This window comes from Argiope bruennichi, chromosome 8 (genome assembly GCF_947563725.1).
Source record: "Argiope bruennichi chromosome 8, qqArgBrue1.1, whole genome shotgun sequence".
In the NCBI taxonomy this organism is placed as follows: Eukaryota; Metazoa; Arthropoda; class Arachnida; order Araneae; family Araneidae; genus Argiope; species Argiope bruennichi.
In genome coordinates this window covers 64,159,582-64,425,700 of record NC_079158.1, presented here as the reverse complement: position 1 = coordinate 64,425,700, position 266,119 = coordinate 64,159,582, and the positions used below count along the sequence as shown (strand labels likewise).

The 266,119-nt window shown below is 29.4% G+C and overlaps 2 protein-coding genes and 2 non-coding genes across 9 annotated transcripts; 3 read left to right on the top strand and 1 right to left on the bottom strand.

The window, feature by feature from the left end:
• Nucleotides 1-39,005: 39,005 nt before the first annotated feature.
• On the top strand, nucleotides 39,006-197,268 carry LOC129980576 (insulin-like growth factor 2 mRNA-binding protein 1). 6 transcript variants are annotated; one of them, XM_056090946.1, is made up of 14 exons: nucleotides 39,006-39,301; nucleotides 114,145-114,202; nucleotides 184,731-184,837; nucleotides 187,429-187,495; nucleotides 187,786-187,968; nucleotides 188,195-188,281; nucleotides 189,117-189,159; nucleotides 190,058-190,173; nucleotides 190,256-190,372; nucleotides 191,212-191,659; nucleotides 192,802-192,888; nucleotides 193,086-193,217; nucleotides 193,325-193,438; nucleotides 193,878-197,268. In XM_056090946.1, exons 1-14 carry the CDS (start codon nucleotides 39,115-39,117, stop codon nucleotides 193,983-193,985), a joined length of 1,854 nt encoding a protein of 617 aa, XP_055946921.1. In that variant the 5' UTR covers nucleotides 39,006-39,114; the 3' UTR covers nucleotides 193,986-197,268. The 6 variants fall into 6 exon arrangements, with proteins under 6 accessions (XP_055946921.1, XP_055946920.1, XP_055946924.1 ...); XM_056090945.1 differs by having other exon boundaries at nucleotides 39,007-39,301; nucleotides 191,209-191,659; XM_056090949.1 differs by lacking the exon at nucleotides 39,006-39,301 and adding an exon at nucleotides 62,142-62,267 and having other exon boundaries at nucleotides 191,209-191,659.
• A 5,863-nt stretch (nucleotides 197,269-203,131) lies between these two features.
• On the bottom strand, nucleotides 203,132-224,652 carry LOC129981241 (Bardet-Biedl syndrome 12 protein homolog). The gene is made up of 12 exons (XM_056092001.1): nucleotides 224,507-224,652; nucleotides 224,377-224,426; nucleotides 223,345-223,381; nucleotides 223,179-223,257; nucleotides 218,087-218,212; nucleotides 213,710-214,200; nucleotides 213,489-213,627; nucleotides 212,387-212,530; nucleotides 210,986-211,153; nucleotides 206,647-206,754; nucleotides 204,705-204,888; nucleotides 203,132-203,442 (listed from the first exon to the last, which is right to left on the bottom strand). Exons 2-12 carry the CDS (start codon nucleotides 224,399-224,401, stop codon nucleotides 203,198-203,200), a joined length of 1,746 nt encoding a protein of 581 aa, XP_055947976.1. The 5' UTR covers nucleotides 224,402-224,426; nucleotides 224,507-224,652; the 3' UTR covers nucleotides 203,132-203,197.
• Nucleotides 224,653-224,772: 120 nt separating this feature from the next.
• On the top strand, nucleotides 224,773-224,844 carry Trnae-uuc (transfer RNA glutamic acid (anticodon UUC)). Its single transcript has one exon. It is a non-coding gene; the product is annotated as a tRNA-Glu (tRNA).
• Nucleotides 224,845-224,849: 5 nt separating this feature from the next.
• Nucleotides 224,850-224,921, top strand: Trnaq-cug (transfer RNA glutamine (anticodon CUG)). The gene has a single exon. It is a non-coding gene; the product is annotated as a tRNA-Gln (tRNA).
• Nucleotides 224,922-266,119: the final 41,198 nt, after the last annotated feature.

Genomic DNA, 266,119 nt, shown 5'->3' with positions numbered 1-266,119 from the left:
TTAGATATATTTTGTATATAAAGTTCAAGTTAAGAAATGTGAGTATACTCAAAGCATTCATAAATCTTCAAATCTAGGGCAATTCCAGATAATTTCAAGGGAAAAAAAAATTTAAGGTCTCTAAATCTCTCAAAGCATGTTTCTCTTGGTCATCTGTTTACAAAGAACTTGTGATTTAAAACATTTCATTGTAATTTTCTACATAATTAATCCAACTTGAGTCTTTTTCATATACCATTACTTCATTTCTTATATTATTCTTCCTTTTGTTATATATTTTCAGATTTTGATATTGCAGCAAAAGTTTTCTAAATGAAAATGGGATTTTGAGCATGCTTTTGATCCTATAAAGAAACCAAGATTAGAAAAAAATTTTAAGAAATCATCATACAATCTGTATTTATTGTTATCACATTACAGGTTATGAAAAAAAATTTTACATTCAATATCCAGTATTGAATTTATATTTGATATAGAGTGCAGAAACGTTTTAATCATTGAAATGCTGAAAGCTCAAAGAGCCGTGGTGGCCTGGTGGTAAGGTCTAGGCTTCTGAGCCGTAGGGTCTCAGGTTCGAGACCCCCTTCCGCCGAAGAACCGCCGTGTAATGGAGTCTGTTGCACTGTAAATTAGTCAGAGACAAACGTCCTTCCGTTGGTGTGGAGAGGGGGGTGCCAGCTTAGGTGTCGTCCTCGTCATCTGACCGCTGTTCAAAGTTACAAGGTCCGTCCCAAAATAACTCTAGTGTTGCTTTAAACGGAACGTTAATATAACTGAACTAAAGCTGAAAGCTCTAAATGATCGATATGTTTCGCAGATAATAAGTGTTCATTTTAAGATTTAATTCGATTGTTGGTCATTATATCTCATTACACTCTTTCAGCCATGAATACAAAAATACGAAAATAGAAATGGATAATCCACCGACACAAAACGAGTTGCTTACGGGCAATAATACATTTCACCAATTTCTCAAATTCAGAGCATTTTGTAGAGGTCTAACTACCATTAGATCCAAAAACAGATATACTTGGTCGACTACTTTCACTTCTTTTAAAATCAACTCCACCACCAACATCAATTAATTGGAGTTTAGTTTTATTTTAATATCCACCGTCTTGTTCTATATGTAAATCGATAGCAGATTGTGATTTGATAAATATACGTTCAATGAATTTGATTGATTTTAATCTCCTTTCTTTTGGAACTTTTTTTATTTCGGGGCATCTATTACCTTTGATTTGAAATCCAAGGATGCTTACCTTCTGAAAATCCAAAGTCAAGATTTTGGCAAAATAACAAATTTCACTTGATGTCGATAGCCTAATAAAATTTTGTGGACTTGAGCCGAAATGGCGCTGTCTAAGAATGTTGGCAAATATTATCTACGAATGCCAGAATTACAATTTCGAATATTTTTTTATATTAATCAATTGGAGATGCACATTTGCTTTCAATTATCGGATTACGGAACTGACAGTTCGAGCTGTTTACAGTCTTTCACACTTTGCAAATCGACATTCTAACTGGTAAGCACTTTTATCAAAATAAGATTTTTTTTTAAATTATTTATATTATCTTGGATTCACTTAGAACGTTTCATACTCTTTAACAATGATGTTGCGCAAAGGAAAATACTCCGCCCATACGTTTAATATAAAATTTTGACTTGTGTTGACAGTTTATGCATGAGGGGCAAATGTTTTTTATCTGAGGGCTTTGACTGGACTCTAACGAATTTAATGTTAACAAAAACATTGAACAAAGACCTCACAAAAATGTCAAAGAGTAGAAGAGGAGATTGTCGGTCTTTTATATTAGTTATATCAATTTTAATGAGAAAATTTAGATTTTTGGATGAAACAGTACATACTAAATTTAGGGTAAGTTAATTGAAGGGTAATTGTAGGGTAATTGAATAAAATATAAAGAACACTTTCAGTTTTATCACTAATTGCACTTTTAAGATATTTTTTTTGAAATCATAATTTCTGATAAGACAAAAAAGATAAATGATGATAAGATGGAGAAAAACATATCACTTCATCCTTCATGTTGTTTGTTATTGTTGTTTTGTCATTTATTTTTTTCATCTTTGTAATCTTTTTCATTTCACACTTCTGTGTACACTGAAAACTTTTGGTGTTTTGTCTGAAGTTCAACATAATGAAACTGATTAATAAATAATAAGCAGAGGCTTTACATTAGGTTGCTTTATGACAAAAATATTCAAGAATTATTTGTAATAAGAAATACATACCATTAAGAAAATTTGGTACTTAGCCATTAAGACCCTTTTGTGTAATTTGGTTTTGAGATATAGAAATTTATTATTAAACATATAAATGAAACAAATGTTTCTATCGTTCGCATCGAGGTTTTCTAACGAAATTTTGAAGCTTTTATATCTTTATTCGAGAGCTAATTAAGTCCAAATCGATTTGGCTCAAGTTTCTGCTCTACAAAGCAATTATAAGACCAAAAATGATGTAAGATTCTCATATTTGGTGATCCACCTGCCAATAACATTAAGAAGACACAAAACAAACAGTTGATGAAGACTATTGATGTCTCCTGGTACATTAGAAGGAAAATACCTCAAAATGACCTCCAAATCAAATCTGATTTGGAATTTGTCAGAAGAACGTCAATTAACACTAGGTTTACCATGAGTTGGCATATACTTATTTCTACCAAAGGGGTCACAATGACCCCTTTGAAGTTAAAGTAGAAAAAAACTTATATTTTCAATATAATTGTTGAAATGTGGTGTTATGAAAAGGAGTTCCTCTGTGTTTATTGACTAAAAAAAAGTGTTTATTTTCTAATCTAGGCCTTCAAGACCATCTGTTCTTCTATCATCATCTTCTACCAAAACATTGAAAACATTGACACTCACGTCTTCTTACTAACAACGTATAATAGCTTCTATTTGACTAACTTTCAGTTTCGTCTACTTGCTTCTAATATACACATATTTTACTAACACATACTTATTTCTATATTTATACTTATATCTATGTGCGTCCCTATCAAGCCGTTATATATTTAAATGTGAAAGTATGTATTCTCAACAATATTTATTCGAATGGTCAAAGTGAGCCCTTCGGTAAAAGTAGGTATACTGCATTCATTCCTCCAAAACTGAAAAAAAAAAAAAAAAAAAAGATAATATGTGTGATTATATGTCTTATAAATGTAATTAAAATATTCTCATAATATTCGGCAATAATTTTCTTAAAGAAAATTAACGAAAAGTTTTTTCAGAAGGATCAAAATGACCCCTTGGTAAACCTAGTGTTAAGTTCTTTAGGGGGAAAAAACCAGATTCCCAATGAATTGCTACTAAGACCAACGTATGATCTTGATATTCCCAGCTCTAGGAAAAGGGCGAAAGCTGCAATGGACAACATCTATATCAATTTCCCGTCTGCAAAAAAACCTTGAATCAGTCGCACCGTTGATAATCTGAAGAATTAAATTTTTAAAAATTATTCCTATTTCGATTCTAGAAAGCTACAATTTTTTTGGAAGTTTTTCAAACATAAATAAGCAAAACAATTAAATACCCATTATAGAAACGTGATTCCATTAAGTTTCTCCATTCTCAATTAATAATTAAAATACTATTTCTGTTATTAATATGATCATATTAAATAAATTAATAAAAATGCCAAATTCATGACGTTACAGTTTTATGCGCTCGTCTAAATTAGTCCGATTAACTTTACTTTTTCTTATAAACTTAATATTCTAATTTATGATGGATGAATTATGTGTGTGATAAACAATATTCCAAATTATGATGTGGAAGTGCTCGTGACCACATTGTCACTCCGCGGAACTCTGAAACATCACGACGTTTCCGTTATGTTAAGTCTGATCTAATCCAAAATTATTTTGATGCCTTGTATTTTAATATAGAAAAATCAGCCTTTTCTAAAGTACGTGTGTGTGAAATAACAAGAGTACAGGGAAGTCGCAAAATGTTTCCCTAACTGAAAAAAAAAACCATAATAATTTTGCATATAGTTGTTTCTATGTTATGAAGTTTTTAATTAAACTACTTATGTGAGCCCCCTTCAATGTGAGCCCCCTTCAATGTGAGCCCCCTTCAATGTGAGCCCCCTTGGTCGCAGGAAGAATGTCAATTGTTGTATAGTATTCTAATTCTGTCCGACATTTTGGCTACCATATTAGACGCAGCATTTGTGACCTTACTTTTGATTATATCAATATTTTCACTTGGCTTTGCAAACACTCCGTCTTTTATATAATCTTAAAAGAAAGAAAAAAATCTGGGGGAGCAATATCGGGTGAACGTGGATGTCATTGATGCCATATTGTGAAAAATTGAATGTAAAATCACTATTTCTGCATTAGATGAGTCATCTATTGGATTTAAATAAATCAAATCTTCTTAATTTTTTTAAAATTTCACAGTAAAAATTCTACTGTTTTTGTATTCAATATTTTTTTTTTTTTTCTTTTTGTAATTAGAGAAAAGATTTTGCGATCTCCCTGTATACATTTTTTTATGAATTTATCGTGTTTATTTGCGAAGATTGTTTAAGTAAAATATTTTTACTGTAGTACAATTTCGGCTACTTAATGAAAATGGAAAATGTTCATTTCGAGTAGTAAATCAAGAACAGCAAGACAAAGATTACTTTTTGTATGTAAATGATTATACTTTGCATACACATTTCATAATAAATTGCATTTCAATATGAAGACAAACAAAAAAAAACCCTAATTTAGTAGGCAGTTTTATTTTATTGAAGGTAAAATAGCATAAAAACATTTTATCAATAACGTGCATCCAACTGAAGCAAGTGAGTCAATGCTTCAGTAAACGATTTGTTTTGTCAGACGCTGTCTAGTCATGTGTTCAAATTTCATTTTTCTCGAAAACTGTTAGAAGCAAGCTTGCGTTTTCTTTATCGCTGAAGACCAGGGTTAGAACGGGTTTCGTTTGAACAATTCTTTCATTCAGTATATGTGGCTTTTTAGCTGACATTGAGACTAAGTAAAAAAAACTTGTGTTTTAAATAAATCAAACGATTTTGCCTCTTTTTCAGCAATGGTCATAGGTCAGATATATTCAGTTCGAGATTTTGAATTAGGATCCAATTGTAAATCGGGATTTGAAATTACTTTAATAATAATGCTTTTATTAATAAAATTTTAATAATTATTATTAAGTAAATTATGCTGATTAGTAAATGAATTATTATTAATGATATAATTATTAATAGTCGCATTATTATTTTAAATTAATAAAAAATAGTATTTAAATAAACATTCTGCCAAAAACAATTAGCATTCTGTTCTTCCTGTATTTCAAGTTATGAAATTTAATATTACTTTGTAATTTTTTTTTTATTTCGATTAAAAAACACGATACACACAAAACACGTTTTTGGTTTTATTATCTAGTTTTGAGTGCTGTCTTTCCATGAATTTACATTTATTTGCGGGAACCAACTAATTTCTGGAGTGTCTAGTGCTGAAATAACATTTCAAATTTCTAACCAAAAATGAAATGAAATTTTCGATGCAGACCAACTCCGTACTCTAAAATATACCTTATTCATCATAAAGGAATTATAAACAACTTTGTGTGTGTGTGTGTGTGTGTGTGTGTGTGTGTGTGTGTGTGTGTGTGTGTGTGTGTGTGTGTGTGTGTGTGTGTGTGTGTGTGTGTGTGTGTGCATGAATGAAGGAGAATGGTCGAGGCAAAAAAACACAGAATGCCAAAATATATGTATTGGATATACACTTTCCAGTTCATTACAATGATAGAAAATTAATTTTTGTTTTGTTTTAAATTAGCTTTATTTTCAATTATATTTCTGAGGCACCTTTGTATATTTGTTAACCCTTCATCACTAACCAAATTATACAGTTCTCAATAAAGAATAATATTTTAGTAATATAATTACCAACAATATTTTGGAATTGTCACCACATTAAATAATAATAATAATCCACTTTTTCTGAATAAATAATACATTTCATAAGCCATCGAAAACAGCTGTAGTTTGATTTTTAACTTAACCAAATTTTTTTCAGTTTTAATTTATAGATATTTTCATTTGTGAAGCAATTTCGAATTTTAACTCGTCTGCTATTTAACTATTTGGGTTACGAAAAAAAATAAAATAATAAAGATTATCACGGGGGTTTTTTTCGATTTTTTTTCAAGCTTATCAAATATGTGACAAACATTCATTTTTTTTTTATTTTTGTAAAAGTACCAATGAATCAAAAGGAATGATTAATTAGTAATTCCCTACTTACTCGCCATGGCGGCTATTCAGGTTTATTTAAGGAAAAAAAAAAACCCATAGAAACTGTTTTCTCCAAATATAGACATAATCGGAAGAATGAGAGGATATGGCATTAAACATGCGATTGTATTTTTATTATTCCATAAAACATAGCTCCCCACTCTCCAAACTTCAAAAAAATATCTTGATTCGAAAATAAAGATTATTTCCTCACTTATATTAAGCGAAAAAATGATGGGAACAATAATGAAATTGCAAGTATGCAAACTACAATAAATTTTAAGAAAGCTAGGAAAAAAGAATTAAACAAATAAAAAACATTAACCACTTTTACTGGCTAGGGAATATACACAGAATTACGTTAAAGAATGCTTATGCTGCTATACACTATATGCAAAGATAACAGTGAACCAAAATAAAATATACCATTCATTTGCATAACGAGTACCAACGCCCATGTTGAACCTTCCAAAATATTTTTTTAAAATTTTGAGCTGTCTATTTGACAATTTTATTTCTATAAAATAAAAAAAATAAAAAAACATTATCAGTCTGCTAATATTATGGAAGATAAGATTGACTGTAAAATTTATCTGAATCCTAAATTAAAGCCAAAATAGTGAAAAAAAAATTGCATTTTTTTTTAGTCGGCAACCAAAGTTAAAGCGTTTGGGATGATGAATATAATTTAAAATTTTGGCACTCTAATTACAAAAACACAGGAATAATTGCCATTTTAATTCTTTTTAATTACGAATTTAATAATTAAAAAGCTAATAGAAAGGGAATAATCATTTGAGAAAAGTGCAATTATGAGGCAAATTGGCCCTCTGGTGACTAAAACAATCACAAAATTAGTAAGTAAATTACAAGATTATGTACATTGAAAGTGGGAAATTTTAATAAAAAAAGAAAGAAACTAACTACAGAAAAAAACTATTCCAAGCCCCATATTGAATAGGAAAAATATATTTTTTGTTCACGCTTCGTGAAATGTATTTAGTTGTGGAATCAAGGAAATGTATAAATGTATAACTTTCTGTGGAGATGAGGAGAGGATGGGACTTCTGGGTTGTATATTAGCTGCAGAACAGAAAGCAAGATTTTTGAAATTAAAATATTGATAGGATCTGAAATGTTCAGATTGTGATGCCTTAGTGGGCTGGATTCACCCACAAGAATGGTTTCAAAGTTCCTCATGGAACATTGGAACCATATTTTTTCCATGTGAATCGATTTGACGGTTATCTCTTCGGTGTGAATTTCCAGTATCATGCTGAATTGTAGAAATTTGAGTGGTGAAAGACGGTGAGAGCATGCAGTCTTGAGATTTGGCAGGACTACATATTGCAAGCAAATTTAATTTAGTACTGATAGCAAACTTAATATATCGGGTTATACGGAACTGTAGGAGTGAAATAGGAGCCGATCTGTTATTACAAAATGGTAGCAAATGCAGAATGGAGGCCAGTAACATCTGGCTGGAGGAAGAAAGTAAAAAGCTGAAGGTGAGTTTACCAAGTCTTGTAAGCAAGCAGTGAACTGAGAATAAATAGAAACTTAGTTTGATAGGAATCCCAAAGTCTGAAATAGTTCTTAATGTTGATTGGTTATCATTTAAAAGGTGAGTTAGTTTGGTGAGAACCATTTTTATTCATGGAACGATATGGAGGCGTCAATAGATAGATAGATGATTGTTCTAGACAGGTATGTTGGATCTCAGTTCTTCAAGACGTCAGGTTAGATGAGGTGGTCGGGCTGCTCCTGACGCTTGTGATTGGAGGTCAATCGCCATGAACGGGAAAGTAACTAGCAGAGAATGATGACTTCGGTCACACGATTGTTTCGACTTAGTGTGCCTATAGAGAAGGACTCAGATCTCTCCAAAGAACCAAATTATAATATTTCTGGAGAAATGACTGGACAGGTAGTAAAACTGGACAGATATTTGGACATATATTGAAGAAATATTCATTTCAGAATCCCGAGATCAACACTTTCAGATGATTTAACTTCGCAAAGGGATGATATATAGTAAGAAGTGCGCGTTTACAGAATTCTTTACTAGACCTTAGTTTTTGTCCAGTTAGACACAATTTATTTCAGCCCTGTTTGGAGGTTTCCGTATCTGAGAATTAACAGATCTTTTTCGACGACTTTGCTTTGTTGTTTGTTTGCTTTGACGATGTAGAATTTTTAAAAAAATTTAAGTTGATAATATTGATATGAAATTCTTACCAAATATTTCTTTCTCAAAACACAGACTTAGCAGAAACGATAAGATTTCCACTCAAATTGGAAAAAAAATTAACATCTTTAGAAATTTACAGTTTTTTAAGATTTACTCCTCCTCTATTTAAACTTTAAGAAGCTTTTTATTAAGCTATCTTAGAGTTTGATCGTAAGGTTAGACCTTTTAATGCCAATATTTTTCTTCTCGGGTTAACGCTATTTTGGCATTCTCTCCTTATAGCCCGCGATAACCGATTTCCTTGATATGCTGACAACCAGATACATATATACAGTTGCGATAAAATTCGAAGTACATTATGATCGGGGGCATTTATGCACATTATTTATTGATCTTCATTTTAAAATTTATTAATAAAATATAATTTTTCAAATGTTAGAAAACACTGAGTAACACAGCTTGAACAAAAATTATGTTTGCAAGTCAACAGGTATACAGGTCAACAGGTTTGATGAGGTATAAAGGCAATCATTGTTGACTGACGAGGTACGAAATGAAAATATACTATTAGTCACCGGTGACTGATATAGTCCGGAGGGTAGGTTCAATATCAGTTGCCAATGACTGGCAAGACGCTTAATGTGTGAATAGCCCTTTGTTTAAACACAAAGATTCGACAACTTCCAATCTCTTAATTCTCTCCCTTATTCTCTCCAATATCTGGTCTTAACGAAAAGTGTAAAAGCAATCACCGGTGACTGACGAGGTACGAAAAGAAAATATACTGTTACGAAATTTCCGGGTTCGTTTCAATAGTGGAAGTTATATAGTGTGGACAACGCTCAATCAGCAGGCGGCAGTAGAAAATAAAACAACGACGTTTATTTACACGAAGACACACAGGACAACACAAGGACGACAACTATATACAGCATAGAGAAGACAATTATCTTCAGCCGAGACGTGCACACAACAAGACTCTACTGCAGACAGTAGCGCACAGCTTAGTTCAGCACTGGCTTGACTCCGTCGCTGCTCTGCTAATCTCTGGAAAACTCGTTCTTCACCGTCGATTCCGACTACTGCAGACTGCCTCCTTTTATAGGTCTCAGGTGGCGGGGCTAGAAGCCTCTCAACCAATCAGGAACGTTCGAGGCGTATCTCGGTTCCTAATGGACGGATCGGGAAAATTTTCGATGTTTCGGGTATAATCTATTTTGGCGCCAAAATCGTCAGTAAGTCGCCAAATGGTCGCCAAGCTCTGGGACTCCGACGCGACACCCGGACTCCGTCCAACACAGATGACTGTAAAACAGTCTTTCTGATGATGGAACCAATTATGCTGGGAAGCAGCATCTCAGATTCGTAACAATACTATCAGTCACCGGTGATTGACGAGGTACAAAAAGAAAATATACTATCAGTCACCGGTGACTGATATGGTCCGAAGGCTAAATTCAGTGTCAGTCACCGGTGACTGATATGGTCCGAAGGCTAAATTCAGTGTCAGTCACCGGTGATTGACAAGGCGCTTAACGTGTAAACAGCCTCTTATTTAAACACAACAATTTAACAACTTCTCATCTCTTAATTCCCCAATCTGCTCTAATATATGGGAGCAAACAGAGTAACTTGTTTTAGATTGTCAACCCAACTATTTAACCCTTTAAAAGCCCATTTTTTTTCTAGTCATATTATGTTAAAATATTTTTAGGCGTGAAATTAGAATAAGGAAAGGGATTCATTTAATTAATTAGATAAATTTAATTTGATTAATTAATTAATTTGGTTAATTAATAATTAAGTAACAAACCAAGACACATCATTTTGTGTGAGATAAAGAACTGAAGCATCTAAGTTTCTGTCTTTTTAAAAAAATTTGTCAGAACTTATGCCAACCTACATAATTTCATACAAAAGATTGATAAATTTGGTGGGAAGCATACTTCCCACGGCCCTAGAAAGGGTTAAACTTTTAAAATTGCTCTTATGTATTTCTTTTTTTCCATGTCGAATTAGAATACGATTGGATTATCCCCTCCTCCTCCGATTCACTTAATGCTGGTAGAGTTATAAAATTTGTTCTAACACTCAAAGACAGAATAAATAAGCTGACTATTAAGATACCACAAAATTTTAAACATTCCATGAGCAATGAAAACTCAACTCATTATTGACTGAGGGAATATCAAGTCCGAAATTTGTGTTAAGAGATGAATGGAAGCATTTGCATTAAAATATAGGTATCTCAGATCGTAAATGTTGAAAGTTTTTATCTTTAACTCTTAAGTGCTGGGATTAAAGACTTCTTATCTACTTAACGCCCTTTGTAACTGACAAGGCCAAAAAAAGAACATCTTATCGAAGTTTGTCCAAACATCCCTTATGTAATTTGATAAAAATTTTGATTCAAAGCAAACTAGATTAAGCGGAATTCGCTTGTAGTAACCGGGATACGAGTCGTTTAATAAGCAAAGCCGTGGAAATAAATATCGCTATTTCATATTTTGAATTTGCAATTTAAATACAAATGAAAATAAGCACAGATTTTATAATTAGGAAAATCATTGCATTTGCTGCATGCACGTGTAAAACAATTCCTACAAATACATTCACGCGATTATTGTCATAATTTTCATATATAGAAACCAGTGGGAGTAGTCTCCTTAAAATTCTCTCGCATACTTTCTAATAAATTTATCATGCCAGAGAAAGATTTACATGGCACTGGCGTACAATAGTTACGAAATATTAACTTTTGGTGTGAATTTAACACTTTTATTGAATCTATCGTGTCATCACTTGGCGGGTTATTTGGCGATTAATCCCTGGCATGCGTTAATAATGTCAAAAAATATAATTCGTGTTTTAGACATGTTATTTTTATGATTGAAACAAAAATTTAACTCAAAATGGCACTTATATTCATAAAATCTCACACCAAATTTGATGTATTCAATATATATTGAATCCGTTTTAATATGTTTTATTAAATGTGTGTGTTTATTTTCTCGTATGTGAACTGTAGAGAAAAAATTGAAATCGTCACTAAATTTGTGATGGCGATTTTGAGGCATCATTAAGTTTCAGACTTCCTTAAGACCGAAAAACATATTTTTGGCATTATCTATCTGTTTGTGAACGCGATAAGTGAAAAGCCCTTTGAGCTAGATGGATGAAATTCAGTACATGGACAAAACCAAATTTGTAGATTTTTTTTTAATCAAAATTTGAACGAAATCCATTCATAGGAAGTCTGTCTGTCTAGTTGATTGAATACAAAAGAACTCGGCAACTACAAAATGCCAAGAACTACGTAGATAAAATTTGGCGCATTGTTTTTCATACAGATTCTTATCAAATTTTGAGCGAAATTTGTCAAATGGTTGACTGTCTGTCGATCTGTACTTTCACATGCATGTAAACGAAGTAATTCATTAATACAATGATTTAATATATAAAATTATTATAATTTTAATATATAAATATCGAATTTAAATAAATGAAATTCGATATGTTCGGTATTTTTGAGACTAGGATTGCTGTTTTGCATCCAATTTTGCTGCTAATCGGTCAGGAAACCGACGTCCAAAATACATATTCTCTTGATAGATTCAGTAAAAATGCTAGATTCACGCTAAGGAATATATTTCGTAACTATCCTTTCTCAATGACTTTGCAAAGTATTTGCAACTTATCAAGGATAAGTCGCATGCTTCTTTTCCCAGTTTTACGTGAGAAGGAGAGGGATAAAAAAGTTATTGGAGAGTGTGTATGAAAATTTCGAAGAGACTTTTATCGATTATTTTATTTTAAATTTTAGTTAATAGGTCTCAAATTACTTTTTACACAATAAGTGTCGAACAACCACAAAGGTCAGGGACCGCTGATTTGATACATAGGTAAACAATAGTGATGCGATCGAAACGCTACATCTTTGTTTTATCTATGTAAGTACTATTACATTCTTAAACGCATGTTTTAGAAATTTCCATGCAATAAAACTCGGTTCACTGCATGCCCTCGTAAAAGAATGCCACCACATTGTTTATATAGACCAGCAATACTAGCCTTCTCCAAATTTCTTGCATATTCTTTATTAAATGTATTCTTGTATTATTAACCACATGCTATTGGGAAACAGTAGTTACATGAAAACTTATTATAAGCAAATTTTGGTAGGGTTTTTTTTTTTGTAATTAATTATTGGAATGCAGTTAATGCACAAAAAAACCAGAAAACCAAATCTGCATTTTGGGCACCCCGCCCTTTTTTTTTTTTTTTTTTTTTTTCGTCCGTTTAAAACCAAAATTTGACACAGAACTACAATTATAGTAAAAAAAAAAAAAAAAAAAATCACACATTAGATTTCATAGTTTAAATCATTACGTTTTTGAGTGTGTGAATATGCAGACCGACCGACGGTCAACTCCTAAAAAAAATTTGGTTGATAATAATTATACTTTAGATGTTAAATCTATACACCAAATTTTATTCATTTATGTAGCTCTTCGTTTTTTACTTATCTTTTTAACTTAGATTCGGACAACCAGATGGGCAGACTTCCACTCAATGGATTTCATTTTAAATTCAATAGAAATCTACAATTTTGGTTTAAAGATCACAAGCCAAATTTCATTGATATAGCTTGTAACGATTCAGCTCAAATGCCCTGAAACTCAAATCTTCAGCTCAAATGCCTTTCCCACACTCGATAATTGGTATTCCCTGCCAGTTGTATCATCAACGGAACTCTCACAGTGTACAGTACCACCAGATTGCCAGATGGGGGACCCTCCTTTTAAGTACGGTCATCTGGCCAATTATTGTGAGTCCAGATAAGCAACCGCATGTGCGTTTTCCAGGGAAATAAATCGTGTCTTCGAAAGGGGAGAGTGTAAATACCCTCCAGATGTCAATCTTCATTTTCCCCATTGTGAAGGGTGAATCATCAACGGACATTCCCACGGTCGACCAGAAACCCTTCAGGTTTGTTTTGAACGATGATTGTGTATCAGGGAGCCCAAGTGTACCATGTGTACATGAGAGGTGGAGTCTGAGAGAAAAATAAAATGCGAGATTTTTCAGAAGAAAAAGAGAAGAGAGGAGGAAAGGACAGAAGCATCGTGTGAATCGGACTTCTGAGTAAAATTCCACCCGAAGGAAATTCAGTGGATTCCGAGAGCTACCCCTGTAGTAGCAGCCTGAGACGCCAACAGCCTATTAGCTGTTCTTGTGAAGTTGTTTTCTCCGAAATTGTTCGAGGAACTATTGTTTTATTTTCGTGTTGTAAATAGCATCATCATTTAATCTAGATAAGAAAGAGTTGCTTTTATGTAAATAAGGCTGCAAATAAAGAAAATTGTCTATATCCTTTATTTGATCGGACAGGATCAAGTCATTACAAGCTTATTAATTACAAGTAAAACAGTTACTTACTTAGTAATATAACTGCATTATACGTGATAATCTGCAATTACAAGTAAGTAACTCATGGTGGTTTAGAGTTACGCGCTCATATGTACTCAGACAAACGAACAAATGGACTTCCAATAAATAAGCGGATCTCGTACTAAATTTTACAGAAATCTACAGTTTTAGTTAAAGGAACTTTTATCAAATTCCAACCCTTTAATTTGTAGGGATTTTAAAAATCATGTTCAAAAATAACTTTTCCAAAAATATTTTTTGGAAATCGAAAATTACTGAAAGATTTCGTTGCGGTGTTGCGGAGATTCTATAAGAATATCCAGAAGGAATTTTTCCAAATACAAAAAAAATTTTAAAGTGCAAAGCAGGATATTTAATTTTAATTCGGGACAATTCCGAAACAAAGGGCAAAAATTCTGGATTGATTGAGCCAGTCTGGTACATCTGGTCAAACTTATCTAAGTTATATAAATGTGCAGTACAGAGTTTGGATACTTTCGCCATTTTTGTCTAGAATTTATCGATCCCCTTGGGTTTGAAGTGCAGTCCCTTTGAATCATTTCCCTGCTGCGTCCGAAAATAGAATATGGGGTTCTAATGATCGAGGGGTGGGAGAGATCAACCAGGTCAGCGGTGGGTGAAGCCGACAAACATGTTTACGATAGCAGGAGAAACAGCAAAACTACCAATCTCGGAAATCCATGGATTATCGGAAGGGGAGTTGCAGGACAGACAAACAGGAAGTTAAGCAACCGTGCACATTCATGGCATAGCGTGTTTTATCTGGATGGTAGGGAAAAACCAGTTTCGAAAGATATTGAATTTCAGGATTTTGAGAATGGTTACAAAGGACCTTTTTATAGAAATTAGTTGCAAATTTTACGTTTTCGAAAAATAAAATTTTATTTTATTTAAATATTATATTTAATGGAAGTTGGAGCCATTGTGATTACTAGTAGATGTGGTAAAACTAGTAGAAATTTTGTTATTAGTATTGGCAGTTCTCTACTTTTACAGATTTGGAAGGATGCGAGACAACACATGTACAGTGTGTCAAAAACGTATTGGGACACATTACAAGTTCACAGATTTTTATCACAGTATTTTACTTAAATATACAAATAAAACCAAAACGAAGTAAATATTATTTTGATATATACAAGTTAAAATAATTCAAACAAAACTCTTATATAAATGCAATTGTTGTAATAATTGAAAATAAAAGAAATCAAGTAAATAAACGTCCTCAAAAAAGTATTGGGACACTTCCCAGTAAATTAAGAAAAACAAAATGCAACTTAATTCAAACTTAAATGTTAATATCTTGTTGGGTTTCCCTTGTTTTTTTATGACCTCTTGTAATCTATTTAGCATGGATGGGACCAATTTTTTGCAAAATGATCCATCTATATTGGCGCACTCTTCGACCAAATGTTTTCTCAAATCCTACTTGTTAGAAATTTGACGCTCACATAGTTTTTACTGCAAATAATTCCACACATGGTCAAAGGGATTAAGGTCTGGACTTTGTGCAGGAGTCTCAATAACACTAGGACAGTGGTAGGAAACCCATAACTTGCGAATATCAGCAGAATGTTTCGGGTCATTATCTTGGTGCAATTTAAAATGTCTTGAAATATCCAGCTTGTTTGCACATTGCTTTAATGCTTTTACTTGCTTGCAAGCAAATTTTTTTTTATAAACTGTACACCAGATGCTAAAATATTTTTGATTCATTTTGTTTTTATTTTAATGTGATAAATAATTTTATAAATAGCTTTGTAGTTAATTGTGCCAAGTGCTCCAATTCTTTTTTGAGTGGCTGTATATGTGAGGAAATAGGCACAGTCCAGCACTACATAACAGAATGTGCCGAACTCAAAGAAATTATAAGAAGACTCATTATGGATACTAATATAAACACAATATTACAATATCATGGAAATTTTAAAATATTAAAAGAAATGATGGGAAAGATTTCTAGCCTTTTACCAGCAGTTTGAAGATTCTTTGAACTTTTATTGGTCGTTATTTTCTTATGCAAAAATTTGAATAGTTAATGAGCATAACAGCCACTCACAATAATCCCTCTTTATACGGCTTAGTTCTATGGTGATGGGGTGACTGGCTATAATTAAAAAAAAAAAGAAGTATTGGCAGTTCTGGAATTTGCAATGATTTTATTTAAATATAAAAATCTTATACGGTAGCATTTTTCAAAGAGTGACAAAATATTTTTGCACGATTAATTTGGATGCATAAGTATTGTTGCTTGCAATCAAAATCAAGCCTAAAAATAGATTTTAACCCTTATTCCCCGTGGTACTTTTAAGTACTCCACAATAATTTCTGTAGAGACTGCTTCATTCAGTGGTGACGGGATTGTAAGCTGTAAACCAGCTTTTAACCAGTTAACTGTATCAATTTCTTCGAAAAATGCATATCTAAATTATCCTAAACATATTTAAAAATTATATAAATATAATAATTAAACAATTATTGTATAAATATAATAAATATCAATAAATAAACTCGTCATAATGCAAAATGTACTTTTTCCAAGATGAGTATACTCATTAAAAACAGTTAATTGGTCAAGTACTGTTTAAATCCTGCTGCATCTTAGAAATATCATTATTTTTTCTGATGGTATTCAAAAAAAGAGAGAGAGAGAGAGAGTAAGAGCGTTAATTCTGAGAGCAAATAGTAAACATCAGCTAAAATCAGAAATTAAAAATCTTTAATTATTAATTAAATTAATTAAATTATTTTAATTAATTCTCCGCCAATTGTATTCTGGAACAAAACGTATTCAATAAAGCAAAAATAAAACTGAAAAATTCATGATGAAATTTTTCAGTAAATAAATGGTTATACTTATAAGAAAAATTAATCCATTTTTAGCAATTTCTTAAAATATTTTTCTTACAAAAAAATTCTTAAAATATGGCAACAACTGCAAGACAATGATCGAATATAATCACATTTAAAAATTTGATTTAAAAAAAAACATGGTCACATACCATTCATGTTTTTTTATGTCATTTGGGAATTATCGATATGAATAATAAAATAAAAGTGATTTTATATCGTTTAGAGAAGTAAACATTTTTTTTAAAGTTATATATTCACGGAGATCCAAATTTAAATAGATGGTGTTTTGACAACTTCGAGGAAAATGCCACGGAATTCTTGAACTTAAGGTTCTAAACCTCTGAACATAGCAGTGAGTAGAATAATGGCCTGGCAATGATATTATTTTGTAAGTGGTTATTTAACAACTCATAGGTTAGAACTATAAACTGGACCATAATCAAATTTCGTACATACCAAATTTGAGTTTAGCTCAAAGTTTTTGTTCTTTTTTTTTTAATTATCATGTTCACAAGCAAATATAATTCCCAAAATGCGTATTTCTGACTCGGAAAAGGTCTGAAACCTGAAGATTCGTCAAAATATTGTGTTCCAATTTATTTTTTTTTAACGATTATAATACTTTCTCTTTGCATACTAAATATCGAAACATTAAAAACTAAAAACTGTTTTGCAATAATTATGTCTTATTCTTAAAGCTCTTAAAAACCCATCTTGTAGCAAGTGCAATTCTGGTACGTGGTGGACCAGTTAAGGTTACCTAACATTAATTTTGGTAATAGTGGAGCATACAATACATAAAACATTAAAATAAAAAAAAGGTTAATTAATTGCATTTTCCCAAACGTTATGGAAGTCCGCAAAAGCCTGTTGGATAGTAGAGAAAAGAGTATCAAAAAATCAATTTTGTTACGGTTTAATGCCTTGTTGAAGGAAACATAAACATTAAATTATATTTAAAAGATTTAATTCAAATTAAACATGATCAATAATTTCAGCAAACAACTGGCCAACAGCAAAGACGCCTAATATTAAATTTATTTTAGGAAAAAAAGCTACAGATTAATCTTTGGCCAAAATTTAAAATTGATTTTCTGTCTCTTCTATAAACTCTATATTAAACCCATTAGAGTTTTTATTTTTAATTTGTAAAAGTACTAAAATTTAGGAAACATTTCTTTATGAATGATGTATTATAGTTCAAATACTGTAATATTTTTGTAGACAAAATATTATCCAAAAAATTGACTAACATTTGATTGACCCAGTTTCACATGGACAAATTAATACTAATAAAATATTGCTTTTTTTTTGTACCATTTTCTTCAAATTTTGCCCCTTTTCTATGAAGCATTTGTATAAATAAAAGTGATATGCAACAAATGGTGCTATATAAAAATCGAAATACAATCCAGTGCTGTATTTGGTGCTAAACGACAAGCAGAAATGCCCGGAATTGACAAACCCATTTAGCTCAATCGATATGGTGTCCACCCTTGTGTGGGTAATATGTCGTAGTTCCACCCTCCAGTCGAAAATATTCTTTTTCAAAAAGAGAGAATTTAGCATTCTGTTCAAAACTGTTCAATAGATTGTCTTCCTATTTTGCGAGGATTAGTTCAATATTTTCTTTTTATTGAAATTCGAAATAATAAATCTGTCAAAACTCAATCGGTCTTTCTATTTTTTACAATGAACATGTCTTCCGCTGTCTGCCTGCTCACTTCAATTTTCATACTTAGCCTTCCTTTAAAGCATTTAGCTTTTTGATTTTTTTTTAAGAAAATTTTTTTTAATTATAAATATTACTTGAAATTTCCCACCATGTATTACTTTTTAATTTTGTTTATATGCTTTCAAAGATTCGCTTATTTTGAAGTATGCATTACTAGGATAACTTTTTTTTTTTACTTCCTCTTTTACGAAGAATACAAAGAGAAATTATTGTAATAAAATCGTCACTAAGTTTGAACTCGATATTTGTAATGAATCTTCACGTTTCAGATCTTCCTGAGACTGAAAAACGCAATTTTGGAAAATTCTGTCTCTCTGTAAACATGATAAATCACATACTCTTTGAGCCAAACGGATTAAATTGGTGTACAGATTTTACACTGTATTTGTAGATTTCTAAAAATATTTTTTGAACGAAATGGTTCTGAAGAAATCTATTGGTCCGAATACAAGAAAACTCGATAACTACAAAACGTAAAGAGTTAGATAGACAAAATTTGGTGCACAGATTTAGTATTTGAAATGTAGATTTAGTTCTGAAATGTAGATAATTGGCGATTGATTATTATCTTACTGCGCCAAATTTTAAATCATATATGTCAAAGGATCGATTATCTGTTGGTCAGTACTTTCCCATGCATATAAATGAATAAATCTATAATTGATACGAGATATTACAACTACAATTGTTGTTCAATATCAAGTTTTGGCTTCAGTTGGTAGGGGGGAGGAAAGCGTTCAGAATACAAATGAAATTTGCTGGTACTTATTTATTAACCGTATACCAAAGATGAATCACAAAAGATCATGTGATAGATTTATTAAAAATATTAGAACCATGCCAAAGGTAACTACTGTTCATCAAAATAATGCAATGCATTCGCGACCTTGCACTTTTTTATTATTATTATTTGAATTCAATGAATAAGATTTTATTTCCTTTGGTAAGTTTGTCAGTTTTTATTACATTATTATAGAATTTAACTCATCAACTTTAAAGTTGTACTTTTTAAAATTTGTTACAATCATTGCGTTTAAACTCTTAATTCCGTAGCTATGAACTTCTAGCTTTTTTTTTTAACAATGTAACATTTAGAATTCAGGCATTCCCCCCCCCCCCCTTGTTTGCTTCTGTTAAGCACTCTTGCCATATCATCAAGCTCAAAATCTAAGAGTTAAATTTTGATTATTTGATTACGCATTATAGAAAATTTAAATATCAAGACATCTGAAAAAGGATGGATATGAACACTGATCATAAAAGTCGCACAAAGGAAAAAATATTTCCCAAAACAATAAATAAGCAAAATCTAAAATATATTCTAAATATGTTTCTTTATCTATATACACATTGGAATTCTTTAACACGAACATATCATTTTACTCCGTGAATATTATTTACTTGCACATTATTTCAGTTTCAATTATTGGAATTTTCTTTTTAGTAGTATTTTATATTAAGACATGTCATTACATCAAGTATTAAATCATAAGCCTACTATCTGTTATCAAAGAGCTTTTAAGTTGCCTTTTCTTAACATTGTCAATTTCTTGTAATGAAATTCAATGTTTGTTTAGAACGTAAACTGTTAAAAAAACAGTATAATCCTAGAAACTCAATCTTTCTCCATTATTAGCCTCAAATAGTGTTTATGTATATATACAAAAACTTCAGACTAAAAATGTTTGCAATCTGAAAACTTTAGAGTAGTAATTAATTATAGTTGAATGTCTTGAAACTTCTTAAAGAGTTTAATATAATAAATTTTCGATTTAAAGAGGTATTTGTATTGCTTCTTTTTTTTACCTAGCTATAGAAACAAATAAATACAGATGAAGTCAAGGGTACAGTGGCTAGTTATTGAAAGCTCCGAACATTTCAGAAGAAGGTACATATTTTGTTTTAACTGCATTTAAGTGCTGGTTTTAATATGATTCGACAAATAATTTACAAGTTAACATTTTATCATAAATAATATGTATCAAAATAAATCATATATTATAATCTCTTGAAAAATAATAACTTCATATATCTCTTTAATATGTTAAGCAATTTATACATAATATAATTGCTAAAAGTTTGAAGTATTCAGTAATAACAATTTTAAAAGTTTCAACTCATTCATTCATGAAGTTCTTTGAAGCATTTGACTAGTCCTAACTTTGGAGAAGAATAGAAAATTCAAGAATGTTCTAGAATAATCTAGTTGAATCTAGAATAATCTTGAGTTCCATCCGAACTGGACGGTCTCCGTTTACCAATCAAATAAAACGTTTGCACCATATTGACCAGTGGCTACTTTACAAAGACCGCCATAGAATTCCATTGGTCAAAGGGTTGCCATGTGTTTTTAGGGTTGCATGGTTTTTCTAAAGTTTTGACGAAACATTTCCTCTTTTGAATTTTATCTCCATTTGGCAATCATCTATTTGGCATTTTTTGGCGATTGATTATTATCTTATTGCGCCAAATTTTGCCATAATTGTGAAGTTGAATATAATCGAAGCACAAATTAAAAAAAAAAAAATTGAATATTTGTTTAAGAGTGTTGAGCGATTTTCCTATTCATCCAGCCCAATTTTTCGTTTTCTAAAAAATCACAAGTACCTATTCTAAACTTTGCTATGTAGGAATTTGTGAAAACTTTTGTTGTTGTTTCTTATGGCACTTGCCATGGACAAACCCGCTTGTTCGAAGACAGCCGAAAACTTTTTATGATTGCAAGGCATTTTGTAACATTATACATGTTCCATAATATGTTTCCGTTTACATCAAAAGACCAAAAGCATGTTCAAACATCTTCGTCTAACTTTGTATGTAAAACTAACTAATAATTGTTGTAGAGTTAGTTTTCATAATTTGTTACTTGTCATAGATAGAAATTTATAAAAATATAATATTGTAAAAGTATTAAATTCCTAAGACAATTGTCAAATTCTTACTCTTTTGTTTTAATCTGAAAATTTACCGTATGCATGTTTGGTAAATCTCTACTAATAATGAAGATGAATGTATACATGTGTGTACTGCGCTGTACAGGCTAGATCATTTGGTCTACAATTACCATATTTGTAGTGTAAAAATGCGCAGTTCGAAACAATTTTTTTAATTAAAATTTTAATTGATTAAAAATTTAGCTGAATTTTGGCTTTCTTTCTGGCAATAACTTCTGAACATATTATTGCACAAAAATGAATTTTGCACCATTTCCAATTTCAAAAAAATTGTCTTTTTAAGATACTAATTTAATAATCGTATAATTTTTTCCTGATTTTTGAAATTCATTTTTTAAAAATATTTCTTGTTTAGTTTCCAACAATAGATTAAATTGTTGCTCTGAAATTCAAACCATTTTCATTCTTTCTTCAAATGTTTAATCACATGATTTTCTTTCATTGTTAAAAGTTAAAGAAGGGTTCTGTTTAGTTCTTTTACAAGGCAAGCAGAAAAGGTAAGTTAAAATATCGCGAAATTTTGAAGATAGACGAAATGCACATTTGCATTTTTAGTAATGTTATGTCATGAGATTAATCTATTTGAAAAGCTTACATAAACAAAGAATAAAAAAATATGTGTGGCAATTAAAATAACTCATCTTGAATGTCTGACAATTTGGCAGAATCATGAACATGAAGATATATTTAAATGATTAAATTGAAATTAAGAATAACCAGCATACTTGACAAAACAGCTGGTAGCCAAAGACGAAGTAAGTAATTTAAAATATAATTTCTATTTTCTTTTTATAATATACTGTGACTGTTTTTTAGTGAGCAAATTTTTATTATTATTGAGTCATATTACTACGATTCTAAAATATTATATTGCAACATCTTCGAATAATGACTTTTTATTACATTTTATAGACTTTTTTATGAGTGTGTATGTTTGTGTGTACTAATTGCAATAACTAATTATGTACATAAAGAATTGTAATAAAGTAACGAGATGCAATTATTACGTCACAAATATGACTGCATCCGACATCTAAGATCTTTACAGCGTGGTATCTTTTGCTTTGTTGTCTGTTCATATTAGTATCTTTTATTTCTTGCAAGATGAATAAGCATGCGCTGACTTCATTACTGAACCGTGTAACAACTGTAGCACTGATGTATGTATAACTTAAATTGCTTAAACATAACAGGTCTTTAATCATGCTAGGAACAACTTTTTGAGAGATAAATTATTTAAAAGAAATCTTATTTAAATATAAAAGCATAGTAAAATGTACCTAGATTTACTGCATACATCGCCCAACTAGACATCTTAACAACATTTAAATATGCATATCTTTTGGCTTTTGCATTGCTTTTTTCCTATTTTGGTGATGTACATTTTTAACTTAATTTCTTTGATCTTTTTCCGATTTCATTTTGGTTCTTTAGCTTGTTATAGAGTTTGGGATGAAAACAGTTTCTTTGTGCTTTATTGGCCAATATTATGCACTGAAAACCTTGTACTCCTTTCATTGACTTCATTCTCTGGCATGGCGTCCTTTGTTTGTGCAATATTGACTTTTAGCTTTTACAACTCCATTTATATTGATATAGATTTAGATAACATACTTTCTTAATCATTTTCATTAATTCCTATAATTTAATTATTTCATAATTCCGTAACTTCATTGTTCCATTCCATTTTTCATATGTTAGAAAATGCATGTTCTCACTAACGTGTTTATTAATCTCTTTTGTTGCTTACAGAATTCGAATTTTTATATTAATTGATATTTTGAGCATTCTTGCTTTAAAATGAAAAAAGTACTTAGTTTTTTATAATATACATCTGGGTTTATATATCACCAGATTCCCTTGATTTTCATTTAATCTTGTAATTATAGTAATGATACTAAGGCCCTAACGCATATTTTGTTAAATTCTTATTGTGACACCAGATGGCGTTCTAGCATTTTTTGAATATGACAAAGAATCTTGACTTTCTCATGAAATTTTAAAGCACTATTCTGTGTTGCAGCTTTAGAGGGTGGCGGTGGCAAAGGGATGCACCGGAACCAATCTTAGGGCGCAGCTCAAATATTAAATATTATTGCATTTCTGCCAATTCTTAAAGCCAAATCTGATTAAGGGGCGAAAAAATAAAGATATGTCACGGATTTCTTTACACTTGGTAAGTCTGATAACAACTGGGAAACTACAAAAACAAGCAACGCCGCGAGCGCAATTTACTTCTTCAATGCTACTGCATGTAATATCCACTATTTACTTTTATTTTTAAAGTGAAATAAATATGTGGAGACTTTTATAATTGGATGCAGATATGCAAATGAAAAATAGTACTATCGCAATGCTTTTGACTTTCCTAATAGCATTTCTTACACCAAAATTAACCAAATCTATAAATTCCTTAATAGAATAATAATACAATATTTAATTTACAGGGAAAGCTACATTTGAATTCATTCTTTAACAATTTATAGAAATAGCTTATTTCAAATTGTGTGTTTTGGAGTCGCTTTCTAGCTTAAATGTATCCCACTTTGCATCTTTATCCAAGGCCGAACTATTAGATAGTTTCCTAGTGGCAACATAACTTTCTGGGGAAGATACAAGAAAGAAAAAAAAAATTGACGGTATTTTCAAGATAAATGAATTTTTTTTGTTTTCATTTCAGATGCGACGTATTACACTCAAAATTTATCAAATCAAATTCCTTTTAATGGAGCTATTTAGCTTATGACTATATTTTATGAAACAGTTCTTGGATATAAGATGCATTTTAAAAGCCAATTAGATTAAGATAATTTTTTAAAGCCAAACAGAAAGAATTTTGTAATATCTTAATTGATTCAGCAAGTTTTGGATCAAATGTTTTTTTTTTTCTCTACTAACAATGCACAATAGAATTATGTTAGATTATGTTGTTATGTATCTGCCTAGCACATAGCACTGGAATGGAGGTTATAGGCGCTCCGCGCCCGGGTCCTCCCTACTAATTTCTCTATCGGCTGGCACGTTACGACAGTGACTTTTAAGTCTAGTGCCATCTATGAAATAAAGAATTAACTGAATTCTGTTTCATTATCCAATATAGGCTTAATTTTGAGATCGTTATTTATGACTTCATCTCGCATAAAAATAAATATTTTTTATTTGCAACGATCACCTACTTTCGTAGACTTAGAATTTGCTAAAATTTTTGCCTTTCAAGTCGCATAGCATTCTGATAAGAGGTGAAACATATATCAAAATGATAAATTATTCCTTGAGTAGAATCTTAAGACTGATCGGTGGCTTATTGTAACCAGCTGCCCATTTTCATTGTACCCCGCTCGAACGTGGCCACGGCTCGACCTAGGGTGTGGAACGTTCTTCTCCCCGGGATGTTGCTGGAACCAATGGCGTATAACTGCTAAACTATGCACTAGAATATGTATCTTACGATTGGTACAATATTTAATGATTAAAATCTCCCTGAATGCCTTAATCGATTATGAGAGCTCTGTGTTCAGTAACTTTAAAGTAATTTAGAAGCATATCTTAAGTTAAAAACAGTTTTATTTTATAGGAATGTAATAAATCTTATGATTCTAAAAGAAAAATTTGGTCTTAGCTAAATTTGGTTATATAAAATACTATTCGCATTGGCAACCAACTTGTTCACCTAGAATATTGACTTTTCTGTTTGTTAAATTATTAACCTAGAATATATTTATTTAAAATCTCACTTTGTAATTGATAAGATGGAATAATATGAATTTAATGGAATCAATCTGCTACAAATTGCTGCATTACGAATTCAAATATATATGCATAAAATAGAAGCGGAAGTGCAAATGTTATTTCGGATTTGATAAATACAAAAGAAAGTAATTCTTATTTTAATTTTAATATTGGTAAGAGCACGCGATTGAAAGGCTTGATGTAACAATAAAATTTAATGCCGGCGTCCTGGCATAGGGGTAGCGCGTCTTCCCCGTGATCTGGGCGTCCCGGGTTCGAGTCCCGGTTTGGGCATGGTTGTTCTTCTGTTGTTCTATCTGTGAGATGTGTGAATGTGCCCTCCTGTGAAAAGGGGTTGTGCAAGCGAATGAGTGATGCGTGAGTAGCAAAGTCGTCCTCTTGGCCCTAGTTGGCGCTGCTATAAAAAATAAGAGACGTCCTCCTCAGGCTTAAATCGCTGTCTTCGTAACAGCGGGCTTGTCAGTGGCAAGTGCCATAAGAAACAAACAAACAATAAAATTTAATTTGAATTTCATTACGATAATGATATTATTGTTACAGAATATGTATTAAATTAAACTTTTAAAAAAATTATTAAAGAAAATGTTTATGCGAATGGAATTGGCATCATTAAAAGAGTAATTCTTAAGATCGTAAAATAACAGTTTTTGTGAGAATTGTTTTTGGATGATATAGATGAAAAACATCAAAATTTTGCTTAATGTTTAATTAATATATTTAAAGGACTTCTATATCTTGATAATAATCTTTTTTGAAAAGAACATGCCAAATTTCATCAAGATAGGGTAAAAACTGTAGATTTATATTAAAGACAAACAAATTTTCATCTTTATGTGTATATATATATATATATATATATATAGAAAGAGATTGATTCAATTATGCCAGGATATCGTCATTGTAAAAGGGCAAGACAAGCAAAAAATTATTGTCCCCTTGTGATGATAAATTAGCAGTTTCAGTGACACCAGTTAATTATATTAATTATAATAATTCAGCTAATTCATTAAATTAAAAAATTACAATTTACAATATTATAAATCCATTATACTCTTGAATGTTATTGACGAAAATAGTATGAAAACGCTAAAGATTTAAACATAATTAATCATTTAAATTTTGAAGAAATTATGTGCAGTTATCAATAGTAATATGATATAATTAGCTGTCTTCAACTATTAATTGCATTTAATTTTACTTATATCTCTTATGTATATCATGGTATTCGTAATTCCATAAGGAATAACATTTAATTGATAAAGATATTAAAGATGTGCTATTTTGATAGCCTTACATTTGTTCTGAATGAACGTGTATGAACTTTTCAAATAGAATCATTGTCCATACCATAGAGCAAATGAAAACTTAAGTATACTTGTAATTTGAACATTGTTTTTAGAGGTATTGTAACTTCACTTTCTGATTGTTCATGTAAATTTCTGAAATACTAGACATAATGTATGCTTAGGAGGAGAGACACTATTAAATATTTGATGAAATAATAAAAAATTGTTTGAATCTTACTACGATAGTGAAATGTATCGGTGAAAATTATGTAAAATGATGCTTTTTAAAATTTTGAAAATTAAAAATGTTAATTAAGATGGTTAAATGGATTTTTTTTTTAAATTTTTAAAGAATGTAAAAATTATTTCTGTACAATAACACACCGAAGTTACACCTGAAACACACCAAAATCTTGTTTAATTTTTAATTAATTAAAATTTCATGTAAAAAATCACAGAAGAGTACATTCCTACCTTTCAAAGTATATTCAAATTTTGTGGCTCTAGGTTTTTTTTGACCTAGTCTGTAGAGACTGCACACTCACATTATTAGTAATAATGATACAGTAGAAAGAAATAAGACAAAATTCATCTATAAATACCATTCCATTATGAGTTTTCTATTTTCGCTTCAAAAATTATAAAATGGTTGAAACTTGTATCCAAAATTCTTTCAGGCGTTATTCAGTTATTGAAAAAAAAAGGTGAACAGACATATTTATTATTTTTTACTTAATTAAAAATGTAAATTTCAGTAAAGGAGATGCAAACCCAAGAAAAACGATAGATGCAGAATATATTGGCTAAATTTGGTAAGCATAGGTCCCATGATCTGACTAATTATTATCAAATGGGACGTCTACATTCTTCTTGTTAACCATTGAAAATCTAAACCAATTTCATTTCCTCTTTACTTACGCTTTTTCTTAAGACAAGGGATTAGAATAAGGGCCATATCAGTATGAAGGTTTTTAGAAAAGCTAACAATAAAAACAAGTACTTCACAAAGCTGAATCAAGTCCTCTATAGAGTGACCCACGGGAAGACATCTCTCGTTGGTCGCGTCTGTAGGCAATGCAAGTCTTAAAGGCAACTTTCTTTCACAATCTGTTAACTTCCTAAGTTTTTTTATTGATCTTAATTATTTGTGAAAGCAGTCTTATATAACACATTCTGATAATCTGACGAAATATTTAATAATGGTGCCCTTTCATAAAAGTTGATTTTGAAGTTGGTTTTCCCATATTAAAACAAATCAAGGATTCAAATTTAAAATAATTTTAAGCTAAATAAAACACACACACGAATTTTCAAGGATAATCTAAATTCTATTTAATTATAGAATCGGACATTTTAAAAAAATTTAAAATATATATTTTAAGTTTTCAAACAACACGATAAAAAAACTTATCAAATAGTAAGAACATCGGAATAATGTTTAAGTAATTTCTCCAAAACGATTAGAATTTTAATCAGTTCGAGTGCATGATCCATGTAAATTAATGAAAATACAATATAAATATAATAAATCAATATCGCAGTAGAATATATCAAAATTTCTGGAAATGCTGATTTTGTAGGGACCCATGTAGTTCCATATTTGATAGTCCAGTCCTCGTATTTCCGAAAGTGATTCTGATGTTTCTTATGCTCATTTTTATTTCTTTTCTAATCCGTTTATTCAAAATTGATAAAATATATGAGAAATTGTATAACGTAAGTTGCTGTATCTTGAGTAGAAACCTGTAAATTGTAGTCAAAAGGTACCTTTCGATCTTCTTTTGAAGCTACACCAGTGGGCTTTGTATTTACAGATTCCCTTATCCTTTGTATAGAAACCGGTTTAAGAAATCCCCTTTTACACAGATAAAGAAATCCCCTTTGAAAGAAATACCCTGAGGAGATCGATCGCTTCGCCAGAGAGGAGCCAGTTGATTTGACATGCATGCATCAGCTAGCTGCATGGTAAAGAAATCAGTTACAGCATGTTGTTTTGACCATGATATTACCACTGTTTCTGAAAATGTGAGAATATTTGTCAATTTATTTCTCAATACATTTTTTTAACGTCACGATGTTTAAAGACGAGTATTATCTATAAATCCTATGATATTATGCACGTATACGACATGTATGATTATATATAGGGATTGCAATACCGGTATACCGGGATACCGAATACCGGTATTTTGAGCCATTTGTACAATTTTGTAATACCGGTATTCACAAGTTTAAATACCGGTTTTTCGGTATTTACTAGAAATTTTTAAAATTGTCTCCACTATATGTTCAGGTATCGCGAACATAGCAAAATAGTATACGTTTTTGTTTTTATGTCACCCTAACGGGCGAAATTAATTAGCTAATTAATGGCTTAATTAATTGTTTAAATCTAAATGAGCGAAACATGGATTATCCCTGAAAGAAAATATCGTATCCATAACGACTGATGGAGCAACAATTATGAAAAAAGTTGGAAAGTTGATTGGTGCAAATTAGCAGTTGTGCTATGCACATGGAATTCAATTAGGAGTAAAAGATGCATTATACCAAAAAAATAAAGAACAAAGAATCCAAATACTGTGGATATAGAAACTTCGGATTCCAACTTTGAAAAGAGTAAAAGTGAGAGTGATATTGAAAATGAAGATAATGAAAATGTAATTGTTGAAGAAGATATTGCTAATGAGGGTGAAATATTAACCTATCAAGAATTGTTTCCTATAATTTATAAAGTTCGGAAAATTGTTAAGATATTTAAACGTTCCCCTATAAAAAGGATATATTACTAAAATATATACTAACTGAAAATAAAACATATGTTAATATTAGATTCTAAAACACGTTGGAACAGTTTAGTCCTAATGATGGAACGATTTTTAAAACTGAGAAATCCAATCCAAAAAGCAATAATCGACTTAAACCTGTAAATTAATTTTTTAGATAGTGAATTCGACTTAATATCCAGAACTATATCAGCTCTACTTCCAATAAAACTGACTATTGAGGCATTGTGTCGGAGACATTCTAATTTATTAACAGCTAATGCGACAATAAATTTCATGTTGCAGTCACTGAAAGAACAGCACACAACACTATCTCAAGAATTATATATTACATTGAAAAATCTCACAGAAGAAAGGCATACCTAAATAAAAAATGTCTTATGGTATTTACATAATTCTAATAATTTTAAAAATGAAAAGGAAAAAGAAAAGAAAATAACCAATTCAAATCTGATTAAGTTTAGAGTAAATTTTCTTACAATTTTTTTACCCACAAACCTATCCACATTCTGAAGAATTCGGTTCCATTATCGAAGATTATGATGTCACTACTGTCGATAGTGAAAAGGAATTGTCTCTTGAACAAAAATTAAAATTAGCGATAAATAAAAAAATTTCAACGAGCCAAAATACAATACAGAAATCAGCTATATCCAAAACCATCCGACGAGAAATCGATTTATTTGAAGATGAGGGATTTAGAGGTAAATACTTGGAAAAAGTATATTGCGCTTTGCTAACAGTACCACCAACTAGCGCAGATGCCGAAAGAACGTTTTCGACAGCTGGTCATTTTTACACAAAATTACTTTTCAGGCTTAATGACAGTACAATGGATGCATTATGTTTTTTAAGATCACATTTCAAAAATTTGTAATAGTATCACAGACTGAATAGTGATATTTACACTTTTTTTGTGATTTAAATAAATAAGGTGTTTCTTTACTTTTTTGTGATTATATACTGTTATAATTTATAAATTACAAATTATTTTTTGTGATATTTACACTCTCTAACAAAACTGGCAAATAAAACAAAGAAACACCTGTGTTTTCTTTCTTTTTCTAAAATTTCTAATACCGGTATTAAAACCGGTATCCCGGTATTAATACTTAAAAAATACCGAATACCGGTATTGAACTTTTGGTCCGGTATTGCAATCCCTAATTATATATGAATGATGAATCAAAAGAAATGGTTTCTTCGAAACTTTCTCGCATGCTCTTTATTAAAAGTTTTATCCATTGCATTAAACTCTGAGTTTAGGCAAGGCCATAAATGCTACAAGGGTTTAGAATTATATATATATGTGTGTGTGTGTGTGTGTGTGTGTGTGTAATGATATTTTAAGCTCTTAATTTCAATTTAATTAATTTCTAAGATTTTAATTTGGCTCAAAGTAACTTCGTTCTAAAATATTCCCTTATTTCGTGATACAATTCCACTTTCTCTACTTAATTAATTCAAGAGAAGCTTTATAAAATTGCTTAGTCAGCTAAACGCCGATACTTTCACACGCTCGGCGTGAAGGGGTAAAAATGTCCAGTCAGCACATTCTTTCTTAAAAGATCCCTGTGTTTCCCTTACATGTGATTGACAGCGGTCAGAAATCCCTATCAGAATCGTATTAATATATTAGCACTGTGGAGAAATATTTTCCCTATCAAAATCTAAGGTTATATAAGGTGAGGGGTAATTTATTTCGGGCCTTCTTCCCCATTTCCGCTTATTTCATTTATTTTATTTCATGTGGTTTTGAGTTATCAAATTTAGATGCCTTCAAAAATATAGACCGAAAGACGTTCAACTGGGTGTCAAATTTGCTCCCAAATGAGTCAGATTTATAGTTTAGATATAAAAATGCTTACCAACTTTTATACATCTGGCTCTTTTCGTTTAACAGTTGTTGCCCTACTTATATTCGGACAGCTGGACAGTCAGACTTCCTTTGAATAGATTTCGTTCACAGAGGTGGCATTAATAGAGAGAAAAGGGGGAGTAGGAAATTGGCCCCTGTCGGTAACCGCTTGCCCCTACCCCCTCCGTCGACAAGAGATTGAGAGTTTCCTCGGGATAAATTTTCACCACTTCAGGAAGATTGTGAAGAGCTGGGCATTAACAAATATGATAATTTAAAAATCATTTTAAAATTAATATACTGTGAAAAATTGGAAAAAGATTTCAGTGGTTTGACTGCATGTGGCAATATAATCGACAAGGTGACAACAGAATAAGATGTCGCATTTTGCCGACTATTTTTGATTTGCTGCATAAGAACTCAATGCAGTGGATGTCGACAACGTTAAATCGTCAGATTTTAAGCAGAAAGGGTCAGTATCTAAATAAAAAAAGGTAAATAATACTTAACTTTCTTTAATTATACAAAATGATTTAGTTTGAAGCTAACTGTGGAAGAAACTGTGTACTTTACAGAAACTGTGTTTCCACCTTGTACTATTTGTCTCCCCCACCCTTTCAGCAAACTTCTGATGCCGCCTTTGTTCGTTCATACTTTGATAGAAATCCAAAAATTTGTCGTAAAGTCATTTTGCTAAATTTCATCTGTCTAGTTCTAAGCGTTTTTGAGTTATCGTGCTCATAAACAGACATAATTCCAGAAGCTTTCTCGGGTTCGGTTCATAGAGGCCTGAAAGGTAGAAATTCGCCAAAATCTGGAGGTCAAAATTTTTGATAATGGCAATAATTTCTCTTTGTATGTTGCATTTGCGTGTTTCCCTAGTGAATCTGGGTTCTCCCTAGTATTGTCAATTAAAACGCGTTTTTCCTAGTTAATACGCATTTTGACGGATTTCTTGTTCTCACTGTAACATATATAGGTGTGTGTGTGTGTGTGTGTGTGTGTGTGTGTGTGTGTGTGTGTGTGTGTGTGTGTGTGTGTGTGTGTGTGTGTGTGTGTGTGTGTGTGTGTGTTTGTGTGTGTGTGTGTGTTTGTGCCTAGTAAACATATATTATTGAAGCGGTTTCGTGGCCGAAGAGAGAGGACACTTTGAATTTTTAAATTTCGCTTTTATTCCATCCCGGGAGGCATAATCTATGTACATGAAGCGCGGACAAAACTGGCGTTCATTCACAAGCGATACAAGAGCAGAAGACCGAAATGTTTATCCCCAATAATTATATACAATAAGATTCTGATAGGGATTTCTGTACACGTGTCGATTTAGGAATCTAGGTATTTTTCAAAAAGAATTCGCTTAGCTTGGCAATTTTTTTATTCATTCACTCGGAGTGTGGGAACGTCGATTTCAACAGTTAGTTTTTTTATCTTAATAGGTGTCTTTCCTGAAAAAAAAACGCAATTTTACACACAAGAGAAAGAAGGAAAAAAAACTTTTTTTAGAACAAACTATGAGAATAAGTATATTCAACTTCCGCATGGACGTGTGGGCAGTGCAGTATAATGGTTAGAACAACATGAATGACGCGTATGCTGTCGCTCCTCAGTTCGAGTAGCGCTTTTTGCTTTATTTTTTCTCTTATGTATTTATTTAAATATTTTTGGTTTTTAAGTTTATCTATAAAAGAGTCTTTCCTTAAAAAAAACGCGATTTTACACACACACACACAAAAAAAAACACCTTTTTTTTTTCTATAATTAACTATTAGAGCCTTTCTGTCATGCTGATAATGTCATATCGGTACCGATTTTCCCATGGTAAAACTGAGTTTAAGTTCAAAAGTATATGATAGATAAACTGTAAAATGAGTACTGAAATGCAGTAGATTGTCTAGAATAGCATGTTAAACTAATTGTATTCATGATTTTTTTTTTATTTAAATGAACTGTTCATATGCAGATAAGATTAAATTATTCACATGTAATCAATATGTGATTCGTATCTAAATATTTTCTCAAAAAAAAAAAAAAATGTCGAGCGGAGCTTAGTTTACTCTTTAAAATCAATGAATTTCATTTGTTTGGTGAAGTTATCTGTATTTAAATTTCTAGCAAATGGAAATTTTTCCAGAATAGGAAAAATATGTGCTGTTTCAGTTATCGTAGTTTGAAACTTTTCCATGGAGCAGGAAAAGATAAAAACTATTTTAACTTTGTTTCAATTCCAAGAACTTGGTATGCGACCAAAGCGAATGCTATTTAGGATTTAATGGAAATTATTACTTTCTGCTAGAAAAATAGAATGAACCGAAAAAGAAATTTTAAAAAGAGCATCTCTTCCACTCCGATAAGGTCTTTTATTTTTCACAGAGCATTCTTTCTCACAGTAAAAAATTTTAATGAGAAAAGAGGAGACTTTGAACTTTTCATTTCCTTTTTTCAATCTTACATTTTTATCTTCTATTGTTTTTTTGTTTTTTTCTTTTTTGCTCTCTTCTTTTCTTCTTTCTTCTTTTTCATCTCCCTGTAATGATAACAATAAAAGATGGTAACTATGACTTGATCGCCATGTAGGGTAAATCACTATAACTACAGTTCTCAAATATGATTCAAATAATAAATGAATGTGCAAAATTGGAGAGCGTTTTCTGATCTTTTAAATATATTTTTAATTAATTAAAAAACTGTTTTTTCCAGTCTTCAATTTATAAGTTAATAGAGCAAAATTATTAACTGATATTTCCTGTCTTGTATATGAAAAATATTGAAATCATTAAAAATTAGATCTCGAGATTTCGATAATCCTAAATGCTTTAGATCTCTTTAAATCCAAAAAATATATAATTTTGGAATTATGCTTGCGTCTGAAGTTAATCACTCAAATATATCTTAAATTAAATGGAAGAAATTTGGTATATGGTCATTACACTAAATTTGTAGATCTCTGTCAAATTCTTAATGAAATCCATCTATAACAGCGAGAGTCATCTACCAATAACTTTTTCCCATACTCCTTAATAAACTTGCCATGCCAGAGAACATCTTACATGGCATTGGTGTACAATAGTTATGAAATATTAACTTTTGGCATGAATGAAGCATTTTTACTGAATCTATCGCGTCATCCTTAGCGAGTTATTTATCAATTGTTGTTGTTGCCTGTCCAGTAGTGCAATAGGATTAGACCTGTCCAAAAGTTTCTAAAACGGCTTTGGCCACATCAATAACCTCAGTAGAGTAGAGGAGTTGATGCGGTGAATCGAGATGGATCTTGAAGAGCTTCCTCAAAATGTCTGGGAAATCAAAGATACGGTCGGGGGAGAGTTCAGTATCAATGCAGTGAGGACAACTTCTGCAGCTTCGATGACCATCGAGAGATATTTTCATTTCCCTGAAGTGTTTAGTCCTCAATCTAGCAATGGTTGTGGATATGGTACGATCACAATTTAGGGCAGGGATGGAGTGCTTTTGAAAAGAAGCAGGAAGTAGTCTGCGGCTGGCTATTGATTAGCATCAGTCACGTTGTAAGAAAGTTGAGAGTTTTCTCGGGCCTCCTTGGCCAGGATATCAGCCTTCTCATTTTCCTCGATATCGACGTGTGCCGGAATCCACTGGAGAATGCAGGTTCTTTGGGAATTAGTTATTTCGTTTAAGACTTTATCAATTGATCTCTGGCATACGTTAATAGTATCTAAAAATCGAATTCGTGTTTGAGATACATTTTTTTCAACCGATTGAAACAAAAATTTGACACAAAACTGCACTTGTAATCACAAAAACCCGTGCCAAATTTCATATATTTAAGTTATTGTGTTTTTGAATTATTGCGTTTACTTATTTCTGAAAGTACAGACCGACAGACAATTCAACCCATAGTTGGATTTGGCTCAAAATTTGGCAGGTGTCTACACTATATATGTAAAATCTGTGTACCGAAATTTATCTATCTAGTTTAGTTATCGTGTTCTTCCTCCAGAAATCTAAATGTATATAAAATTAGTGAAATTTGGCTACTTTTTTCATCAGAATTCTAGCTGCGTAGAAAACTTTCGTCCAAATTTCACAACCAGATGACCATTAATTGATTTGCACAGTGCCGTAGCAAGCAATATTAACGTACTAGGACTGTTCTTCATGAATGCTTTGAAGATGATACGTCTGTGCTTTTATGTCACTTTTTATAAGTTAATATGAAAAGAGAGAGAGAGAGAAAGAGGAAAGACAGATGCATAATGCACTGGAGCCCATTTTCTTTTGCTAAACCCCTTATGTCGATGGTGGAGGTTGAAAATAATCATATCATGACCCGTGTCCTAATTATCCACTACGCCACTAATCTGTGTATTCGAGTCTATTTGAACATGATTAAGTGAGCGTGAACGTAATGATAAATCCTTAGGTAAATAAAATTTGGTATAGTTCGTCAACGGATTCTGAGACGACCACATTTTGACGAATCCATCTCATTAAGGGGTGAGACGCGGAACAATGAGTGCATTTCCGGTATTCCCTTTGACCTTGGATTTCGCCTATTAGATACCAGCAAATGTAAACATCTCCTCCTTTCATCTTTCCTTTCACCCCTATTTTGAAGAATTAAACCCATCCTAACGCATGCACAAAAACGCGAAAGGTTTTACAATCCGATCCAACTAGATGCAGTTTTATAACAAAAACCGTAGATCCTTATCAAATTTTGACTTCAGTTGAAAAGAAAGTGTTCACAATGTATACAGGGCTTTCCTCATTAAGTTACAATGCACGAAACAAACTATACATTTGTCACTACTTCCGATTCATAGATTCGGACATTATACACCATTTTGCACATACAACCGCAAAAATAGGGGTGAGATGAAGGAGGACTAAACGGGACGAAAGTCAAGGTCAAGGTGGACTATTCCAAAGACCGCCCGTATGGTGCGTTTGGGGGGAGGGTTCTGTTGACTCCCTCATTTCTTTTTTGTCAAGGGAATTCTTCACATTTTTCTCCTGTGCAAAAATTATTCTTTTATTTCTTCCGAATAGTTGAAAAGGAAGAGAGGAGGAGTGCAAATACAAGGAAAAAGAGGTGACTCATTTTTGCAAGGTTTCAGATTCACCTCATGTTTGTGCTAGCATTTCCGATTCATTTAAAGCTATGGAAATGTTAAAAGGTGTAAAATGTTGTTCTTTTTAATCTTATCGATAATTTTTGCCGGAAAAATGAGTTACTTTTATACAATACGTATTATGTATATGAAAAAAGAAAGAAAGAAAGTGGAAGTTCTTTTGAAACCAATGGAAATGGTCTCCCTAAAACTTTCTCGTATACTCTCTAATAAAGGTGTTATCCCAGACAACACCTTGCATGGCACTGGCATATAATAACTATCAAATGCTAACTTTTGGCGTGAATTTAACATTTATACTGAATACATCATATTATCCTTGGCGATTTCTTTTTATTATTATTATTACTTTTTGCCATGCGGTTAGTAATATTCAAAAATCAAATTGTGCTTTAGACAAATTTTTCCTTACTGATTGAAACAAAAATTTTACACCGAGCTGCTCATATAGCCACAAAATCTCATACTAAATTTCATATGCTTAAGTCATTGTATTTTTGAATGATCGTGTTTACATGTCTGTTAGTATAGACAGACAGAAGATGAACCCTTTGTTGGATTTGGCTCAAAATTTGAAAGATGTCTACACTATAGATGTTAAATCCATGTACCAAATTATATCTATCTGACTCTCATTGTTTTGTAGTTAGCATGTTGGTTTTTATTCAACCGGACAGATGTACTTTCTTTGAACGGATTTGGCTCAAAATTTAATAGAAATCTGCAAATGTTATCTGAAGACCATATACCAAATTCCATCCATCTAGCTCAAAGCGTTTTTGAGTTATCTTTGTCACAGACAGAAGGACGGATATTTTCCAGAAATTTGTTTTTCAAACTCAGAATGGTCAAAGACGTGGAGATTCGTCAAAATCTCGAGTTTGAATTTTTTTTTTTTTTTTTTTGCGATTTCTATATTTTGTATATGAGAAAATAAAAACGGAGACAAAATAATTTTTTTTATCGATTTTTCAAAATCTCAATTTAGAAAAGAATATAAAAACTTTTGAAATAACTCCAATTTTCCAATGTACAAGGCAAAACTGCTTAAAACTAAAGGCTTTTTTAATAAAAATGTATGAATGTTCAGAAATTTTTGACTACGATTGAACTGTAATGGAAATTCTTCAGGTATTTATTTTTGTTAGTAGCCGTTAATATTGATAGTAACACTGATATGAACGATTAAAGATCAAAACAGATTGCGGTAAAAATTGAAAAACATTCAACCAACAAACAAAAGCTGAAATCATATGTTTCATTAACAAAATTAGTGTCTTTGGACATAAGTTTGACTTGCTTCTCAAAACGTGATGAAGTTGAGGAATTGAATAACATGAATTAATTTGCAATTTTTTTTCATAAATAAGTTATTTATTTTTGTGAATTTATGTGAAAGGACTGCCAATCCTGATCAATATTACCTTGTAATAATGTCCATGTTATACTAATTAGGTATCAGCAATATATACATTTTCACAAACACTATAAATGTATTTGCATCTTTTAAAATGCAGTCAGAAGCTCTAAACCTGGATTTATATGTTTTGGAATACAATTAAAAGCTCTATATTGAATCTTTTCCTTGACTGTGAAAGCTATGTAGCATTCTTTTATTCTTTAAAAAATATTCTATTTTTGATTAAATGTAAATTTCATAATCTGTTTGGTTCGTGAGAGATTTTTGCTCGTCTTGATTTACTCAGTAAATTTAAAATATTTATTTGAATCTTACAGAACAAATGCTGATGAATACAGAAATTAGACATTTTAGCAAGGTAATGTTTATAAGTGATAACCTGTAAATTGCGACATCATGGTAAAAAGATAATTCTAAATGCGCTATGGCCGCTGCACCCATTATTACCGGGAAAGGATACATTTTGATTAATTCCGTTGGTGAAAAACATTTTGAATTTTACAAATCTGTAATCGAAATTGAAAGTATTAAAATTTAAGCCTTTTTCGAAATTTAACAGTAATCTAAGCCTAAAATTTAAATGGTACTTGATTTTAATTTGAAAATGTTCGAAAGCATGGTCTTTGTTAATCAGATAAAAGCATAAAATTAGCTTTGAAAAGTTTCCAAAAGGAAAGAAAAAAAATCCCCCCTGCCCTCCCCCCTCAATAAAAAATGTGGGTAAACTAAGCAGTTCCCTTCAGTATTTATGTAAAAATCTAACCCTGCTTCCCATTCAAAAAAAAAAAAAAAAGAATTAAAAAATTGCAGAAACCCTGTATCAGAAAGCAGGACAGAACTTTTTCCAATGGCTTTCACCATCCCATCCAAAATACGGCGCTCCCTATTGGTTGAAATATACACAATAGCTTGCTTTCCCATTGGCAGAATGATTGCATTATTCCAAAATATTTCCAAAAATCCATAGACTTTCGTCACTGGACCATTTTATTTTCTCGAACTTAGACAGAATAGGGATGAATGCTTTTTAGCTTCATCATTTAATTCCTGGAATAAGCCTACTCTTGTAGGAAACCAAATTTTTCTTCAGGTAAATAAATAAATGGAATATAAATATTCCCAGTGGACGAAAATTCCAGAGGCGAAAGAAGGGGGAATTTCTTGCAAAACGTTCTAGTCTCTTCGGTTTCTGAATGTTAGGACCGGATAAAAGGGTGTCACGTGATATAGATTAATGAGCACGTGGAAACTCGGTATCTTGAGGCGTCAGGTCACGGTATTTTGGTTGTGGGGACCCAGGCAGTGAGTTAGTGTAAACAAAAAGGGAATTTCGGTATCAGTCGTTGGGTTTCAAATTCTACGCCGCCATAGTTCTTTTTCTAAATGTTGTATTGCAGAGCGTAGTAGATAGAAGTTATAAAACAATATGTCGAGCAACAACAAATTATATGTTGGTAATTTGTCGCCATCTGTGGAAGAGAATGTGCTGAGTGAATTGATAAATGAAAGATCCGGTTGCTTTCCTGCGTCGATTCTTGTCAAAGGTGCTGGTTATGCTTTCGTAGAATGTCCGGATCCGGAAATGGCTGAAAAAATCAAAACGTCTCTTAATGGTAAGTGTCCGATGAAAGAAAGGAATATTTTTTTCTCCTTTGGATGAAGTCGAAAGTTAGATAAGGCGGTGGTTGTATTCAAAGATACATTATTACCATCTGAATGCATTAAATTTCATTTCGTAAAAAAGGAGGGGAGGAGTATAAAGTGCTTTTTTTTCAGGCTTTTTTTTTCTTTCCCCTTTAGAATTATCAATAAACATTCAGAGACAAGTGATGGAAGAAGTTCTTACTGCTCGAGTTATTTTTTGAGAATGAAATCCATTTACAGCTTGTTTTATACAGATGATAGATAGCAGATGAAAAAGTTAGTATGAATAGTTGGAATAATAGAAAAAGTGAGAAATTTTAAAAGCGCAATTTAAACATTTTAATCAATGTTAATGATTAACAATAATTAGATGGATTTCTTGAACTGTAATTAAATATACGTTTTTTTCTTTTTCTTCATCCATCCATTTTCAGCTATAATTAAACTCTTTTTTTTTTTTTTGAAATTTGCCGTATGAGATCGGCTTGTAAAATTTTCATTTATCTTGGACAGTTAAAAGATTAAAGTGAATTTTTTTTAAAGCAAATTATAATATCTCTTTTTATTTTAGAATTGCTAATATCAAACGACTGTACGATGGGTCAACTGATAAGAAAATTAATCAAAAAGCGAGTTGCACAATTTTTAACAAAATTAGTACCTGACCTTTCATCATCTTTGCCTTCCAAAACAGTTTCATAGATTTACATCATACATAAAAAAATATTAACATGAAATTTATTTCAGATTGCTTAAATGAATGAGAAAGCTGTTGCATAGAGTAATATACTATTTCGCAGTAAACTAACGCAATTTAAACATTGTAATCAATGTGAATGGTTAACTATGGTTAGATGGATTTCTTTAAATATAATTAAATATATATATATTTTTTTCATTCATTCATTTATTTTCAGCTATAATTAATGTTTATTTTTTTAAATTTTACCCTGCATATATTAAATGGGTTTGTAAAATTTTCTTTTATCTTGGGCACTTAAAAGATTAAAGTGAATTTTATTAGAAAATCATAATATCTCTTTAATTTTTTAACTGCTAATATCAAATTATTACGCGATAGGTCAACTGATAATCGAGTTACACATTTTTTAACAAAATAAGTCACCTGGCCTTCCTTCAACTTTGCTTTCAAAAACAGTTTCATAGATTTGCTTCCTATGTAGCAAAATATTAACATAAATTTTATTTCAGATTGATTAAATGAATAAGAAAGCTGCTAGATAAATAGAAAGATAAAGTATTAACTAATAGAAAAAAAACAAAGAAAAAAAAAACATTGTCAGCTGTTTACAATGTAGCCGAAAGTAAATAGAATTATAATTTTTGTATCATTATTAATAAGTCAATTTAGATTTATTTCCTATGTAGCAAAATATTAACATAAATTTTATTTCAGATTGGTTAAATAAATTAGAAAGATGTTGCATAGAATAATAAATTATGAACCAATAAAAACAGCAACAACATTGTCAGTTGTTTGCAAAGTAGCGGAAAGAAAATAGAATTATAATTTTTTTATTATTATCAATAGGTCATCCAAACAATATTATTTACACATGCAAAAATAAATAACAAGATTTCATTACTTATTAATAACAAAACTCTACAATTTTCATTCTGCAGAAAACTTTTATTGTCATAGAAACCCCTCTTGCTTTTGGTTCAAAATTGTTTATATGAAGATCACTATGGCAACAAATAATGATTTCGTATCGTTTAAAGCGTAATTGTGTCATGTTTTCTTAATTTTTAATAAAAATTATTTCTGTGACTCTACTTCAGTTAAACATTTTGAATCCAATCTCAAAATTGAAAAATAAATAAAAAAAATGAAGAATTAACTATTAACTGAAATAGTTATTTAGAGAATTTTAAAGTATTTTTTTTTTTTAGTTAGTTCAATTTTTAAACTGCTTAACAAATATTGAGGGATCTGAAAGATTTTGACTATGATATTTTTTCAACACCATTATTATTGTTATTCACTTTGGAGCCCCAGTGAGGAAATTTCGAAACTCTCATTTATGATATGTTGTTTATTTATTGGATCAAGCATTCGGTTTTGGTACATATATGAACAAAAATATGAATAAAATACGTAACATTATGAATCATATTTTTTAAAAATTGTATATGAAAAAAATATGGAATAGGCTTTTTATAACGTTAGTCATAATGTATGCTCATTGTATAATGTATTGTATTGATTTTAAAAACTGAATTGGCCATCACATCACTTTTGTTGACTTGCATCATAAAAATCCCGATCTTAAAATTCGGAATATTTTGTAACTTGAATAAATACTACTAAACTTTATTACCAAAAGCTATAAAGCAATAAAATCTACAAATTACAGTAAACGTTTGAAAATTTTATCGCATCCCCAGCTTTCAAGAAAAGCTGCTGACAGCTATGCATCATGGGATATCAAGTGAGTCTATTTTGTACAGCCAGATGACGTCAATACAGTCGTATTTATTATTACCCAACTCAGTTAATTCTAAGCGAACCAGCTGTCCTTTTATAATTCTTTACCCCCTCAGTAAATGTATCCCTCTGACAGAAGTCGAAGATCTGCAGCCTTCTTTCGAGAGCTGGTAAACAAAATGTTTTAAAATTAAAAAAAAAAATGTATACATTTTTTTTTTCCAAAAAAATGTGAAAATTATTGAATATAGTTTTTAAGATTGTTTATTATGATTATTATTATTATAAACGGAAATTCGTCTGTTTCTTAACTTATTTTCACATTTCAATAAACAGAAAAAAAAAAAAAAAGAATAAAAGAAATCGTTTGATGACGTTACAGTCAGTTAATGAGATCAATTGCGCATATCTTATAACATCTTACTGAATGTCATTTTAAGCTTTTTCGGTGCGAAATGCAATTGTATTATTTATTTATAAAATGAAATTAATGGTACCTAGCGAAAATATTAAGAGGTTAATTTCTTTTTTGTGAATGGCAAAGATAGTTTTGCATGCAAAACAAAAGCTAGACATATTTCCTTAGGCATAGGCTTGATTCTATAGTCCTTCTAATATAAAAATTGTTTTTCCTCATAAAGAAAGAATGAAAAAAAAAAATTGACAACATAGAATTCAATAATTCTTATATGAAAAAAGACAACCTGTGAATGAAAGAGAAGATGAAATTATTCATCCAAAGTTAACATAATTTATGTATTATAATAGCACTTTAATAGAAAGACTATTATTTTATTGATTTATGAAGATACATATTTTTTACAATATATATATACATATATTTTCAAGAGGTATGCAATAATTTTTATATGTGGGAAAAAAAAGGAAGTAATACTGATATCCATACTATTTTGATCCGTTTCGGATAAGAATTCTTTCTATTAAGTTTTATAGCATTTATTATTATTTTATATTTAATTACGATGCATAATTCTGAAATGTTTTGAGTGTAAAATAATTTCAATACTCTCTTTGTAACCTACACTTATGTTTTTATTATTAAAATTAACTTTATTATACTTTTTTATTTCCCCATTTTACAGAAATAACACAATTATTTCCCTACAGTACAATACAAGTGTTTTGGATTTGCGATTTCAAAGGCATTTTGTATAACCCAAATTGGAGTTAAGGGAAGTTATATTTAACTTATTAAATAAATAATTGAGGAAAAAGGGGAAAAGAATCACTTGCCATTGATTATTGTCTAGTAATTTTGCACCTACACCCATAATTTGAATAATAAAGTTTTCTTAAATAAAGTAAGTAATCATATGAAAACACTTCGGTTTCTGTGGAAATTAATAGTAAAAAAAATTATATTTATCTCAGAATGTGAAAATGTCAATGATTAAAATATTTCTTTTACAATTATCTGTTCACATACAAAGTTCTGCATTTCTACCTGCAAAATTTGTAGTGATATGTTTATTTTTAAATTTAGATAAAAAACATTTATTTCGAAAATGCAAATTTATTCAGTACAGTAAAACCATCATATGTAAATGTTTGACTATCAGTACATGATCCAATCACCATGACTTCAAAGAAATATGATAATCACGCAAAATGTAATATATTTTCATTGATCAACAGCTGCAACATCGACTAGAAGGAAAGAAAAACTGAACATTAAAATTTCCCTGAAAAGTACTGGAATGCCGAGCAAAAAAGTAAAATTCATTGCTGGCATTTGATGTTCCTTTTTTTTTTAAAGACATATTCAATGATTTATGCTGTTATGTAATTGTAATGCCGTCTTTGTTAGAAGAATATAAATGTTTTCGTTTTCCGAATTCTCTGGTTACAAAAAAACTTAACGATTACAAATTACAGGATCCTTAACGGGAGGATGAGACGTTATAGACGTGATGCAAAAGTTGATATTTTAGCTTAAGTTAGTTACCCTTATGCTAGTTTAAAAACAGTCAATCTGAAACTCAATATTCCAAACTAGCAATGTAGAAAATATTTCAAAGTAAGAACTGACATCCATACAATATAAAATTACAGGATGATCGTCTAGAATCTTACAATTGGGCCACACTTTAGGTAAAATTAAGTTTTTCTTTTCGGTGAAATGTAATTTGGACATACGAATGTTGCTTTAATATCGAGATGGAAACATTAATTTTCAAAATTGTCACTTTTGGAGTGATAAAAAATGTATTCTTTCATACAAGCAATTCATCATCAATGGCAATTTTCAACAAATGTATTATGTATTTCTATTTTTAGAAATTCATTGGTTGGTTCCATTTTGAAGAACAATACGCTGAATGGTGACCTATTTATTCAGTTCTTTTGATTGGTATTATGTTTGAACTAAGGGATGAATTGACAGTGTCAGATCTTTGCCGACAAATTCAAAAGACCAGTCCTTATGCTGCATATAATGAATCACATATGCGCAAGTACTGCGAAAGCATTTAAACCAATATATTATCCAAACATTTTTTTTAATTTAATGAAAATTAATAAATGAGATCTTATTTTCTGATTCTATCTTATAAATAATAAATAATCTTCCGTGATGTATATATTATCTCTGAAAATTACTACGAAAGTGTTCCTCAGATATCGATCAGAGGTATGGAAAAATAATCAAAATCGATAAATTTGCCTTTTAATATCACAGCACAATTTATAGATCTAAGCATGAAACTTAATGTCCTTATGCATGAATATAAGAAAAACATTTTACTCATTGACTCTTTTTTTTCTATGGGGGCCGTGCACAAATTTCTTACGAATCACGATGAATGGACGATAATAATATGACACACATAGTTGCATATAGAGGGCTTTTTTTCTATTGAATAAATTTGCATTTCTAAAATAAATGCATCCATTTAAATTTATAGTTATCTCCTCTAAATTTAAAAATGATAATATCGCTGCAAATTTTGGAGATAACAAATGTAAAACTTTGGCAATGGTAAGTGTAAGAGAAACTTTTTAATAATTGATAGGTTTGAAGTATAGAGGGTGTATAAAAATTTAATTTTTTAAACTTTTTGCTATTAATTTCCGCAGAAGCCTAGCATTTTCATATCATTGCATATCTTATTTAATGAAACTTTTAATTGGAAGTACATCTCAAGGTACAATATTTAAGAAAATTAAAGCCTGTTTCACTTTTTTGAGACATCCTGTATTTGCCTTTTAAACAATAAAGTTTCTTACCAGATTATCATCATGCATACTATTGCTAACGAAATACGAAATGTTTTAGAATTATTCCCCCAAAGCAAATATAAAAACGGATTTTGAATATTAGCACAAAACTTTCTACCTATTAGAACACATCGCTATTATTGAAATAAATATTTAAAAGGTAGCTATTATTCAAGAAAATGTAATCAATTACTCTGCTTTACAGCAGTAAAATCCTATTAAATTGATGAAAAAAAGAAAAATAATGCGAAAATCAAAATATCGAATGCTGCTGATGCATATGTTATGTCTTCAAAATATAATTTTTGTTGATATGCGTTGATATCACTTTGTGATTATCTAATACATTACAACATTTGAAAAATAGTTTGGCAATTTTAAATATCGAACACCGAATGCTATCAAATATAAACAGTAATGTAAGTAAATACAGTGCCGGCCTTATGGGGGGTGCGGGGGATCTATACACAGGGACACCAAAATGATCAAGATCTAAAATAATATTCTGAATTATAATAGCGGAATGGAAAGACGAGAAGAAGAAATTTAACTTTAAAAATCGACGGGGCTGGAAATATATGGATATATTATTGTCTAATGCAAGTATGCAACATATTACAAACCTAAGGCAATAATTTTCCGCAATTTATCTCACCTATTAATTAAGATTGCATACAGTGTTAGAAAATTTATACTATAAAATATTTAATTTTGTTAGATTTTTCCATGTTTATGGCAAGAACATATCTTTCTGGGTGCCAAAAAAGAAAATTAGCAGAAAAAAAAAAAGAAGGGAAAAAAAAAAAAACATTAAACTTTAAGAATTCACAAAAAGATATGTTTTCTTGTCAACGAAGTTTTTCTGGAATTGAAATTTCTTCGACTTCAGAAGTTACGATACAACTGGGGAAAAAAGATCCGCGCAAACTACACTATCTTGTAAATGTAATGCAGAAACGCAGAATTCGTTGAAGAACCATATAATTATACGAATATGATCGAATCAGAAAAATAACGATGAAAATGATGGTAACATTTTTCATCAAGTGAATGTAAGTGATCCATATTTATGGCCAAGTATTTTTATAATGAATAAATTTAGAATGAATGCTGTGTTAAAACCGGACCTGTATAACATAAAGGATGTTTTACGAAGAATCCTGATCATTTTTCAAAACATATTATTTTTTAAAAAAATACCAAATGGTAAAACCCAGATTCGCAGCTAGTTAATGTATTCAAAAACGCAAGACTCGGTATTTTGTTTTTATTGTACACTATTTTCGAAAAGATGTGGAAATGAACAATCTACACGATTTATTAGGGATTATAATAACTAGAGATAGCTGTCAAATGTAATATAAGATCATGAGCGTTCTATTGGCCACTTTAATTCGTTTATTATTTGGAAAGAATTACTAAAACGACTAAATTTATGTTCGACTATTGAAAAAACAAATCAAGTTACTATAAATAAATAAATGGGACGACTTAGCTATTTCAAAGAATGTGATTAATTCTAATTTGAGCATTAATAATTTTTCACTTAGAGGAACCTAAGAAATAATAGGAACCCCTAATAATGTAAATTTTTTAAGTTTAATCGAACTATTAAGTAAATACTTCTTTGTACTTATAGATCATATAAACAGAATAAAAAATTCAAAAAATAGAACTGTTCATTATTTAACACATAGATCACAAGAACAAATAGGAAATGAAATCTTTAATAAAATTAAAGACGGTATAAAGGCATCCACGTACTGTAGTATCTAAATGTACTTCTGATATTTCCCATAAGAAACAAATTTCATCCATTAATAGGTATACGAAATTTGAAGAAAAAGATTAACTATAAATGAGTCATTTACAGGGTTTATAGAAATGACTGATGTGATTGGAGAAGGACTTAAAAATTTTATTGAAAAGATTAAGTAAGCTTGATTTAGATATTATGGATTGTAGTGGACAAGCATACCACAACCGTAGCAAAATGAAAGGAAAATATAACGTGTACAATCTAGAATAATTGCTCTGAACACTAATGCAATTTATATGCCTTCCCAATTACATTTTTTTAATTTATTAATTTGTGATGCCATTTCCAGTAATGTATATTGTAATTTTTTTTGGGGGGGGATATTTCAATGCTTATATTTTTTATTTTCTGCAGCTACAAAAAGCAGGGAAATTCTGCAAAAATATTACTCTTAAACCATTATGTGACACTCGTTGGAAAGTCAAAACAATTTCAAAAAACAGTGTATATACAGTTTGAACAAATTTGTAATGTCCTAAAAGAATTTATTGGTGCAAATACCGCTCCCGTAGCTAAAAGCCTAGGGATTCAATACCAGAAGTGCTATTTATTTTATGTTTAATAGTATGGTTTGAAATATTGTCCAAATTTATCAGTATCAATGAGTTATTTCGATCAAAAGCAATTGTTTTTGATTGATTAAATTTTAGTCAATAAAATTAAAGCTGAAATCCAAAATTTAATGTATTTTTAGACGAAGCGAAAGTGATACTGTGTAATTTGAATATTTCAGAAGTTAAGTTAAAGTTAGAAAACCTAATAGAGGAATTTCGATGTTATTTTTAACAATATAATTTATAACTTTATTGAACAAATAGAAGATAGATTTAAGAGTATTTCAAATTAATTCATATTTTTTCTAAATTAATTATTTTAGTCATTAGAAAGAGGGCTGACCATTCTTTCAGCAAATTAAAAATTAATAAGGAATTGTCTTCGGTCATGCATTGTGTATAGAAGGCTTAAATGCACTTGCTATATTAAGCATAAAAAAGAAAATTTAAAAAAATTGTAATCTAAAAAAATTATTTTTTTCCGAAATAATTAACAGCAAAAATAAACTTGCAATATATGCTCATATTTGTACTCTTATTTTACAAAAGAATTTAGGGCCCCAAATAGTATCTTGCACTCAGACCCCTTTATAGAGAAGGCCGGCCCTGAGTAAATAAGTAATGTAAACAATCAAAAATAAAAAGAGAAGCACCAATAAGAGTTTAAAACATATTAAAAAAATTATTAATGAAATATAAAAACTTTCCTCTGCTCACTTCTTTTCAGTTTCCGTCATCAAATATTTTTCTCAGCATAAAACAGAGCACAGAATTTCGTTCAGACGAAAAACTCATTATTACATTTGAATTAAATTTAAATGATAACTGTAATTTAAAACGCAATTTCGAAATAGTATCACAAGAAATGTTTATTTTATCAATATATTTTTAGTTTTAATTAACATTTCAAATTACAATAGATTCTCAATAAATCAACAAGTATTGTCCCAAAGAACTGCCGCCTTCAAGAAAAAGATTGAAAATGCTAGTAGTAATGTAACAAAGGGTTATATATGCCAGTATTTGGAAACATTAAAGATAAAGAAACGTACCAGACTCTAGACATATTAACAATGCTCTCTGCCTTGCAGGTTGGAATGAAAAATATCATCACACTTTTATATTCCATTTTTCTTTTTCGTCATAAACAGAGTACAGCTTACATGGCATTATTTTCAAGGTCAACCTTTACAACTTAAGTTGCCGTTGAAGGCAATGATGAATATTTCAATTCTCAATTAACTTTAATTGAAAAAATGTGATAGTTATCAGTAATACTGACGAAGCTAACTGCTTCTTTTTTTCCTACGGTCTTTCATAATAATTAAATATTATGGATTAGTTATGAATATTTAAATGCCATCGAAATTAAAACATTTGCACACCATTCCCAATCCTAAGGAATCGTATTAATCTTTTAACAAGAATAAGATTGCAGTTTTTCACCTTATTAATCAGCAAGAGTTGTCACCCTAAAACTTTCTCGCATACTCTCTACTAAATTTGTCATGCCAGGGAACGCCTTACATGGCACTGGTGTACAATGATTACGAAATATTAACTTTTGGCGTGAATTTAGCATTTTTAATGAATCTATTGTGTGATGCATGGCGAGTTATTTGGCGATTAATCTTTGGCATTCGGTTAATAGTATCCGACAATTGAATTTGTGCTTTAGACATGTTTTTCTCACCCGATTGTAACAAAAAATTTGACACAAAACTGAAATTGTAGTCACAAATTCTCATTCCAAATTTGGTATATTTAAGTCACTGTGTTTTTTAATTATGCGTTTATTTTTTTCTGAAAATACAGACCGACAGACAGTCAACCCATTACTGGATTTGGTTCAAAATTCGACAGATGTCCGTACTATAGATGCTAAATCTGTGTACCGAATCTTATCTATCTAGCTCTCTTCGTTTTGTAGTTAGCATGTTAACTTATATTCAAATAGACGAACAGACGAACTTTCTCTGAACATATTTTACTCAAAATTTGATAAAAATCTGCAAATTTGATGTAAAGGCTGTATACCAAATTTCAATCGTCTAGCTTAAGTCATTTTTTTATTTATGTTTGTCAAAAACAGACGGACATTTCCAAAAAATGTGTTTTTTGAACTCAGGAAAGTCTAAAATGTAAAGATTTGTCAAAATCTCGATTTCGAATTTTTTGACGATTACTATATTTTATCTATACTACATATATTAGGAAGTAAAAGGAAGCGCAGAAAGTACGTGCACTCTAGTTAAACCAAGACTAGAATGCCAGCGCAAAATTAGTGACGTGGCGTTTTATAAAAATAAAGAGCAATACTTTTATTTTGTAATGAAATAGATAAGAAATCGCTGATTCATTATTTTCAAGAGGAGATATGAAAGCTGGAATAGACAAGTATATCAAGATTGTTGAAGCCATTTTAAGATTTTATTAAAGATATCTTTATCTTGATTTATGTATACTATATATTTATGCATGGATGTAAGCAATGTACATTTCTGCTCTGATAAATGACGAACTTACAAATTATATATATATATATATATATATATATATATATATATATATATATATAAAGATAAAATAATGGAATAGTTAAATTTTTGCGCTTTTTTTAATAATAAATATTTAATTTCATTGTTAGATCTTGATTTTTCATTTCAAGCTATGTAACTATAGTTTCAGTATAAATATTTATCCAAGTTTCGTATGATATTACTGAAGTATGGAACATAAATCTAGTAAGGATTCACCCTGCCTTTCCTGAAACCGTTCATGTTCATGTTCATGTTTAATATTTCATACTTAAAATTACTCCTAGCGCAATGCTCTTCTCCTAAGCATTGCGTGATGATATGCAATATAAACTCAATCCGCTGTGATGAAAAAAATTAGAGATTTACGGTTCTGGCCCGCAATATAATATTTGAAGAGGGATTCGACTATTTCGATATTATTTCTCTTAATTATAACAACATTAGGTTGCATGTTTAATATTTCATGTTTAATATTTCATACTTAAAATTACTCCTAGCGCAATGCTCTTCTCCTAAGCATTGCGTGATGATATGCAATATAAACTCAATCCGCTGAGATGAAAAAAATTAGAGATTTACGGTTCTAGCCCGCAATATAATATTTGAAGAGGGATTCGACTATTTTGATATTGTTTCTCTTAATTATTACAACAGTAGGTTGCATAAAAAAAATGACTTAATATTGTTGAAAAGCGTATGAGTATAACATTGAAAAGTAACGTATTTTTAAAAATTAATTAATATTGGGGGGAAAAAATAAATTTCACTTTAAAGCCTTTTTTATATTTTATAATGGATTTTGTGCAATAATGCGTTTTAAAGTTATTAAGGGAAGAAAAAATTATATTTAATTTCTAATTAAAAGTCTAATTAAAATTGTTTTTCAAAAATTTACGTAGTAAACACCAGTAATACAGAGAAGACAAATATTTGGGGATTTTTTTTTTTTTAATTTTAAGTTCACCAATCTGCCCTGTAGAGTATTCAGAGCGATTTGCCGTTGTGCATGTTGCAATTTACAGATAATTTATGTCAACTTATATAAATATCATGTTAAAAGAATGATAAAGCAGCTCTCTGATTCAGCTCTATCGGTAAAACCGTGGATCAAATTCAATCAGCTTGAATCATGGTGCGATGTCACCAATTTTTATTTTATGTGAAGTTTGTGACTTTCCAACCTACACTTCTCGACCTTTCACTTATGAGGAAAATCATTATGTGCTCTTAGGAAGGAAGATACTGTCCCCAAATCACAACTATCTGCCAACTTCACCAGTTTTTACTTCATATGATGGCTGAATTATATCATGTATGATAGATGACCTGACTTCCTATATACTTCGTATTTAAAAATAAATTTTAATTAATAAATAAAAAATTTTAAATTAACATTTTACGAAGATAAAACGTTAAGTGCATGAATGCCAATTTTTTAAGGGAAAAGTTGAAAAAATAAGACCATTCTCCAGGAAGCATTTGCATTTGGAAAGTTACTGCCAGTGACTAAAAGAGAGAGAAAAATTATATTTTGCTTCCTACGCTACCTGCCCTTTCTATGCCACTGTCACGCTCTACAGCTAGCGCTATTTCGCTTTTTAATTTCGCAAGCATAACTAGCAAGCCAAAAAACTCTTTGTGTATTATGCAAATTTAATTAAAAATAATACCTTTCGTTTTGCTGTGATAAGATGCAGCTCTTCATAGTTAGTTGGTCTGACTATATTAATATAGTGAGAAAACATTTTGAAGGCTGCTAACATATCTTCATACAGGAGAAGCCGCTTAGTGTCATCACAGTTAATCTTATTATTCGCTTTATGCAATTAGCAAAATTCTCTGATCACGAACTGATGTATTTAAATGTATATATACAAAAACATCAAATGTATACAAAAAAAATGCTTTATATTTAACTTAATAACTACATCGTTTAATGTTATCAGATTTGAAACAGAGAATTGACTAAACCTTCATTTTCAACCAGTGTTAATGATTGTCGTTCATGGAATTATGGAGACAGTATTCGCCTTCTTTTGTTTAGTCTAGATCACTTTAAATGAACGACAGCTATGCTGCCAGATTTGGTTTAAAAATTTTTAAACAGCTATAAATATCTGTTGCTTGCGATTGAAATATGAAGGGGAAAAATCGATACAGAAAATAACTAACTTAAAAGTTAAGGACAAAACTGAAATTCTAAAGAGATCTGAAAGTTTATCAAAAATGAATAATGCTGATGCTGTGGAGTAATTGAAAATTTCACAGCCTCTTCTTCAAAAGATTTTGAAAAACTTTGAGATATTTGTGATCAAGACAAATCAATAAACGTTGATGACTTCGATGGAGATGAATAATGTTACAGAAAACGCTTCAATAAACACCGAAATGCATCAAGTATTTTATAATTTGAAACTTGGCGTGCATTATTGTTCCATAAATTTTAACCCCTTGCCTGCCGCGGGCGTATATATACGTCTCCCTAAGTCAATGTGTTAACAGCCCCTGGCGTATATATAGGTCTCGCAACTATATACGTATATATATATATATATATATATATATATATATACGTGGCACTGGGGACAAAATCTCGCAAGTTATCCTCGGCAGGTAAGGGGTTAAACCAGAGGGAATGGTCATCCGAAAGCTTTCTCGCTTACACTCTAATAAACCTGTGATGCCAGATAACGCCTAACATGGGAATTAATAGTTACGAAATATTAATTTTTGGCAGGAATCTCAGAGTTTTATTGAATACACTGTGTCATCCTTGATGAGTTATTTGGCAATCAATTCCTGGCACGCATTAATAATATGCAAAAGTCGAATTTCTGTTTCAGGAACGTTTTTCTCAACCAATTGAAACAACTGGACGGGGGGTAGCGCATCTTCCCCGTGATCTGGGCGTTCCGGGTTCGAATCGCGGTTCGGGTATGGTTGTTCTTCATCTGTGTTCTATCTGAGAGGTGTGTAAATGTGCCCCCCCCCTGTAAAAATGGGTTGTGCAAGCGAATGTGTGAGTTCGTCTTCATATGAGCCAAGTCAGACTTCTGCCCTCGGGTGCTCAGGGGTCTTTACCCTCAGAAGCTACTGCACCCCCTTTCCGTGGTAACGCGGACAGGACGTCATCATCATTTGACACAGAATTATACTTGTAGTCCAAATAAATTATACTTGTAGTCCAATACAAATTCCCATGCCAAATTCAATATATTTAAGTCATAGTGTTTTGGTTTACATGCGCCTAAAAGTACAGACCAACAGACGGTCAAACCCTTGTTGGATTTGGCTCAAAATGTAATAGGTGTCTACATAATAGATGTTCAATCTGTGCACTGAATTTCATTAATATATCTTTCTTTGCTTTGTAGTTATTGTCTTACCTTATATTCGTATAACAGGACAGAGAGGTTTCCTCAATACGGAATTTACTGAAAATTTGAAAGAAATCTACAAATTTGGTGGAAAGACAGTATACCAAATTTCAACCATCTAGCTCTCTCTCTTTTTTTTTTTTTTTTTTTTTTTTTTTTTTAGTTATTGCTGTTACATATAGCCGTAGAGACATTTTCCAAAAATGTGTTTTTCGAACTCATGAAAGTCTAAAAAGGGGAGATTCGTCAAAATCTCGAGTTCGAATTTTTTGACAATCACTACACTTTGTACTACGTATACGAGAAAGTAAAAACAATACAAATATGAACAAAATGTAAATATATTGCTGAGGAATAATTGTCTATAAGCAACAATTAAAACATGTTTAATTATTTTTTAAATAAATTATGAATAGCCTTGAAATAAAGCCCCCATCCCTTTTCCTTGATGCGATTAAAATATAGTTGATTTTATTCAATTTGGATATTGTTATCAGTTGGATAACAATATCCGGATCAGGTTGGATATCGTTATCATAATTCTTAAGTCTCGACACGATCACATTAAGGATAGCTACTGTATTGTTTGATTAAATCTTAACAAGATGATTTACGATTAAATCAGTCTCCAAGGGTGTTTGTTATATATTACACACCAGCACTGACTTTGTAACTAGTTTTACCGGTCTAGAAAATCGGTAGTCATGTTTTATGAGGGAGATGCCGGAACAGAATATCACAAGACGCAGGGGTTGACAAAACACCAAAAAGAGAAATATATCACTATTCAACGCAAAAATGAACCCAAACACCTGTGTTTCATCCTCTTTGAATAATCACTTTCCGAAAGGCAACAATGCTGTCGTCCTATACACAGCTTACCAGATGCAGGAATCTCTCCCCGACTTTCTCATACGCTTACAGAATACGTTGCCTTTTATGATTAGTTTTGTAGAATAGAGGAGATAATCGAAGGGCTTTTGGATCCTTAGGTAACTGATTAATCAATCTGTTACCTAATTCAAATTCAATTACCTCAAATTACCTCAAAATTGGAATTTAAGATTTCATTGTTAAAACTACTGCGCTCTAGCGGCGCAGTGTTCCAGGTGATGGAACACACTCAAAATCAAAACAATAAGTGCAATCTTCACGAAATTTATCCTGAAGGCCTCAATAGATTATCTACATTTTTTTTTTTTTTTTTTTGAGTTTAAAGTTTAAAAGGTAATGCGCCGCAAAAGGATAAATATCCGCACGGATGTGAAATCCCAAATTTTGTTTTAGTGCTTAGCATCTAAGACAGATGGTTTTTTTTTTTTTTTTTTTCATGTGGGCGAATAAAGCTAACTATGAATAACAATTAATTATGGGATTATAAGCTTCCCATTTTATTTACATTTTTTATGCTGGATTGTAGCAAAGATCAACGAGTAGAGATGTACAATTTATAGTACTCTGATTAATTATATTTTACCTCCAAGGGGCAGTTGAAAGCAATTTCTATTATTTTCTTTCTGCATTTTTTTTTGTGTGTGTATGTGTGTGTGTGTGTGTGTGTGTGTGTGTGTGTGTGTGTGTGTGTGTGTGTGTGTGTGTGTGTGTGTGTGTGTGTGTGTGTGTGTGTGTGTGTGTGTGTTGAATATGTAATACATTTTTTTTTTCTTGTTAACGTATTGCTATTTGTTTCAATGTGTTTTCAATTATTAGTTTTCATTTGAGTGTTCATGAAGCTTTCAGTTCATAGAATTCTGGTCCTTTATGGTTTAATATTTATACTATTAAATATTTACGTCCTAAATGCATTACAAACTATATATTTCTTTTTAATTTCTTAAACACTCTGCGAATGTGTTCTAAATTTTTTTCTGCAATTTTCATTAGTTAATTTATGACCATCAGATCTAAGATATTGTTCACGGAATAATAGTTCGTCTAGAGGGATACATCTCCTAGTAAGCAAAATAATACTGCAGTTATTGATAAGCAAAAAATTTACAAAGCATTCGAATGAAAACTTTTAACAATTTTTTTCTTTTTAAACTGCTATAATTCTCCCGTCTCGATTAATATTATTATTAATAATTTGAAAACATTAAATCATAATTTGAAAGTATTTCTGTGGCCCCTAAGCCATTTGATTATTAGATATTACCTGATAACGAGAAAATAATGTAATAATTTTTGGTGGAGACCTCAGGTGGTTTTGATTTTTAAAATTTAAAAATATGTTTTTGAAGATGATCATGAAGACTAAGTTCTTACTGTAAATCTCATTTAGGACTGGATAAGTTTAATACTTTTACAATTAAGCAAAAAAAAAAAGTATTTATAAAATGTAAATAACTTTTGTATGTTATGTAATTTAAACTTTTGTTGACTGATGACTGCGTCTCTGTGAGTCAAGTCGTGATGAAAATGCTTACGAATTAGGACATTTTATGATTGAATCATTGACGAACTAAAACTTTTCTTCATTAGTTTGAATTTCTATGTCTCGGTTCGTGATAAAAATATTCACGAGCTGAAACTTTGAATTTTTATTAAATCATGGGAGAGATTTTACGAGCTTAAATGTAAATAGAATGGTCATACAAAGAGAGAGTCAAACGTCTCTCATGACTTTATGATTAAGTCATGAGAGACGTTTTGAGAATTGAAACATTTGAATCTCTCTTTCTATGATTCAGTTCATAATGAAAATGGTCAAGAAATAAAACATTTTATGAGTCACACTGAAATTTTTTTTCATTGATGATTGAATCTCTGTTTCTGTGACTCCGTTCGTGAAAAAACGAGCTAAAATTTTAAATTTTTATTAAATTTTATTTTTATTATGGGAGACGTTTTATGAGCTGAATCTTTGATTGTGTCATTAGAAACGTTCATTCGTTATACTAACATGATCTCAAACTCTTTTCCCTGTCTAACAGAAAAATTTCTGTTCTCTTATCTTTACACTCGTATACAACAAAGGGGTTTCTCCTACATTCCCCAGAAGAGCGGAGGAATCATTACTCCCGAAGGTCAAGAAAGGTTGTTTGATTCAAGGTTGCCAGATTGGCCCACTTAAGGTCAAATTTAAGAAATTTCGCATAAGATTTTTTTTTTATTTGTCGCCAAATTTATATGTGGCTGTTTTCCGGCTTTATTTTCATTCATATTCAAAAATATTTTTTAAATAATTATATTTATTTTTTTAATAAATTTTTAATGATAACTTTTCAAATGGCGGTGTCTCTTAAAGAAATAAAGTAAATCTTCACTAGAAAAAAAGTTTTCCATCCCTAACTTTTGCTTGAAAAAAAAAAAGAATTGATATTCAAAAAAAATTTAAGTGTAACAAATTATGATTTAAATTGTTTATTTTGTTAGAAAGGAAGGAATTTTTCCCTAGACTCAAGGTTAACAAATTTGGTAACCTTGAGTCTAGGGAAAAATTCAAACCACCAAATTTGACAAGGTTGCCAAATTTGCTGGCTATGAATATCAAAATAACATGAAAAATGATTTTATTTATGTACATGATATCAAACCATTTAAAGAAACACCGAAAAAAATTGATCTCTTTTATGATCCTTTTCTTTTTTGTAATGAAATTTTCGATAAAAATTCACTATCACAGAAAAGCGCAAGTATTTTTTTTTGTTTTATTAGTGTAATTAATATTATTTTAATGAGATGATAGAAGACTGGAAAATTTTTAACAGAGGATTTTTTTTTAAAGTCTATTCTTTATTTTTGGTATTAAATAAAATACCTATTTCAGCAGTTTGGCAACAAACTCTTTTATAATAAATCTAATAACAACATAATGATTTTTCGTAATAGATTCGTGTGGATAGAGAAAAACCTTCAAAAACAATCAATATAATGATACAGTATTTAACAAATTAATTTAATGAAATCGAAACGAAGAATATCTCAATATCTTAATTTATTTCATTTTTTAAAAATCTTTCCCACTTTTTAGTGAGTTTGCAATAAGTTATTATTATTTGAATTAAATTTAACATTTTTTTAAAATTTTGTAATTAAAAATAATTGCTAAATTCGATTCAAATTCATTTTTTTTACTGTTTTATTATAAATATAAAACACTTTTTCACATTTTAAATCATAAAATATGTGATTACAACATAAATTTATTTACATTGTGCCACATGTTGTATCTACATAAATGAAAGATTTCTATTCTTAAAATTTAATCATTCATTATTTTATAAAATAATAATAATTTTTTATGTTAAAAAACTTCTTTTCTTTCTTTTTTTTCATTGATTTTTTTAATAACATTTTGAAATTAACAACGGTAGATAATCTCGGTCAATGATATTATAAAAAATATTCTTTGTGCCACTCCTGGAAGCTTTTTTGCCACTTGAACTAGCTATATAAGCAATCAATACGCAATTTTGAGTTACAATAAAATAGCATCTAATGGGCCAAAGGTCTAAAGGTCAAAGGATAAAGAACACCTGAAATAGCTCATCCTTCCGCGTCCCACCCCTTAGTGAGATAGAATCGTCGAAAACTGGTATAGTCTCGGGATACTGAAGCGAACAATAGTGTAGGGGGAGGGAATGTATGGCGTATTTTGAGCTAAATCAGATAACCCTAATATGCCAAATAGTGAGCCAATGCTATACTAGCCATTTTTACCAGCAGAAAAGATGCTTACATCTCCAGTTAAACACGCCTCGCGAAGTATTTTCACTATTATCTGTCAGAATCGGCTTCAAATTCAAGGTCATTCTCCGTTCAATCATCAAATCTACTGACGATATTTTCGATATTTATTCAAGTATTTACTCTACGATTGCAGTTACGCAATTTTATAATGTCAAGTGATGTCCATATTGAAAATTAGCAAGAGAATAATAATCAAATGGGAAAAAATTGTGTTAGTTACAGTAACAAATGATAAAGATAAGTTGCAACGGCTGTTGCCAACATACAGATGAAAATTGCCTTAAAATAATATATCAGGTAACGAATTGTAACTTACCAAAATTAGGTACGTCGGTAAGTTAGAATTCGATTTTTTTTGTGTGTGTTATCAAGTAGTTTTTGTCCATATTCTTATCAAGATGTTTTAAAATACTACTCGCAAAAAGCAATGAAGAGGTAAAAAAATTAAATAAAAGCCCAAAGTGGTCAGCAAAATTGTTTTCATTTCTAATAAAAAATTTGATAAACGTAAATATTTAATAAAGAAATCAGTTAAAGAAACCACCTTCAAACTTGATGGCAGTTATTTAATTTAGAAATGAACAATGAGATTCATGATGTTCAAAAAAAATTAAAAAGATTTTGAATTTTTAATCCAAAGCATTATAATACAATAATGTTTTAGATAAGGCTCCTAAATCTCCTTTTTATTTTTAAAATTATCCCTTAATTATAATAGTGATAACATGTACACAAAGAAAAATATATTTAATAGTGTTAGGTGTAAATCCAGTAATTTAAACAAAAAGAAATATTGATATGAGATGCATCTAAAAATATTTTTAAAATTTAATGAAATTAAGCAGAAAATTGTTTGGAAACGGAATTGGCATTACTGAAAAGTTTATTATTATTTCTTTTTAATTTTAAAATGTTATGAAACTGATATTTCTTGTGCTATAATATATATTCTGATATTATTCAGAAAAATGTTATAATTCGATTGATTTTTTTTTTTTTTTTTTAGAGATTCCACTAAAATTCCGAAAACTCTTTCTAAATGAACCCTGCAGAATAATTTGTATGATTTTTAATCAAGGTTGTCACATGATGCAAATTTATGAAAAATATGCCAGTCTATAAAAATTAAAATATTAAAATGTTTTCTATTTCTATTAATCGAATTTTTTTTCAGAGACATTTTTTTAAAATCGTCTTTCATTTCTCAAAATTAAATGAATATCTTGTTTAATCTGTCCTGTTTCCCTTTAACATCGCAGCCCTGGTTTGAAGATGTATTTTTAGTCGAAAAAACAATATTCTATGTTTCAATAAAAAAAATAAAAAAATTAAAAAAAACTAAAAGCACGTTTTATTTGTGTATTAAAAAATAGATTTTTCAAAAAAAAATCATTTTCTGTATTAAAATCTTTAATTAGTTATTCATTAGTAATCTTAATTATTTTATTTGTTTGCCTTTATTTTGATTTATAATTTATTAATTTTTAAAAATTTGACATTTTTTTAGTTATTCTTTTTCTATATTCTCGATTTGAACTGCCTATTTTGAAGAAAAATATCCTAGATAAGAAGAAAGAAGGGGAAAAAAAGAACGAAAGAAAAAGAGTATATGGATCATGTTTGAATTATTTCATATTACATTTCATAACTTTACGATTCATATTTTACTAATTAATTTTTATATACTTTATTTTCGATAGTTAAAAATAAATATTTTTATATTATGTTATTATATTTTTATATTTTATTTATTTATTATAATATATTATATTATTATACTTTATTTTACATATTTTACAATATTATGTTATTATATTTTACTAATGAATTTTTTTTATTCCATTTTTTACGTCTCATTGAATGCTGTTCAAGAAATAATAGTTAATTTCGTAGTAGTGGTACTTCAGGTAATCTCTCAAAAAAAAAAAAAAAATTAGTGTAAAATTTTTTTTTTCTAATTAACTCTTTAATTCTCCAGATAATAAATAAATATATGTGCTTGCGAATTTCAAACATCAATATAAATTCACTGAATTCAAAACATCTTAACAATCAAAGAAGTTTATTTACATTAATAATGAAAATAGAATTAAAACCACACCAATACAGATATGTATGTGATGGTTTGAAAAGGACACTAAAAAATTCAGCACAAGTGGCTCTAAAATGGCTTGATTTGCAACTAATTACAGTGTGTTCATTAATTATTGTCGGGGTTTCCGCACCTCCTAACTTTCGAATAAAAAATATTAAGCAAAAACCGATTACGTATTCGTAAATTCCAATTCAAAGAATTTTATTAATGATATTAAAAAGATTAATGAATTTACACATGGCTGCCCTTCGTGGCTAATTACCCAGACTGCAAATGCTCTAAGATCGCCTTGTTGCCACGGAAAATTCTTTGAGTTGTAATTTAAGAATACATAATCGCCTTCAGCTGAATGCCTACAAAGTGCAAATTGAGCAAGCTTTACACTTTAATATCATTAATAAAAGTCTTCGAGTTGTAATTTACGAATACGTAATCGGTTTTTGCGTAATATTTTTTATTCGAAAGTTATGAGGTACGGAACCCCCGACAATAATTAATGAACACCCTGTATATTAAACTTGATATTCGAATCCTTGCTGACTTTAGAGATGTCAACATTTTGATTAATTTAATGCAATAGCACAATTTATTCAAAGATGTGCGTTATGCCAAATATAGCCAAAGATATTTTTAAATTTAAATCCTAATTAATTATTGTAAAGCTTGCTCAATTATTTTCTAATTTGTTTCTTAAATTAGTTCATGTTAACTTCATTCTAAAATGTTCTCTTATTTCCTGATCCAAATCTCACTTTTTTGTTTAATTATTTTTAACATGCTTAACGAAATTACTAATTCCATCGTTCCCAGGCCAAGTACGAAAAGATAAAAATCTTGAACACCCTCACATCTTTTTCAAAAAAGGTAATAAAGATTCCCTAGCCTAAATCAACACTTGGCAAAGAAATCTCTATCATGATTTCATAGTCAAATCACTGAAGGGAGAAATTTCGGACACTTTGTTCTTTTAACGCGATGTAGACTGACGCATCTGTTATCGCTTTTTCTCAGTATATAATTTATACCCGTAGTGAAATAAATAGGAGTTAGAATTTCAAAAGTTTTTTTCTTTTCGAAACAAAACAGCTAAAATTAATTAGATGAGTGGGGGCAAGGTCATGATTTCTTCCTTATACACACAGAAGCTCGTCATATTTTTCGTTTTCAGTCATTAAAATTGGAATATGAAATACACTCAGTTACTTACAAACGAAATTCATTTCCTCATAAATACCCCAAGACACCAAAATGAACCTTTATTGGGATTCGAATCCGGTAACAGCAACAAGTTTAGTTTAGTTAAATTAACTTTCGATTCTGAAACTACAAAAGGACTGTTTTGGGTTTGAACAGTATAATTTTGATGCATGGTTCGATGGCTCTACGTAAATAGAGGATATGTATTGCTCAATAAAGTTTTAAGAACAAATGGAAGCCACGAAGTCCTAGTGATAAAGTTTCGGCTTCGAGGCCGTAAGATTTCAGTTCGATTCCACCGAAAAACAGCTGTACAAGCGGGTTTAGTGCATGGTAAATCCGTTAAGGCCCAATGCCTTTCCGTCTGTGTGGTGCTGTAATTTAGAAAGGAGGCCGTCCATGTCCTCTGACTACGGTTCAAAATTATGATTTTTGTTTTTCTTTTATGCCTGTTATTGTAATAGCTACTTTCCACATTGTACAGTTCTAAATCCAAACATCATTTCTATAGAGCGTTTCGCACAATTTTTAATCGTGCATCATATGATGCTACATTAATTAGCCGATAGAATGTTTAAAATATCTTTTGATTTTATTTTCCCAACCTTAAAAATTATAGGACTTAGAATCCCAATGGAGAAAGGGGTGGGAGACCAAATATTTAAATCCTTCAATGCGGTTGGTAGAAGTTAAGGTCACATTTCATTGTTATTGAAATACGCGAAATTTCGATTCTAAGATTTCGAAGGAGTTTTGAAATAAAATGATGATTAATGATTAATCAGTTTTATCTGTAACTGTAACTTTCCAGATCATTGCTAACTGAAGTCGGAATTTTATAAAAAATATTACTTACAGGGTTGTTCTGCAGCTGTGTGTAGTTTTTTTTAAATCGTATTTTTTAAATTCTCGCATCATTATTTTCATTGGTAGCTGTTAATCCATTTCTTCATTGCATTCTAATGTCTGGAAAAGGTATGATAGTTAATTTCGTTTCATTTTATTTTAAGAATAAGAAATATAATTGGGTACAGTTATAAAATGGAGGAAACTCTTAATAACCATTTTGATAAAATATTACAGGAAAAATTCTAATACCATATTTTTTATTATTAATTGGTGCACATTAATTGGCTGCGTAATTTTGCTTGTTTTGCCTTTGTATTTTATATATGCTGAATAAGTTTTTGGTACCGCTTTCATTTTTCAAGCGAAATTACATATATATAAGAAAAATTAGAAACTGTAAAGAAAACTATAAAATAATTGAAATCCTATGATAGAAAATGCATAATTCTTGATTCTTGTTTGCATATATATTTATTGCACGTTGATTTAGAAAATGCGTACAACCTTTACGTTTCACTTTTTAAAACGAACTTTTAAACCATATCGTATTGTAAATATCACTAGAAAATATTCCTGCGAAGTTGAATGCAATTAACTTCATTTCTCAAATAATTCTTCATAAATATGTATTAAATATTTTACAGTTTTTGTCCATCAATTATTTGACAAAATAGTGTTTTTTGGCATTGCGATTATATGATGGAAATATTCAAAAATCTTTTTTAGGAAATTAAAAATTTGATCCTAGTTTTATATTTGAATTTTAAATCATTTTTACTATTTGCTTTTAGTTGATTGGAGATATTCATTGAAATTTTCTTATTTTTAGAAATAAAACCAATAAAACCCAAGTACACTTTTTTGCTACCGAAATTGCGATGGATCTGTTCTGAAAGTTCTTTTCTTTGTAATGAGTGTCTCTAATTTCATGCTTTTGAGAAATCATACTTCATTTGACGAAAACTTCAAAACAATTTCCATTTAAAGGCAAATTTTATCGGATACTCAGAGCTATTAATATTTTTGTGAATTTATGAATTTATTTCAAAATATTCCTTTTTAAATTTATAGTTCCCAACAAAGATTCTTCCAAATCATCTGTAAATGTATTAACCTGTTGCACTCGAAGTAATTCGATGCATATTTATTCACTTAAGACAAGGACTTGTTTATTGTTCCTATATATATATATATATATATATATATATATATATATATATATATATATATATATTGTTTTAATTTATATTCTCGAATTATTTTCCACAGCCTCTTACCATTTTGTACGTGTTTTTAACAATTAAAATTAAAAAATAAACACGTCAAAATGATGCACCGTCTTGAATGGTGAGCAAGCGTCACCATCTGGTAGAATCTCGAGTGTATGCAACTATAAGGTAAAATATCTTATCAACCGAATTATATACCCCCCTCAAAGAAACATTCTTGAAGGAATCGTATTTTGATATCTCACAAAAGAAATCGCATGTTCAGTTTATATTGCCAATTTAATTCATTAAATAAAAAATTAGGAGTCAAATTACTAACCCCAAATTCAGAATACCTAGTTACAAACCGAGTGTAGTCGGAAACGGCTGAGAAAGACAAACCTTATAGCTCTGGCTTGTAAAAATCAATGCGAGATTCTCTGCAATTTTTTCTTATTTGAACGAAGACGTAATTCCTCATCAAAATTTAAAATTTTCTCGTGTCGATATGCGAGTATAATTGAACTTCACGTTTAGAAAAAAAGTGCAGCAAAAATTTTCAATAGCGGAAGTTTAACCACGTTAAAAGTTTTCATAAATATTCATCAAAGTTCTGAAGTTTGGGGAATGTTATAAAATGATGGTAACATGAATCATACCTTATCCATCTGACGAAATATTTAACATGATTCAATAAAATGGCAGTCCTCTTTCTGAAATTTCTAGCAAAGATTATTCACTGGTTATTTGCAGTGGGAAGTTATCGGAGCTGAAATCTAATGCTTATGTTCTATTTCGTAATCGTAGAAACTTGTCTTGTATCAGTGTATGTTTAATTATTGGATTAGTTGTGTGGGTAACTATGTTTATTTTGCATTCTTACTTAGGAGCGAACGTTATGACTTTCATATAGAAACGATTTATCTGAAGTCAAACAGTACTCTACAAGCACTGTAGGGACAACAGTTATCATTTTATCAAGAATGGCAGTCTTGGCATTTATCATTTGAATTCGCAGTGAACTTATCTGGTAACATTTGCACCGGCTCTTTCAGCAATAAACGATGATATTTACATAGCGATATATTTGTGTAATTTCGATTGATTCATTTTTATGGAAAAAGAGAATGGGATAGCTCCTATTTTAAAATATTAGTTTTTGTTTTCTTAAAGCATTATTATTTTGTTCTTTTGTTAAACTGATAATATGATGTCGAACGCAATTGCCAACAAATTTGCTGTTTGTTCTGTTCCAATGCAAGTTTGATATTCGGACGAGCAATACAGCTAACTTAAATAAGTGGAACAAATTTTTGCAAGTATGATTTATTATTCTAAAATAACTATTTACATTTTGTGTAAGATTTTTTTTTGTGAGTCATAACTAGAATTACTGCTTTCTTAATCCTTTGCAGTCGGAAAGATAATTCGATTCATAATTATTCACTTAATACCTGGACCTGTTTATTACACCAAAAAATATACATGCAACTGCTTTAAGTTGAGTTTTCCTGAAAAATCTAGATCATTTTAACATTCTGCAGATATTTTTAACAATTAAAATTTTTAAAAAAATGTCAATGAAGCACCGTCTTAAATGATGGCTGAGAGAAGACATTCGACTGCAAAGGATTAATCGTAGAATATACAAAATCTTTAATATCTATTACCACTGGCATGACAGAATTTAGTAATCTTTTAGCTCTCGCGAGTCTTTTTTTCAAATATTTTCACATTTTCGTCAAAGTTTGTTTTTGATCTTAAAAGAAAAAAAGTTCATGTTAACTTGTAAAAGGAATTCCCAATATTTTAATATGGTATTATTAATCATTATTCTAAATTTCTTTCATATGAAGGTGAAAAATCCAATAAAAAAATTGTAATCTTACAATCTGATCCATATTTCTGATGTTACTTGATCCATATTTTAAAGTTATCTTACGAAAATTAAGAGAACATTTTAATTTTAAAGATTTTTGTCAAATCTCACCGATAAGTTTCCAGTCGACCGCATTAATCATCGTACAATTAATCAGTATAACTATATTAACATTTCAATCAAATATTCATCTCTACAGCGATGCATATAAAAAGAGAAAAATGAAAAATTATTAAGGCATTGAAGTAAATTTATTTTTCAAATCTTATTGAAATGGTTCAATTTAATCTGGTCTCAAACGTTTTCCTAGTTGATATTCTAAAATTTGTCGCATATAGACTCCATTATTTTTTGAAACACTAAATTCATACGATCTCACTTGGGAGCAGGACTCTTTGCTTAAGGTGAATTTGGGAGGAATGTGATACTGGTTTGATAGTAAAAAGTGTTGTTAACTCTTCTCGATATGTTGTTCAAAACTCAACTCCAAAGTAATATGCTAATAGGAATTATATACTATTGAATTGTAGTTTAGAAAAAAAATGGCCCTTTAAAGGGTTAGTCATATTATGTTAAAATATTTTTAGGCTTGAAATTAGAATAAGAAAAGGGATTCATTTAGCTTATTAGATAAATTTAATTTGATTTGATTAATTAATTTGGTTAATTAAGTAACAAATCAAGACGCATCATTTTGTCTGAGATAAAGAACTGAAGCATCTAAGTTTCTGTCTTTCTACAAAAATTTGTCAGAACTTATGCCAACCTACATAATTTCATACAAAGATTGATAAATTTGGTGGGAAGCATACTTCCCACGGCCCTAGAAAGGGTTAAAATATGATTAACTAGTTACTTTTATTAACTGATAAATATAATAGTATATGTTGCCATTTATACGATTAATCGGTTATTAACCAATCAATTACATTCGGCATAACATATGTTAAAGTATTTCATAATCTAATTTCTAACTGCATTTACAACCATATTTATATCATTTTATATAATATGATACATACTTGTATCATAATACTTATAAAATAAGTATATAATTCATAATCATGCTTATAATTTCAGTCAGCAATTATAGTTAAAACTATTTTAAAAATTCCAGTTTTCTTTAGTAAAACAAGTAGTAATTACCTCTATTTCGTTGCAATATAGTATTTATACATAGTTAATTTTTAAAATTTTTAAAATAGAACTTAAAACAATGAGATTCTCATTACTGAAGTGGCTGTTTGTCATTTTATTATAAATGAAAAATTTGATTTGTACTACAGTAAGTTTCGACTTTTGGGTTCTTTTAGAGAATTTGGTGTAAGGCAATATTCAAATCTTGATTTTAAAAATTCAAATCTTGAAAATTAATCTCCATATATTAAATTTTTAATTAAAAATTGTTTATATCCTACCTTTAAGCGACGCAAACGTAATATCGAATGCTTTCAGTGTTACATTGTTTAAAAAATAAAAATGAACCGGAATGTAGGTATCGAGTTTCTGGCCGTTTACTGGACATCAAGTTAGTAAATAATTTTATTCTTCAATTTTATATAACGATTAAAATTTTTATCTATTTTTTATTGACGTGTTTCTTATAGGCAGATAAGTAGCTACCTAGAGTGACTAGACTGAGGAGGATTGGGCTGAAAGCAGGTTGATTAAAATATTAACCTAACTAATAAATAATTTAAAATATTTGTATGTGATGACTTTAAGATGTATCAAATATATTTGACTAGGTTTCTATTTCATTATGCTTATTTAGTGTTTATCAACACCGAGTGTTGGCTTAAAATGTATTACAAACATGCAAGTTACGAGTTATAATAAATAAAAACCGGTGTTTTCTAAAATTACCAAAATAAAAATTAAACTATCATAAATATGTTAAGTAAAAAAAAACGTAGAAATGTGAACCATTAATTTTTGACGAAATTATTAAAAAAATGACCTTATAATTCGCACTGCATAAAGCCACGAAGTGTCTGAATCTCCCCTGTTTTTTCCCTTTATACATTCATACAAGTACTTTCTCTCTCTCTCTCTCTCCTTTTAACAAATAACAATTTTGTTTGGCTCAGATATTACCACTATTAGTCAATTTCCAAGAATTCCTGTTCTGTACACATCACAAAGTTAATAAACAGGCCCTAAATAAACGAATCTCGAGCGATGAGATTACTTCGTCGTGTCTCTCTCGAACAGACTATCTACCGAACACGAAATAAATTATTGCTTCCACCGGAAATGGAGCTGACGTTACACAAAGAGTAACGCTCTCAGGCGATGGCTGTCTTCCTTCAGCTTTTCCCGCACACACGCACGAACACGCTCGTATTCCAGGAAATGGCGGATATTGACTTCTTTATCTCTTTGCTGTGAGTCTTCACGACATGTGTGGAATTGGACCTCCTGTGGCGACTTTTGGTGAAAGTTTTTGCGAGTTGTCACAAGTAGAATACTCTTTCGCACTTCAGAAGGAAGCAATTTTGAATTGATACTCGTGCCGCGTTTTTTTCTTGGATTTTTATAATTGAGAAGCAACTGTGCACCATTCTTGTTATTCTTGTTCTTCTCGAAAATGTTAACTTTCATGTTTAGCTTTTTAGCTGGACTAGTACATAACATAGCTTTTGTTAAAATAAGTATATTGTTTTCATTTACTTTGTTTAAATAATTAAGTTGGCCTGGAAGCGTTGTACTTGTTATTTTTCAACTTACTGAATCTATTATTGACATTCTCAGTGAGGTAGTTAGCTAAGGCAATACCCCCCTTAAATACAGATGTATATTGAATAAATATTTTGGTGGTATTTGCTAGGGTCATTTTCTCACATTTTATTGATTTGCATTGCACGCTTTTTTTAGGTATAGATCAAGTAAAAAATAAAAACAAATCTATGCATTTCTGTAGAAATCTTTTCAATTTTGCAATATGTGGAAGAAATACCACGGGTCATTCTTAAAGGAATTTTAAATGTATCATCTTGACTTAATTTCTGACTGATTTCTTTTTTGAAAATTTACGAGCAATTAAAAAAAAACATTTTGGTGCAGCAGTTTTCTGATAAAATCGCCGCCAAATGAATCATGGCGTATTTTCAACCAGAGAAAGTAGGTCTGGGGTTGTTAAGCTGAATGTAGCCTCAAGCTGATCGATTAGAAACTTTACTTTCCTGGTTGCACAACAAATTAGTAAAGTATACACATTTTACGGATGATAAAATATTAGGATAATATTAACACTTTATCAAGATTAATTTATCGGGTTCCTATTAGTTTCACTACGTTTGGTTGGTTATTAAAATGTTTATGAAGTCGAACATCTGCTGCCAGACAAGGTGGATGTCACAGTCTTGAATGGTAATAAATAAAAACAGATACACGTTCTCAAATTTTATTTAAAAAAATTAATCTAAAATAAACCATTAACATGTTTAAATTGTACTGAAATGTAAAAATTAACCATCTTATTAAAAGGACCTCATAATGTGCGTGTCTAGGATTGCAAAATGGCTAAATCTGCCAATACTTGGGATGGGACGACGCAGCAGATAATACCACTTTATTTCTCCTATTTCTTTCTATTTTAATCTTTTTCATCTGATGAAAATGTTTTCTTTAAATGTCTCAATGTGCACTGCTGTTATTTTTGAATTCCACCAAGAAGAAAAAAAATCAGTTATTTGATATTGTGTGATCTGGTTAGTCATTGATACGATCGGGTGAAGAATTTTTTTAACTAAAAATTTTCTTTTTGATTAGATAAATGTTTTCGTGGTTCGAAAAGAGAAAATATAAATATCGTTAACTAATTTTTTAATTTTTTTATAAAACGGAATGTCTAATACAATATCAAAATTGATATATTTTCTCCTAACTCATAGCCTGATATAATTACCCCTATGGTAATTTTGACCCTGTAACTCGATTTTCACAGAAAGAATGAAGTCGCAAGGAAATGTAAGATTTTGCCGATTTCAGAAAGCTGTCAATATAATTAAATTCCATAAAGAAAAAGTTCTTAAGTTCTTGCCAGGATCCATTTTCATCACTTAACAGTTCTTTTATTGTGCAAGTATTAAGAAGGTTCGAGTTGACAGTAAATTCAAATTTGAGCAGTATAAGCTTTCTCCTTGCTTTACTGAAATAACTTGAAATTGGCAACTAAAGAAGATCCTTAACTATTTTCAATTATGACTAATTCATTTAAGTTTAATTTGGAATTCTATCTGTGAACTTATAACTTATAGATGCTTTTGGATGGATGACATTTGATTGACCGACTTTGCATCAATTTGTACATTTCTCTGAAATTTTAAACGAGATCCATTGTGAGAGAATGTCTCTTCGGCTGTCCAAATAGAAGCGAATTTGATAAATATTAGATGAATAAAATGCCATATAGATCTAATATTTAAATTGTAAATATATATCAAATCTCTCGAGGTTGACCGTATGTCGATCTATACTTTCACAAGTATGTAAATGCGATAACTCAAAGGACTTAAATAAACGAAATTTGTATGTGATCTTGTGATTACAATTGTAATTCCATGTTAAATTTTGGTTTCATTTGGTTTAAAAAAAGCATGCCAAATACATTCAATTTTCTAGTGATATATATTAATCCTATGCAAGCGATTTATTATGTACCCCCCCCCCATTAAGTACATCTTACTAATAGGCTCTTTCGTAACTGTCGTTCGCCATTGGCATATGTTTAATACGCAATTACCTTTTTTACTACACTTCGAAGTATAGAATACTCATTTGCGAGATATAATTCCATAATTTTATACGTGGGGATGAAGGAATTACACCTTTATTAGAGCATATCATACCACTAAGTCAACGATTTTTACTTCTCCTTATGAAACAAATCCAAGGAGAATTCATGAGGGAAGTTGACGTATGAATACCCTCTGGACCATTCAGATGTTCTATTTATTTAACGGCGAAATAACATGGTTAAATCTCTAGAAAGGAAATTGAATGCATTTCTCCTGCCATTTAGTTGCCTTACTTACGGGAGAACAGGCAGATTTGACGGTTTGATATTTTTCCTCTTTTATTTAATTCCTTATGAGAGAATTTCAAGCGGAGCTTCCTGCCCTGCTGAAATTCTGAACAAGTGGTTAGTGACGCTTCTCGTCAGCAATTTCTTCGATGGACAGTGATTTTGGAAAATAACTCGATGAATCTGTGCATTACCCAACAATTATCAATGTATTTAAAGCTGTCAGTTGTTTTTCCAGTAGTTTTCCGCAAGGGATTTGTCTTGTAGAAGAGTGTGTGCACTGACCTTTAATCCTTGTTCCTACGTAATTAAAAAGAAGCTTTTGCTGAGCTTCGCGATTTTATTGAAGGCACGGAATTTCTTGGTGAAAATGGAATGATAATATATCATAGTAGTATATCTTATTTGCAAATCGCAAGACTTGATGAGCGAAATTGGAAGGTCACGGTAAAATACCTTCTCCTAAGGAAGGAAGGAGGGACAGCAATAAAAGGAAAATTTGTTTTCATATTAATTGAAAATAATATTTATATTCTTTACTCTCCTCTGCTATATTTTGACAAGATATTCATAACTAAAATATTAAACCAATTCCAAGAATTTTGTTTCTTGCTTTAATTTATTCTTGATTTTCATTTATCAAATTCATATTATAGCGAATCGCGAATCAACGATCAGTTAATTTATTTTTAAAAAAAAAACTATCGCGTAAGCAGTTGTCTTCATTTTATATTTTTAATCAAAATCAATTAAGTACAAAGAATTTTTTAAAGTTAAATTCCTCTGATATCAAAATAAAAATGTACTTTTATGAGCTCCAACTCGCCTTAGTTCGGCCCATCCGATCGGAACCCGACTCAGGTGCTTTGGGAAGGGGTAAAAGGTAATTCCCAAGTGCAGCACGTGCTTGCTATAGGGGGTCCGTTACTCCTGACAATGATTGATGGGTGGCTTTTCAAGTCGTGCTATGCGCGTCAAGGAAAAGGGCACATCAGGTAGTAACTAAGGGAAGAAACATTTTTCCGTAAAGAAAACCTAAATTGAACGATTAAATTTTTAAAAAATGTTACGATTGCCATAATTTTTTTCAGTTTATGTAAAAATATTAAAATTTTTACTGTTTATAGATTTAAACTATTTCCTTCCTCTTTATTTTTGACACTGATTATTGAAATATTTCTGTTCATTTCCTTCTTCTGGTATCTTATTTAATTACAACTCGATTTTTCAAAATGGGTTTTACCAAAAAAATATTAAATAAAAAAAAATTACTGCGACTTTTATTAAAATCCATTGCTGTATAAAATTTAGAAACAAAGTAAAATATGATGTATTCAGTTTCAATTTTGGAAAACATTTCTGAGAATAATTGAAAAATTATGAGCCGATTGAGAAATATCTACATGCGCACTTAGCATATTTAACTCGCCTTATGTCAAATTTCCCAATTTTATACAAATACAAAAATCTTGCTGTTTGAGATAAAATTTGTATTAATTAGGTAGTTGAATAGAAAATATTAATTTTAATTCGGAAACTAATCTGAATGCTGGAAGAATTCCAGAATTTTTTTTTATGAGAAAGAATAAAATTATTTGAATAATCGATAGTAATAAAAAAAAAATTTCTAATAAAGAGAACATGCAAAAATTAGCAAATTTCTAAAAATTAAAATTTTCAAGGATCACATTATACGTATTCTACTTAGTGCGTATACTATAAGAAATCTTTGTCGCAACCTTTAACCATTTGCCGATGATATGGTTAAGTTTTATATTATATATTAAAAATTATTTGTATTTGGGTGAATTTTGTGAATTATACAAGAAATTTTTTTAAATTATAAGATAAACTTATCAGTCTCAATGAACTTAAAATTCCAATTTTATTTTTACCATTAAAGTAAGTAATAAAGTAAATTCAAATACACTTTTGAAAAAAAAAATCCAACATTGATTAGAAGTTAAAGGTTTTTTAATTAGTTTATCCCTATTTTATTTTTAAAATTTACTATCAGTTCTCTATAAACGGTAAAATGCAAAAAAAGCAACTAAAAACTAAAATCATGGACGCACGTGCGAGTGTAAATAAACAACAAATTAAACAAACCCCAAACGACAATCACCAGCGGCTAAACACTGACCACGCTTTTCTATTATAGCTCAGCTGGTGTCCCCCACCTGTAATTTCTTTAAAGGAAGGGACGATTACGTCCAGTTTCCGTCCAGGAAAAACGACTCAGGCCTTTGAGGCACTGGAATTCTTACACTTTCTGGACTAAGCCGGGTAAAGCTATAAGGTACAATAATTGTGTAATCTCATCGCAATCGTCTAAGACAGCCGGCCATTTCAATGATAATTAAATCTTTATATATTTTATTCAAATATAAAATTTCTATCAACCAAGAATAATTTGTATAAACGACAAATTACAGAATGTATTTTTAATATCTTTAATTGAAGCAAGGATTTAATCTCAACAATTTATTTTGTGCCCCGCTGGTGTAGTGTGGAAGTTTGAAGAGTGGAAGCCTGCTTTAGGTATCGTCCTCGTCATCTGACCGCGGTTCAAAATTACGAAGTCCGTCCCAGAATAACCCTAGTGTTGCTTTAAAACAGGATGTTAATATAACTAAACTAAACTTTACATTGTGCATCTTGTTTTTCAATATTTTGCATTCATAATGGGAAAAAATTCCCAATCGATCCATTTAAAAAAAATCTGTGTAAGTTTAAAATCTAGAAGTATTTTTTGTTAGGAAAATGTATAACACTGGTGGGTAGAAAAAACGTACTTAAAAAAAAAAAAATCTTTAAATGTTAGTTTCTAAATGCTACATTTCACTAAAAATGCATTAATAAATAGGATAATTATTTTAAATACATTCTTTTAATAACTATCGTTTTAAAACCAGGAAGACAGAAAATTTTCACTTAAAATTAAGTATCATTTAGTACAAATCATTGCATAAAATGCAACATATTTAAAAATTAAATTCTGATATTAATAAAAAAGGTTTGAAACGTTTCGTGAGGCAGCAAAAATCTTAGAAAAAAAATTACGACTAAGATTTTATTACATTAGTAGTCACTTCAACTCAGTATGACTATCCGAAGTTTTACCCCCTCTGGCAAGATGAGCTTTGACTGCCAAGTAGAAAATATATAATAAAATAAGGTAATTTTAGTTTTCCTCTTACTTAGATAACTGAAACGACATTTCCTATTCTAGAAATGATTTGCTTAAAAGTTGTAGAGCATAAAATTGTGTGTAAAACTAATACTAGCATTTTCTTGTTTCGAAGTGGCATTATGAGTACAAAAGATGGCGTTAACAATAAAATTGTCTAAATAAAGATTACTTACAAAAACTTTAACTTTTATGCAATATTCTGGTGCACCAGCGTCTAAGTAATTCTGTAGCGTGGAAATATGGAAAAAAACATAACAAGAATCCTTTTTAGTTGATCACTATTCAAGTAGTTTCTAAATGGGACTTTAATCTAACTATATTAAATTACTACTATTTATGTATATTTAATCTAACGTTAGCAAAATTTACTATTTTTCAACTTGGGCAAAAAAAAAAGGAAAGTGAAAATGGCAAATACGAGTTGCGGGATATAAAACTTTGCTTTCAATAGATATTCTAACTATATATTAAGTATATAAAAAAATAAGCTAATGCGAAAAATAAGATAATTAAAATCTTTTATTTTTTCTATTTATTACAATAGTGCACTATTTAGTGATAATATTACGAGTCTTCCGTTGTTTACAATGTCATTACTTGTGAAAATCAATTTCTTTTAGCTTCTCTACTTCCATTTTTTTTCCCTTAAACGATCCCGCACATCAGTATCGTTTAAGAAATATTTGCATGTTCAAACGTTATTAACAAGATGAATCCACTAAACTGGAGTTGGCAAGTTACTTAACATAATACATTTTCTATTGTACCATCCGAGACCCCGCTAAGCAACAATTTCTGATGGCCTATACCTCCAAATATGGTGAGATTCCGGTATACTTGCAATTGCAGAAAATCTTGAATTAAGTGCTGAAGTGCACTGATGTTATTACAACAAGAGACGAGGATCATATGATGAATAAATGCTTCATTTGATCCAGATGATACTGAAGAAACATTAAGTTAACCGACATTATTTTAAAAATATAACATTGTATTGTAAGCACGGTTTAAATAGCTGGTTTTTGCTGAGTAAGACGCTGAGTTATTTGCCTCTTGCTCTATTAAGAGAATTAATCTGAAATGAAGAAAACACCATAAACTTGAACACAGGTTCACATAATTCACCATGTGCAAAGTTGAATTGGGGGGATATCATTATGAGAAATAGTATAAATTATTTGTTTTCTAACTGCTTTACTGATGATTTGAGAGCTTTGTAACACTAAATAACTGGAAGTTCCAGTCGGCTGCATTGGTTCGAGAACATTTTTTTAATGAAAGCGACTTTTACACGCCTCAAAAGAATCTGCTTTTATGAATTTTATTGAATCGAGAATTATTTAGCTGAAATCATTTAATTTATATTCTCAGGTTGCTTTACTTCTATTTCTAAAAGTTATGCATTAAGAAATTTATCTTGGGAAAGCTTATTAATTACAATGTATACTGATACTGCAAATAAGACATTTTAGATATTTACTCTACTAATATCACTTACTTTAAAGTTGGTATTCAACATATATTTTTATTAAGTCATTATAACAATTATTACAAAAAATACATTTGTTTTAGCAACACTCGTATTATATTTGTAAACAAAATCATGTTTGGTCTGGCGTTGCCCCAGTATTAGAATCTTGACTTTTATACTTGGCAAAAATTTATACCAAAAATGAAACTCTTGAGGCATTGCTCACTTTATGGAATAGGGTCACTATATTTCTGTTAAGAGACTGAAAAGGGTCTTTAATAGAAGTTCTTAAACATTTCCGATTGTTGGCATACATTTTTGAGTAATTCTCTAAAGACTGTGCCAGAAAAGAATAACGATATAAAGATGTTTAGTCGCAAAGTGGAAATATTTTACCTTCATCTAGTTGAATTTATTACCATCGAAATATTTTGTTTTATACAATATAAGAAAATTTTGAAAGGATAAAATAATTCTGATGCTCTGGTACAGAATATGTAAAAACATTTTTTATTTTCCTGAGAACGTTCGTTCTTTTATGCATATTGTAGACCGGTATGTTGTGTGATTCAATAGCATTGTGCATATTATCACATTCTACGAGAGCCCAGATACCAGAAAAGATTAAGTAAGATTACAATTTGTGGTAATTTTTGTAAAGATTACAATTTGTGGTTGAACCACACACATAAATCAATAAAGCTGCTACCTTTTGACCACCACCAGATTATGTGGTGAATACCAACAACAACTTTAAAATGTTAGTAACGTAAATATCTAAAGAAAATGTCTTATCTACAATATCAGTATAAATTATAACTGATATGTTTTTCTAAGTTAAATTTATTAATGCGTAACGTGTACTTATAAAAGTAAATCAAACTGAGGATATAAATAAGCGATTTCATTTAAATACTATTTCAACAAATTTGGTTTCGACTATGATCACCGCCATTTTGGCCCCGTTAGAAAAATGTTCCATAGTGTAGGTTTCGTCTCGTCTAATCCCTGGCCTAGAAATTTGAGGAATCAACGTCTGTCCAGTCGCCAGTTAGAGATCGGAAAAATATCAAGCTCCTAAATTTCGTTCGCAACATTTCATGCTGCGTCACTAACTACTTTCGATTATTTGGTCAACCAGTGTTTAAGTTCAGTATATGCGGCAAGTTGGCACAACACACCATTACATCTCGGATTACAGAGAGCAATATTTTCTTTTTAAGTAATTAAGAAATGTCTTTGGCGACTGGAGTGCAATGCTACAAAATTAATCTAACTTAGCAATACTAAAATGGATGATGGATATACCAAGTTTTGTACTTCATAAATTCTTAGAAAGAAAAGGGATTTGAAAAAATAGTTGAAGTTGGTGAAAACAAAAGTGAGGATAGTAAAAATCGATATTAATTTCAAACATCGGGATAACCACTCCTAGAAAAAACAGAATGGCGGGTGAATGTGAAACGGTCAGAGACTGACCACCCTGTTAGTGAAACCACCTCCAGCGGAGGGTCAAATCCACCTGAATAAATAAAGGGTCTTTCACGGGGAGTATTGACAACAGGATGATTTAAACCTCTGAATTTCATTGCTCTTTGCAATGCAGTTCTTTTAAAATCCAAAGCGGCCGAAAGTATAAACGATAGAAAACAAGCATTTCCCTCCCCCATCTTGCAGTCCAGAGTTCATTTGCAGCGTGGGGAGGATTCTCGAATCAGCCTGTTCCCGTAGTTATAATTTACTGCTAAAGAATAAGGAGTTGTATACAAACTTTGATAACATTTCATAATTTCACCTAAACATTTTCCAGACGTTCTGCTTTTTTTTACCGCTGTTTCATTTCAACTTATTTATTACGGAAAGACTCATTTGATGTTAAAGCATAACGTTGAAATAGTATATTTGCATATTCATTAAAATCATTGCTGCATCAGAAAATTGAATCATTCAGAAATTCTCTCTCCCACTTTCTTTTTAAGAATTATTGATATAAATAACTCACTGTAAGTACTTGAAAATTGTTATAAATTTTTTTTGAATATTTTTTATAAATTTCCAAAATTTTAAATTACTTAATTTCCACAGCAATTGCTAGCATTTATTTATTAAAATATAAAGAGAATATTGTTCTAGTGCTGAAAAGTTATTAAGATATATGTAAATCCATATCTAAGAAATAGCTTCATTAACAATGAAAATTTTCAAAATTTACTAAAATTAAATGATTTAAAATGACAAAATAGTTACACAGGGAAAATATTTTCTGGTCGATATATACCATTTAAAATTTTGCAGGTATATTGCCAAAACTATCCAAATCAAAACCTCTCCTTTTCCTTCCAAACGACTCTGCGTACCTACAATAGCTGTTAAATACCAAAATATGAATACTACGGAAAAAATGTCCGATTTTATGAATATATCAAACTCCGAATTTCTAACAAAAGAGAACGCTTGCTAGCATTTTTTAAAAATTATGATCTTTTGATTTAAGCACTGCACAAAAGATATAATATCAGCCAATTTTCAAACGATCTGCAAAATTCTTTAAGGAAGGAATGCTTAATTTGTTATTTTATAATTTAAACTGTTTCAAGAACTGATATGGAGGAGATTGAACTTCGAAAAATAAATACTATTTTAAACAGTTTTCTGAAACAATAAGCATTTTAATTCACTTATTTTTTAATCTATTATTTTTACATACTTTTCAATATTTTGCTTTAAAGTAAATAATTTTTACTACAATGCTAGAAGTTGTAATTTAAAAAAAAATGGCATTTATTATTTTTTTAAAGTTATTCTAGTTTTTATATTATACTCACAGGAGTTCAGAAATGAAAAAAAAAATTACAAGCTTATAGTTTAACTTTGTAATTACAAAACACAGTGCATGCATTCCATTTTTAAAATCTTTGTTCAAATGGCTGTTCTTAATCCCCTGAAGAAACTACGATATCGTAAACATATGTTTAAATCCAAATGATCAAAGAATTTAATGGATTGTATTTGTTATACTATCACCAGTTATCCCCTTACTTTGTGTGGGAATAAGATATATTCCAAACATAAGATCCTCTTTCTAACAACTAAAACCACGAAGTGTAGCATGGATCATTTCGCTATAATTTATTTTAAGAAATTCATTTCTGCGGCTGAATAGGACTATTGCTTAGTTTGAACGTTTATCACTTTAATACTAAAAAAGAAATCGGTAGGTATTGGCCCGACAAATAAAGACAGATATCTAATATTAACACTATATAGAATGGAGTGCATTATTGTATTTATCTTTTAAAAAAGCTGTAAGTTGTAATTAACCTTTCTGAGAAAAATGTTCGAGAATCATTTTTAAAATACGTTGCATTTTCAATATTTTTATTAAAGTATTAAATTGTTACATATTATTTTTTACATTTATAAAATCAAAATTAGTTGAAATTTTTCACAAAAATTCTTGATTAGTTATATATAATAGTGATACTAATTATCAACAAAACAGTTCTTACATAAGCAGATCTTACAGATTGTACATTCCCATGAACTTTCAATTGAACGTCCTGAAGCTGTTTTCAAACTTAGGTTTCAGCAACGTACACAAGTTCTCTTACGACCATCAATTTTTCTTTTATTATGGCTATATTCTTTCGTGCGGCTAAAATCAGAATGAGCCCTTTTGAGACATCCTTCCTTTCCAAGTTTTTCCAATGAGTTCTAACTTGAAATCATAAAGTTGATAAATTCGTTTTGTTAGAGAATTCGTTGCCTTCATTAAAATAAAATCGTTGTTAACAGCTGTATCGAGGAGAAACGAAAATATGTACCACCGTTTCAATGATTTTCTCCCAACAGAAAAATATTTTCTGCGTTGATTGGCTAAATCCATACTTCCCATGTTTCTCTTGTATTGTGCGAAAACAACTGGACACTGAACTGACAATTTTTCTGCTCCTTTTCCCCTATACATTGGCATTACAGTTCCACAAGCAAAAATTCCAATTTTATGTAAATCCAGCAATAAATTTACACTTAAGAAAAAGCGGTCGAAATATATTGTATGGTTGCTACTTTCTAACCCTTTTGTAAGGTGCATAACCCAGTCGTATCCCAAACCATTCTTTGTTCTCGGAGTGTTGTCGGATTTTCCGCTATACATTTCGAAATTCAAGGTATATCCGAAATGCGAAGTGCATAACATCCATATTTTTATATCTCGTTTTACTGGTTTCAAAGGCATGTATTGAATGATTCCTAAACGTCCTTTAAATTTCACAAGAGCTTCATCTATTGAAACTTCTGCTGTAGGCTTAAAAAGTTCCGTAAACTTTTCCTGGTGATACTTTTATAGTGGCTCTACTTTCTGAGAGAAAGGAAAACCACTTTCATTCTTCTTTACTTCTGATTCCCCATCGAATATGTGAAAATAGTGTTTAATTTTTAGAAACCTGTGCTTCCCCGTCATACTTTTCACTCTCTCATTTCCAAGGTTTGCGATTTTCGTCCAATAATCCGTTAATTTCGGCATCTTCACTAAGCTCAAACAAGGCTGTAAAAAATGCCCAAATTTCTTTTATGCTTGCGATTGGATACCAAGATTTATCTTCCTATTCTCGCTGCTTTGCACAGTATTCCGCATACTTATTTGTATTTAATCGCATTTTTTCACAGATTTCATCAGTCAAATATAATTTTAAATATTGAAAAGCTGATGAACCCGTCGGTAAATTATGGATTGGGCATGAGAGTTAATCAAATTTCGGAATTGAAATATTTTTATTTTCTATCACTTTTGATTTCCATGCAATAATCTGTCCCAAGCTATCATTTACAGAAACTTCAATATCATCTTTGCTATCAGAATCTTTTCTAACAAAGTAGAAATATTTTCTTCTTGAAAAGAGTTTGAAGTGTCAAATCCAGCATCTTCCTCGTCACTTACGTCTAAATCAGATTCATCTGTATCTTCAAACAGTATTTTATTAATTTCTTCTTGAGTTAAAACTTTCCGATATCCCGGCATTTTAACAAGAGATCTTAGTAGCTGGCAAGCAGAAAGCGTACTGTACCCTCAAACACTTTCTGGAGACACCAATCAACAGTGACAGCGGGAACGGAAGCAAAAGATAAAATTGCCCCGCACCGTTTTACGACCCTGCTAAGAAAAGGGGAAGAAAATAAAAAGGTGGCATTTCGGCCCCTCGGCCGTTCTGTGGACGTCTGAATGTTCAGCCGTCTCGGCCACATTGGGAGTCAGAAGGTTAAACAAAGTGTCCTTGGAATCGGGAGAGGGCTTTGTCATTTCCAGAGACATCAAGCCTGAAGAGCGCTACTTGTTGCTGCTGGAGGATATATGGTCGATTACTACACATATTGTGCTCATGGGAAATTATATTATGCCCAGCAATATTATACGATTATTAAGTTCCCTTACTATACTTATACGCATTAACAGTAAAACTAAGTCATTAAGTAGTTTTCGTGTCAATATAAATGTTCATAGGATTTGAATGGAGGATATCTTTTTCACACCAAGGGATTTCAAAGAATTGGAAATTTTTACCCAATAGATTTAATTGGCGGTAACGATGCTGCACATATCTCAACTGGAAATATCTGGACTCGTATTTTTACCTGAACGACAATGCCATTTTGTTTTTGTAGATGCATAATATGACAATATTAATTTCTAAATGTCACGACTAGAAGAATTATTGAGTTCTGCATATATTTGTAAATTGTCTTATTTTATTCTACTCGCCTCAATCGAGAACTGGTTTGTCGGAAATAATGGTTATATTTAAGATCGTTTAGATGTAATATCTATCTATAATTTCGCCAAATTGTCTGACATTAAAGTCTAGTTATTTTAACTGTTTTGCATCAGTTTTGTTTGTCTGGAAATGGTCTTTTAAATGTCCGGTCCATTTAATAAATTTCGCGATGCTTAACTTCATATTATTGTCTTGTAAACTACACAGATATTAGTAGAAAGTTATTTCTTCAACTTTCAAAAATGGAAGAAAATCGCATATAATTTGAAACAATAAAAACGTTTTGAATTTCAGGATAATAATGTAATATATTGGTGGTCATAGGACACAAAAAAAAATGTTTAAACTAGCGAATTTTACTTAATTTTGGCGGTTGTTAAATGGGAATCATCAAAAAGATATTTTTAAATTTTGAAACGGTGTAAATTTCATTTTTGTGCTATATTTTCGGAATTTATCACAGAAAAAAAAAGCAAACTCAGCTTAATTTTTAATTAAAATTTCAAAGAAAAATCCTGAGTTAAAAAGAAATCCTCTAATGATTTACTATGTTTTATTGCATTCAAAAAATGTCAGGGACTTTTTAAATATTTTCAAATATTAATGAATTATAGCAATTCTTACAAGACAAGTGAAGAATATAGTGTGAGCTTTTATACAGAATAGATTTCATTCGATTCAAATATGTGAAGTAATGTGCGTATTCTTATAAATACTAGTAAAATTTCTCATCTTGGGGAAGACAAATTCATGCTATTCCATCAAGACAAACACAGATTCGTAATTCCTCCTGACATGAAATTGCCTATCAAGGCACATTCCATACTTCCTTAACCAGCTTATCCTCCTGATCTTGTCCCTTGTTTCTTTTCCTTGAATTAAAAATTTGTTTAAGTGGAACGATTCTCAAGTTCCGAAGAAGTGCAATAACGAGGGCATTAAAGCAGTGGGTTAGTAATTTTAATTTACTTTTATGTATGGGAAATGGCAAATGAATAATTGCTTGCGAGCATTTTGCGAAGAATTGTTGCTTAGTGTGGAAAAATCAAACGGGTTCTATCAGCACTCATTCTTTCTTAAAAAAGAATTAAAATCCGGAACTTTTGGAAGGTTAGTATACTCAGTAATGTGTACCATACTCAAATGAATAAACAAAAGGAGCGCTTATACTTCTGTGTTTAGAGGGGGAGGGTGGTGGGATGGGAGAAAATTTATCAAATTGTCTTATTTTAAGAACAGGGCCACCTTTGGGAAATTGATAAGAAAAACAAAGGATTTGATTCCGGTGTTTCAATTATTAATTTTCTGATAAAATATCTAAAAATACGGCAATATTATCAACAAAAATAATATTTAATGAATTGCCACATTTCTAATTTCTTCTATAAAATACTACTTTTGGAATTTCTTTATATCGGAACCAATCAGAGGAACAAAATTTAATCGGATTTTCTAACATCACAATTGCAGATCTCTATCAATTTTCAGAGATTAAATAACTGGGAAAAGTATGGTTTGAATGTTAAGTTTTTTTTTTTTTTAATTTTATGACATAACTCAGCTCAAAACTTCACATCTTATGGAAGTATAAGAAAAAAAATGAGTGGTGATTTTTTTTAATCCGTTTTAAACATTATTTTATGAAAATATTTTTTTTTTTAATTGAAGACTTTTCATGTAATTTTAATGGATGAAATCCATACAAAAAGGAATGTTTAATTTCTGCTTCATTTTCTGCAAGTTGATGTATTTTTAAAGTTTCTATTTTAAGCGTGGCAAATATTTGCAACTAAATATTTTCCATGTATATGTGCGAGCATTTAATAAATCGTTCCCGTTCTTTCGGCCAGCGAATCTTGGAAACATTCCAGAATACAGATAATAAATTTTGACAAAAGAATTCATTTTTCTTCTGAGCACTGGGATAAAATGCTCTAAGATGATTCAAATATTTAAAACAGCTTCTTTGTTTTTGCTAAATTTATTTGTAACCGAAAAACTTTATATTTACTTCGGTCAATGTTTTGTTCAATACAAGTGATAAAAAAAAAATTGCGTTTTTCTTAAAAGAAAAATATCTTGATTCAATAGCAATCATGTAACTCGATTGTAATTGGAGAATGTTATAGAATATTTCAATTAGTGTATATTTTTTACAAAAATAACACATGCTATTTCCTTCACGAATCTGAGGCAATCGCTTTCCGATTACTTAACCTATGAGACATGATACAGAATAAATAAAATGAGCGCTTTACCGGAGTTCATTGTTGAGCCCTGACTTTCGTCCTGTTTTTTTTTTTTTTTTTTTTTTGCAGTTTCATTTTTTTTTTTTTTTTTTTTTTTGCTTGCTTGTAATCTTGAACAATACTATTTTAATTAAACTTGTATATTACACACGAAACATGTTCAATTTTACTGTTTATTCATTCCTAATTTTGCTGATAATTGGTATCTGCTGTATAGTTAAATGTAAATATCTTCATCTTACCTCTGTTTTGGCGAAATTGTTTTCAGGGACATAAGCAATAGTATGGTGGGTTTCTATATCTAAAAATATATAGTAATGTAAATATGAATTTATCAGCAATTAGTCAAACCATTGTGTGATGCCGATATATTGCCAAAAGATATTCCACGAAGGATGGATGGTAAAAATTGAACAAATCCATTTTTAAATCCACAGTATTCATGATAAATTTGATTTTACTTGTAATATTGATAATACAAATGCATAAAGAGATGTTTTATTCAGAGTAAAATTCAGATCTAAATTAGTATCGGTATTTTTAAGTTTTGCAGAATAAGACATGAAAATGAGCTTAACTGAATGAAAGCAGTTTGTTTCATCGGCATCGTGTTATATGTAGAGAAAAGCTCTAGTCGCTTTTCACCTTCCCATGATTTATCAGGTCCTTTATTCCGTTTAAGCCCCATTCCGAGGACCGTTCCTTAATTTCAATAAATGTTAAGACAATTTTACTTTATGATATAAAACATGAGTACTATTGAGATTAAAAAACATAAAATTGCTAAGTGAACTATTGTAATATATATACATACACATACATTTTTTCCCTTTTATGAGTAAAGATAATAGCGATTTTGAAGAAAATTCATTCAGAAATATGAGATTGTTCAAATATTAGTAAATAAAACAGCTATAGATTCTCTTATATCTTACTTCTTTTTAAATCATTTAATTCCGCTATTTATTTTTCTGATAAAAAGTCTTACTTTTCTATTAATAACATAATTATCATTTATTGCAAGATATATGAATAAGATAAATGTGTGTACAAGATCTCATAAATGAAAGATCAAATAAAATTTTTACAAAAATGATCGCCATTCCATTATTACCAATAAGCCCGACCGGAAACGCAGCTATGGAAAACTAAAAACCGTCACCCGCGCCAAGTTTTCTTGCCAAAGGTCCAAATCTCAGTAAACCTATGACAGCAACAGGGTTAAGGAATGATTTACCGAGCGCAAATGTTCCGATACGGATATGGTCGTAAATCTGCCATCTGACCCATTGTAGGACCACCCCCGCCTGTAGACGTCGATCGGGAGCTTTCCGTAAATTGTCGGTAAAATGAACAGACATCAAAGAAACTGTCGCAAGAGAGGGGAAAGAAGGCAAAATGTGACAAATGTGATGGCGGTAAACACAAAAGTAAACACGTTTCCTATCAACAGAATGTAGACCTGTCACAGTCGGGACGATTTACCTATCTTGTCGTTTTCGTATGCGTTTTCTAATAGATAACATTCATACATATTGTAACTAAAATCGTCCAACGGTATATGGAGAAAGAAAAACCAATACATTGGATTCCTTTCATTTGATTCTTCTGGGATCAATTCTTGGAAGGAATTGATTTTGTCTTTCTTCGAGGAATTATTGCCATTTTGATATTTTCATGGAATAGTTTGGATAGTGATTAGGAGTTGCTGATTTCTTGAAAGATGAGCATGAAATGTTAAGAAAAATGGCCGGATTTGTTGGGTTTTCAGGGAAGTTGAAATTGAGGAATTCGTACCTGTTTTGAGGGATAAATGGACTGCTTCTGAGCGGACGTTATGTTTTACTGCTCAGTAAGCATGACAACCTGGAACGAAGTAGGTTGAAAGGCATATGAGAACATTTTCTTGGCTTTTGTCATTGTGGTGGAAGCAGTTTTTCATGGGTAAGGTCTGTGCTTTAATAATTCGTCTTGCAGGTTCTCAAGTTGATATTCATTTTCTCTTACTTCAATGGTGAGCTGAGTGCAATTGTTTTAAGTTAATGCAATTTTTTTATAACTTGGTGTTAGTTTTAAATTAAATAAATTTGGTATTTCTTTAGATAATATCTGTTCTATTATTAGGCAGGTTCTTGCTTCTATTTCTTCATCATTTAAGGAAGATCTAGGTTACCTGATTCTATTTTTATGGGGAGAAGGGGTGTTTTCTTTGTCTGGAAGTTTTATGAACTTGACTGATTTGGAATATATTCTTTTTTGCTAGTGTATAATAGGGAGATCTTTTGAAATATTCTATCTGTATTAGTTCGCACTGCTTTTGATAGGCTTGGATGAGAGTTTCTTTGGAAGAATTTCAACTGTTGTAAAAATTTTTATTCAAGTATGAGTAAAGGGAGTTCGTATATTCCTTGGAGATAGTATTGAGGAGAGATCTGACTAAGTAAAATTTTATATTCTTTCACTTTTTATCAGTTTGCTTTTCTAAGTTTTTTTGCTTAAAGATTTTTCCATTTTTCAGCTGAGTTTGAATACATTAGGTTGATTTCTCTTGAAAAGAGTAAGAACAGTGATATTTTCATAGGCTTGCATCAAATTCGAAATTTGGGCATAATTTGGTATGTCGGGCTATGAAACAAGACTATCTTGAAATTGTCTTACAAATTTAGTCTGCCAATTTCGGCATCCAATTTCAGAATGCAAGATCAGTCTGGGGGACGAAGTGAGACACGCAATGCTTTGGGTTTTTAAAAAGCGGCTAACGATATTTAAAAGTTTGAGTAGCCTTGATCCAGAAGGTAGATGTATTTGAAGTTTTTGACATGACTTAATGATATTTCCAGTTTTTTTTAATGGTCGAATAAGATATAACTTAGAATCATTAATGATTGTAAGTATGATTTTACAATTCATAGATGATTTTTTATTGTAGAAAAATTTCTGTTATAAAATCATATGCTGCCCATTTTGGTGACTTAGATTTTTAATCAAATACAATTAATGTGTGGTTTTATTAATCTTGGATGCTTATAAAAAAAAAAAGGGAATCAACAATATTCTTTAAATTAAGTCTGCCAAGCTACTCTTCTTTCGAATTTAACCTTTTGCTATATTTAATTGTAATATCAGCAGTTCTTGGGTTGCATCAACGTAGGTAGGTGGTTGCGAAATATATTTTTGGGTTAAAATGAGGCTGAAAAAATGTTTTCGAGGAAATCGAAAACAGATCGATGGAGAAACTTGATCTTTCTAGAACCGTTTTCCTCGAAGAACGAAGTCATTATCAATAGGATTCTCAAAATGAGTTCCGTAGATAACTTTGGCAGTATATGACTCTCGGATTCATTAGTAGTAAACAAAAATAACCTGCAGATACAACTCCCATTTCAGATTATTAATAGTCTTTTAATAGAATTGTTGATTTCATTTGAATCGTTATATTAATCCTTAATTCTTTAGAAAATTATTGTATTTTCTTGGATATTGGTGCACTTAGTCTTGAAATTATTTTTTTGGACATAATTCTTGCCTTGTTGAATTCAAATTCAGTGAATGTCAAGTTCGCCATATATCAAACGTAGCTATATTACTTAATGGTATACTGACACACCATTAGAAAATGGGACATAGTGTCCAAATATATAACTTAATGGTGTACTGACCATTTTAATTTAAAAAATTGGAATATAGTTTTAAATTTGAAGTTTAAATAATTTAACATTTATTCTTGAAATTAGCTGGAATTATCTCCCCAAAATTTTCTCACATACTACCTTCCCTTTGCCTAAAATTATGAGCCTTGGATAGGACCATAAACGCTAGGAATGCTTAGATTTTTATTGGCAAATTTCCGCACATTAATATTTTGTGATAGTAATATAGAAAATAAAATAAAGTGTGTATTTTGAACCCTTTTTATTCAATCAATTGAAACAAAGAGTTCACACAAAATTTTTTAGTAAGATCGAATACCACATGTCATTTATCTAATTTTTGTTTTTGAATTGCAATTCTATGTATGAGAATATACAAATCGACAGACAGCTCTGATGGATTTAATTCAAAATTTGAAAGAAAAAAAAGTTTTACATTATGAAACTGTATATCAAATTTTATCTATCCAAGTCATAAAGTTATCTTAATAAATTTTTGATATTATTCACTTTTAAATGTATGTGAAAGTACAGACCAACAAACAATCAATGCTTGAGCAGATTTGGTTCAAAATTTAATAAATCTGCTTTTAATGCTTAAATTGTGTACCAGATTTCTTGCATCTAAGTTAATGAGTTTCTGAATTATTGCATTTATAAACATGAGAAAATAGACAGTTAATTTCTTTGCGGATTTGGTTCAAAATCGGACAACCTATACTTTAGTTATTAATATGTATATCAATTTTTTTTCCCCCATTTGGCTTTTTACATTTTGTGATTATGTTACAATGTTCTTGGCCATAAACAGATGAATTTTCTTTGGATTTCATTCAAAATTAGATATAAATCTACACAGTTAATATAAAATTCACATAATGAATTACGAACATCTAACTCGAAAGAATTTTGATTTGCGTTTACATAACATAACGCCATCTCCTGTGTCCGAGTGCCTATAACACTGTTATCTAACCAGTTGGATAAGTACAAGATAGAAGGAAGAAAAAAAAGGTGTGGGGGGGCATAAATAAAAGAAAATATAGAATAATAGTCCCTCTGGGTCCTGTGTTTTGATTCCCTTCGTGAGAACTGCACTTTTGAGTGAATAAGTTAATTGATTTTGACAAGTGGCATTTTGGTCTCGGTTATTGTGTAATCTTGAAGTCTTGATATTGATGAATATGATTTACTATGGAGTGGATCTTGACGCGTGAAAGGGTATTCAATGCAACTCTCCTGTACCATTCTTCCTCGAGACTTGTTTCTGGCTTTCTCATGTGCCATGATAGGGTCGGTAAGCATTCGGTGGCATAGTGAATTGGGGATCCTATCTCCCCACAGCTACAGTAAGGAGAGTTGGCCAGATGGAATCTGTGTAGGTATGTCGGGAATGGGCCGTGTCCAGTGAAGAAAGACACCCGCTCTGTTCCAGTTGGCCGCGTAAAGAGAAACTTTTAATATTATGTTGAATGTGGACCGGCCTGTTCCGCCTTCTTCCCATTCCTTTTGTCATTTCGGTCTGGAGGATGTTCTTCAGATGATATCTTGGAAGCTTCATTACATTCCGAAGTTATGTTTAGACGGACGGACAGACATAATTACAAAAATGTATTTTTCGAGCTCAGAGATCTTAAATGCTTCTCCAAAATCTCGATTTCAAATTTTTTAACCATTATATCATATCTTCTCTTGGTATATTTCGTATACAAAAATATAAAATCCTATTTTCTAAGAATGGATTCGCATTCGTCTAAATTATGAATCATACTCTTGATTTTGACTAGAAATGCTTTATTTGCTGAAAAAATTAAATACAAATTTAGTAATAGTTTAGGCATTACTAAAATGCATAAACCATTACCATGGTTGCCTAACTACAACAAAATATTTATTCCGTATTGATTGTTACTGAACATTATTGTCAATGAAATACTTGTACGAACAATGATTTTCATTTATGAAAGGAAATGTCTCCCGCAAGTTCCAGAATTACCAGCATTCATTTTATTCCACTGAATCTTCATGGCAATTGAGTTGAAAAGTAACCATATGTATATATAACTTTCGATAATAAATCCATTTTGTTCTCTATTATTATCTTTGAGTTCATCTCGGAGATGACGTTCGACCCTCGTATTCTCCTCTAAACTTTCATCATCCGCTTTAAACTGTCTTCCTCTCACCAGCGCCAGTAATACCACGAAGTCAGAATATTCCAAAATTTGGTCAACGCACAGAACATCAGTCGACCGACGAAAATTGGATAACCGTGAAGCCCTGAGTCAATACAGCTGCTTTTAAATAGCCACTTTTTTCCGGTAGCAATCGGATAAGTTTTCTTCAAAAGTATCCTTTTCTTTTCCTTACAAGTATAACAATGCCTCCAAGCAGAAGGTTTGAAAACTGAGGTGGTAATAGGGTAGGTAGGTAATCTCTACTTGTCAACGATGCAGTTTCTCTACTCATGTCATCAATATCAAGTACCATTTTAAAGATTGATTTCTCGAGGCTAATTCCCCTCCTTTAGGGGCACCGTTTTAATCCTGTTATACAAAAAGGGGTTCTTTTGATGGATCGTATGACTTGTGTTCGGAGAAATGCATACGATTCGTAAAACGTATTTGACAGTCAGTTGTAAGATTGATGCGAACACACTCTGAAACAGGTTGCAATATTATAAACATTATCCGCATTCACAACATTTGGTGAAATATTTAGTAAAATTAGAATTTGTTTGGATAATATCTACATTATGTATTATGAAGATAAATTGCTTTTCCCATGAACGTAGGTAAAAAGAAAAAAAAATATTCCGAAGTGATATTAATTGTATTTCTACTAATCAAGAAAAAAGGTGTGTGTGTTGCCGCTCTACAGTACAGACTAATATATAACCTTGAGAATCGGCACATATATACCTTGGAGGGTGAAAATGCGCAACTTGGAGGGATTTTTTTAAAAAACTGTAATTAAAAACTTAGCTAAATATTGGTGCTTTTCCACTGTAACACATATCTAAATTATTAGTTATATACAGTGCGCGAAAAAAGTTTAAGGACAACATGTAATTGCATGAAAATATGCTTTATTTCCATTTCACCTAAATGAACTTTTTATATTTCTTACTTCTGCTGCATAACTTATACCACATAAAAAACATAATTTAGCTTCAAAATATTGATTTTACAAAATTTAACATTAAAGGAAATACGGAAAAAATTATAAGGACATGTTGTAAAATACTTAAAAAATGTTTCAATAATCAAGAAAACTTCCTTTTTCTTCAATCACTTGAATAATCCGAGAGGTCATAGATCCTGAAAGATCTTTTAAAATGTCCACAGATATTTTTTTCCAAGCGTCTTTGATAGCGACGACAAGATCTTGTGTACATTGATAGTGTGTGCCGTTTTTATAAATTTCTCGGGCTAGAAGTCCCCATAAGTTTTCGATTGGATTAAGATCGGGACTTCTCGCCGGCCAATCAAGTAAATTTACAGAATTAGCTTCAAACCAGAGTTTTGCACTCGCAGAAACGTGTTTCGAAGCATTATCCTGCTGAAAAATATAGTCCCCTGAAGTAATTAGTGGCGCTTCAGGTAACAAACTTTCTCCTAACATATCAATATACCTGTCCGAATTCATTTTATGGTTGATAAATACAATTGGAGTGGTTCCATTTGCCGCAAAAGCGCCCCATACCATAACCGAGCCACCACCATATTGACGCCTGGAAAACATTTCCTTGGTCTTTCGCAGATCATACCAAAAATAACGAAAACCATCAGGTCCATCAAGATTCAACTTTTTTTCGTCCGAAAAAATTACATCAGCCCACTTTTGACCAAGGGAAATGTATTTTTTGGCAAAGTAAACTCTACTTTTCTTATGATGATTTGCAAGAGGGGGGCGTGACACTAATTTCCCATAAGAAACTTGAGGATGTTTACTCAAAACATTTTGAACAGTCCTTGTTGAGCATGGTAAACTCAAATTTTGTCTAACTTTATTTGTGGTTTCTCTTTTCTCGCAAGTTCTTCTTACAATCATTCTTTTTTGTCGACGAGTGAGAGTTTCTGGTCTCCCAGTTCGCTTTTTCATACCATACATCCCAGGATTTTTTAGAAAATTATAATCCACCGTTTTAGATCTCTTGATTCTTTTTGAAATTTCCCATCCACTTAATCCACATTCTCGAAAAGCAACAATTTTTCCTTTTTCAGAGTCAGAAAGTTGAGCTCCTTTGAGCATCGTTTAAAAATTCACACTGAAAGTCGCCGAGTGGGAAATTCTTTTCGCAAATGAATCTTAACTCGGAATTGTCATTTTATGCTTTCAAATATGCAAATTTTTAAATAATTACTGGAGAAAAAGCAATGTCTTTATACTTTTTTCCGTTTTCATTTAGGTTTAAAAATCAAAATTTAAATTTTAGCAGATTTAAAATTGAAAATTTTAATTACTTTAGGCATAAAATATTTTAGTTTTACTTCTATTTTTGCTGCAAAAATTTGCATACGGTTCTGTAAACAAGGCTTCTAGATTTGGAGATTTTTCGCGTGTCCTTATAATTTTTTCGGACACTGTAGCTGTTTTAGCCATGAGAACTTACACAATTAAAACTTCTCGTTTTGCATATGGTATGCAGTAAGTACAGAGTACATTACAAGAACGTACTAGTACAGAAATATGTACATGTTGCAACTAATTTCTTATTTGTTAAAATAAGAATCTAGTTTTCTTCTGAATACATTTTTTTAATAAATTATTTCTGATATTAAAAAAAAACAGTAAATTCAATTAATGATTATTTTTATATGTAAAATAATTTATCCAATGCCATCGTGAATGAGGTGATAATGCAATACTTTTCAACAATATACATTCCTTGTCGGGTTACAGGAATTCTGTTGAATTCATGCGAAAATTAATCCCTGGCTTTTTGTATTTCAAATAAATGAATGCAAAAGATATCTGTTACAGAAATCTCGCTTTGGGTCATCGCTGGTCATCTATACAGTGGGTCCATAGTTTAAAAGTCCCATCGATATTAATATGAAATTTCAAATAATGCGAATTCAGGCATTTGGTTTCTTTATTGTAGGAAATTAAGTTAAAGGCGCAGAAAATATATTACTGTAGCACTAAGAAAAATTAGTCTTTCTCATAATTATATGAATAATCCTTTAAATTAATAAAAAAAAAATTACTACTGTAAAAAAATACACTTTCGATCAAATTGCATGCAATTTTATTTAAACCATCAAAAATTTGCAACAAACAAAAAAGAAATCTTGATCACGTTTATCACTAAAATGGATCATTTCCCATTGAAACAGCTTATATAATGATAATAAAATGGCATGCATCATTCTGTTTTTATAGCAACTATATTTCAAAATTCACTAGAAATATTAGTTTTAGTTACAAAATTTAAAATGTTTAACAGAATAATTTATAATATTAGAATTTATGAAAAGGAATTATAATTTTTTTTACATTTAAATTTCATTTTTTTAGCAAATTTCTAATGATCTCAGTCTGTTCTTAAAGTATTTATACCCGAAACAAAGTATAAATACTCATCTTACTATAAATGAGCATTGATACTTTATGAAACCCTTTAATGTTAAAAAATAACATCCTCAAAAAGTGGATATCTTATCCCCCTTTTATTATATGAAGGGACAAAATAAAAATGTTGAAAGTAAATCAAATTAAATCCAATGAGTTTGTTGCGTATTTGTCTGTTAGTATGCTTGCAGTTGCTATTCAAGTAATTAACATTTTATGTTCTCTTAATATAATTTTTTTTTTTTTTTTGCTCATGCAACCTATGACATAATAAACTTTTTATTTGCATGATATACACTTGAATGTATATAATATTATTTTAAGATGTAAATTTAGGGCTCTTAAAAGATTTTTTTTTATCCAGTGAAATAGCAACTGCAAGCATACTGTTGGTTTCAGTATCCTGAGACGACCACTTTTCGATGATCTATCTCACCAAGGGGCGAGACGTCCAAGGATGAGCACATTCCCGGAATTCTTTGACCTTGGTTCCCACCCTATTAGATACTTTTTTTTTAGTCTGCGAATAATCCGAGTTTACATTTAACAATATTAATACCCTTACCCTTCTCCCCATATTTTGACAAATTAAACCCATTCTAACGCATGCGCAAAAGTGCGTGAGATTTTAGAATCCGATGGGAAACAATACTAAAAGCTAATACTCCTGAAAAAGAATTTAACTCAGAGTCCGGCAAGCGTGAGAATTTCAGTGCCTCAAAGTTCGAAGTCGTTTTACGTGAAAGGAAACAAAATGGAATCTTTCCTTTCTTCAGAAAAATTACAGAAGGGGGAAACCTACTGAGCGACGATTGAAATGCGTGGTCAGTTTTTAGCCCTATATGGTTGTCGTTTGCGGTTTGAAGGAAGAGTTTGCATAATTTACACTTACACATGTTTCGACAATTTTAAATGCAGGGTTTTTTTTTTTTTTTCTTGCATCTTATCGTTACTATAGAATTGAGTAAATTTTAAAAATAAAATAAGGATAAACTAATTAAACATAAAACATTATCTTTGTATCTTCTTTGGATAAATTTTTTTCAAAAGTGTATTTTCTTGCTTGTCAAGCATGAAAGCATATGATAAAAATAAACTTTTATATAAAGCATATGTAAATTATCACGAAAACTTCAATGAATGGGAAAATATTTCAACAACAAAAAATCTTGCAAATACAAGCTTGTTTTTTATTACTAAAGTAAAATTGGGTATATTTTATTTTATTTTTAATTCACCAATAATATTTTTACGAATTTTGTAGATATAGTGCATTATTAAATAAGGTGTTGGTGGCTGAACTGAAAACTGGAAGGAATCCAGTGAAAAGGCTTAAAAAAATGTACCATTAAAATTTATTATTTTGCCAATATAAAACTTAAAAATCTCTAATTTTCAAATATCAGCAATAATACAGAATGCAGTTTTTAAGTCTCTTCCTTTCTGCATTGTATATTTAATTCCTTGGAAAACTAATTCAGTAAAGAGGATTGTACAGAGTATCTTAACGCCATTGTATTTTTTGCTTCTTCACACACAAAAAAAAATCTACATATTAGTTGTTAAAGTACATAATTAGGTAGGGAGAGTGTTCAGCGATATTTAAAAGGAAAAAGAAATTGTTTGTACAAATGATCATTTTATTTATGTAACAGAATTTTTTTGAGAATCTTGTAGCATTCCTACAGGAATTCGAATCAATCTGTGAATTAAAATTACTATTTAATTTCTTAATCAAAATACAATCAATTTTATTCCAAACCGCAAGATTTCTGTATTTATATAAAATTGGAAAGTTTTTGACAAATAAGGTAATAAATATGCTTAGATTATCTGTACTTTTCGCGCGCATGTACATTTCTCAATCGGTTCATAACTTTTCAATTATTTTCACAGAAGTTTCTGCAAAATTGAACCTGAATGTATCAAACTTTATTTCGAATATTTTATACAACAATTGATATTAATTAACAATCGCCATATTTTTCTAAAATGTACTAATTGTAAAAAAGAATGAGAAAGGAAACAGTAATTTTCAAAAATTTTTATTTACTATCTAATTGGGGTGTTAGGATACATCAATAAATTTAGAAAAATCGATTTATAATTATCAGAAAAGAAAACGAGCAAAATCACTTCGAGAAAATATTTGAATAATCAGTGTCAATAAAAAATAAGTAAAGAGGAAGGAAATAGAATTTTAATTATATTTTATTATTTATCATATTAAAATTTTTTTATTAAAATCCTTGAATTTAGGTCTTAACTTATAGTGTTTCATTCCCTTAGTCACTATCTGACCTGTCCTTTTCCTTCGCGCGCATAGCAATATTTGAAAAACAGTGCATCAATCACTGTCAGGGTTAACAGACTTCCTATAGCAAGAATGTGGTGCGCTCGTCGTGAAATGCCTTTCACCCCTTAAATTCAATAAACGTCCCAAAGCGCCCTGTCGAACGAGGCGATCGCGGGCTAGTCAGGGTTTCAATATTTTTTCAATGAATTTTCGACATTTCACATGACCTGAAATTTTCTGTAATTTTATAAACTTTTTGTAAAATTGGAGTTATTAAGTAATTGTATTGTATACAGAAAATTTAAACTGATTGTGATAAATTTAAAGTAGAACATTATGTGGATCTAACTTCTTTGCATTGGAAGATTTCACACATAAAATTTCCAATACGTTTGTTAGCTATAGGGCATATTTATTATAGAATGAATTTTATTATTCCTTTATTTCATATCATTTTTTTTATATATATTTTTTTCTCTGTTGAAAAAAGTATTAAATTTATTTTCAATCAAAAAAAAATCTTGAAATTTTATTTAAATCTTCAATAAATATTTCTTTGTCTTCCGTTCTTATCTTTGCTAAAAAAATTACTTTAATTTTTCTTCTTTTTATATATGAGAAATAGCGTTTCTACAACTTGTGAATGCAAGATTTTTAGTAAAAGATTTGATGTTTTTTTTTATTATATTACATTTGTTAAGTGATGTATTTTATGTGTATGAATTATACATGCTTACTAGAAATTCTAAAACTATGGATATATTTGCTCTTATTTTTTAAAAATATCAACTTTTATTTTGGGGGAAAAATATTTTAGCTACTAAATTTTTCATTCATTTGATACTAATTATAGGATATATGCACTTTCCACTCAACTAAATTATGCAATTACTGTAATAACTATTAGAATCTTTTGTATCTATAATAAAAATTCAGATGTATTTTTAGCTAAGAATTTAATTATTTTTTTTTTTAGTTTTTAAGTAATAAATTTTTAACTTTTCTCCAGTGTTTGCTTTTATGAATAAAATGATAGATTTCCTTTTAGAATTATATTTGATGTGCAGTGTTCTTTGATGTTTAAATGAAGGATTCACGATACATTTTTATTCCTGTTGTTCTTTCTTTTGCCCATCATATTTCCATATACATACAGATTTTATTCAAAATATAATAAATCTACAAATTTGGAGGCACGTGCCAAAACACACATACCGAATTTCATCTAACACAATGCGTTTTTGAATTATCGTGTTGACAATCAGTTTCAAAAATGTAGATTTAGTCAACAGAATAAGTTATTTTTATCAACTCAAAATGTCAAAATCTTAATGCTGAATTTTTGAAGATTACAATACTTTTTTTTTTCCTGTGTATTTCGTACACAATAAAAGTGAAAAAAAATATATAATTTTGAAAAAAAATCTACTTTTAAATCAATATAGTTTGGATATTATTTTCTTTCAAAATGAAATGAAAAAAAAATCGTCCCAAAGCAATTAAAGGCAGTTGAAATATAAAAACTTATTGAATCGGAACCATCAATCTGAATAATTATTTTGACAATGGCTACTTGTTTATTTCGGCGTTAAACAATTAACAAAGACTATAGTCTGTGTATTTTCTATAGGCCTTTCAAGGTCGCATTTTCTACCGCGTTACTCGCACCAGGCAACCAATAACGAGGTAGAAAATGTGACCTTGAACAGCCTACAGAAAATGCAGACTATAAAAGTCGCAAAGAAAAGCCATAATGTCAGATGCAGGTAGAAATTCTTTTCAAAAGCAGATTTTAACAGCGCCCAAGAGCGATAACTGAAGGCGAAAAGCTTTCAATGCTTGTAATTTCAAATAATGTTGGACTGCCAACACTATTTGAAATCTTTTAAGGGAGATGAAGTTTTACGACATGGTAAACTTTTAGAATGACTAAAAGTAATTGTCTGTCTTTTCAATGAACGTTTACGCTCCATTCAATTTCAAATCTGAATTGTACAAACTATATTTGAACTCTAATATGAATGCATGATTATATAAACCCATCAGAAAAAAAGAAAGAGATAGGCATATTGAATAGGGTAAAATATTGATAATGTGAATCTTTTTATCCTAAAGCTTTCCTTCCGCAAGCAAATACACTAACGTTAGCAGCAGTTTTAATGGCTAATTATCCAAAATGATTCCTAAAAAAACGCGCATTCCTGAAGGTCATTGAGGTTCCTTCCACAATGGCTCTAATGGCTAACTATCCAAAATGATTCCTAAAAAAACGCTCATTCCTGAAGGTCATTGAGGTTCCTTCCACAATGGCTCTAATGGCTAACTATCCAAAATGATTCCTAAAAAAACGCTCATTCCTGAAGGTCATTGAGGTTCCTTCCACAATGGCTCTAATGGCTAACTATCCAAAATGATTCCTAAAAAACGCTCATGTCCTGAAGGTCATTGAGGTGAAAATAAGAGTTACGTAGGAAATGGGAAAAAGAGGCGACATGAGAATAAATTATTTTCCAAACAGTATAATTTATGAATTACCAGATGTAAAGATAATGGTTAATTCCAATTCTTAATTGGAAATCAATTCAATGTGAAATAAATATGGAAATCGATCTCCCCTTTTTAAAAACGATCGGTATTTTCAAAATCTAAGAGATATGAGTTTTGATAATTGTCATTAATTTGGTTGAGTTCCACGAGGTATCTCATAATTTCTTAATCTCATAGATAAAATTCCTTCTTCATAAATTGGAATATAAATCCTAGTTTTCGAACTCAACTGAATAAGTGTCCATAAAAAACGCAATAATAATTTTAATAGAGAATATACAAGAGGAAAAATTAAATTTTAAAATAATCGAACAAATTTCAGATTTAAAAAAATATTCTTAACTCCAAATTATTTCTTGCATTTTTTTTTTTTTTTTTTCCATTTGATAATCGAGTAGTAAACAAACACTTAATGATTGTTTTTATCAATTCTTGATTAAAAAGTTATTCATTTAAAAATTATATATATATATATATATATATATATATATATATATATATATATATATATAAAGTTATTCTTTCGGTGTCTAGAGTTGAAATAACTCGATATTCCATATTTATATTCGAATTTTCAAGTATTCCAATATTTAACTTATTTTATTAGCAAATTTCGGAAACCAATATTTTATATTTACATCAGAACTCCTGTTTTCTGTTAGTTTTACCTGTCTTTCTTGAAATTTTTTTAAATTAAAAATTCTTACTTTCTAAAAGAATTAGAAAATAGTCAAAGTATAACTTTTATGGAAATTGTTGCTTGAAAATACATATTTTTAAGATACATAATTAGAAATCTTAAGTATAAGAATGCATTTACTTTGACGTTACATTTGCATAGTATTTTTAGACATTTTATTTTTACATGAAAAAAAAATCTCTTGAATTGGTTTCGCTTGCTTTTCTTTTAATTGGCGTTTGGGCAAAAGGGGTAGAGTGCACAGATTGAAAAAGACAGAATTATTTATAATGGGGGAATATAACAATTTTATCCAAACTACTCCACAGCTTATGTTACTAGAAATCCATATAAAATTATTCATTTTTTTTATAATATGCTGTGCTTTGTGTAACATAGCAACTTAATTATAATTTCTAAAAACGTGCCATTATCAATGAACTTTTAAATAATTTAAAAATAAAGATTATTTAACTGCTTTATAATACTGAAAAAGCATTTTAAACGTTTCTTCAGTTTGGTATAAATCGTCGATCATCAAATCTTTTCTTGTAGAAATATAATTATATTAAACAAGATCCAAATCCCATCCAAGTCGAAGCCAAATGGGAAAAAATGGGCCAGACACCAAAAGGGCAAAGGCAGTTGCTTCATTTATATTCAGTTTAAAGGAATGCCAAGCAAGAATTAAATAGTTCATATTATTTCAATTAATTCAATTGTTTTTCAAGGATCCGGATAGCAGTTTTTAATAATTTGGAATTCTGTTCACTTCCCATCCAGCTAGAAGGCTTTTGTTCAAATGGATTATTCTACATTTCACATGATTTTATAATATGGGAAATCCACTACCTTTCCGCGGAGGGTTTATTTTGTCAATTTGGCCTGGTGAATCATGGAAAATGCAAGTCAAATATTTATATTATTTATATGGTCTCTTGGTGGTATAATTTTACTGACTTCATGAATCTATCGATAAATAAATTCCTTCTGAGACCTCGCAAGAGTATTGCAATCAAAGTATATGTTAATGTTAAGATTAGGGTTTGACGGTTTTCAAACCCGGTTTTTTAATATAAATTTATCACATTCGAAAACCGGTTTTTAAATTAAGAAAACCGGTTTTAAGAATTCATATTATGTAAAAATTAATTTTGAACTTATTTGATTTGCTATTCATTCTATGCAACGGGCAGCAAACATATATTTTCAACGTTGGCCAATGCTTGTGCACTGCACAGTTGCGCCTCGAATTCGTCAATTTATGTTTTTCATGAACATCCCTTTTCACTTTTTTCTTCTAGGTGAAACAAAAGATTGATAAAGTTCATCTCTTGCTTCTCGTCGGATGTTTTGTCTATCGGTATGAAGTCGGTGCTAATAGAAACGTCAGCAATTTGACTGGCTCGTTTCGAAGAACGTGTGAAAGGAATAAATAATTCCCCGTTTTCTGCTTCCTGATTACAGTATTTAATGATATCATATAAAATTTTCTTCGTACCACTCCTGAAAGCTTTTTTACTACACCACTTGAACTAGCCATATCAATACGAAATATTCAATTAAAATAAAATTGGAATTTTAAATAAAACACAGGGTGTTAAAATATTCCATATTTTCTTTCGCAACGTTTTAACATAAATTATGTCTTCAGCAATCATCGGAATTAGATTAAGAAGTGTTTTTTTTTTTTTTCCAAAATTCCTAGAATATGTGTAGATTAGATTATTTTAAATTGCATTAATATTAATAGTTAAAATAATAAAATTGTAAAATAAACGTCAAAAATATTTATTCAATAACTTTAATTTCATTTTTAGATAAAAATGAGTAAGTCGGAAGTTTGGGATAGTTTCAAAAGTTCGGGATAGACAAGGCAATCTAAAATCATTGTAATAAAATGTTGAGCTGCAAAGGATCATCTACGAGCAATCTACATAATCATTTGAAAGCAGTTCATAAAATAATTGTCGGAAATAATATAATTGTTTAGTTTCTTGAAGACCCTGAAGAAAAACTTACAAATCCAAAGACACTGAAAGCTGAATTTTCATTATTTGAACAAACGAATAAAAGAACAAAAAACTTAGATTTGTAATTTGATGCCAAACTCAGTAACTAGTGAACGAGTATTTTTAATTTCAGGCAACATTGTGTCCAAAATAAGAATGAGACTTAGCCACCTTTCAGTGGATATTTTATGTTTTTTAAAATCCTATTTTCTTAGAAGAAATTAAAATTAGTGAAAATAATATAAATATTATTTGAAATTTTTGTTTGAGTTTTCGTTATTTTGTATAAGTAATATGTATATGTAATCTTTAATTTTGTTTTTTATATTTTGACTTTGGTATTGATTTCGTTTTTCGTTATTTTATATAAATTAAAATAAAATAAAAAATAGAATAGGGAAAATATTTTATTTTTTCCTATTCAATTTTTTTTTGACAAATTCGAAAACCGGCTAAAACCGGTTTTTTAAAAAAAATATAACGAATTTGAAAACCGGTTTTTCAAAGTCGGTTTTTGTATAAACCCTAGTTAAGATCCGGCATGAAATTAGATTGATCAATCCTTGGATTCTTCAGTGAACATATATGGATTACTCTAATTTTAAAGGGGGATACTTATTTTAGTTTCGAAAATTTGCAAAAGTTTTATAGATTTAAATATAATTTTTTTTTTTTTTTTTTTTTTTTTTTTTTGTATATTTTATGCTTATATCTACCATCTACGTTATATCTGAGAGTGCCTAAAATGTGAGAATTCTCCAATGGTCTACAACATTTCGTGTGCAGTTGGCAATCATAGTTAAATTGCTTTAATTTAGTCAAATTTACTTACTCGTTAATTCGAGAAAATTCCATGAATTAAATTTTGAGAATACTGCTCACATGAACCCTTCACTGAACCGTTTAGTTAGACGAAATTCTGATACACAGGATAAAATAATAATAATAATAATGATGATGATTCACAGGAACAAATGAAATACGAATCGAAATTTGGATAGATATTTTCCATATTACAACTGTTAGAGTTTTGACTCCCTCCGGTGGAGAAAAAGGTAAATTCTGTTCCCCTAACTAGATGCATTCGAGACGCCGACGCGGCGACATGTACATACTCTCTCTCCCGTCTTTTGTGTTGTGATGTGTTTGTGTGGTAGCTTAGAAATGTCCGTGTCCATATATGTGTGAAAATAAACCTAATGAAAGTTCAACTCCTGCTTCGTCATTTATGGAATTGTCATGCACTGACTGAACAACTTTTTTGGATATCAAAACTAATTAAATCCTTTATTATGTTTAATATAGAAAACAAATACATTAACGAAATGAGACATCCTGGGACATTGTCAGGAAAAAGATGTTGTGATACAACATTTAAAATTGTATATTGTAAACAATTTATAAAATAAATTGTCTGCAATGAGTTTTTTTTTTCTTCAGCTTATTTCGTAATGACAATTGCTAATAAAATTATATGGACGATTGCCCTTTGAATGATTAAATGTCACACAAAGCAACGAAGATATTACCTAAGATTGGACAATATATGTATGGTCCGTCCATCATTCCATGAATGTGTCATGGAATGATGAAAGAATTGGAAATCATGGAAATTGGTAATCTTGAATAACCCAAAATTACTGTGAATCCGACTCCTCAAAATACGTCAAAGGGTTAGTCTGTATCTAATTACAAATAGATTCTAATTTTCTTCTACATAACAAAAACGATAATGTTATCTTCAAAAAAAAATTTAGTAATGAGATTTTGATGAATTTTGAATTCTTTAACTTTCCTAAAGTCCGAAAAGTAACTTTCAGCATGTATGCAATTACAGTGCTTAAAACGAAACAAAGGAAGAGAATTGGTATGCGATCCTACCACCAAATTCTCATTCTTGTATCATATGATGAAATCTTTTAAAAGAAAAATAACTTTAAAGTTTATATTCGATTTTTGTTGTGATATTACAAAACCTCTTAGTATACGTCATACAACACAAAACTGGGAATTGCGTATGGTATAATCGGTAAGGATGTTGAAACCACATACATTTCAAACCCCGTTTAAGGTGGGAATTTTTTGTATAGGATCTCCAGTCCCTCCCAATCAATCAAGCAAGATGGGAACGAAATGCTATACGAAAGTAGCCTTTTTCAAAAGAAAGTGTTAAAAGGAATAAGATAAATAGCTACGATGCAGGACGGGGACGTGACCAAACGAATGCATTCAGTTACATTGACTCATGGTGCCAACATTCTAGTCTTGGAATCCTTTTGTTATGAGCCTTACCGGCTCGGGATTAAAATTCTTTAAAATGCTCCATTTTAAAGCTCTTTTCTGTTACTCATGATGACCTGAGTACCGACCACTTCCTTCCAATTTCTCTAAAATTCCAGAAGAAAAATGTAAATTTTTGCTTCAAAAATATTCCCCAATATGTTTTACATAATACTTAATGGCAAGTTTATGTTTTTCTAAAGCATACAGGAGAAAAAATTAGAGGAATAAATTAAATTTTTGTTCAAAATTAATTTTAAATATTCTTTACCAAGTAAAAAAAAAAAAATGCCGATCTTTAAAGTTTTGAAAACTACTTAATGGTATTTAATTATTTTGTAAAAGTGACTAACCTGTCATAAACTAGAATTTTAATTAAATTTTATCAATTTTTAATTTCTATTGATGTTTTTCCAAATATCATAGAACTAAGCATGTGGGTGTGATAAAATGTACTGAAATGTATATTTCTTCTAAATGTCTCGAAATTAGTGTCTTGTGCTTATCCATATGAATTTCCAACGTTCATTAGTATAAAAATTTAACTTTGATAGATTGCATTTAATAAAGTTTTAGATTTATATTGTTCTTAAAGGAATATTTAAAAAAAAACACTTGCTGAAGCTATCAGTGATTTAAGAAACAAAGGAGAAATATCGATTGTATTATTTTTGGGATAATGTATAATCAACATTATATTTCTCATCAAATAATTCAAAAGCAATATCTAAATTTTCAAGGAAATTAAGTCTGTAAAAGTTTAATAACTATAGTAAAGTTTCTAAGAATTTTAATAGGTATAATACAGATGTTTTCGTGCTATCGAAGTATATTCCAGTCAAAGAAATTTATACACTGTCCAAGACTCCTTCTGTTGCTGTTATCGCAAATATACGATCATTTGTAAAGCGTTTCAATTCGGAACTTTTCCAAATGTTTTATTGCAATTTTAAATTTATATATTTTTAACTCTGGTGTGTGTGTGTGTGTGTGTGTGTGTGTGTGTGTGTGTGTGTGTGTGTTCCAAATAATACGCATATGTAGAAAAATATTTTTTAAATGCACTTTACAAAAAAAAAAAAAAGTATAATTTAAAAAAAAACGTTTGCATATATAAATTTGCCTTAATAGTAATCAAGAGCTCAAAGATGCTGTATAAAGTAGTATTGATCAAGACAAATTTAAGTTTTTCGTATTGAAATCTAATCGACATATTAATAATTAAACGTACCTCCATTATTAAAATTTTGTAATTAGATTGATAATGAGTTTCGGTTAATATACTAATGCAATGAAAATAATTGTCTTTTGGTTACTTCTGTCTTTTACTCTTGACAAACTTGCATTTAATTTGTTTTTATTCATTCTTTAATTTGTTTTCCAGGATAAAAATTGAGCTTTGTATAAAAGTGGTTATTACATGCAGTGGTTATTACATTCAAGATAATGCAATTCTATCTTTATAAGCATCTTGATGGTGAAATTTTATTAATATTTATTTTCGATTTTGTTCAGGAATTTGTATTTCATCCCATATTGCGTAAATGAGAATTCCAATGAGCCAATTTTTAGTCTGTCTGTCCAGATGTATTTACATATGAGTCTGAGAGTAATAACATTCAAGCTTTAACTCTTTGCACCGGAAAAATAATTCAATATATAATTTACCAATTACAATGACTTATTTATTGCTTTGAAAAATGTATAAAACTGTTTCAAGTTGAATTTTCACGAAAAACTAATCTATTTTCATGTCACTCTGTAGGTATTTTTAACAATCAAAATTAAATAAAACGTCAAAATGAATTAAAGGAGATATCAGAGTACAAAAGATTAACAAGATAACGAATAGAATTTGATATATTTTAATGCTTATTAAAATTGCAGATCAAATCGACAAGTAGAAAGAAGTGCTGTTTCAAAAATGTATATTCGATTCTTTCTATGTACAGATATGTATATACTGGACTAAATGGGTTGCAGCCTAAGAGCTCAATTAATCCAAGGTCATATAGCAATTTATTAAACTGACTTTAATTTCGAATCTAAATTTAACTATAATTTTGAATAATAATGTGAATAGGATTATAACTAGACACCGTCGACTAAATGTTACATATATATGTATACCCGCTGAAGAAAAAATATTCATGGAGACAATGCTAAATTTTTTTGAAGTTTATAATGTAATTGTTAAAATTTATCATGTATATGGTCGGTAGTAACAGAAATGGATTTAGAAAACTGGAAAATACTAGAGACCAAAAACTTTCAATTTTAGTTTTATAAGGCAAACACTTTCGTCGGATCAAAAGCACTTTAATTCCTAGTTATAATTCTGATCAGTTTGTAGAATTTTCTTAACCCATAGCCCACAAATTTATCCCAACAGCCCTATTTATGACACGTTGTACGAAACACGTGTCCTATTTTCTTTTCAAAATTTTATATCGCAACTTTTACCTGAGAGAAAAGGACTCGAAACTGAACGCTAAACAGACCTTGCAGGTTTTCAATATAACTGTCCTGAAATGAGAATGAAAAGCAAATGCAGCACCTGTAGTTCTTAAACGTATTACTCGGTGGGGTTCGAACAGGTGTGTAACGAATGTTCTGTTGTATTCAGACAGCAGTTTCTTTTCACCTTTTTTGGACTTTTGAAGGTCAAAGTTCGTAAATTTGGCCTCTTCTTAAAATTGCTGGGTTTTGAGAATTTTTGTTTGGCCTTTCTAACTTTATTTTCACACATGATTTTAAAAAATAGTGCAAAACACAACTCTATATTTTACAACAAGCTTTTAATACTCCACTTTTAAGCGGCCCACAGTTAACAATCAAATGAAATAATTTCTCTACTAAACTAGTTTGTCCATTTTTTACAGATTGTAATTACCAATATATATATCATGAGTGCTATGTTTGTAATTTTGCTCATAAATTATCTGGAGGGAGTGTATAAAAACACTTTGTAATTCTTTTTTTTTTTTTTCCCCTAACAGAATTCTTCAATGAACAGTTACTGGTCTTACAAAAATATAATATATTTAAAGAGAAAGTGTATATTCAAAATCAGCCTTTTAAAATCATAAAGTTAGGCCTGTATTTTTTGGTATTGGGTGAAACTCATTTATCAGTAATTAAGTTAACAAACGCTCTAATGTTAAACTCATAGAGAAAAGGCGTTAAAATTATTTGGAACGAAGTAAAGAATTGAATATTTTCTGAATGACATCGCAACTTAAAACAGAGTATTTTTTATTCTTTCGAAAACTCTAATGTAAGAAATCTAGATATTTATCATTTTCATTAATATTTTTAATAAGAAATTCGTTGAATATAAAATCATTCGTCATACATAATCAAATTGAAGAAAATTATATAGAACATCTTAATTCGCACATGAGTTAATGGATTCATTCAGGCATTTTCCTTCATGGCAAAGATAATTTTAAAGCAGTTTACGGAGGTTTAGAATTCTTTTCGCTTCATTTTCATTTTATTGGAGTTTGTCCAAAATTTTCTAAAAAAGATTTAATAGCATTTAATTGCCATAAATACTGAGCATAAGTCTTTGAAATCTGACTTACTGAAAGTGATTTTCGAAGTTGCAGACATAATTTGGTCTTAGTGTTTTTATAGATTGAAATTCTTTTCTAGAACATCGGATAAGATGTATTTTCTGCATGATAGGAAAATCAAAGGAGCGTATATTTGAGTCTTTTCGAGAATAGAATCCGTTAAGTGATGCAATTAAATATCTATTTATTGACATGAAATGAACAATTGCATACAAGCCAGGTGTCTTGGTTAATAAAATATTACATGAATGCGATGCCAGTTTGGTATCTTCAAAGATAGATGTAATCTACTACTCCAGAATGAACAATTTACAAATCTGAAAAAACAGTTTAGCTCCAACGATTGAGTGCTTCGAATTCTGTTCGTTCTTGCCTTCCCAACAAGAAACATGAGGGGTTTGCTACCACTGTCAAGACCATTCCTTTTACGGATATGGCTATAAATCTGTCAACTGACCCATTGTAGGACCACCCCCGCCTGTGGACATCGGTCGGGAGCTCCCTGCAAATTATCGGTAAAATGAATATACGTCAAAGAATCGGGAAAAACCACAAGAGATGATAAAGGGAACAATACGTTTTCGGTTATACAAAGGCCAGACGTATGAGGCTCGCTGCCATTGGTTGAAAAGTCCTTTTAGAGATGAACCTGAAAAACACAAGAAAATAACTTGTTCTTTTTGCTATATAAACTCAATAGTGACTCGATAGTGTAAACCATTTTACTATTACTTGTGCTAATCTTACGAAGCAAATCCAAGTACATGTTTTATTAGACTCATCATGATATTCAATATTTTTCAGCATAGTATCAATATTTTTGTCAACTTTAATTTTGCAAGAACAAGTTTTACGGTCCTTAGGTTTTAGATCTCTCCCACACAGTCCTTTGAACGACACCAAAGCCATTCAGTGTGTGAAAGTTTGATCACTTTCTAATAATTTTAACTGTTTTATTTTCTCTTCGAAGCATTGGAAGACTTTTAGCATCATTTTTCATGTCATCACATTCATCTTAAATCATCTCCATTTAGCATTTTTGTTTATCATATCGTCCTTCTCATTTTTTAGAACATCTATTGCATCCTGCATCTGCTCTATCATCCGGGTATACTTCATACTTTTCGAAGTTGTGCTGTTCATTACTTAGTTACATATTCAACCCATGTATTGTTTGCCAAAGGATTCTAAAAACCTCTACGCTTTTGCGCGTTCGTTAGGATGGGTTTAATTAGATAAAACAGGTCTGTGAGAAAAGATTTAAAAAAAAATGGTTTACATTTAACAATAAATTTCGGAAATATGCTCATCTTCCCGCGTCTCAACCCCTAGTGAAATAGAATCGTCAAAAAGTGGTCGTTTCAGTATTCTGAGAATTAAGAGTAGTTGGATCTTTGACAAAACGGGAATTAAATCTAACCAAAGCATAGGATCCTATTTCTTCTAGCAATTCTAACGTTATAACCTTCATATGGTCTTCTTTCAAAGTAATAAATTTCTATCTCATTTGCAATAAAGGTAGGGTCCTATCAAAAATAATTCTGGAGCGATTTTCAAATGTTTTTTGTAATTTTAACATATTAATATCTTTCCGTGCAAATGGATATTTTGCAGACTAAAAAAAGTAATTAGTGCATCCAAGATAAAAAAAAATATATTGGATTGTTTCTTTGTTGAAAGAAAGAATGCAATATAAACATGAGAATAGTGGAATTTGAAATGATTACAATGTTCGAGACCATCCTCCTTGTCATGTCTTTAAATAATGCACAATACATTCTACGCAATTAGACTTTCTACTTTTGTGGTAGCAGAATGAGCAGTTTTATCTGTATGTCATTCTGAAATGCTTTTAGGGTTAAGAATAAAGTTTATTTATATATATTACATAATTCCTTTGACCATTTCTCTCAATTAAAGTTGTGATTAATTCTATGTATTCGTACTGATTTTGGGTTTTTTTTAATCGCATAGCAATTTGTATTGCGACCAAGAGTGTTTACTTATTTCAATAAAATAGTCGATTTCTTTGATAAAGATCCTGAAGAGCTACTTTCTAGTGAAGTTCCCTCTCTCTCTCTCTGTATGTGTGGAAAGAGGCTTAATTATGAATTTTGAATCTAACAAAGTTTTTTAATTTTTCAAAAGTTTGATTACAGCCTTAATTCTAACGGACAGTGGTCTTTTTTTCATACTGTCGACTGTAAATATCAGTCATTACATTTCATTAATAATACAAATTTGGCTACTTAAGTGCGTACGCAATTCTAATGATGCTGCTCACTAAAAGTTACGTAGAATAGTTTTGTGATTAATTTTAGTTCTTTTGATTTGATACAATTCATCTCGCAATCTTGGCCCAAATTTAGGAAGTAAGACGCCTAATGGTTTCGTGATCATTCTATTCCGAGAGAAATTTGCGAAAATTCCACGATAATTCCATCGAGTAATGAAATTTTTTGATTTTGGCATTGGATATTTTTGAATAGCTAGTGTAATCCAACTCTTCGCCAGTATTGTGAAGTTATAATTAGATTGCACCATTTTTTAAAGATTTCTATTCAGAAATTCTATTTTTTTAATAAACTTTATTTGAAATTGCTAACCACTGTGAGAAGTTTTAATTTTTCTTATCGCTTCTTCTCATTTTATGATGGGAAAAATGTGTCCAAATAAACTATAGTAGTATTGTCATGAATAAGTTCTCTGACAATATTTTAAACGAATAGCTTGAATATAATATGGGAGATTCATAAATCAAATGGAGATTTAAAAAAATCCGTATTGTTCTTTATGAATAATAAATGCTATATATTTCCTGCTACTACCGTTTACTTGTAATTCTAAAACAAAATTTAGATTTTTTTTTAATCCTCTAATTTACTCTCATCTTTCAAAAGTTAATCTTAGGCTTAATTCAGTGCTTCTGTTTTTTGCAGCTATTTTATCCATTATTAGAGCATTTGTTTTCTGGTATTTTCTGCAATGTGTTATATATTCTTAATAAATGAATTTAGTTCGTATAAATGATTCTTCCCCAATTTTTTAACAACTTTCTTATATAGTATTTTATTAGTGTATTTAATCTTTGCTATTAATATCAAATGGTCATTCACGTTCATAAACTGATGAACCTTTTTGTATGAAACATCATAACCTTTGTGTGGTCATAAGTTAATCACAAATTCTAAATATGAAAAAATTTTAATATCTTGGATTCCTTCTTTGGCCTCCTTTATTGCATAAATGTCCGACAAGTTCCATTAGCGAGAGCTTTGCTTTAGCATTTTCCCGTTTGTCAGAGGAAAATTCGAATGGAACTGGAAATATAATTCTCCTATCCAACTGCTGTAAATAGATCTCAATGTTAACAGCTTCTCTAGCATTTTGTGTGGCTAATGATTTTTCCGATACGAATTTCATGTGTATATCGGACCTTATTAACGCATTTCGTGGCTTGTGTGCCTTTAAATTATAAATGAAACAATGGATTCTTGATTGACTTTGTTTATTTTGGTTTTAAATCATATTTTAACACAAATATATTTTGATATATTATAGCACCAGTGATCGCTTTCTACTAAGCACTTGGACTCTTCGGTCCTACATCTCCGAGGATATTTTATTTTAGCTTATTTAAAAATCTGAATTTGAACTTGAATATTGTTTCCTTTGTTTACTACCTTATCTGGAAGGAAATTTGAAGTTAGTGGGATAGTATAACACTTTCATATATCTTTTCATTTAACATTTCATACACACATTCAGTATATTTCTTAAATTATACGGTGTGCCCAAATGAAAAAGATTTTGGCTATAACGTTATATCAAATCTGAGTTAATTGCTAGCCGATAGATGATATGGTATTTATTCCCAGTTAAAAATGCATAGGTAAGGGTTTCACTGAATATCCTTCTTTCTGGAGAGTTGATTTCGTTGCTTGATGGATTCCGCCAGATCAGCCCAAAGAGCAGTTATGCTATTTCTTCGTGTAAAAGGAGAGCTTCACAAATTTCTAGCAAATTGAAGAGCAGTGTCTAGAACGGTGCTTCTTACTTTGATGGTATCATCGTTATGAGGATACGTACTTATCAAGGACTTATTACGGACTGGGCCAGGCGCAAGTTGTGACCAAAAATGCCATAATTTAAGTTGAGGATTTGTTTCATAAGGTAGAATCATCGGATCCCCACACATGAAATTGATGTGGAACTGTCGATAAGCAAAGGAATTGTGCATCACATATAACCCATAAAAAGATTGCTTATTGTAAAATGGATAAAGGATACCGAAGAAAATTGGTTTGTCAGCGTCTCGCGAATTTTTGCCTTTCAGAATCTTCTGATACTTTGGGATCAGTGTTTCAATGTCAATGGCGATTATTTGTAGTTGTATTGTTCCGCATGAACTATTTTTTATAATGCTGTTATTAATTTCTTTATATGTAACTGTAATCTCCTTTTCATTTGGGTGCACCTTATACTTTTTATAAGGTGCACCCAAATGATGACTTCTCATTTGTTTTTCATGATTATTCTCATTCGTTTTTCAGTTTCAAATGAGAAATGAATCGAAAGAGTCATGAAAAGCAAACAAGAATAAGTAAATAAATTTGAAGATGTTTATTTCAGTCTCAAATTTATTTACTATTTCATCAATGCTTTTGATTTTAGATATCTTGTCTATGGAATACTTACGTAGATCAGGAATTATCTGCTGTTTTAAGATAAGTCTAAGTTCAAAAACTTTTAAATCTTCAAACATTTTAATATCTAATCTGTATTTTCATTCTTTGAATTAAAGACTCAATGCGAAATCGCGGTATAAGGTTAGTGATACTTACGTTTAATTTTTTTATCTAAATTTTTCAGAATTTAAAATGCTTTAAGAATTTCCTAACATGATTGTACTCATTGGCATCCGGGATATTTCCTAGCATGACTGTATTTATCATGTTCTCAGCAATGATATTTACAATTTTTGATGGTAACACTGAGAAATAAATGAATTATCCATTTTTTTTAAGAATATCAATTTGTCTGGTTTCTCAAATAAGTAGTAATGTCTAATCTACAAAATTAGACATTAATTTTAATATTTTTTGTGTTGTTAAAAAACATAATTATCGCGTTTTTGGAAACGGGTTTACCAGAGATAAAATTAAATCATACAAATTAAAGCACTGTTTGTTTTTCAAGGGTCTGACGTTAAACAGCGTATAAATGAAAAGACATAAATCAAAGAAGTTGTAATTTTATTTTAGGAGGAGTTGTAGTATCAATTGAGTTGTAATTTCATTTTAAAAAATTTCAGTGGTGTACATTATATAAATAAAGGAAGGTGAAATAAATTCCCTTCTTTAATATTGTTTAACACCAAACAAATTCATCAACTGAGAAAGTCCAAAGTCATGCAGTTGGTATTTATTCATACACCTTAAAGGTGATCTCCAAGCCGAAGAGTAAAATAAATTATAATCGAAATTTTGCATCCATTGCTGTATAATCGAAATATTTTATTATAAAAGCTATGAATCGGGATGTAAAAATGATGTATAAATAAGCATATAAACCATGCTTTAATGTATTTAATGAGATACGATGAATATATTACGAATTTGTAATATTGTTTCCATGTGCAGCGATAATTTTACTATTATAATAATGGCCATTGAATGGATGCTGAATCATTGATCATCCCCAGCTTTGGCGATAAATTTGGCAACTAAAAGGAAGGGTCTCGAATATTCGAGAAACTTGGCAATAACTCCTTTGAGACTAATTCCAGAATTTGTTCTAGAACATTCGATTCCCTGTCTTGAGACATATGAAAAACGGTGACACGTGTATGGGTGTCTAAGTTCAGCTCTAAAACTAAGTTTAGCTCAAGCTGTATTTGAGCGAAGCAGTTCTTGATGTCCTGCGAGTACTTTTTGCTGCTGTTGCTTAGTAGCGATTCATTACCTTAGTGCTTCTTTTTATTGCAAGTTCTATTCTTTTGTACATTTGGGCTGAATTTTATCGAATAATACATCTTTATTAGGAGCCTATTTGACTTTACATCGTCCAACTATCCGATGGAATTTTCCGTAACAATTATATATGAAGTTGATTTAGAAAGGTTCCTAATAAATAAATGTCTCTCTGATGAACAGTTGACTAGTCCGGAGCAAGTTTTGCTCTTTACTGTGAGAGAATGTTGCCTCACGAATTTTCCCATTGGCAGAAAGCCCTGCCGTTGCTCAAAACCAGTGTTAATGAAATTTCTTCACATTTTCAATCTTCATCCACAAAAATTTAATTTCTAAAAACATAATAAAGCGAATCGTCATAAGGGCCAGTGGAAGTGTTAACTGTTTCGTGTGATTCGATGATATGAGTTTTGTATTTAAGTTCAATGTACAGAGGAGAAAATGCAGCAAACATTTTGAAACGTTTCCAAGTGAGCAGTTGACACTGAAATTCGGTACAGGTCTATAGTTTTGAGGGCGAGGTTGAATGCCAAGTTCCCTTTAAATATTTGCTTTTTTTTTTAATTGCATACGACAGAGGCAGCTTGATTTGCAGGGAATTGAAATTTTCTAAAATCAAATTGTTTATTGTTTTTCTGTTTATTACATTGCGAAAACAGAAGGGTTTACGGAATATATGGAAAAGATAAACAGTTACTTTAGTATTATGAAGTTAACATTCCAATCAAATACCAGAAAATGAAAATTGATGAATAAAAAATAATTTCTATATGAACTTAAATACAATTTAATATGAGATTAATAGAACGTTTTTGTTCCTTTTTTTTAATGAATCTAAATTAAATCCGAAGGACTTTAAAAAAACCCGATACTTGAAGCAATATTTTATTTTTAAATTATCGTTATGCAGAAGCTTAATATGCCATTGAAAAAAAAATTGAATGCTATTTCAAATATTTAAGAAAACTTGATATTTCTTGCCCTTGGTTATTTTTTCACTCTTAATCAAAAAAACAAATGACCTGATTAGTATGCCCTTCATGGACTGAATCAAAAGTTTAGTAATTCAAAATTCTTGTCAATTGCTAGTTTTTATATAAAATCAATTGTTGTATTTTGACATTTTTACAAAGCTTAAAAGCGGAATAACTTTACAATGCGTCATAATTGCACTTATATTTTGGTTCAGTTCTTAGGCATGAATATAAACAAAATGCATACCAAGTTTCAAATAAGTGTATTTTAAATAGTATTTTAATTATTCTGATTTCAAGGAACAATTACATTTCAAGAAAAATGAGTTTTAAATTTGTTTTTAAATTTGCAAAAAAATTTTTTTTCTGAAATTGATAGATTGTTTCTTTTTCTTGAATGGAATTCCTTTTCCGAATTTTCAATTGATGAGAAATTTTTCGTACTAGTTTTCTTGACACTAATGAGTATTGCGATCAGCTATGCAAGTGACACAGGAAATTTTCAATATTTCTTCTATCATTTAACTTGAAAATGCATGTTAACTAATAACTGGGTATATTTTTATCAATGATATTTGTTTTTATTTAAATGCTATCCATGCGTTTGACAAATTTTACATCATCAATATCAATTCAAGATATACGTCAGTGATTCAGAATTACCTAAATTTGCAGCAATGCTATCGGAAACAAAGAAATTCATGCTGAAAATATCCCAAAACAGTACTAAATATATTATTTTCTAGGAATTATTATTTTAAAGAACTTTTTAGGAATTTGAATTTTAAAAAAAAATGTAAATAAATATTTAATTTTTGAGTTCCATTTTAAGTGCTATTAAAATGCCTTTATTTCTAATTCTAGAAGCGAAAGAGGTTTTGAAAATGTAAAGACGCAGTCCTTTCAAATAAAACATTAAAAATGTTTTTTGATTTTTTTTTCGGTCAAAAATTCAGTATATTCGCATTTTTTAAATGTTTTATACCAACTTCGTTGATAATATATTTCAGGGGTTGTTTTATTTTATAATTCGGATCTGAGAAAAAGTCTAAAGAGGTAAATCGTCCTTGGTGGATCTCGCATTATTTTTGTCATTATTTTTCAGTCTTGTAATGAGATTCAATGTACATAATTTGTCTTGGATTGTTGATCGTGAATTCAAATGTATTTGTATTCGGATTGAAACAAAAACCATGAAGACTAATAGTTTTGAATAAGAGTTTTTTTCGGTTCTCTTCTGAGGTTAGTTTCTTGAAAAGTAATGCAAAACCTTTTTCCTTCTATTTCATCAGTTTTAGAAATTTATTTTTACAGTCTGAAGGGTATGTATTGCTGTGTTTAACGCTTTAATCGTTATGTGAAGTCTCACAAATGTATTTCTTCAGACTGTATGAATCACACATGCTTCAAGTGCTTGGATGCACGAGTCAGTTGTTTCCTGTGGTCCAGTAGATCCAAACAATGTGGATGTTGCGAATAGCGTGTTAAAAAGTTGTTTTAAGAGAATGCTATAATTAACAAGATGTTTTTTCGGCTTTGCTTGTTGATGACTGCCTATTGATAAATTTGATACACTAACAAAATTTATAAACTTATATTTTTCTTGATATTGTTTCTAAAGAATCCTCATCATTTCAGGATTTCCTTTTATGGGATCTCAGCTGATTGTCCAAGATTCCTTACCTCGGCCCCGAAGGTAAGAAATAGCTCTAATATTCAGATACTTTGCCATATACTTCACAAATGTAGTACTTTAGAATGTATTACTTTCTAATTTCACAAATGTAGTACTTTAGAATGTATTACTTTCTAATTTCACAAATGTAGTACTTTAGAATGTATTACTTTCTAATTTCACAAATGTAGTGCTTTAGAATGTATTACTTTCTAATTTCACAAATGTAGTGCTTTAGAATGTATTACTTTCTAATTTCACAAATGTAGTGCTTTAGAATGTATTACTTTCTAATTTCACAAATGTAGTGCTTTAGAATGTATTACTTTCTAATTTCACAAATGTAGTGCTTTAGAATGTATTACTTTCTAATTTCACAAATGTAGTGCTTTAGAATGTATTACTTTCTAATTTCACAAATGTAGTGCTTTAGAATGTATTAATTTCTGGTTGAATATTGCTTCTGTACAAATTTGATGTCAGCTCAGCAAATGACATTTTTCTGAACTTCATATTTATTTGATTGTCTTACTTGATGCTTTACCGATAAAATTCGAATATCATAATATATATATATATATATATATATATATAATATTATTAATTGCCTTCTATTATTTGGATCAGTTTGTAAGATGGTGATCTCAAAACATTGTATCTTCTTTCACTTTCCCTCATTATTTACTTATTTTTTAAAAATTTAGATACTACATACATTTTTATTTTTTACCCTACTCGGGGGTTTCCCCATTATTCGTATTTTATCTAAATTCGTTCCATTTTATCGCCATCACGTACATTTAATCGAAAGCTAATGATGGGGTTTGTTCACTCTAACAGTTGAGTGGGTCGAAATACTTTTCTATTAGTTGTAGTTCTACCTCAGAGCTTTTCTGAAAGAGCCAGCTGTTTGTCCTCGCTTTTGTCCTTTGGTGATTGCGATTTTCTTTGATATCTTTTTGTTGGATGAATCATTTCGTAGCGACCCATCTTTTTCCCGTTTGAATTGCATTTGGATGCAGGAATGGTTTGAAGAGTTCACCCGACCGGAGAGGGAGGGGTGCCTTCTGTTCAATGGAGAGGCAGGGCCTGCTATATAGGGGTAGTGGGACAAATCCGCTGGTGTAATGATCCTCTCAAATTTTTTCGAACTAATTTATCTTCTAAATCTGAAGATTTCATACTATTTAGGCTCTCGGCAACCTTGGAACTGCATTATCTTCTAATGGAAACCCATATCCCTTTCTTATTTGAAGGGGATATAAATATGTAAATTAGACAATTTAATAACATGAGTGTTGTTAATAGCGAAAATAAAGGAAAAATATTCAGCTAAATTTAAAATTTCCACAATGTTTATTGTGTTTATTTACTTAATAGAATAATTCTTTTTATTGGTGTTATAAACTCTTACATCAACGCATCTAATGCCTGGGATGTACTTGCATTTTTTTATCCGACCAATCAAAAGCTCTATGAAGCCCCTTTCTTACGGCCATTTGGCTTTACGAATATGGTCGTAAATCCGCCATCTGACCCATTGTAGGACCACTCTCGCTTGTGGACCTCGATCGGGAGCTTCCCGCAAACTTTCGGTAAAATGAATAGACATCAGACACCCCGGAAAACCAAAAGTGATGGGAAAGAGAACAAAATACACCGGTTGTCTCTATTTCCAATGTCTGTTTTCAATATTTTTGTTTATAGTTTTCTTTAATGTAAAATTATTTTAAAAATTTTAATTCTAAACTTAAGGTCCAATTCTAAAATCAATCACATTTTTATGAGTAGATTTCATTCCTTAAACAGTATTACTAAAGAAAAAAAAACTGTTTTTTTGTCTTTTCGAAAATTTATTTGAAATAAGAAATTCCAAATTGTTTTAAATTACAAGCAAGAATGCAGTCAGTAATTCTATTCCTTTTTTTTTTTTTTTCCCAAAGTTTTTCTTAATAACACAACAAAAGAATTTGCGCAGTTTTTGTATTTACTACCTCCAAAACATAAGTCAGGAAGTGGTAAACAGCGGAATTATACGACAAATGTTGCTGTTTCATTCGTCTGTTATTTCAAATTATTTTGATTTAGTTGAGGGCATTTCGGCTATTCTCAAAATACTTGTTCGTTGAAACCTGTTTGGGAAAAAATAAACTTTTAAAGATAATGTTGATTTAATCAACAAATTGATTAAATCAATGTTTGTTTTTTAAGTTCGCTTTTTGGTTCCTTTAATCGTTTTCTCAACGATTAAAAGAATCAACATTGAGGAGATTTGTTTAACTGTTGAGGTGATTTGCTCTTAATAACAAATTGCTTTTAATTTATTTTTATTTTGACTAATATAAATCTAACATTTTGTAAAAAAAAAAAAAGAGGTATATATTGGGAGATTAACATAATTACGCAATAGAAATGACTAATACAGTCTCTCCCCGTCAAAACATCCGATTGGAACAAACAGATGAATGCATAGTATAAAAATTTAATCCCAAATTGTAGTTATGGAAATTGATAAATTATAGAATATTGTACTGATGTACATGTATCATCCATCTCTTCCATAAAGGACGTCTATATAGCGAATCAAACTTACGAATTTCTAGACTGTAATAAATCATCCTCATGTACATACTTCTTTCAAATTTTGTTCATTAATTTAATAGCATTCTCTACTTACAAACATCTCTTATCAGTGAGGGAGGGGGATTTATGATATATCCAGAATTTACTTGTTGCATATGCATGCTGAACTTTTTCAAAATGGCAGTTTATTTCCTGAACCACTTCTATACATGATGGTTCAGTTTTTAAACCATTTAATACACAAAGTATATTTTTAAGCTTTAATAATGGAAATAAAAATCACGCTTGAAAGAGTTAACTTTCACGAACATAATGCTATTTTTATCTTTAAACTATTAGTTAAATTTATAATCAGGTCTACACGGGGGTTATTTTCTAAAAGTAATTTTACCTAGTTACACAGCTATTAGCCATGGTTTTATTTCGTGCAAATAGATTAAAGATGGAACTTTGAATATTGAATTATATAAATTGAGACAAAAATGGGGTGAGTTTTGAATCAAACCTAACTACATTTTGTGGTCTTGAAACATCTTTCCAAATATCATCATGAATAGGTATCCTATATAAGCTATCCTAACTTACAGCCTTTAAGAAATCGTATTATCCTTCAGATTTCATCTTTAAAAAAAAAATGTTTAACAAATAGTTATTCCGGCATCATAAATAAATTTGAAGCATATGTTGTATTATCATTAGAAACTCGAATTGTCTTCGCTCTAATTACGTGAAGATGTAAAAAAAATGTTATGTTTGCTTGAACCCTAAATATATAAAGTTAGTCTGAAACAAATGATATTGTGATATTTAAAAAAATGAACGATTTGGAAACAAACGCCATTTTAACTCAGTTAAATGACCTGTTTCTTCATACAAAACACAATCATCCATTAATACAGCGAAACACTTGATAATTGTAAACAAGAATAAAAGACGCGTGTAGTGAAATTAGAACAGTTTTGTTTTTCCCGTCTAAGTCTGTTTTGTGATAAAATGTCTCTCTTCAGTCTAGCAACAGTAAAGTTGTAGAGGATGGTTATTTTTGTACCTATCGTAGCACTGGTAAATGAGACTATAGAGTCTGCAAATTGCAATCGCTCGGATAAGTTACGTCTGGAGTTTGAGGGACTAGATCCAAATAACGAATGAATTTGGTTCTCTTCGATTTCTCTTTCTACAAATAGTTTTGCATTTAAATACGAAATTCAGTTAAGCTTTCTAACAAGAATAACGTTTGAGTACTAACAAACATATATATTACCATTATATTTTTCTTCTAGGACATGGTACTTGTAAGACTCTTGTTTTAATTTTTGCACTGAAATGCCATGTCTAATTAACATGAAATATTTCATGTGTAACTCTATCCGCAACTACAAATTGTTAATAATGCAAGTATTGATAACATTTATTGTTATAATATTAAGCTTATTTTGTGATTCAAATTTTTCACTTGTGCTATATGCACTTTTTAAAATTCATATCCTTTAGCTCGAGTTTCGATTTTGATTAGGTGTCATTTTTAGGAAGTCCCAGCTAAAACTTCTCATCATAACATCAGTGTTTAAGTTTGGCGCCATTTGATATAACAATAATTCGATGGATATAGTAGTGCCAAAATCCCCGATAATAGAGATAGTCAAACTAAAACTCAATTGATTTTATGACGCCAAATATTGATGATCTATTGTAACGTTTCCGGATATTTGCAATTTTCTTTTATTGTAATAATGCCTACTGTTTTGTTGAAAGCATTCACTTTGTTTCTTTTTTTGGGGGGATAATGTTTGGGGGGATTTGTTCTTGTATCTACTAAAAAAAACCTTCATCTACAGAACAGCATCATTCTAGACTGCTATGCAAATGGAACGACTGATAACGCTATGGAGTGGCCTTGAAGGAGAGCCAATAATTAAAAATTTTTCTCAGAATTCAAGGACATTCTGTACCGAGTCCATCTTTGAACCCTACAGAATTACCTAAATAACTCCCTATGAAGTCACTATACTCCACAGGCATCCATGAATCACAGCAAAAGTAACAGCTATGGCTGATAATTTTCAACGAAATGTCTTTCCACCATGTTTGTAAACAACCGAAATGAGTTTCCCTTCTATAAACTAGGCAAAAGGATTAGTCAGGCGAAAGAGCATAGTATAAAAGGTTATAGTATAGCCACCCCTTTTGAAGGGGATAGCTGACCTTCAACTTCAATGACTGATGGTCAAGGGACGGAGGGTCGTCACCTCCGACGAGTACATGTGCACGTTCGCAGAAAGGGGAAGAAAAAAATCTCTGGACCCAGGGGATGGTTAGGATAAGAAAAGGTAATTGTAAAGTGCGTAGGGATGAAAATAGGACACAATATCAGTATTTTGCCGGCTTGCTGTCGCCAGGCATATGTATTCGGTGAAAGAGGTAAGGAAATTGTAGAGAAATAGAGGCTTATAATAAATAGAACAGCATTTCGTAACTTATGAAAATATTCTCATCTGATATCTCATGTTTAATTGCTCAGCCATTTTCCAATCAAAACAATTTTGGAGCTGAAAGACAAATAGTGAATGAAATAGTTACGAAGAGGTTCCTATATTATTAAATTATACATTTAGTTCATAATTATTTTTCGTTGTTTGCTTGCCATTTGGAAAAAAGTGAGAAGCCAAACGATTTTTAAGATTCTCGTTTCTCTTATTAAATGCATTTTCGAAATTTTGTCGATCTTAACGTATAAAGGGGGAAAATACGGTTATTTCGCCTTCTTCAGTATGCATAAAAGCATCTGCAAATGAATAAAAATAACAATTCTCATTTATTCCTGAAATATTTCAATAGATAGAAGAGTATAATTTAATGAATCTCATTTGCCTTAATGGGAGTCTGTAAAGACGAGGATTTCAACTACGTAAAATCGAGGGCGCGAAATTTCTATCTGGGTCAATCGACCCAATGGCAAAAATTCGCCGTTGGGCTGATTAATGTTAAAATTGACGTTTCGATTCTCGTATGAAGCTCTTCACCCCGCTGAGCTGGTACCCCCTTCACTGGGGGTACCAGCTCAAGTGCCATCCTCGTCATCTGACTGCGTTTCGAAATTACAAGGTCCGTTCCAAAATAGCCCTAGTTTTGCTTTAAAACGAGACGTTAATATAACTGACCTTGTATTGTAATAGTATCATGTCAATATTAATAATTTAACAAAAACATTACAGTTCACACTATTCAAAGCGTCATTTAAAGAATTCATAAACACTCTAAATTTAACAATTTTGTAATCTTTATTTCTATTAACTCCAAGACTTGTTGAAATTTTTAAAAAATGTATAAAACAATAGAAATTATGGGAAAAATAAACGCGTATTGTGTATTCTTATATTTTGAAAATCGTCGTGGTAATAAAACATAATTAAAAATCAATTTTAAATTTCTTGTTTGAATTGGCACTTGAATTTAATTGAACTGAACATTGGCTTTTTGCAACAGATGACACTTTTAGAATCGGACTGGATTTCTAGAATCAATAAGCGCTCGAATTTAGTGGACATTTTTTTTTCTCTTGCAACAAATGGTACAATATTTAATTATATTTGATAACATTACTTGATATCAAAACATTTCTTTCAAAATAGCTTTTTAAAATGGAAGAAATGGTACAGCGAATGTTGGATTAAAAAGGGGAAAAAAAATTAGCCGGGGCGGTTTTTTTCAGTACGAATGTTATCTGATGCACGTCACGAGAATATTGGCTATCCTTTCTTTAATATAGTAATCGAAAGTAATTAGAAGTATAATCTGAATTTGAAAAAATTTGCTAGAAGTTTTATAAAAGAATTCTTTTATTTATAAACAAGGCGATCTTTGGTAACCAGTTGCTAATAACTTTAAATAGTTTATATAACTTGATCCTGAAGATTTATTTAGCAAAATATTTTCAAATTTCAAATTTTGATAAGTATGGCCTTACTCTTTTGTTCATTGTACTAAATAAAGGATAAAATATCTAATTTTTTTTGTCGTATAATGTGTGCAACACTTGTGCATTGCATAAGTGATGCGCACACTTGAAATTTAATCCTTAATTTAGAATAAAACTTCAAAAATTTTAGTAAAACCATTTATTGAAACCTACTTAACATGAGAAAATAATTTCTTTGTATCTTCATAAACAATAGAGGAACGCTCCAGGGTGAAATATTTGTAATAACAATGTAAAAGTTTTGAGATTCGTCTAACTTTACAAGAATGGAAATGAATATATTGTAGCAAAATTTAAATTATTTTTAATTAAAAAAATTACACAGAAAAAAAATGGCATAATTGAAAACGTAAATGAATTTTAAGATGCAAAAATCTTTTTGTGCTGTCTCATTTTTTAAAATTAGGATGGAAGAAACATCAAAATTTCGACTAACTGAAATTTTAAAAAACCGCTCTAACGGTGCATATTTATCTTCTAGCATATCTAGGCCAAATTTGGTAGCTTTGGGTCTCACAGTTTGACTTTAGATCGCCAACACACACATACATGGATTCTTATTATTAACAGAGAAAGATGGATTCTTTAGTCTTATATTAATGCATATTTAAAATAGCTGAACATTTTTGAGAAATCGGAATTTAGACCGAAAAGTAAGTTTAGAAAAACCTAAGCATAAAATTTTCCAAACATCTGCATTACTTTTTATTTTTTTAAACTTATATACATATATACTTCGAGTATTTATTATTGTTCGATGCGAAATTATCGAATATTTGTATAAAATGAAGAAAATTTTCCTGAATTTGGAACAAACATCTCGAAAATTAGTTTCAATTTATCAGTAATTCTTATCTGTACCACACGCACAGATTTCCGTCGGCCAAATGATATCCTAATCTGCAGACATATAAGGATATATACTGAATATGTTAATAGGTTAAATAGCTCACTATTCTACAAATAGTAAGTCATGAAATTTACCAAATCTCGCTACGCTTTAGGAATATTATTTTAGACTAGCCGTGTTTGGCGACTAGCTGTTTTGTTGGGAATATTGATTAATTTCATTTAAATCTCTTATGCATAACTTGTTCACAATTCCCATAACAGAATATTTTTAAATAACAGGCATTAAGTCTGTATTACTTTGTTAGCACCTTCTCTTTGTTGTATATATGAACCCTTTTAGTGGAATAGTCCCATGATGTCATCTTGTATCTGTAATCTATAAAATTTGTCGTTGCCTTTTGTGGTAATGCAATTTCATTTTCTAATTTCTTATGCAAACTCTCATAAAAAAAAAAAGTGAAATTTTTTTGCAGTGAAATATAGGAAGCAATAAAAGTGTTGGAATTTTACTTCAACATAGAAAACTGTTGCTGCAAATTATGCAAAGAAAAGTGCTCGTTCTCAAACTTCAGGAAAGAAACTGTGCGGCAATTAAATATAATTAAAGACAAGCTTTAATTTTAAAACAATCTAAAAATCAATTTAGTGCAATATTAATTTTGGGCATTAACGCAGAAAAGCATCCAAATTCCTGCTTATTTCTCTAATTTGAAATTAAAATATCAAAAACTGCTCAAAAGTGAACATTTTTTTTCTGCAAACACATTTTTGTCGAATTTGGAAGCTCTATATCAAACGGTCCGACCTATACAGTGCGCAAGAACGTGCTCGCTCCCACACGGACGCAATGTTAATAACATATATTTTTGTATTTCGCTTGAATTTGTGAAATTTTAATTTGTGGTAACAAAATTGCTTGTATTATTTGTTATCAATCAGTGAACGTTTTTATCATTAAATTACTTGATTTTTTCACATATAACTATTTTTTCTATCGAAAACACTGATGAAGAAATTAGGCCTTGAATCAAACCCCATAAAAAAAATCTGTGAACCGATCCTCAATACAATGAATAAACGCTTTCCAACCCAAATGCATACATATTAAAGTTTCATAGAAATACCCAGCCCCCAATGGCAAAAGCACACCTGTCTACACAAGTTGTTTACAATAAAATCTTTAGAGGCCAATGACTTCTATGGGGGTCATAGGACAAATGCATTCTGATATCTGGGGGGATAAGGAAAAAATGTTGGGGGTCTGGAAGATGGCGCCTTCCAGACTTCATCGTTTCCCGCCTTTGCCTTGGTATAGATTAGGGGGTAACATTACTTTTTTTCTGCTTCCGATCCCTTTTCTGCTGCAAGAAGCTCTGAAGCGAAATTTCATAGCGACAACAGTTGCATCTATAAATACAAGGATTTTTATGAGCGTCATTATATATTTATAATTCTTTTTATTATATTTCCATATTTATAATTTTGGGTGATTTTTAAAACGTTTCAAATCGGAATGCCTTTTGAGATTATTTTTGCTTATTATTGAAGACAGGGAAGTTTACAAATGTTACCAGGATTATAAAATCCTTTACTTGGTATAGAATATATCGAGTATAGAAGGTATTTGGAATCAAGAGAGATACCAGCACGCCTTGTAGACTACAGCTTGTTAAAATATCAATTATCTATCAAATAATTAAATAATACATTCTGCTTCTAGTATTGGTTTCTACCCACTCAAGAAACTTGAGAAGATTTATGTTTAAGGATATCTATAGAATCGTTTGTCCCTATTTGCTAGTAATATCTTAACTGCAGCTTTCTGTGCCGATTTCCAGTCTCGATCAAAATCAGTCATTATTAGTTTATGTGAGAATTATTTTACTGATGATATCTAGCTTTTCAGTACTTAATAATTAGTGGTTTAGTATTTAATAATTCAAGATTAATTTGAATTGTAGAATTTTTCGGATTAACTTAAAAATCAAAATTTAAGCAAAAGAAGATTTGGAAGGAAGTTTGTCTTATTCAGAAATAATTTAGAAATCTTTAAATAAAATCTGAAAGTATTTAGTGAGTTTTACAATATAATGTAAGTAGATATTGTTAAACATTGTAAAATATTTTTATATGTTTAAAGATTTTCTGCAGTAATTTAATTTATAATGACACTTGGAATCCTTGAGCTCCCAGGATTTCTTATCCGCTGTGCTTTTCAACTAATCCGAAGATATTAGTTTGGCTGACGAAATTCTAACTTATCTCTCAAGAAAGATAAGCTTTTGTGAGTCGAATTTCTCTTATCTTCCTTCCAACCATTCATTTCAAACTGGTTCAAAGTCTTCTCTATTTCCTCTCTTTACACAGAATAAACATTTTGTGGAAAAGTTTTGGGCCAACGCTAAATGTTCAATTTATAAAGAAAATAATTTGTTTTATTCAATAAATAAAAATAAATGAAACCTTCTGAAGTTTTCTATTTGAACTTCCTATACTTTTTCTTTATTTTTAAAATTAATCTTTTGTAGAAAAATCAATATAAATACGTCTGAAATGGATAATTAATATTTTCTTAATAACTTTGCCGTTTCAATATCAATTACTTTTAGTAATTGATATTCCTTTTTACTTTTAAGGTAGTCCTTTTTACTTTTGACCAGATTATAAACCTTATAATTTTTGAAAAAAAGATTGATTCTTTCAACGTAATTTGATTTTGAATAAATACGCGAAATATAATCTCATTTCTCACAAGACTCACGTGGTGTGTTCAAATGTCGTAATTGCTGTAACAGTGATAATGTATAAATTCAGTAATACGTATATGAATTGTAATGCGATTTAAAATTACTCAAAGAATCGATGAGCTTCTGATTAAAGTTCCATCAACAGCGAATACTTCTTCTCTGCATGCCACTTGGAAACAGTTCCATCACGAGAAGCAGCATTCATAAAGATATTTCAATATGGCAACTGCTTAACAACATTTTAAAATTTTATTTTACTTAAACTCTGAAATTTTAACATTTTGCTACTATTTTTTTCTCTTAAATTATTCTACATTTTGCTATTGATTTTGTCGTCAATTGTAATCTTCTACCACAACAATTCTAAATGCAATTAAAATTCTAATGGCATTATATGAATGCTAGGTATAACTTTTAATTGAATGATAGAAAAGATAGAAAATGCTGGAAGGTATGGATATATATTAAATACTAAAATTTTTACTTATGCGCTCATATGGATATTTTGCTTCTTTATAATGTTTATTCCAGCTTAAAAGCCCTACTCTTATTTTGCCATAAACTTCCATTTCAGAATTTGGCACAAATGCATTCATTTTCTATAGCAAACATCTGCTGTTTGAAAAATACTGTCTGGTTTGCATCCGGTGGGGAGTTTTTCTAGGGTTTCCCGACCCCTCATTCTTGGGAAAAAAGGGGGAAGTGTTGATCTGAAAAATCCTTCTGAACTTAGGGATGAAAAAAAAATGAACGCTTTTCATATAGCCTTGTATTAAAAAAAAAAAAACCACCTTATTCGACCTACTTTTAAGGACTGCTCGAAAATACAGTTTGAAATATTGTTAAAGTGAAATTTTTTATGGAAAAAATTATTCTTGCTTTTCGAATAAGTTTCGACGGTTAGTTCACTAAGTATTATATAAAGTATTTGTAAAATCGCTAATAGTTGAGGTCAGATGAAGTTTTTATCGTAAAATCGCAATTTGTGATGGCATAACTTTTACCCCCCCCTTTGATTATTCTGTTCTCTTATTTGCTCAATTCATTCTGGTGAGCTCGTCGGATGTATACTTATTTTTTGTTTACAGATCAAATCAGAAAATTTTGAAATTATTTCACAGTTAATTGGTTAATATGCGAGAACTAGTTAGTCATGCAAATTTCTACATATTTCTTATTCGATCTTCCAGTATTTGTTATTCCATAACTAAGCGCTTACTTACTTTTTACACAGAATAATCTTTACTATATTTAAATTCTGCATTAAAACTATTTTTAAAGTATTTCAATTACATTATTAAAAAAATTCGCAATGATTTTTTAAATCTGGCTAATTTGGTCAATGAACCAAACGACGTCAATGTTTTCATTAAATGATTTCTTTGAAACATTTACTCCCTCCCGCTGGTGTGTGGCGCAGAAATATAAAGAATGCCGGCTCCTATATTATCTGATTGGGGTTCAAAACTATGAGATCCGCGCCAAAATGGACCTACAGTTGCCTTCAAACTAGACATTATTATAACTAAACTTAAAACGTCTTCCTTAAGGGTTTTTTTTTTTTTAAACACAGATTAGCATTTTGTTATTTTAGGACTGTATAACTGACATACTAACAAAAAAAAAAAATAGATAAAACTTCTGAGACGAATTATCGTGATGTATTGATTGAAGTATCTTTTTTGATATCAAAATATCAATAAAATTTTGTTCTAACAACAACTATAAACAGTTCGATAGTAATTCCGTGTTTGAACTGAACATAACTTTTTGACTTTCTCGTATATGTAGTATAGGGAAAGTGTAGTGATTGTCAAAAAAATTCGAACTCGAGATTTTGACAAATCTCCTAGTTTTAGAATACCCCGAGTTCGAAAAACACATTTGTGGAAAATGTCTGTCTGCGACAAATGACTCAAAACATTTTGAGCTAGATGGTTAAAATTTGGTAAGCTGTCTTTACACCAAATTTGTATATTTCTCTCAAATTTTGAGTAAAATCTGTTCAGAGGAAGTTCACCTGTCCGGCTGTTCGAGTATAAGTTAACACGATAATTGCAAAACGAATAAATCAAATTTTGAGCGAAATCCAGTTACTGTCGGTCTGTACTTTCAGAAACATGTAAACACGATAACTAAAAAACGCAACGTCTGAAATATATCAAATTTGGTATGGGATTTTGTAACTACAAGTGCAATCTTGCGTCAGATTTTTGCTCCAATCGTTTGAGAGAAACGTATCTAAAGCACAAATTCTATCACTGGATACTATTAATGTATGTCATGGATAAATTGCAAAATAATTCGCTAAGGATGACACGTTAGATTCAATAAAAAGGCTGAATTCACTCCAAAAAATATTTCGCAACTATTGTACGCCAGCGCCATGTAGGGCGTTCTGGCATGACTAGTTTATTAAAATAATTTTAGTGACTCATCAGGTTGATATAATGTAGACCGAATAGCTTAATGTGAGTTATATGAATCGCAAGATTACAGGAAAAATTCTTTCTCTTTACGACTTTCATTTTAAATGTTGGTACATATTTTCAAAGGCCAGTTATTAATACTCTCAGTGATAACCAAATATATTGATTTTTTTAATTAAAAAAAGACATTGTTATATTTTAGCTATTGATTTTAGCATACTGCTACTATTAGCCCTCCCCTTGCAATCGATTTGAGTTGTCAGTCCCGGATTAGAGTAAATGGGTGGTCCTACTTTTAAGGGACTCCTTTCTTTGTCAGGTGAATAAGATCTATGTGAGGAATAAATCACTTGCAAATTCTTGTAAAATTCTCAAACATTCACTCCTCCCGAATACAGGAATGTACCGTCACGTTAAATGAGTAACACTCGAACCTGTACCCCATACCATATCCCCACCATTGGCTTTTGCATAGAGAAAAGGGGATGCTGACAACATAAATGTGTAGGATTTTTTCCCCATTCTGTAACATTATGATAAGTTGCTGTCAATCAAAACCTGTCTCTTATGATGGATGACTTGCAATTTAGTTTCGATTATCGAATACAGTTTTTGCGTATGTCTGATTCTAATGTTGTCAAAACCATCCAATGTATTTAATCAGGGTTTCAATGAAATACGTTTATGAATTCGGTATCGCGGAAAACGATTTCAATTTGTTGATGCAATTCCCATCATATTAACAAAGGGAAGGTTTATGCTTAAAGGAGAATGTAGTTGATTTGGACTGAAAGAAAGTAATTAGCTTAATAACGAAAGTTAACTTTCAAATTGAAACAAAAATGGAATCTCGAAGTATAAAACCCATCTAAAATTCTTCCCGAATTCGGACAGCATTTATTTCAAAACTGTTTTACAAATTCATTAAAATTCGAATCACCTCATACGGATTTCCAGTTTCTAAATTTCTGTCGTAATATAACAATCAGATGGGGGAAAATATGGAAAATATCTTCTTTTTTGAGCTTCGGTTAGTAAACTAAGATTCTTGAAATTTCATGCTCGTTGCAATTTACGCAAATTTTCTACATTATGGAAGTTGTAAGCACAATCAAATCGGGGTATCTGATCATTTTCTTCAATTCCGTTTTCGGGTAGAACAGTGGAAATAGTTTTGAATTTAGAAAAATATCAATTTCATCGCTTTATGAGGAAACGAAAAACACACACACACACACACACACACACACACACACACACACACACACACACACACACACACACACACACACACACACACACACACACACACACACACACACACACACACACACACACACACACACACACACACACACACACACACACACACACACACACACACACACACACACACACACACACACACACACAGATAATTAAATTGAATTTTATTTGCGTTTCATTTAGCTATTGATATATGGAATTTCCCATATCAACATTTCAAAGGGTAACTGTTCTTTTAGATTATTGGTAGCTTTCATGATTACTTTCATTTTTAGTTCTGAACTAGGTTTAAATTTATTTTAGTTTTTTGCTACTAAATATTTTTACTGGACAAATAGGTGTTAATTTTACTAGACAAATTGACTTCTAGAAAGTGAATTTTAAAGAAAGTTATTCGAGAAAAACAATTTTTGTAAATTGTTTCAATCTTTTTCGCCCCCCTAAGAATTTGAAAAAACTGATATTGAGAAAAAAAGAACTTGGAGCAGTGACGGATTTAGACATTTTGCAGTCTTTTTTGTAAATTACCCCATTATGAGATCCCTCTTTTAATAATTTTAATCAAAAACTAATTGGCATTTTAATTTTATGGCAATTTTTTTATTGGCAATTTTCTTACGTAATTGGAGGTAATTTGATTTTTATTTTACTAACTTATTTATTATGGTTTTGTTTTTATAATTAGTATGATATATACAAACGCGGATACTTGTACAATCATACAATATTATTTCAATATGCATTCGATGTTAATAAATTGTATAGTAACTTAATGAATGAAAGACATGCGCTAAACTAATGTTACTAATTAAAGTGTTAATAACATTTTCGCGTTATTTTATAATTCGTATTTTTCATAAATTTATTTATATGGCAACTAAATTAAACTTTAATCACCTGCATGTAGGAGGACCCCTCAGTTCAGCGATCCTAGGCTGTTGCCTAGTCGGATATCCGCCACTATTTTGAAAGAAATTTTTTCATTTATAATTAATATGACCCAAATTTATGCCTCTGATTTTTGCAGAGAAAATAATTTAATTCAACATATTTTTCTCAAATTCTCATTTTTATTTACGACCGGGAATTAATAATTTCGGTAGCTTTTCAGGCAACTATTTATATCAGAAAATCTTGATTTACATTTATGAAATTTTTAAATAATTAAATGTTAGTTCTATTTTTTTTATTGGCTAATATAAATATTAACATTTTCTTAATAATTCCTCCGATTCCAGTTTTCAGGGAACGAGGAATAGTGTATTCATTTTCTATTGGCTGCTTGTTGAAAATTAAGGAACAGTAAGAAAGAAAAATCTTTATCATGAAGATTGGAAATTTTTAATTTAGTTTATAAATATATCCAATTAATAAAGACGTTTTTATGACAAATTATTTTGTTTTACCACGTAGCACTGAAACTGAAGTAAACAAACACCTATACTTTATACGAAACACTAACCGAAGATTTTGTCTAAATTATGTTCTTGTTATATGTTTATAACATATTTTTTTAAATATATCTTTGCGATTTAAATTGACTATTACGCATTATTTGCGACAACGCCGGCATGTTATCGTGGTAGCATTTGATAAAACTCTATGGCTAAAACAAAGGCGTTATTATTATCCTTGTCTAACCTTTAACATTTTTTTTAATGGATAAGGGCTCCAGTTTTTACAGAAAGAAATAATAATAAAAGGAATTTCATTTAACTTCAAGTCAGGAGCAAAAAAAAAAAAAGTTTGTAACATGGTTTACTTTTTTGTATTATACACTCTATCTATTGAGGATAGACACATGAACTATATATAAATCATTAAAAGAGAACTAACTTCCTCTCATCGAAGTTCATATTTTATAAGTTACAAATTTTTATGTATCTATTTTTCAGATTGGATATCGACGATTACGCAACTTACGCAAAAGACCGTCGTTCTGCTTTGGTACATTTTGAAATAAGTCTCCCATCCATTTTCGCATATGCTTCAAAGTCTGTTTATGGTGAAGGTCTTCCTATTGCTATAACAAAAATTATTCATTCCAGCGTATATATTAATATACGCAGCGTATATATAAAAAATAAGTTTGTAAGAAGTTACTTCACATTTTAATGTTAAAATACAATTGGTGGACATTTATAATGCATTCACGAATCGTTAACTAAGTATTTCGTCTAAGCAAGGTTCGTATTATGTATGGAATATCTTCAAGTGTAATTTTTTAATAACATAAATCGACAATTACGTAAAATTCTTAATAGTGTTGGCACTATGTTTCGAATTAGAAAGATAACATTCGAAAAAAGGTAAATGTCACGATTAAAGAAATTGTATAAATTTTCTTGACTATTTCGACATTTATTGCATCTTCCATTCTAATAAATGTTAAATTCTTAGATGCCAAGCAAAATATGAATTTTTGAACAAGTTAGTTTAATTTTTAGTGATTTATTATGAAATGGTTGTGTACAGATACTTACTTTCCAGATTATTCATTTCAAGTGGATTGTATCTTCCGAAGTTTTAAATTATATGTATGTGCCATATTTTTATGTATAGTTTTTTTACGATGAAAATCAACCATTACGCAGTATCTTCGGTGGTTCTGGTGCAGACTTCAAAAGTAGTATTTGCTTTACTGGGGAACAGGAATTTGGCATAGAAAATTGCTCTTTGTGGGATCTACTTCATTTGTCCGTTTATTTCCCTTGAAGTCATGGTGGGGGGTGGGGGCTTCCCTGAACTAGCTTGAAGAGTCCAGCTGAGCTTTAGAATTATAGTCAGAAGGGCCAACTTCCCTTTTGTGTAATCCCACTCTTTCTGAAAAGCGCCGTTTGCTATTTCACAGAAAGCCCTCACTGGAGAAACCGTATACTTTACGTTTGACAAAATTCTTCAAGGTTCGGGAAAAATTTCCACATTTCTTTAATGAATAATGCTAATGTTAAATATTCGATAAAATGATAGACCATTTAGGATTTTTTTTTTTTTTTTTGTGCTTGAATTTTTAAACATCTATTACAAATTGTTTTTCCTGATATTGTTTATTTTTTCGGGTTTAAATTGAAATCTGGTCCATTATCTTTGATTGCGCAGTCCTAAATTTTCTACAGATGAATTTATTTAACCCTTCAGCGTACCCAACCGTTCTTCGAATATTGACTTGGCTTATGTTGAACCTAAATATTTTGAGTCATTCCTTTTTATAGCACTTCTAAAAAAAAAAAAAACCTGAGCATTTCGTACTTGATTTCATATAGTTTTTCTAAAAGTATTATTTTAAACTTAATTCCACTCGTACAAATATTTATATAAAATATTTTTAAGCAATTGTATATAGTGCAAGAATTTTACTTTTTCTCATAACCATAGCGTTAAATAAATCTAAAACATTAGCACACATATGGAACAAAAGTGACGACAAACCCACAATATATTAAAAACAACAAATAGAGTTCTTGTATCTAAACATTCTTACTAAACCATGTGTGGAAGATGAAGGAAGAATCAACTAAGTTTTAAAAAAATCCTTCCAGATCTTTTAAAAATAAAATCGTATAAAAACTGTGCAAATGCCTGAAAGTAAATGAATATTTTCATTTGATGAAGTTATCCTGTGAATGGAATATTTCGAATGTTTTCTTCTGTTTCACACAATATATTAATATGGCATTATGATATATTTAGAGTAAATGGTAATAAAGGTTTGTAATATATTCCTTGTTTAAATATTAATTATATATAGAGAGATTTCCATAAAAAGATTTCAAAAGCATTATGATGATTTTCTTCAACCATTTTGTAATTTATTCGAGGTTACTGAGTCAATTACTTCTGTTAGTAATCGGGAATTAACAGTATTTAATGCTGAGAGATGTATCAATAGACATTGAAAATTTTTGTTAATAGATACTTTAGAGAAGTATTCTCATCACGGTAGATTTGTACCAGACAATGTCACAAATTATTTATCTGGAAATAATAATTTCAAATTCAATTTCTGAAGTTCTGGGAACTCTGCCCTCTTCCGAAAGTTATGAATGGTATGAAATTCCTATTAGCATAACTTTAGTCATAAATTACTAAAAAGAACACTTGCAGTTCGATGGCCAGTTTAGGTTCGAAGGTGCAGGAATGGTATTTTTGTCAGAAAATTGAAGCTAGCTGTTGCGAGACAGCATAATAAAAGATCAAAAAAGAAAAATATATCTGCACAGATTTTCGTTTATAGTATACACTGTACAATTATTTTACATCAATTGATTTTTTTTTTAATTCACTCCAACTCGGAGGGCAAACGAAATGTTTTAATGGAAGTCGGATTAAAGTTATCGGTTTGCAGCAAAATGTGGTTTAAAATGCCTGTATTTCGATTATACAATTAGCAAAATATATTTAAAATGAAACCAACTAATGTAAAAAGTTAAAGGCAGAGAAAATACTATTCTTAATAGCATTTATTTAAATTCGTAATATCTTGTGTGTGCAAAGATAAAGAATTTTTCATTACCAAGATAGTGTTAGCTTAGAATTCTATTTTGTTATTTTTATCAACTACTCTACAAAGAAAAACGCGGCAATACTTTTCTCAAATGGAAATTGTACAAATAAGTGATAAGTTTCTTCCATAACTTTCTCAGATTCTTCAACGCAAGAAATCATTTAAAGCTTGTGGTCAAAAATCATTTTAGTTATCTTGAAATGACACCTTTCAAATTAGAATCAATAAAATAATTTTCCCGGTAAAAATTGTTTGATTTATAGTTTACTGGCAATAAATTGGAAAATTTACCGAAAGAAAACGAATCTTATCTCAGCTGTAATAAAATTAATGTCTGCCTTTATACTATCACAGATTATATGAGTGCATTTTTCTATCCAATTTTTTATACCATTATAGTTTGCACACAGAGGTATTTAATATTTTCGTCTGAACGATATGAGTAAATGCAACAACTAAAAGTACAGAATTTTCTTGAACATGAATGGAAGTTGGTCATTTAATTAAACCGTGTGTGTTTTGACCTAAATTTTAAGATTATCTTGGTTTTATTGGAACTTTATTTTGTTCGTAGAATATCAACGATTTTCTAAAACAAACCTTAAGCTTTTCATATTTACGAGAGGGGTTTCAAAGAGAATGGGAAAGTAAACTGCCTAATTCGAATTTATATATATAAATGAAACGAAAAAGGATAATCAATCGGGAATCTAAAGCTGTTTTTGATAAATTTCAACTGAAATGGTTTAAACTTTCGCTTTAATGAATCACTAAATATAAAATTGAATGTCCATTTATTTGTTTGGACTTTTTATAATTCCATACCACAAAGTGGATTCAAACAAAATTTTACATACTTTTTTAGCCTCTAAAAGGATTAACTAAACTATTTAAGTTTTTACGCTCCTCCAAGGCAGGGGGGAAATGGGGGATAAAAGATTTTCAGTGCCTTATCATTTTATACCTCCTTAAAATAGTTTTATAGTGTTAAATAAATTAGTTTTACAGTGTCATTAATTTCATTGCCCTATAATTTTTTATTTTTAATCAGTTTTTAAAAGTTAATTTAAACATTTAACAATTTTTTTTTATTTTTTTTTGTACAACTACAAAAATTACAAGTACTGTTTTGCTTTTTCTTACAAACATATAGAACGAATAGATACAGGCGAAGCCGTGGTTACAGCTGTTAGTTTAAAATAAAATTCTTGGTTATTTTTTTAATTCCACGTTGTTCGGTCAACGGTGAACACAGCTGATACATTTTGTCGCAGCCGCCAATTTTTGGAGGTCATGTCGGACGAAACACATAATTTCATTTCAATTTTTTTTTAAACAAAATATCACGGAGAAATGAAAGTAATAGTAAGCTTCAGATGCTCAATATCCCTGCTGCATTTCTGAACGTGCATCCGTTAGTTGGAAATCTAATATCAGATTTTGAATTATAAAGAAACGAATTCTATATTATATCTATAATTATAAAAATTTTAAATAAACATTAAATGAGGTCGTTTGTCGGAAGAGCTAGAACCTTGTTGAACACTGTGCTTTGTCATTTATTGCTTAGATAAATTCCGATAATGTATCGCACAGCGTTACATAATAAAAGAACATCAATATTTTTACTGTTTGGTCACGCCATTGGTTTATATTCCCAAAACTTCTTATTCCTTTCTCCTAGAGCATTCATGCGTGTATCCCTTTATGCCGGTTTTCTCTGGAGACTGTTCGATTTGCGGCATTATCTTCCAAAATTTGCATTTCTCAGTTGCACCACAAACGGTTTTAAGCACGAGGCGCAATTCGTGACACAACAAAACCGTGATACTGGTACCACGACAATTAGCAATAGAGATCCAACCCAAGAAGGTAGAGGATCAATTTTTATCGAAAAATATCCAAGCGCGCCAATCCACTAGATGGGCCTAAACAATTGCCGCGGCCTATTGCTGATGAATTTTCGCATGCGAACCTTTTTCCTAAGTACTTTTTGTGCCATCCCTCCCTGTTGCCCTGACGTCATCGCAGGAGCGGTGAGAGTGTGCTGCTAATTCAGATTTGCTGACGTAAACTGCGCCGAGAAACATTTTCCTCTGCTTGTACGAGAGGCCCGATGAGGGATTCCACTTCCTTTTTGCACTTCGACCGTTGGCGTTATGTGGATAACTCTCTCATTTGCTTTGGCGGGGAAAAGAAGTACCGGTTATGTCATTAAATATAGCCAGCCGTTAGAATAGCTTCTCAGTGTATTGTTTTCTGTGAGTCCTCGCCCTGGGGTAAAACTGAGACAGCGGTTTGTCGTTACACTTAACACTGAAATGTAAGGAAGCGTTAAATTTTTTTTTCGAATATTGATTAAGCATTTTTTGGAAGATGGGATATTATATTATTTATTTTGCACCATCCGTTATAGGGCTGGCGTATTACATATGCATGTTCTTTGCTCCGTAATATTAAAGTACCCGAAATTTATTTATTTTTTTGCTTCTATTTAATATATATATAGAAAATATGCCAAAGTTAATTTATAAGGGACTTGCGCTCGAACAGATTCAAATTTAAATCAAGCGTTTAAGTATTAAAACATTTTGGTATTCCTAATTATTTATATTTTATTTTATGTTTAAAAATTAAAGTACTGTGCTTTATAATATTTTTTAATATGCGATTATGTAGTTAAATATTATTCGGATTCTGCATTTTCTTCCCTTGCTATCCCAGCACAATCTAAATGTTTTAATAAAAATGTCGCGCATTTTAATTTTTTTTTTTTTTTTTTTTTTTTTTTTTTTTGTAAAATTATAAATGTCATTCTTAGAATTACAAAATATAAAAATATATAATCAAATATGATAAAGATATTTTAATATTCTTTGAAATTAATTTAACAATACTTGATGTTAATTTTAATCAGTTTAGTTGCATTACATTTATAATTAAATGATCCAAAATTAATTAACTTTTAAAATGCTACACAAAATCTCGGGGACACCTAATGTTAGGGAGTTTCTAGGCAAGTGCCTACTTTGCTTATTTGATAATCTGGCCCTGCTTTAATATAGTGAATATAAATGGTACCTTGGGAAATATAATTTTTGTCTCCTTCGATTTGTATTTGTAAAATCGTACAACAGTACTAAATAATATAATAGTCCCAGACATCTATGTATACTCTCTTCGTGTTCTTTCCTTGCTAAACCATTATATGAGGATTTATTTTCAGTTGTGGCAGTTAGATTTGTATTCATTAATAAATACCTTCATATATTATTTCTGCAATCATTTAGAATATCGTAACTAAGGTATCCAAAATTTCTGAGCTTCAATTCGGGACCTTTTAAATACGAGCGCACAATCCAAGATGCTGGATTGAGGGGGGGGGGGATCTTATACAAAATGCAACGAGTAAAATCGGGAACAATAGGAATTGACTATAAAATTTTCTTTAAAAATAATAAACATAATTAAACATTACTAAAATATTGCTGTTACTTTTATCATCTTTCTTTATTCTGATGTATCTTGGTTGTACAATAGTCATATGTTAAAAATCTTCTGTGGGTTACTTTTTTTTTAACATTAGGGTTATGTTTACTTTGATACACGTGTTAGATGAGAAAAATAATCTGGCTAATGGCAGAAACGCAGAATATATTTTATGATGAGTAAATTGGGAAATTGATAAATTTGTACTGTTAAAATGCATATGAAATATGGGTGTTTCTCCTCCCCCAAAATACATTCATTTCGAATTATTCGCAAATGAGATTTTGACAAATACGAAGGAAAGTATCTCTTATTTAATTTTTGGCTACATTTTGTAATCAGCATTAAAGGATGCAAAATCGGAATTTTTCGAAAGTTTCTTTCAAAACTTTATCATCCGTTTTTTCAATATACACTAATTTTATTTTCAAATGCAGTTTTTAAATCCCTTTTGAAAAGACGCTTCGCAAAAATAGAATGAAAGGGCAGGATGCTCTTTCCAGGGGTTCCGTTATCTGACCCTACCACCTGTGAAGAGCAAGGTGCAGGGGGTCTCCAAACGGAAGCTACTGCATATAATGGACTTTAATTCAAGGTCCTCAATAAGTTCACTTTCCGGTCGTTAAACTCTTTTCTGACCGGATCAAAAGTTCAAAATATTTTAAACAAAAAGCAACATACGGTGTAATTTTGGATAAACAACATTCCATTTCAGTAATCCTTTCGATGTTTAAAACACTGTACCGGAATCAATTTTGATTATTACTTACAACATTCTTATAGCCATTTCGTTGTTACTAAATTAATGTAACTGTTTCAAGGAAACTGAATGGGCTTAAGACTGATGTCTAAAAAAATTGCTTCTGGTAACATTTTCAAATCTATTTTTATAATTTCCGTTTATATCATTTGTACATCCTTGAATATTCTTTTCTGATGCTTGAACTTTAGTTTGGCTCATAACATAATTGAAAACATCCTCGTTTTGAAATAAGTGGGCTGAACTTTGTCCTTCAGTTATTTTCTTTTTATGGCATATCATTTTTTTCAAAGTCGACTGGAAGTTCTAAACATTTGTCTCAGGCGATATTTCCTACTAAACAGAGGGAAGGAAAAAAAAAAAAATCAAGTTTTTATTCCTCAGTTTTTCTTATTTTAATGCATTAAATAAAAAAAGTTACATATTTCATAGCTCTATTTATGGATTAATTTGATTATTCAAATTCATTTTACTCTTTCAAGGATTCAAAAGTTTTATTATTACTAAGTGGCTTAGCCCCCTTCTCGCTTTCCATGAATATTTGATTTTTCCATGATGAGAATTCATATATTTCTATTAGTATACTTCCGATTCAAAATTCAAAACCCCACACTGAGATCATTCCTTGTTTATATTTCCAATATCTCAATATTGAATCAATTTTTCACATTTTGCCGCCAACTTAGCTGCTTCATGGTCAATTTTTCTTCTCAAATAGGAAGATTCTTGCCTGGTCTTTCTCGGGCAGTTTTTTTCTTTTTTTTCATCTTAACAGATGACAAAAAAGAGACTTAAAACGTGCCATTATTATTTACAAGAACAATGTAAGGTTAACATGTGTTTAGCTTAAATATTCAAACGATTATTTGCCAAGAGACGAAAAAATTCTCTTTAGTCGAAAAGAGTAAACAACCTAGAAAGTTTTTCCTTAGTGTTGCCACAAATGGTCTGTCTAAAAACTATAATTGTTTCAAACTCACTTTTTGTTAATGTGGCGTTAAAACTTTCACTTTCCTTTTTTTGTGTGTAACCATTTCACCGTCAAGGGCAATATAAATGTTTACTATAACGTAATTTTTATAAAATATTTCAAACAATTCTGGCAATACAATGTCAAATGGTGAACGTCATGAAAGTCTCACAATATGGATCAGGTAACTCGCTATCTACCAATCATAAAGCGAATAAAATGCAATATTTACTTAACATTATATAATAGATATTGCCACACTTAAAAAAATAAATTATTAAAGGAACAACTTAAACTCGATGCATTCCTATCATTCATGAGAAATCCGAGGCATTTATGCAAACATTTTATTCACATTTAGTACTACTCCTTTTTCAGTCTAGAGCTCAGCCTTCTCTATCTTCGCAAACGGCGGCAGAGCTTAGGTAATTTAATTTTTACGCTAAGCAAACGTCTCGTTATTTGATTTAATTCCAAAACTTCGAGGATTGTTTTCTTCCATACAGAAATATTTAGCAGCATAATATAAATAGAAAAACGCAGTCTGCAACATTAGGACAAGTGCCAAGATGTGAGAAAGAATAATTTAGAGACCATCCGGATAGGCTGTAAAGTAGCTGGGAAGCAAAAGGCGATAACCTTGCGATTTGTCAACATGAAACTTCCGATTCCACTTCTTACCATATATAATAATAATAATATTAAACTCTATGTTTGATTCAGATGTAAGGATATATTTTGGTTGTACTTGCAGATGACAACCCATTTCTTCTGAAGAAAATTTGTTGGCGATTTTTCATCCGTCAGACATGCGAAATGTTCCTCTAATGTATATTACCTAATGTCTGTGAACTTTATTTCTAAATCAACTGGAATTGTCACCCCAAAAAATTCTTGCATACTCTCTAATAAACGTATCATAACAGAAAACGCTTTAAATACCACTGGCGAACAGCAGACACGAAATACTTTTTGGCGTGAATTTAGCATTTTTTTCTGAATCTATTGTATCAACCTTGGCGAGTTATTTAGTAATTCATCCTCGACATGCGTTTATAGTATTCAAAAATATAGAATTTGTTTTAGACATGTTTTTATCAATCGACTGGGACAAAAAATCTGACGCAAGACTGCACTTGTAGTTAAAAAAAATCCCATACCATATTTATTACGTTATTGCGTTTTTGTATTATCTCGTTTATATGTTTCTGAAAGTACAGATCAACCGACAGTCAACCCTTAGTTGTATTTGGCTCAAATTTTGAGTGTTTACATTATAGAGGTTAAAACTGTGTACCGAATTTTATCTATATAGCTCTTTCCTTTTTGTAATTATCGTGTTAACTTATATTCGAACAGCCGGACACACCTATTTCCCGTGAGCAGATTTTATTCAAAATTAGTTAGGAATCTGCAAATTTGGTAGAAAGTCCGCATATTAAATTCCAACCGTTTAATTCGAAGCTTTTTTGAGTCTGTCAGAGACAAACATATTTTTCAAAGTGTTTTTCGTGCCCAGGGAGATCTAAAACGATTACTATACTTTCTCTATATACTATGTATATGAAAAAGATCAGAAAGGTTCCCTGATTGTAATTACACTTGGAATTGGGACGTAATTAAAATTTTATAGCTGGTTCCTTTTTGATTGTCGGTAATTAATTTATTGCTTGCAAGTTAATGGAATAAAATTAAAAATAAAATAGAATTTACTGGCACTTAGAATACATTTTGCATGCATATTTGTGATTTTTATCAGCTGTATTTTAACATTTATCACATTTTCTCTATTCGCATTGTACTTGCTGTATTCTAGAATTAACTTCGCTGCAAAACATTAAGGCGATTACTGTTTAATGGCTGTATCTTCTATTTTTACATATAATGAAGATGAACGTGTGTAGGTTGACGCTGTATAATTCAGACCGTTTGACCTAGATCTTCCAAATTTGGCCTTCATATATTTTGAAGAGTAGGAATGCGCATCTCGGAATACTTTTTGAAATATTTTGTTATAAAATTCTAATATTTTGATAGGAGGGGTTGCAACGCCTTTTAAAAGTATTCCTTCACAAAAAGGATTTTTTTTTTACACCGTTTTGAAGCCCCAAAAAAATTACTTTTTCAGTGATGCCAATTTAGTTGCTGTAAAATTCTTTAGTCTAGATTCAATTACCTTTTAAACATATGCGTAAGCATATTTCACAATAATATTTTCTTTGTTGTGAATGAAACCTCAATCGTTTTCATTCTTTCATGAAATATTTGATCGCGTGATTTTCTTCCATTACTTAAAGCTAAAGGTGGATCCTGTTCAATATCTATATATTTGACAGGATGAATAAAAAAAAAGTGAAGTTACAATACCGCTAAATTTAAAAGATAGATGAACTGGACTTTATATTGATATGTCATGGAACTGTTGCCCATTACAAAAGTTCATTTGTATAATGAACCGAACATATGCAATAGTATTAAAATATTACAGTCTTAATGTCTGATAGTTTGATGGAATCGTAGACATAAAATTTTATATACTTCATTGATAAAATTGTTAATTTAATTGAAATTAAATATAACCAATATCTCCTTTAAATCAGATGGTCGCCAAAGGCGACTGGTAATAAATAAAAATAAAGACAGAACGAATCAGTAAATAGGATATATACACAATTGGTCTTGGAAGACGTCAAAATTTTTTCACCACACAATAGCTGAAGGTTAAAATGAGATTCCTCACGTAAAGTGTAACGATAGCTGGACTACTGAATGCATACCAGGTTTGACGCAAGGCCAAATGTGTGATGTTTTTCTTTCTTTTTTTCTCTTGGGTAAAGCTCGTTTCTGCCCTCCCCTCCCCTCGCTTTCTCTTTTTATCATTAGCTTTTATTTAGACCTGGTTTCATTTTATGTTCCACTCTTAGACATTTCTCAGCTTTAATATACATTCGTTTTTTTTTTTTTTTTTTTTCAATAATCATTCTTTAACTAAAAAAATTAAGCTTTAAATTTCTTAAATACATTTAAGTTTGAGACAATTTTGAGATAAGGTTATTTTTTAAGAATTTCATTTTAATTCTATTCTCTTTGAAAGTATTTTTTAGAGCGGTACTCTTTTCTTAACTGATGACCCGCCAGCGACATTGTTAAATGGTGTTAAACGCTCGGATAGAGCCTCTCATTCACCATTCAAAACGGTACATCATTTTGACGTGTTATTTATTTTTCAATTTTGATTGTTAAACGCCTACAAATGGTAAAAATGTGTAAAATTTTCAAAGAAATTAGACTTAAAACAATTATGCATATTTTTTTTTTTCAGAGCAATAAACAAATCTTTGTATTAGGTGACCAATTATGCATCGAATTACTTTTACGAATACAAAGGGTTAAATATTAGATAACATATGAAGCTGCGGTTCCCGCAACTTTTGATTCCCCGATTTTACTGCTTGGTTCGAGGATAAATTTATCATTCATATTGACAAACGAGAAGAATCGAAGTAGCAAATCTTTAAGTGACGATAGGTTTCTTTTAATCGAAACAAATCTGATAAAACGGAATTGTTTAAAAAGCAACACTGTATTATTTTATTTGCTCTTATTTATTCTGCTTCTGCTATTCAAGCCAATAGGAATATCTCCAAGGAGGTCAAGGTCCGACCGTGTTTCTTCATTTGTGAAGGAACACAGCTTTCACTGCATGTCATATGAGCGTTTACAAGGAAACTTAATCCTGAAAATAGAATGAATGGATTGTATTCTGAATATCGAGAAGGTTTTATTTTGATTTGATTTAATGGAAAGATTTGTTTGGTACTGGACTGAAAAAGTGGTTATTTCTTGGTACTGAAAGGGGAGGACCGTTATTATTTGTGTCAACTTTGATAATTTTATTTTCTTTTACTGAAACTTGAATTTCTCCAAGAAAGCTATGATTTTCAACTTAATCCTTATTAAATATCAGTTGAAACTAGTATCAAATTAATAATCCATAGCATAAAGTTATCTTACCATCCAAGTTTTTATCAAAGACATTTTCGAAAGTTTTCATTCCTAAGAATAAACTTTTAAAAAAATTAGAGATTCTAGTTTCCAGTTTTAAGATTAAAAAACTTAATATAGTTAACAGTGGTTTCTAGATAGTTACCTACGATACAGGTCAGGGAAGTCGCAGGAAAGTGGTAAAAAAAAAAAACGCTATTAGCTAAATTCCCAAATTGTAAAAAAAAAAAAAAAAAAAAAAAAAAAAAAAAATTATTAAATGGTGTGATTAATATTAACACTTCCATTAAGCGTAAGTGGTCAAGTTTCTATCTATTTGAGTACATTAATTTAATTGTAACAAAATTTATAAATGACGACCGTTGGCTAGAATAATAGTGTGTTCAAATGTAGATATTGCGCAGTCATGAGTCATAATAATTAATAAATAAAAACGCACTAAGTTGCTGAAATAAAATCATCATACCAAGTTAAAAATCTGTAATATGGAACTAAAGTAAGAAAAAAAATCTGTAATATGAAGCTAAAACTGAGAAAAGTTTGTAATGTGACACTAAATTGACTAGTTAATTAAAAGAGACTTAATAATATGTGCTACCTCAAAATAAAAACATAATGTGCATTAAAGTCGATAAATGACAAAATTCTCTTCTAAAACTAGTTGATTTCAAAGGTAAAAAAATGTATCGCTCTTCCTTGCATTGGGTGGTCTGTATATGAAATATTTTAATTTGAAACTATATATAAGTTCAGCATTTTTTTTTTTTTTGTTCCTTAATTGAAATACTGGACGGCAACGTCAGTGTAAACATCATTAATGCTCATTCAGTTCAGTAGCAGGAAGAAGTAGTTTAAACAACTTCAGGAAAGTTATTGCCATGTGCCAGTTTTTTTGAAACAATACCGATTTTCAAGGTTTCTAAACTTCCTGCTTTTAATTATCTAGAAGAAGTTTCAATCAACAGGATAGTTATTAATTTTATTTAACGAAAAAGCTTGAAATTGTTTATAACAAATTCCATACTAGTAAGTGTTACTATAATGAATATATACTGTCAGAAGATTTTTTTTTAATGAGCATTCTTTTAAAGTTTGGGGGAGAAAATTTTGATTCCATTTCTATAATTAATTTTATAATGTAGGGACACATATACGTAAGCGTATGTTGCAAAATTCTCCACAACTTCCTGAAAAAACATTGAAAGAATTCCTCATAACAGAAATGAATAACTTGAGAGGTGAATATCGTGCGATTTGTAATATACGTTGCCTTTTATCCGCCATTTAAAAATTAGTTACGCCTTCTATTTGATAATTGAATCGCCAGCTGAAATGATTTTTGATCTGAATTCGACACATTTTTATGGTTTAATTTCATTTTCACAGGGAAAAAGAATTGAATTTACCTACTTTTAATCATTATTTGTACTAATCTACAATGCTTTATAGGATGAATGATTATTCATTGTATCAATTTCTTTGAAATTTCCAAAAATCGGCAGGATTCAATTAATGACCTCGTATCAGAAATGCTTCGCTTAGCAAATACAAGTCTGGCACTATATAAAACGAATTCAACTCTAAAAGAATATTATTTGATTCATTCTTCATATTCTTGTTGCCGAAGACAAATTTGAAATGGGTCTTTGTTGTGATCTAAAGACATTGTAATTCAAATCGAATCAAATAAGTTTTCATTTAGTATTTGGTTTGCTTCAGGTTAACATTTATTTTCATTGCATAACTGACTTAGTGTTTTGATTTCTTTTTATTTCCGATGATGGAAATATTTTTAGATGTCCACTTATTTTTACGCATTGGTCTCTCTGATTAATTCGGATGAATCAAATAAGACACTGTGATAATATATATATAATCTGCACTTACAAAGCTATTTTAATACTTTTTTCGTATCAGTTAATTATCATTGCATATAATTGATATCTGATACTTGTTTTATTGTTAAACCTTTATTTCAACATAAAATAAAATGAGGAAAAGGGGGGGGGACCCTTTTTATGTGCATTTTTCCTACACATCTTTTAAAAATCTGAAAATAGAATGTTATTCCAGTCGAAATTCATTATTTTGATAATTCCAGTACGAAAGAGTAACCTTTATTATTAAAACAATGGACAAGTTTACATTGTGTAGTACAATAAATTTTTCTAAAATCTTGAAAATAATGGATTCATAGTTATATCTCAAATTCGAAATTAGTGTTTAATGCAATAATCTGACGAATATTTCTAAAAATTAATGAATGGTGCTAAGCCTTACTATATTATGTTCTTACTTCCAAGACATTAAAAATATCGAATTGTGTGATTTTTTTTAACTTTGTTAATTAAAATATTAGCAACATATTTTTAAAAATTTTATTTTTCCATGTATAAACCTTTTCAGAAATTTTCTAATTTATTAAAGAATGAATTCTATGTGAAAATATTTATTTAATAAACAAAAGTTTTTAGAAGTTTCTAGTTGAAAAGAATTTTCTTACTCTTAAAATTACTCGCATTATTTTCTTTATTCAAAATAAAGAAAAATAACGAGAGAATGTCTCCTACATTAAATGTCTTAAAATTGAACAAATTTTGGTTTTGTAAGGTTTCTGTTCCGCTTGTTTCTCTAAACATGATCGATCGATATTTTATTATACTTAAAAGTTAAGCAACCGGCGAATTAGTTTACTTGATTCCAACACTTTAAAAAACATTTGTGAAATGTTTAGTTAGTTTGCACATGTTCTAAACAAAGTCTAATCTTCTAGAAACGCTTTTAACTAAAATCTGACTCCTCGTAATTCATTATCATTACAGAAGCCGTGTGCCAACCATTTTAAGTTGCAGATGACGTAACTGTATCAAATTTTCCCTGCGTGGCGACTGAAACATTTGGCGAACGAAATCTATGCCAATTTTTTGATGACTAGAGAATGGCAACCCTCACAATACAACGTCATCTTATGAGTAGAATTCGAAAAGCGGCTTTCGAAGTTTCTCTCAGTCGGACGATTTATCCCCCTTTTTTTAATTCCCCCCTAACTGTCGACCCGTGACTTATCAAAAAATCCCATCTTTCTCTTTCTGGTTGCTTACTTTTTCAATGACTTACTCTAAAACTGACCGTGAAAAAGGTGACTAAATACTGCTAGGCTGGATTTTTTCCTCAAATAGTGCATAGGTTCTGTAGATTCAGAGTGAACGTGGCATTTCAAGTTATCGCTAGCATAGTCGGTGAGTTCTCATTTCTTCACTGTAGTGTGTTGGTTGTAGTTCTTAAACTTTTTATACTGCTACACTGCACAGAAAAATTTCTTGCTTATTTGTTCTCAGTGTTTTGGCAACAATAAATAATTCCTTTTCGTTTAAAACTGCTGAATTCTATGGTCGGTTTGTGTTGTGTTGACTGTATGGATTATTTTTTTTGAGGAAAAATAAGAAAAGATGCTCACTGATGTAGAACAGCTACGGAGAGAAAAATGTCTTTCGTCAAGGTCAAGTGTATATGAACTTCGAAATGGAAATCTAGAAGAGGAAATTAGATTTCACGTTAAATTTCTAAATGGAAAACGGCTGTTCGCTTCCACTTTCTTCGGGAGAGTACTCGAAACAATTTTGTAGCTATTGTACGTTTATTGATGTAGTAGATTTATGATACATTGAAAAAAAATGGATCTCTCTCTCGCATGATAAAAGTAAGGTGCCATTTAAGACTCATAAAATAAATCTTGTTCATATTTTTCACTGTGAGAATTTTGTTCCACGTTAAAAACTTCGACCAATTGTATATTACTAAAACTTTCTATAAATCCACCTGAGTTCAGAATTAGGGGTGGCATTAAAATGAGTATCTCAAGGAATATATTTCTCGCATACACATAAAGAAGTGAATTAGAATAATTATAAACAGAAAAAAATAATTCAATACATATACTTGCAAAATTTTGATGAAATAGTTCGCATGAACATATTTTTTTCTGTAATAATGTTGAAAATTCGAACAATCATTATCATTTTTTCGACTCTCCAGCCCCATGTTAGGCCGTTCCCCATAGTTTAAACAAAATACCTTGTTTTCTAAGAGTAACAGTGAATATTTGTTGTTGAAAAAAACTTGGATGTACTGCTCGTAAGAGCTTAAAATTTCACAAAGAAGTTATTTTTCGTTGAAAAATATTTTAGTTTGTCTTATTAGATCATTATTTAAGAATTTGAAAAACAAGTAGTATAATTTTTTTTCATTAGTTACTATATTCCCATATATTTTTAAAACGAAGTACTAATAAATATAAATGCATTTTAATTATTTAGTAATTGTAAACGAAATGTTTTAAATTGTATATTTTATTACTAAAATTAACGAAATTGTAAGGGCAAAAATTTGTAATTTAAAGATTGGTCGCGTGTCCGCCGAAAAAAGACAAAATATGATGAAATAAGACGAGTTTCTGCAACATATTGTGTTATTTAAGACTTAAGTAGTATATTTGTTAGGCAGCGTGACACAGACATGCGGTTTAGTTTCTACATCTTCGCTAAGACGTATGAACTCGAGAATATTTGTGGTAAAATATTTTTCTTCTGTCTCATTCGCAGCTTTCAACTGTCTTGGTTTAGAATCGATTATTTTATGCAATATCTTCAGAAACGCGCGCTGTCTGCAAATAAACGTAAAAAAAACAAAACAAAAAAAAAAACATTGATCGATGTATTTACGTCAACACGCCCACAGTCTCTTAAAGGTATAATAATGTTTACAGAGAATTTAAAATTTGTTTCCAATCGTATGCAAGAAGATTTTTTCAGTTTGAAAAGGTTGTATAATAAAATAGGTAATTTAGAGTATGCATACAAAAATCCATTTTTTTTCTTATCTACATTAAATTTTCAAGTACTTTTGCATTTGTCACCCAACAAAAAATAGTGCACATCTTTTACATGAAGGATTATATTTTTAAAAATTCTACGATGCAATGACATGAAAGTGATGCATAGATGCCTTGAATATCTAATATCTTAAAGATAAAATATTAATGCGTTGTGCCTCCATTTTAAAGCCAAATAAAATGACGAGAAAAATTACGTCGCCCCGAGTATCATTTATCATTATTAAGCTACTTTTTCTAGAAAGTAAAATGAGATTTCAAGGAGAATGTTTAACATGAGAATAAAATGTTCGAGTCGCATGTAGAATTTGAAATTATACTGTAATATGATTATATTTAAAAATTAAATTTTAAAATTACTTAAAAAGTAGAAACGCTTTATTTCGTTTTCCTGTTGTAATTCCAGTGGTCTGCTTTAAATTTTGAAATTATCTCGCGTTTTATTGTGTAAACATTGGCGGATTACTTTTTAGGCAGACTAATCAGCTGCCTAGGACCTTTAACTTAGAAGGGGTTGTACTTGTAGTAAGGAGGTTGATTTAGAATACTTTATTTTCCTACTTGTCAAAAATACAAAATCTCTGAATGATATTGAGATATTATTAAATTTATATCAAATATAATTAATCAGATTCCTGCATGTTTAATTAATCTGAGTTATTAGAAAATTAATAAAACCGAAAGTCTTCTTTACTGATATTGCTTACAAACAAGGATGCTAGACTAGAATATTTAAAGACATAATAAATAAGACATTTTCTAAAAGTTAAGAATTTTTTTTAAAAAAATTAGTTTAAAATAAATTATTGATATGTTAAAAATGTGCTGAAATGTAAAATTAAATTGACTATCTTGTTAAAAGAAAGGTCCTGTATGCACTGCTTAAGGCTGCAAAGTGCCTACATATGCCTTTGCTTGTGAAAAGGACAATATATAATTTATATATAATTTCAGATTAGCATGATTTACAAAAAAATATTTAATAATTACGTTTTCAGGAACTTATTTCATTAGTTTTTACTGTTTCAGAACTAAAATAATTACAATAAAGCAAAAGCATCTTAAATTAAATGTATATAAATGAAAATTTTAATCGAAATATTTATAAATAGCTTTTATTTAAATTTATTGCAACGAATGCACATTCATTCGGAAATTTAGTTTTATGTTATTACATAGTACTGAAAATAATAATAAAGATTAAAAATTTTTCATATATCAGAGAAATCATCTGGTTTATGAAAATTGTATAAATCATAAATTATACATTTATTTGATGAATGCATATAGATGTGTAATTAAACGTACGTTTAACCATCGTCTAATGCTCTAATTGAATGTAACTTAATATTAAATACAAAAGTATTGGTATCAAATACAATAATATAATTAAGTTCATTGAGTATTTTTCATTAGTATTTTGACGAAATTTTAATCGATTGTTTGTGGAGTCGAACTTTATTTCTAAGTACAACAAATTTCAAAAAAACGTATTAAAAAAATCAATTGAAATACAAAATCTGCTTTTTATGGGAAAAAAAATAAGCCTTAACTATTTATCATCATCATCAACAAGAAAACTCGGAATGAAATATTTGTATCAACAATGAAAACGAGTTTTCTTTACAACGATAAAATATAGTTGTCAAGTTTGTTGTAAATATTTAAAAATTAATTAAAAATAGATTTACTGATTTAATTGCTGTATAATTATCATTGAAAAAGTAATTTTTTTGAATTTTAAATCTTAATTTTTTTAATTATTAATTATAACAGCACATTTTTTTTTCTTTTCCTCCAGCAGAATTGTAGTTTTTAATATCTTGCCCTGTACCAGCACCAACGCGAACGCCTGCATTTGCAAATGTCATGGTTTTCTATTTAATTCATATATATTTCATGAGTGTAAAAGTTATATGTAAATATGGCAGTGAAAAATGATAAACTTTGAAATTTTTTTAAAGCTGTAGGTGCTTATCAAAAAAAAAAAAAAAAAAACGATTGAATATAAAAACATAAGGATCTTTAAAAGTTGGAAAGATTTTTCCGTTGTTGAAATATGTAAATTAAATGTAATTGGTACTTTTTGAAAAAATAAATGAATGCGAAAAATACGATTACAATTAACTTCTTATCGAAACGTTTAAGTTGCGTTCAAAAGCATTAAAAAAAAATGTAAAATTATCAGGTTTTTATTTTCCTAAAACATTTCTCTCGAATATATGAACTCCGCTTAACACCTGGCTTTTTCCCCCCTCGCCTTTCTTTTCAGATATATAAAAGCATCCTTCGTTGGCCTCTTAGCTGTGAGGCCATTGGAAGGTAGTTTTTTAAAAAACGCTTTTCCAAGGGAGGGTTTGCCAAACGATCGCAATAAATGTTCATATTCCTTCACTTTTCCTACAAAAATAAATGAATTAAAATATGTCGCTTTTGTATTAAATAATTACTTAGAAAAGTTAATATGTTGACATTTTCCCTTTATTTAAAATTTTTAGGTTTGGGTCTAGTCATCATGAATCGCTATAGATCCCTTGAAAATTCGCAATTTTTTTTTCTTCTGCACTTTTGCGAAACATTGTGATTACTAACAATTTGCTGAAAGAAATCACATTTTTTTTTTTTTTTTTTTTTTTTTTTAAATTTCGATTCAATTATTGAAATGGGACTTTGTTAGTGTATGCAATGAATTAAATGATTAAAGTTTTGGAGCATGGTATATTAGGTTTCAAAATTTGCTTTGAGTTTTCGAGCCAATTTGTATAAATTTATTAAAAATTTAATAAAGCTTTTAAATACTTTTAATAGTGTACTAAAATCTGGACATTTTCCTATCGTAATGATTTTCTGCTTTTTTATCTATAAATTTCACAATTCATTATAATAAACACGATTTTATAATAAATAGGAAACTAACTTTATTCCATCTGGCACCCTATTATAAATTTTTTATTAATCGATTAATATGCAATAAAATTGAGTGTCCGAATAGTATATGAATGTTCTTTTGTAATGCTGATATTTAATAAATATAAAGTTGAATTTTTCTGTCTTATTTAAAAATATTTTGCATCTTTTAAGGGTCCTTTAAGTGTTATTTGGTAATTAACACATTGGCATCTTATGAAAGAAAACATAATTTTTTAATTAGCATTTTTAAGACACAATTATATGTTTATTACGGACCATATGTATGCTTACACTGTTTAGGGCCTTGTAATCAAGAAATGATTTTTTTTTTCTTTTAGAAAACATCAAATCATTAATTAATGCAGTAAATGCATTAATGTAAAATATGTATAAAATTATGTTTAAAAATTAGAAAAACAATTATTTGAAACGAATATGTATAATAGGAAGCCAACTTATTTATAAAAATTAATTTATGTCAAAAGGGTTTCTTTGCTGTAATACCTCTCCCCCCCCATGTAGTTATTGAGGAAAACCATTCAACATCCTTTTATCAATTTTTATTTGAAAAAAATCTAATGTAAATTTCGAAAGATCTCACTGAGCACTTGTTACGCAAGTAATAACTTAAATTAGTGAGTTCTAATTTTAATGGCTTGATCTGTACAGCGTTTTGAAGGATTTTTTCATCTTGTATAATGCAGTGTACTAATCGTATACTAACTTGAACATACATAAAAAAAAAAAAAAAAAAATCTCAACCGAATAACTTTTGGTCGAGGAATTTCCATATACTTTTATCGTGAAACCAGCTCAATCATACTGTGTTATATGCCGTTTAGAATGGATTACTTACGGTAATTTTAGTAATGGATGTGCTTAGTTATGTTTTAAAATTGTATAAGTTACTATGAAAATTATACAAAAAAAAAAGCAATCGTGCTTGGTACGAATAACTACATTAAATTATAGAACTGAAATGCTTGTTAAGATGTCCAAGGTTAGTAATTGGGTAAAAAAACAGGGAAAAAAACAAAAAAAACCTAGAAGATTTTGAAAATTATTGCTAATACAGAGTATTGAATTCAGACAACCATAAAGTTAAACATTGTTGGGGAAAATTTACAATATTGGTATTCACAAACCAACAATTGCAAATAACTTGCATATTCCGTCATAATGTACGTCTGAATTCGTAACCATGATAAGTTTCCTTTCAGTTCGATGGTTAAAATAATTTACACAGAAAGTTCAATTTTTTTTTTTTAGAAGAATTATGTTAAACTAAGGGAGAAAATATTTTGTATTGTTAAATTTATATTTCAATCAACGACCTCTGATTACTAACTTGATCGCTTGGAATATTTTCTTTTCTGTCTTTTATATTAAGATAGGATGCATTTAAAATTTCAATTTTGATCGATCTACCCTCAAATGATCGTGTATGCGATTTAAAAAATGTATATACAGTAGATTCTCTATAATCGAATACTTATTAGTTCAATGCACCTGTCGAGACATGTTATTTGGTAACGAGCTATTCTTTCCTTTTAAAATCTTTCGCTTTCAGTATGTGATTTATCTGTAACAGACTTACTACTACTCAGCGATACCTTAACATATTGTTACATTTTTCTACATGTAGGGGACAAACTATCCTTGTACTCAATTCAGTGTTGACTGTAATATTTTCTGTAACCCGGACATTCTATAATCCGGCTGGTATCGCATGTAGCCCATATCTGTCATATTAAACAATCTACTGTACTATTAATGTCTGAACAAAGCAATGTTTAACCTCCCCCCTCGATTAAATGGTTTGACGGAAGAATGGAATTAGTTGTGAATTTCATTATGGTAATAAAGACATTGTTACATATTGGATATCGAACTAAATTTTAAACTTATTGAAATTACAGAAAAAAAAAGTGTACTGATGTGAAAGTGATATCTTTAAAGTTTTGTGTGTGTGTTTTATAGTAGTGAAAATTCATTTTTAAAAAATTTTATGAATAAAAAAAATTTTCATTTTTGTGAATATTTTCGCAAATATTTAGTTTCTTCAGACAAATAGTGAATTTTTCTTTTTTGCAATGAATTGCTTTGCATCATGCACGTAATCATATGAAATGATAAAATTAGTGAACACTAAAGTTGTTTTTTAAAGTTAAAGAAGTTTTTCGTTGTAATTTAAAGGTATTTCATAAATAACATAAAAGAGACTTAACAATTTAGTTTTTAAAGAAGTTCTCATCTTGGATATGTTATGACTATTTCTTTTTTCTTTTTTTGGTTTATTAATTTATTACGGCTATTGAATGTTAGTGCTTTGGAATCACTAAATGTAAAATCAAAACGATTTTTTTAATCAAATATATTCTGGTCAAATTCAGTAACAGCCATTTATTTAGAAAAAAAAATAGTTCCTTACTTAAATGCTAATCATCAGTTCCCGTTGCTTTATGGAGTTGCGTAACGACTAGTTAACGAAGTAGTATAGATGTCCCGGGTACTAGTCTTAAGGAGTGCCATGGAGGCAAACGTAAGTGCATATTTATCACACTTTAAACTCATATTACCAGAGGGTTAAAAGATACCATGTCTCAAGTGCCATTTACACTTGTAAACCAATAATGATCACTGGAAACGAAGAAAATTCATGGTATACCCTAGGCGCCACTTATGCTTATGTACAATTGCCAATTATTAACTAATGGATTTCTCAGAGCTGTAAATCTCCTGTGCACGTTAAATAGTCGCAATAATTCTTCACCCCTAATGGAAACAGAAGTTCTTGTTGACAGTTTGTCCCCTTTTTATGTTTATTGATGTCAATGTTAAGATGAATGCCACTTTTAATGGAACCAATCTGTTCTGTGGTGTCAAATATCTGTTATAAACTCATTTATTGCTTGCTTCTATGGGTAGCAATCCTTCAAAAGGTATTGTATCCTATGATGCAAGAAAGGACTAGAAGGAGAAGAAATCTTCCAGACTTGATATGTTGATAATTTTCTAACATTATTTGCTAGTTATTTCTTGGATTGTCTTCAAATTTTTCATGACAATATTTCTTCGCAAACGTTAAAAAAAAGTGAATCGTTAAGAAATATTGTTTAACTTGTGTATTGTGTGAAAAAAGTCGTGGGGAAGGGGGTTACATCATATATTGTCGTAGCTTAACAAATTATGAAAGCTATTGTTATTGATCTAAAAATATTTACATAGCCATTGTCTATTTCTTTATATATATTAATAATAAAGATGAATATGTATGTATGTGTGGCACTCAACAGGTCAGACCGGTTGATTTACCGCTACCAAATTTGACACATGCTTAATTTAAAGGGTAGGAATATGCATCTCGGAGCATTTTTTTTTTTTTTGAAATTTTAATCAAAAATTAAGTTGCGTTTTGGCGTTTATCTGCGATAACTTCCAAAAAATGATTGCAGAAAGATTTTACACCATTTCAAAATTTTAAAAAATATTTTTAATGATACCAATTTAATTCTAGCTTAGTTTTAGAAAATTTTTAAAAATGTCAAGCAATAAAATATATTTTTGGCTTGAAATTCAAACCGTTTTTGTTTCATCAAGCATTTAGTAGTATGATTTTCTTTCGTATATCAAAATTAGCTAAAAATTATCAGGTTTTCGTAGTTTTCCAGATTTTGATATGTTCCTATCAAATTGTGCAGGATATCAATTGTGCATAATATCCTTCTCAATATTTCGCGAATTTTGTTATATCTGTTTTGAATGTTGTAGATAAAGAAATATAAAAGTACAATATTATTTTGATGTATATAATAAGGATAGATCAGGTTCAAGACTCTGTAATTAATAATTAAATCACTTAGAATTAAGATATCGAGCATTATCTAAGAGTCTGAATGATCAAAACACAAATATATTAATTCATAATAATACCAACAAAAATAAAATTCAAATCCAAAAAATTAAAAAAAAATAAAAAAAATCGGAACCTCAAAACAAATTAACCCACCATTCCTACTTTTCAGATAGAAATGGAAATCATTTCTCAAAGCCAAGCTCAATCTAATTTAAGACTAAACAGAGGTGACACTTTCAAATTGCTTTCTGACTCATCGTTTGATAAATCATCTATGGTCAAATTTTCTTTCGTTTCTCCTAACTCTCCCTCTTCAGCTTAATGTCGTATGTTACAGAATTGCGAAAATGAAACATTAAAAAGTTTTCATCCTTTTTTTTATTTTTTAAAGTCTGAAAATAGGATCGTTTTATTCAATGAGTTAACTGGGCTGTAGACCAGAGGCGCTATTAATTCAAAGGCACTAAATTTACAAATTGACTATACTAATTTGATTTTTAATGTAAAATATAGGTATATCTTTTATATATGAAAAGGCACCGATTTACCATATTATAAAACTTAATCGAAAAACGGATAACTTTTTCCTCTCAATTTTAAGTGCTTTTTCTGGATCATAAATATTTAAATTCTAGTTCCTAAAGAATCGCCACATTACTCCAGTTCTAGTTAATTAAATTTAAGATAGGTCTGTCTAAATATGATACGAGTGGGATCTCGTTAACAATTTAGCCTTGAAAAGTCGCTGTTAGTATTATTGTGACTATTTGATTAATATTTGTATTCACGGAGCGAAATTTCAAACACTTATGGGGGAAAATCATTCCTCCTAGTCTCGAAAGTAACATACAACCTAAGCGCAATGCTCAACAAACGTGTCCTGTTTGTAAAAGGTAGGAGAAATTTAATATTCTCCTGGTCATTTCGCTCTGAGCTTCCTTAGCGTTTCGGTTATCTTAATCGCCTATCAACCCTATTAGTCACATTACTTAGTGGATGACTTGGATTAAGCATATCGGATTCCAGTATCATTGTTGCGCGCGTGCAGTTAACACGTGCGAGTGACACGTGTCGTCTAGGCGGACAAGCAGTCACTCATCTGATATGATCATGAATCCTGGCGAGAGCAATAAAATGGTCGTCGACGGTTGTAGTTATATATGAAGATTTGCTACACTAATGATTCAGAGAATCGGAATTTTTATTTGGCTAATAACAGTGTATCAGTTGGCGGATACGTTTTTAATTGTTAGTTGTAGTTGTAGTTAGTAGGATATTCATATGCTTTATTTGATGTGGCTCTGATATTTGATTTTATAATTTTTTGAGATATAAAATGAAACATCTTTGCCTTTCAAAGCGAGACTATTTAAATTATGAATCGATTAAAAAAAACTTTTAAAGGAAAATCGATGTAAAATTAAAAAAAGGTCGGCATTCAAAATATCTTAATTATAAACAAATATTAATTGTTGCTAAACTAGAGAATGGTGATAATTGGTGGTATTATAACGTAATCAAATTATTTTATGACAGTGATACCTAAAACTTTTTCAATAGTTGGTGTCCTTGTTGAATCTAGATTTTACCAAGACGTCTTCTGTAAAACGCACTATTTTTTGTAAAATATTCAGTTAGTTATGAGTTAGATAAACTGGATTAAACGATTCGGTAATCTACTTATAAATAAATTTTAAACAATACAATGTTTAATGGATTGTATGAGCTTATTGATTGCTGCACCTTTTTTAATCATAGAATCAAATATGAATTTGGGTATTTTGCTGCCCTAGGCAGTGCACATTATGAAGCCTTTCTTTTATTAAAAGTTTATAGTTTAGCTTCAAATTTCAGCACATTTATAGTATGTTAATATATTTTCAGTTTATTTTTCTGAATATGTATTTGTTTTGGTTTATCTATTATGATTTCAAAGTGGTTGGCATCCTTGTTTATGTACAATATTATTGAAGCAATTCGGTTTAATAAATATTCTATTAAATCAATGAACGCAAAGAGGCTTATAGGAATATGACCAAATATACTTGATTTAGATTTAATAATATACTAATATTTTATCATTCGTAGAATTTTTTTTGACAAATTTATTTCGCAAGTAGGGAAGTAAAGTGTTTTAATGAACCTGCTTACAGCCGTCTTTCTGCCTTGCAGCTCTAGGCAGCTACCTAATCTGCCTAGTTGCAAATCCGTTATTAGACCTAGAAGATGCGTAGAATTAAACTGGACGCAGTTATTCTCATTTCTTCATTGATTTTACTGTATTTGTCGAAAAAATTTCACATAAATAAATGGTAAACATAATTAAAATTCTCAGATCTTTTACATTAAAAAATGAATATTCATCTTTTAATAGCAAATTAAAATTCATATTTCATACAGCTAAACTTTATTTTTAATCATTTTTTATAAAACAACTCACCCAGCCTATTTATCGCTATTATCTTTTTGAAAGTAGTTTTCAAGCCGAATAATAAGCTGTGATAAATTACTTTTTAATCCACTTGAGTTACGCGCGATGATCACGACTTACGAAACTGAAGTAAAAATGTAAATTGTGAAAATTGCGTAACACATCTTTGTCCTTTGTATGGGGAAGTTGACTTCCAAAATACACCGTGAGAAGCTCTGCGTCTTGAGATAATGCATTCAAGAGCAAATAGCTTTCTTTCGCTCTAATTTCATTCCAAATTTTTCAAACTGTGTTTCTTTATAATTGAATTTTTAATGCCATTCTAAATGAAGGTAATTTGTAATTATAAAAAAATGACATAATTGTTTTGCTTTATCTTATTTGGTCATGTATACTGTTATGTAGTTAGACTGATTAACATGATAAAAGGGGGCGGGGGTAGCATATACAGAGCAACTGGATTCAACGATCCACAGTCTTCGAAATATTATCACGTAGGTACTTTAGTATGGAACTCAATGACACACACAAGAAGTAGAGCTAAACCAATTCATTAACTCAACTCGGAACACAGTGACTGACAGATCTTCTGCTTTTATACTAGCAGGGAAAGTTCCAGAATACTTTTCTGGAGACAGTAAGAAAAGTTCTGGACACTTGTCTGGTAAACTAAAGAAATGTTCAGAATCTTCTGGAGCATGAAATAAAGGAAAACCTAAAATCAAGGAATTAAATATTTACACAGACTGTGAATCGCATTGTATCTAGCGGGATGCGAACTTACGATCTCTTTATTAAGAGACCAGTGCTATGACCATTCGGCCATGGTGAGTCGATTGCCTCTTTTCAATGCGGCAATATGCTATTTTAACGTACTGGTTGGTCTAGCTTCATTTGAACTCTAATATTCTCATTCCTAACGGAGGGATTCTTCCTACCGCTGAACGAGAATAATATATTCAAAAAACATCTGTTAATCCCCTACACTTCGTGCAACTCCATTTAAAAGCTGTAAACTGCCTTTCATATTACGCTTTTAAACATGATTTGTCATTTCATGTTGTTTACATTAATTGCTTTCGCGCCAGTTTCCCCCAGTTTTTAGAATCGAATGAATGTTTTTAAATTTTACCTTGAGTTTGGCGCAGCATGGCTTATTTAACTTTTGCTTAGTGAATTCCATCTACCAACAGCTGTGAAAACAAGTACTCTAGACAGCTTTTTGTTGTAGCTATTTGTTTTAGTAGCATCAAAACAAAAACTTTAGTTTTGTAAATAGTATGTCGTTGAATATTGAATATCCGACGAATGATGACGAATGAAAAGATTTTGTAACAACTCTCGTCAACAACAACAGATTTGTATATTTCGTTTCAAGTTTTGTGGCGTTTGCTGAATGTTATCTGCTACCGTTTTGTTCTTATACTTCGATGTGTTGTCTTGTATTTAAAAATTTTTTTTAATTCGAAACGAGTGTGGTTTTTAAAAAGAAGCAACATGTTTCGCTTCCTGTCATCTGGGGTAAAACTTTCCAAAAGGCGCAGATTGCAAATATTCTAAATGTATTTCTGTAATTATAATTGTTTCTTAATTTCTATAATTCAATTTTGTTGGTAATTACCTTTAACTGATTGATCTTTGAATTCAGCAGTTTTAAATTTATATGGGAAATCCTTATCCATAGATAAATGATTCATTTATAAAACATTTTTTTTAATTTTACAAAATTTTTAAACGTGTAGATTTACTTACCAAAGAGAAGCTCACAAAAATTATTCCACTAATTAATTTTAAAGTAAGATTAATGCTAAATTTGAATCATTTTGAAGCTGTTGAGATTTTATAATGCAAAAAATATATGTAACTTTTTTTTAAAAAAAGCCTTACAAATGTATAAAAAAAATCTTATTCTCTTTAAAATGCCGCCAAAGTTTTGACGTCAGAGGAACTTTAAATGAAATGTGCATTTTTTAAAAATAAGAATCCACGTGAATAATAACGTAATAGCACAAAAATATCTCTATATATAAATCACTAACGTACGTGACACAGAAATTGCTTATTAGTTATCGTGAAGGGCAATATCAAATGTAACAGACGTTTCAGCCTCCTTCATTAAATTGTTGCAGAAATGTTTTCTTCGCTAATTACTGGACATGCAAAATATTATTAGAAATGCCCTGGTGAATGTTTGCCGTGTTACCAAAAACTGCATTTAAACAGCTGAAGATGTAATAGAAATCAAGAAACAGGAGTTAAATAAAATTGAATTGGGCTCGAAAATGTGCTTACCCATTGGCAGATGAATAATTGCTATGAATTACTAATGGAAATTAATTAGTCCATATCTTTCAAAATATTGTTTCACAAAAATAGTGTTGTATAATCGTACGTTTCAGTGCAATACATAATCTAACTATTTTATATGTATAAAATTCTAACTCATCCGTCAAAGCATTTAGTCGCGTACTTTTTGCCCATGTCAAATTTTTTTTAAAGAAATTCTTTGAACATTTGTTTTGAAGTAGAATGTTCACTTCCGATTTCATTTCGTAATAGGTATATATTTTAATTTCCTCCTTTTTACAATTTGTTTCGACTTTTTCAATGAAATTCATGTTTTTCAGCCTTATCGGATTAGAAGGTGACATTTTTTTAAAAAAATATACATTCCACATTAATAGCTCATAAAGTCGATCTGGGTGAACAAGCTGGTTGCCAATGATGGCTAGTTCAAAATGAACCTTTTTTTTTGTTACAGAACTTTCAGTCAACTCTGAGTGTACATGCGCACCTTATGAACCACAATTTATCCCCTATATCTGCCATAATCTCTCGACATGAATTTCTAGAGAATTTAATATATTCATAAATTTGATTAATAGAGTAAATGAACTATTTTTCAGCAATATAGAATATATTTGAACATAAAGATTAGAGATTATTTATTCCATATGAAACCAAACACATCCAACTGGCATATTTTTTCTGCTATCAAAATTATCTTTATTCTACTAATACAAGCTTACAGCAGTGAACAAGGCGGCAATGTATTGATTTATTTTACTATTGAAATAGCATACTTGGTTAACGTTTATACATATAATTTAAAATCATCATATAGGCTTTGCTGAGTATTTAAGTTCAACAACCTAACAAAAGAGTAAATGGTCGAAAATTCCATACTGATCAATAATGTGTATGGTGTTTTAATTAATGGCTCTTCATTAATCCATGCATATTGTTAGATGAAAAATTCGTAGTTAAAATTTCATTAATTCTGCGATAAAATTAAAATATACTTAGGACCTTGGCTAATTTGAATTTTAAGGGACCTTAGTAAAAATTCAATTTATTCGAATTAAAGAACAATTGAGTGTAGTAAAAGAGCATAGAACGAATTAGCTTTTAGTTTAAAAATGTATGTAAATACCAAATTTTATAACTTGACTATTTTAATGAATAAGATGTAACAAATAATAAGAAATTAAATAATAGATAATATACGATACTTTACATTAAACAATTGGTACGATAAAGCTCCCAACAAGTTTTCAGCAGTGATTAATTATAACTTCGAATTTGCCAAAGTAAATGCCAATGGTAAATGATGTTGTGACATTAAGCTAACAGGAAAGTCAAGAAATTAGAGAAATATTCGTATTACCGATGAATTCGAATTAAACACCTACGATTTCGAATTAACACGAATACATGTAGTTCCACTATTCATATTTGCCTACAAAAATTAACCCTTTCATTTTGCCATTTTAATAATTGAAAAAAAAATGCCTTTCTGAATCTTGTCGATTCATTTTTTTTAAAGTGCTAAATACCAACAATTCCATATGAACTAAATTTTTACATCTTTTTACACATCTTACCTTTAATCTCTTTTCCTGTTTGATCGTTGACTTTTCTGAATCATAGCTTGCAATTTCAAGAAGTAACAGTATCGTCGCATTGACATGATTTTCATAAACAAATTTTTCGACATTTTCTTGTAACTGAATATTTATAAGCTGATAAATTACCTGCAATCTGTAATGGTTCAATGTCATCAGCTCTGATTTATTTTTAATTGAGCTAGTATCATTATTCTCGACAAGAAATTAAATATTAGTTAAAGATAAGTCATACAACTAAATCTAAACTATGCAGTATGATTAGATGACTTATTCATAAATTTCAATATGCCATCTTGCCCTTTTATTCGTATACTTCATTTTTTTTTCATTCAAGAAAATGAGTTATCAAGATTTCTTAAAATTTATAAGCAACTTTTTATTGCCTAGTTTAACCATATTTTAAACTAGGCAATAATTATTATTAATAATACAATTAATATTTAAATGTATTAAATATTAAGTTATTTAATATATTTTGATAGTTAAAATATGTAAGGTTAATGCATGGATGGATAATGTATAGTATTAGGGTTAATGTATGAAAAATATTAATCTTCAATGTTGTACCATCCTTCCGTCGGTTAGAAAATGTAAGTCCTTCCTACGTTTTTAGAAATTCGTTGAAATTCTTTGGCATGCAACCGAAAATGTTCTGGGGACTATACAGTCATTTGAATGGAAGTAAATTATTCGGTTTTCTTCTGAATTTGGCAGCAATCCGTTGTCGGCAAATTCAGTAAGTCTGAAGAAGCGACTTCTACGTTAATCTATACGTTTACAATATGGTGCGTTCTTATGGTCTGTAGTATAGTGAAAAAGTCATTTGGATGTCTTCCCTTTTACAAAGTGGGTTCAAAATTTGATAGAATCTACAGATTTTAAACAAAATATATTTTGTTTCTCAACTGATATATAATATGTAACTTGCGTCATGCTATATACATAACCAGCGGGAGTGGTCTCTCCGAAACATTCTTGCATACTCTCTAATAAAAAGTGCATATGCTGTTGGCGAACAATGTTTGCGAAACAGCCTAATAGCATGCTATCTTCGGCGGTTTTCTTTTTGGCAATTAATTATTGGGATGCGGTTAATACCCAAGTACCAGAAAACCGAATGAGCATTTCGGATGCCTTTTTTCAGACCAACTGAAACCAGTTTAACTCGGTTGTAGTATACATACTAAATTTCATTTAAGTTATTGCATTTTTTAGTTATCTCGTTTACATGCTTGTGAAAATAGACGGATAGACAAACCCTTTGAACAGATTTGTTTTCAAATTTGACACATCTGTACTTCAGCTGTCAAATTAATTTCATCCATCTAGCTTTCTTCGTTTTGTAATTATCGTGTTTACTTATATTCCGACAAACAGACAGACAGATTTCCTGTGAGTGGATTTTGTTCCCAATTGAATAGAAATCGACAAAATTGATATAAAGGAGTATACCAAATTTCATCCGTCCAGCTCAAAGCATAGCTGGACGGATGAGCCAAATAGACATAGTTTCCAAAAATGTGTTTTTTAAATTCGATTTTCGAGATTCGTCAAAATCTCGAGTTCGAATTTGTGACGATTACAGTTTTTCCTCCTATACTTCATATACAAGAAAGTAAATATCATTGAAACGCTCTACAGGGATGATCGTTGATTTAAATTGCAAAAATTGGCCGGTAGTTACAACTTCTGTAGTAAGTGCTCGTCATGAAAGAGTGTTGCAAAATTTTACTTAAAAATTTTTAACTGAAATTTTATCGAAATATTAACCTTTTCTTCAATTTTAAAATATATTATCGCATAAAAATAATTAAAATAGAATCATATCTAAAAAAATTTAATTCTGAATGATGTGAGCTTTATATCCATGTATTTTTGTTTTTTAAATTTTTTCGCGAAACAAGTATCCAATGCAATGACATAACATTTTGTTTGAAAGTCATCGTTGCTCTAATTCTAATTTTTAAAGTGTTGTAAACACAGACGAATAATTCCTAAGATGTTATTATGTTAGTGTTTCGGCTTAGAAGACTTTCCTTTTTTGAGGTAATTTTTTTTTTTTTTAGAACTTTTGAATCTTCGATTCCACATACGACAATCATCCATTAATGTATTGAATAACAATTTTTCCTATTTGATTTCTATCTTGTTTTCCGAGTCGAAATCGTGATATTAGTTTTCATTGACGGACTGTTTCAATTTCGTCAGTTTCATCCAAATCCTTTCTGTATTATTTGTTCAGCTGATTGTTTAGCAAGCGTTCAATAAGCATTGTTGATGTATAAGGCAGCTGTTTCTCCTGAGGTTTTTGGAGTAAGTATTATTCAGTCAGAATCATGAGTTTTTTCTGAATTTCTAAAAATATTATTTTCTGAAATTATGCTACTGGAGACTTCTATCGAAGTCGCATGTTGTCGATCTTGATAGGAACTAAACAAAGATCGCTTTTGCTATCTAACTGAATTTTAACATTCAGCTGTTTATAAATTGGAGGGAATTTTTATACTTCGAACTTTTCAACTTCGTAAAATGCATGACTTTTTATTTAAAAAGTTTTGAATAGCTGCATATCATTTTAAAAAATTATAATTTTTTTTTAATTATTTTTTTTTGTGAAATTAAATATTTGATATAGCAACATTATGAATTAAAGAATATCCCAGTGATACAAATTACAGTACAAAAATTTTGCAATAAAAATAGAAGTCCATTTTTACTTATATATATTTTTTAAATTGCAAGAAAAAAATATTTTGATAGTATTTTTAATTGTAGAATTATTTGCACAACAGCATCTTGGTGTTTTCCAAGTTTCAAATTTAAATCTAATTCCAGTGCCGTTGTCTGGTCTTTTCTATACAAATGTTTATCAAAAAGCATTTAAAAAAAAGATTTCCAAGGCTCATTTAGGCCTTTTAAAGCATTTATGTGAAGCTTTTAAATGGAATTAAATACGTGTGGGTAAATGGCTACACGATGCTTTGAAGGATTAATGGCGAATTTCTGACAAGTGTCTATGGCATGTGGATTGGAAAAATGCTATTTGACATATTTAAAATACAATGAATTATGAGATATTAGAACAATATTAACTCTTCATCAAGTAGATCGATCAGGCCTGTATCCTGTTTTTTTCCATTATATTCACTTCGCCATTACAATATTTACAGTAATGCCTCTTTAATTATGTCTAAACATGAATGCCACAAACATGATTCATAACAAATGAATATATATAATATGAAACTCTAAAATAAAATCTTAACCCAAAATAAACTTTTAATATATAGATTAAAGATATATTTAAATATGAAACTAAATTATGGATCCATGGATGTATTTGTCTTCGTAGGATTTGTTTAATATTTGTTTAATTTCTACAATTTTTGTATGAAGTCCGTTTCATCCGTCTCGTTTGTTTTATTTTTGAGGTATCCTATTCAAAGAGACAGTTATAAAATCGAAAAAGTTTCTTCTCATGCTTTGAAGAGTTTGATTTTGGACATCCATTAAAATCTCGAAATTGAGCTTTAAACTTTGGTAGTCTTTTATTAATATATTAAAAAAAAAAGTAAAAGAGCGTCAGTAGCATCAAATGTTAGCGAAGAATTAAATTACTTGATGTACACTGATAGTGATAGTCCAAAAATTACGGCATGGCTGCGAAAACTCGGTTCATCTTACGAAATAATATTCTATACGGTGTGATAAAAGGATGAATGTTAGAAATGACACCCGTTGGAACATTCGAATCAATCGATTATTTCACCAGGAAAGAAGGATTTTTTTTCCACCCATATCATGACCATTACAACTAAGTGATGACTTTTTTTAAAAATTCATAATAGTAATGGTAAATATCTAACTTGTTAAGATAATAAATGGGCACTTTTTCTCAACTTTTGTAATTCCATTTTCCTTTTAAAGTATTTCTTCAGATACCTATGGCTAGCTATTCCAATTTGGTGCAAGTAAACATTTTGAATTAAATACTTACAAAAAAAAATCTTTAAAACTGTTTCCCATACTGCTTTGAGCTCAGGCACTGGCACACACAAATACATCTTATACAAGGTTAAATTTAATTACATTATACCCTTTTATTGGTGTGCATGTGTGCGCATGATTTTGTGTCACTGAATGAGTAATACATTATAATTACATTCATGCTGTAAATCTCAATCTTCCTATTGTAGTACCAAATGCCATTTCAATATCATATTTTCATCGAATACTCTTGCCGTTCGTTATGTGTTATGAAGTATTTTATCATTAGCTTTGAACGGTAACAACAACAAAAGCTTTCTTGATAATACCAATTTTTTAACTGTTTCTGGATTCCACTCCGTTTTCTCGGCTTGAAACGCTTTCTTTCCCCTGAAACTTTCAATGTCCAGTTTCAGAAAATCTGCATTTCATGGTCACTTGGCTGATTTTTTTTTTTTTTTTTGGAGTGAAATAAAAAAATTTCGCCAATGTGAACGAAATTTTACTTTTCACTTATACAAAGATAAATTACCCTTTTTGTTAACATTTAGGGTTGCCAAGTGTATGCATTGGTCAGAAAACCGCCTACTAATCGGATTGGTCGAATCGGAGGCACTCCCTTTGCAGGACCCCTCTTCCCTGCCCTTTAATTGGAAAGGGGTTAGGGATAAGAATGATAAATTTCTCTACGTAAAAGAATTTAGAAGGTGGCGTGATTGGCTGGAAATCTCTGCCTGAATGACAAATCTTGATGATTAAAAGTAAATAGAAATGAAATGGAGTTTAGAATTTTGCCTTAAGTTTTTATGATTGTTTTTGTTAAATTGGATAATTGCATCCACATTCAATAGAATTTGGATGTACTGTGTTTTACGTTTAAAATGTTTTTATTTTCTTTATTAAATCATTTCACTCTATGGAACTGTTCTCTTAATCATCGTAGACAAATATGTAGACTGATACACTTCGGTTGTCAGTAGAATTCGCTACATTTTATTATTCCACAACATATTATAGCTTTTGACTGGACTATTACGGTTTTTTGCTATATAATACAAAACACGCAATATTTTCTGTAGTCCAACGTTACATCACGATTTCGAAGGTTCAGCATTCGATATTTTCTGTTATCCAACATTAGCATTCTCCGTAAGAGAATACTAAATGGTGATTTCATCAATTCAAAAAGAAGTAAAATCGCTTTAAGACAGAATAATTAAAATTGAAATGTCCATTTCTAATAAGTTCTCGGTTAACTATTAACGCAATTAATTTTACACTATAATATTGTTTTACAAAATTATGCAGATGCATATAAATGTGAATGAAGCATTCCAAAATTATGTTTCTACTTAATTTTTGAATCTAATTTAACATTGTTTTATTTTTTAAAAAATCTTCTGTTCCTGTCAGAAATGTAATTTATAAATTTTCACTTATCAGGTATTCGGAGGCAGATTCGTACATTTTTACGGCACTTGACAATGAACATTACGAAGCCCTATTTGAACACTTTTTAACTTAATCAAAGTGTTAATGATTTATTTCAGCTATCTATTTTTAATTTTAATAACTTTGTGAATAGATGTACGTATTTAAAATTTATATCTAGAATAAAATAGCTAAAATAATGCAATTATTGGAAAAAAATAATGGTTTCCTTGCTTACAAATACAAGTATTGAATTATTATAAAGAAATAATACTCTCAAAAGAATATAACATTAGAAACTATTTTTTGTAGGACCTGTAAATTGGAATATAATATAATACAGTGAATTAATGTTCCAATATTTAAATATTTATAAAATAGATTCACTTTGTATATCTAATATTTTATAACGAAAATTTATTTGACAAATTGTCTAATAGAATTTTTAACCGACCTACTTGTATTAATGGCCTAAGACTACCTAATCGGAAATTCTTTTTGCCGTAACTTTATTCAAAACTGACGTAGACCAGGTTATATAAATTATGCAAATATATACAAATCGTGTCGAAGTATTGGGTTACACAAAACTGTACTTATAACCTGAAAAATTCGCTGCGATTTAGCTTTAGTTTTCGAGTTGTCAGGACGGATCCCATTCAGTCTTATAATTTGGATTGGGTATCACATATTCAACTTATAACTCGCAAACTATCACTGAATGGTTTTTGATTTCGCTTCTTTTTCCAAAGGGGCGAAAAAAACCTTTGAGAAATTCAGTTGGTTGATACTTCCTGTACCATGCATTGTGTGGAAGAAAGGAGCTTTGGAAGAAAAGAGTAGCTATAGGGGGAGAGGGAAAAAAGGTTCAATTTTTACTGCCGTTAGGATAGAAATTATCACGTGCTTACGCCTAGATTCATGAAGTATGACAGTGCAGAAAATGTAATTTATATAAAATATTACTTCGGAAATTCAGCAATATTTTTCTGCTTAAAAATATTTCATAATACTTATTTTACGTACTAAAATAGGTAAAAAAAGAATTAAAAAAAACACAGAAAAAAAAGGACAAGTTTTTGTTTTTGTTTAAAATCGTATTTGTATCTGAAATGAAAACTATATGCGTTTCCGTTAGTGTATATAGTTATTCATAGAATTCCTTGCTATTTCATATAGTAATTAATCATATTGTATGAACTAATAAATAACAAGAGAATTCACACAAAGCAGCTTTTTCATTATAGAAGTGCCATTCCCATAAGGAGTAACTGACGAAAAAAAATATTGATTCTAGATCACCTCGCTTGTATGTTAGTGTTAGTTTCCAAATGGAAACATTGAAGTATCAGAATTTTCTTACAAATTTCAGCGGTTCGTGTTAATAGAACTTACTATATATTGGAGATATTATGCTATGAAATAAGAAGCGCGAGCTAGAAGGAATTTTCAGAACACCAGAGTTGTGGTTTTATGAAGTAAACCACTCTCTGGCCTTGGACCGAAAGTCAAACGGATGCAACTTTTCAGCTGATGTTTCTACGGCCTTGAAATTACATAATGGATTTGAAACCCACTTCAGCTTTCAGAAAAAAATTATTAGTGTGAAATAATGGTTGAACGAAAAAGAATATTAGGCATATAGTTAAAACGAACTTGATTTAAAAAATGATTCATGTTATTTCTCTAACAACCTTGCTTTTATTTATTTTATACCATTGTTTCATTATGTATTCAAAATCTATATTAGGTATTCATTACATATTTATCGGAGAACTCTCTTTGTGTATGTGTGGTGTAGTTATATGATCTTATAGGAATAATGAACTAGTTAACTGTTTTTGACGAGTATACTCGTGATTGATAAAGTACAACATTTTGCGTTATGACGAATTTATTCGTCTGGGGTAATTAGTTATTATCATTCTTTTCGTTCATATGCAAAAAATGTATGATAGTTAAAGTAAATAAATAAATGTGATTACTGAAATAAACAAAAATAAGTCATTTCATTACAATATAATTTCATACTGTACATACTCTGTGTTTGACGAGTACACTCGTCATCGCTAAATTTTTGCGCCACAATTTAGATTCGACCTCTTCGGAAAATGCATGCCTAAATTGTGTCGCAAAAATTTAGCGATGACGAGTGTACTCGTCAAACACAGAGTATGTATAGTATGAAATTATATTGTAATGAAATGACTTTAATGAAATGAAAAAAAATAAATCACATTTATTTACTTAAGCTAACATACTTTTTTTGCATATGAACGAAAAGAATATGCAAAGAATGCTACTAATTTCTCTAGACGCTTGAACTCGTCATAATGCAAAATGTTGTTCTTCCAAGACGAGTATACTCCTCAAAAGCAATTAACTTGTTAAAACCGTGTTATTTTTGCTCAAAATTCAGTAACTAAAAAATTGGTAAAAATATGCTAATACAGTTTTTATTTCGGATTTCTACTACCGTAATGTTCAAAAGATTTGTTATTGAATTTTGTACCTACATAAATAGCAAGTATACTATTTACAATTGTATTAACTATCATAATTATCGTATTTACAATCGTAATTAACTATTAAAGTCCTGGAACTCGAACGAATAATAATCGAGAATAGAAAAGCATTGCCATCAATGTTAAACTAAGCGTTTTATTGTTAAGTAGATTTAAAACTATCGCGCCATTTTTTTTTTTTTTAATTTCGTGGTAGATATTTTTTAAGCCATCCCCTGTAAAATATTGAATGATTCGTAAAAATACAGTTGAATATTTTATTTTCAATACTGCCAATAATTTATGAACTGAAGATCAATGCATAAATAAGTGAAAATAAAAAATCTCTTGTGAGTGTGAAGTTTGCGTAAGTAAATTGTTGGTGCTGGTAAACTAAGATTTTTTTGGTTTTAGAAAAATTTTGCATTTTAAAAATGAAATGTTTTTGTAAATTTAGTTTGATCAATAAATCGCTTTGTTTTTTAAAAAATATTTAAGGGCATTTTATATTTGTTTTGATTCCGGAAAATTAATGGCATTTGCATTTCACCGTGTAAATCATTGAGTAATAAAATACTTTCCCATTCTGAGGAATTTTTTTCTTGCGTATTGAGATTCCCATGAGAATTTATACTGAAAAAAAAATTGAGCATTTGGTGTTTTTTGCATCAAATCGTAAATTAGCATTTTCATTCTAGTGATCAGAACAGATTTGTGGAATATTGCCAAGTGTTTGATTCTTTTCTGAATAACATCTCGCACCTATTAGATCTGTCTAAAACAGCATTTCGCATTTTTTTTCTAAAAGATGTTTATTTTGAAGTTAACAAATTTCATTCTAATACAAACTCGATCTCTAGATAATGAAACTTTTAATGTGCATTTTAATTTAAAGTAGAATCTCAAATTTCCATCTGTAAGAATCTAATGCAGATAATTTTTTTTTATGAATGCTGTTATTGATGAAGGCGAGTAATCTCTCAGTAAAATAAATGGGTTATTTCTGTGCTTGTGGTAAATAATGACTACAAGTATAACATTTATGTATATAAATCTTTCATTTCATGTTATGTATATTTAATGTTGCTAAGAGGTTAATTCTTAAACTCAGTCTATTTTTCCATTCTGTGATCTAGAATATTCAAAAATGTCTATTGTGTTCAAAGATTGTATATGATCCAAAAATAAAGTTTATAATAATGGATGAATCATAGCTGGATTATTATTGGGAATATTTATATTTCTTGTAACCATATTCTCCAATAGACATCAGTATACTGGTAAAACTTAATCATATCGGAATTATCCATGCTAGATATTGTAACAATACAAACTGTTAAAGTATAGTTGTAGTCACATCATAACAATTTAGTTCTTGTCTAACATTGGAGAGGGGAAAAAAAAAAAAACTTTGTCCTACATTTTATTCTGTTATTACGCTCTGTGAACTGTTGACTCGAGCCTACTATTTTTAGAGCTATATTTAAACGATCGATAACAATTTCTGTTTCATGGCCATTCTCTGATCGACAGTAAATCGGTGGACTTAATATTGATTCATAATTCATACAATACCGCACTCATCTTACAAATACGTATATTGCTTGTACATAGTTTTCAAACGACTTTTTTCTGCTCTTTAGCAGTAAAACCGATATCGTAACTATTTATTTCTCCTCCCAACCACAAAAAAAGTTGATTTAAATGCAAATAAAATTTTCAAAGAAAGTCTGCAAGTTTTATATTAAAACAAAATAGTCTAAGAATTAAAATTGCTTGTATTGCATCTTTTTAATTAACATGAAACTTTTCAATAATCTTTATGGCTAATAACTTGCACTAAGCATTACGCATAAGAAAATTTACTTATTAAGAATGTACATTTGCTTAGGCCTAACGTTTGATATTTAACATCGCATTTATTTTTTGTTTTTGTGACACGATTTTTTTTTCTAAGGTTTCCACATACAGATTTTTATTAAATATAAGCTTTCTATAAATTTCCCTTCCCACTTTTTTTATTAATTTTCTTTTTGTGAAGATGTGTACGTGCAGCATAGTTAAGTCATTCATGACTTTTGAAATAAATGCTTGCAATTTTATAAACAATTTAAAAAATTCAACATATTGATGCATTTTATATTGAAAGTACCTTCAAATTTTGAAATGGGCATGCTTTCTCGATATTTTTACCAACAGTTCAAGATTATTCTTGAATTTTTGGTAAATAAACGTTATTTTGAAATTTAACAATAGCTAACAGTTTAATTAACGGGAGGGGAGGAATTTCATTTTTAAAATCCTTTCTGTATGCAAATATTTGAGATTTGATGCTTAAGAGATCTAAAATGATTTTCGAGAATTCTGTTTTAAAATTTACATTGAATTTACATTACTAGTATGTTACTGTATAATATTAACTATAAGTAAATTTTAAAATTTAACCTAAGTGAGAATTTTTTTAACTTATTTTGAATGCAAATTTTACAATTTTTTTTCGATTTAGGCGCATACAAATAGTTGTTCAGTTAAAAAGAATCGTATGAATCATAGCACTATGCATCGAATTTTCACTGGACGGCTTTATATCTGGGACGTTAAGATAACCCTAATCTTCAAGTCAAAAACCACGTGGCCACGAACATTTGTTAGTCTTGCGTTCATACTTCATGGTCGTAGGATATTTCCATGAACGCTTTAATTTTTAACTTAAGTTCGTTTTTAATAGGATAACGCTTATAGACTGGCATACTGTTTGTAAATTGCACGATTAAAAAGACCTTGAAAATATTTATATGGCAAACTGTTAGTCTTAACGAAAGTGGTGATTTTGAACTTTATTTTTTTTATGCAATTTTGTCTTCCATTTATTTAGAATCTTTAACATAATTTTGTAATAAAATATTTAAAGATTGTGAATATTTTAATGCTTTTTTGTGCGCTTAAGGAAAAATAAATGCAGAATTTTAAAGTTTATTAGTAATGCTTTTACGAACAGTGGAGCAATGGATAACAATGTATTTAGGCTCGTATTAGTTTTGTAAAATACAGGATGCAATCAAGTCAGAGAATGCCAAGAGAGTCAAATCAAGTCTAAAATATTATCAGATGTTTCAAACTAGAGTTTCAATTGATCTTTATTTTTTGTGGTGTTGAGCCTGTTAGTATTTCAGAATAAAGTTTCTATTTTAAAATTTGCACACTGGTGATATTTTTTTTGTCCTGTTTCTGTGTTTATATAGATGTGCATATATGAAAACATTTTCCTGTAGAGCTCTAGAGTTTTCATACAGTTTTGTATGAAAAATAATTCGACTATAAAGCAATCAATCGAAACAGTCAAGTATAAATTTAGCGCTCTTGCATGTGAGAAGAAATTGTTCAATTTGAATTTCAGCATAAAATATTCTTTAATGAAAATATTTATCGAATTTCAAGATTAATAAATATTACTGAAAATGGCATGTAGCGTAGTTTCATTTACTTGCACGAGAAGTAAAGGAATTGAATTGATTTTTTTTTTTTTATGTTGGTGATTTTAAATATTTTCATCTCTCGAATTCACACTGGGAAAAATTAATACATATTGCAATGTAAAACAAATAGTATTTTTTATAAGTGATTCATTATAATTGTCCTAATATCAACGAAATATTTTATATGGATGCATGATCATGAATTTTTCTTTAATTGGAATGGTAAGCATTAACTCCATACTACTGCTTTTCTGTTCAATAGAATTTTTTCTCTTCCGAATTGCAGAGTAAAGAAAGGTCTACGACTTTTATCTTCTGAATATTTGTTGGAAACTATCCAAAAGCGATAAAGCGTACAATCTGGCAACCACTAGCCAGCCAAAGTTAGATGTTAGGTTCACTTGGCGCCAATGTTAACGTGTACGTGAGTTAGTGGCATTTCTTGCACGGCATTGCTCTCTAGTTGAGATTGCTCTCATACTGTCTTTTTAAGTTATAAGCATTCGTATCATGGTATTTGAGCGGTAAGAGTTTCTTTCTTATTTAACAGAATTTTATTTTATTATAAATAATTTTACTTGTTAATATACTAAGCGATTTGTATCGAGTAATTTTTTGCCTTATTTATCAAAATCGGTGTTGGATTGCAGGCCGCACCTTTAAAATAAGGTTTAAACCCAGGCCCAGGAATGAAAAGTGCGGTTAGCAATTATTATATAAAATTTAAAATATATGTAAAAGTTTTCAGATGTGAATAAAATATTTTTAAGAATTGCTAGCATGAATTTGTTAACAGGGATTCCTTTTGGCACATTCATTGAAATTGTTCTAAACTGTACTAATGAGTAATGTTGTCTAAACAGGAGCGAAAAATAAAATTGCATTTAATTTTTAATTAGATGAATAACTGCAAAAGGATTTGACACAATATTGGTTTTAGAATTAAGAAAATCCTCTCCTCTTTGGTGAAAAAAAATTGTCAATCATTTGAAAATAATGCATTACTTTTAGGATACTTCAAAGAAAATAAAATGCATGTATTTGAAATATTTTTCTTTCTCCCCATGAAATGCATAAATGATTTAAAATGAAATTTAGCATGCTTAAATTCTCTTTAATTTAGAAGTAATGTAAAAAATTGCATTCTTTTGATTAAGCATTCTAATATTTTAAATTCATGGTTTTGAAGATATTTTAAATAGTTTACTTTTGAGAGTAATTTTTATTTTACTATTTTATCTTTTTCTGTACTAGAATCATAATTTTTTAAAAAATTTGATCAATCAACATTTTATTTTAAATTTAAAAATTGAAATTTGGAAAAAAATTGGAGGAAGAATTGATTAGTTATTAACATTTAATCTGTTTACAGTAAATTAAAATTTTGTACAAATATAGTAGTAATGATAATTTTGTTTATAATTTAAAGAAAAATTATTAGATTCTTTATCAGTTATAAATCCCTTTGTTTTGTAATGTCTGAACTTTAGTAATGTACTGCTAAATGAAAGTAAAATTTAATTTTGTTAATTTCCACTATGAAAGTAATTTACAAGACATGTTGTTGAGTTTTGTTTATAAAATTTTTCTTATTTGTTAAGATCTGAATAGAAATTAAAAACAGATAATTTGTACTTTGAATTGATTTCTTATGTATTTTAATATGTGCCTTCCTGTAAAGAAGAATAGAACGGAGTTGCATTTAGTATTTTTCTTTCCATTGATTTCAAAATAGAAGAAACAGAAAAAAAACAACAACTGATGAATAAGCAATCTTCCAAAGGTCCAATATATATACTTCCTTGAAGGGTGATAAGTTTCTTATTTAAAATCTTAAATGTTAAAATTAAGAAGTGTGAAAATAAAGAAAATTATAAAACTTGTCTTATTTTTTTTAACCCTAAATTGATTTGTGTATTTTAATATGTGCCTTTCTGTAAAGAAAATTGGAACAAAGTTGCATTTAATATTTTGCATTGATTTCAAAAAAGAAGAAACAGAAGAAAAGAATAATTTTGATGAAAAAGGGATCTTCCAGAGAGTCCAATATCAACTTTGTCGAGGGTGATAAGTTTCTTATTTAAAATCTTAAATGTTAAAATTAAGGAGTGAGAAAATAAAAAAAAATTATAAAATGTATCTTATTTTTTTTTAACAAAGAAATATCTAAATGTTTATGCCTCATAAAAAAAAAAACACCTTGACTTTTACTATGTTTATTTGAAGATTTTTTTTTTTTAAACCTAAATACATAACCAAGGTGTTTTTACCAAATAATCATGAAATCAATTTTCAATGAACAGGGGATGACTAGTTGATTACGAGTTTTAGTGGCATAAGAGCCAACTCTGGTTAAATTGTACAAGTCGCATCCAGTGGATGACTATTGGGTTCCTTAAAATGGCTCTGTTCTATAGTGCAGAGTTAAGTTTTTAGGACTTAATTCTGATTAATGAAATATCGTGCCTCCAGTGTCTGGTGTTCTCTCTGAATATGTCCATCTCTGGATGTCAACAGAAATTTTGACGGTAAGACACTAGCTCTGCTGACATCTTACTCATAATCATGATTCAAAATGCTTCTGTGATAATTATATTTGAGTGAAGTACATAATCCTAAATTTCCAAGATGTAGTTTTTACTGTATCCCTAACAAGTAATTGATTTGGCTGATATTTTTAAAGTTTGGCTCGGGATCCTCCACATTTCTGAGATTGATGTTGTATTGGTAACTTAATACAACTCATACTGCATCCTATCATTTTTGTTTAATTCATACTTTCACTCCAACAAAATTTTCATAATTGGAAAGAAACTTAATCTTTCCTCCATATTTTTCAAAATTTAACCGATTTGTGATAATGGGGCTTTTGAACCCCATGGTTAAGAATTGGTTAAACATTACTTGTTTTTATAGTGTTTATGCTTCTTAATATAACAAACTAAATTATAAAGTTTCCACTAAAAATAAAAGCAGCTATATCTCTAATTTGTAATATATTATCAAGAATAAAATTAAGTAATCCATTTTTAAATTTTGAATCTATTTCCTTATTGTCATTCTTTTATATTTCATTTATTCATTTAAATTGGAAAATGCAGTTTATTTAAATGTTAGGAATATTTGAAATTGTGTATTATCAGAGGAATTTCAGAAATTTGTTAGGGATCCATTTAATACAAGTGTTTAAAATTGCTAACATTTTTTTTTCAATAATATAGAATTGAATTTCTTTTTCTTTTTTTTAGTCAATTTTAAAAGTTCAGTACAATTAAAGAAGGTGGTCTTAAAATTTTCAATCTTTTCCTTGGGAATTTTTTGACAATCTTATTTTAAAATGTAAAATGTCTCATGCTAGGCATATTGGTTTCCTGTTTTAAAAGTTTATGAATTCCTTATTTAGATTTTTTTGTGGAAAATTAAAAATTAGATATGCATATGAAATTTTTTTCCATTTAGATTTTAGGTGGTTAATAAAAAAAATTATTGGCATTAAATAACATTGAAGGATTTTACTATCTTGTGTTTATAATCGGTAAATTCCATATAAACTGGAAAACCTTCAGTTATAAGATAAAGTAATTTTTTATTATTTAATCAAATAATTTCACCAATTTCATTAGCACTCCAAAAATTGAAGTATTTTGTTCCTTTCATATTCTCTTTTGCTTTTTTTATTATAACATAACTTTGCTAAATAATATTAAAGTATAAATTTGCTAAATATAACTTTCTAAATTAGAGAGAAAATTTAATCCCTTGGCCTATGAATTTAACTTTTTAATTAGATGACACATTCTATTTGGGACATTTATCATTAATTCCTATAATGACATAAAGGTATTTGAGATATTGAAGGCGTGTTTAAATGGTTTTTGCATTTTAAATTACCTAATATTTTCACTTTAATGCAGATTTAAAATTAATTCGATTCTCGAATCAGGCACATCATTGTATGCGAAAATGTTAAAATCAGTATATTTGATTATGGAATTTTTACTGAGAATAAAATAGTATAGTTTTGTTATGCAGATTTTACTCTATTTAATTTTACTTATGGAAGCAAATTCTCTTTTAAGAAGACTGGATTGAAATTTCGTAATTGACTTCGCAATTCAAGAAACTCGATAAAATGATTGTATAATTTCTTTCGATAATTTTGAGTTTCATATTGTTTAATTTTTGACTTGATTACTGTATATAATTTTTTATGTTGATTACTGTGCATTTCGTCTTATTGGGAAATATCTGAAACCCATTTTTTTTAATGCGGTTAAATATAGTTTCTGAATTGCCTTTGTTGTATCACGTTTTAGTTTTCGTTGTATGAGCACGTGGTCTTGTTAAGGAATTACTATTAAAAATTAGTTGCATTTAACTTTTATACTTATTAGGAACGATATATTTGGCCGACTTAAAACTGGATAACTTGGTTTGTATTTTAATATTCCATTGTTAATTTACAAAAATAAAAAAAAATGCCGAAAAAGTTGAATAAGTTAATATTCACCTTGAAACAGATCAATGCCTCCCATTCGCTGGTTCCTGTACTTACGTCAGAAAACTTGTTTTCCATTGGTTGCATTTCGCTTCTGTACGGCTAGAGGGCGTTGTATGTAGAAAAAGCTCTTTTGTACGATTACTGTTGTGAATATTGGAGAGCGCTAGCCGGTTTGTGGTAAAAGTAAGTACTTGGAAGTGGGAAGTTTTTTGAGCTGAGGTAGTTAATGAAAGTTAATCAATATTAATAACATTCCGATGACATTTGACAAAGTTCCACCATTGGGGCGTCGGCAGGAAGGAAATTATCGCGATTTCCCGGGAAATTATCCTCATCACCGGCCAGATCCAGCTTTCGACACACAGTGGCAGAGCCGTCCGCCATGGCTACGAAATAATCCACCCGCCATTAATCGCAATGCGAATGAACGTTGGAATGGTGATCGTGTAAATAGGTTTGTATTTGTTGCATACTGAATTATTAAAAAAATTAATTTTGATGATCACTTGTTTGTGGAATGTCATGTTTTATAGTTATTTATGAGATAATCAAATTGCTCAATTAGTATATTATTTTTTTATAATTACGATTCCTCGTTAGTAACTTTAATTGCAAATGACAACGACATTGCGTAGAGAGGGTTGTTATTTTTATCTTTTTTGTGGATGGTGAAAAGCTTAAGTGTATAAAATAGTACTATAGCCGACTTCGAAAGTTGGTTCATGAAGTTCATTTCAAAACTTTTGTATTGTTACTCATCTTACAATAAAAATATTACATTTGTTTAAATATTCTGATAATTAAAGTATTTGATTAAACTATATTAAGGATATTAGAGTGCTTTCGAAGAGCTTTTCCTTTTTTAAAAAACTGATAACAATAGTAAAAATGTTCTTTGCATGAGATACTAAAATTGAGAAATTCATGATGTATTAACGAAACAGTCGGAAGAATGATTGATATAGCTCTAAAGTGATTCATGAACTGACACTTCAAATCGGATTCATTTTCTCATTCCTATTTTATATTCTATAATCTACAGGCTTTTGCTTAAAATAATTTGTACGTAATCATTGAACTGTACTTTCGTGTTTTTAGATGCATAAGCACGAATAGTGCTATATAAATGCCAGCATATTAAAAGAATCTGAATTTTTCAGTGATATTAATTGAATGAATTCAATATTGGCATCAATAAAAGTTGAATGTTACTTATCTTGCATTAAGTATTACAAGACATCTTTTGTTAGAAGATTATTTGAATTGATTTATAAATGATGAACTTATAGAAAACGATGTTTTCTTACACATTGTATGTCTTGTTATCTCTTCAAAAAAGAAATTGCTAAAAGGATTATTTGTATTTTAATGCCAATTCCTGAATTTTAATAAATGTTTTTCTGTTTCGTGATGTAAGGACATGAATATCAAGATTTTGTAAGTTATAAATTGATGCCAATCACTGTCATGATACTTTTTATAAAGACTACATTATACAGAAAAAATTTCAGTTTTAACCGAGTGAACATTTTTTACTTGCATATTAAAAGGATTGAAACGTCACAGGTAAGGGTATTTTTCTATTTACATTTCCAGTCAAATGCCATTGACCTATACTAGTAACATATGTACAACTTCATGTTTAAATGTTACCATTTAATTTAATTACGAGTAGTCGAAGGAATGAAGGTGTGTTCTACGGCGTATGCTCCAGAATCAATTCTTAGCTTTTGCCGGGTTAACAATCGAAATTCACGAATTCCAAAAAAGCGTATCCAAAGTTGCATACATTGTCTGACCACTAAACAAAGGGGACCACTAAATAAAATGTAAAACTGGGAAAAGCTGTCAATTCTAGGAAAACAATTTCAAGATTTGCATGTTTGCGAAGAAAAGGAAGGTTTATGCAAAACAGGTTGGAATAAGGAACGCTTGCAGTCTGTCATGTTTTATGTCGATGTTTCCGGCTTTAATGATGACGGTATTCTTGTTCCGACTTTGAATGACTTAAAGAACTCCTTAACGCTTTATGTGCGAAGCATCACAACTCATCAGTTACGATCTGCTGCTGAAATTTTGCTGGTGAATGAGGGTGGTCACATGGAGCATCTTTCCCTACGTCATCCTGGATATGAGTAACAACTGCTAGTCTTGTGAATTTCGTCCTAATCTGTTCTTGATTCTGCAAATTGAACTATTTTTCTTGAACAGTGTACTGTTATTTTTTACCTTACCTTTATTTAATATATTTCGATATCAAGGTGATCAGAAACTGTCAATAAATGTTAATATTGTTTTTGTATTTCATTTTGATTGTTTATTGTTTTAAAATTAATGTTTTTCCGGAAAAGGTACCCTCTGAACATTTTGGAACTAAATTTTTTTTCTTTCGGAATTCCATGAGCGCATCTCGTGTATAGTTTATATACCAAATTCCGCTGTAATCCGTCCACCCGTTTGCGTTGTATGATGCTGCTTATAGGTGAAGTGTAATTATAACCACCCTATATATTAAACAGCTCTGAAGTTTTGTTAAGTATAAGTTATTTTCTGAAATAAAAAGCATTGAGCTTTATTACTGATATTTGACTTTTCAATGTAAAGTTTGGATCTGAATGTTTTTCTATTCAAACTTTTTTGTACTAATTTTTGCACTAATTTTTCTACTTAATGTATTGTTTAGTCTTAAACATTTTTCTTAGGAAATTGAAAATAAAACTTAATTGAAAAAGATATTTAATTGCATATAATTTCTTGTAAATCAACAAGAGAATTAGATATCAGGTTTCTTATCAAGATGGGGAAAATTCTAACCAAACCTATCAAAACTTACTAAACTAATATGATAAAAAAAGGGTTAATATATTTTGCAAAATATCTTAATTACAATTTGGTGCACTTTGCTACGATGGAATGATTATCAGACCAGGAAATCTGCAATAGATTTTTTGGTTATACAAATGCATTGGATATTTTGTGGCGAGTGGTGCCAGGTTACAATTTTTTTTAATAAATTATCTCATGTATTGATCTTTTCTTCAGTAAAGAAAGGGAGGAAAAAAAAGTTTTGTAACATGCTGAAAATTAACTGTTTAATAAAATTGTTAAAGCAGAATAAAAAAAACCTTAAAATCTTGGAGAATTTTAAAGCAATGAATAAAAAAAACCTTAAAATCTTGGAGAATTTTAAAGCAATGTCTGTTTACACCTAGTCTGTTAATATACTTAGCAGTATGTTGAGATCTGGCTTCTTGCGCACGTTCAGATTTTAAAATGTTTGTATAGTGAAATAAATGGTTTTAATTTCATGTGTGTTGATGTATTAATATTTTACTCTTTTTACTTAATGGAAATTTTACTATAAGCTATGGCTTTGTATTGCATGTCATACATTTTATTATGACATGAAACTCAAAGAATTTTAATGACATGTAATACAATTCAAATTTTTAAATAATAGTATTGTATAGAGGAAGTAAATGATTAAAAAGTAGTAAAATTCAAAATTTCAGAACTCTAAAAATCCCATTTTTGCAGACATTTAAAAATCGTATTAAAGTCATGTTACGAGAGTATTTCGAACAATTCCAATTGTCATTTTACGTGGTCACTGTTTACAATTGAATTCTTCCAAAGTTAATTCCCTTATTCAACAAATGAACGTGATTTCTGATTGGAGATGCCGTATTTGCAAATGAGTCTATTGAACCTGGTGGCAAAATTGCTTCCGTTAAATCTCGTTATCTATTGCATTATATTCGTTGAAGATCCATCTTAGAACTGCGTAAGGGGATATCGGAGACGCGAACTTAATAGCAAAAGGAATTCCAACTTAAAATTGAATGCCGATGTAGCATTTTAATAGGATACGCGAAGAATATTTAACCACTCGAGTTCCTTTAGTCAAAACAAATTCTGAGCGATTTTTCAAAGTCCACGGTAAAAGAGTATCACATATATTGTAATTGTAGTTATGTGGAATTAAACTTTGCTGAAAATATTTAATTTCATTTTAGTTATGTAATCTTAAGGATTAGGATAGATACATATCCATTGCAATAATATAGTGTATTTTTTCCTGTCGTACCAGGAACATGATTTCTGAGTTTGAATTTGTCAAATGTGATTTTATTTCATAATACGGTGGAATCTATTATAGTGTATTGTGACATCCTATCAAATAGTCCCGCATTTGAAATCAACTACAGACGCGCGAATCGTTTTTGTACTACCAATTTCATTTCCTCTGGGATAAAAACAGCTTGTTTATTAATAAATAACATGTTTTTCGGTTCGTGTTTGTAGCGAAACGATTGGTTCCGACAAATGCACGAGTAAAAGTTATGTTGGCAATATTATAACATTCTATATCCTACTTATACATTTTAAGAGGAGTTTTAACGATGTTTCTTCCTATTGAAAGAAATCTTATTACTAGCCCCTAAGTTTTTATGTTAAATAAATCATGTCTATAAATTTCCAACTAAATTTTCTTTGCCTTCGCCGTTAGATTTTTAAATCTATTCAAAATGCTGAACTAGTCTTACCGGTATTCCAAATTGAGCCTTTGAAGTCTCTGATTTCACGTCATTTTGTATCCAACGATGTAGCAGATACATATTATAACTACAGAGTTGGGACTCTCGTGAAAAATGCATCATTTGAACTAATCCTTTATCTTTGTTGTATAATTGATTTTTTTAATGAGCATTAAAGTGTTAATTATGAAAATGCCGGAAGAATTAGCTTTCTACTTAATTGATAATCATTATTAAAATTTATTTTGTTGAAAAGTGCTTCGTTAGTTTATGAAACGAAGACAAAATATTGTTAGATATTTGTCTTTTGTTTGGAGTATAATGTTTCAAATTACGTATTTTGAAATAGCTTACATTTCTACTATTCTGTAAAAATGCATTTTGTTAGCGCAACTCAAAAAAAAAAAAAAATAAAAAAAATATGGCTGTTTAATATTGGGATTATTTATTTTTAAATGAATTATAAATTACTGTAAATGAAATACCATGACTGATGTTGCGTTTGAAAGTTCCTAATGGGAAAGCGAGGTTTTCTTTTACTTCTTACTTTGAATACAAAATAATTATATTAATGGATGTAATCGAGCATTCAATGCAGTTACTATTTTTTTGGAAAATGCGACCAAGTTATTTCGACTACATTGGTACATATTAATGTTTTAAAACGCTTCAAATTTTGCATATAAAATATACTTCTATAATCAATTAGTTATTTACAGTAATAGGAAAAAAATTCCTATAATAAATTGAGTAACTTCTGAAAATGGTTACTGTGAATAGGTTTTTCTCTGGAATAGAAATTAATATTATAGAACGCTCTAGACGCCGGAAATCTCTTATGACGCAGACTAAATAAGGAAACTTCATTTTTATTTTCTAGATTCTTTTTCACTTAATAGAAATGCGAAATATCTGCTGAAATTTGGTTTAGAATTGAGGTTATTAAATGCAAGGCAATTTAACAGTATTCTCATATGCTTTTTATGCGATTCTGTACTACCAAACAATCCCTGTCCATTTTTTGAGATGCATTTGAAAAGCATCTCGTCCATAGATGTTACTGATTTGTTTCCCAAAATGTCCAATATGTTAATGTCAGAATGCACAAATTAAATTTCTGGGAACCCCAAACAATACGTGAATCGAATAAAACCTTCAGGTAAAATAAATATTAACCGAGTGACTGTCCTAGTTTTTCGAAAAAGTTCAAAAATTAGTTCCAAAGCTAATGCTAGTAATTGGTAATAATATTCATGAATAAAAATTTATAAATATATTCTAGATGGAAAATCTTGATTGATTGCATATAAAATTTCTAAAACCGATCCCCCAGCCTTAAAGTGGAAATTTTCACAAAATGATCATGATTGTCATTTTATAAAGGGCGATTGATTTGTTAAGAATTATATTTTAAATAATTAATATTTCGATGCAAGTCCGGGAGTGTAAGCAGCCCTGGCAAAAACAGTAATTTATGCTTAACATGTTGCCATCTTTTATGGTATGGTATGAAATGCAAATAATTGACTCGCGTGACGAGTTTTTATTTTACCCTCTAATCTCGCGCATTTGTTGTGCGTTTTTTGTGCATGGCAACATATTTCTAAGGCATTTCTTTAGAATTCTATTGCAATTCAAAACTTTTTTCCGTTTTAATTGGTTAATAGATAAAAAGTAAAATATGCGGAGTCTAGAATCAAGGTAATATTTTGAAATTTTATGTTCAAGAATTGGTATATTGTGTAAATTTGATCAATTTATAATTGCATTGTTAATTAAAAATTCAGATAAATGTCAATTAGCATTCGCCACATACTAAATCAGCATGTAATTTGACATATTTGGGCAGCATATTTTTATAGCAAGAAGTTCAAACGTAATTTTTAAATAACGTACCAGCTTTTGAAATTTAAATATTTAAATTATTTTTGCTCGATTGAACCGGGCGGATCCGAATTGCGCCGAATAATGTCACCGTTACAAGTTAATTGTATGGATAAACAAATTTTTTTAAACGTAGTGGAGATAAAAATGGCGTTGTTTCTTTTCATAGATAACAGTTTTTATTGATACTTCATAATTTGAATTTGAATTTTAAAGAATTTAGCAGCAATTGATACCACTAATGTAATCTCCGTTTTCACAAGCTGTTGACTCTAAAACGGCGTCATTTGTATCATTTTCGAGTTGTGGTAAAGTAGTTTTTTGAAATTTTTATTTACAAAACTATTGTTTACAAATGAAATTAATCAGCTTCGGCTGTTGTCTTGCCGCGATACTCTTCACCTAGAAATTGGATAAATTTCCATTGCTATTGCAAAGAAAATATTTTCGCACTTTTTAAATATACTTGCAGTACATTGTAATTGAACGATCAGGCACTTTATTGTGAAGTAACCGCCGTAGAGTTGTATCTAAAGGAAAATAACTTGCTGTTGACAGTTGGAGATTCGTATTTTAAATGGGAAAAACTCATTTTATTCTTTCTGCCTTCACTTCCTGTTTTTACTTTTCAATAAGATTCACAAAGCCCAATTGGAAAATAGAATTCCATATTGGGGTATGGAGACGACTTCACTATGTACTTTTGAATTACTGCTTTAAACTATAAATTATTCATCTTTTTTCAAACATTTTCAGTATTTATTCTGACTATTAATATCGGTCAGTTCTATTTTTTGCAAAATGGATTTTTTAATTGTTGGTAATATTTTTAAAAAAACTGATTCATATTACTTTTAAATCCTTGCTGTCTGCAAAATTAAATTTTTAATTTTTGAACAATTTTTATTATAGAGAAGTAACAAGAAAATGCTAATTATAGGCTATTCCCCTTACTTTCTTCTTTATGGTGATTAGGAATATAGTTATTATTTATGAAAATGACAGCAATTCATTAGTGTTCATTGACATATTTCAAATAGTTTCTGTAATTAAGTTGAAATATGCTGACTAAATAGGCATTCTGTAAGTTTCTGGTGCCACTAGCCGATTCTGTTCCTATTTGATTTGGTTTTATACTTTTCTCGGAGAACTCTTATTGTTCCTATTTGATTTGGTTTTATACTTTTCTCTGAGAACTCTTATTTGATATCCTAAATATTAATAATTGTGTTAGTTTCATAGTTGGTAGTCACTGTGCCAAGTATGATTGCAAAATTGAAGAGGTATTAAACTTTTTTGACAAAAATAAAACTGTAATTATTCCAAATTTTTTTAAATTATATTTTACTGATGTTTACTATAATTTATATGAACAAAGGTTTTTAGTAAATCCTAGGGAATACAGTGAATATTAAAAGAATATAACATGATGATTTAATGCAGACATTCTTTTAGTAAATTATCTGAAAATTGTTACTCTCGGGAAAACAATGATTGATGCAATATTTACATAATCTTGCGTATTGAAGTTTTGTACTGAAATTGAGTACAAAAGTTTAGTTTATTTTGATTAATGTTCATATTTATAAATGCTTAAAAAAAGTAGAAATTTAAAATTCTAATCTTTCAAATTTTAATATTTTTTTTTAATTTTAAAATGAGATTTTTTTTACTGTAATATTTTTAGTAGTTATTGCAGAAAAATGTCAGTTTTTCTTAATATTCAATTAAAAATTTTAAAAAATTTCTTTGTATGCATCAAACTTGGTAGTTTGGGAATAACAGCATTTTTTGTCATATCCCTCACTGTTTATATTCAGGTTCAATTTGGTAGTTTTAGATCAAATGCTCTAGCTTTTAGAGCACTAACTCATGTACAAAACATGCATTCATCTATATTATAAGTAGATTCCTTATGAAATCATACATAATACTCCATTAATTTAAATTATTCAAATTGGATATATTTTTTGTTTTATCCTTTCCTTTATTTTTATTACCTTAAAAGATTTCATTAAAAAGAATCCAAGTATTCTATATTTCTATAGGGTAACTTTTAGCATGTTATTTAGATTGAATGTCATTAGTTTGGTGATTCTTTTATAGAACTTGTATAATCTGGTAATTTAAAACTAGCCATAATTTTTAATATCTTGTAGATAAGTTTTCTGATTTAATCATGGCAATTCTTTTTGTTAGAAATGTTTATAATTTCTCAGTAATTCAGTTTTCTGTAACATGCATTTTCAACCTTTAAAGGGGAAAAATTACTTGTATGGGTTATAATAGTTTTTACATGACTGTCCATTGGTTTTCCATTCTGATCATATAGGAACCAAAATATGTCTGTAGGTTTAAGCTCAATTCTAACTTTAAAAGATCAAATTAATTTTCCACAATCCTTGCTGTTAAAAACTATCTGAACAGGCATTAAATGATAAAAATATTTTTGAAGAAATATTGCATTTTCTGATGCCCTTTATCAAATTGTTACAACTGTTTTAATTAATAAATTACTTGATGGTATTTTTAAATTCATAATTTTTATAATTTTCTTTGTATCTGTATTTTGTATTATATTTGGGATGCTTTTAATTTGAAAGGAATCATTTATATGTATCTAGTTTTAATGTCTTAAAATTTTATTGCAGAAATAGAACAAATAAACTTCAAGTAAGCAATATTGTTGCTCATGTGCCCTGGGATGAAGTTAAAAGCCTGTTCAACACATTTGGGAATGTTCTTCAGTGTGAACGAGGCAAGTCAAATTTCACAATTTTTATTTTTAAGAAATGAAGCTCTATGTGTTGTAATCTGACTTCAAATTTAATTAGCTGTATAAATTTGGATATTACTAGTGAATATTGTTTTATTTGCTTCCTTTTTATGTATTTTGTTAATAAAATTTCTAAATGAATGTGAAAAATATATGTAATTGCCATTAATAAGTTGTCAAATTTCTTGTTTCTTTGCATTTAAAACTGTAAACTTATTTGTGCAATAAAAGTTAAATCTAAACCTTTTGAAATTAGCTGTTATCCCATCTTAAGTTGGAAATGACTAAATTAATTTTGCACATATTGTTATTAAGATGCAGAATTTTTATCAAAAGTTTTTTTTTCTACAAAGTATCAAATTAGTTCAAAAGTTGTAGCTGATTTATGCAGAAGTAATTTTACATGCGAATTATAAAAAATCGTTCACTGTTTGACGAGAGAACGTCTACTTAAAGTATGTCGATAAATAATGTAACAGATTTATAGTGCTGAAATACACAGCTGTAGATTTTTAAAATTTAATATGAATTTCGCAAGTTATCATTAATCAATCATACAGTACAATATACAATTATCTATTCTTTGTTACGGTTGTGTACAAATTTTTTCTTTTAATTTGACTGCTAAAAATGTTTTTGAAAAAGCTATGGTACTGGAGAAAAAAATAATTGTATTATTCTAGGTATCCAGATTTAAAAAATTACATACATTATTATCATTATAATTGTCACAGTCTTGCTCCAAGAAATACTTCATAGTTTTCTTGGCTTCCCAAACTGTGAATATCAAATGATAAATTGCTATTAATGAATGAATTTTCATAATAGCAGTTTAACTACATTTTTATTTTATTGATTTTATTTCATGCATACCTATTTAGTTATTTTTGATTGCTTAATATTTTAGTATTTTTCTAATTTAATGAATGTTTATCAAATCAGTTTTTTTGTTCTGTTTTATGTAAATGCCTTTTTTATGTAAATGCCTCTCACAGTCTTGCTCCAAGAAAATGCCCCTTGTAGCTTTCTTGGCTTCCCAAACTGTGAATATTAATGTTGGACTGTCACTTTTAGATAAATTTCATGTGCACATTTCAACAACATGCATTGTTTATCATCTTTTTAACATAAATGTCTTTGCTGACATTTTTTATTATTATTCTAATATATTTTAATAAAAATACACAATTAATAAAATTATTAGATTCTGTAGCCTGTTTGAGCTGTAACATTCTGCAGAATGAAGTTTTATTTATAAAGAATTATGAATTTCAATATCAATTTTTGTCAAAAGTTCCTTATTCATTAACATCCATACATTTTTTATTAATATGATTCTCCCAGTGATTCACAATTGATAAAACAGCTTATTACGAATCCCAAAAGGGTTAATTTTTTAACCCTTTGAAGATGCGACGGGACAGCTTTTGTCTTACCTTTTTTAAAGAGGTTTTTTAACAAACTTGCTGTTTATTCTTGACAAAGTATTTTAACATATTTGAATGTTTTTTAATAAAAAAAATTATTAAAATTATTTGAAATTCTTAATTTTTTAATTTGTTTTTTCGTATTGTGAAATTCTTTGTATGTAGTGTAAATAAAGTGACTGACTTTTTAAATGAATATTTGGTACAAAACAAATCTAGGATTCAAAAAATATTTGTTTTAAAAATTCATTCTTCAAAAATGAATTTCTGTATTAACTACTGAAATTAAAAAATTTTTTTTTATAAAATTATTCCTCTGTTCCTCAAAGATTGGTTGTATAGTAGTCGTAGCTATTTCAAGCTGTTGACTCTGAACAAACCTTATGGACTTTAAAATTTTTTCGTTATCAGAATTCTCAATAGTTATAAACACATGTACTGACAATGAATATTACCTGGAGGATAATATTTTATTATGGAATCTGGGTGGCTATTTTTTCCTGACAGCCATTAAGATAATATAAAGCAAGATATCGGATTTGAGAGTTGATGGAGGGGAAAAAGCTTTCTATTACTATCAGTTAGTTACATTTGCATTAGAGATATTTTAAGAAAATATTGCAGGAAACATGTTACATTCTCCCAGTATAAATAAGAAATAACAAACAATGATATGAATCACTGATGGGTTTCAGGGCATACTAAAATCCCTTGAGGGACAGCAAGACGTATTTGTCCCACCCAATTTTGAGGTAATTAAAAGCAATAAATTTTTTTTCAGAGGTAAACTATTTTAATACCAGGATATATAATTTCATCTATATGATTTTTTTTTGAATTTAATGTTCCACTAAGGGTTAAACCAATTTATCAAAATATTCTTCCCATTGTGATACTTCTGAATATAAATATTAAGTATTTATGTATTATCACATGCCATTGATTATTCGCCAAAAGAATTTCCAAAGATGTCCTGTTCTATTGACTGCTTCCCAAAGGCATGTGATTAACACACAAGTATTAAATATTATATATATTTAATTTTATATGCAGTGATATGAGTATCAAATAGTATACACTAAATACTTTTAAAAGTATATTTGGGTTTGTTTTCAAAGTATTAATTAAAGCAAATTGATGTTTCAGGATCAGGAAAATCGGAGGATTTCTGTAGTGCTGTTGTAACATATGAAACTCAAGATCAAGCCCAACAGTAAGTTATTTCAAACAGTTATTAGCTGCTTCTGAAATATTCTTTTGGTTTGTATGTTAGTAATTTTGTTTTAAATATTAAGTTAATCCTTTTGTTATAAAAGATAATATAGAACATTATGGAAGTTTTAAAAAATTAAATTCATTTTTAAGGCAACAATTTTTAGAATTGCATCTGTGTTGAATGCGTTTTATAAAATCTCTCAATGAAAAATCATTTAATTGTTCATTTATCAAAGTAAAAAATGCTAGAAAAGAACATCGTATCTAAATATTTATTTTTGTCTTAAGGGCATTTAATCAGTTGAACGGTTACGAATTTGAAGGAAGTTTTCTTAAAGTGGAATACATGATGGAACGTGGTCCTGGAGCACGTAGCCCTCGAGGTGTTGGACGAGGTGGCCCTGGTATGCGCAATGCGCCTTATTCTGGAAATCAAGGATTTCCCTTGAGAGCCTCTGACTTTCCTCTGAGGTAATCTTATCTTTGAAAATCTTTTAATTTATTGAAATTATAGTTCTTTTTTTTGAAAGTTATTTAATAGGTATATAATAAAGATTAATTAAACTAGAAATTCATTTAAGTAATTATTGCCAAGACTGGTTGAAATTTTTTACTTGAAATAAATATAATGCAATACTTTGTTTTGATCCGCCTGATTCGTATTAGAACTGTCTAATTTTAATATTTCTTTTCTAAGGATTTTAGTTTTAAGTGACATGGTTGGTGCGATAATCGGCCGATCAGGTGGTACAATTCGTCAAATAACTCAACAGTCTAGAGCAAGGTAAGTTTTTGTTTTTTAAAAAATTCTTAACATTGTGCATAATAAGCTTGAGGTTTTTTTTTAAATCGATTAGTTCACTGAAGCTATTATAGTTCTAAGTTTTATTCATTAGAATGACATCATTTATTTTGTATGCTGAGTCATTCTATCCAAATTACTATTAATGGAAGTTGCTTGCTTGATAATAATGTAACACTACATGAAATGACACATTTCTCCGGAAATGTGGTTTTATATTTTTTTGTTCTAATCATAAAAAAATAGTTTGACACAGCATAGTCAACACCATGGCTCTTGTGCCAATAAAATCCAAAAAAATCAAAATCCGGATTTCAGCATTTTTGGAATCTAAATTTTATCAATTTTCAGATCAATATGTTTTGAGTAATAATTTTAATGTTTTAAATATATACCAAGCACTTTTTTATATTTATTTAGTCAAGAAATAAGTATAAAATGAATATAGACCTATAGATTAAGGATATTATTTTAAAATAAATTGCTAGTAACTGATGTAAAATTATGCATTTTAGGCTTTAATTTTTTTTAAAGAAAATCGTAATAGTTAAAGGCATTTCTTCCGTCTTGCATTGCACTATGCATTGTAGAAAATGACTATTAATTTGCTGAATAACAGTCTTTGGAACTCTTCTGTCATTCCACATACTAAAATAGTTAAATTGCACTAAATATTGCCTTTAATGTTAAATATATGGTATGATTGTATCGGTTTGCATTAGTATTTCCTTATTCTATTTTAATATACAAGTAATTTTTATAAAAATAAGTGATAATTTAAATATTAGTTTTTAAATGTTAAAATTTTCTTTTGAAGAGTGGATGTACACCGAAAGGAAAATTCTGGAGCTTTTGATAAGGTGAGATTTTTATTTATGTTTATCAAGAAAAATAATGAATTAAATGTTAAAATCAGCTTAAAAAACTTGCCTGTTTAAAATGTAAACAAATAACAATAGTTTTTCACTGTAATAATTACAAATTTTTAAAAATTATTATACATGATTTTATCTATTCTAATTAATACCATGCCGTTTATAGAAGTGCAGAACAAAAAAGAAATTATTTGAATAATAGGGTTTTTAAAACTACACTTCTATTTGTTAAAGAAATGTTTTGATTTATGAGGATATAAGAAAGTATTAAAATAGCATTTTGCTCAATTTTTAAATTTGAAAGCTCGGGTTTCTGGTAGAAGAAAGGTGTATTCTATTCTAAAAAGTCATTAATACTGGCAGTTTTTTTTAAAAAAAAAACATTTAATTCCCTGTCAATAAATGAAAAGATAAAATTTTCTATACATATTGAATAATAAACATGTACATTTTTCATCTTGCATTTGTTTTGATGACAGCAAAGCTCATATATGAAGTTCTAAAAAACGGGAAAAAAAGTATGGATATTCAATGATCTGGGAGATAGTTGTGCAGTTAAACATATTTAAATTTTTATAATATCTTTTCAGACAAGGTATTAAAAATGTTTGGACAGGAATGTCTGGAACATAGAAAAAAGATCCCTGTGAAATGTTATATATTTTACAAATGATTTATTCAGCAAATTCATGTTACTTGTTAATATCCTTTTACTACATAGATTGTAAATACTTGTTGTAACCATAATATTGGAATAATATTATGTGACTTTTTGTATATTTTTTCAATTATATAATTTAAAAAATGTATTTCTATTGCTTTTTACATGTCTTATCAAAAAGATTGTTTTTTCTGTTACATTTTGTAACTTTATTTGTTGTAGGATGAAATGTACTCTGTTCAAGTAATAACTATTTATGGAAATCCTGATAATTGTTCTCTCGCCTGTCAAAAGATTCTTGAAGTTATGCAACAGGAAGCAAATAATACAAATCGAGGGTAGGTTATTTTTTAATATTTGAATATTTTTTTCATTGTTAGTTTGTCATTTTGTTAAATACATATATTTTTTTTTCTGCAGAGAAGTTCCTTTAAAAATTTTGGCTCACAACAACTTAATTGGAAGAATTATTGGAAAGAATGGCAACACCATAAAACGCATCATGGAAAGCACTGATACCAAAATCACTGTATCGAGGTAAACACTTGATCAATTAACTTTTTAATTAAATATAATAGTTAAAACTCCAAAAAAGTATTTTAATTAATTGAATTAACTTTTATTGTATTATCTTCATTTGTCTTAATTTCTGAAGTTAGCCATTAATCTTCATTCTTTGTAAGGTTGATATAAATTTAATTAAAATTGTTCAAGTTTATTAACTGGTTCTTATTTTTACATTAGGTGTCGTGAATTTTTTTCAAAGTTTTAAGAGATAACTTAGAAAATCTTAAGGATCTTGGTCAGTCTAAATACCTTCAATTCAGTAAAATGTTTCTCTTATCCTTGTAGTTAGCTAAAACGGGAAAATGTCATCTATATAATTTGTGGTAAAATCTTCAAATAGTTCCTTGTGTATTTATGAAAGAAATGTTAGCATAACCATCAATTCATTCTAGGACTAGGTTATTTTGATGTATTCCATCAAAGTAGTAATAGTTTTCGTCTCATAATTATATGAAATGTTTCTTTTGAATTTGATTTCGGTAACCTAGTAACACCCAATTTTAGACTAAGATTTCAGCAAATATTTTAAAATTCTGTAAATAATACCATAAGATTACAAGTGGGAGATTAATTTAAATAAGTTTTAATTTTATTTAAAACCAATAAAATCATTAACAAATCTTTTAGATGTTTATTAATATTTTTGAATCGAATTGAAATATTAACACAAATTATAAATTTAAAATAATTAAATTGATAAAAACAGTGCTGTAGTAGAATATTTCAATTATATATTTACATGTACCATCAGATCTTTTTTAATTCAAGAATGCTAGAAAGAAAATTAATGTATTTCTTTTCTACAGCAGCATGCAGGATGTCAACACTTTTAATTTTGAACGAGTTATCACAATTAAGGGCAAATTGGAAAACATTTGCAAAGCTGAACAAATGATAAGCGCTAAATTGAGACAGAGCTATGAAAATGACTTGGCAGCTATGGCACCAGCAGCCATGATGTTTCCTGGTCTTCATCCTATGGCCATGATGTCCACTGTTGCCAATTCTGGTTATCCAGGCCGTGGAGGACCTATGCCTCCACCTCCGCCACCACCATCTTATGGTGGCATGTATGGAAATCCACCTCCATACAATGTTCCTATGATGTATTCACCAAATGCAGCACCACCACAAAACCTAGAACCAGTTAAAGAAACAGTGTATTTGTACATTCCAAACTCGGCCGTTGGAGCGATAATAGGAACTGGAGGAAGTACAATAAGAGATATGATTAGCTCTTCTGGTGCTAGTATTAAAGTATGTATGAGTTAATGCTTTTAATTTTTAATTTCTGGAGTATCTCTATGAAATAAATTTAGTTCATTTTAAAGGGTTTAAATTTAATTTGTTGAAAATAAATTTAAACTCTTTAGTTTTATATTTAGAAAAAAAATATTCTTAAGGGTTATTAGTGTATTTATTAGATGCACATAATTTTAGAACTGGAGAGTTTTGTCAGAGCTGGTATATTGTGTTCTATTATTTCCAGAGTTTGGATTCTTTACACAATGACAACAAGTGATAAGAATGTGTAAAAAATTTCAAGGAGGCCTTTTTGTTAATTTATTGGATTATTAATTTTCTTAATTCATATTGCGAAGAGAATGCATTTTAAAATTTTGTATTTGTTTTTGTAGATCTTATAAGGTGATATATGGAATTAAGGAATAAAGTCTGGCGAATCTTCAGGTTATGGTTTGATATATATTTCTCTTGGCCTTCCTTATCTTTAGTAAAAGGCAGCTGCATTCTTGAAAGGCAGAACTGGCATCTTGCTACATGTTGGGTGATTTGTGTGAATGTTTCTCGATGTACTTTCTTGCATGGCCTTTTTATGTTCTTAAGTCTTTTCATTTTAGTTTTCTATCTTCTTGTGGTGTCCAAATTGTTGGAATGTAGTGTTTTTAGTTTGTAGTTTCTTCGAACTGTTCAAAAATGTGCGAAACTTGATGTATTATATGTGTGATGCAAGTTCTTGAAACTAAAGTGCTACATTGATGTTCTTGTCATCTGAGAGCAGCACGAGTGTCTATAATAGCAGATAATATAACTTCAAAATTGAAAGCATTAATTAGAAAATATGTCCAAGTCGTACATTTTGATTGAATAATCTATATGCATGCTCCGAATTTTTTTACCACTTGTTTTATTACTCAAATAATTTTGAGTAAAAGTTTTCATAAAACTTTGTCCTGAAATTTATGTTTGGAAGCCAAAAGAAATTTTTTATGAAATTCATAAGTCATCTGTAGCTCTCAGTTTGTTAGATGTTCTAAATGTTTTTATTTTAGCATTTGAGTAATGTTTTGTTATTTATTGGTGTTTGTTGTTTTTCATTTTCTTTGTTTTAAATTAACGAGTTAGTAATATTTATACTAAATTATTTCTTTAACTTTCAGGTAGCTCAAACAAATAAAGATGAACCTATTGACCGCGAAGCATTAAGAAAAGTGACAATTGTTGGTACTCCTGAAGCACAATGGAAGGTTTGAATTTTTTTAATACCCTGTAATTCTTTAGTTATTGTTATTCTTAATATTTAATGATCTGTTCTAATATTGTATGGATTCATTTTCTTTTCTGCATCTGATAAATTTAGCTTACTGCCTGCTTAGTTTAAGAACTTTATTAATTCAATTTTAAGAATTTTTATCCTACTAAAAAATTTTTCTTACATTTTTAGGCTCAATATATGATATTCAAAAAGGTCACTTTTGAGACCTACACTGGGGCTCAAGAATCTCACTGCCTTAAAGTAGAAATTTTCGTTCCTTCTAATCAAGTAGGACGCATCATTGGAAAAGGTGGTCAAACGGTACGTTCCTTTTTGGTTTATTTGCAATGGATAAGTCTATTAATTTTTTTTATTGGATTTATCTATACTCATGCAAATTTTATTATGAGTTATTTCTGATGCATTAGGTACGAGAGCTTCAACGTCAAACTCATGCTATCATAAAATTGCCTGAAGAAAATGATAATACTGAAAGTGATGAAACACCCGTCCATATTATTGGTGATTTTTACAGCACGCAAGTAAGTTAGAGCTCCCTTTTATTGTTTTAAACTTAATTATTCGCAATTCAATTTGTACATTTAATTCATCTTTACATTTTAATTCATTTTAATTATCATAATTAGGCTATTTCTGAAAAAGTATTATATGGGGAAAAAATTAACATTACTCTTAAGTATTCACGAATACATAATGCATAGATGTTCATGCTCATCAATATCCTTTTTTTTTTTTTTTTTTTTTCCTTTTCATTTAGTCAATACTTGTGCATTGCAAGTATAATAGTTGCTGCTTTTATTTTTAGTTTGGCTGAAGAAAGTATTATTAGGCAGAATCTGCATATTTCTCCCAAGATATTTTTATCCTTATAGAAATATTTGAATATATTTTAAATAACATGATTTGTATTGCTGAAAATGAAATGTTTATTAATTTAAACATTTCTAAATATATTTTTAGGCTGCTCAACGCCAAATCCGAGCATTGGTGAACAAGAGTCAAATGACTGGTCTTCGACGACCACCTGGCGGGCTCCCTCCAAATCAACGTCAAGTTCAGGTGAACTAGCCTGAGCCCCCAAGCCCCGCCACACTTGACCTTCAAGATACCAAAGACCAACTTCAATCTGCCACCACATTTTCATCTTTTCTTCAGGTGGCTGTGGGTTTGGGGGCCTTCAGACTAGAATGCATGGACTTCGTCGCTTTGTTTGGTTTCCACAGTAACATATCGCCTTATTTGACAACTATCCCAAGATCTCCATTGGCTGTTGGATTGCTGCCTGAGATCTCAGGATTGTTGTGTTGTTAAAAGGGGCTGTAAATCTCAGGAATGGAGTAATGTGTTAATATGTGTATGATAAAGCATTTAAATTTTTGTAAGTAGAGTGTAAAATGAGGAAGTTGTTTAGTTAGTATAAAAACATGGACCATAATTGTTGATATATCATGGTCTTTGTGATGTTATGAAAAGTTTATTTTTGATACTTGTTGGAGAAACTTTTTTTGTTGTCAATTTTTATGATGGGCATTTTTTGCCAAGGAGTAAAAATGTGGCCAAAGGAATAAAACTAAATCGAACTGTCGTGTTTAGAGCTGATATTTTAACCATTGCATTTTTTCAGATTTGTCATTTTCTGTTTCTCCAATAAGCATTCTCTATCAGGCTCTCTCATGAAAAACCCCACCATCCCTTCTCTGTATGAGCCCTCATCAAAATAATTGTATAATTCAACGAAGCTTATTCTATACACATGCATGCATTGTCACCATTTTAAATATGCAAAAGGTCTCTTACAATAGGGATTAATTGCTAAACTTCTTTGTAATGCGCAGAAGATTGCCATGGAAAACCAAACAAAGCCTAAACTTAACAAATGTATCTAGTTTTAACGTGTGAAAGCAATCTATTTTGCTGATAACTCTTGTATGTATGTAAAACTCAATGAGAACTTTTCTCATTTTCATTCATCCCCATAAAAAAAAGTTCTCACCCTCAAGCCTGGTATCAGTGTAGGTCAATCAAAAAAATTAAGACATAGATAAAGAACAATAAAATACTGGCTGTGGCACTTTTAGGGCATATTCTGATTTTATACACAAAATGATACTTCACCCTATTTTGTTACAAGGAATATGACAACTGACTGAAATTAATTTTAACCTTTTCGAAAGACAATTTCTGTGCAACCTTGCCTTTCAATATTGCTGAAATAATTTTTCCAATTTGATGTGCATAATATTTGAGAACATTTCTAAGGTTGCACAGCTTTGACAGCCCACAATATCATCAATGTGGAATTTGAATTTAACAAAACCTATAGAACTGTTGATAGCAGTATTCGGAATAATAATTTGAGGGACCTTTTGTTTGTTGAGCATTTCCATCATTAAACTTTAAATTGAGCTCTTATTTTTAAACTGTAATTTAAGAAATGTATGGACTATATATATATATTTGTTCTGTTCAATGAATTTTGCTATCCTCTAATGTTTTAAAAGGACCCATAAGAAATATTATTCCCGAGTTAATAGATGCTATATTTTTCAAGAGGACTTACTACTACCAATGACTTTATTCACAAGTACAAAATACAGTTCTTTGAATTGTATCAATATCTGTGCTGTTGATATTAGCATTAAAAAGAGCCAGAGTTTTGAATGTCTTGAAGCAATTGCCAAGACATTGGTGACTTTATATTTTTGCATCTTATTCTACAGAAATATTAGACTGCTGATTTACTTTCAAGTTGGGCATAAATCCCATTTATTGCAATTCAAGCAGTCTTAGAAGTGTACCCTCACTTGCAGAACACTTATGATACTTGGATTAAGTCTGTACCAAGTAGTACAGCTTTATATTATCTATTATATACTTATCTTTTTTCTATCTAAACAATTAATTCTGTGGTCTTGAAATGTTTCTTAATTGCATGTTAACTTTCATTAGAATATGATTGATTCTTTTTTGAAAAGCATTTTATGTATCTTTAGTTTCCCACGTTTAAATATTGATTTTTCTTTGTGTATTTGCAAAAGCATTCTGTAGCTTATATCAAGTTACTAATTATTCTATATATATTCCCTTTTTGACATTTATGTTTAAATTTTGATTACTGTTCAGTATCAATATGCATTAAACCAAGTGCTGAACATTTTAGTTGTATTTTTACCTTGTATTTTTTTTATGAAACAGGAAGGTAAGTTTTGAAGATATTTTAAAATTTGAATTGGATCAAGTATGCAAAATTTATTCTTGTAGCAATCCCAGTATAGTAATCTTTTTGTTAATCAGTGGAGATATTTGTCTAGTTAGTGGTAATTGTGCTTGTAAAGCAGAAGAAAGTACTGAGAGAAGTTTGGATGATGGGATTGTGTACAGTGTTAAAAATTTTATTCTAGTAGTAGATAGTAGTATGGAATTTTCTTAATGCATTAATAAATATCCTTCCTGTTTCAGAAATTCAGTTCATTGTTCTGCTTTTCATTATAAGACAATGTTTAAACTTAGATAATTAGTTTTTTTTTCTGTATTTACTTTATTCCTGCTTGACTGGCTGATATTTACATGTAATAGGAAATAGGTATTTAAAAATTGTGTACACTGCAGATGTAAAATTGACAGTGTTAGTAGTATTACTATTAATATTTTGCAATGCATGTTAGTTATAAGAATGTTACACTGTGAGGAAGCCCTAGTGTGAAGGGGATACAAAATTAATTTCTCTAATTCAAATATATATGGAGGGCTCACATTCATATTTTATGGGGATTATATATTAACTTTTAATTAGTGTTAAGTCACTCAGGTTTGATTATGATTTGCATTGTTTTTATCTACCTCGTATCTAATCGGATGATTCCATTACTATTGCTGTGATAAAATGCATTATAAGTGCCATATATATCTGTTCAAAGTATTCTTTACTTACAGTAGTACAAAAAAAATGGCCTTTAACCTTAAAGTTACAAAAGCATCAGTGTTTTAAAATCATTGCAAGTACTGGAATCATTTGAATGCTAAATGAACCTTATAAAGCTTTCTCTTTATTCCATATCAGCTAACCCCGAACCTAGAGGAACCTCGCACTGAGTAATTCACAATTTATACTTTTTCCTGTATTTCAATGGTCAGTGTTTTTTTCTGTTAATTAGAGGAGCTCAACAGTTAACACCTGGGGAATTCTGCCTTTTTTCCACCATAGAAATAAACTGGCAGCCGCAGCATTTATTGTAGCAACAAACCTCTTCATATTTATATCAGCTGCAACCCTATACATGGCCTGTAAGCCACATTGAACTCCTCATATGTTCTATGTTTTCTATGAGGAATTAAATTATTCTAGTTATAATATGTGTCTGTTTTATTTTGTCTTCATATTGTTCATTTATTCACATACTCAAAATGGTAAAACTTAACTATCATTTTAAATCTTTAGTTGCTTATTTAACCTTCGCCAGCTTCACTTAATTATTTAAAATCGTGTATGATCCATAAAAACTGGCAAGAAAGTTCACAAAACCTACGTATATAACACATGTATATAAAAATACAATATCATAATACATATAACAATCAGAAAAAGGGGAAAAAATACTAATATTAATACTGAATGTAAAAATATTTTTAAAATATATAATTCTTTAAATTAACCAATTCTTATTGTACTTTATTATCATTAAAATATTGATTATTGGGGAATTGGGCTAATACACATTCCAACATAACGTGCATGATATTCTTTAATGAACATAACATGTAACGGTTCATTTCATATGTAATTTGAAGAAATAAATGTGCAATAACAATACAAAAAAATTTCAATTATTTTATGTGGAATTATTTTAAATAAATCCATTATTAAAGGAAAATTTTTATATTGTAAAATTTTTAATAATTTGGATATAAAACTGCTGTGAAAAACAAGCATGTCCGATTTCAGTGAGTGAGCAATTCGATTCAAAAACTAAAGCACGTTGCAATGATCAAGAAATGTCTATAGTAATTGTCCTTGAACAGTTTTCGAAAACTATTTTATCACGGTAGCATTTAAAATACCTGCTATATATGAAGATAATATATTTAATTACTGTAATCTGAATTAAAGTCATTTTAGCATTAATCTGTTACATTCATAAAAGTTATTTTTTTAAAAAAAGCATCCAGTTTAGCAATTTTATTAAACACATAATTTAGGTTGCTGTACAAAAAAAAAAAAAAAAAAAATGAGACTTGATTTGGATAATTAATGAAAAAAAAAACATTTTAAGAGAATTAAAGAAATGGAATTTGCTATTAATATTGACTGTTGGTTAATTTATGTTAACGTATAGGCTGTTTGTATTGTTATGTGTACAATGTTATTGTTACATATACAATGCGAATGGTATATTTGCATACTTATGTTACCAATTGAACTATTTTGGTTGTTTGTTCATTTGGACTCTGGATGATTTTGTTTAGATTTCTCTCGCCTTGAAACAATCTGGGTAATGGGAGTTTTAATGTTAAATCTTAGCTTCATCTCTACAGGAACAAATTTTGTAAATATTTTATTTTAAATGTGCCACCTTTGGCAACTGGCTGGTTTGCCAATCGCCAAGTCGATATTAATTATAATTAATTTCAATTAAATAATGCAGGATGTGAATTAGTCCTCATTTACATCAAGAAACTGTTTTTAAGCTGGTTTATCAACAAACCGATTTAATTATATTTAAGATTATTAATGTTTCGGAATTTGATGCTTAAAAATAGTTTGATTTAGACCTGGGCTGGAGTTGTGTTATGTAAATATTCTGTTCATTACACATAAATCTTCCTAATGATGACCAATCCTTTAAAATAATAAAACTATTAATCATCCGATTTGCCTTTCTTCTAATTTTTGCAGTATTGTAACTCCATTTTATTCTTTTGTAAAACTGCATAAGTATTGAACAAACTATTTCTTCCTTAGCTCTCGACAACGGACAAAAATTAAATGTATGATGAAACAATAAAAATAGTTTGAATTTCAGACAATAGTGTATTAAAAATTGAAAAACAAAATTTAAAAATAAGAAAAATTTACAGAACTATTAAATTGGTATCATTATGAAGACAATTTCTTTAAAATTGTAAATTCATTTTTGAGCAGTATTTTTTGAAATTGTGGAGAGACAACAAAATTCTTTTTACTTTTTAATTAAAAATCACTTTTGAATTGTATATATCTACTTTGGTATATTTGCAATAAATTTAATTAAATGATCAAACAGATAACGATCTTTCAATTTGCTTTATCAATGCTAAAAAATTTTTTAAAGAAAATTTCATATGTAATGACAATATATATAAGGAAACTGGAATTGTAAAGATTTTTTTCGAAATTCTCTACACGTATAAAATGTTTAATTAGCTAATTAAATTTAAGTTCCAATACTGCATCACAAAACAGCTTTCAGTTTCTGGTTTATCATAGAATTGCTGTTTCTTGATGGAACATCGCATCTTAGGAATCCAAAAGAATAAAAGGCAATATCCGAAAAGCGATGAAGTATTATTTATACTTTCAAGAAGCTTCTGAAAGTTTGACTGCGAAACCTTCCTTGAACCTCGTAACAATTCTTGAGCACATAGTAAGGTACAACCATCGCCGTACAAAGCTTCTCATTGCAGAATAGTTGCTTTCAACATTACTTTTGAGCATTGAAATCGTATTTGATATTTAAGACATTTCCCAATATGTATTTGTTCAAAATCATCATAAAAAAAAATGAACAAATACAAATTTTAATTTTTTTTTTCAAAATTATAAATAACTTATTGAAGTATATAGGATGTAGTCATTTTTATAACATGGGAATGAACGCAAGCTAAATTTCCCAAAGCATTCGACGATAAAAACCTCATGCACATTAATATGTTGATCTAATATTCATTGAAAATGCAAACTTTATGAAATTCAATTAAAAATAAATGTTTTCTGAACCAAACTAATAAAAGATGTATTTAGAGAGCGTTAATGCTACCACTAAAACAGATGAACGTAACCAAATTAGAAAAAAAAAATATATATTAAGTTGAATGCAAAATGAAATGATGAATCCGGCATGAAGGCTTTTTCAGGGGTCACCTTCAGGTGACTAGGGTTTTTTTTTCCTGTGAAGGGTCCGACTTTCGTCCAAAAATATTGACCCCCCCCCCGTATTTTTGGTGCATTACAGAGCAGACTTTTTCACTTAATTATATTTGATACAAATATACCTTTTAAGGTGGGAATGTGCACTTCGAAGTGATTACTTTTGTTTAGTAAAATTCTAATTAAAAATAAATGAAATTTCAGTATTTGGTGATAACTTCTGAATATATAATGGTGCAAAAATAAATTTTTACAACGTCTTAAAATTCCGAAAGTCATCTTTTCAATGGTATAAATGGAATGATTTGCTACAATTCGTTTCTTTGAAATACATATCAAACTTATTTCAAAATATCATTACATTTTAAATTGTTTCTTTTGATAAAAAACATTAAATGAAATTGATTACTTTTGAATATATCCAGAATTTTTTAAGAATTTAATATATTTTTAGAAATTTGAGTTGGTAAAAAAATATTTTTTAAGTATTTCCTTTTAAAGTATTCGTTTTGTTAGCAAATCGAAAATAGGCAGTGCCATTATCTGCATGGTCCTTCAGCCCGAGAATATATGTTTGTGATTAAAAACTTGTTCAGTTTATTTTTTAAATATTAAAATGTATTTTCAAATCATATATTTTTTAATTAAATAGCATTACATATTAATTAGCATTCAAAAATAAATAAAATAGATTCAATGCAAGCATATTACTTGATCATAACTGAAAAAGAATGTTATATATAAGCTATCAACAATTTTTATCAAATTGAGGTAGGAATATAAAAAAAACCTGTTTTATTTTTATGTTCCAGTGAATTTTTTGTATACTTCAATTTAAATAACAAAATATTATATATCGTCACATTGCTTCGGTTTGTAATGATTTATAAAATAATTTAATTACTGATTTACTAAGAATTAAATTTATTGATATTGTATTCTTAGAATTTTTGTTTTTTTGATTGAGCAGAATTTTTAACATTTTATTGAGGTGTCGAATAATTGCTGAACTTTAATAACAAAATGATCAATTTTTACTTAAAGAATAGTTTTATATATAAGTGCAAGAGCATATTTAAAGAAATTCTTGTCTCGGATTCATTGGTAAGGGCACAGGACTCTCTGCAATCAAAGGAAATTTATGTGAAATAATGTATAAATATATGAACCTAGCACTTAGTTCTTAAAATTTTTCTTTTTGAATGATATTCCCCTCCCTGATAAAAAAAGTTACGAAAGCATTGCTTTAGAAAGTGCATTAAAATTATCACAAGAGGGGAAGGGGGAGAATAGCCTTCCCAATGCTTTCACCATATCCTCCAATATAAGTTTAATCTCCTTTCCACATAAAATTGTGGGATTTTGGTAAAGCTGTGAATACTTTACATGTCATTAGGGAATTATAGTTACGAATGGATATTTAGTTGGTATTATTTTATTTAAAATAATTGCTTTTTATTGTGATGGGAGAATTTTTTTCATACTGTAATATATACTTTATAAATCTTAAGTATAAACTTGCTGATTGTTGTTTTATTAATAATTATTTTAATATTAGTTGTATGTTTCCTATTAATAGAAAATTTTATAAATTTGTTTTTATTACCATTCAGTGTAAGCTTATTTATGAAATTAGAGCTAAAAATATTGAATGTATAAAATGAATGTTGGTAATTAAATGAAACATTATACAACTAGGTTATTATATTTATGAAATATGAAGAAAATAATAAAGTTTAATCGAAACTTTTAAGAAAACAAATATTTTTCATTTTACAGTATTTTATGAATACCTTGGATGTGATGCTTATTTTTTTTAGATTCTATATTTAAGTAGTAAGTCTGATGAGTTAAAATTTGACTTTCTTTTGTCATTCTCAATTTATAGGAGTATATTTTATGCATTTTCTACTTTTTAGATGCCAAGGTGAATAAAATATAAAGTGTTAATGTGAATATAAAATATGAATTGTATTAATTTAATATTAAATATATAGAATGGAATTTTGTAACAATGTAACCTTGAAATTGAATCAAGTAAGATCAGGAATGCTCAGTTGCAAGATATTAATCATAGAACATATGACTTTTTTCATTCTGAAATTATTTTATTAAGTATATTATTTTTTTATTAAACCTTAGTATATAAGATAAACTGAACAAAAACATTGCAGTGATAAGTGAATTGATATGATCCCGATTCACTTATAAGAACTACAAGAATCAACAGGTATTATGGCATCATTCATAAACGTTTTTCTACTTTAAGTTAATTATGTATATTTGACTTTATTTAAAGTATATATGTTCTTAAATATCACAATTTTATTTTTAAAAGAAATAAATATTATTAATTTTTTTGTATTTATTAACATTTATTTATAAAATAATGCTTTATTTTAATTGATGTTCTACATCAAATGAAGGCTTTTTATTAGTTAAACACATATGCTTCATTAGATTTTTTTTTTCCAATCCTATAAATTGACAGTGTCAAACATAAATGATAGATCTTTAGTATTTGAGCCATACTCAATATATATGAACTGTATTTTTTTTTTATTTCAAAAACACAGTATAAAAAGGATTAAGACAAAATAAAAATTTTCTTTTGAACATTTACAAATCTTTCCTACTTTGAAGGATACCTTGTTCAAAGGAATTAATTTCAAAATTCACTTAAGAAAGCATGGAACTGTTGTTGATTTAATCTTTATGATCTTATCAAAATTTTACTTTTTTTACAGGTTTCAAGAAAAATTTCTTCATCATATTCATAATACTTCTAGAAGTATTATGAAGTTTACTTAGTTTAACAATTTCATTTAAATAACATAATAAGTATTTTTTGGTCATTTACTGGTTTGCAAAGAAATTCTCAAAGGACAACAAGTCTGACAGAACATTGCAAAATAAAATACAATAATTTAGCTAATAATGTCATGGTAATTTTTGTTTAATTTGTTTGGCCTGAAAAATGCATCCATTATTTATCTATCAGAAATTCTTATGAATACATAGTAATAAATAATAAAAAATCTAAGAGTAAAAATTCATAAAAAAAACATAATGTTTTATTTACAGTGCAGTGATCAGTAATGATTTAGTTGAAATATTATATATGGAGGGAAGAATACCTAGGAAGAAGCATTCTTATTCATAAAAATCCAATTAAATTTTCATTGAAAATCGTATCATCACAACCATTTACAATTAAACAATCACACTGAAGTAAAACAAGGACCAGGGCCATTGCAGATTTCCATGCTTGTATTTTTGATTGCATTTCATCTAATGAATCTTCAGAATTTATTTCACTGGAGCTTTTCATTTTTTCTTGTAGGATTTCAAAATAATTCAAAAATCCTTTTTGAATGGCTATTTTGATCCTTTCCTCATTATCTAAAATGAGTAAAAAAATTCATTTAACACAAATACTCAGTTATTCACATTTTAGAAAAATGGCTCAAACTCAAATAAATTTCAAAGAGCCTTTATTGAAATTCAAGAATTTGTGAGATATTTGATGTAAATAACTATCTAACAATTATCTATAGATTCATTCATGAGAAGAATTTATGATAATTATTTTATCAGTGAAATATATATTTATCAGAAGCAACACTTTCCCCTCTTTTTGTTTAAAGATCAGATATTTGTCTGATATATTAGTTTGGTCATTTAAAAATAGATTTGCATTTCTAATAAGTACAAGTCACTTCTAGTAATGCTTATCAAAAATGTATTGGCCTATAAAAATTCTTGAGAAGCAAGAAATAGTGTATAATCTTTGATAGGTAAAACTGATTTTTCATATATAAGAAATCAATGCTTAAACATCAATAAATTTCTTTAGAAAATTTTATTAAATGTAGAAATATAGTAATTTATTAAATCTGTTAGATAGTAAGCACTGCAGTATGCACAGTATCTTATACAATAAATCAAATAGTATAAGCATATACATAACATACTATAATTTTAAACAGGTAAAATACATTTTTGTATCAATGAGTTCAACAATTATATTAAGAAAATGTATTATTTGCTTTTTAATTTCATTACTCTCTCTGACATTACTAAAAGGATCTATCTCAATACATAATATTGAGGTAATATTATGTATTGCATACATAATAAAATATCAATACATAATATTTTCATGGTGAAGTTTTTTAGTGTTTAACTCGATTCTGTTTTGAGGGTTTTTTGTAAAAAAATTTTACTATACAAAAACATTTTTTAGGTTGGATGACAACTTTCAATGAATGCAAGTTGCTAATTTATTTTAAAGATGCATTCCACCAGAATAGAAATCTGTCAATACCATTTCACTTCTGCTTCTAGCTAGATACTCCACATGTTTGTAACCAATTTAATTCTTTGAGGTTGGTTAATATAAGAAAGATTCTAGTGCCTTCAAACTTGGGTGAATTTTTCATGCATGAAAATAGAATGAAGCCGTTCTATCCATATAAGCAGCTGGGAGTGAATTATCTTTTAGCTATGTGCCTAAAAATACCTGAGTCAGGGCTTTGTTAAATAGAAGTAAGTCCAAGCTCTTCAGATTAAGGATTTTATTATATCATCAATGTAAGTAACTGTCACAAATATATATTATCCAATTAATACATATCTAAATAACACTGAAGGTAAATACTTACCATTTTTGGTATGAAATTTCTGTAAAAAATCTGAACACCATTTCTCTGTTTTTCCTCCACCAGGAAGTAACTGATTTTCTTTCATGGCTAAGTATAAACGTGATGCTAGATGCCAGAATTGGTGCCCTTTATTGGTCAGGACAAGTTCATTTGGATGGCACAATACTATAGTATTTATTTTTTTCTAAAGAATAGAAAGAACAGAATTTCCCATAAATTAATGATACTTCACATTTAAAACATATAAAAGTGCCGGATAAGGAAATCTGAAGTTGAAGAGTAAATATAAAAGTAAAGGAACTCTCTTCAAAAATAAATTTGAAAAATTACTTAGATAATAAAGTACTCTGAAAGGAAAATTAAAGTTTATAACCAGGTGATCAAAATTGAACATACTGTTATTGTTGTTGTTGTTAATTGTCTTTCTTTCATAGAGTTCATAACAAATATTTCACAAATCATACAAAGGCGAGGAATGGGAAACTATTATGATTATTCTAAAATTAGCCTTTAAAATACAATAAATCACTAAAAGTATGGTAGCTAAAAACCAAAATAAACTACTTGAGACAGAGAGGAGGATTTTTTACTAGTTTCTTTAAAATACAACATATATAAATCAAAATATAGCACATTTAAAAAGCGGCATATACTGAATACTGCCCTAATAATGCAAATGCATTAGTTTTCTCTTCATTGTAACTGCTTTGCAAAAATGAAATTTTAGAAATTTAAACACTGCAAGGGAAATATTAGATTTCTCATAAATTTTGGAACTTGCAACAGATAAAATGTTTGGTGCCAATAAATTAAATTTACTTAGATTCTTGACTCTATTATATTTCTTCTTCTGGAATATTAATCATGGAGTGTGCTGTTATAGTTGTTTAATAATGTTTCACTGCTTGCTGGTATGTCAATGCTTTCTGCAAGTACTGCCTTAAGTGTATGCTTCAGCTGTGTTTTTAAGCACTCTTGTGAAAAGAAAAAGCATGATTAATTCTTATCAAGCTTATTGAACTCCTTGCTGTATGCCTATTGGATGGATTTTCCATAATAATATAAAACCATCCTAAAGAGTCAAGCATTATGAGAATTTCTTGCCTAGGCCAACATAATAATCATGTCTCAGAGGAATCAATTCTTGTGTATGAAAATATGTGATACCTTTTAGAGGAGGGAGAAGAACAACTTACATCATATGATTGCTACTTTATACAAATTGACTACTTTATACCATACATTGTTACGGAAGCTAATTCTAACTTTGCATATAAATAGGAATCCAGTTTTTTTCATAAACATTGTACATACATAAAAGGTGCTTAAAAGCATCCAGTGCTGCTATACAGAAAAGTAAAAATAATTGACTGAGATTGCTTTATTCTATACACAATTATAGAACAATAAAGAACCATTGAAATTGTTATCAATAGCATTTACATTCATCATGACAATTTCTGACCATACCATTGGGGAAAAAAATTTCTTTGTTTTCAAATAATATATTAATCAAATTTTATAATTCTAAGTACATCTATTACATTTTTGCTATAGCAAACTAAAAGAATTGATATTTTAGTGTAATTTCTACATCACTTTTGAATAATTTTTGAATTATGTAAGAGCCAGATTTCTCAAAGAAATATTTGCTATCAAGACTTTAAACAAGACTTTTTTTTTGTATTGAAAAATAAAATGAACTTAATTAAAACATTTTGAACTCCAGAAAAATGTTCTAATTTAAAATTTTTTTTATATGTACACTGGTTTTAAGGCATATTTAGATTATTCTAAAGTTAATGTTTTATAAAATTTTTTAGGGATATTTTTCACATAACATGAAAATTTAATATTTATATTCGAAAAAAAAAATGAAAATTTAATACTGATACAATAATAAAGTAAATTATCAAATTTAAATAAAATGAAAACAGCTTACAGCTTCATGAGGAGTAAAAATCCTAATATGAACATAAAAGTCTTCATCTTTCACTTCATCTTGTCCAAAATCCCATTTTTTTATAGTTAAGTTTGAAATGACATTTTCCTGTATAAAAATACAAAAAGGCATATTTATAAATCATAACTACTTCAAATGTAACGGAAATAAGATAAAAGACCAATTTCATATTAAATTCTGAAGATACACAGTTAAAAAAAAAAAAGACAGAATACAAATCAGTAGCAAAATAACTGAGTCTTATTTGCCTAATACATTACATTTGTTAGGCAATTTCTATAATTGAATTTTTCAATTTATAATGTGCAAGTTCTATGCATGAAAACTGAAAATATATATATATATACTACTGCAAAAGTCAGGTACAAATAAGATAAGAGACTCGTAGGAACAAGACAGCATCAAGATACGGAATCCCTTTTCAACTGAATGAAATAGAGATAAGAAATGTTGATTCATCATTTTAAAGAGTAAGCAATATAATAATCATAATTAGTTTCTACTGTTTTGGCTTCTATGTATATCTGCTTCTACCAATAGAAATTTGTTTATCCCCTTTCATCTCCTTTTAAAACTATTGTGAACTATGTTTTTTTAGTTTTGATAACGTGTTAATATATTATTAAAAATAAGATGAATTTATTAACAAACGTTGGAAGTAGGATTTTTTCTGAGTAACCCAGGAAATCATTTTCACACTTTTATTATTTGAATTATATTCTGTTAGCAGGAATTTCTTCAAAGTTAAATGTAGGACTATATTGTAACTTAATACTTAATTATTATACATAACTTAAAAACAGTCGATATTTGAATGCAAAAAATTGAACGAAAGCAAATAATTTGGGAATGTCAACAATTAGTGGATCTTTTTTTAGTAGAAAATTGTGCTTAAATAATAGAGGCTAAATTAAAGAAATTGAAATCACAATTGAAAAGCACACTGTTACATGTGTTGCTGATGGTGATCTGCCTCAATAGGCTGAATGATAATCAACTTCAAAACATATTGTCCAAGATAAATTGATATTTCTCGTTACATCGCGTTTCTACTATTTATTCATTTATTGCAATAATAAATTATAAATAACCTCTCTTAGCATTCTGGGTTATCAGAAACCTCCCTCCTCCCCAAAAGGAATTTTTTACTTTGTTAATTTTTATTTACATGATAAAAATACTCTTTTTTTCCCCCTTCCAATAAAAAATAATTAGAATATAATGATAATAAAAATATTTCAATAGAGAATGATGAAATAAGATTTCACTTTAGCTATATCTGCATTTGTCAATTTAACATATTTTTTTTTCTTTAATAATAAAGTAATTTTAAAAATACTAATTTTTGTAAAACTAATTTAGAAATTTTCAGTCTCTTCCATCCTTCATACACAAAACATTGTCTCTCACATGCAAAATTAAGAAGTTTTATAGAAATTTGAAATCAAAATCTAAAGTTTAACACCATGAAAAATTAATTCAATATCATCCTCATCATATTTGGCTAGACAGCCCTGGATGAGCCAGTGTGTTCCTCTGAATTCTGTTCCATCGCATTCTACTTTTGACAATTGTGCATCAGTTTCTTTCTTGGATAGCCAGGAAGTCTGCCTCCACTGACTCCATCCATCTAATTTTGGATCTACCCATTTCCCTACTTGTTAGAGATTTATGTAAATGATTTTTTTTAAATATGGAATCATCATCCGTTCTAAATATATGAGCCGTCCAGTTCATCCAATTTATTTTTATGAACTTTATAATATCTGGCTCTCTATAGATTTTATATAGCTCGAAGTTATATCTTCTTCTCCCAACATTGTTAATTTCGATGCCACCAAGAATGGCTCGCAGAATTTTTCTTTTGAAAATAGCTTATTTTATTTTCTCCAGCTTTGGTCAGGGTCCAGGTTTCTGACCCATAGGTAAGTATTCGTTTAATTAAGGTTTTATATAATAAAAATTTTGTATTTCTTGATAGTATTGAGGATTTAAAAAATCTTTTTAGTCCATAAGAGGCTTTATTTGCATTCATTAGACGACCTTGAATCTCCTTGACTATGCTATTGTCATCAGTAACTATAGAAACAATACAAGTAAAACTTTGGACAACCTGAAATTTGTGGGAACCAATTTCTAGATGGAATTCATGGGAGGTTCCATTACTTAGTACAGGCATATATTTGGTCTTTTCGATGTTTATGATAAGTCTCATGCTATTAGCAGCATGCTCTAAAAAATGAAAAGCATCTTTTTAATGCGGAAACAGTTCTTGAAATGATGTCAATATCATCCGCATAGGCCAAAATTTGTGTTGAATTTGAAATATATTGCCTCTGATGTTAATTCCCAAATCTCTTATGACTTTCTCTAAAACAATGTTAAAACGAAGACAGGATAAAGAATCACCCTGCCTGACTCCATTATTGACACTAATTTCTTCTGATAAAGATCCTAAGAATTTAACCCTGCAAGTGGTATTAATTCAGTATATGAATATTATTTTTTATTATTTTATAAATATTACTGGCATATTTGGTTTAAATATTCAAATGGAATCTGAAATGAATTCATAGAAAATTATTAAAACTAAAATATGAACATAAAAATTCAGAAATTAAAAATAGTAATTCTGAAAATGTGTAAGAATATTATTCTGGAATGTAAGTTCATTTATGAAAGAATATTGGAATAAGTTAAAAGGTTTAGTTTTAATTTTGAGGCAATTAGAATACATCAAAAAATAAAATGCACCTATATGCATCATTATTCACGAAAAGTTTAACCAATAAATATATTTCTGAATATTAATAGAATTTTTGATTATTTTATCAAATTTTAGGTGCATTGTGAAATTTGAATTATAAAATTAGAAATAAGAATAATAATAAGATAATTATAGGATATATGAAAAACAATTATAGGACAAAAAAATTACAACTGAGATAATCATTATCATAAAAAAATGTTTTCAGAAAAAGTATCATAAGTGGGATATATTTTTTTAGATAATTCAAATGATTGAATATTTGAAAAGAAAAGAAAAACCATTTTTAATATTTGAGCATTCCTCGATCTCCACTAACACTCAAAGCAAAATGAAAAAGAGTGATAATGATTAGCTGGTTTGGAAATCTTACTTTAGTTAGATTAAGAATACTATAAACAGAGGATTTTTTAAAATTATTTAAAACCTGATTAAAGTACTGGAAAAATATGTGTAACAGTTTACAATTTGGGTTTGCAAAAGTGACAAATTAAGGTTGAAAGACATCCAGAGCACAGTATCTAATTTTTATCCTCTTTAGTTTCCATTCACTGACTATGGCATTAAAAACTTGGAATAATAGCAAAATTGTTTTCACAGCACCCTTATTAAATAAGCAGCATGAACATCTTAACCTTCCCCAATGTCTATATCATTGGTTTGAAACATTATCATTACATTATTGGTTTGCAATTTTAATTGAAATCAAAACACTTGAGATAAAACTAACCTGACTAATTGTCAGATCAACAGGAACACATTCATTTTTTAAAAGCTCAAAATATATTGTTCAATTAAAAAAATATCTTTTTCATTTTGTTAATTAAGAAATGGAGCAAGCAATATAAGAAATGATCATATGAAATATTGTTCCCTTTATACTAGAAACAAACACATTCATATTTCTGGTAAAAAAAGAAGGAATGATAATTAAGAAAAGCCCAAATGCCATCAGGTAGAAGAGTGCAGAAAAGAAGGGGGGATAGGTGCCCTTAGCTCCTGCCTGTGGACATCATGGCAATAAAAACATTAATGCATTTATGTCACTTTAAAATATCAAATATGAAAAGAGATCAAATAAATCTGTGTTGCAAGTGCAATTTAATCTTATTAAACCAATGATGAGAATGGGGTGGGGGAAGGGAATAATTATACTGTGCCCCAAACAACAAATAACCTTGCTTCCTTACTGAACACAAAAGATTCTTGATTATAAAAAATAATTCTTTGATAAAAGAAAATCTTGATAAGATAAAAGAAAGCTTGATAAAAATAAAAATCTTAGAAAAGATAAGACTTTCATCTGAATATAGGATAAATTTATTAAATAATAAGTGATTTTATGCTAATAGAATATTATATATTAATGTATGAAAGCATGTTTCTAATGTGAGTATTTTCATTTTTCTTATGAAGCATGAATTTTATCATAAGGTAAATAAAATTCATATAAAAAATAGGATAGCAAAGGTATTATAATAATGCAAATAAAAATATTAATAAAACTCCAACACTTAAAACTTGAAACAAAAGAATAGAGATAGGACTTACATGCTCACATTCTAAAAGGTATACACAAGGTGTTTCATTTACAGCCACACAAAGGTCTTGCAGAAAAGTCCAAGAAATACAAGGCAACAAAAATATTGAATTGGTAGAACAAAAACTTGTAATGGCAGGATCTACTTCTCCAGTTACAAGTAAACAATTTATTTCTAACTGAAAACAACAACAATACAAATACTTAGTTAAAAATTCGTGTTTTATATAAAGTATTGAGCATAAAATAATCAATAAATCCATAAAATCATTCAGCTAATAATCTTCAACATTTCAAGTAACAAATACTTATTTTTAAGATTTTATCATCATCTTATAAGCTATTTTCGAATTCTTACAGGACATTTTTCTGTTTTTTAGTTTTCAAGGAAGGATTTAAAAATTGAGTTCCAGAAAAGCTAATTAAATGAATATATATATGTATATATATATATATATATATATATATATATATATATATATATATATATATATATATATATAATTCAGTTCATTCATCTCTTAAATTGATTATTTTTTTAAACAAAAATTAGGTTAAATACTTTCCAGAAAATCAACTTCTATGAAAATGAAAGCAAAATAAAATAGAATATATATATAGTATGATATTAAGATATCATACTATAAGAAAAGACATTTACAAAAATTCACAAGAGGCAAACTTAAGTATGCCTTATTTTACTAAGTATCTGTCCCAATAAATAAATAGTTTTTGCAATTTTACATAATTAGTTAGCACTATGTACATGGAGAATACAGACATGGCAATTTCGATTGGCTTAAAAGTATATTAGAAAATTTTAAATATTCAATTTATGAATTTTTCTCAATATTATATTAAAAAAAGATTTATTTATATAAACAGTATGTAATTAATGTATGACATTCAGTATGCATGAAAACAATTTTTGTTATTTTAAGTATAATTTATTATTTTAACATCAAATTGCATTGCTTTCATACAGATTGAAAATCTTTTAACAGCAATTATTCAATTAATTTAACTTACTTCTTTGCTTTTTCTTTTTTTTCTGGCTAACAGCATTATTTTATATAAATGCTGTTTCTATTTCATATAATATTTCCAGGTACTTTTGATTTGCATAATTACATAACTAATTTTTTTGACAAAAATTTCAAAATAAATTATAGTATCTACAACATCTGTGGCATTAATTATTTGATAATCTAATTCTGAAAATTTTAACTTTCAGCATCAAGCAGAAAACAATAATAATATAAATTTGTAAGGTTTAATTGTACAGAAATTTTTAATGTACGCTTCTTTGAACAGAAAATAGAAAACATACAATTAGCAATGAAACCTGATAACTTCATTCAATAATATAATGATAAAAACAATGAAGAAAAATTAAAAGGCAAATCAATTACATCTAAGAGAAGATCACAACATTTTTGGATCCATTCATCTTTTGCTGATATTTTCAACTGTTCAGAGGACTTCTTTAAAGTGACACACACATTTTGAGAATATCCCAAGTGAGTAAATTCAAAAGTAATGCTTCCTTGAATAATCTATAAAATAAATATACAATAAAATTAATCTAACAAAGTACAAGAATAAAATATAACACAACTTAATTTTTGATTTTAAAATGCTTTTAAATTTATAAATAAATTATTCAGAATAAAATCGATGAAAATATCTAGGTCAAAATAATATTTTATTAGTGAACACATATTTTTAAAAAAAGCAATTCATTTCTGGAAAAAATGCATTTCTTTGTAGGCAGAAATGTAAGAAAAATCTAAATTGTTGTGCATCTTCAAAAATAATGATCATATTAGTATTCTTCTATAAATTTTACTTATTATAACAAGATATGAGACCTTTGGCTTTGTTCAGTAGTTTGTATTACTAAATTTTTATCAAATTATTTTATGTAAAATTTTATTTCCTTATTTATTAAATTTTGCTTATTACCAATGCACTAATATTAATGTAAAAAAATATAAAAAAATTGAAATTAGGAAATATTTTACATAAAAAAATGCTATCATTTTTGCAGACTTTGGGAGATAGAATACAAGGAAGGGACGAGTGTATTATAGATATAAATTTGCGAAAGAGACAAGTCTGTTTATTTATTTTGGAACTTATATAAGTATTTTTTTAATTTAAAAAGCACTTATGTAAATTCTTTATATAAGTTAAAAAATAACTTATATTAGTTTGAAACTAATATACATTTATATACTGTTTTAAGCTTATAACATATTTCCTTATACAACTTATAACTTTAAAATTTATTCAAAAAATTTAAAAGTCTTGCTAAAAATAGAAAATTAAAATAACACATAATTCATTTGCATTTTGTTTGGTGAGTTTAGACATACAATTAATGATATAAACAGTAAATAAATTATTAAATATTTTCATCAAACTCTTGTATAAACTTATCATTTTATAAAATAAAAGCATAATTTTTGCAAAATTTGTGCAAAGTGCTTAGCATTAAACATCAATAATTACCAAAGCTCTGCTTTTTTCAATATTCAGATCTTGATCATGAAGATATCTAATACTGGATTTGATTATTAATCCATCAACAACTGTAGAATAGGAGCTTGGCAAAGTAACAGGACAAATAACTATACCATCAATATTAAATCTATAAAATATTAATGCACAGATGCTCAGGAAAATGAAATTTGGTTTCATAAAATTGGAAATTTTCATATGAAATTACTTACTTGAAAGAATTCGAAGTCTCAACTTGGTTTATCCATGTCTTGTATATTAAGTTTGTAAATTCAGAAGCTCCATGGCTCAATTTTTCAACCACAGAATACATTGAACTTTTTAATGCATCTGTTAGTGCAGATATTTCATGGCAATCATTTTCCAAACTTTCATCATTTGTCTCTTCACCTAAAGCATTTTGTTCTCCAGATATGTAATGTGATTGCGTAGGTGAAAAATGACGGCTACTGTATTGAATACCAATAGGAATTTTATTTGATGATTGCTTAAAAATAATGTGTTTTTCACTGTATTTATCAAAAGGATGTCTTTTTGATTGATTAAAGGAGCTCTCAGATTTATGAAGTTGATGAGATTTGTTTTTTGTGTATTGAATTTTCAAAAATGTTTCATCACAAAGTATGACAATGTCTAATAGATGGGAGATAACAAGTTCTAGAATGCTTTGGGAATGTTCTATGATATCTGCAATCTCACAACCCTGTAAAAAAAATTAAAACGTAAGTAATGGATTTATACTTTTAAAAATCAGAGCAAATTTAGATAATACTTTCCAAACTTGATTAATCTAAAATGCAGAGGATAATAAATGATATTCTTTAAATGAATCAGTATTTGAAGACTAAAATTTAAGATCACAAAAGTTACTTTATATTTATAAAAATGAAACTAATCAAGGATTTTTTCATCCATTATTTTGGAAAAATGTAAAACCAAGTTTAGATCTAATTCAATATTTTGCAAAATGACTAATGAAAATTATTAAAGTAACTGAAGCAATTTCAAAGAAAGTTTTTTTTTAAAGAAAATCTTGCCAACATTTAAGACATTACTTCAAACTTTTATTAATCTTACACTGACCTATGCACTTTCTAATTATCGAATTTCTTATCCAAAATGCATTATAAAGATTTAAAAGCTAGTTCTTTTGAGAAATAAATGTCCCAAATTAAATTTCTGATTAAAATTAATTTTTTGTTTGCAGTTGCAAATTAAAACAACCTCGACAGAACAATTTCTGATGTCATAGATTAAAATCTTATTAGAAATTCTACAAAGATACTTTTCATGAAACATTTTTTTGAAATTTCATTCATATATGTTACTGTTAAAAACAAAATCAAGCAAATGTTGACATTCTCAGGGGTGTTTGTGGGACCCCAAAAAATCCCCTGAAACTTTTACGGACTTACTACCGGCATTTTGGAGTTTTGAGAAGGAGGGGGGGAGAGAAATGAAAAATTACAATTATGAAGTATTGAATGACCTAATTATAAAAGTTCAATGAATTACTTTTTTTGCAAAATTAATAACCATAAATTTTCAAACATATAAATTACTACATTTTATGCAAATATTTTAAATTACCTGAATTAATTCTTTTAAAAAAATTATCTAATTTCTGCTGCTTTTTTTTTATTTTCTGATGTTTGTGGGCTTGTCTTTCTTTTGTGGTGAACTTCATAATTGAAGGAAGGTTGACTTTTATTTTCCTCATTTACAGTTGAAGAAATTTCCTCGAGAACAGCACATGCAGAGGTAGAAGCAGTTTGCTTTTCTGCTAATGTAGAAGGTTTTTCAGAGACTTTTATAGGTGACTCATCTGAAATACATGTTTTTAAGTCCTCTTGATATGTTTTCCAACTTCTGTTCATATTCAGTAAGAGATCTTTGTGAATTGGATCAGTCATTGGATTTTTTGAGCCATATTTTTCCCATGAGGTTTCTTTAGAAGTCATTAAATCATATTTAATAGTCTGCACTGCATCTAGGGAATCAATCTTAAGAGAGGTTCTATAGTCAGTGACAAGTGTATCCATTAAGTTGAATGCACTTTCCACTAATGGGCCATGGAAGCAGCTAAGGCAGGCTTTGACCAATTTAGCCAATGTAGGATACTTATAATCATTTGTGAAATCATCTTTTAAATTAAAAACTTTAGACCAATATTTATCAATTGTACACTTGACTTGATTTCCACTTTCATCAGATGTGTAGAGCATTTCTTTGGTGATATCAATATCACTCTGGTATAACCTTATTTCAGCTTCTACTTTTGACTTTTCATTATCACTAAAAATATGGGACATAAAAGATGATAATTTTTCAAAAGCTAATATTGTACTGGTTTTACCTCTTAGCTGTGGATCTAATGCTGTAAAACTAATTAGATATGAATTTTTAAGGGGTAATTTCTGCTTCATATGCTGAAATTTCAAAGTGAAATTCTCTTGCGTACATAAATAAAAAAATATTTCAATAAGCGAAACGAAAAATTTACACGTGCATCAATAAATGAAACGAAAATTTTACACAGCGGAGAAAAAAAAGTTGCGAAGCGATCAATGACAAATAGCTAATACGGCGAAAAATCCCCCTTCTCTACTTATTGGCGCCAAGCCCGGAGAGATAAGACCTTTGAACCCAGAGTCACGTTATCGCACATCTGGTCGAACGAAGTCTCTCCCTTTTTTTTCTGCCGCGCCTACTTGCCGAAAAGAATCCAGAAGAGAATGTCCGAGAAACGGGGGAATGAGTCATAACTCGCAATAAGGAAAGAACAAAAAAGAAGTCCCCCCCCCCTTTTCACGCATTATCACTGTCTTTGGAGAAAGAAAGGAAAAGTGTTCACCACACACATTGACCTTGCGTTTTCTGCTTTCAAAGCAAACAAAATTACCCAGATCAAAATAAATTATTCATTATTATTCTTACTTCCTTTTGAACGACGATCCCCGGAATTTCCGGGTATCGAAGTTCAAAATCTCCGGAATTCCGGGGTTTCCCCGGAGCACAAACACCCCTGCATTCTCTAATTTTTTTTATAGCAACATATATAAAGAAATTCTAAAAAATGCTACCTTAATTTTTTTTAATTGCATTTTGCATATTTTTAAGGCATATGTCAGTTTCACTACTTAGCTTTCTAAGTCAGTTACAATATCAAACAACATGGTTTAATGTTTTTCCCAATTTGATTAAAAAAAGTAGTTAATTAAGGGAATCACGAAGTTATGTGCAAAAGATTTAACTGAAATTAAACACAATATTCCTGACAAACCAGCTGGTTACTAAAGACAGCTGGTTCATTATTATAAATTGATTACACACTGTTTTTACCTTTCAAAAAACAATTTGCACAAACAATTTTCCACAAAAAAAAATCTAAAATAAATAATAAAAAGATAATAATCCTAAGCACAGCAAAAATTAATCATCACAAGAAATTGCAAAACAAAGAAATAATTTAAAAAAATATTTTGACTTTGACCTCTAAAGTAAACAAATATTTTATTATGATATTCACTTTTTCTTATGTCATCTTGAAAATGTGATATAAAAATATTTTTTATATTCATTTGATGATCTATATCCCTAAATGTTGCATGAAGGCAAATAGTAATTTTGATGTATAGATTGGATTACAAGCATGAATAGAATAAATAGAATAAAAAAATACAGATTGATATATATATATATAAAACTATAACTGAATTGATATTTCGAACAAGATTTCTTTGGGATTTAAAATATATGAACATATATTTCAATATGGGATATGACATTTTCATCTAATGTTCAATACAAACTGACAGAAATTATCCAGAGATAATAACATAAAGACACATTTAAGTAATATTTGTGGTAAAGCATTGAAGACACAACGTTAAACACTAGTTTTATGAAATAACACAGTGATAAAACCTTAAATTATTTATTTTATCTTTTAAAAATTAAATATGACCAGAGAAAGATTTTAAAAAAATCTTATCTTACTCCACGTGCATACAAGTAACAAGGTTAGCAATTAGTTCCATATTTTTTTTTAAATGTTTAAATTGTAAATAGAGTAGAATACATTACAAAAAACAGTGAAATTTTATAAAGTTACTAAGAATGGTTTTCAATGCAAATATGGTTCTTAAATATTAATTAGGAATTTTTTTTTCTTGTGATCAAAATTTATGAAAGATAGATGATTGTTTTTATAGAATTAAATAAAATGCATAAAAGAATTTAATAAGTAGAATCATTAACACCCTATATCGTCAACAAACTTTATAATCTAATCAGGTTATTATAGATTGAAATATATTAAATGTCAACAGCTATATAAAATATTATTAGCAATAACAAAAATATATTTGTAATGAGCTGATATAAAATTTTCATTAGTACGAACAATTTTTTAAAAAGTAAACATAATCAGTTATTTGATTAAAAAATACAAAACTATTTTTTATACAGCTTTCATTCAATATCTAAAATCAAGTTAGTATTGTGATTTTTTTCTGCATTAGTTCATCATATAAATATAATCTGCAAAATTATAACCCTTGCTTTCAGTATAAAATTAAAAAAGTTACCTCTTGAAGTGCAGTTTGAAACTCATCATTCCATAAGTACCACATTGTCAAGAGAGATACTGATGAACAGCCATATTGCTCATGATGTGAACTCAGAGTTTCTTCAATGAGATAGCTGATATGATTCTGGAAAACCACAGATAATAAAAAATAAATCTAAACCTTTAAATCAAATTCCAATATGAAGGTAGGAAAAAATATAAAGTAAAAGTACAAAAGCAAATAAATTATGTAATACTAATTTTTTTTTTTTGAGATGAATAATATAAAATTGGATATGTCCATTGCTAAAGTTAAAACATTTAATGCGTAAAGTTATATTATATATAAAACCTGGAAGTGCTTTTTTTTACCAAATAATTACAATAAAAATATTAATATAATTTTTCTCAGAGTTATAAAATAGATTTATTGAATATGCGTTAATTGGCAAGAGCTGTTGGAAACTCAATGCAAAATTTTAAAAAAAGTATTGAATCTAGATGGGCAGAAAATTTCAACAGCAATAAGAACTCAAATTAATAATAATCTGACTGTGAAATTAAGATTTTTTCCCTTTATAGGGAATCGAACCTACAAGTGCATTTAACTAATAAACAGAGAAATAATTCACTTTTGAAGCTTAACATATTACATGCATTCCAGCAATCAGGTACAAAATTTAAAAAAATATTATTAAAATACTACAATTAATAAACGGAAGTCGTAGATTAAATTTTAATGTTTATATACAAACAGCAAAAGTCTGATCTGCTCGGATAAGTAATTTTTAAACTATAGACCAGGTAGATAATTAATACATTTTTTAACATAGACCAGGATAAGGAATAAGTAAAAATAAATGATTTCATAAAATAGAACATATTAGCAGTTCCTCTCCCATTATATTTTTCAAACACAATTTGGCACAAAACAAATGCAAAAATAAAATATTTGAATTCATAAGAATATCTAAACATTTTTGAATAAATAAATAAAAAGGTTGGTCAACAAATCACAAATGTTTTATTAGTGTAAGAAAGGAAGTATGTCAGTTCCTATTATTATTATGATTCTGACTAGATCCCTTTGAAAATTAAGATGAAAATTTTGATAAGGCCCAGTTTTAATATAATAACTATTACTCAAATGATACAAACATGCACATATTATAATGCAAACTACTTGAAAAACCTGAATTGTCAAGATGTTCTAAAATAAAAAATAATAGCATAATGTTATGTTGCATATTACATTTCTTTAGTCGCTTTTTTTTATGAATCTTCAAGTACTTCATGTCTGACATTCCTACACCAGTCTGTTAATATCAATCAGCTCTAATTTTTCAGGCAGTATGGCTTAACATAAGAAATATCATAATCAAAGCATTCACTATATTCTTCACTTATAGAAACACTGTTGCAAGAAAAAAAAATTCAATGACAGTTATTAAATTTATACTTTTAAAGACTTAACTTAATAGAGTACTTTTTTCTTTCAGCTATTGAAGAATAATTGTTACATACTGATTTGTGTGTTGGGGAGGGAGCTTGCTTCATCCTCTTACAATCAAAAAAGATTTTAAGTAGTTCTTACAAGTGGAGTAGTATTTCACTTTCGCAATATAAATATGTATTCTTATAAATGTAACAAATTAATTATGTTATTATCACATTTTTGAGGCATAATATCCCAAATATGATCCCTGATAAACTGGAGGAAACAATGCAAGCAAATCTTTCATATGTATATAATATTGTATTTCACAAAGAGATTAAATAACAGCACAGAATGATATATCTTATATGATTAAAATCTGACAGCCCCTACCTCATTGACAATGACTTATAAACAGGGATAGAAAATGTGCTATTATGAGAAACATATATAACAAATATTTAAACTATAATAAGAACACAGGATAGTAAAAAATAACATTTTTAAAAAATGTTTGGGAATTGAAGATAAAACATAATTTTTATTGCTAGACTTTTGCTCAGCAGTGCCAAATTATAATACCATAAGGCTAGTAGGATGTCTGAAATTTTTTTGGCTATAGACCATTGTGATTAATTGTCATTAGTCAATTTAACAAAGGGCAGTTTAAATTACATTGATTTAAATTTATTAAATATTTATCTTGTCCTGTTTTTCTTTTTCTTTTTGGCAAATTCGTCAATTGTTTTATAGAATCAACTTTATCAAATATCTTGATTATAAAAACATGAAAAGCCTTTTTTATCCATCTTTGAAAGAATGACAATATTAAATATTTACAATTAATAACACAGCAGCAGTTAATGAATTAACAGAGGCAATTTTAACTTTGAAATAAATGATAAACTCAAGTAATGGAACAAGTAAATAACCAAAAATATAATTATCACAAACTAATTTTTGCTTTGTTGAATTCTTCCAGATTTCCTTATTTTAATTAAATATCAATTTAAAAAATTGTTAAAAATATTAGCAGCCTCTTTTTTCTAAGAAGTGAGAGATACACTTCTCACTCTCCTGATATATATATATATATATATTTAATATGTATGTTAAGCTATTTTACCATTTTGGATTGAGTGCTTCTAATTTTAAATATTATGGTTTTAGTTTTATTTATTAATTTTAAATATTACTAATTTTACTAATTTATTCTGTCATCTAAGATATTTCAAAGATGATGAAAAGGACAAAATACAGGGTTGAATTATCAAATAGAAAATTGCCCATATTCTCAGCAATTTTAGAGAGCTGCAAGATTTTTTGTGTGCTATCTTTAAGGTTTTGTATCTTCACTTATTTTATAAAGCACTAAACAAGAATTTATTCAAATTAAGATCAAATATCTTGAAACATTCTAATTTTTGCAAATTTTATATTAGATTGTTTCTTGATTTTAAGAAAATATATTGTTTTATAATTTAGAAAATGATTAATTCTGTAATTATATTTAGATTTATTATAAAAAGTGCTGTGCATTTTTTACATCTTATTTAAAATATATTAAAATTTAAATTCTGAATTTTTTTACATGCAAGATACAGAAACCAACTGTTGTGAAAGTGAATAAATATAAATTAAAAATTTTCCTCAGTATTTTATCACAATAAAAGCTAAAAAGTGAGCAATTTTTAAACATATCAAATTATATTATAAAACTAATTTGATTTATCATAAGCTGTTACTTCAGATATTTTATATTCTTACTGATGCAAAACCTTAAACTAGGAAACATTTTTTGGGAATTAAAAATGTGTTTATGAATTACACCATCACATAATTGTAAGCATTGTACTAGTGAATAAAACTGAACATGCAGCAGTTTAAAGTATACTTATTAGGAACAATCCTTTTCCAAATTGTCAAAAGATTAATTGAAATGATTTAATTTTTCATAAATCACATATTTAATTCTCATCATAAGATAAATAATGAGAGCTAAACTTTCATAAATACTTATTTATAAATTATTCATACAGTAATCGTATTTGTAGGCATATAAAATTAAAATTTTATATGTGGGCATCAATAATTATTAAAGGCATATGTTACTGAACTGGAAGAAAGAATTAACAATTAATTATAACAAAAGGATTATAATTAATTAATAATCCTTTTGTTAGTGAAATATGATGCTCTTTCAATATAATTTGGCATATATTAGTTTCATGGCATGAATTATGATTTATGAATAATTTATGTAGTCAACTTAAGCTTTTAACATCATACATTCAACATTAAACAATTTATTTAATTTTTAGATGTTGACATGCATATGAGCCTTTATTGTAAGCTTTTAACAAAAAAAGGAGGAAATGCATGCAGTTAATGTAGTGTTATTTTATTGCATAATTCAAATACTTTAGAATTATGCTTTTAAAAACACATATGTACACATTAAAAAAGCCTTTGCCATTTTAAAAGCTGCTAATTAAATAAAGAAAGAAAATTCTGAAAGAAAATTTCTATTTGAATCCAGAGCGCAATTCTCTTGGTAGGGTTCCAAACAAAATCTAGTTAAACTTTAATAACTAGGTTTGCTTGGAGGTTAGGTTTTAGATTTTAGTAACAAAATTCTGTTAAGTTTAACAAACTTTAGCAAAATAATAACAGCAACATTCAAGTTTTTTTGCAATTCTTTGGACACTTGTTTACTTTAATAGCCCCCAGGTTTTATTGCCAAGCAACTGAAATATATTTGCCCAGATGGTTGCATTATGTATACTTTGGCAACTTTGGTGTCATCTAAAAAAATCATATCTGGGGACCATTAAATAAACAAGTGCTATTCTTTGTTAAGACAATACAAAATAACCTCATTCAAGCATGTTTATGATTTTAAACTCTGCTAATGAAATAGCATTAAATGCAAAGAGAAAAACTGTTAGACAAATAAAGCCCAACTTTTAAAACTATAATAAAAGTGGTGCGCAAAAGCAGTCTTTTTAATATAGGTGCCAGCTTAAACATCATCTTCAAAACTTGAAAGAAAATGTTCTGAAAGACACCAAATTAATATAATAGGGAATTTAATTATGAGAATGAAATAAAAAATTCATAAAAAGCTATAAAAACATCTATAAAATCATAAAATAATCTATAAAAAATCAATAAAAGTTTGAGCAAACTATTATTTTTTGTTTAACATCATTTAATAAAAAATGTGATAAATATAATGATGAAAAGGAAAATACATATATATTATGCTTATGTATAATATATATAATATTCTGTTAAATTCAAAAACAAGTATATAAAAATTTAAGCACTTTATTGATTCTTATTCAAATCTTGTACAAAAATAGTCATAATATACTTTGTAGTATGTGAGAAACATACTGCAAAATAAATATTCACTATATCACTATTTTATAAATATGGCTTATTACTGGAAGAATTGTTTTTGTTTGAAAAAGAAAATTATATATATATATCTTGAAAAATTAATTATTTGCATAAGAATGTATGTTTATTTTTTACTCCTACATAAACATAAATACTATGAAAATTTTAAAATCATTTTTGCTTTTTAGTTTAGACTTTTTAGCAATGATAAACCAATTTATTATAATGTATAAGGTTTTCCAATAAGAAATGAAGAAGAAAGAATACAAACCTTATTATTCATTTTTTGTAAAAGAAGTACTGGGCACATTATCATACAGGCATCTTTGTCTTCAACAACTAATTTATTGCTGAAAAATATAATAGGAAATTTTAAAAATAGCCTGAAGGATCACAGAAACACATTTTAATACATTAAAAGCTTATAAATAAAGTACCTTTTATAAGGTCCTAAATACGATGAAATAATGGATCCTAAAATTATAATAAAACATTATTATTAAATATATATTTTAAAGGCACATATTCATGTAATTTGGAAAAATAACATAACGTTGTTATCAATCTGATTGAATCAGATAACATGTAAGCATATAATTTGATTCTGCATGGTATTTATTTCATCAATTAAATAACATAAATCATAAATTAAATACGAATCAATATCATAATCAAACATGATTTTGCTACATATAAAATAAATAATTCTACCAATTTGGCTTTTTATGCAATAAATTTTATTAGAAAGCTTTACTTTTCTATGATCATGACTCTGTAGAGATTGATATTAATCCACAAAGTTTTACCATGATTAAATATAATATTAAAAGTTAAAAAAAAGTTTAAAGTTGAATTTTGAAAAAAATCAATTAAAATATCAGAATATTTACATATAATTAAAATTAAGAATACAATTAATTTCAATATTTACAAGAAATGAATAATACTTTTCAGCAGAAAGTACTAAATTGGTATCTAGTCTAGAAAAGCCTAGTAATAAAAAGAAATAAACAAATAAAGTACCATTGGTTGTTGGTCTTTATTCAAGAAAATATACTACATCCGAAATCTTTTCTTTCTATCAAAATTTTTCTCAAATCCCACATCTATGCAACAATATTTCTATTCTTCATTTTAAAAAAAAAATTTACTATTCTTTAGAAAGTTTTGCTTTATTTAGTTTTTACAAATATTATAATAAATGTTTTAAATACAATAAAATTGACATTAATTTTTATATTTCATCAATGCCCCTCAAATTAGATATTGTTTATTTTAATAAATATTAAAAAAATTTTATTAATTAGATAATTCTTAGATTGCAAATAACAGTTGAAAACAATTGAAGACAGGCATTTATTTTCGAAACTGCATAAGGAACGTAATTTAAAGAAGAATCTTTCCCCGATTATCATTTAAATAAATTTATTAATTAAATATAAATCAACTGCTAAAGTAAATTATTTTACCAATTAATTGTTTTAGCTGTAGCATCCTGAAGAACTGTTGTTCGAAATACCTGAAAAACAATAAAAGTATTCATAATGTATACATCGAACTCATGAATTGTCAATATTTATAAAGTTAAAAGTAGCTTACGTCTTTAAGAAATAACTTCATTAAGAACACCTTTTGATTAATTTCAAAAGAGAACCATGAAAAATGTGTATAGATTTTGTTCTTTTAAATAAAATATTACAAAGTATTTAAAAAAACAGAAAGGTTTCAAGTCGTCTACTAACGCATTTGTGTGTGAACTATCGAATACAACGGGTAATTGGAATATGAACAATTCACAACTAATAAAATCAAAGTACCAGCACAGGAAAACCGTACCTTAATCAGTGCTGTTGCAAGGCTGTCAGTCCCATGTGGTCTAGTGGTTAGGATTCCTGGCTTTCACCCAGGCGGCCCGGGTTCGATTCCCGGCATGGGAAGCAAAGGTTCCATGGTGTAATGGTTAGCACTCTGGACTCTGAATCCAGCGATCCGAGTTCAAATCTCGGTGGAACCTTGTTTTTTTCGCTTCTATGGAAATCTTAACTAATTAAATTAATTAATAATAAACATATAATGATATCTTTTTTAATTTTTTTATTATAGAGATTCTTACCTTCTATCGCATGGTGATTCAACTTTACGCTCTTTAAACATCATTACAGCAACATATATAAAAAAATAACTATATATTTAAAATATTCACTGTAAATGGTTATTGATATCGCGTGGAATCATTTTTACATTTTATATACTAAGCAAATAAAATAGATGCTTATTGCCGCCATTTGATATTTTTTCAACCGTTCCCCCCCCCTCCAATTAAAATTGGAATAAATTGGATTTTTTTTCACTTGTTATTTTTCTAATTCCCTAAATTGATAAAGTTTTAGGAGATTTGGATTTTCCTAGAAAGGGAACAAAAATTCTATTAGTTACATTGATAATTCAAGAAATATACACCATTTTTTCCCGAATGAAAACACACACACACACACAACAGAAAATTTAACAAGTTTTGTAGTCTACTACAACACAGTTTATTATACGAAGAATAATAAGGCAGTTTTTTTTAAAAGGCTTTTAGTCCAAGAACCTTAGGTAGCCACCTATGGATAGATTGATTTATCATCAAATAGAACCAATTAAATTGAATGCAAATATATAGACTGTTTATTGACAGGTAAAAGACGAAAAAAGTTATTCTCTCATTTTCTCTATGACGCTAAAGAAAGAAAAAAAAAAAAAAAAAAAAAAAAAATCGTTATTTAAAGAAGAGAATCAAATAAATATTACGAACTTTTTCCATTTGATGCAAATTTATAATTTTGGTGACAAGGTCAAAACCATAACAAATTTATTTTCTAGCATATTACGTTTTTGATTTATCCTGTACACATGCGATCGACCAGATAGATGCAGATCTAGAATAAAACGATACGCCGAATATCTTTTATCTAGCCAGTTAGGCCAATTCAAAATTGCCTTTCGAAATTAAAAAGAACCAAAGCAAAGCCAATTAAACATAGAGTTTTCAGATTTATACAGTTATGTGGACTAAAATATTAAATGATAGTGTAAAGTGATGTTTAATGTTATTTCCATATGGAATATTTTCTATATCATGTTTCCCGCTAAATTTCGCTGCCTCTAACATCATAATGTTATTATGCTGGAATATTTTCTGTTAACTACACGATTCATTAAGCATAAAATACACTCTACAGATCAGACCCAGAATTACTAAAGTTTTACCTCTTTGGTAAGATTCTTTCTATTAATGAGTAGAAGCTCACTAAAATGGGTTTCAAATTTTTAATTAGAATTCTATTAAATTAAAAATTATGCAAAGTTTAACGTTTTTCTTCAATAGCTTCTGAGCATACCATTACCCGATAAAAACCATATTTAAGCCACTTTAAAAAATTAAAAAAAAAAAAAACTTATCAGTAATACCAATTTTATTTCCATATAATTTTTCTTTGATTTAAAAAAATCAAAGAAAAAACGAATGAGATAAAAGTGTTAGAGCCTTTATTTTTTCTGCCATTATATCTCATTAGTTATGAACAAATAAATAATTAAACTATGCAATAAATAATAAAATATTATAAAATGTTCTAAGATTAATTCAAAATTAATTTAATTATAATTTGTAACAATGATTTTTTCATTGATGAAATTCAAATGATTTTATTGTTTTATCAAAACGTTCATTCGAAGGTTTTTTTTCTTTCAATATTAAAACTATGTTCCCTTTCTTTCCTTCTTTTTCTTCTTCGTTTTTTTTTAATTGCTTTCTTCGAACACTATTTAAAATGCAAAACATTCACTTTCGTTTTTATTAATATGTTAAAGTTAACAGGATGACATTCTTTTTATAAATTGTGTAATTTAAAAATTGTTTAGTATAGAATGCAATTGTTGATACAATCAAGTTATACGAAGATAAAACAATTGAATCAAATCTAATTTTGGCCGAATATTCATTCAATTAAAATTTTGGAAATCTTGCTAAAATTAAAGATATCTTCTTAGTACTTCACGTTTTGGCAGAAAAATATTAAAACATTTCGATTTTAAAATGTACAAAATATAAAATTCCAAATAAGATGAAAGTTTTTTTGAATATATAAAATAAAACGGGCAAAATAAATTAATTAAAAGTATAAATTACTCGAATGTATGAAAACTTAATCGTTAGTAAGAATTAATATAAATAACATTTATATAGGCAAAATGTATTTGAAAATAACGAATGCGATAAAAGTGTTCGTGCCTTCATTTTTTCTGCCACTATATCTCATTAGTTATGAACAAGTAAATAATTAAATTATGCAATAAATAAAAAATATTATAAAATGTTCTAAGATATTTAGAAGCATAATTCCTTTAAATAACGAAACCTTTTCATAGAAAATAGTTTTTTCGTTTAAAAACTTTTTTTCCTTCTGGTGCAAATATTTTTGATCGACAAAATAATAATAATTTTTAGCTGCAGATGGCAGCACGATTGTTCAAAGGAAATGTTTCATCCCAAAATATAAGTGGAATATCAACATTTTGAGAAAATTGGGGAAAATTTCGATACTGTTGTCAGATTACTGAATTGTTATAGTAATTTTTTTAAACTTGTGAAGTCACAGAATCAATTAATTTTTTCCGGTTCAAGGATTTTTTATTCTATATTCACAAAATACAAATATATTGGTTTTATTAAAAATCATTTTTTTAAATGAATTTCCTTATTTATTCTTGACAGAATTAAAAACTTTTTTTTTCTGAACACATCTTAACTTCTTCATTACTCAACTGGTTAATTAATCCAATTGTACTCATAAGTAAAATACATTTAAGTACTATAATCAAAATATATTAATTAGTAGCAAATAAAAGGAATAGTATCTAATGGAATAAAGGGATGTAAGATTGCATTAAAATGTAACCATATGTCATTTGAGATATAACTGCATGTTATCTGAAGGAATATTGAAAATTCGATTCCCCTTTTCTTCAGTTCTATTCACGATGGATTTCAAAATTAGATTGGCATGCAGCATTTAACGTGTGTCGCGCGATAATGAATTAATATCATTAAGATTCTATAGAACTTATGAATGGTGTTTTGATCAATAAAGTTATCTCAATCACCAATATTCAAGTCGCTGAAATTTTGAAGGCCAAAGTTTTAATTGCATAATTATGTTTGTCAGAGGTAATTCTGTTTGTTAAGAAATCTTATCTCCAAGATTTTTAACGTTTAGCATTTACAATACGACTTATTTAAAATATCTAACATACCTTCCTACTTTGACAAATCTATTTACACTACAAAATAAAAAGTAAGAATATCTCAATAAGAAATTGACTCTCCAACGAAAGAAAACAGACTTTTCTTGGAAACCATTCCTTTAAAATGCTGCATATTAGTAAACAAGAAAGAATTTAAGAAGAACGTGTGTTAGACAAACAGGGCAGATTTTAATGTTAAACAATGCCGGTGAAGTCTTACAGATATCATTATAATGATACACTGCCCATCGGACATAAACCGCAAGTAATATTAAGATGAAATTTCGAAAAAAAGAAAAGCAATTTATGTCATATTGTATCGAACAATACAAATAGTAATAAAAAAACCCCAGTATTCTACATTTAATTGTCACTTCTGGTAGATTCGCAAAAACATCAGTAATTTTTTTTATTTAAAATTAACTAAACAATGCACTCGATCTCTACTGATTTGGCAATAATAAGATTTAACACAGAACTTCAGATAATTGAAACGCAGTTACATTACATCACATATAAGCAAGAATAAAGGCATTAAATTTGTCATAATAATTTGCAATATGCATTGTGTATCAAAGAATTTTTGAGACTAGTACCATCTGTGCTATCGCTCTCGATACACCTTAACTAACAGCTAATGCCCTGCCAAAACCTCTGTTGGGATTTCTAAGCCCCAAATTCAAATTTATCAAAATGTAAGAGAAAATACACTTCTTACCTATCATTCCGGGAACTTCTGAAACAGAAGAATCGAGGTATTTCAACACGAATTAGATCACATAAACATCGAAATCATTAATCCAGGCACTCTCATTTTTATCATCTTCTTTTATTTGCTGGACGAGGACAAAGACAAATAATTATTTACAAATATTTACATATATTTCATTTTACGTGCACGAATTCTTGTAAAACATACAACCATCTTTGGTTCCGTTCTTAAACGCTTCATAAACCCAAACTCAAACCTAAACTTCACTCTGAATGATCATGAAATTTTCCTACGTACTGAAATGTAGACGTATTGTCATTCATATCTATCTCATTTATCTTACCCATCAGCGTCCAGCCTAATTTAGTTCCTACACATACTACTCCTGAACTAAGTTGCTTTACCTCTCCTGTGGGCAGTTTACAAGCGATGTCAGCCCAAATTAACAAATGAATCTCTAACGGAGAAAACTGACACAATAATTGGTCATATAAGCATGCACTACATCAGTTAAAAATATTTTATTAGATTTAAGTTCTCTCATATAGGAAGACAATTTTACTCTAGAACAAATCTTTTCCTGACCTAACACCTCAATATTACAATAGTAATTATTATCTACATTACTTAAGCGTACCAGATACTTTTTATGCTTTTCCGCTTTTTCAACCCTGCCAAATAAAGAATGCAAAATAGATTCCTTACCGATAACTTCATATATCATTCTTTCTACAGCGTATTTTGATATGTAGGATCTTAGAGACCCTGTATCATAGGGATAACGAATTAATTTAGTTTCACCGTTCCCACGAATTTTAACTACTAATGTTTGTAAATAAACTTGACATAAGGATGTTTTATTAGTTAAAGAGCTATCTGCAACAATTTTTTCATTATTTCTCTTACTGGCGCATTCATCATTCGCATTACACATGATAGGTAAATGTTTCCCACTACATTTAGGGCAATTAATTGTTTGCTTACAGAAACGCGCAATATGTCTGTATTTAGAATTTAAGCATCGAAAACAAATCCCACGGTTTGAAAGAATTTCCTTCTTTTTTTTTTTTTTTCCATATATTAAACCCTTCCCAAATCTACAGTCTGAGTCATGCAATTTATCACAAAAAGCGCATTCCTTATTTTTTTAAAATCATCCGGATACGAATTTCTTCCCCAATTTTTAAATAAATCAAAACCAGATGGCCTATTTACTTTTTCACGAATATGATGATTCAGAGTTTTTTTTTTTTTTTTTAATTATGTTTTTCGAAATCGAAAGAAGAACGCGCAATAATCAATTTTTGTTCCGATTGGATTTCCTTTTTAGGAAAGTTTAAAAGATGAGTCAACTTATCACCACATGAACTTTCTGCTGAAATTAATTCAGCTTGATTTCGTTCGTAAACTCTCATAAATCGCTTGGTAAACATGACTCTACAAGAAGATATAGCGATATAGTACTTGGAAAAGTTATCTTCTGCAACTCCTAATGATTTAATGCTCTGGGCTGCCCTTCTAAAATATGGTACAGTTTAACTAGAGAATACTTGTGACCTTGAGGATTCACATTATTTATGACCGCCGAAAGAAGCTCTCTAAAGTAAACTTCGATCAGCAAATTATCTCTTCTGAAGCCCTGTTTTAAACATTTGACAACTTCCTCATAATTTTTTCCTGTTGGTAGAATCTTTCCTGCTGACGAATTGCCTAGCTGGCGAACACTTTTGTGTTGATTGCAAAAAATACTGAAATTTGTCCTCATCTACAATATCTTCATTTTCATGAATCTTTTTAAACTGCCCCCACCATTGAAGCCATTCATTAATATTTCCATTAAATTGTTTTAATTCCAGCTCTGGAAAACTAAATTTACGATTAGTACTATGGACAGATTCTTTCATTACAGTAACATCTGGTTTAGGTTTTTCTAAAGCTTTTAATCTTCTCTCTAGTTTCGTCTCTATAAATCTATCTGAATCTAAGCAGTAATTGCTTCATATTCTAGATCAAAATTTTCTTGAGTGCACGTTGCATCTCTTTGCAAAATAGCTAAAATCTTTGTATCTAAATCATTTAATTCTTTATATTTTTGTTCTAATAGAACTATCTGTGTCCTCTACTTTGTTTTCCAAAATTTCACAAGCTATATTTAATGCTGTCGTAAAATGACTCCTCGTAGTTCTTAATTTTTTAATGCTTTCGACATCCATTTCTAATAATTTCTAAATTCTAATTCCAAATACCTCGAATTCTATATCTATTTACGTTAATTATATATATGTAAATCCCGGAAGGGTTGTCAGATATTGGGATTTCTAAACCCCAAATTCAAATTTATCAAAATGTAAGAGAAAATACATTCTTACCTGTCATTCCTTGATTTTCTAAAACAAAAAAATCGAGGTATTCCAACATGAATTAGATCACATAAACATCGAAATCATTAATCCAGGCACTCTCATTTTTATCATCTTCTTTTATTTGCTAGACGAGAACATAGGCACAGATAATTATTTACATATATTTCATTTTACGTGCACGAATTCTTTATAAAACATACAGCCATCTTTGGTTCCGATCTTACACGCTTCATAAACCCAAACTCAAACCTAAACTTAACTTTGAGGGATCATGGTATTATCTTGACGTCACCAGCGCATGCGCAAAGGGCTACATCATTAGAGTTAGGTCAGGAATTCCAACAACCTCATTGCATTTGTTCACTATCTCAAACAATACGGATGGATGTTCCTAAGAGAACTATAATTTTTTTATGTCGAATTTTTAAAAATGGTATAAACAGCTGTTAATAAATTTCGGGAAAAGGTTAAAGGCCTTGAAGCATATCATTAATTGAAACAAGTTTATGGGAAGTTGAATTTAAGCATGTCATGTTTAATGTTTTCTTATAATACAACCTTTTTTTTTTTTGATAAAAGAGATGTTTTAGAAGATTATAAACATACAGAAAGACAAAATTCATCTAGAACATCTGGGTTTATTGAAAAAGTATGATAAACCATCGTTGAATGTTACTGAGAAAGATGAAAAAGTATCTGAAGATCAAAAGGTGGAAAAAAAAATTGCGTGAAAATTTTGTTAAAACAAAAGTCTGTACTAAATTTATACTCAAAACGCACTAAAGATGCGACGAATTTTGGCAAGAAATAACTTCTGCGTGTTAAATCAACCACCATTTTCACCTGCTTTAGCACCCTGTAACTTCATTTTATTCCCAAAACTTAAAGGGAAGTCATTTTAAGTTAATCTTGTTTTTAAAATAAAATATTTATATACATTATATATTTTTTATTTTTAAATAAATTTTAATTTCATAGTTATTGGCAAAAATTATTAATTTGGATCGTTCGATGGCGCAAGTTGTACATTTTTTCAAAGGCCATCGTTAGTTCTATTTAGCATGCTTATTTTTGTGTCTAAGTGTATTACAATAACAATAATAACTTATCAATTATAATAAATTATCAATGATAAACCCATAATAAATCAATACTTTAAAAAAAATCAATCATAATTTAAAAGAAAATTATAGCTAGAATGTATGTGGCCAGGGATAACAAAAGAAAAAAAAAGTATAAATTACTTTTCTTTAATTGAATAAAAGTCAGTTCAATCAGATGAAATAAAATTAAACAAGGTGACAGAAACAGGTGTCGAACAAAAGTTTTAATCGAGCGCGAAAATAGACATAACACATTGACTGCCGAGTGACTCACCCGTGATTCACACCTGCTATCTAATTAGATGGATAGTCCGAATATCAGGCGTGACTCGTAGCAGGGAATTACTTTCTTTGAACTTACTTTCATTTTCATTTTTTATTTAGTAATAATATACACGCGCAATAATTATACTAGACTGATCCAGTTAAATTCACCCTTTTCAGTCTTGTCAAACAACAGGGTGACATTTTTTTAAAGAATGCATTCCATAATGAAAGTTTAAAATTCTAAAAAAAAAAAAAAAAAAAAAAAATCAATAAAATGGGTGAATAAGCTGATCACTAAATTAAAAAAATATTGAACTGCTTGCAGTTTGGTAAAATTTATAATATTCCTTCAATTTTTTTTTTAATTCCTATAAAATAAATTCTTCGATAAATATTCTCAATAGAGATGGAAACCTCTTCCACTCATAAATTTATACTCATGTCCATAAATTAAGGATAATGCAAGTTCAATAAAAGAAAGAGTACAAGAGTACAGAAGCAAAATAAATGTGACTTATTTGTAAAGCCCATTTATTAAATAAAAGGTAAAAAGCTAAAAAGATGCTATATGTTTGACATCATTAATAAAAATTGCGATTTTTTGCTCCTTGGTTCAAATTCCAAAAAAAAAAAAAAAATTACAAAAATTAATATTACATGATTGGTATGATAGTTAATACAGAGTATGTCTCCCAGACAATGCAATACAGTCCGTACAACGCCTAGGTATGCTGAGTATTAAATTATCGATTTGATCTTGGGGAATATTACACCACTCATCAAGCAATGCTCTCCGAAGTTTCGGTAGACATGTAGGAGGTGGCGGACAGGCTGCAACTCGTCGGCCAAGAACGTCCTACACATGCTTTGTTGGATTCAAGTCTGGTGAGAATGCTGGTCAGTCCATACGGGTGATATCCTCCGATCGAAGGTATTCGTTTACGATGTTTGCATGGTGAGGACGGACGTTGTCATCCATAATTCTGCGCCCATGGTGCCACGAAACAAAAGTACATGTTGTTCCAGATTGACGTCCCGATAAATTTGACCTGCCATGGTTCCAATTTGAAAATGCAGGTCAGTTCTGGAACCCAGAATAATTCCTCCCCAAACGAGCAATCCTGCACCACCGTAACGGTGTCGTTCAGTGATGTTCTTTTGGTGGTAACGGATACCTGGCGCTCTCCATATGAAAGTCTGGCGAGAATCAGACTGCAAGCTAACCCTGGACTCGTCGAAAACATCACACAAGCCCTCTGTTGCGGTGTCCACAATGCATGCTCTCTACTCCAGACTAACAGCAGGCGACAGTGAGTTACAGTAAATGGAACACATCTGGCAGGCCTACGAGCATATAGACCAATCTGCCCTAAGCTTCTGTATACGGTCTGCCTTAAAACTGTCGTACCAATGACTGAAGAGAGTTGACGAGACAGGTCTGATTGCATTTGGCAGTAACTGCCAAATACTGATCCTCATTCGGCGTTGTAATTCGGGGGTGACCTGTGCTGTAACGTCTATTCACATTGCCGTCATCTTGGAATCATTGCCAAAGCCTGGAGATGACACTCTGGGCGATTCCAAGTTCCTCGGATACTTCCAGCTGGGTACGCCCACATTCCAGACGACCGATAATTCTACCACGTAAAAAATCTCCAAATGCGTCCTTTGTGTCATAACTATGCGATTATTGCACTGAAAGGCTTATAAAGCGCTTGCGAACAATTATACTTCTTTGCCTGTATTCCTTATGCATCACTCTCTTACACTCTCGTCATTGTGACATACTATCGGGGTCATCTAATGGCTTCCTGCAATTTGCATATGATTTTTGAAGATGTGTGTAGTCATTTTACGGGTGATATATGCATTTTAGAGTTCGATTTCAGCGTGACTCTGAATTATCTTTAATTTATGGACATCAGTGTATTTTCAAAATACGATATCGAAGCGATACTTAATTTTCGAACTGCACAGTGTGATTTGAGCAAGATATTTTCTAGAAATTTCTCTTCATTCAGATGCTACATGCATAAAGTAATTTACGAGTAATATCTCTGAACTTTAAATATCTCACAACTTTCAAGTTTATATCCTTTCATTTGAAAATTATCGTCTGCAAATTGTTTTTTGTACATACCAATTAAGACGATTCAATGATATTCTTAATAAAATAAAAAAAATAATTTATTATAAGAGCAGAATTATATTCTAGAATCTTAAAAAAATAATCAAAGATCAGAAAATTATGATTCTATTGCATCTTTTCTAGAAAATTAATTTATTTGGGCTTTAGAATATTTAAATTACGGAAAGAACTAGCGCAGTTTCGAAGCTGACAATAGTTTATCACCGAGATTAGAATCGCTACTTATATTTCTGGGTCATTTTTATTAAAAGTACAGAAACGAAGCCGAAATTTGATAAGGAATAAATTCAGCTATTTAGCTTTCAAAAAGATTTCTTGTCGTTTGAACTAGTATAAATGTTTTGGATTGTTCGGAATATCTTTTTAGCGTTTTGATATTCAAAACATGTTCGGTTTACGCAATTCTCAAGGAATAAAATTTAAAATTTCGTGATTATATGGGACTTTATGGAATATTTAATACAAGCATTTTAATAAGGTTTCAGAATAATTTCATAATTAATGTGAAGAAAACCGTTTCGTTTGCGGAATTTTATATTTTATGGCTCGTTTAAAAATTTCCTCTACGTGTTTATGGCCAACTATGCTTTTAGTGCAGGAAGAATAATTATTACCGTCTTCTAAGAGATTGTTAAAGATATAAAATAAACCTTATTAATTAAGGAAACGAAGATAGATATTGTAATTAAAAAGTAAAAAAAATCTGAGTTATTTATTGTTAATAGATTATATTTGCATTTAGTACGTAGGAAATAGCACATTAATATATGATTACGGCATGTTAAATAGTCTAGAATATAATTCGATCATTTTTGGGCGATGAATTTAATTAAATGCAATTTAGTTTTAAACATAGATAAACGACTGTTGGTGAAATAAAAATTTTATTTATAACTAAGTTGCTTTGTTTTATGGGTATTCTTTTGTAATTTACTACAGACAGACATTTAATTGGCACTCATCATTTGAAACGGCACTATAGAAAGAAAAGACAATATTATAATTTTTAGTAAACGTAAGTATTTTTAGTAAATAATATATAATAGCACACATTTTTATGTAATGCAAAAAATTAGTATTTCCTTACTCCCATCGTACTGAATTTTTCAGAATTATTCCGGAAATCTTCAGGTGGAAATAAAAAAAATGCTAGAAATTATGTTTTATAACAAATTTATAAATGTTTCCGAGATATGACTGTTCTTTTTGCTATTAATCTAACAATTTACGAAAAAAAGGTTAAATTGGTACGTGGTATAATAAGTACGTGGTAATAAGTCTTTGGTACGTGGTTAATAAAATCCAAAAATCGAATCCACGTAACCTTAAACATGTTTTTCCCAATGGATTGAAATAAAAATTCATGAAAAAGTTACACTAGTAGTCACAAACCTCATACTAAATAACATATATTTAACTCATTGCGTTTTTGATTTACCCTGTTTATATGTTTCTGAAAGAACAGACCGACAGACTGTCAACCCCTCATTGGATTAGGCTCAAAATTTGATTGGCGTCTTCGCTATAGATGTTAAATCTGTGCACGGAATTTTAACTATCTAGTTTTCTTCGTTTTGTAGTTTTCGTGTTAACTTATATTCGAACAGCAGAACAGGCAGATTTCTTCTGAATGGATTTTGCTCAAAATTTGAGAGAAATTTACAAATTTGGTGTAAAGACTGGATACCAAATTTCATCCATCTAGCTCAAAGCGTTTTGGAGTTATCTTTGTCACAGAAAGACAGACAGACGTTTTCCAAAAATGTGTTTTTCGAACTCAGGGTGGTCTAAAACGTAGAGATTCGTCAAAATCTCCAGTTCGAATTTTTTGATGACTACTATACTTTATATGTAATATGTATAAGAGAAAGTAAAAAATTGCATGAAGCCTTAAAAAATGAGTTTATTATTTACTCGAAATGCGTGTACAAAAGTTTTGTATTTAATTTCAGTTAATGACAATCATGGATATCAATAAAGCAAACTGATATTCAGGACCGGCATTAACTCAAAAATAACAGCGCAGTTTCAAAGTTTCCGATATTAGCAAACGCTTAAGTACTTGCGCTGAAAAGATGTGCCATTCACGTCGAAATGTTTTTGTCCCAAAATCGCAAACGATGTGTACTGCATACGTAGCAAATAATTGCCACAGAAGTGAAAATGATGTCCATAATTCGTCGACTGAAATTATTTACCGGAACACACTTCATAGGTGTACAGTCTTAGGTAGAAAATTAATTTATTTAAATGATATAAATTTTTTTCCGATTTCTATAAAACATCGTATATTTCGTGTGGTTTGCTGTTAGTTACAGTGGAATGTTTTGGCAAGTGCATCTGTGAATCTTTGCCAGCAAGCTTGAGGAAAAGCTTGAAAAATAAGTAAACAGAATTTCGAAGTTTCTGAATTTTTTGATGTAAAAGTCGTTATTAGATAAAGGAAACTGTACAATTTTTCAGGTGCATTCTTTCAAAATTGTGTTAAAATGATCTGCCATTCTTATGCAACTGAATAAAAGAATTCATCTACTACTTGGAATAAAAATTTTTTTCCCAATTTGATTCGTTTGGGCATAAAAAAAGTTCTCAATTTTAATTACATTCAGATCCAATACAAGAAATGAGTAAAAAATAAACAATATAAAGCAATATGTATAAGAAATATTTGTATCTCTAAAAAGCTGGTTGAAATCTACCAAGATTTACAGCTGGTATTTGTAGAAAATTTTTCAAAACATTAGAATAGATTTTTTTTTTTTTTGTTGTTGTTGTTGAAGCAATATTATATAAACAACATGATATATAGAGAGAAGTTTTGCATGTTTATTTTTTTCATACAATGGCTAAATTTTTTTAATTCCAGTGTTTATTGTTTCTTCTAAAAAGGATTTAAAAAAAACTATTAAAAATCCAATTGCTTTAAGATTAAAGCACTAAGTTACTGCAATCGTAATGAGTAAGTTGGTAAACTTTTTGTAAATGTCCAAGTTTTTGTTAATGGCTTCTGTTGAAAGAAAAATCCGAATTGATGTATCTTGGATATAAATTCATTTATCTGGAAATTACAGTTTACATTTCTTCATTTCCTGAGATAAAGTGTTTCAAGTTTTTAAATTCTGATATCTTGGAATAAATTTTTAGCTAAACGTATTTATATTATTTCAAATATTACAACTTTTTTTTTTTTGTATTCGCTCTTAAACATTATCTTTTTATTTATTTTTAAATAAATTTTATTTTATTACTATATAACATAATCTTTTGTGGACAGTTTTAATTATTCATACGCTGTTTTATAAAACCAACGATACTCCATTAATTTTAGAGATGTATGGAATGGAATATATTCAGAAGGCCGTTGAGATAATTGAAAACATGAAGTTATTTGTTAGACAAACGACATTAGATGCAATTCTTTGTCTTCCTTTCATTTACACTTTGTATGATATTTATATAGTACACGAAGTGCACTATAGTGTATGAAAAAACCAAATTTGGAAAATTTTTTACAGCAGAAAAATGTTATTAGTCACTTGTAGATAAAAAGGATTAACACATTTACTATTTAATTAAATATTTTCGGTTGAAATGCATAAAAATATTCTAAATATATATTTTAAATAGCGTCTTTTGAATTTTTGTCTATTGTTTGATTTCGCAGCTTTGATGTTTTCTGGCTATTGAAAACTTCATTTTGAAGCAAACGATTTTTACTTCATCTTATAATTTTCAAAAAATGATGTATTCAATAATATCATTTTTTCTTCTCTGATTCAATTGTGTATTTATGAAAAAGGTGGTGGCCATAACAAAAGAAATACAAAAGGCGCTCTCAGGATATTTAAAAGTACTTTAAGAAAAAAGGTTTTAAACTCTGAATTTATAAATGCAAAATCTGAATTGTGAAAGATTATATTTACAATAATAATAAAAAAATATTTTTAATTTGTTAGCTTATATGGACAAAAAAATATCTTTTCAAACTTTTATCCATTTTGTAATACCTTTGTTCATGCACAAAAAATATCATCAAGTTAATTATAATAACTAAAACAGTACGAACTATTTTTTTCTTTTAAGACAATCGCTGTGAAATTTCTAAAAAAAAAATTCTTCTCGTAGAACGATTCAAATTTCGTTTCAATTTCTAACGCATTTAAATTTTTTGCGGAAGGTCAAAACTGCGTTTCATGATTTGGACGATAGGTGGCGGGAGCAGCGCAATGAAACGAGCAAATGTATCAATTTAATCTCCGGAACAAGGTCGGTAGTAGATGGAGATAATTGGAACGTGTGGAGATGTGGATTGACTAACGATGCGGCCGGCAGAACATGAGGGGTCGGCTAAAAAGTGAAAAACTGTATTTTCAGATCTCATTTCTTAGAGTTAATTTGTAAAGTTAGTTTTATTTATTTAGAATAGAGTCGGAAATAAGTTGATATTTCCAATATTCGAGAATTTTTACACTGATTTTCATTTTCTAATATTCATATTTATTAATTTTTCTAATATTTTTAATTTTTGAAAATACAATTTGATAGAAAAAGGAAAGATAGATTGTGGTAACATAATTATCTCAATAGATATTAAAAATTATAATTTTTTTTATATCAGGCAAAAATAAAAAAGATCTTAGATATCGAATTTCATGAAAGAAAGCACATTTCGGACTTATATTCCTAAATAAAAAGCTGAAAAATATCTTAATGCATCATCAATATTTATAGTTTTTGTTAATGCAAGTGTAAATATAAAAATAAAACCAAAATATGACTAATTAATATTATTTACTTACCTGCAGATACTGAATAAAAATTTTGTAAAATATAAAATTATTAAAATGTTTTGATTTGCAAAGCTTTTACAAGAAAAGAACTAGCATGAAAAATTACAGGGAGAAATAATAAAATATTGAGGTTTTCAAAAAGGGGCGAAACGTGACGTTAAGGTATTAAACAAAAGAGGCGTAGTTTTCGATAATATTTTCATTTCCTCATATTTAAATAAAATTCCCTTAGTCATTTTCTTTTATTATTTGTAGATGATCTAAGTTATTTTAACCTAATATGCCATTAAATCAGCGGAAATGTTAACCCAGAACATTTTCCAATAAAATTAATATTCTCCATTTCAGCCGCATAAAAATCGTGGATTTTAGGTAAAGCCAACATTAACCTGAGTGTTTAAACTGTTATTCTCAAAATTCTATACGTGCGCGGTTTATAATAAGTAATATAGAAAAGAAGATGTAGTATGCATTTTGGGTGCCTTTTTTCGACCGATTTGCATTAAAATTTAACGCATAACAATAATTTTATTAACATTATATACCTACTTTCATCTATCTATCGTCATTTAGTTATGTTTATATACGTTCTAATGTAGAGGCTGGCAGATTATCAATTCCTTGACGGAATTTGTTTCAAATTTGACATAAAGCGTCGATTTAAATGCTAAGATTATGAATTAAGCTTGATCTATCTAACTCTTTGTGTTTATAGTTATTGTGCTCTTTGTACTTTAGCAGGCTACCAGACAAAATTTCTGCTGGTGGTATTTGCCTGAACTCGGAGAAAAATCTATAAATATGGTTTAAACCAAATTTCATCTCTCCAGCTCAAAGGTTGTTGAATTACCGTATTCACAAGCACTGAGACAGATAGACATAGTTTCAAAATTCTGTTTTTCCGATTCTGTAAATTCTGAAACTTAGAGTTTCATCAAAATATCGAGGTTGAATCATTAGACATTTACTATTCTTTCTCTTGGTATATTTCGTGTATGACAAAAGTAATAATTCAATATAAACGCCACCAGAGATTTTAGCGAAAAAATTTGCTAAGAAAAATACATATTATTAATTACAAAAACAGACAAGCGATAATTATTTACAAAATTATTCACAAAAAATGCGCAAAAAATAAAAAAAAAAATATTAAAAATTCTGTAAAATTCCTGTACTACCTCAAGGCAAATATGACAAAAATAATTTAGCGGCTAACATAGTCGAATAGGTGTCACATGTTTGGGGAACCTATATTATTTCGTCGATAGATTTAAGAATCCATGCTGGTTTAAATTTCAAAATTCATTTCTTCTGTGTTATCGACGGCTAATTAATAGGCAAAATAGCCAATGTACAATATCTATATTTATAATGCAGTTTATGAATACGATTGATGGACAAAAATTAAGACTTATTATTCCTAGATATATATAACAGCCTTGCAAATGTACTATAAAAACTATTAAACCTTTCAAAAACCCTTCCAACCTTTCAAAATAAAATGCAATGATTAACAAAATCTGCTTATCCCAATTCAAGGAGAGGATTACGGAAAACCAACTAAGGTGTTTCTAAATTCCGTAATGCCCATAATATTTCATTTGCATTTGTTATCTACTTCTTTCAACATAAGATGATTCTTTTTACCACAATCATCTTTATCTTTATTTATGAATGTGTGTGTGTATTTGCATGTGTGTGTGTGTTAACTCTCTGTAGGCGAGATCGTTTGGCCTGGAGCTACATCACTTGGCACATACGTACATTGGAAGGTGAAAATGTGCAAATCGAAGCAGGTTTTTTGAATTTTTATCAGAATTTTAATTAATTAGAAAGTAAGCGAAATCTTGGCCATTTTTCCATGATAGCTTCTGAAAATATCACAATATAAAAATGATTTTTACCACAAGAAAATTATCTTTCCAATTATAGCAATATTTAAACATATAAGTTAAATTTCTATTTTTACGGAATTTTTAAAAAAATCTTTCAACTATATTTTCCAACAATTTATTTCCATCAAAATAAAAAAAATATGAATTTAGGCCAACAAGTTATGCACGGACAAGAAAAACTAGTTATATCATTGTCTTGCCACTACCTAGATAACAAATAAAATTGAAAGATTAAGTTAACTCTTACTGCAAATTAAACTTTTAAAAAATATAATTTTCAGAATTCGCTTATATAAAATGAAATAAATACGAAATGTGATATTTTCTTAAAAAGTAAATGCAAGAAAAAGCTTATTGCGACCTTTTAAAATTGATATATTGTTATTTCAATAATTCAGTTTTATTTAAGGCAAAAATAAATGAATACATACAGTATATCCACTCTAATATATAATACTCTTTATCTCTCTTAATAACTGCTAATTTCTAAAACTTTAGGTAACTCTAAAAATAGGCATGTACATTAAAAAAAATTATCTAAATGAAGTAAATAATTACATTTTATGTCATTTGAATCTATAAGTATTCTGACTATGAATCTGAATCAAAAATTATCTGAATTATGGATTTTAAATTTTTATGCAGATCTTCTGCCTTGTGAATCACATTTAATGAAATATTCTTGAGATATTAATATTTTTTTAAAAAGTTAAACTCTTTTCAAAATAAAACATATTAAGTTATGAAAATTTGAATACCTCTATTCTACAAAAATGGGTGATTTTAGACCACTTTATCGGCAGTCTTGTACAAAATAGGCCAATCAGCGTCTGGTGTTTCCCCAAGGCCAATCAGCCTTGGGGACAACCAACAATAAAATTGTTGGTTGTCTTATAATGATGATATTCAAAGCTTTATAACTCGATCAGGGAATCAGAAACCTTAGATTGTCAAGATTATTTAACTGAATATAATTCACAGGATCGAAGGACTGTATAAAATTTTGTTTTTATAATTGTTTCTAGAAGTACATTTTTTTGATCAAAATAAAATAAAATATTATTCACAGTATTTAAATTCTTTTAAAAGAAAAGTAAAACTAAAAACTAAACTAAATTTTATGATGAATCAGAGAATTTTATATTGAATAATTCTTTGAGATATTGTATAAATTTTAAAAACTATTCTATGGACTAACTAAAACTAAAACTTTTCCATAAGACTTCAGTGCTAAAAGATTCGATTTTCTGTAGCCATAGTTAATCATACTAAAAAAAAAATTAGTTTCAATAAAATTTTTTTTTTTTGTATTTATTGAAGTTTTATCACTTCCGCTTCAATTTAATGCTCAAATTTTATGCGAACTGACAGAAAATGAGAGAGACAAGCTGTACAATGAACACAGCATCGTAAAGCTTCTGTAAAGATACGAGTTATATGACTATCCAAATTTAAAGTTAAAAAAAATCTTGCTATCAAGTTATTTAAAGACTCAGTTACATAAAATATTGAAACGGAGATTTCAGAGAGGATTAATCTTGAAGAACGAGCTTATCGTCAAAGGTGGCTTTATATTTAATTTATGTAAGAAAAATAACTAAATTTGGAAACCGATGATAATAATGCATTTTCTTTGTGTTAAATTTTGGATTCAGTTGGCTTGCGTCATATACAACTTAATAGATTTATTTTACTATAATACGAATCTTAACATAAAAGTGAGTCATAACTGTTGATGGGAAACTGAAGTTTTATTTTAAGTATGCCAAATGTTGCCCTTGCTCTAGCGTCATAAAATATTTAATAATCACTTACTTGTATTTCAAATTAATTTTTTATTAAAATTTGTGGATCTCTTTAAAAAAATTTAGATTTGTTTCCATTTCCATTTTGCTGAAATTTGAAACGTATCTTCTATTTTAAAGATACGTTATAAAAGATATTAAAGAATAAGCCATAATCGTTAAAAAAGTGCTTAAAAGTTAGACGTTTATACACTTATTATTGTCGTTATCATATTTAACATACTTTTTTAAAAAATCCTTTTTTATTTATATTTAAAAAAAGACAAACATTTTATCATCATACCTGTTATTATTTCCAGATATGCAAGAAAATATTTCCTATTATTTCGTTTAAAGGAATTGTTTCGCGTTTTCGTTCTTTGTCGAAAAATATTTCAAGTTTTCTAAACGAAATAAGCCAAAGTTTTCTTATCAATTTTCGATATCATTTGAAAATTCCATTTTATATCATTCCGTAGCTAATAAATATCAATTCAATTATTGATCAATTTTAATTCGTATTATCTATTTTGAACAATTCTCGTCTTAAACATCGGCAAGAAACTTCGATTAAACTGAAAGACAAATACTTAAATAACGAATATATTTCTTTAAGTTTTAAATGATAACATGGAATTCTGCTATTCTATGACCCCGTAACAATCAAATACTGTCAAAACTAGCAATATCCCATTATTTCCAAAACTCATTTTCGACGCAACTTGCCCCGAAATTCGACGGCGATATTCGATTAAGATGCCGCAGTCGAGTGCAATGAATCCCGCGGCGAATGATCCGGCTTCCCGGAGGAAAACTTCCGCGGAATCATAAGTGGCTTAGCGGCAATGTCGTTACTTGGCTGCGGGGTAGTTGATGAAGGCGTCGCTGTTCCGCTAGTAGAAACTCGTGCACCACTGCATACCTGTATTCTTCCTTACTGAGTGGAATGTCAGGTATGATTAAGTATGAGGAGTTTTATTATGAATTCTGATTTTATTGTGTTGATATTTATAAGCATGGGTAAGTTAATTGTTAAATATCTGATACTGAAAGGTATTTCAATTAGTTTTCGCTCGTCGTCATTTAGCATAGTTATTTTCAAGGACCAGGTGCTATCAGGACATTTAGGTAATAGAAGCTTCGAGACATTCCTGTTTTCTCTCCCCAATTTCCACAACCAAATATTTTTATTGATTTTAATTCAATCTCTATACTAGCAGTTTTGAAAATTATTTCGATTAACAGAAAAACAAATTATTTAATTGCATGTCAATTTCAAGGGAGTATTCAGTGATTTCAGTATTTTTTACATGAAAACTTTGAATTTAAAAGTAATATTAGATAAATTAGTAATCTCTACTAATAATAAAGATAAATATATGTGTTGTTGACGCTATGCAGGCCAGCCATTTGGTCTAAAATTACCTAACTTATAAGTACTTAGGAGATGAAAAATATGTTACTCAAAGTGTTTTTTAAAAATTCTAATTAATAAAAAACTATGCAAAATTTCATAGTTTTTTTTACTGAAATAAAGATGACACCTTAAAATTCAAAGATTTATCTTGTTCAATAATACCAACTTTTTTTTGCCCTAATTTTTTAAAAATATTTTTAATCAATTTAAACAAATGTTTTTAGCGTATTTTACAACAATATATTTCATTTTTGAAATGAAACTTAAATTATTTACATTTTTGCTACTAATATTTCATGCAAGCGCTTTTCTCATTGTTAATGATCAAGATAAGAAAATTCGGTTTAATTTTTTTGTGTTGAGTAAATCTTAACGTTAATGCTCTTTGCAAAATTTTCGAAATTTTATTGTAATAGATTTAATTTCAGAATCAATCTAGGGTAAAAATTGCTAAAGTACGCTTGATTATGTAACAATGGGTGATATAGTATAGATATAATGTTAGTGTAGATATATAGTATAGATATAATGTGTGATATAATATAGATGATAAATTATCTTTCCCATGATATAATTGGATGTGTAAAAATAGGGATAGAAAATTATGTAAATGCTAAGAACGATAAAAAGGTTCTAAAATAGTATTAAGTATATATTTGTCAAAGTTTGGAGATTAAAAATAATTTGCTGAAGAAGTTATTAAGACACAGGGACACAAAATATTTATATGAAATTTTTAGTAACCATTAATTTAGGCGAACCAATAGTCGCCAAAAGCAGCTAATATATGTATAATATATTGAAAAAAATTCCATCTAAATACATAATACAAAGTTCTTTCAGACTTTTAAATTTACTAAATCAGTTAGCTGACTGGGGGAATAAAAAAGAAGCAATACTTTTAAAGTAATAAAAACAAGGAACTACTTAAATAAACAATTCTAGCTGAACTATAAATAAAAATGAGAAAAATAATAAATTATCATGTAGTTTAATCGCTTCCATTTAGCAATTTCTAATAGCATATATATCATGGTTGCTTTGAAAAAAACCCACTTATTACCCAATGGGACGGTTTAAAGCTCCATCTAGTGGCAAAATGTCTAATTTCGGAAATGGTGAAAGCTATGAAGAAAAAAAAAATCAGTTAGTTATAACGCTATTGAACATAGATTTACTTCAGTCGGTCTTGAAAATATTGGCCGATAAATTACATTAGTAATTCAGAAAAGAGTGGGAGTGACGATAAAAGACCAGTATTTTATCGGTGTCGATAAAATATTGGCCGGCTGTACGCGAATGTTATCGGCTTTTCCCGACATCATACACTGCCGGCAATTGTAATGGCTTCTGGCATACATATCAATTTTGATTCACTGATCTTTTGATGATTTTCCAGACCATTGTTTTATATAATGGCCTTCGCAATTCTCTGGTCATTAGTCTTGTGGTTGCATTCTTTTCTTTTGTTTTTATATAAAAGTTCTAATATTTTATAGGATATTGAAATATTAAATTACATCTTTTAATAACATTTTTAGCTTTTTTAGAGGAAAATTTAACTAATTATTTCTAAAAATTCTTTATTTTTATGATTAATTCAATAATGAGGAGGTTATATATGTTACGATAAATATAAAATCAGTGATTATGAATGAGCCCCGAACTAATCACTGGAAATTATGCAAAATCAGTGATTAGGCATAATTACCAGTGATTATTCATAATCTCTTATAAGTTTACTCGTGATTATAAATAATCCCCGAACTAAGCACATTTACTGTATTATATACAAATAGAGATTATTTTAAACGGATGGATAAAGTTTATAATTCACAATACCGAGTTCAGTTTAGTTATATTAACGCCCCATTGTAAAGCAACACTAGGGCTATTTTGGGATGGACCTCATCATTTTGAACCGCAGTCAGATGACGAGGACAACATCTAAGCTGGCACCCCCCTCTCCACACCACACCAGCGGGAGGACGTTTGACTCTGACGGATTTAACGTGCAACGGACCCCCTTACACGACGGTTCTTTGGTGGAATCGGGTCTCGAACCTGAAACCCTACGGCTGACGAGCCGAGACCTTACCACCAGGCCACCGTGGCCCTGATTCATAATGCCGAATTAATCTTGTGAAAAATCTTTAATTCTGAAACATTAAAAAACATCTGAAAATATACATTTTTGTCTTTTTTTTCTCCTCTCTATTCTGGCGTGTCATTCATTACATTTAAAAATGACGTTAAAAATTTCTCATACTTTGCATTTTTATATTCATATTTTGAAAAATTTTTACCTTTTATGTTTGCTAAATTATTTATTCTTAATTAGTTTAATCAATTTCTATTACGTAAATACAACATTTTTAATACACTAATTTTAACAATTTTAGATGCATTAATATTATTTGCATATGCTTATTCTACGAATAATAGGTTCCGGCTATTTAACTGTTTTTCTGTATCAAAACATAAATTATAACAGTACTTTAAAAATTTTATATATATATATTTTTTTATTGTAAAATTCGAAAAAAATCAGAAAAAATTCAAAATTTTTATGAATTTCTTTGTTTTAGTGCGGAATCCCAAAAGCACATTTTTGGCATTATATTTGTCTGTTCATCTATCTGACTGGGAACACGATAATCAAACATGCTTCGAGCTGGAAGAATGAAAATCGGTGTATGGATTTAAAACAAATGCGTAGATTTCTATTAAATTTTGAACGAAATCCATTAAAAAGAAATCTGTTCAATTACAAGTGAATTCGATCATTACAAATCGTAAAGAGCTATATAATTCGGCACACAAGTTTAATTCGGCACACAAGTTTAATATCTAAAATTTAAATTCTTATCAAATTTTGAATCAAATCTGTCGGAGCGACTGTTCATCGCTCTGTTCTTTCGCATGCATCTAAACGCAATAACTTAAATTAATAAAATTCATTACACAATCTTGTTATTACCATTGTAGTTGTATATTTAATTTTGACTCCAATTGATTGGAAAGAAAGGTGCCCAAAATGCATATATGTACGATAGATTTAGTTAAAATACTAGTTTCACGCCAAGATCAATATTTCGTAACTATTAATCGGCAAGGCCATGCAAAGCATTCGCGGCGTAACCCAAGGTCGACCATTTTATGCGAGAGGGGGAGGAGGGTAACATCAGAACATATGAAAAAGTTTCAGGAAGCCACTCTCAATGGTTCATTAATGTTACTGCATTTTTTTTAATTATCCTTTATGTAGTACAAAATCTATTTTAACCCATTTGATTCATAATATTTAAATTTCCACAGAGTTTTTTTTTTCCAATAACATTTTACAGGTTTCCTGAAATTCTATTTAAAATATTTGTTTGAAATTTGGTATATACTTTATAATATTATTTATTCGATGAACCAAATATATATGTATCGAAGATCCGTTGTACAGTTGTATAGCTTTAAAGATCAAAGAAAATCTAAAATGTCAAGAGAAAAAAATGATTTCACCCTAAAATTCCAATATTTAGAAATAATTTAAGTTATTGGAAAACTGTTGTGTTTGTCCCCAGCCAGTGTTTTAATGGTTATATTTACTAAATGATATAATATTCAGAAATTTTGTTATTGATTGAGAGTGTCTGAAAAAAATCAAATTTAAAATACTCATTTCTTTCACATATTTAAAAAGAGTTTATAGTCAGTGGACTTGTCTATGACAAGTGCCATTAGAAACAAAATCAACAACAAAAAGAATTTATATCAAAAAACTATTTTGCATATAAAGTTTTAAACTGAATAAAAATATTAAAATATTGCTTCAAATAGTATTAATTAAAAACATATGTTGGATAAATAATAATTATCATTTATATATGGCAATTATTTATTTTGTGTGCGTATTTATCATATTTATTTCATGTGCAAGCATTTAATCCCAAATGATTGCATATATTTTGAAATAAGATCATTTGGGGATAGTTGAAATAGCTTTTCAGATTAAGTGAATTACATTTTTGGAAAATAGGTGTTTTGTAGAAAAATCTCTGAAATAATCTTTGAAAAAATTATTTTGATTAATTTTTTAATGGCCCAATAACATTTAAATAACATTTTTTATAATAATTTATATTTAAAATGTGAAAGAATTAGGAAGATAATATTTAAACTGACGATATATTTATACTACAAAAACAATTCCCTCTTTATTTATTTATTGAGAGAAGAATTTATTTTTAAATACTGCAGCCCCATCTGCAGTTGGTGTTAGTATAAGTAACTTTCATCGATTTGTTACGAAAAAAATAGCTTGTGAGCAATAATGCCAAGAAAGTAGTATAATAAGCGCACATTATTAGTTAATATTATCAAAATAGCGATTCACTCTTTTCCAACCAAGACTATGAGATTGGTCATAATAAGCTGACAGCGAATAGAAAAAGGGAATTCTTGAAGATTATAACGCTAAATTCTAAAATGCAAATCGATGTTTGAAAGAATATAATATATGTCATACCAGACAAGTTTTTTGTGTTAATAATCTAAAAAGAACAGATTTCGCGGGAGAAAGATTTATTCCATAAGTATGTGATAAATTATATTGAAGCTAAACTCAATGGTTGAATCTTAATCTTCCATATCTGACATTTTCATTATTTCTTATGTATGATAAATTCATTTGTTTGCTGAATTAAAATTTTAGGAATGATTTAAGATGAAGGTACAGTCGCCAAAGGTGAATTATTTTGGAGCGATTTCTTACTAGATATAATCATGACAATTTTTTTTATTACAAACCTAAAAACCATTTATTACGGTTTCCGGTATTCATTCAAAATGGCGAATTTCTCGGACTTTTTGTACGATTGGTATTATTTTGATGAGATTAGCAAGAAACCGCATATACTGGATTTTTAAATAAATAAATAAACGTTATTTTGAAACTGCATTGTATGTTCAAGTAAATTATTTACGAAATTTTGCTTTAGGCTTTCATTGGAAAAAGATGCCATGATTTTTAGTGAATTCTTTTTAAACGTTTAAGGATCGCATTATTTTTTGTCATGTGTAATAGACACAAACATAGAACGAATTCATTCGGGTTATGTTTTTATGCGGTTAATTGAAGCTAGAAAAGTCTGATTTGATCTTATATTTAGATTATTCATATTATTGTTTTTTTTAATAAATTGATAGTATTTGACAACCAACCCTTACTGAATCGCCTTGGAGGAAAAATTATTTACAAGCGTCGGTGGAAAATGTCTATTTTATTTCTGTTGATGCCCAGTGGAAGATACAGATTACTTTGTGTCTATCTGAATGTGCATTTCAGTAAGATACAAAAACTTGATAAAGCTATGCTGCACAAATAAATCATAATAATCTTTAGCGTTGAGTTGAGAAGTAAAAATTGATGTTAGGCTGAAAACGACTTTTGTTGCTGAATACGAGCGTAAAGTTAGAACTTCATTTTTTTTTTTTTTTTGTCATGTAAGGAATTTCATTTGTCAAGTATGTAATTTTATAATGTTTCTTCTATTTATGTTACATATGCTGTATTTAATTAATTCTTTGGCATACATATATGTCACTTATGAATTGTTATTGCATAAAAAAACTCACCAAACTCATCAACCAGACTACAGAGGGAGTGGTTTTCCTGAAATTTTCTCGTATACTATATAATAAATGTACTTGTATATTTTTAATGTCATGGCATTGGCAAACAATAGTTTCAAAAGACCCAAAAGCGTACAATTCTGTCGATTAATCACTGGAACGCAATTATTACATAAGCGCCAGAACATCAAATGTGTATTTTGGACTTTAACACATTAACAGACAGAACAGACAATTTAACAGACAGAATAAACAATTCTAGTAGCAAAAATCACTAAATTGTATGTATTTGAGTCATTAGGTTCTTGAGTTATTGTCTTTACTTGCTTGCGAAAGTACAGACGACAAACGGTCAAATCTTAGAGAGATTTGGTTCCAAATTTGGCGCGGATCTATACTTTAAATGTTAAGTCTGTAATTACCAAATTTCATCCATTGAGTTCTCTTCGTTTTATAATTATCGCGTTAACTTACATTCGGATAGGCGGATAGACAGACCACCTCGGAATGGATTTCGTTCAGAATTTGACAGAAATCTATAAATTTGAAGTAAAGATCACATACTTTGTTGAGTTATCTTGTTCACATCCGAGTCTAAAAATGAGTTTTTTGGATTCAGCGAGGTCTGAAAATGGATATTTTGAACTTTGAATATTTTGATGATTGAAATACTTTTTTTCTATATTTCGTATAAAAGGAAGTAAAAAGGAAAAACGCAATGAATTTTTCAATTTTTTCCATACTTAATAGAATATATATTCCATATTCAATTTCCAAAATTCTATCGTCTAGAACAAACGAATAAACAGAATAAATTACGTCTATATATAAAAAGAGTTTTTTTTTTTTTGCCATTTGATAGTTTGACCTGGTGTCAAGCTATCATTTTTTATGAATATTCTATAGACCAATATATCATAATATGCGAAGTTCGCTACATATTTTTATTGTTCGTAAAACAATTTTAAAGCTTATTATACAGGGTGTTTATAAAGTCCCGGACCCATTTTGATGTTTAATAACTCATAAAATAATAAAGATAGATTAAAATTAATAACATAAATGGTTAAATAGACTCAAAAAGTTTCATGACCCTTGTCAATGAACTTCCACGTGTGCCCCCTTCGTCGCACGGAGAATATCAAGTCGATAGTCAATTTCACGCCAGGTAGCGACAAGCATGTCGGCATCCACAGAGCCATTTGCGCACATTATGGCGATTAACAATGCCAGAAACATGAAAGGATGCTTCATCGGAGAACATTATGCTCTTCAGAAAATCAGCAGCATCTTCTATCCTCCTTAGCATATCTGTTGCAAAGGCCATCCTCCTAGGCCTATCGTTCGGTTCCAAAACTTGAACAATTTGAACTTTGTATGCATGCAGTCTTAATTTTTTCCTAATAACCTTGTACACCGTCGAAATTGGCATATCCAATTCTGTTGCCGCTGATCTCACAGATATTCTAGGATTGTGTAAAAATGTCTCTCTGACACGCTCAACATCAAAATCACTTGTGCAAGGTCGTCTGGAACGTTTCTTATCTTCGATACTTCCAATTTCTAGAAAATTCTTTTTCCACCGCAAGATACTGTTTTTGGATGGAGGATCTTTTTGGTAAATTCTTCTGAAATTTCTCTGTGCTTGCACTATCGATTTCATTTCTATGAACCACCATAAAATCTGTGCTTTCTCTTGTGGTTAGGGATTGCAATACCGGTATGCCGGAATACCGAATACCGGTATTTTGTGCATTTATACAATTTTGTAATACCGGTATTCACAAGTTTAAATACCGGTTTTTCGGTATTTACTAGAAATTTTTAAAATTGTCTAAACTATATGTTCAGGGATCACCAACATAGCAAAATAGTATACGTTTTTGTTTTTATGTCTCCCCAAGGGGCGAAATTAATTAGCTAATTAATGGCTTAATTAATTGCCTGAATCTAAATTAGTGAAACATAGATTATCCCTGAAAGAAAATATTGTATCCATAACGACTGATGGGGCAACAATTATGAAAAAAGTTGGAAAGTTGATTGGTGCAAATCATCAGTTGTGTTATGCACATGGAATTCAATTCGGAGTAATAGATGCATTATACCAAAAAAAAAAAAAATAAAGAACAGAAGAATCCAAATACTGTGGATATAGAAATTTCGGATTCCAACTTTGAAAAGAGTGAGAGTGAGAGTGAGAGTGATATTGACAATGAAGATAATGAGAATGTAATTGTTGAAGAAGACATTGCTAATGAGGATGAAATATTAACCTATCAAGAATTGCTTCCTATAATTTATAAAGTTCGAAAAATTGTTAAGATATTTAAACGTTCCTCTATAAAACGGATATACTTCTAAAATATATACTAACTGAAAATAAAACAGAATATATTTTAATATTAGATTCTAAAACACGTTGGAACAGTTTACTCTTAATGATGGAACGATTTTTGAAACTGAGAAGTCCAATCCAAAAAGCAATAATCGACTTAAACCTGAAAATTAATTTTTTAGATAGTGAATTCGACTTAATATCCAGAACTATATCAGCTCTATTTCCAATAAAACTGACTATTGAGGCATTATGTCGGAGACATTCTAATTTATTAACAGCTAATGCAGCAATAAATTTTATGTTGCAGTCACTGAAAGAACAGCACACATCACTTTCTGAAGAATTATATATTACATTGAAAAAATCGCACAGAAGATAGGCATACCGAAATAGAATATGTCTTACGGTATTTACATAATTAAAATGATTTTTAAAATGAAAAAGAAGAAAAAAAAAATAACCAATTCAAATCTGATTAAGTTTAGAGTAAAATTTCTTAAATTTCTTTACCCACAAACCTATCTACATTCAGAGGAATTCGGTTCAATTATCGAAGATTATGATGTCACTACTGTCGATAGTGAAAAGGAATTGTCTCTTGAACAAAAATTAGAATTAGCGATAAATAAAAAAAATCAACGGACGAAAATACAATACAGAAATCAGCTATACCCAAAACCATCTGACGAGAAATCTATTTATTTGAAGATGAGGGATTTAGAGGTAAATACTTATAAAAAGTATATTGCGCATTGCTAACAGTACCACCAACTAGCGTAGATGCCGAAAGAGCGTTTTCGACAGCTGGTAATTTTTACACAAAATTACTTTTCAGACTTAATGACAGTACAATTGATGCATTATGCTTTTTAAGATCACATTTCAAAAATTTGTAATAGTACCACAGACTGAATAGTGATATTTACACTTTTTTTGTGATTTAAATAAATAAGATGTTTCTTTAGTTTTGTGTGATTATATACTGTTATAATTTATAAGTTACAAATCATTTTTTGTGATATTTATACTCTCTAACAAAACTGGCAAATAAAACAAAGAAACACCTGTGTTTTCTTTCTTTTTCTAAAATTTCTAATATCGGTATTAAAACCGGTATCCCGGTATTAAGATTTAAAAAATACCGAATACCGGTATTGAAATTTTGGTCCGGTATTGCAATCCCTACTTGTGGTGTATGCATTCTCCTTAATATTCGCTCGAATAAAACATCACATACAAAAGTACTACATAGAACAAACACATCAAAAGTAAACATAACATTGCAATAGTTTCCAAAAACAAAAGGGAGAAAAATGCAATTAATAAGCAGACGATATTTAAAAAAGTACAGATATTTAGACTGGAAAATGAAATTATCTGAAATTAACCACACGCGCAGACGATATTTACAAAAGTAAAAATATTCAAACCTGAAAAGGAAAATATATGAGTTATTCCATCAATAAATGTCATAAGTGTGTTTATATCTTTATTATTTTATGAGTTATTAAACATCAAAATGGGTCCGGGACTTTATAAACACCCTGTATATTTTTTTATTAACTTCTGTATATTTTTATTATGTAAATATAAATGACAAAAAGCGCATAAAATTTTTAATGGTGCACTTTGTCAAATTTTATAGGCGTGTCATATTGTAAAACATGCTTTTACTCTCTTTATTGTTTTAAAGAAGACTTGTTTAAGACTTGTTAGTAAAAGTTTGCATATAGTGCCTAACTTTCCTGTGGGAAAAAACTGAGGGAATTTGGAGTTGCTAGTTTGTTATTGTTCTGGAGCTTTTGGCATTTGAATTTCTAATCTAAAACATGCTTTTACTCTCTTTATTGTTTTAAAGAAGATTTGTTTAAGACTTGTTAGTAAAAGTTCGCATATAGTGCCCGACTCTCCTCTGGAAAAAAACTGAGGGAATTTGGAGTTGCTAATTTGTTATTGCTCTGGAACTTTTGGCATTTGAATTTCTAATCTAAAACATGCTTTTACTCTCTTTATTGTTTTAAAGAAGATTTGTTTAAGACTTGTTAGTAAAAGTTCGCATATAGTGCCCGACTCTCCTCTGGAAAAAAACTGAGGGAATTTGGAGTTGCTAATTTGTTATTGCTCTGGAACTTTTGGCATTTGAATTTCTAATCTAAAACATGCTTTTACTCTCTTTATTGTTTTAAAGAAGATTTGTTTAAGACTTGTTAGTAAAAGTTCGCATATAGTGCCCGACTCTCCTCTGGAAAAAAACTGAGGGAATTTGGAGTTGCTAGTTTGTTATTGTTCTGGAGCTTTTGGCATTTGAATTTCTAATCTGAATATTTCTTTGTTTGGTGATTAGACAAAGCTGTTTTTGATTGTTACTGAATTTGTTTTGAAACTTTGTTTTTGGATTTAGGCATTTAACTGGGACGGTTTCACCATGATTTACTGGTCTTCTTTCTGGAAGAGCACATTTTTCTTCTATTACCCGCTTTTCTGCACGCCTTGGCTATTCGGACTTTCTTGTCATGGATGTTATATTTCTTGAGTTGCCGTCACTGAATTAACAAAAAATTTTGCAGCATTATATTAATTAGAGCAGTTAAAAAATGTGAGCAGTTCCTTATTCTTTATTGGAGCGATGGTAATTTTAAATATGGAGAATGTTATCCCACGGGCAGTTTTTGCTATATCTTTTGCGTATTTCCTCGATGTTGTATTTTTACATTTAATTCCGTCACATAGCAAAGAAAGTTTAGAACGTATTTTGAAGCAATACCACTTCCGATGATTGAGTTTAAAAATTTGATTCAAATTTACAATTTTGAATTCAATCGATTTGTTAGATACACAAGTTTAGTAGGTATATAAAAAACAGGTCTATTCTTTCATATTTCCATAAAATGATGGGTTCATGTCTAGCTTCGATGCAAAATGAACAGATTTCAGAATGCATTTTGGAACAGTATCTCCCGTGATTCATCTACGATTTTTTTTTTTTTTTTTTTTTTTTTTTTTTTTTTTTTTTGTTTACATTGATCCACAATTTTGAATTTAATCAATTTGGTAGGTCTGAAATTTTGGTAGGTATGTAAGAAACAAATCTAGTCTTGTTATATTTTTAATAATATTGTGTGTTTTGTATCTATCTGCATTTCGTAATGAATAGAATTCTGAATGCATTTTGGAACATTTCTTCTTCCAATAGAATGACTAAATTAAAAATTTAACAGCGACATCTGTAATTAATTGGCAGATCTTAAAATGGTAATCCATTTTGGGAGATCCTATATTAGTAGATAGATTTAAAATTTGGTAAATACATAGACCTACAAAAGTAAAATACTTTTGCATACTTTCCGAATATGGTTGTTTTATAGTATATTAAAAAAGAGCGCATTTTGGAACAGTGCCTCTTTCCATGAATTGATTCGAGTCTCCATTTTTTTGGTGCCAGTATCGAATATTAGCTTTCCGCTTTTTTATGTATTTGAGTTATATAGTTCACGTAGTATACATAGATAAATACACTTCCAGCCAAGCAACTAATGTACGCATTTGGCTTAAAATTTGATTCAGAACTACAGAGTGTTGCAAAACTATTAGTCCATACTATAAGAGTGATAGATCTCACCAAAACAAACAGCTTTCAACATACAATGTTGGGCCGGAAAGCCGCGAGAGGACGCTTCGTCTGAAATAGATAAATCACCCGTCTTTCGCAGAGCCCATCATTCTGACACTATTCCTCGCCAGAGATGCCGCACTATTCCAATTCGGAGAAGGCAGATATGCTCTTCACGTACGGGCGTGCAAATGACAACGCCAGAGAAGCGGTATGACTTTACCGGATGCGTTTTCCGAACAGGGCGCTGCCCGATCGGAGAACATTTCATCGTTTACACATGCAAATCTCGGAGCTAGGTTCATTTCACGGCGAAAGACAAGATACAGGTCGACAACAGACCATGAGAACGGCAAATCGAGTAGAGGCAATCCAGAGGTACTGGACAACCAGCCTGAACGAAGCACGCGATCAATAGCTAAGAAGCAAGGGGTCCACCATACTACGGTATGGCGTGTGTTGCAGGAGGAAAGGTTAAACCTTACCATCTCCAGCGGGTCCAGGCCTTATAGACAACTGATTTTCCATAATGTGCAACATTTGCACATTGGTTCTTGCAACAGAGCATGCTGCAGCTGTAGTTTGCATCATCTGTCCTTTTCACGGATGAAACTACATTCACGTGTGATGACGTATTTAATATGCACAACAATCATGTATGGGTTGCAGTAAATCCACACGGTACACGTTCGAGTGGTAGCCAGTAAAGATTCTCCGTGAATGTGTGGGCAGGAATTATCCACGATCCCTCATATCTATTACCAGCCCGTCTAGATGGACAATCTCATCTTCCTCCAGCAGGTGTTGCCCGATTAACTGCAACCTATACTAGCAAATGTTCGAGGTATCATGTGGTTCCAGCATTTTCCCAGGAATATACGAAACTACCTGGATACTGCCTTTCCTAACAGATGGATTGGCTGCGGGGGGAGGCATTCTCTTGGATCTCCCGATTTCCGATCTCCCAGATTTGCTATGCTTAGATTTTTTTTCTTTGGAGGTAGTTAAAAGGTATCATGTACGAGACCACAACCATTGCGTCCCCGGAGGACCTTGTCGCCAGAATTAGCGCTGCAACTGCAGACGTTCGTGATATGCCAGTGATATTCCAACGTGTGCGGGATTCAATGCATCGCCGATGTGAGGCCTGTATTGCAGCTTCCGGTGGCTCATATGAGCATTTGTTATAAATAAAGGTTCTTTGTCTTCATATCGTTGTTCTTGTTCTTTTTTGTATTCTCCATTTCTGCGAAGGAAGCACCCTCTCGCGGCCCGTCGTTTGCTTTCCGACCCCACATTGTATGGTGAAAGTTGTTTGTTTTGGAGATTTCTATCCCCCCTTATAGCATGGACCATTAGTTTTGCAACACCCTGTATAATTCTGATGTCTATATCATACACCAAATTTTATCCCCATAAGTCACTGCATTTATTGAATAATCGCGTTCGTATGCAAACGGTTAGACAGATCTTTCTTTAATTAATTTCATAAAACATCTGACAAATATTTACCGTTTTCCCTTAAGGAATACATAAAATTTCTTTTATCTAGCTATTTCTATTAATTGATTATTCGATCCTCAAACAGACAGATAAAATTGCGAAAATGTTTTATTTTAAGGTTACCTTTTGTCATAGGATGTTTTATTTTGTCTAAAATGTAAAGATTAATCAAAATTGAAATTTTTGATAACTACCATTTCTTTCTTTTTTTCCGAAATATTCATATATCAGAAAAAACAAAACCATAACATATTTTTCAAAAGAACGCAAGATAAAAAAGATACAGAAAAGCGCTATTTCTTTCTCTACAAATACTGTACAGTAAAATAATATTAGCTATTGCAATGCATATTTAATTTATATCGGCAAAAATTAATATTTGATCAAATCTATTATTATCTATTAATAATAAATAATCGCTCAAAACAAACAAGGAAAAAACATCACACTGATTTTACATAAAATTCAAAAACAAATAGAAAAAAAAACGAATTAAAATGAGAAAAAAAAAAAGCACTTGATATTTAGGACACACACGCACACCTTACCATAAAAATGAATACAAGGAAAAAGAACCCTAACCCGTTTTAAATACCATGTCATGCCGCAATTATGCACAATTACCTGTTAGCAGGGGAAGAAACCGGTTTCGGTTGGGGCCGATCTTCTGCAAGGCGGTCGAGCCCCACGCGTGACGTGCAAGCAGACGAACTCGACCTGTCTTCTCGTTCCTTTGATTTATCGTCTGGTTCCTGGAATTCTGAAGATAGGGATTACCCTCGATGAAGAGATAACTCACTCGCCTAATTAAAATGAATTGGCAGTCGGTGCCGTGTCAAGTGCTATGATGGAATTCGTTGAGGCGGTTGCTAATAGAATTAAATTAGTGTGATTTCTGCTTCTTTTTTGATGAATTAGGTTGAAAAATGATAAACTTCTCTTAATACTTATTTGATGTTTTTATTTATTCGTATGCGAAGTAAGTATTATAAATGCCAAACAATTCGATTTCGAGATTTTGACGAGCATTTCAGACCTTGTTGAGTTCGAAAATGAAACGTGTGGCGTTAGTCTGTGGAATTATGCCTATCTGTCCTTGAAAACGCTAATTCGGGGGAAAAAAACAACCGTATAAAGTTGCCAGCAGATTGAATATTTGCAAGGAGGACCTGAACGCTATAGCCTATAACCTCCATTCCTGAATTACGCTAGGTAGATCCATAACAACATATATTAACATAATAATATTGTGCTTAAAAGAGTGGGGGAAAAAAAAGGTTTTAAAAATTTAAATGTTACGTAATTAATGTGAACCTCTAATCCTACTGCAGAAATGATTCTATGAAGTACGGTCTTCCCGTATAATGTTAGAAGGATGAAATTTGGTATGCGGATGTCTATTTATTATATTTTGAACGAAATTCATTTAGAGGAAATTTTTCTGTCTATCTACCTGAGTGCTAAAAAACACGATAATGTCTATTTGTTCGAGTGCTACAAAACTCAATGAAATGTTTACAACGATTTCAAATTCAGTTTTCACATCTAAACTATAGACCTGTAGCAAATTTTGTATCAATTGTTTATCTCTGTCATTCCGTACTTCAGTTTGCATTTAAACGCTGTTAACATGAAAACTCAACAGCCTGGATATATGAAATATGGCACATGATCTTGTGTCTGAAACTGTAGTTCTATATCAAATTTTGTTTTAAATTAGTTGGGAAAAAATGTTTTCAAAATGTATAATCTGTTTTCTTCAAAATATTACGAAGCACAAAAAGCTCGGGAGGGCTTTAAAAATAAAATTCTGACTATTCGTGCCGATCAAGACTTTGCCCAAAGTTCATAATTTTTATGCGAGGAATGGGAAATAGCGGATTTATTATGAAGTATTCGAAAAGTTTTCGGGAAAAAAACTCCTCCTGTTATTATTATTTTGCAAGTTTTTAGTATAGGTGTCTTAGCCATTACAAGAATATATTTCTAAGTGCAAATAAAATGAATTAAAAATGCCTTTTATTAATATACTGTAAAGTAATTTTTTTTACTAATTTTTAGATAAAACAAATATGAGCATGATAAATGAATTATAGCTTTTATCGCATTGGTATATATATATATATATATAAATTTCTTATGGGTGCTTAAAATTTTTATTAATTGTGATACACAATTTAATTAGTGTTTTTTTTAAATTTCACTTTAACATAGTTATAATGTTTAACATAATTTATAATGCCTTCTACTTAATTTTTTTGTCACACTTTAGATAAAAGGAACAATTTCTGATTTTTAACCTCTTCGCCGTCCGTAACGCGTCTAGTACGTTCGAGTGAAACTTCTGCAAGGTGGCCGTAACGCGCTTCAAGTGTACTTCTACATTTTAAAAGTTTTAAACGTTTAAAACGCTTTGTAAAGGTTTACTTGTTTGAGTTTTTATATTTATTTGTTCTAATGCGGCGAAAAACAGAGGAGAACATTTCGTGGATAGGAGAGGATAGCGAAAGGGTAAATTATACTATCAAATACTTGTTTTTTAAAAAAATCTTTTTATTTTATTACAATGATTTAAAATTTTTTTAGTCCTTAATATATTTTATAATTTTTTATCATACTTGTTACGGAATTTTAAATTTATTTGATATGTTTATTTGAAATTCACAACTGAATAAAACAATCGCACATAATGTCAAAAATTAGTAAAAAATAATCGATTAATATAAAATAAAGTACCAAAAATAATAAAACATTGTGCAGTCAACAGGGGCCCTTAATATATAGCGTCGCAGAAAACAAATGAAAAAATGGATCTAAAAATTCTATTTTTAAAAACATGAGAAAAATTAAATGCTTAAAAGAGTAAAAATATTCTATGAGAATGCTGTCAGTTGATGCTCATGTGACACACGTCAGATGCTCTTTGCCGCTTTAATTTGGAAATCCATTGCGTACCGCGGAGAAAGGAAAAGCACCTGGCTTCACATTATTGTGTAGGAGAACATGCAATTAGATGACAGCATTTTCATTTTAATATTCTGGAACACTACCCTAGGATTAAATTCTACATTATTATAAATTGTTTGCAAATCATCGCAGGAAACAAATGAAAGATAAAGTTCTTGAAATTCTATTTTAAAAAAATGAAAGATGTTAAATACATGAAAGCGTCAAAAAATGTTTTTGGTTTATATTTATGTCACATACGTGAAATGTTCTGTTCCAATTTAATTTGGAAATCTATTGCTTATCGCGGAGTATGGAAAAGTACTTGGCTTCACAATATTGCGTAGGGAACATGAAATTAGATGACAGTGGTGACTTCATTTCCATTTTAATATTCTGGAAAATTGTTATTGCATCACATTCTATACTATTACAAATCATTTGCAAATTGTTTCCCATATAATTGAGAATATATGCACATGTATATATTTTCAAAACGTTTCGACAGTTTCAACTAATTGTTAAATTTAATTTGTGGTTTTGGATGGAAGAGTTTTGGAAATTGTTGCTTGTGCATTTTTATTCTTTAACCTACTTTTGGAGATGTATTTTTTGCTGATTCTGCATAATCAATAAGATTTTTTATATACGCTAGAAGCGTCAATTTTTTTTCTATTCGCATATCTATTTCGCATGGAAAAATTTTTGTGACTCCATTTCATTAAAAAAATGTTTGCGTAAATTTTGAGTTTCGAAAAAAAGGAAACGTTGTTTCGTAACAGCAAGACAGTTTTATGAATAATTTGGCAATCTAGTGTAAATTAAAAATTTTTTTAGAAAAATCTTTTTTACCTGTTGCTTTCGTTCGGAATCAAAGTTCGTGACCGCCCTCTCCCATTTTTTTCAACAAAAATTTCGCGGCAATCTTGGATTTCGAAAATAAATCAACAATAATGAAAATGAAGTATTAATTCAAAAATATAAGGAACTGCGATTTTAAATAATTATTTATCGTGTTTTAATGAATGATTTTAAGACAAGATTTTTTTTTTATTACTTTTGCATGCAAATATTAAGAAAGCTGAAATAATAAGCCTCTGAACTAACTTTTATAATCCCCATTTTTTTTTTTTTTTTTTTTTTGCAAGTTTACAACAAATCGTGACAAATATTTAAGAAGCCTTGAATACTTTACACTTAACTCTTCAAGCGTAACATTAGAATCTGAAAGATGCCTGTTAAAAAACATTTGAGTAAGCAATTACTAGCAGAAAGAATGATTCGTGAACTGTGAAGAATTTTGGTCAGCTGTTCTGCTCTTCAAGGAACATTCCGCAAATTCTTTATTATGAGATATCGAGAAATATTTTCTGATTCAAAAATTTCATTTATTTTTAGCTTAAAAGTGATAAAATGAAACATTTTGCACATTTACTTTTCAAATGTAAGAATTTGCATTGCAATTCATGAATCAAATCTTCACCAAAATACTTTCAAGAACTGCAAAATATATCTCATAGTAGTAAATCCAATCTTTTTTTAAATCAGATAACATTTTATAAGTTATAATCTAAATGTAATTTAATCATGGCGAAAGTGACTACATTATAAAAAGTCATTTTTGGTGAAAAAAATAGAATATTTTTTTCCCTTCAATATTTTTATTTTTCGAACAGTTTTTTTTTAGAAAATCATTTAAATTTTGTTTTTGCATTCATTTTTTGGGAAATTGCATCATATTTATGTTTTCATCAGTTCATATTGCCACCCGTTGCTCGTAGTTTAAACACTTTTATATAAAATATTTTTTATGTAAGAACTAATTTTGCATAAATTATTATTATATTATACCACCAGATTGAATGCCTTTGGGTCTTGGTGACATGCAGTCGCTTATAAATGAGAGATAATTAGTTCTTTTAGGAAACATTATAGAAACTACTTTAAATCAGTAGGAAAAAAAATCCAAGATGTGAAACAGAAATTTAAAAAAAATAGTGGTAGAGTGGATAAGGTCTTACTGTTATTGTATTTCAAAATCATCTGCGTTAAATTTTGAAGGACTTAATAAAATCAAAAGGGGGAAAATATGAAAAAAAAAAGAAATTAATTTAGTATGACCAAAAAGGTAAAATTTTAAATTTTAAGATGGTATTAAATTATTTTTTGTTAATAATTTGTTCCTCAATTTCTAAAAAAGTAGCAAACTTTCTGTTAATTTCTACTTAATTTAATAGGTAATTAACTTTTGCTCTTCGAAAAGTTGAGAGAACTTTTTCTCTTGTCCTACAAAATAAAAATAAAAAATTTGGATGAAATCGACTTTTTAGGAAGGAGATGTGGAACACACCCATCCACATACCCATACCAACTTTTGGAATTCCGCACATCTAGAAATGAGTGGATAATCCATTCTCTGGATTCAAAATTTCATCCTTCAAATGCATTATAATTCAAATTAAATAAATGTTTATAAAATCGATTGAAGTATAAAATGTTTCCTGAACATAATAAATTATCAAAAAACAATAGTATTTTTAGGGTTGTAACATTTTTATGAAAAGAATAAAAGACATAGAAAATGAACCTTCTTTTCCCAGATTGTTATAATACCGAAAATTATGAGTTTCTGCAAATTAAAATACTTAATTCCCAAGGAATGCTACAAAACTTTTATTAAGTAGAAATTGCATAATTTCAAACTCACGGAATCGCAATAAAGATTCGATTTGTTCAAAAATTCTATAAAAAGTCGTGGTTAAAAAGTGTGTACAGTAAAAGAAGATAATAATTTTTTTGATTAAAATTGTCTGTAGAAATTCGTTTTTAATATTTAACGATTTTATAATAAATAATACTTACTATACGTAAGTAGTTTTATTGCAGAAAGAGCATAAGGCATTTTAAATGAAACAATCTTGTTGCTTAAAAATTCTTTTTAGTATACGAAACATGCAAACAGTAAAAATTGTAATTACCAAAAAATTTAGTCTCCACGTTTTAGATCTCCTTAATTTCAAAAATATCGTTTTGGGAACTATGTCTGTCAATTTGTTTTATAACTATGTTTTACATTTTTATGCAACTTTATTACAATCCTGATTCCTTTTCGATAATTAAACACAAATTTCTTTTGTTTATAGGTATATTCGTTTTATAAGTTATTCTCTTTCGCAAAATTTCAGCTATGTTATTGAAAGAGGTGAGAATCTCCTCTGAGTGCAAATATCATTTTCGAGGTGCCAGCGAATTTTGGTAAAGACGTCATGATTTCTGATTCATTCGCAACTGATGAATTTATAATTTAACTGTTAATTTAAACGATGACATAACAGGCTTAACAGAAACATTTCAAACTTACTTTGATTATCAAAACGCTAGAGAAGGAACCTTTAATTAGCTCAATTTTCGATTCATCATGGCGTATTAAACATTCTCCACCAGTCAGCATGCCAGGCAAAATGCATGCAGCTTTTAAAATCTGGGCAGTCAATGAAACAGAATTATCCGACCCATTGATGTGGACAAATAGAAGCTGACTTACACAGCAAATGATGAAATAAATAAATCTTTTGTGTCTTTCGAATTCGTCAAAAATATAGAATGCAAAAGAAAACTTAAAAAGCTAAAAATAAATAAATAAATAAAAAATAAAAGAAAGATCATCAAGCAGTGATGGATTTAGACAGTTTGTGGTTCCAGGCAATGCACAATATCAGGTCCTTCTGTTTATAAACTGGCCAATTTAGTTTCATTTTTCAGCGTATTTTATTTACCTAATCAATTGGTTAATGCTTTTTTTTTACATATTTTTTTTAAAAACTTTAGTACCTTTCTAAAAATTGCTTTATTATTTGCTTTATTTATTTATTGCTTTATTATTTGCTTTATTTATTTATTGCTTTATTTATCTATTTATTATTGATTTACTGTTGTTCATGAGTATTTGTTTTATAAACAATTTATAATTACAGGTATAATTTTAATAACAGGTGATAATTACATAATTTAATTTCAGGTGATAAATGCATAATTTAATTACAGGTAATTATTGCTATTTTTATGATTATAGCAATAATTAAGCGAACATAATGAAACAGGGAAATGTGGGGCCAATTAAACTTGATACATTGTTCATATTATTCCCATATTTATAATTCACAGTGCTCATATTTTTACAGACTTATTTATTTGGTAACTAGGCTAGTAACGCTTTTTTAATTGACTTGTATCCTCCTCCGTTCAGCCTAGCTAGCCTAGGAAGTTAGTTGCCTAATCAGAAATTAGTCGCTGTTAAAAAGTATTGTTAAAAATTCTACTGACGTCAAGGGAGTACAATTAAAGTCATTGACAACAACAAAAAATCAAAAACTATTTTTTACTCAGCCAATCCTCTAGTAACCTCCTATTATAGCCATTCGGTTAAACTTACAAATTAAACAGACAACAACAAAAACAAAATGGGAAATTGTTTTCCATCCGAGCCAATCATCCAATAATTTCCTGTTACGGCCATTTTGTTAAATTTAAAAATGTGACATAAATAACAATTATCTATAGCGTTTCCAGAGCTTTTTTATTATTATTTCTTTTACCAGTTATTTAGTATCTACTTCTTAAGAAGTCAAACTAATGGCTTTACAAAAATAACAGAAAATAATACGCGTGAACATTATTTGATCCAACTATTGATTTTCCAGATGCCGCTATTATCCATTTTGTTTTCGCTGACATATTCGTGCAATTCTTTTTAACCGTTTAAAAAAAAGCGTTTTAAAACGTGAGAGGTCAGGAAACTAATGATCGCTTTAAAACTTGATGTGCGTGTTTTATGGCTGTCATTGGTTTTCAATGCTTGTCTGTCTCAAGGAGTGTTACCAAAATGCCCGAGGTCGCAATATTTATGCAAATTAAATAGTTCTTTTTTGAAACGTATTATTTGAACCTCATTTGTTTTAAGCACTGATTTTCAACATATCCAATGTTATATGAATGTTAATAACTCTTTAAGCTGGAAAAACCAGAAATATATATTTATTTCAAAGACGCACTCAGAATTTTTATAAGTTACTGAAAAAGAATGCTTTGAATTTCATATAAGATTTTAAATAAATAGTAATTAGTCTAAATATTAAGAGGTTAACTAAGCTGTACATTATTAAAAGAATGTGCAATGAGCAAATAGAAGAATTTAATAGCTGAGTTTAATATGGAGTAATTTTAATTTATTCTAGTTAGTATTCTTAGCAATTTATTAAGAGTATATTTTAAATGCCATATAAAAGAATCAAGAATAAGCATGTCATAATAAAACTCTTATATTAGAGGAATTTCCGGATTGTTGTTCCTGACCCAATACTGGATCACATTTGAAGAAATCTGAAGCTATGCAGTTTGACATTCCAATAATGTTTGCTA

Excerpts from the sequence above, each read along its gene's own strand:
- LOC129981241 (XM_056092001.1), bottom strand. The coding sequence starts at position 224,401 with ATGCTACAGCTAAAACAATTAATTG. Across the intron at positions 218,213-223,178 it reads TACAAAAAATGAATAATAAG|AATCATATCAGCTATCTCAT; the intron begins GTTTGTATTCTT and ends GTGGTTTTCCAG. Across the intron at positions 204,889-206,646 it reads TTTTTACTCCTCATGAAGCT|AAAAAAATAAATACTATAGT; the intron begins GTAAGCTGTTTT and ends TCTATTCTTTAG.
- LOC129980576 (XM_056090945.1), top strand. The coding sequence starts at position 39,115 with ATGTCGAGCAACAACAAATTATATGTTGGTAATTTGTCGCCATCTGTG. Across the intron at positions 114,203-184,730 it reads TCCTTACCTCGGCCCCGAAG|AAATAGAACAAATAAACTTC; the intron begins GTAAGAAATAGC and ends ATTTTATTGCAG. Across the intron at positions 191,660-192,801 it reads CTTCTGGTGCTAGTATTAAA|GTAGCTCAAACAAATAAAGA; the intron begins GTATGTATGAGT and ends TTTAACTTTCAG.